Source organism: Schistocerca serialis, chromosome 3, assembly GCF_023864345.2.
Source record: "Schistocerca serialis cubense isolate TAMUIC-IGC-003099 chromosome 3, iqSchSeri2.2, whole genome shotgun sequence".
Lineage (NCBI taxonomy): Eukaryota > Metazoa > Arthropoda > Insecta > Orthoptera > Acrididae > Schistocerca > Schistocerca serialis.
In genome coordinates, this window is record NC_064640.1 from 378655555 (window position 1) to 378860760 (window position 205206).

Below are 205206 nucleotides of genomic sequence, written 5' to 3' on the forward strand. Positions count from 1 at the left end.
GAGTTGAGTGTTCATAATCATATTACTGAATGAAATCTGTTCCCAGAGTTAGCCAAACCACTGTTTCTCTTAACAGACAGTATTCTGGAAGAAATAATTTTTCCTCATGTGCTAATACTGGTTGTAGTCCAACTTTTGGAAAAGAGAAAAGAGAAGTGGGGGGGGGGGGGGGGGGAGGTTAAGAATGTTTAGAACTGTCATTCTATTGCCTTGCTTTCAAAATGTAGCAAACTGATTGAAAAAGTAGTGTTTAAAATGCTCTTTGACAACAAAAGACGTGCTAATATTTTATGATAATGTTGTTGTATAATATATTAGATTATCTAACAATATTATGAGAAGGAAAGTTGCTACTCACCATATAGCGGAAATGCTGAGTCGCAGATAGGCACAACAAAAAGACTCTCACAATTGTAGCTTTCGGCCATTTAGGCCTTCATCAACAATAGACAGACAGACAGACAGACAGACAGACACACACACACACACACACACACACACACACACACACACACACACATACGACTGCAGTCAACTGAAGCCACACTGTGAGCAGTAGCATCAGTACATGATGGGAGTGGTAACTGGGTGGGGTTGAGGAGGAGGCTGGAGCAGGGAGGGGGAGGGATAGTATGGTGGGGATGACGGACAGCAAAGTGCTGCAGGTTAGGCTGAGGGCAGGGGAGAAGTGGGGATTGGGGTGGGAGGGGGGGGGGAGGAGTAGCAAAAAAGGAGAGAAATAAAAAGACTGGGTGTGGTGATGGAATGATGGCTGTGTAGTGCTGGAATGGGAACAAGGGAGGGGCTGGATGAGTGAGGACAGCGACTAACGAAGGTTGAGTCCAGAAGGGTTACAGGAACATAACGTACACAGTACCTCCATGCATATCAACCCTACCAACCACCAGCATTACCTCTCCACTTCAACAGCTGCCATCCATTCCATACCAAGAAGTCCTGTCTGTACAGCCTAGCCACCTGTTGTTGTCAGATCTGCAGTGACAAGCAGTTGCTCTTGAAATATACCGAGGTTCTCACTGAAACCTTCACTGATTATGTTGTCTCCTCACCTGAAAAAATTGGTAACATTAATCTGCTCATCATAGTACTTGTCTAGAGTGGCAATTTGTTTGTCATAAGGAAAATATTCAGGGCAAATGGTAGGGAAGAGTTTGCAGGCAAGCTGGTAGACAGACACTCTGACTGTCGCAAGAAAATGAGATTTCTTGTCCCTACCTTCAATATGACGTGCCTTCAAGAGGTTGTTGAACTGTGCACAGTACTAAGATCATTCCAGTACTGAGGAATAGGTGAATGCTTAGGCAGTATGCAGAAATGATTAGAAGCACACATGATCTGAATGGTACTATAACTTTACTTTACTTGAACAGCAAGTCTGAGAGATGGTCTTTTGATCAGAGCCTAATCCTCATAAACAATCCCAATACAGAAACCCTACTATAAACTGTTGAGGCTTTAGCTGACTCTGCTTTTAGACTGGTAGTCAACTGGGCTGGCCTTGTTGTGGTGTACCACCACCCAGAGTCCCACTGTCCGGCCACAGAGGAGCATTCCCCTCATAACTCAATATCACCCAGGTCTGGAACAACTGAATTACGTTCTCTGACAAGGTTTTGATTACCTCTTGTCGTGCCCTGAAATGAGAAGTGTCCTGCCCATTATCCTTCCCACCCCTCCCACAGTGGTATTCCACCGTCCACCGAACCTCCACAATATACTTGTCCGTTCTTACACAACCTGTGCTCCCAGTCCCTTACCTCATGGCTCATACCCCTGTGATAGACCTAGATGCAAGACCTGTACCATACATCCTTCCACCATCACCTACTCTAGTCCAGTCACTCACATCACTTATCCCATCAAAGGTAGGGCTACCCGTGAAACCAGTCATGTGGTCTGCAAGCTAAGCTGCAACCACTGTGCTGTATTCTATGTATGCATGACAACCAACAAGTTGGCTGTCCACATGAATGGCCACCGACAAACTGTAGCCAAGAAACAAGTGGACCACCCTGTTGCTGAACCACTGCCAAATATGATATCCTTCATTTCAATGACTTCTTCACAGCCTATGCCATATGGATCCTTCCCATCAATACCAGCTTTTATGAATTGCGCAGGTGGGAACTCGCCCTGCAATATATCCTACATTCCCATAACCCTCCTGGCCACAACGTTCATTAATTGCTGTCCTCACCCATCCAGCCCCTTCCCTTTTTCCATTCCAGCACTACACAGCCGTCATTCCACCACCACACCCAGTCTTTTTATTTCTCTCCTTTTCTGCTACTCCCCCCCCCCCTCCCCCATCCCCACCTCTCCCCTGCCCTCAGTCTAACCTGCAGCACTTTGCTGTCCACCACCCCCACCGTACTATCCCTCCACCTCCCAGCTCCAGCCTCTTCCTTACCCCCACCCAGTCACCACTCGCATCATACACTGGTGCTGCTGCTCACAGTGTGGTTTCAGTTGCCTGAGACTGCAGTCGTGTGTGTGTGTGTGTGTGTGTGTGTGTGTGTGTGTCTATTGTTGATGAAGGCCTTAATGGACAAAAGCTACATTTGTAAGAGTCTTTTTGTTGTACCTATCTGCGACTCAGCATCTCCACTATATGGTCAGTAGCATCGTTCCTTCTCATAATATTGTTACATTCCATCCTAGGTTTTCCATTGTTTGATATTAGATTATCTGTAGCACAGTTTCAAAAATTGCTGGAATACTATGTCAACAGCAGTTCAGCTGATCATTATGACACTGAAAGGACTTACGATAAATGCCCAGCAACAGAAGTGTCCTTAAACCTCTCAAAAATGTTTGATATATTTCACTGTTGTGTTCTGTTATCTAAAGCTGCACATAATGATGACTGTAAAAGTAATGCTATTAATACAATGATATTAAAAAGTTATTAAACAGTACTCAGAAGTTAGATATGATAATGGAGAAGTAATAGAAAGGATAAGGTTCACAATAAGAAACATACATTTTAGGATTAGATTGGATTCAGTTTTCATTCCACAGGCCCAAAAAATGAGATGATTCTTGTGGGTGTGGAACATGTCAGAAAGTATAAAATAAAAACATAAAACATTTGAATATAGTACTTACTACCCTGATCATTTATCAGGAGATTGTGGAAATATGTGAATACAATGTGGTAAACTGGAACAGCTGGTATTTACAGAATTAACACGCTGTCAGAATGAAACACTGTTACACACTATTAATAAATTTATCATAAACAAAATACCTAATCTTGTCTGTTGCGACCAAGTGTTGTCAAAACTGACATGTAATAGACATTTTTACTTAAGCTGGTTTAACAGTCTCTGTTAAGATATTCATCTATAGAGTTGAAGGAGTTGCATACCAAAAAGTTATTCAGACTCTGTTTAAACCATGCTGTATCTGAAACCAAGTTTTTAATGGTTGTTGGCAATTTATTGAAAATGTGTGTTCCTAAATATTGGACCCCTTATTGGACCAAAGTAAATGATTTTAGGTCTTTATGTAGATTGTTCTTATTCCTAGTATTGATACTATGTATTGAGCTATTGGTTGGAAATAGAGATATATCACTTGCAACAAATTTCATTAAGGAATAAATATACTGAGAAGCAGTGGTTAGAACACAAAGTTCTTGAAGAGGTTTCTACATAATGTTCTTGAATTTACACTGTAAATGATTCTTATCACAAGCTTTTGCACCCTAAAAACTTTTTCTCAGTTTGATGAGTTACCCTAGGATATAATCCTATATGACATAATAGAATGAAAGCAAGCAAAGTATGCTAGTATTTTTTATATTTTATCTCCTACATCTGACATCATTCTCACTGCAAATACAGACTTGTTTAGGTGCTTAAGCAGTTCTGTGGTATGCCCTTCCCAACTGAATTTATTATCGAGTTGAAATCCGAGAAGTTTAACACTGTCAACCTCTTCGATCTGCATGTCTTCCTTCATATGTTATACATGTGCTGGAAGGAAATCTATTACAGGTTCTGAACTGCATATAGTGGGTCTTCTGAAAGTTTAATGACAGTGACATTTATTAATGTCAGTGAAAATTTGATTAGCAGCTATTTCTAAATCTGTACTTGACTTGCTACTTATTGCAATGTTTCTATCATCTGCAAACAAAACAAACTTAGCATCTGGCACTATAACAGATGAGAGGCCATTAATGTACACTAGAAAAAGCAGTTGACCCAAGATGTAACATTGAGGAACACCACATGTGATTAATTCCAAAGGTGAAGACTGACTGCTTACTGCACAGGTATTTTGCAACAACACCCTTTGTTTCCTGTTAGACATATGAAACTCAAACCAATTTGCAACATTGCATATTCTAATTTATTTAAGAGAATGCTATGGTTCACACAGTCAAGGGCTTTGGACAGGTCACAGAAAATGCCAATAGCCTCTAATTTATTATCTAATGAATTAAGTAATTATCATTGTCAATGTAAATAGCTTTTTCTATATCAGAACTCCTAAGAAATCCAAACTGTGACTTGGACAATATATTATTTCCAGTCAGAAGCTTAAGGAGACACTGGAACACAACCTTTTCAAATATTTTTGAGAAAGCCGGCAAAAGTGAAATTGGTCGATAATTTGATGGTATCTCTTTATCCCCCTTCTTGTAGAGAGGCTTAACTTCAGCATATTTTAACAAGTCTGGAAATGCTTTGCTGATAAGAGATTGATTACACAAATAATTAAGATAGAATGCAGCTCACATGAGCACTCTTTGATTAACTTTGTTGATATGTTATCATACCTACTGGAATTCTTAGATTTTAATGATTTTTTGATGGATGCTACTTCTTTGGGTGACATATCATTTCCATTTTACTGAAGTTATTTTTAAAAACTGGTCTCAGATACTCCATTGCAGTGTTCTTTGAACCTGATAACGCCAAGCTGTCAGTAACAGAAATGAAGTATTTGTTTAAGAGGTTTGCAACAATACATGCACTTGTTACCAAAGTCTCATTTATTTTTAGAGCTATCTGTACTTCTTACTTTTTGGCCCCACCTGTCTCTGCCTTCACCATATCCCAAACAGTTTTTATTTTGTTGCCTGATGTAATTATCTTTTTCTCATAATAAAGCTGCTTAGATTTCTGGATCACTTGCTTCAATATTATGCAGTATTATTTGTAATGCATTACAATTCTAACATCAGAGCTGTTCTTAGATACTAGATACAGTCTCCTTTGTTCCTCAAGAGTCCATCTTGGGCTCATTCCTGTTTGGGGTATGCCAATTGTTGTTTTCCAGGTACTGTATGGAAATAAACCCCTCATTATGCCAACAATACGTCTGGCATCTACTTGGCAGATAGTACAGCTAATCAAAGTACATAACCGCATGGGTGTTTATAAATTATAAGAAAACATTTCAAGAAAGACTATTTAATAATTAATCCAGCCCAAACTAGTGTCATTTACATTAAACCAGATGCATCAAATAAAGAAATTGCTGTGAATGAAGAGATCACGGAATCCATCTGTTCAGTATATGAATATTTGAGTCTGTACAAAGATGAGAGGCTCTCATGAAAACAACAAGTTTATTTTTCAGAAGAGAGCCATAAGGATTGTAACAAAAACATATTATCTAAAAATATGTCAAATAACTATAATATTCCAATAATTTATGTTACTTATTTATATTGTCTAGTTATTTATATAGAGTAGGAACTTCCAAGTTCAGAATCATAATACAAAGCACAGATTTTTCACATGATCAGTAAAGATAGGCGTAGACAAAAAAGATCCTTTTTTCCAAGGAGCAAAGAGTCATCATTCACTAAGAAGTGAACTGAGTGTTGACAGGAGAGACTTTCAAGAAGTAGCTTAAGCAATGGCATATCTCGCAGGGTCCTGTACTAGGGGTGGTCATAAAGTTTTAATTATCGCCTCAAAAAAAAAAATCAAGTGCTGTGTTAGTCCTTCTCTATGCACTCAGCCTTCAACATGACATTTTTTTCCAGTTATGGATCACTTTATGGAGACCTTGATTGTAGAAGTTTGTATTTTGGAGTTTCAGGAAACATTACTCCTCGAAAATCACTTTGTTATCATTCTGGAAATTCCTGCCACTCAATGGTTTCTGTATCCAAGGGGAGAAAAAGAAGACACTGGCCGCTGTATACCTTATGAGCATAACCTTTTAGCACTACACCAGAGCAGTTCTAAAAAAAAATTCTCAACCTTATACTGAATCATTGGGATAAAAATCCTTATTTACTCTCCCACTATCATTGAGTTCATAGTCACACAGAGATAAAGAATACAATATAAGCAGTATTTATTGAAATGCCTAGCTACTTTTTTACTCAGCTGAAATAGTTGGGTGGAATGTTCTCATAGTCATACCCATGTTCCATAGAAGCACTCTACATCATCTTCCTTCTCAGTTGCCTCTATATAATTTATATTGCATTATGGGAATGCTTTCTCCCTTTTCAATCTGTTTATTTGCGAGCAGCAGATACATCTTGTCCTTGGCACTCATCTTCTTTCTCTTACATAAATTTGTGGCACTGGAATCAGGATCTTTATTTATTTGTATGGAATTTGTATGTTCATCAGAAAAACCTGATGGAGCTTGTATCTCTCTCATGTTAGGTACTTCCAGCTTAAGTGATATGGATTCAACATTTGTATTGTCTTCGGAATCAGTTACTATGTTTGAAACATTGCTGTAGGTCTTTTCTTCCCAATGAGGGGATAAAATATTGAAGGCAGATGTGGAGCAAAATATTTCTGTTATAGCTCATTAAATGTACCAGCAACTATCAATCAAAGGCAAATTTTATCATTTCCAAAGGCAAAGACCAAAAACTATTGGCAGATGAAAGCAGTATGCTTAATACTAACAAATCCACACACCATAGGAATGTTTTTTTGCAACAGACTACCACCCAATTTTAAGACAATTTGTTTAAATACGTTAAAGAATAAAATGAAGCTCTTATTAATAGAGGAATGCTGTTCAAATTGTACTGTAATCTTGTAAAACTGTTAGTGTTTATAACCAAAAGCTTGTTTTTGTAACAGAAAACTGATAATTTATGATCTTGAAACAATGGAAAATCCAGGATGGAATGTAACAATATTGTGAAAAGGATAGTTGTTACTCACCATATAGCTGAGGTGATGAGTCACAGATAGGCACAAAAAAAAGACTGTCAGAAAGTGAGCTTTCAGCCAACAAGGCCTTCATCAGAAATAGACAACTATCTCCGCTATATGGTCAGTAGCAACTATCCTTTCCATAATTTCTGATCTTCACTATTTATATCAATGTATGCATTTATCTTTTAGTGTTAAGAGAAGTAACTTAAATAATGGCAAGTCCAGAATGGAATAACAACAATATCATGAAAAGGATAGATTGCTATTCACCATATATAGGCATGAGTCACTGACATGCACATAGAAAAGACTACTAAATATTTAAGCTTTCGACCAAAAGACTTCTTTGGAGATAGAAAACAAATACACATTCACAGAAGCTCAACTCACACACACACAACTGCTGTCTCTGGCCACTGTAGTCAAACTGTGTACTGCAACTGCATGTGACAGGAGTAACCATCTGGTGTGGGTGGAGGGGGTAAGAAGGAGGCATGTGGCAGAGAGGGATAGCTGTGTAGGAGTCAGAAAAGGTGTGCTACTTGTGGGAGCCTGCAGGGACAAGCTGGGGACAGGGTAGGCCTGCTAAGTGCAGAGTCATAGGCTGTGGTGGGGGGAGAGGCGGAAAAGTGGAGAAGCAGAGAAGGGTAAAAGACTAGTGGGTGTGTTGGTGAAAGAGAAGACATGTGTAGTACTGAAGTGGGAGCAGTGGAAGTAAAAGGCAGGTGTAGGACAGGAACTAGTGGAGGGTTACAGGAAAGAATAATGTATTGTAGGGTGAGTTCCCACTTGCACATTTCAGGACGGCTGGTGTTGGTAGGGAGGATCCAGAGTGCTCCTTTGTGGCCAGGCAGTGAGTGTATGAGAGGTGATGGGTGACTGGGAGATCTGTTCCCATACAAGGTTTAAACGGTAATTTTGGTCTGTGAAGATCTCAGTGAGACACTTGGCATATTTGGTGAGAGGCTGCTCATCACAACAGGTTCAATGACGACAGATGGCTTGGCTGTATGGAAGGGAATTCATGGTATGGACTGAGTGGCAGCTATCAAAGTGGTGGTACTGTTTGTTGTTGGTAGATTTCCTATGGACAGAGGTACTGCTGTACATGTCATACAGAGGAAGCAGTGAGTCACAGACAGGCACAATGAAAAGACTGATCAACCAACACCTGAAACTTTCAGCCAAAAGCCTTCTTCAGAGATATATTTCAGATTCATGTTCACACAAGCACAACACACACACACACATATATATATATGACCACTGTCACTGGCCATTGTGACTGTACTGCAGCTGTATCTGGTGGGAGCAGCAATATGGGGTGGCAGGTGGGGGTTAGATCACTAACACACATTATTGCTTAATTTTACTATCTGTTAAAATTTGTACATCACTCTGTAGTTGTATCCAAGTTTGTCCATACCCAGGGGCAATGGGGGGGGGGGGGGGGCACATGCCTCCCACCCCCTCCCCCACCCTCTCCTCCTAACTCTCAGGTAAAGGAGAAAAATGTGTGTAGTAAAGTGTTTTTCTTCTAAGAAAATGATTTAAGACTCTGTATTGCACAGGTTTTTAAGGGGTTCAGAACTGGAACTATTTTATGGGTACTTACCTGTCGCCATCCATCTTCCAAAATATTGAAGATTCTCCACACCCTCTATGTCTAGCCCCGCCCCTCACTACTACAAACAATGGGCTCCCTTGGTTGTACTTATTAATGTTACTGTTATTTTCAAACTGTAATTGTTGACAAAATACTTCATAATGGAATACATTTGCTGAGGGTCTGCTGACAGCATGACTAACTGTCTAAAGAGCTGTCTGGAAGAAGTTATAGAATCAACACCACATATTACCATATTACACACTTTTGTGTATGCGTTAACCTAGGATATGATGCCATAAGATGTTAATTAATGAATGGAAAAAGGAAAACTCAGTCAACTTTTTGACATTTTCATCTCCAAAGTATGATAGTATTGGTAATGCAAAAGTTGCAGAGTTTAGATGTTTAAGAAGTTCATGTTCTTATCAATATCAACGCTTAAGAATTTTTTAGAATATTCTGTTTCATTTATTGGTTTATCATGATGCATTATTTCTAAAAGCCTTATGAGGTCTTGTGCAGTCATCTATTATATTTCATCTAAGTACATTTGCAGAAAACCTGTAAATTAGTTGCGACAAAATTTTATTTGCATTTTCAGGTGTCGAAGTTTCTTCATTAAGCTTGATTACAAGATTTGCATCATCAGCATCTTGCACGTCTGATAGAAGATAATTTATTCATAACAGGAACAAGAGCAGTCCCAATATCAATACCTGTGGTACACATGTAGTGATTGTTACCCATTCTGAGAATGCTGTGTCACTGTTTGTTGCCATTGTTGTTTAATGTGACACTGCATCCTTGAGTCTGGCTCCAGCTGCCAGAGACTGTGGTTATGTAAGTGTGAGTTGCATTTGCATGAGTGTTTGCATGTGCGTATGTTGTCTAATTTTGACAAAGGCCTTGTTGGGCGAAAGACAATTGTATGACAGTCTTTTGTTGTGTCTTTCTGTGACTCAGCATCTCTGCTATATAGTGAGTCACAATTATCCAGTTCATTATATTGTTGCATTCCATCCTAGATTTTCGATTATTTGATTCTGCATCCATTTAGTTAGATAGGATCAAAGTCAGTTGTCAGCAAGATCTCTGGTAGCACAATACTTGAGCTTCTCTAGGAGACCACTGTGAACTGCACAATCAAATGCTTTAGGAAAGTAACAGAAAATAACAGTTGGCAATAATTTCTCATGCAAATTTTATATAATCTTATTCATGATTTGAAAACAGGTATGTTCCTCATTTTGAAATCCAGATTGAGACTGCTATGAGCTGTGTTATGTGCTATCAACTCCATGATGGTTTTTGCTTTTATGGGAGCTAATTACATTCTTAATTTTGTTGGCAAAGCACAGAGTAATGTGATTTGTCTGTACGCATATGACACTGGCACTGCTTCTTGCATGTATTCTTTCTTTTTATCCCCAAATTTCTGAGCTACTTCCAGCAATGATTATTAAATAAATTGGCCATCTGACTAGTATTATTTATTATCTGGATGTTTTCTTTAATAACAAAGTCCTCACATCCCTTAACAAATTTCCTATTGCATGTACAGATTTAATTTTATTACCTGAATTAATAAAACCAGGCAGATATTTTAATCATGTTTCTTAATGCTACAATGCATGATTTTTTTCTTTCTCTTTCTTTAATTATTCCTCAGTTGGTACCTTGCACTGTGATATCCTGTTTCTGTGTATAGTTCTCAAGCTAAAAATTCCATTACTTATGAAATTAGATTAGATTAATTATTCATTCCATAGACCCATAAAAGAGGGAATCCTCCTGGGTGTGGAACATGCCAGATAAACACATTACAAAAATGTAATTAGAAAAACTTGAGTTTCGTTAATTTTAATGATCCTCAGTCAATAAACAGTAAAATTATGTACATGAATTAAATTTAAATTTCTAATATTTACAGGTTTAATACTTACATCTGCTTTCATTAAATCCATCATTCAGACATTTGCTAGTTTCTTGGCTATTACAACCAAGTATTGTCAATAATTAAAGTAAATTATTCATTTCAGTGATCCTCAGTTAAAAACAGTCAGATTATGTACATGATTTAAAATTAAACTTCCACTATTTACAGACTTAAGACTTACATCTGCTTTCCATACATCCATCATTCGCGCACTAGGTAGTTACTTGGCTGCTACAACCAAGTATTGTCAAAAATTAAAGCTTAATAAATTTTCATTAAACTGGTCTACTGCACTTGTTGAGAAAGTCGTGGATGGAATAGAAGGAGTTGGCCACCAAAAATTCTTTTAAATTATGTTTAAATTGTGCCTTGTCTGAAACTAAACTCTTAATGGTTGCTGGTAACTTATTGAAAATATGTGTTGCTGAATACTGGACTCCTTTCTGGGCAAGAGTAAGTGATTTTAAATCTTTATGTTTATTGTTCTTATTCCTAGTATTGATACTGTGTACTAAGCAGTTAGTTGGAAAAAGAGATGTATTATTTACAACAAACTTCATTAAGGAATAAATATATTGAGAAGGTGTGGTTAATATGCCCAATTCTTTGAATAGGTTTCGACGTGATGTTCTTGGATTTGCACTACTCACACAAGAGCCAAGCCCGAGTAGTAATTATCAAAATATAATTTGTGGTTCACTCTTTTTGGAATGTCTCTGCACAGCCTAACCACCACATTGCAACTTGCTCCAAAATCTGGCTCATCTTTAAGTCTCAGTCTCTATCCCAGTGTATATTTCAAATTTATAAGCAAAGCCAGGTACACCACAGAGTACAAACAACTTATACCCCTCTTTATGGGGTTTATGAGGTACATACTGTGTGCACTACCACTCAAATGTAGTGTTGCTCTTATTTTCTCAAATTTGTTAAGACATATTGCTTTCTGTACCATTTCTGTACCAACCAAATTATTCCAATAAAGTCTGATGTTGAAATACTTGCAAACAGATGAAAAAGTAAGTATCCAAATGAACCTGTGCAAATTATTTTCAGTGAGATCAAAAGATTTATTTGGATTTTTGGAAATACTATGCTCAGTAGACTCAAATAGTATTTTCTGTGCAAGTTCTTTCCCAAGAAAATACTTGAAGAATTGAAATGGTGTTTCCAACCCCTGTAAAGATACTGGGCTTTTGGTAGTGTCAGAATATATTTTTTGTTGTTGTGGAATGGTCACATGTTTCTTTTCCAAGCGTTTCTTTTCTCGGCTGTATATCACTTACCTGTAGTAGATTGCTTGTGATTTAAGTTATTTTCAGAGAGCTGAGATTCATTTGTACTGCTGCTCTGTGATGCTTGCAAAATCTGTCCTTCTGAAGTGGCCTTCTCACTGGCTATTTCAGTACAAGCTTCTACCACATCTTGTAGTTCAGGTGGTAAGCTGTCAATGAGCAGATCAACAGTAGCATTGTCATGAAGCAAATTATGAAGGTATTCTCGCTGTGTAGGTAAAACATCTGTAAAAGCATCCAGAAAAGAGAAACAAAGTTCTGATTCATTGCCATGTATATATACATCTAGGAAGATTCCAATTGTTTTTATTACTATCAGTATCACTGTTTTTGTCCATATCATCTTCACTTTCACTAGGAATACTGGCACAATGGTTGTAACCTTTTTTTATTCTGTATCATCTGTGTGAAATGAAAAAAAGAATGTATAATATGTATGCAATTTGGCACTTTCTTATTCATCATGTAAACACACAATGCTTATGAATGATAGTAAAAAGTCTTAGACTTCAAAATAAAAAAATAAAAAAAATCTTTCACGAAAAATTAGATGACTTCTTATAAATGAAAACAGTTCTAGATTAGACAGATAGGCATTATTTCTAGTATCTCATTAAAGTTTTCACAATTCTGAAACCTCATAAATAGCCTGGTTGTGCCATAATGTAAGATGCTATTACACATGGTGATTCATTTTTGAATCATACAATTGAAGTCTCACAGTTTTTGTAATTTACTTGTAACATATTCGTTATTGTTTGTGGATAAAAATGTATATATAATAGTCCTTACCTTCAGTTCAAACACTCTGCATTCAACACTATGATCTTATACTGTCAACACTCAAGATAACACTGCACAGAAGACTGACACTGTGAGGATTGCCAATAATGAAAGCAACAATTGAAACTGGTGTGATTCAACAATGCATCATTGTCATCAGAAAATAGTAAATGGTGCAGAACGGTTCCATCTGGAATCGCCAACCCCATTCTCTTACATTTATGAGACCGATTCCTGAGACTAATATCTACAGGTTGAATCTGTGATGATGTTACAAACTTTAAGGGTGATAGAGAAGGTTAAATGTATTAATTTAAGGTAAAGGGCCTGGTCTGGAAACAGCTGACTCAAAAGTTATAAGTGAAAAGCATTCTGATACCTCTGACAGTGAAGTATGTGTATGGGCACTGTTGCTGCTAAGACTGTATGATAGGCAACTTTCAGAGGCAGTAGTATGGACCAAATCAAGAACGAAAGTCTAATAAACATGGGCTCTAAAATGCTATGAGCACTTGTTCATCTTTGATCTTCAATTTTCCTTGGAATTGTATCATTTGCCTTTTCTAAACCTATAAAAACAATTCCAGAGCTTTTTATTGTTCCATATATTTTTCCAAAATCTGCCATAATGTGAAAATATGGTCTATATGTCATCTACCAACTGTGAAAAACCACATTGTTCTCCTTGGATCCTAAAATAAGTTTCCACTATGTTTTTGTTATATTCTTTAAAATTCGTATTAATGAGTTTCTACGACAGATTCCTTGATAGTTCAAACAAATTTTGTGATCTCCTTCTGAAATATACTAGTAATATAACCTAGCTTCATTTCCTTAGGTATTATGTTTGCATGTAATATTTTGTTGAATAACTGCGTCATTAATTTCACAACTTTGTTACCACCACGTTTCAAAAACACCAGATTAATAACACCTGGTCCAAGTGATTCACCATTCTTGTGTGTTCTTAATACTCTTTTTTGTTTTAATATTCCTCCCATTCTTTTTGTTATCAACTGTATATTGGCTTTGCGTTCCGTCTCTTGTCAAGTTCCTTTTATTGCTGACCACACTTCTTTTGCTCTCCAAAATCCCAGGTTACTATTGACATTTGCATATATTCTTTCCCATGCTTCATTCTTTGCTATCCTTATATTTTTCAACTTCATTCTTTTTTTTTCCTTATATATTGTCCTTGTTTCTTCCGATTAATCATTCAGCCTCTGAATGAATGAATTCCTTTTTTCTTACATTACTATCTCTATCTCTTCTGACCATTACTCTGCTTTCTGCTTATGGTGTACTAATACTAATAATACTAAGCAACTACTTGCTCAAATTATCATTTCATCCTCCATGATTCTTCTACCAAATAGTAGCATTTCTACCAAGGATCTGCTGCAGCCTCACTTTTAGGGTATCTGGCTCCATATTAAGCATATTTTTGCCAATTAATTTTTTGTATATTTTTGTTCCAATGTGCTATGCAATCTGTGCATACAATTTTAATTAGTGTGTGGGAAGCATACAATTGTCTTGGTTTCTCATGTTGCATATATGTGGCTAAAATGATTCTCCTGAAACAATTTTTATCGGCAGTGTAAGAACATTAAAATTTTGTAAATGCATAGGAAGAGAGCAGTTAGGATTTGTAATTTCTGAAGTAATGGCTGACAAGATTTTTTTTATCTGTGCCATACATATGTATCTGACAACTTTCTTCAGCAATCTCTGTGTTCGAGATATGCTGTTAAGACTTTCCCAGAAAACTATACTATACCTAGTGACAGGTTCCAACTATGACACGCTATTTTTGTGTGCCCACATTAATAGCATTTGCTAGTTCTTACATTGTAAATACAAAACTCTTAAATTTATATTAAGTAATATTCATATTCTGGCTTAACTTCTTGTTCCCATTTAGCCCAAGGAATCTGATTGTTTCAACAAGTTGGTTGTTATGCTGTATTTTAAGTTCCACACATTTGGGATGTTTGGTTTTCAAGATACAATATAGGATTTTACAATGTCCTTTTGTTGTTTACATTTCTGATGTACCACAGTGAGTTTATTCAAACAAAATTGCAAAATTGTGTGCAATATTTGATTGGTGTGGAACTCTAAAGCAGCCTGTTTGAGTGAGGTATTTAGCCTAAAAATGCTTATACTTCTGACACCTATAGTCACAAGTATTTTACCACTGGTGATGGGACCTCTCTTATATTTTCAGTTCCCCCTCGTACCTCCACCTTGCAGTTGTCAGTGTACATAATTAGTACCTACTAAATGCTTCAGCTATACAGCTTATGAATAATGGCAGAGCATAACTTTTTTATCCTATAATTCTTTTGAATTTACAAGACAGATCGTAGCAACGGAAACTTGGGACGAGCCAACTGCTGTCACATTAACAATGTCAGCGATAGACATATGTTATGTAGAAATCGGTTCTTTATTATGCTACTTCTGGGAAATGGCAGGGGCTAGAAATAACACTGTGACAAATGCGTGGGTTTACAGCAGCGAGCCGAGGAAAGGGCTCCTGCTCGTAGGCGGAAGATACGAACACGAGGGGTAGAAGAACTCTCGTACCTCTCCCGGTTAGTTCTTAAACCGCATTTCTTTTTTTGTTTTCTGTTTTTTCTGACAGTTTTTGCTCCCTCTTTCTGCCTGCGTCCATGGCTGGAGCCTATCTCGCCACCCCCTGGGACGGCCCTGCTTTTTTATCTTTCCGCTTCATAATGACATAAAATACTAAAAAAATCCAAATATCAGCTGCACCGATCCTTGACGATATTGTTTAGCACGTAAGTAGGCCTAAATGGTTTATTGAAGGAAGAAATCAACAAACAGCCGTCGTGTTTCGTGGGACCAATTGCATTTCCCCCTTGTTGAAGATTCGATTGTGTACCTCGGTTAAATCATAATGTAAAAAATTCGAAGTTTGAGAATTCAGGGCGTTGTACAACGGCTCCTTTCTTCCTGTCCGTGCACTGTAATTCAGTGACTGAAACTGAATACTAAGGCATGCCTCCCTCCATGCGTTATACGGTTGTTTGCACATTATGTATATAAATACATAGTCTGGCAGAATAATACTTTGGTATGAGTAAAAAGCAAGTTTATTTTTTGTTGACCTCGAGAAATGTGTCCCTCAAAAAAGCCAACTCCATTCCTCTTGTACAGAGGGCACTGAAAGCTACTCTCGTGTAGGACGCTTCAAACATGGCGCCATAATACTAGTTCCCGCCCCGTGTACGAGTGTTCGTGTTTGCAAACAGTGCTGATTGCTTGATTTGTTGTAGTATTGCTTAGTGCATAGTGTGTCGTTGTCTTCTCTTGTCCGGTGCTGATGACTCTTGCCTGTCAGTGGCGTTTGTTGCGGGAGATATGGCTTTTCGTGGACGTAAATAAGGTATGTTGTTTTGATAATGCTACATATTAGTATTTTGACAACACTTCGACGCTGGATAAACAGAAAATGGTTTAGTGTTAAGGTAAGGAACATTTTGCACCATTCGTATTTCGATACCTGTAGATGGTGTTTACCTGACCGCCCAACAGCTAATGTGTTCACGGTCAAAATATGTGGCAATGGACAAGACATCGTAAACAACAGTAGACATATGTGTCTGTGAATTAATTGTTTGAAATATTTATAAAATATGTTTTTTTATGGCTACTATACCGTTATCCACGATGCTAGAAATTACCTAAATTTGTGGCGTGTTTCTAAAACACAGGAATAGTTTGCATACTGTACTAGTAACTATTCAAATCAAATACACACGCTTCATTACCGTCACCTTGAAATTTATTTGATTATCTTGTAAGTTGTTGTGACTACGCTACAGGAATTTTGTTTGCAACAGAGACCATGCCATTGGGAACAACTTTATGTCCTCTGACGAGCTTTAATCATGGACACGGGTTGACTTTCAGTACAGCACCTAAGATGTCTTTAATTGTAATCTATTATTTAGCTGTGTAATCTGCAACAAATTCTCACATGTAATGTGATTCAAGGTTTTGATATGTACTTCAGCAGAGGCTGCATAAACAAAAAATTCGTATTGCCTCACAGTATAATGTGTGATTTTATTTATCATGGAAATCATAAATGTCTCTTACCAAAGAGAAGGAATCCAGAATTAACATTTCCCATTCATTTCCATGAAAAGCAACACTACAAGATACTTAACAACATTTTAATCTGAGTGAAAAAAGAAGAAGAAACTGCTGCTTAGACCTAGTCGTCACTTCGCCAGTGTCTGATTAGTGAGAGCATGATTCTTGAAACCTGTAGCTGTGTACTAACATTGCTTTATTCAGTGTTTTATGCTGAATAAATAATAAATATAGGGCCTAACATACTTTTGTTTCTAGGCTGTATCTTCTGTAATGAGGAAGAACCTGTGTGTGTTCATGATAATCGAAGTCACCCATCGTTGACTTCAGACAGAAGTCTGGTGTGTATGCTGGCCACTTAAGATTGACCAGTATACTACACAGTTTCCATATCAATATGACACAATTTTGTTTTGAGTTTGCCCTAAAAACTTTCTCTCAATCTTTAATAGCACCACGACTCATTTTTCACAGCTGGTGGGTTTGGACAGTTTCAAAGAGACTTTGAAAGATACAATTTTATCTTTCCCAAAGGACAACCTACGTAACTTGAACAATGACTGGGTTCTGAACTTTGCTTTGATGGTGAAACGACAATGTACAAAATAATTAACTGTGATTTTGACAGTAACTCGTAGTTGGTACACGACAAACTGCCATCAGTGATGAAGTTACATAAAAACAATAGGAAAAGGATAGATTACTTCCCAACACATGGAGGAGGGGCTGAGTTGCAGACAGGCATAATGAAAAGATGCTAAACCATTAAGCTTCCATAAAAAAAGGTCCTTCATTCAAAATAGAAAACACACAGACACGCACAGTGTTACTGTCCCCGGCTGATGGCAGACTGCACCTGTGTCTGAATCATGCTGCTATCTGTGAAGGGTGGTAGGATTACATAAAAGTTTTATTGGTACAGTCAAGTGGGCAGAAAGATAGGGTCCTAGACAGTTATGTCACATGCAGCCCTAGGAAACAAGCAAGAAAGAAATTAAATCAGTTATTGAATTACTAAAGAATGATGTGATTTTCAGGTGTGATCAGATTCCACAAAGATAAAAAAAACCTGTTTGGAAAGGGAAAAAACGGATAATGAAGACAGTTTCAGGCTAATTCCCCCCCCCCCCCCCCCCCCACCCCGTCAGGGGTTTCAAATATTTCTGAGAAGGCTATGTATCAGGGAATACTGTAGTAACACACCTTGGGCTTAAATAACGATTTGAAGGCAGTAGGTTTATTCTTTGGTGTAAAGAAAGCAGTTGATTGATTGGGTCATGTGCTATGTTTTTGTGTACACTGTAACATTGTAGAATTGCAGAAAAGCTAGTAATGCTTCATTTTATAACCAGCAAATCAGAAACAGAAGTTTGTTCTCAAGTGTTACCAAACTTCAAACAGATTTGAATCTGCACCTGCACTAGCTTTATCAATAATATTTTTCAAAGTCTGTATTTCGAAGGAAAATTGATGGGTGTTAAGTGAAGTATCTTGTCTTGCATGCTCCAACGCCATCTCCTCAAATTATACCATGTGGACAATATTTTATTAAGACCTTTGGCAAGTTCTCTGTCACTTGAACAACCCAGTTTCTTGCAAGTCTCAATCAGCAGCACTAACTCTCTTCTATTTGGATGGCAGTTGTTCCGTAACTTTTTCCTGTATGTGTGTTTAGCTTTCTCCAGTATGCATCCTGCTCCACTATATATTAGGCACATGTTCTGTAACAAATAATATATCACGCTTGACAACCAGCCATAAATTGTAAACTGTGTTGAAATTCACAGTGGACAGGAAAAAATCATAGACAATTGTGTATTGTTTTTCTGTGTAGTGCCACCAGTCTCAGAGTGACAGGCATTTGTTGTAGAAGAGTTCTTGTAGAATGTAAATACTTTAGATTAAACTAAAGGAGATCATTCACCGAAGCGCAGAAGGGTTGAGTTGGTGATAGGCACACATATAAGAAGAAAAACAGGCTAGCTTTCAGACTTATCCTTTGGCGAGCTAGAGTGTACACACACACACACACACACACACACACACACACACACATGTGTACATAGATACTCTACAAGCCACCATACAGTGCATGGTGGAGGGTACCTGTACCAGTACTTGTCATTTCCATTCCTGTTCCACATGCAAATAGAGCGAGGGAAAAGATAACTTTCTATATGTCTGTGTATGAGGCCTAATTTCTTATATCTTATCTTCGTGGTCCTTACGTGCAAATTATGTTGGCGGCAGTAGAGTTGTTCAGAAGTCAGCTTCAGATGCCGGTTTTCTAAATTTTGCCACACATGCCTGTGCCCCTACATGGTGCTGGCTAGACTGACAGTGCCAATGCTGTTTTGTGGCGGGTAGACTGGTTGTGGTGGGGTTAGTGTTAGATGTGATGGGTAAATGGAGATGAGGTGGGAGGTAAGGAGAGGGACTGGGGGTGGATCGCTAGCAGTTCGGAGGGAGGCCAGTTTGACATCTACGAATGCGGGACGGGGGGGTGGCAGGTATAGTTGTAATGACAGTGGGAAGCAGTGCACGCTGAAAGCTACATGGGGACATGAACTGTGAGGGGGTGACAGCATGGAGGAGGGGGAAACTATTGGGTGGAGGGTGTGGGAACAGTGGTTGCCTGAAATTGAGACCAGGATGACTATGGGTGTGGAGGATGTGTTGTAAGGATAACCCCCATCTGCATAACTCTAGAGAAGCAGGTGGTAGAGGGCAGGTTCCATATGTCTCAGGTTGTGAAGTACCCATGGAAACTGAGCATGTTGTGCTTAGCTACATTTTGTGCCACTGGGTGATCAATTTTATTCTTGACAACAGTTTGTTAGTGGCCATATATCCTGGTGCACTGTTAGTTGGTAGTCATGCTGATATAAAAGGCTGTGCAGTGTTTGCAGCAGAGTTGGTATATGACATGGCTGCTTTCACAGGTGGCCCAGCCTCTGTGGGGTAAGACAAGCCTGTGAAAGGACTGGCGTAGGAGGTTGTGGGTGGGTGGATTGGGCAGGTCTTGTACCTTGGTCTGCCACAAGGATATGATCTGTGCACCATGACGAATGGCCACTGCCATACTGTTGTCAAGAACGAAGTTGACCACTTGGTGACACAAGATGTAGTTGAGTACAACATGCTCAATTTCAGTGGCTGTTTCACAACCGGAGCCATCTGCCTCCTTCCCTACACCAATGTCTTCTCTGAACTATGCAGATGGGAGCTATCCTTACAATACATCCTCCGATTCTGTAATCATCATGGCCCCAGTCTCAGGTAACCCACTCCATTGTGTCACCCACTCCCAATTCATCTCCCCACATAACGTTCAGCACATGCCACTTTCCAATGGCTGTTTCAGCCATACCTGCCACCCCTTCCTCCTGCATTCCTAGGCGGCAAACTGGCCTCCCTCCAAACTGCTAGCCATAAACTCCACTCTCTCCTTACCTCCCGCCTTCCTCTCCCTGTACTCACCCCACAAGACACTAACCCTGCCACAGCCAGCCCATCTGCCACAAAATAGCACTGGCAATGTCAGTCAGATTGCGTGCGTGTTTGCCAGTCATGTGTCTTACTCACATAGCTCATTCGAGACATTATATCCCCTGCAGTATTAATTCCTGATCATTGGTACATTTTCTCAAAATACCCTCTTTATTATCCTCTATCATTTATACAAGTTTGATCCAAAATCAAAAGTTAACTGCCCAACAAAATAACACCATCAGAATGATTGCTTGTTGTATTAAATGAACACTTTCAAAATGGCAACCAGTACTAAGCCACATTCCACCCTCTCAACAGCAACACATAAATGCCCCCTCACTGACAAGTACTGAAAGATAATGGATAGTAAAAATCTCTCAGTCCATCAATATATTGATGGTTCAAAAAAGAGCTGACCGTGCTCTAGATGACCACCATCAATAACAGCTAGGATCAGCGTGGAAGATGAGTTCAATCTTACTGATACATGGTCTCAAGAATGGAGTGGACAACAAAATAATAATATGCTGTGTATCATGCAAAAACCACAGGGATTTGACTTTCCATGCAAAACGTGGTCAGTGCTTAACAGAATTAGAATCCATCTTGGCAAATGTGCATATTTTTTACCCAAATGAGATAAGCAACCATCCCCACTTTGTGATTACCACAGACCATCAGACACATCACAGAAGAATGCCCCACAAGATCACACAATGGTAGACCAGGAGACTTCCTGCTGGTGACTACTATGTATTCTTTTTCTTCAATGTGTCAAAAAGCATACAATAAATAAAAAGGGTGGTCTGAATGATCAGTGGTTACAGTTTGTGAACTTTGTTCTGGCTGGTTGTCTCACATTTCAAAATTATAACTCTGTTATCCTGGTATGTATACCTCCTCATGAGATTTGTGGTTAATAATATAGACATTCTAGAGGAACTGTGTGGCTTGGCAGTTCAGTGTCCCATCCTCCATTGTTCAATCCCCTGTTGCTCCAAATTTTTCTGCTCTCAGTTATCGCTTCATTCAACCCGGCCAATAACTTTTTAATGTGAAAAATTCCAAATGTCAGTGTGGCGTGGAGTTCATATCAAACTTGACATCTTCCTATAACTTGCTGGAAGGAGGCAATGACATACCAACTCAAATAGCTCAGTGCCTTGCAAACCAGTACTACATTAAAATCAATCATTGTCCTGATGATAATTGTACCTTACTTTTAACAGAGAGACTGCAGCACGTACTCGGTGAAATCTTGACAGAAAATTGGTTTGGGCTGAGATAACACTTCCTTAACTATTGAACATAAATGTATGAACTATTCTGTAGGTTCCATTTCTAATAATGTTCCTACAGACCTAAAAAAAAGGTCATATAAACCCCAGACTTTAAATAACTTAAGGAGTAAAGGTAACAACTTACCGAAAATTTGAGGCACTGAGTCAGTAAGCATATAAATGAGACTGAAGACGTAGGCTCTTCAAAGCTGTAGAGCATGTGTGAGTGTCTTTTATTGAATACAACGCACATAAACAGTTTACTTAAATAAAAGTCCAGTGCACAGTACAAAGTCCAGACATAGTCATCAGTGACCAGCAACTGAGAATCCAGTCCACGCAGAAACCCTAAGCAAGTCCTTTGACCTAGCAATAGTTGTTGGAGTAGTGGCCATATCATAGTTGTTGAACATCAGTAATGCAAACACACAAATCTGCTGGAGATCACTACAAGTATGCAGAATAGGGCATCCTCCAGTGATGTGATCCGGCAAACCGTGTCTCTGAAATTGCTGTGGGGGTCACTGATGGATATAGCAGAATCCATATACAGTATTCCAAAATTGTCACATGTGTTTTGATTTTGAACATAATGAAATAGGAAAAGTTTCTTTTTTAGCATTACCTGTGCAAATTTAACAACAAAAAGTCAGAAAAAACCTCTTCCCCCCCCCCCCCCCCCCTCCCCACTCAGCCCCTCACACATACACAACATAGCTGTATGTTTACAATTTTATGACTATAGTCTTGTTACCAAGTGTGAAATTTTAAGTCATTTGTGAGTATTTATTAGTCATATTGTTTTGATGCAGGTTACCCAGTGATGGCAGAGCTGATGCAGGGTCTGAGAGCAGGTGACTCAAGTGGAGCTAATCAGCTGGATCATTACCGAGCACAACTTCGTAGAAATACTGCATTGGAAGAAGTGCGTGGTCCAGTTGTAAGTTAACATCTATTTCCTACCTCTTTTTTTTTTTACATCTTGCTGTTATTTGTAATTAGTATTAACTGAATTTTTTCCTCACTATGATAATATTGTTGCATCTCTAATGATCCATTACGATCCAGCATAATTTGTCTCTTAAATCTCAATACCATTTTACATGAAACTTATCTTTCCAACCCCCATGTCTCTTCATGAATGAACCTATATAAAATGATATGAACTGTGGTGTTTATTGCATAGGTTTAATTTAAATGTTTGTTACCACCAATAATTTTTTTCAATGGCAATTCCATTTTTCACCCTGGCTGGTATAAAATCATTGTTATTGTATGCTACGTTCAACTGATTTTGGCTGTCAGCCATTTGGATGCCATCCCTTACCTCTTGTTCCCTGTGTTTTAATCTGCAGCCAGTTAAGTTTTCACATACAATTTGGAATGGAGTGCCATTTGCAAGAGCAGGTTTATCAAAAAAGACTAACACTTCACACTGAAAGCACATATGGAGCTGAACTGATTGCATCAGTGGTACGTCTGCCGATGGCAGCACAAAAAGTATCCAGATAACAATGACTGAAGTTGGTTTATCAGAGAGTAACACATTGCGTACCAGCTGCTGCGCTGCAGTTATTGTTGCAGTTCCTGGCGATTTTTGTAAGATGCGTGCGAAGTGAGTGCATCTTCCTTATGTGCACGTTGCTGCACTTACCGATGTCTGATGCTGATGAAACGTGGCAGACATTTTTGTATGATGTTCTAATATTCTTGAAAGGGTAATATCTTTGGAACCACATGCCATTGTTTAACGGTACTTCACAAAACTGGCAGTAGTACCTTGTTTCACTTCTTTTACAATGCGCTGCACAGACTCTGCAACATTGAGCTGGTTATTTCTTTTTTTCATTTCCCACAGTAGCCGAATAGTATATTCTTTTGTGTTCCCTGACAATCAACCAGGTGGATCTTTAGCAGTGCTCTTTTGGTAGGTTGGAGGGCTTCAGTTTCCTCCACAGTTGCTGCGCCAACTTGTTGATCACTTGCTCAGGCTTCTGCAACTTCTTTTAGGAACAATAACGTATCTGTTTTTAAATAAAATTTGGGTTTCTGTACACTTTGTATACGCCAAACAAAGCACAATTTGTTAGAAACAATTTCTTTTTCCATTTATTGGTTTTCCACGTTATCTCACGATACGAAAGACATTAATCAGCTCTGTCCATGCCTTTCATAAATTTACTGTACATCACAATACATTTTGGTTTCTGTATGATTTCCCAGTGTCGTGTTCTTTTTCCCTGTCCTAAGCATGGATGCATCGTGGATTGTTGTTATCATTCTCAACTCCCTTTTATCTTTTCATACCTGCAGTGAAATGTCACCTTGTCTTTGAAATGTAGTGTCAATGTTGTTTAGAAATTTGGCTTCTGTTTGTAGACCCTGAGGGAGACCTCTGCTGATTCCTATCATATCACAAACTCTTTGTTTTCCTTTCTTGAAGTATTTTGGCAGTAGCTATGCTGTTATAATAATTGTCTTGATAAACATGCTGCCACATGCCATGGTGAGATGAAAGTGCAGGGATAATAGTGTCTCGAAGCTTTTTCTTTCCCCAGTGTATATTTCAAGATTGGAGATATATCCACTTAAACTTTCGCAAGCAACAGAAACAAACTGTTGTGACTCACCGATCTTTCAAAGTGCCGCTGCACAGTTATGCGCGTCCTCTACATGCGGCGCTGTCTGCCAGCCATGCAGCAACAGCACCACCTAAGCGGCCAGCCAGACAGCGGCCGCTAGACTCGGACTCAGTTATGATTTGACTGTTAAAGTGTACACACGTCTTACTATGTTTACTTGATCTGCATGTATTGCGTCTTCCTTGAAATATATTTGTTCAACTTGAAGTTATAGCAATTGGCAACGAGGATGGGATTTTTCTTTTCCATTGTTGACCCACATGTTTCCATGGCTACTTTAGAGCAACTATTGCGAGGTCTCATAGAACAGCAAACGCTTCTCACAAATGCGATTCGTGATTTCGTCACGGCATCAGATGCCGTTGTCTCTACCTCCTTTTGCTCCTTACGACCAGACGGCGGAAGACTGGTCTGATTACGAAAAACGTCTTCGACAGCACTTCTTGGCATTTCATCTCGCAGACGAACAAACATGTAAGTCTCTGTTCCTTTCATGGATTTCACCTCAGATGTATCGGTTGTTGTCGCAGTTGGCTTCATTGAAAGATCCTGCGTCTTTGTCCTTTGCTGCAATGTGCTCACTACTGTCCGTCTATTTTCAAAAGCAAACGCATGTGGTAGCCTCTCGTGTTGCAGCTTGGGCTGCTGAACTCACTGATTCCATGGTATGGGATGCTATTATCCAATCAGCGCCCAACAAAGAAGTTAGGCAACATGCCCTTCAGTTGGCAAATCCGACTCTAGATGAAGTCCTATCCATCGCTCAGTCTTTTGAAATTTCTCGCGCCGCTGGAGCGCAAATAGAGGCATGGGGCGATGTCGGGGAAATACAACCTCTGTGCGATGTTGACGAAGTGTGTGGTGTGTCCCCGCCGGCCGAAGTGGCCGCAGTATGCTCCCAAGCGCAGCAAAACCCATGGCAACCTCTTTCTTGTCCGCCGTGTTTTACAAAACATTCACGAGAAGATTGTCCACAACGTTGGGCCATGTGTGTCAAATGCAAAAACAAAGGGTCATGTGTCATCTGTTTGCAAATCCGACCGCATACATGATGTTCATGAACATGACGCTGATTCTGATTCTGTGTTGTCTGTCAATTGTACTTCTTCCCTTTCAGGGAAATTATTCCTCACTGTCCAAATACTTGGTCGAGATGTTCGCATGCAGGTGGATACTGGTTCTGCTGCCACTATCATCAGTTCTCAGACGTATCTTCTGTTGGGTTCTCCAACTCTGTCACCTGTCACTAGGCAATTACAGACTTACGATAAACAGAAGATTTCTCTCTTGGGACAATTTGATGCTGAGGTATCTTACAAATCTGTCATTCGCACTGTTCCCATATTTGTGGTCGACCATAGTAACTCGGATAATCTTTTTGGTTTCAATGCCTTTCACATTTTTGGGTTCTCCATAGGTGATTCTGTCAGTATCGTCTCTGATGCTATTCCTTATGCTCAATTGGATTCCTTGTTGACAACATTTTCGTCCCTTTTTTCTCCTGGGTTAGGCCGTGCAAACGACTTTGAAGCTCACATCACGCTCAAACCCACTGCTCGGCCTAAGTTTTTTCGGGCTCGGCCGATTCCTGTGGCCCTTCATGATCAGGTCAAATGGGTGCTGGATCATCTCACTGCTTCAGGGGTCTTGCTTCCTGTCACTTCCAGTGAGTGGTCCTCTCCTGTCGTTGTCAGTGCTAAGCCAAACCGTGATATTTGTCTCTGTGACGATTTCAAAGCCACTGTAAATGCTCATTGCCTTATCGACACTTACCCTACGCCTCGACCTGAATAATTGTTCACTAAACTTGCTGGAGGCCAGTATTTTTCTAAACTTGACCTGTCAGAAGCTTATCATCATCTTCCTCTCGACGCTGCTTCCCGGCAGTTTCTTGTCCTTAAAATGCCTTTTGGCCTCTATCAATACCAGTGATTGCATTCGGGGTTGCCAGCACCCCTGCTCTCTTTCAGCGATTCTTGGAACAATTATTGCTCACTGTCCCTGGGTGTATAAATTACCAGGACGACATTGTTGGCACTGGCTCCACCACTGACGAACATCTTCAAAATCTCCGCACGCTTTTTCATGTCTTACAGACTGCTGGTCTTAAGTGTAATCTTCAGAAATCAAAATTTTTTCAGGCGTCTATCATGCACTTGGGGTTTCAACTCTCTTGGGATGGTATTCCTCTGCTTCAGCAAACTGTCGCTGCGATCGATGCCCTTCCTTGCCCTACATCTGTGAAGGAACTGCAGGCCTTCTTGGGGAAAATAGCATACTATCACAAGTTTTTACCGTCTGTTGCTTCGGTGTCTCAGCTGTTGCATCGCCTGTTGCATAAAAACGTGCCTTTCCATAGGTCCATGTCATGCGATGCGGCTTTCCAGAAATTGAAGACTATGCTGAAACAGGCCCCGTGCCTGGCTACTTATCGACCTGGCCAACATCTTGTGTTTGCCACAGACACCTCTCAGTTGGGGGTTGGTGCAGTCCTTGCGCACCGTTTTTCTGACATTTCTGAACAACCCGTTGCTTATGCCTCCAAAACGCTCACGGATGCCCAACAAAAGTATTCTCAAATTGAAAAAGAAGCTTTGGCCATTATTTATGCTCTTCATAAGTTTGGTGTTTTTCTCTATGGATCCAAATTTTATCTTCTTACGGATCACAAACCACTTGTTTCCTTGTTTCATCCATCAACGTCACTTCCCGACAAGGCTGCACACCGCCTCCAGCGTTGGGTTCTTTACTTGTCTCGTTACAATTATGAGATTCATTTCCAGCCGACGGCTCAACATACTAATGCTGATGCACTGTCTTGCCTTCCCATGGGTTCTGATCTGGCATTTGATGGGGATGAACATTTGTGTTTCCACTTGGATGTTGCCGAGCAGTGGGTTGTGGACAGATTCCCCAACACTGGGGACCGTCTGGCAGCTGCTACGGATTCTGACCCTACTCTCTCCCGGGTTTTACGCTGTATTCAGAAGGGTTGGCCAGATCATCCGTCCGCTGAGACTTCTGATCCATTGTGAACTACTACGCTTTGCGTTACTGCCTCACGGCTTGGTATGGTGTTATCCTCCTTTCCACCGAAAATGCTTCCCCACATGTTGTGGTACCTGCGTCTTTGCGTGCTTCGGTCTTGCGCCTCCTTCACCAAGGGCACTGGCGTGTCTCTCGCACAAAATCTCTGGTGCGCCGTCATTTGTACTGGCCCGGCATCGACTCTGAAATCGCACACATGGTCGCTGCCTGCGGCCCTTGTGCGTCACAGGCCGCCGCCCCGAAGTCATCTTTGTCACCGCGGCCTTCGCCTGATAAGCCCGGGAGCGTATTCATGCTGACTTCGCGGGACCTTTTTTAGGTACTTATCGGCTTCTCATTATTGACGCCTATTCTAACTTTCCTTTCATTGTCCGTTGCACATCGCTTACCACCGCGGCAACCATCAATGCTCTAGCTCGCATTTTCTACACTCCTGGAAATGGAAAAAAGAACACATTGACACCGGTGTGTCAGACCCACCATACTTGCTCCGGACACTGCGAGAGGGCTGTACAAGCAATAATCACACGCACGGCACAGCGGACACACCAGGAACCGCGGTGTTGGCCGTCGAATGGCGCTAGCTGCCCAGCATTTGTGCACCGCCGCCATCAGTGTAAGCCAGTTTGCCGTGGAATACGAAGCTCCATCGCAGTCTTTAACACTGGTAGCATGCCGCGACAGCGTGGACGTGAACCGTATGTGCAGTTGACGGACTTTGAGCGAGGGCGTATAGTGGGCATGCGGGAGGCCGGTTGGACGTACCGCCGAATTGCTCAACACGTGGGGCATGAGGTCTCCACAGTACATCGATGTTGTCGCCAGTGGTCGACGGAAGGTGCACGTGCCCGTCGACCTGGGACCGGACCGCAGCGACGCACGGATGCACGCCAAGACCGTAGGATCCTACGCAGTGCCGTAGGGGACCGCACCGCCACTTCCCAGCAAATTAGGGACACTGTAGCTCCTGGGGTATCGGCGAGGACCATTCGTAACCGTCTCCATGAAGCAGGGCTACGGTCCCGCACACCGTTAGGCCGTCTTCCGCTCACGCCCCAACATCGTGCAGCCCGCCTCCAGTGGTGTCGCGACAGGCGTGAATGGAGGGACGAATGGAGACGTGTCGTCTTCAGCGATGAGAGTCGCTTCTGCCTTGGTCCCAATGATGGTCGTATGCGTGTTTGGCGCCGTGCAGGTGAGCGCCACAATCAGGACTGCATACGACCGAGGCACACAGGGCCAACACCCGGCATCATGGTGTGGGGAGCGATCTCCTACACTGGCCGTACACCACTGGTGATCGTCGAGGGGACACTGAATAGTGCACGGTACATCCAAACCGTCATCGAACCCATCGTTCTACCATTCCTAGACCGGCAAGGGAACTTGCTGTTCCAACAGGACAATGCACGTCCGCATGTATCCCGTGCCACCCAACGTGCTCTAGAAGGTGTAAGTCAACTACCCTGGCCAGCAAGATCTCCGGATCTGTCCCCCATTGAGCATGTTTGGGACTGGATGAAGCGTCGTCTCACGCGGTCTGCACGTCCAGCACGAACGCTGGTCCAACTGAGGCGCCAGGTGGAAATGGCATGGCAAGCCGTTCCACAGGACTACATCCAGCATCTCTACGATTGTCTCCATGGGAGAATAGCAGCATGCATTGCTGCGAAAGGTGGATATACACTGTACTAGTGCCGACATTGTGCATGCTCTGTTGCCTGTGTCTATGTGCCTGTGGTTCTGTCAGTGTGATCATGTGATGTATCTGACCCCAGGAATGTGTCAATAAAGTTTCCCCTTCCTGGGGCAATGAATTCACGGTGTTCTTATTTCAATTTCCAGGAGAGTATTTGGAAGGCCTTCCCTCTACTCTTGTTACTAATAATGGTCCGCAATTTGTCTCTTCCAATTTTGCGGATTTTTGTACCCGTCACGGCGTCATGCATGTCACGGCCCCTCCATTCCATCCACAGTCAAACGGTGAGGCTGAACGACTGGTCCGCACATTTAAGGCTCAGATGAGGAAACTCCTGACTTCTTCTTCTGCTGATGATGCGCTTCTCCAATTTATGGCTTCTTACCGTTTCACCCCCATGGGCGACCACAGCCCGGCTGAGCTCTTACATGGCCGACAGCCCCGCACGCTACTTCATCTTCTGCGGCCTTCCACCTAACGGCCGCGGGTGCCTTTGCTTGGCCGGTTCACCGCCGACGACCTTGTATGGGTACGGGGATATGGCAGGTGGCCAAAATGGAGTCCTGGCCGCATCTTACGACACCGTAGCCAACGCCTGTATGAAATCCAAACGCACACGGGTGTTGCAGTGTATCATTCGGACCAGCTTCGGCCTCGTGTGCCGGCAACGCCTTTTCTGGATGCCACTACACCACCTTCGGCTCTACCTGATGCTCGGTATACTGGAATCTCTCATTACTCACAACACAGCCCTCTCACCATCATATCGGTGCCAGCACAAGAACTGACGCCACCAAGAGACGTGCTCATGCAGGATCCAGATGACCATCACCTGTCGGAGCATCTCTACTCACCTCCTTCTCCTATGGACATGGACACATCGCCCATGTCTCCTGTTATAACAACCGGACTTGCCGCAGCGGGCAGATTGGTGCACAGAGCCCCAGCAAATTTGACCCATACATCTCCTGTCATCTTGACCCGTTATCATCGGGGACACGTCTGTCCTTACGGAAAGCCTCCTTCTCAAGACTTTATGGCCAGTCAAACAACACCTTTGAATGTTAGCAATCTACAGGCCACCTCCATCAAGACCTGTGCAAAAACTTCAAAGGGGGGAAAAGTGTTGTGACTCGCCGATCTTTCAAAGTGCCGCCACGCAGTTACGCGCGTCCTCTACATGTGGCGCTGTCTGCCAGCCATGCAGCAGCAGTGCCACCTAAGTGGCCAGCCAGCCAGCGGCCGCTAGACTCGGACTCAGTTATGATTTGACTGTTAAAGTGCACACACGTCTTACTCTGTTTACTTGATCTGTGACTTTCATGTATTGCGTCTTCCTTGAAATATATTTGTTCAACTTGAAGTTGTAACACAAACCATATCTGATAAGTTTTCCAGGATTATATGTCCGGAATCAAAGCCGACCTCTCCATGATATCATTCCTTCGTCAAGAGAAAGCTCCTGTTCTGGTTTGTATACAGCCAAAAATTCATCTAGGATGCACTTTAGCACAGGTTCAGTTTTGTAGAGACTGTTTTCCTGGCCGCTCTGTGAGGAACTGATACTGAAATGCCGTGATTTCCATATCTGCTCAAATCGATGTCTACTCATTAGCTTGCCAAAAATCAGTGTCTCGATTAGAGAATCTGTTGACCAGTAGTCCTGTAGATAATCTTTTTTATTTTCTCTGTCAAGATAATCGCACCCAAAAAATTTTTCAGTTCAACAGCACTAATATTTGTAAATTTGGGAGACTTGGGTGATTCTTTATAATGGTTTTTGTTTTTTTGGTAACTCAAGTTTGATTGTGTCGACATCTGATAGAACAATTCATCGCCTAGAACTAATTTCACAGTGCTTATAATGATATTGATCTCACTGGGAAGGGTTCTTACTCCTGGAATTCCTCTAAATATTTATAAAATAATGGTCTCATCCTTCTTTAACAAACTTTCACTGTCAGAACTTCGTCATCAAAAATGTTAACAAGTATCTCATTTTCTTGTTTTCTTCTTCACTTCCACGACCGCTATCAATAACATCCTCTGACTCACTTGGAACATCAGAAAAATTGTCCGCAGACAGTTCAGTAAGAATCTCGCATTCCATAAACTGTTTTTGCGCCATACCACACAAGGTAACAACTGCAGTACTGACTATTTTGTGGTACTGATTGTTGCCAGTAAAATGAAAGACGAAAATAAGTTCATATTCATGTTCACTTCTCTGAACCCTCCAATTCACGTATAAACATTTTATTAAATTGATATAGTTGCTAGCATGAACAACAGGTCTCAGAAAACACACGCAGAATGAAAAACATAAATTTACATGATGCATCCACAACAGTTGGATGTGGAAACACGTAAATCTACATGAGCTGTACGCAATGTGTTAATAGCATGTCTACTCTGAGGTGTAGTGAAACAAACCATAAAATAAGTCACTTCTTGAAATAGAACAATAGTGCTTCTGGTGGCTGAGTGGTTAGATCGTCACTGAGTCTGCGTTCATTAAACACACACTTTATCAGAGCCAAAGTCCCATAGTGAGCAAAATTGTCGAAGCCTAGCATGTAGCCATTTTAGAGTCAAACAGGAATGAATTCATAAGTCTGCCATGATGACAGACTCCTCATCTTCTTCAGCGAGGAGGCTATGAATGCTCGGAAAGCCATAGCTGGCAGCTCCTGGAGTCACAAAGTCAGATGAGAATGGCAATGACTTCATGAAGATGACTTTCTAGTGAGAATCCTGATTGATGGAATCTGTGCAGAATTGGCACCCAACCAAGGAAAACACACTCAGAGAGAAATGGTCTGGTCGGGCCCGAATGCTGCCCTAATACCACTCAATACTAGGATACAACTGGGCATATTTCTGATCACATGTCTTGTGGAAGAGAACAGGTCCATGTGGCCCATGGCCTCTAGCAATGCTTGGGTCGCTTCCTGGTGGATGGTTGGAGCATGGCTGTCTTCTGGAAAATTTTTCCCTATGTGCTAGGCATCTGCTACGCAATGATTTGATGTTGGTAGCTGACACTGCAGGCTTTAAATCTCAATCCCCCCTCCCTCTGCCCTCCCTGCACTGGGGAGTAGATTGGAGAAGATCATCTCATTATCCTTGGATTAGGCATATTCCAAGGTTTGGTGGGTGATGGGCACATCCATTGGTGTTGGTTCTGATGTGGCATGTGAAGTTGTTGAATGCCCCTCCAATGAGCTGCCCACCAGCTGCGGATGAGATAGCCTGGTTGTGTATGGGTGGAGACGGCAGGTGACTTCATCTTTGGAACAAAAGAAAGTTGTAGTTTCTCAGGACGACGACCACGATGCGGTCGTAATTGATTGACATCATTGGCAGCACAGTGTGGCATTCTGAATTGGGGGTCGAGGGGGGGCGGGGTTGCTGTACTGAGGCTTAACACCTGCAGTGTCATCATTCAAGCTGTCAACATCAGATCAGTGCTACAAGGTGCCTAACACACAGCGGACAATCCCAGAAGACAGGCAGCTATGCTCCGATTGTCCATTGGGAGGCGAACCATGTCGATTTGGAGGTGATCTGAGCATCACTAGAGGCTGCGGGCCACATGGACCTGTTGTTTCTTGCAAGACGTGATTAAAAATAGGCCCTGTCTAGTAATTTGGAAATTATGGTGGGAAACCAATTTTGACATCCTTTAGTAAAAACAGGGGCCCACGCTGGGTCTTTAATTGAAAAATTGTGGCGGCTAGACCACCGAGTAGGGTGTTGGGAGGGGGGGGGGGGGGGGGGTTGAGAACTGTGGGGTGAAGGATAGAAAGTTGGGACCAATGAGATCAAAGAAAGAGTGAGAGCCTCATCCAGAGGATTATGACGGTGTAATTTAGACGTTTGGGTTTTAAAAGTGCATACAGAATGTTCTATTAGTCCTTTTGAGGCAGGGTGGAAAGGTGCTGTGTGAACAAGCGTGATGCCAATTTTGTCACAGAAAGTGGAGAATTCTGCATATGCACAGTAGAAGCTATTGTCTGTGACAATGGTGTTGGGAAGTCCTTCAGTGGAAAAAATGCGAGACAAGGTTTGAATAGTGTAACAAGTTTATGTGGGAGATATGCGGGAAACATAGGGGAATCCACTGCCTGCATCTATTGCAATGAACCAAGTGTGGCCTAAGAAATATCACACGGAATCCAAATGAAGCCTGGACCAAGGACCGTAAGTCTCTGGCCAAGGGGAGAAACATCATGGAAGGGCAGCCTGCTTGCACTGGCAGGTGGTGTGAGAAGATATAATTTGAATAATGGCACTGTCCATGCCACGCCAGGAGACATGGTCGAGGGTCATACAGTTAGTGAGCACCATGTCCCAGTGCCTGATGTGCCAAAGCGACAAAACGCACTGCTTGAGAGATTCACAGATGACCACCTGGGTGTGGCTGCTTTCCTCTTGGAACAGCAGCACGGCATTCAGGGTTGAGAGCTCACTTGATGGTGCCAACAGGCGTGGACGTCCAGCTACTGGACATGTTTGCAATCTGGCAGCCAACTGTGGCCTACCAGATGGACGATGGTGCTGTGGGTTGTGTCCTCTATAGTGTGATGAGCTTGGTATTCAGCAGAAGGTTGGCCATGGCTTCTTTGCAGCGATGTCCAGCTGAAAACATACTTCGGAATCTTTGTCGAACACCAGGTCCTAGACCAGGGGTAGGTAGAAAAGGAGATAAAAATATGCATATTGTGTGGTAGAGCAATACTGAATATCATAAGTATAACTTGACAAAGATGGGACCCACTGCTAAAGGTGGCATGCTGTTTTGGTCAGAATTTTGGAGGAAGCAAAGGTTTATGGTTGGTGAATGATGTGAAATGCTTACCATACACATGATCATATAACTTTATAAGGCCAAAAATGATACTAATCCTTCTTTCTCAATCTGACTATAATTTCATTGAACAGTGGTGAGAGTTTTGGACAGAAAAGTGATTGGGCATTCCAATTGGTCAAACAGGTGTGACAGGACTACTACTACCATGCAGCCCGATGCATCTGCTGCCAGGATAAAAGGTTTGATGGGGTCGTATGCTGTGAGGCACAAGGGGCGGAGAAGGTTTTGTCTCAAGTCTATGAAAGCTTTGCACATGCCAGAGTCCATTGCCAATGGGCCTTTTCCACAGTAGATGGTATAATGGTTCGGCAATAGTGGCTGCATGGGCAATAAACTTTCAATAGTAATTTAATTGTCTCAATACTGATTTCAGCTAGCTAGTATTTGTAGGAGCCAGAAGTTTGTATATTGTATCGATGCACTGAGGCATGGGGCCAATGCTGGAAGCACTATAAATGTGTTCGAGATATTCAACTTGATGAACAAAGAAATAGCACTTGTCCTTGTTACAATTTAGACTGGTGTGTTGGAGGCCATGAACAGAGCGTGCACATTGTTGGTCAGGTCCCTTGTGTCTTTGCCTGTGAAAAGAATGTTGTGTAAGTAATTCTTGAGTTTCTCCCAGCGTATTTGATAGTCAAAATATCCACGGGTGTGCTGCCGGTCTATAGTGTCCAACGGGCACAATATTTCGGTGATCATACATGTCGCCATCATCAGGTGAGCTGACGGACTGAGCTCCTGTGAACGTGCCGGCACGGAGATCCGTACGCTATGGCTGCTCAGAGGGAACTGGGTTCGGTCGCGGCGGCGGCCGATTTAAATACCCTCCGCCCGCGGCGCGCTCCCTCCGCCGTCCGCGCCCCGCGCCACCGTCGAGGATCGATGCCGTGAACACCAGAGGCACACTCGACTGATGTATCTGAGCAAGTCGGCGGTCGCTGAACACTGTTTGTCAGAAAATCACGCCATGGAGTATGACCGCATGAGGATTCTGGTACAGACGTCGAGATACTGGGACAGCGTTGTTAGAGAGGCCATCGAAATTCGCACCAATGACAACCTCATAAACCGTGACTGTGGCTATAATCTTAGCAAGGCTTGGAAACCAGCGATCGGGTTAATCAAGAGTAAATCGAGCAAACGTATAGTTGTGACGACCACGGCGGACAGAGCCATCACACCGACGTCATCTCAGACGCCGTCGCAATCTGTTCCACCGCGCGACCGTGGCGCGGGGCGCGGACGGTGGTGGGAGCGCGCCACGGGCGGAGGGTATTTAAATCGGCCGCCGCCGCGACCGAACCCAGTTCCCTCTGAGCAGCCATAGCGTACGGATCTCCGTGCCGGCACGTTCACAGGAGCTCAGTCCGTCAGTTCACCTGATGATGGCGACATGTATGATCGCCGAAATATTGTGCCCGTTGGACACTATAGACCGGCAGCACACCCGTGGATATTTTGGTTGTGTAAGTAATTTGCCATTTTCGGTATATCTAAAGTGAGATATTCCAGATATTGTTAAAATATCACCAGAGTGCTGGCTATACCAGTGGAAAGTCTGTTGTACTGAAACAACCCGAAGGGAATGTTGGTGGCTAAGATACGTCGGGGTTTCTTCGTCCAATGGCAGCTGGAGGTATGCATCCCTCAGGTCATATTTTGCAACCACTTTTCTGTCAGCTAGATGGACCATGATGTCGTCTACCTTAAGTATCGAGTACACACAATTAGAATAACAATAACTGACTGGGCATATATGGCCATCTTGAAATCTCCACAAATGGTTTTTCAACAGTGACAGGGGTCATGGACCATGGGATCTTGGGGACTGGAGACTGGAGGGAGGCTGCCCTCATCTTGCCAGCCACTGTAATTCCCCTAAAGCTTACCCCTGAACTCAATAAGAACATTTCTAGCCTTAAAAATCTGTGGCATTGCCAATGGAAGGAGGGCCACATGAGCTTCTAAGTCTCTTAACACCCGAAAAGGGTTGTGAAGATATGGAGCTGATTTTATTTTATTTATTTATTTATTTATTTATTTATTTATTTTGCCCCACGGGAAGGGGGTTGGGGGTGAACTAATTTTTAGGTACGAGTTTGTACCCAGGGAGTTGATTGTGGGGCCAGAGTCTTGAATTTGTAGTCCAAGTGCATTAAGAAGGTCCATGTGTAAGAGACTGACAGTTCTTGGGGCATCCACCACCAAACTGCTCGCCATAATGTTGTACAATTGCTACCTTTTTAAATTATCCATTGATTTTTATAAGGTTATTGCAATAACTTCGCATTGAGGTACCAGAGGGTTAGAGGGGAGGGAACCCAATGCTATAATATGATACCCAGTCAAATGGTTGCGTCCGACCCCTAATCTGTCTGAAAGGAGATGGGTCCAATTTTGACAGTTAATGAGAGACTTTCTGTAGTGTGTGGGAACACTGATTGAACATGTGCTGTATCTGGGTACAGTTCATCCGTGTTGTCTGCGCCCATGTCTGAGGGGTCCATGCGGGCACAGCACCTTCAAATCTGACTGACACACTTTGGCCCCATTTTCGTATTTCCCACAAGAGGTGCACTTTGTTCACTTCAAGGGAATTGTTGTTGTTGATGACTGATAAAACACTGACTGCAGCAAGGAAAGTATTGGGAACGGCACTGGAATGCTGTGTCTTTGCCGGAACTGCTCTAATTGGGCTGGGTCCTTAACTGAGTTTGAGAACGACTCAATGTCCAAGTTGCAAACATTTGAGAGGGGTACTGTAGGATAGCTGAAAGTCAAAGATGTTGTTCAGATGTCCTGATGATGGGAAGAAAAGTTTCTGTTGTGACGCGCCGATCATTCAAAGTGCATCCACGCAATTACGCGCATCCTCTACATGTGGCGCTGTCTGCCAGACATGCAGCAGTCGCGCCACCTAAACGGCCAGCCGGCCAGCGTCCACTAGACTTGGACTCAGTGCAGATTTGACCGTTACTGTGTACACATGCCTTACATGGTCTACTCGCACTGTGACTTACATGTATTGTGCCGTCTTTTAAAATGTAAGTGTTCAACTTGACGTTATAACAATTGGCGACGTGGTAGTGGATTTTCCCTTTTCATCATTGACCCACAAGTTTCCATGGCTACTTTAGAGCAACTATTGCAAGATCTCATTGAACAGCAAACGCTTCTCACGTCGGCGATTCGTGATTTCGTCGCGGCATCCAGTGCGGGGCGTTTCTCGTTGTTGTCTATACCTCCTTTTCCTCCTTACGACGAGACGGCGGAAGACTGGTCTGATTACGAAAAACGTCTTCGACAGCATTCTTGGCATTTCATGTCACGGATGAACAAACATGTAAGTCTCTGTTCCTTTCATTGATTTCACCTCAAACCGAATCAATCCTATCGCGCTTGGGCTGCTGAACTTCACGGCCTCAGTAGAAAGTTTCAATTTGTTACTGAAGTTCACAAAGAATCCTACGCCGATTCCATGATACGGGATGCTATTATCTGGTTGGCGCCCGACAAAGAAGTGAGGCAATGTGCCCTTCAGTTGGCAAATCCGACTCTCAATGAAGTTCTATCCATCGCGCAGTCTTTTGAAGTTTCTCGCGCTGCTGGGGCGCAAATAGAGGTGTGGGGTGACGTCCGGGAAATACAACCTCTGTGTGCCGTTGACGAAGCGTGTGGCGTGTCCCCACTGTCCGACGTGGCCGCAGTACGCTCCCGAGTGCAACCTCGGCCTAACCGTAAACAAACCTCTAAGAAACTGCAGCAAAACCTCCGGCAACTTCCTTCATGTCCGCAGTGTTTTACGAAACATTAACGGGACGATTGTACCCAACGTTGGGCCGTGTGTCACGACTGCAAAATGAAAGGTCATGTGTCATCCGTTTGCAAATCCGACCACATACATGATGTTCATGAACATGACGCTGATTCTGATTCTGTGTTGTCTGTCAATTGTACTTCTTCCCTTTCAGGGAAGTTATTCCTCACGGTCCAAATACTTGGTCGAGATGTTCGCATGCAGGTGGATACTGGTTCTGCCACCACTATCATCAATTCTCAGACGTATCTTCAGTTGGGTTCTCCAACCCTATCACCTGTCACTAGGCAATTACGGACTTACAATAAACAGAAGATTTCTCTCTTGGGACAATTTGATTCTGAGGTATCTTACAAATCCGTCGTTCGCACTGTTCCCATATTTGTGGTCGACCATAGTAACTCGGATAATCTTTTTGGTTTCGATGCCTTTCGGTTTTTTGGGTTCTCCATAATGACTCTGTCAATATCGTCTCTGATGTTATTCCTTATGCTCAATTGGATCCCTTGTTGACGACATTTTCGTTCCTTTTTTCTCCCAGGTTAGGCCGTGCAAACAATTTTGAAGCTCACATCACGCTCACACCCACCGCTCGGCCTAAGTTTTTTCGGGCTTGGCTGATTCCTGTGGCCCTTCGTGATCAGGTCAAATGGGAGCTGGATCATCTCACTGCTTCAGGGGTCTTGCTTCCTGTCACTTCCAGTGAGTAGTCCTCTCCTGTCGTTGTCAGTGCTAAGCCAAACCGTGATATTCGTCTCTGTGACGATTTCAAAGCCACTGTAAATGCTCAATGCCTTATCGACACTTACCCTATGCCTCGACCTGAAGAATTGTTCACTAAACTTGCTGGAGGCCAGTATTTTTCTAAAATTGACCTGTCAGAAGCTTATCATCAGCTTCCTCTCGATGCTGCTTCCCGGTAGTTTCTTGTCCTTAACACGCATTTCGGCCTTTATCAGTACCATCGATTGCCATTCGGAGTTGCTAGAGCCCCTGCTCTCTTTCAGCGTTTCTTGGAACAATTATTGCTCACAGTCCCTCGGTGTATCAATTACATGGACGCCATTGTTGTCACTGGCTCCGCCACTGAAGAACATCTTCAGAATCTCCGCACACTTTTTCATGTCTTACAGACTGCTGGTCTTAAGTATAATCATCAGAAAGCAAAATTTTTTCAGGCATCTATCACGTACTTGGGGTTCCAACTCTCTCGGGATGGTATTCGTCCACTTCAGCAAACAGTCGCCACGATCGATGCCCTTCCTCGCTGTTCATCTGTTAAGGAACTACAGGCCTTCCTAGGGGAAAATAGCATGTTATCACAGGTTTTTACCATCTACAAGTTCGGTGTCTCAGCCGTTGCATCGCCTGTTGCATAAAAACGTGCCTTTTCACTGGTCCGCGTCATGTGATGCGGCTTTTCAGAAATTGAAGACTATGCTGAAACAGGCCCCGTGCCTGGCTACTTATCGACCTGGCCAACATCCCCTTCTTGCCATGGACGCCTCTCAATACGGGATTGGTGCAGTCCTTGCACACCATTTCTCTGACGGTTCTGAACAACCCATTCCTTACGCCTCCAAAACGCTCATGGATGCCCAACGAAAATATTCTCAAATTGAAAAAGAAGCTTTGGCATAAATAATTATGCTCTTCATAAGTTTGGTGTTTTTCTTTATGGATCCAAATTTCATCTTGTTGTGGACCACAAACCTCTTGTTTCCTTGTTTCATCCATCAACGTCACTTCTCGACAAGGCTGCATACCGCCTCCAGCGTTGGGCTCTTTACTTGTCTCGTTTCAATTATGAGATTCATTTCCGGCCGACAGTTCAAATTGCAATTGCTGATGCACTGTCTCACCTTCCCATGGGTCCTTATCTGGCATTCGATGGGGATGAACTTTTGTGTTTCCACCTGGATGTTGCCGAGCAGTGGGTTGTGGACGGACTCCCCATCACCGGGGACTGTCTGGCGGCTGCTACGGGTTCTGACCCTACCCTCTCCCGGGTTTTACGCTGTATTCAGAAGGGTTGGCCAGATCGTCTGTCCGCTAAGACTACTGATCCGTTGCAGAACTACTACGCTTTGCGTACCGCCTCACGGCTAGTGATGGTGTTATCCTCCTTTCCACCGAAAATGCATCGCCACATGTTGTGGTCCTGCGTCTTTGCGTGTTTCGATCTTGCGCCTCCTTCACCAAGGGCACTGGGGTGTCTCTCGGACAAAATCTCTGGTGCGCCGTCATGTGTAATGGCCCGGCATCGACTCTGAAATCGCACACATGGTCGCTGCCTGCGGCCCTTGTGCGTCACAGGCCACCGCCCCGAAGGCATCTTTGTCACCGTGGCCTTCGCCTGAGAAGCCCTGGGAGCGCATTCATGCTGACTTTGTGGACCTTTTTTAGGTACTTATTGGCTACTCGTTATTGACGCCTACTCTAACTTTCCTTTCATTGTCCGTTGCACATCGCCTACCACCACGGCAACCACCAATGCTCTCGCCCGCATTTTTCTTTGGAAGGCCTTCCCTCTACTCTTGTTACTGATAATGGTCTGCAATTTGCCTCTTCCGACTTTGAAGATTTTTTTGCTTGACACGGTGTCATGCATGTCACAGCCCCTCCGTTCCATCCGCAATCTAACGGTGAGGCTGAACGACTGGTCCGCACGTTTAAGGCTCAGATGAGGAAACTCCTGACTTCTTCTGCTGATGATGCGCTTCTCCAATTTATGGCTTCTTACCGTTTCACCCCCATGGGCGACCACAGCCCGGCTGAGCTCTTACATGGCTGACAGCCCCGCATGCTACTTCATCTTCTGTAGCCTTCCACCTCACGGCCGTGGGTGCCTTCGCTTGGCCAGTTCAGCGCCGGCGACCTTGTATGGGTACAGGGATATGGCAGGCAGCCAAAATGGAGTCCTGGCCGCATCTTACGACACCGTGGCCGATGCCTGTATGAAATCCAGATGGACACGGGTGTTGCAGTGCGTCATTCGGACCAGCTTTGGCCTTGGGAGCAGGCAACGCCTTTTCTGGATGCCCCTACACCGCCTTCGGCTCTACCTGACGCTCAGGATCTTGGCATCTCTCATTACTCACAACGTAGCCCTCTCATCGTTGTCTCGGTGCCAGCACAAGAACGGACGCCACCAGGAGACGTGCCCATGCATGAACCAGATGACCATCATCTGTCGGAGCAACTCTACTTGCCTCCTTCTCCTGCGGACGCCAACACATTGCCCATGTCTCCTGTTATATCAACTGGACTTGCCGCAACAGGCAGATTGGTGCACGGGGCCCCAGCAGATTCGACCCCTACGTCTCCTGTCATCTTGACCCATTATCATCGGGGACACTTCCGTCCGTATGGGAAGCCTCCTCCTTGAGAATTCACGGCCAGTCAAACAACGCCTATGGACGTTAGCCATCTACAGGCCACCTCCATCAAGACAAGTGAAAAAATTTCAAGGGGGGAAAAGTGTTGTGACGCGCCAATCATTCAAACTGCCGCCGCACAATTACGCGTGTCCTCTACATGTGGCGCTGTCTGCCAGCCATGCAGCAGCCGTGCCACCTAAGCGGCCAGCCGGCAAGTGTCCGCTAGACTTGGACTCGGTGCAGATTTGACTGTTACTGTGTACACATGCTTTACGTGGTCTACTCGCTCTGTGACTTACATGTATTGTGTTGTCTTTTGAATTATAAGTGTTCAACTTGACATTGTAACAGTTTCTAGAGATGGGTTTTTGAGTTTCAAGAGATCAGATCCAAGACAGTCACCTGGATTGTGCTCTAAAATCATATCTCTAACCAGGGAAGCAGCATGCGATTGCTTGCACTTGGGGTTACTGCACTGAAAATGGCAGTTGGTGAGGTAAACCTTGTAGTTGAGCAATCTGTTATCTGTGCGACAATCCTTGGAGTTTTTCACCTAAAATACTTGCGGTGGGCCACCATCACATGCACTTGAGAGTCAAAGTATTTGAGTACATTGGTTGTTGTTGTAATAGGCGATAAATGTCCAGGCCTATGTATGCCAAAAAGAAAGCATGCCACTGCTCATAGCCTGAGATGGTGTGAGCCTGGAAATGCTGCTCCGTGCATGCAGTGTAATTTGCCCACGGTTAGTCTTCCTGTCAAGGGAGGAGATTTCCAGAAAAGATGTCGAGATGGCTGCCAGACACTAAATCAGGAGTTTGTGGTTGCGCTGAATCTGCTGGAGGAGCATCAACATCCAGGAAGAGTGATCCACTGATACCGTCATGCTATAAGCAACATTGTAATGAGCGTACTGTCAAGTGGAAGACACACACAAGCACTGACAACACGGATCAGACCACACGCAAGCATGACAGGAACACAAAACCTTGTTGCCGACTCATATGTTCTACCAACAGCAGCACAAAAGATATCCAGGTAGCAATGATTGAACGAGTTTATTTATCAGAGATTAATAGCATGTTTACTCTGAAGTGAACTGAATCAAAATTCCTTGAAACAGAACATTAATACTTCTGAAGGCTGGTTGGATTGCTACTGAGTCTAAGTTCATTAAACACATGCTTTGTAAGAGTCAGAGTCTCATAGAGAGCAAAATTGTCTAAGTCCAGCATGTAGCAATTTGAAAGTTAAACATGAATGAATTTACAAGTCCGCAAGACAGCCACAATGACAGAGTCCCAATATTCTTCGGTTAGGAGGTCACGAACACACTTTATGTCCACAGTTGGCAGCTATTGGGGTTGCAAAGTCAGATGCGAATGGCAGTGATGTCGTGGAGGCGACTCTCAAGTGAGAATCCTGATAGATGGAATCCTTGTGGAATTGGAGCCTGGCCCAGGAAAACTCAACCGGAGTGAACTGGCCTGGACTAGCCCAAGCGCTAACCTAAATACCACCTGGCACTAGGATACAGCTGGGCCTATTTTCAATCATGTGTCTTGAGGAAGCGAATTGATCCATGTGGCCTGCAGCCGTTATCAGTGCTTGAGTTGCTTCCTGGTGGACAGTCGAAGGATGGCCATCTCTCTTCTGCCTTCCGGAAAATTATTCCCGTGTGTTAGGCATCTTTGAAGCACTGATTTGATGCTGGTTGCTGACATTGCAGGTGTTAAGCTTTGGTACAATATATAGTATGTTGTAGTAAATTCAATTAGTTGATAAATAAGTCAGTCTTGGAACCCACCAGAAATCTTAAATGTTGAATGATAAATAATTACAGGAGTTGCTAACTGAACCAGGATGTCACCACTACTCCATAGCGAATGACACAGAGATATTGCTCCTCCACCTCGTCATCATCATCATCATCATCATCATCATCTTCTTGTTATAGCAGTGTCTAAACAGAGTTATTTCTGTTGAGGCATTGTGATTATCAGGCAGATCTTCATGTTTCTGGTGTCAGAAGCCACTTATAGTTGAACTGATCCTCAGGATAAGATACAACTGCATGAGGAGGACATGGATGAAAGCTCCTCATTCTTGTACTGCGATGTAGAATTATCATCCTTGATTTCATGTTGTCACATGAGAATCAATGTAGAATTTGGTACCGGCCAGAGTAATGTGTTAATAATTTGCCTGACAGTGTGACCTTTCATACAGGTGTAAAAATCCATAACTGGTTGTAACTTACAGATCACTGTTCATGTCTTGATCCATACTCTGAGCATCCGAGGTTCAAATGTGTGCTAACTGTCTTATTTCTTGATTTCTGGTGTTTGAGCTGTTTGGTGTACTCTTCCTCAGCATTGTCAGATTTAACATGAACAAAGTATCCAGTGTTGTTTCAGTCTTGCGACCATAGATCTGAGCAAACAGCATAAAACCTGCCGTGTCTTGCACTGCTGTGTTTATGCATATGTCAGAGGAAGCACTATTGTATCCTTGGCACTCTGTTTGATGTCAACATACATCAGGAGTATATCTGATAACAGCTGTTGAAACATTCGATGCGGCCATTTGTCTGCGGATAGTAGGCTGTTGTCTTCCCGTCAATGATACTGACTGACACCAGTCGAGGTAGAGACATTTTTCCATAATCAGAGATAATTAAACATAACACCTCATGATTCAAAATATGTATTCACAAGAAACCTGGTGATTTCCAAAACGTTAACATCGGTACTGGTTGGTTGGTTGGTTTGGGGAAGGAAACCAGACAGCGTGGTCATCGGTCTCATCGGATTAGGGAAGGATGGGGAAGGAAGTCGGCCGTGCCCTTTCAGAGGAACCATCCCGGCATTTGCCTGGAGTGATTTAGGGAAATCACGGAAAACCTAAATCAGGATGGCCGGACGCGGGATTGAACCGTCGTCCTTCCAAATGCGAGTCCAGTGTGTAGCCACTGCGCCACCTCGCTCGGTAACATCGGTACTGCCTTGGAGATAGAGTAGTAGGTGATGCATCAGTGAACACTGTTATCCATTACACCCCACCCCCCTACCCCCCGTTTATTGACTTGGGAAACCTTCCAAGAAGCCAGTGGCAGTCTGGTAAAGTGGAATAACTACAGGATGGGTAAAAGTGCCTTTATAGTGTACTGTGTCGTTTTCATTGTGTGCTGTAGTCGGTAACTATTTGTGCAGTGAATTATGCAAAATGAATGCCAAGAATCGTGACTCAAATGATTAGAGAAGATGGTGGAACCAAAGAGAAAATAACGTTTGATAAATGTTGTCATGATGTTAGGTGTATGAAATTACATAGTGGCATAGTGAAATATATTGTGCACAATGCTATCATGTAGTCTGTAAAATTTAAACTATACTCTTAGGTTTTTACCTAACCACTATCTTGAAAATTGGGACATTCTGAAAATACCCCACAAATTTTGTTAAGCAGCTATTGGGCTATGGTACAGAGCAGTGTGTCACTGCAGCCAGTTTCCTTCCAGTCATATTTTGTTGTCTTCTCCAACTCAACAACTATACTATAACATTTGAATATGAAACCATATACCAAGAAATCCCATTTTATTCTGAGAAACATACAGTGCAAGAAATAAATATGAAAACCGGTAACTAACCTTATAATCCATAATAGACAGATTAATAATCATCGCTCTCACGATCTCCATGTCAAAAAGAAAAGTAATTAATTCCTATCTTCTCCCAAAACAAGTCAGTTCTCATTGGCTACTGTGTACTATCACCTGACTGGCTGTGAATAACATAATTCACTGCCAACAGTAACACGCAATAGAAGAGCCATGGTACACCCTAACTACACTTTAGCCTGTGGAGAAATTTGTCCTGGGGTAACTGAGGCACATATTTCCATCATTGGGATTCCCCACATTGGCTTCCAACATGTCTGATGGAGCAGGAGAGACATGAGCAATGATATCTGCCTCTGATTTTATGAAGAGTCTTCACAAATCTCCAAAGATCTGAAGCCAGAGTATTATGAAAATACTTCATTGTGTTTAGTATCACAAAAATACTTCAGTGTCTGGTCATAAATGAGCTGGGATGATGAGCAATAATTCCCATCCCTTTTTGTCAATATTCCATTTGTAATTTCACTTCTACAAGATTCTATATAGTGAATTAAATTTTTTGTTGTCAGCTTCTTCCAACTTTAAGGCTTCTGTTGTCTTCAATAATCCTGTATCTTCCCACTGTCCAGCTACAGTGTTCATTAGAGCAGTGATGATCGGTACTGTAATGTTCCTCCATTTGATTCCACAAAAGACATTTGACATCTTTGTGTTTACATCCATTTTTGTGTACAAATGTGTGACAGCCAGCATAAATAATGGTGATCATTCTCAACAATGAATGGTCTGCCATATAAATAGGGTCAGAATTTAAGATTTCCCAAAACTGCAAAGCACTCTGTCTCTTTCAGAGAGAAATTCTTCTAAGACATGAAGAGTACTCTGGAGGCATCTTCCACTATTTACAATAGAACGGCATCTACCATGTAGCGTCTACGATTAGTGCCGGCCGCGGTGGTCTAGCGGTTCTAGGCGCTCAGTCCGGAACCGCGCGACTGCTACGGTCGCAGGTTCGAATCCTGCCTCGGGCATGGATGTGTGTGATGTCCTTAGGTTAGTTAGGTTTAAGTAGTTCTAAGTTCTAGGGGCCTGATGACCACAGATGTTAAGTCCCATGGTGCTCAGAGCCATTTGAACCACCATTTGAACCTACGATTAGTGTGTAGTTCTGTCTCTGAATTCTCATCCAAAAGTGTCCAAACTGATGAAGATGTAAGCTCCTTCTTGAGGATACAGATATTCCCATGCTCCATACTGTAAGAAAAATTGCTATCTATTGCATTGGTAATCTGTTATGGCTCCTACTCTTTCTGGATCAGAATGGACCCCATTTTCATTTTGAAATGTTCTTGACTATTTAGCCATGTAGCATCATCCAGATGGTGCAGTACTTTGATTTTTCCAATATATAAATGATACATTCGTGATCTGGTAGCACAGATCTCAGAATCTGCAAGACATCTGAACTCACTGTGCAAAATCATCAGACTCAAAATGTAGATAGAAGACGACAACCAACTTACTTTCGTGGATATGGTAGTCAAGTGAAGACCAGATGATGCACAAGGACACAGCAATTACTGTAAACCAGTACATGCAGATTTTTACTTAAATGCTTCAAGCTGCCTTGCCCTTTTACAGTGAGAAGGCATCCTCAACACAATAGTGCACAAGGCTCGTGAAATCTCTGACCAAGAGAGCACATACAGGCAGCTTTCTGAAAGTGCGCTTACATCCACCACTGCCAGACCAACTGTGCTATGAAACCAAAAAAGTTTAGGCTACATCTTGCACAGCAAGAAGATAAACCTATTGTGACAGCATTTATCCTCTCATCTGGAACAGCCCCCCCCCCCCCCCAAAAAAAAAATTGGAATAATTCTCCAGAAACATAACATCATTTTTTTCACCCAACACAAAGGCCTTGTTGGAGGCTACTAAGGCTGTCTCCCGGCCTGGGACAAGATGGGCCAGCAACCCGCACAGCAGGCTGCGCGAGCCAGAGCCTAAGTCCGGCTCAAGGTCACGCTACGCCTAGCGTGTAACCATATGCTAACAGCGTATATAAATGAATTAAAAAAAAATGGGAGAGATAAGGAAAGGAGATGGATTTTTTACTGTCTATAATAGAACATACAGTTGCCAGTAATCTTTATTTTACAATTATTGTTCCCTACTTTAGCCCATATAAAAAGATACTCGCCTGCATTCAGCTTCTTCTTTCTTCTTGTGGACAAAGTAAATGGCTTGTCTGGCACCAAAGTACCATAGGGAACTTTAGCGAGTAGACCTTTACTCTCAGCTATACTCCACGTCTTCCAAGCCAAGATGTTTGCATCAGGGAATGCTTCAAGGCCACAATAATCTGCATGGTTCCCCCACACAACAGCCGAGGTCAGCCATGTACTGCCTCTAAACACAGCAGAAACATCACACGTGAATTGCACTCGTAGTCCACGAGAAACATTTGGACCACCCATAAGCTGTTGCTTATTAAATTGTCCATCCAAGTCAATTTCTATTGCTTTCAATGACTTATACTCAGGATCACTGCGCCACCAGCGCCGACAATATTCATGTCGCAAAGGCATTGCAGAGGCACGTTAACACACAGTGAACATAGCAGGCCAACACCCAGTGAACACCCAGAGCTAAGCTTCTGCACTCCGCGTCGTTTGCAGAGCAAATAACACTCCGTGCTGCGGCACAGCTGACGCCCGGCAGACCAGAAGTGTGACGCTTATCGCTCCCCTTCCACTGAGCCACAGGCGCTCCTGAGCCATTATCTGCGACGTCACGCGCAGAGATGGAGGAATTATAGCCCAGCCAGGCCCCAGTAACACTAGAGGGCCCGGCCTGGGGCAAGACGATTTCTAAGTCTCTGTTATGTGTGTTTGGCTGTCTGCAAGAAGTGGTCACCAAAAATTCCTCCGTCTGCACGTGATGTCACAGATAAGGGCTTGGGAGCACCTGTGGTTCGGTGGAGGAGCACAGTTGTTAACCCGTTTAGATATCTTTGAACTAATAGAGGCCATCAGTTGTTATAAAAGCTGTCTCTTGTGAATAGCCAGTATGTATATCTATTTTGGAGGAAAGCTTTGAGCCATCAGTAATTGTCCCAGAAATACCATGAACCATCTTCCTTCTCCACAAGGATCACAGAGTAGAACCAAGGATGCTCTGAGAGTTGAATATTGTTTCACATCGTCACATTTCATTGTGAATCATGTATCATATATGAATGCTGCTTCATGAGGAGGAGATCCTCTTTGTTGTTAAAGTGTTAAACACTGGGTTGTCTGCTCTGGGTTGGTTCCACTCTCAACGTGAATGGGACTGAAAAGTGATGGAAAACAACCAGCAGTTGCTGATATACTTCAGTGAAGCTGGATATGCATATGACTGTTGTTTTTGTATCGATTAGTTCACATTGCAGATCATAGGCAAAATGTGCTGTTTGTGTTCAGGCTTTTGTGTGTGAAGGCAATTGCTTTTGCAAAGCTTTATTGGAATCGTGGCAATGTCAATGTCTGAGATACCTGTTGCCATCAAATATGTCACATAGAATCTGGAAGCAAGTTCTAATTACAAGAACAGTGTTGTCAACAAGTAATAACATTTGACACTGAAAGCACAGTTGTTGAATTGTTTGCCTCAGCAGGGTGTGCTCCTATTTGTACATAAATAAAATGTTGTAGCAAATTCCAATATTCCATAAATAAGTCAGTCTCAGAATCTTCTAGAAAACATAAATATTAAATGACAAATAAATGAAGCAGGTGGGACTAAACCAGTGACCAGCATATTACCAAGCAGCAGCTATAACGACTACACCATGGCGGATGCTGTACAGCGTGTGCCAATACTATTTGCTTTTAACCACATGCATGTGACACCACCTTTAAGAAGAACATGTTGCACCTTTTTGTCAAATAACCCTTCAGAAAAGAGTGGTTCGATACAGTCATTAAACATTGGACTCACATTTTGGAACAGACAGCATAAAATATGTGTATTTGCACTATTTCCATTACTTTTGAATTACCAAGTGCATTAAGAAAAACAAGAGTACAATGAAATAAAAAACATTTAGTTCTGATGGAGTGTGCAAGATGGATTATATTGTGTATCAGGGGATAGATCATCACTCACAAAGTAGAAGAGTTACAGAGTAGCACAAAGGCATAAAGAAGTGGTGAAAACTGATGCTCTTTTTGAGTGGGGTGGGGGGGGGGGGGAGAAGGGGGGGGGGGGAGCTTCCCCCCCCCCCCCCCCCCCCCCCCCCCCCCCCCCCCCCCCCCCCCGCAAAGCTGCTGTCCGATGGGCCAGTTATCAAATTCACACCACTTCTGGATGCATAGCTTTAAAGATGGACTTCATTTGAAAGAGGAGTTATTTTCCCTGTTTTCTGTGTGCCTGTCTGATGCTCAGCACCTCGTATACTAATTTTAATACATATTGTTTTTGCAAGTCATGGACAGCCAAAGAATACATTATCCTTTCATCAGTACAATGCCTGTAATGTGTTCCATTGTTGACTGGATTTCAGTGGAAATTGATTCTAATTTAATTAGTATAGCAGTTATATGTTACAGATTGTACCAGACACTGTTTTTCATCATAGGTGGCGAAGCATGTTTTGCAAAGAGTGAAGCCTGCCCCAGAAACACTGCCATGTGTTGATGTAAGTGAAACATGTTGTATTATTTACAGAATTGAAACTGATTATAAAACTGTGTTCTCATAGTTTGAAATACTTCTGTTAGGAGAAAGAAACAAGAGGCTTTAGTGTTGTCAAAGAACTTTGTGTATTGTGCCTCATTTGAACAAAGCATATTGTCAGTTCTTTTTTAAATTATTTAGTTAATTTTAATTATTCAGTTACGCAACACCAGAGGAAGTTATTGCATTCAGGCATACAGAGTAGTGTCAGAGTGACAGATTACATTTTGTTTCTGTGTGTCTAGAAGAGAAAAGTTATTTTGTGTGAAAGATGCAGTTATCTCAGATAAGTTAAAAAAAATGCATTTCTGACAAGAAGTATGTTTTTTTTCTCTTGATGTGAATTTTCCATATAACATTAGTTTCAGGCCCCAGGCCCTACAGCAGCACAACTAAAGCACTGCCAAACCCCAACTGCAAGGTGCCGACAGAGTCATCTGCACCGGCTGTCTCCTAGTCTTCCAGCACTGGTCTGTGATTACAACCCATGTGTTGTTTAACTTTTTCTAAGAATTGTTAAAATGGATAGATAAAGTAACATAACCCACCAATATTTTTCATTGTGTGCATCTGTTGAGTATGGTTCCAGTATCTGATTATATTGCAAATAAATTAGCCGTTCATGTGTTTTATTCCCTGGATTATGGAGTTATCAATACTTATTGTCATATACGAGGTATGTCCACAAAGTAAGTTCCGTTTGGTTATATAAAACAAACGTGTACAGATACAGAAAAAATATTTATTGTACAAAAATCTACAACTGTTAAACTACTTTTCTACATAGCTTCTGAAATTTTGTAGGCACTTGTCATAGCGTGGCACAAGTTTTTGTATGCCTTCTTCATAGAAGGTTGCCAACTGTGTGTACAACCATTCAGTAACATGTTCTTTCAGCTCGTCATCATCGTTGAAGTGTTGACCACCAAGGACAGATTTTAGGTGTAAGAAGAGATGAAAGTTGCTAGGAGCGAGGTCCAGGCTGTATGTAGGATGATCACATGCTTCCCAGTGAAATTCCCGTAAGAGTTGTTTGGTCACATTTGCTGTGTGAGGTCGGGCATTATTGTGGGGAGAAAAAAAAAAAAACCCACCTTTTGATAGTAATCCTCGGTGCTTGTTCTGTATTGCGCAGCGCAATTTCTTAATGGTCGGACAGTAACCATGTGCATTGATTGTTTGGCCTCGTGGTAAGAAATCAATCAGCAAAATGCCTTTTCTGTCCCAAAAAATGTTGCACATGACTTTTTGAAGTGTCAAGATTTGCTTAGGCTTAACCTTCGTTGGGGATGAAATGTGCCTCCATTCCATTGCTTGCCATTTGGTTTGGGGGGGTATTGTATGATACCCAGCTTTCATCCCCCGTGACTATCCAAGAAAGAAAACCATCGCCTTCTTCATTGTAGTGTATCAAAAACTGAAGTGTACTGACCATCTGTTGTTTATTGTGTTGTTCAGTAATAATTTTGGGTATCCAACATGAGCACAGACGGGCGTCCACTTCGTTCTTCATCATGCACATGATCAGGTCGTTCATTGAACAGTCTGACCCATCTTCTAACCATTGAATCACTCATAGCACTTTGTTCGTAAACCTCACAGATTTTCCGATGAATTTCCTTTGGTTTAACATTCTTTGCATTTAGAAAATGAATCAGATCTGATTTCACACACGGCAACATTTTCAATTATGGCTGACATTATAAAGAATCACTACAAAGCATATGTTGGCAGCAGCGATCTGAAAATGGCATACATGTTTTCTCCTTGAGTCAGAGTAACTGCCACACATGCTCAGAACTGCGATCGTAGTGCTGCCGCTGATAGAAATAGAAACAGCACTTACTTTGTGGACGACCCTTGTATATGTGGTTTTAGCATAATTTTGGCTGCAAAAATAAAATTAAAATGAAAATAAACCCACCATCAGAGTCAAACCTGGTGTACCAAATGTTGCCTTAATTCCTCCCCAGAGATGCTATGGCATCGTACAAAGTTTAACTCATGGCCATTGCTGGAATATCCATGCTCCCATTGATGTGCAGTATGCAAGATAAATTTTGCAAAATCTTGCACAGATGTTTGTTAGCAGACCCTTGTCACTACTTGGCACTGCTACACTTTTGAAACAGTATTAATAAAGAAAAATCTCTAATGTGTAAAAGAGGCTAGCATGTTTGGACCACAACATTCAGTTTGTGTTGTAAGTATCCTCTCCAATTAAGTTCAGTCACACTAACAAAAACCAACCCATCTAGCCAATGGGCTTGTGGAAATTCTCCAAGACACTGACCCTTGCATCACATTTCCATGGCACAGCTGCCTATTGGGCCAAAAAAACTATGTTCTCATAGCATTTCGTTTCCTATATATAACCACTGAAAACCCTGTTTCTGTGTAATTGTGTCTATATTTAACTCATAGCAAGTTTTAAAGTGTGTATCTCCTACAAAAATAATCTAAAAATTGTGAAATTTAGTGATATTCTCGCTCACAGTAGTACCTGCCCATAAAATCCTATTAGATAACAGCTCTTCCAAACACTTATCACTTGAGGCTGAGAAATAATATTTTACGCACTTTTCAGTAACAAATGAAATTATTCTTAAATAGCAGAAGAAAGATTTATAGAAAAAAATTAACGTTACATGAAGGAGCAATGAGTAGTTGTGTGGTTTTCACACAGATCACTTACACACACCTCAGCAGTTACTATTGGTTGAAAATCTGTGTTTGGTATATACACTCCTGGAAATGGAAAAAAGAACACATTGACACCGGTGTGTCAGACCCACCATACTTGCTCCGGACACTGCGAGAGGGCTGTAGAAGCAATGATCACACGCACGGCACAGCGGACACACCAGGAACCGCGGTGTTGGCCGTCGAATGGCGCTAGCTGCGCAGCATTTGTGCACCGCCGCCGTCAGTGTCAGCCAGTTTGCCGTGGCATACGGAGCTCCATCGCAGTCTTTAACACTGGTAGCATGCCGCGACAGCGTGGACGTGAACCGTATGTGCAGTTGACGGACTTTGAGCGAGGGCGTATAGTGGGCATGCGGGAGGCCGGGTGGACGTACCGCCGAATTGCTCAACACGTGGGGCGTGAGGTCTCCACAGTACATCGATGTTGTCGCCAGTGGTCGGCGGAAGGTGCACGTGCCCGTCGACCTGGGACCGGACCGCAGCGACGCACGGATGCACGCCAAGACCGTAGGATCCTACGCAGTGCCGTAGGGGACCGCACCGCCACTTCCCAGCAAATTAGGGACACTGTTGCTCCTGGGGTATCGGCGAGGACCATTCGCAACAGTCTCCATGAAGCTGGGCTATGGTCCCGCACACCGTTAGGCCGTCTTCCGCTCACGCCCCAACATCGTGCAGCCCGCCTCCAGTGGTGTCGCGACAGGCGTGAATGGAGGGACGAATGGAGACGTGTCGTCTTCAGCGATGAGAGTCGCTTCTGCCTTGGTGCCAATGATGGTCGTATGCGTGTTTGGCGCCGTGCAGGTGAGCACCACAATCAGGACTGCATACGACCGAGGCACACAGGGCCAACACCCGGCATCATGGTGTGGGGAGCGATCTCCTACACTGGCCGTACACCACTGGTGATCGTCGAGGGGACACTGAATAGTGCACGGTACATCCAAACCGTCATCGAACCCATCGTTCTACCATTCCTAGACCGGCAAGGGAACTTGCTGTTCCAACAGGACAATGCACGTCCGCATGTATCCCGTGCCACCCAACGTGCTCTAGAAGGTGTAAGTCAACTACCCTGGCCAGCAAGATCTCCGGATCTGTCCCCCATTGAGCATGTTTGGGACTGGATGAAGCGTCGTCTCACGCGGTCTGCACGTCCAGCACGAACGCTGGTCCAACTGAGGCGCCAGGTGGAAATGGCATGGCAAGCCGTTCCACAGGACTACATCCAGCATCTCTACGATCGTCTCCATGGGAGAATAGCAGCCTGCATTGCTGCGAAAGGTGGATATACACTGTACTAGTGCCGACATTGTGCATGCTCTGTTGCCTGTGTCTATGTGCCTGTGGTTCTGTCAGTGTGATCATGTGATGTATCTGACCCCAGGAATGTGTCAATAAAGTTTCCCCTTCCTGGGGCAATGAATTCACGGTGTTCTTATTTCAATTTCCAGGAGTGTATTTCTATATTACACAGTGCCTAGGTTCAAATCATGTGACTTTATTAAGTAAATTACGGTGGTATAGAAAGAAGGTAAGACATTTTGTAAAGTAGACCTTGTGTTAAGTCTGGTCTACAACACAAAAGATACCAAAGGTAAATGAAAGCAGTGTAGTTATAAGCTATTATATGGGTGCTTGTAGAATGAGCCCATTTGTGAAAATGAGCAGCTGTTGAAATGATAAATCTGAAGCATTAATAAATCTCAGTTTGATAGAAAAAGCAAAAGAAGTCAGTAATGTCTATAATACTGCTAAATTAAGAAACCATGCAGTTATATGCTGAGGTACATTCTCAGATACAAAGACCAAAAATTAGAGTTAAACCGGGTAAACACAGATATTGCATAGTCTACTTTAAATTACTTGGCACCTGACATTTAAGATCTAAAGTTGCAGCATTGTTACATCAAGTACTGTCTGCAGGCAGTCACCACAGTGCATCACTCTCTCCAGCGATAGAAATTCACTTTGAAGTCTGTCCCTGACAAAACCCCAGTAAAAAAATCTCAAATTCACATATGATGTAATATCTCTATAGTGTCCCTCAGCATGTCAAAAAACTGTTTGTAATTTAAATTTTAATTCGGGCAAGAGTTCCATTACTTTTTTCAAACATATTAAGTTTTCCTGGTTCTAAACAACTTAAGACTTACCATGTCATAACTCAAGAACTATTGCTCTCATAGCAGTACTTTTTTATTTTTTTATTTTATTTTGTTTATTTTTTATTTTATTTTGTTTATTTTTATTTTATTTTGTTTATTTATTTTTTTATTTTATTTTGTTTATTTACTTTTTTCATTTCTAAAATACCTTGATCTGCAATGAATCCTCTAAAATTTTCATATTGCATTTAGTTTCCTATATATAACCCTCTGAAAACCGTGTTTTACACACGTTGAAATAATATCTGAGTGTCTGCACAAAAAGAAATATATTTAAAATGCAGTCTAACTTATGACAAGGAGATGATGGGAGCTGGCTGAACAATATTCCTTAGTCTCACAACATGAATGAGAAATGACTGAAATAAATTTGCAAATGCAACATTTAATGGAGGGTTCATTTTCCTCTTTTCCTGAAAAAGAGTCAAGTTTTATAACCCTCTTCTTGAAGCATCTCTTCTTCCCAGGTGTCACCAATTTAGATGAGTTAGGTGATTCTTCTTTCACGAAGTTGTCATTGCAAATTGGTGTCAAAATGATCATTCACTGATTTCTAGAGTCACTACTTCACCACTTTATCCAAAGGAACAAGAGGCGCTCCTACATCCCTCTCTGTCTCAAAATATTCCATCGAGGAACGCGTGAATTCTTGCGACTGGCTGCGGATAATATTGACACATCACACTTTTTGTAAGTTTCCTAGGAGTGTGCAGCTGTTTTCTACCCCTCTTTTGACTATTTTCATCACACGTTGTAAGGTGTGCAAAGCTAAAAGTCTCCCAAATCTAGTATTCCACTGTCTCACTGAGGACAGGCTGGTGTGATGCTTTAGACAGTGCAACAGAAGTGGGAACACAGTGAGAACTGGCAGTGCTAGGTTCCCATTCGTAAATGTGCAGTAGTTGTGTGTCGCAAAACTAAATAAGCAACGAAACAAATTTGTATTGTTGCTTTTATTTCTGAAGTGCTTGTGATTCTAAATTCAAAGACATTATTAAGGGAAATGTGTAAATACCTGGAAACAAACAACCTCAAAAGGATTTAAAACTATCAAAATAAATTACTGTACCAAAACTCAGAATAATGTAAGCAATAGATCACTAGAGCATAAAAGTCTAAAATCGTCACATGTAACACACAATCATTGAAAAAGCATATTAAATAATTGTATTAAATTGTGTAAAAATGCCATGCCAAATTTAATCAAAGTTACAACCACACCCAGGTATTCATCCAAATGTGGACACCGTTGCTGTAAACAAATTAGTCAAGAAATGAGTCTTATCAGTATGAGAAAAAAAATAATTAGTGAATATCATTTAACAAGCAGTGCCAAATATCCTGTGTAACTTTCAGCAAACTGAATAGTGAGCAGATGACTCCCCACACTGTCTCCCAGCTACGTCAAGATTATACTGGCCTTTTAACTCAGTGCCAATGTAGTGTACAGACACTTCCAGGCAGTGTGTGTGTTTTTTTTCCCCCCTTATAAATGGGTTGGCACTGTATGGAGTACAGAATGTGATTGCCTTCTTTCAAATCACAAGATTATAGAGAGGATTCATTTAGAGAGAACTGATATACCTCAAGTAACTTTATCGCCAGTCAATTATATATTCATTCACTCTATCAGAATCTCTTGTTTGCTTTCAGGTTTCTTTCAGCAAAACCTCATTTTATCCAGTATCTTGTGCAAAACATCTATCTACCAAGGAAAGCGAATTTTTTGTATTACAGCAACAAGCAGTTTCTATAATGTTGGCATTATTTCTTAATTAAAATAAACGTCCTCCATCATTTGTTCAATTAACAATTAATCAAACCTATCTATAACAATGAGTTTTTGGGCACAGTTCTTAGCTTTAGTCCTTGGCGTTCCAACAAACCATGTAGTTTATTTTGACATTACTTTCTGAGCATCCTATTGTAGCAAAGTTGACTTTTGTATAGATAGTGCAGCTTTTTGATAGGAACTTGCAGTGTTACCTAAAACTTCCTCTTGTGCTATGTTTTTAATGTGACCAATAATCACATCAGAAATGACCAAACTCTCTACTCTGTAAATAATCTCTCTTTGTGTTAAGCACACTTATCTTATGATGTAAGCTCATGTACCACATTACATCGCTAAATGTATGAATAGAAAGATATTAGTAACTAATATAACTAACTCAAGAAACATGCATAATCGCACTGCCCTGCTAGACAAGAAACAGGAAACTGATTCAGAGTTTATCCCACAAGTGGCCCATGTCACACAGCCAGTGAACCAGCTGCGAAAAAAGGGTGTGCAGTACCAGTGAACAATTAGCCTGTGTGTGCACTTTCGTGCAGTTTAAGCATATGCTGCATTCAGTGCCCTGCCTTACGCCATTTTCACAATCATACCCATGGCTGAAAGCAAGGGGAAACTACAGCCGTAATTTTTCCCGAGGGCATGCATGATGGTTAAATGATGATGGCGTCCTCTTGGGTAAAATATTCCGGAGGTAAAATAGTCCCCCATTCGGATCTCCAGGCGGGGACTACTCAGGAGGACGTTGTTACCAGGAGGAAGAAAACTGGCGTTCTACGGCTCGTAGCGTGGAATGTCAGATCCCTTAATCGGGCAGATAGGTTAGAAAATTTAAAAAGGGAAATGGATAGGTTGAAGTTAGATATAGTGGGAGTTAGTGAAGTTCAGTGGCAGGAGGAACAAGACTTTTGGTCAGGTGAATACAGGGTTATAAATACAAAATCAAATAGGGGTAATGCAGCAGTTGGTTTAATAATGAATAAAAAAATAGGAGTGCGGGTAAGCTAATACAAACAGCATAGTGAACGCATTATTGTGGCCAAGATAGACACGAAGCCCACGCCTACTACAGTAGTACAAGTTTATATGCCAACTAGCTCTGCAGATGACGAAGAAATTGAAGAAATGTATGATGAAATAAAAGAAATTATTCAGATAGTGAAGGAAGCCGAAAATTTAATAGTCATGGGTGACTGGAATTCGGTAGTAGGAAAAGGAAGAGAAGGAAATGTAATAGGTGAATATGGATTGGGGCTAAGAAATGAAAGAGGAAGCCACCTGATGGAATTTTGCACAGAGCACAACTTAATCATAGCTAACACTTGGTTCAAGAATCATAAAAGAAGGTTGTATACATGGAAGAAGCCTGGAGATACTGACAGGTTTCAGATAGATTATATAATGGTAAGACGGAGATTTAGGAACCAGATTTTAAATTGTAAGACATTTCCAGGGGCAGATGTGGACTCTGACCACAATATATTGGTTATGAACTGTAGATTAAAACTGAAGAAACTGCAAAAAGGTGGGAATTTAAGGAGATGGGACCTGGATAAACTGACTAAACCAGAGGTTGTAGAGAGTTTCAGGGAGAGCATAAGGGAACAATTGACAGGAATGGGGGAAAGAAATACAGAAGAAGAAGAATGGGCAGCTTTGAGAGATGAAGTAGTGAATGCAGTAGGTAAAAAGATGAGGGCTAGTAGAAATCCTTGGGTAACAGAAGAAATATTGAATTTAATTGATGAACGGAGAAAATATAAAAATGCAGTAAATGAAGCAGGCAAAAAGGAATACAAACGCCTCAAAAATGAGATCGACAGGAAGTGCAAAATAGCTAAGCAGGGATGGCTAGAGGACAAATGTAAGGATGTAGAGGCTTATCACACTAGGGGTAAGATAGATACTGCCTACAGGAAAATTAAAGATACCTTTGGAGAAAAGAGAACCACTTGTATGAATATCAAGAGCTCAGATGGAAACCCAGTTCTAAGCAAAGAAGGGAAAGCAGAAAGGTGGAAGGAGTACATAGAGGGTCTATACAAGGGCAATGTACTTGAGGACAATATTATGGAAATGGAAGATGAAATGGGAGATATGATACTGCGTGAAGAGTTTGACAGAGCACTGAAAGACCTGAGTCAAAAAGGCCCCGGGAGTAGACAACATTCCATTAGAACTACTGACGGCCTTGGGAGAGCCAGTCCTGACAAAACTCTACCATCTGGTGAGCAAGATGTATGAGACAGGCAAAATACCCTCAGACTTCAAGAAGAAATAATAATTCCAATCCCAAAGAAAGCAGGTGCTGACAGATGTGAAGATTATCGAACTATCAGTTTAATAAGTCACGGATGCAAAATACTAACGCGAATTCTTTACAGACGAATGGAAAAACTGGTAGAAGCCGACCTCGGGGAAGATCAGTTTGGATTCCGTAGAAATATTGGACCACGTGAGGCAATACTGACCCTACGACTTATCTTAGAAACTAGATTAAGGAAAGGCAAACCTACGTTTCTAGCATTTGTAGACTTAGAGAAAGCTTTTGACAATGTTTACTGGAATACTCTCTTTCAAATTCTGAAGGTGGCATGGGTAAAATACAGGGAGCGAAAGGCTATTTACAATTTGTACAGAACCCAGATGGCAGTTATAAGAGTCGAGGGGCATGAAAGGGAAGCAGTGGTTGGGAAGGGAGTGAGACAGGGTTGTAGCCTATCCCTGATGTTATTCAATCTGTATACTGAGCAAGCAGTGAAGGAAACAAAAGAAAAATTCAGAGTAGGTATTAAAATCCATGGAGAAGAAATAAAAACTTTGAGGTTCGCCGATGACATTGTAATTCTGTCAGAGACAGCAAAGGACTTGGAAGAGCAGTTGAACGGAATGGACAGTGTCTTGAAAGGAGGGTATAAGATGAACATCAACAAAAGCAAAACGAGAATAATGGAATGTAGTCGAATTAAGTCAGGTGATGCCGAGGGAATTAGATTAGGAAATGAGACACTTAAAGTAGTAAAGGAGTTTTGCTATTTGAGGAGCAAAATAACTGATGATGGTCGAAGTAGAGAGGATATCAAATGTAGACTGACAATGACAAGGAAAGCGTTTCTGAAGAAGAGAAATTTGTTAACATCGAGTATAGTTTTAAGTGTCAGGAAGTTGTTTCTGAAAGTATTTGTATGGAGTATAGCCATGTATGGAAGTGAAACATGGACGATAACTAGTTTGGACAAGAAGAGAATAGAAGCTTTCGAAATGTGGTGCTACAGAAGAATGCTGAAGACTAGATGGGTAGATCATATAACTAATGGTAGTATTGGAGGGCAGCATGGAGGGTAAAAATCGTAGAGGGAGACCAAGAGATGAATACACCAAACAGATTCAGAAGGATGTAGGTTGCAGTAGGTACTGGGAGATGAAGAAGCTTGCACAGGATAGAGTAGCATGGAGAGCTGCATCAAACCAGTCTCAGGACTGAAGACCACAACAACATCCCACTGGTTCTAGCCACAAAATCGCCTCCATGTGACGTTGGTGCTGTGCTGGCACATAGAAATGATGATAGTACCAAACAACCCAATGCTTGTGCTTTAAAAATGCTGATGCTCAGCCAGAAGAACTACTCTCAAATGAGGAAAGATACATTAGCAATTGTGTTAACATTTAAGAAGTTCCATGTATTGCTATTTGGGACAAAGTTCACATTAATCAGGGACGATAAACTGCTTTCTTTATTAAGGCATTATTAAGGTCAGACTCCAGTCTTATAGAATGAACAGCACAATGCCTCCAATGTTGGGCATTTCCCTAAGCTCTTACACTCATACAATTAAATATGCTTGAACACACCAATGGAAATGCTCTATTGTGCCTTCCCGGAGGCAGAGACCTGGCCTTTGACCAGCAGGAAGTCTTATGTTTCCACATACATGTTGAAAAGAGACAGACCTTGAAAGAATTTCCCATAGAAGCAGCTTGAATCATTGCAGACATACACCAGAACTTGATCCTGTGATAAGTCATGTGCTACATGCTCCACTGGTGGCCCATATGCATTTTCAAGAATAAAAATCCAAACCTTGCCTCACATCTACCCCTGTCTAGCAGTCATTAATGATGTTCCAATAACAAACACAGTGGAAGGTATGCACAGTGTTGTCATGCTGCCCACATTAAGACCACGGGTTCCACGATTACTTTTGTTGTGGGCACTTAGGAATGTCATGGGTGAAAGCTCTTGTGAGATAACATGCTTACTGGCACCAAAATCTTTTGTCTCCTGGTCCACGACCGTGCCAACCTTGGGAAGGCATCTGTCTGAACTTTGTAGGCACATTTCTTGGCTGTATATGGCTGCCATTGGGGGATTCTTACTCCAAAGTGGTAAGTGTGATATCCATCACAACCAAAGCCACAATAATCACACTACTACAGATTCTAGTGATTGGAGGGCTTCCCCGAACTATAGTGTCTGACAATGAGTCCCAGTTCATGGCAATTGCTTTCAAATAATTCAGCACTTCAAACAGAATAAAGCAAGTTGTTAGCCTCCCATTCTATTCATCTTCCAATGTCAAAGCAGGGTTCAAGGAAGCTGCAAATGTTGAAAGCAATGGGACAACCACTAACAACAACAGCAGTAACAACAGAGTTCACAGTTTTCCCAAGCACATATAGGACCGCATCTATCTAGGACCTTAGCGCAGCAGAGCTCCTCCATCTCCTCATCCCGCAACTCCAGGAACCCCAGGCTCAGAACTCAGGGTGACACTCATCAACAACAGCAATTTTGGGCACGTTCATAATTAACAAAAAACACATGGACACCAGAAGTAGTGGTTGACACCCGTGGATGATATATCACCTCAGTTGACACATCAAAGTGGTTGGAGCACCGCCATACAAACCAGTTTTATCCATTCATTCTGACACCACCACCAGTGTTACACCAAGAACCAGAATGTCCCATCCCCCCCCCCCCCCCCCTTTTTCCCCGCAACCCCAATTACCAGTCCCACAATTGCACAGATACGACCTGTACAACCTGTGCCCAAGACAACCAGCAGGAATATCAATAGCCACAGATAAGGAGATTGGGATGTCCATGCAGCCTCTGCAGTCTTGGCCAACAATGCCCACGTACCACTACCCAGCACATCATCAAACATTCACAGTTCCACCGTCCAGCCAGCGAGCTTAAGTACCGAGACACTAAATACACTCCCAGCACACCTACCAAAACACCATCCAGGCCACTTGTGACCAAAGATGCTCTTTTCAGATCATCCCAACCTGTTGATTTTGAAAGCACTTCCGAAAACACGGAGCTGGACTTGGCTGCTAGATGGAGCAGCAATAGCCATCAAGTGCTAGGTGTCACCTGCGATGGCATCATGGGCCACAACACCAGCCACCCAGCACTCACATGGGTGGTATAAGTATGACTGCTATATGACACAGAGGGAAACTGTGTATTCACTTCGCTATCATCTTATTGTGGTAGTACACTGCTGGTTATTGATCTAGGCTTCTCTACATTTCTGGTTTTTTCTCTTTGGGTTGCTTGTTGGTCTTTGTTTATCAATTTATCAGCCATCCTGTCTACACTTGCCTCTTTCCTTGTTGTTTTGTGTTGTCAGTTCACTTTTGATGATCCACTGCTTAGCAGCCCAGATTGAGCAATCTGCTCTCATCAGATTCTCATGATGCTTTGGGTACACTGTCGTATTATCTACAGTAGTCACACTCAGAAAGTAGAAGTGCATTGTTATTATGCACAGAATATGTGCATTCCACTTTCTAGATTTAGATATATTTTGTTAGACCTGAGTTTTTTATAGCTACTTATACTGAGATCAAAGTTGTATGATGCCATACTCTCTCTCTCTCTCTCTCTCTCTCTCTCTCTCTCTCTCTCTCTCTCTCTCTCTCTCTCTCTCTCTCTCTCTCTCTCTTTCCAAGCATTAATCCTGATTTGCGGGGTCTGCTGGTTAATCAGATGTGGCATGTTAATTTAATAGGTGGCCAGATGCCCTTCCTGTCACCATATGATGCCATACTGTTGGTGTAAATAAAATACTGGATGAACATTAAACTGTAATAGTGCAACTATTTTGAAGAAATTATGGGAAACAAAAAATAGAGAAAGGTATTACAAATAATTGTAGAAGTAAAGGAGGCAACTTGCTCAAAGTGGAAGCACTAAGTTGTCGACAGACACACAAAAAGGAATGAAGACTTTGCTAGCTTTAGAATGGGACCTTTAATGAGCTAGATAACATGTACATATTTGTGCGTAAATGTCTTCCCCCCCACCCTTTCTTCTCACCTTTGCAGTTACATTGTGCTGGTGGCTGCAATTTAGCAGGTAGACTGGTGACAGGGTTGTGTCGGGTGGTGTGGGTATAGCGAGAGAAGAGGTGGGAGTTCAGAAAGGCATCGGTTCAGAAAACTATCCTTATACTTAGCCAACTTAGTCCCATAATCTGTTTCTTAAATGCTGCCTGAGCCAAAGAAAATCCCCCCCCCCCCTCCCCCCCTGATGACCTAAACATAAAAATCTCCTTCTCTGGCTCTCGTTCCTTCTTTCACAACAACCTGGAAATTTTCAGATTCTGCCAGTCCCTATTCCTTACAAACCTGGTAGTACAGAAACAAATCTTTGTGGTATAGGAATCCCTGAACCACGTCTACTCCTCCATGAGATACTGTTACTGTGCAATCCCAACTTCGTAACCATATTTCCCAAATCAAAACTCCAGCACCTCCAACACATGGAAGAGCAGTCCAGACACCACCTCCAAAAATCATCCAATTTATTAATATCCTACTCCTACCTCTGAGCATCACTACCTGTCAACAGCTATCTTAACCCTAGTAAATCTATTCATCAACCCCGTATAGCACCTGGGTCCTACACTGCTGACTTTTCCCATCTGGCACATCCTATAGAACTTCCTTCTAACATTCCATGAAACTCGAAACAGTGTTATCAAATTATCTACCAAAAACCTACATCACACAGTAGTTTCAGTACTATCCAAAGGGCTTACGTTCAGTCCTACACCCAAGTTCACCCATGCTGGACTTATCAGAGACCTACTCTTCCTCTTCCCATCCATACAGTGGATACACTTCCTTGCTCTGAACCTTGCACCTCTGAGTTCGTACCACCAGCCAACCAAGACACTCCCCTTCTACCACCTGGGGATCTCCTGGTTACAATCCTAGAGTACCTTACCTCCAACTTGGCCTCACCATTCTTTCCCAGGTCCCTTCTCAAGAACAGGAACCTCCAAACAGAAGAAAGAAAAGCCATCTGCAACCTCAAGACAGACCCTGATTAAATCATCCTCCATGTCTGACTCATACTATATCTGCCATAGTTTTCCCATCCCAAAGTCCAACATAAGTCCTACTCAGATCCATAGGCCCATCCCAGAATTTTGCCCCTGAATTCACCCCCCCCCCCCCCCCCACACACACACACCCCTCAGTGACCCCCCTATGATACTTTGGGAACTCAAATTGGAATCACTGGAGGTAAGGCAACATTCTTTTCGAGGAGCACTATTGAGAAAATTTAGGGAACCAGCATTTGAGACTGACTGCAGAACGATTCTACTGCTCCCAACGTATGTTTCGCATAGGTCCACAAAGATAAGATAAGAGAGATTAGGGCTTGTACAGAGGCATATATACAGTCATTTTTCCCTCAGTCTATTTGCAAGTAGAACAGGAAAGGAAATGACTAGTAGTGGTACAAAGTACCGTGCGTCACACACAATACGGTATACATGTAGGTGCAGGTGTGGATTCATCAAAAAAATGGTTCAAATGGCTCTGAACACTATGAGACTCGACATCTATGGTCATAAGTCCCCTAGAACTACTTAAACCTAAGGACATCACACAACACCCAGTCATCACGAGGCAGAGAAAACCCCTGACCCCGCCGGGAATCGAACCCGGGAACCCGGGCGTGGGAAGCGAGAACGCTACCGCACGACCACGAGCTGCGGACAGGATTCATCAACCCAACACATCCTACTCTAGTCCTGTCACACACTTACCCTATCTCATCAGAGGCAGGGCTATCTGTGAAAACAGCCATGTCATACACTAGTTCTGCTTCAGTTGCTTCACAGTATTTTATGTAGGCATGACCACCAACCAGCTGTCCACCAGAATGAATGGCCACTGCCAAACTGTGGTCAAGAGCAGAGTTGACCACCCAGTGATGAAACCAGCTGCTGCAACCTGCTAGAGTTCAATAGGTGCTTCAGAACCCATGCCATGTGGATCCTTTCCCCCAACACCAGAGTTTCTGAACTATGTAGATGGGAGTTGTCTTTAGAAAGAACACATCCTTCATTCCTATAATCCTCTTGACCTCAGTCTCTGCTAACTGATTTCATTCTCTTCCCAACAGTCTCCCCTGACACTCTACTGTACCACTTCCCAATCCAGTCCTTCACAAGCGTACTGACTCCAGTTCCTGTGTGTTGCATTCCTATCCTGTGCGTCTGCTGACTCTCCCTCCTGCATTTCTATCCTGCATACCTGCCGCCACTCTGTATCAGCCAACCTTACGCAACCCTCCCTCCTGCCTCATACCTCCTTTCTCCCTCTACTCACGCAACCCAAGACAATACAAAACAACCCGTCACCCCAGTCTGCTTGCGGAATTGCAGTTCTGGCTTTGTGTGTTCAGTGTTCAGCCTGTACAGAGTGTGTGTGTGTGTGTGTGTGTGTGTGTGTGTGTGTGTGTGTGTGTGTGTGTGTGTGTGCGCGCGCGTGCTTGGGGGGGGGGGGGGGGGGGGGTTCGCACATGCATGCACTTGTGCATGTATGCGCGCACTCAGTGAAAGATTCATGTGAAAGTTAGCAAAGCTTTCATTCCTTTTTGTGTGCCTGTTGACAACTCAACACTTCCACTGTTTGATGAGTTGCCTCCTTTACTGCTAAATTATTTACATTCTGCCAGAACTTTTGTTATCATATTTATATCAGAAAATATATCAGTAAGGGAATCCAGCCAAAAGAAAGTGCCAAAAAAAGTCCCTCTGTGATTAGTCCTAATTATCCAATTTGGTAAGAACCCAAAACTCTGGGTTGTGTAAATCAGTCAATGGAGTGAAATTATCTGTTTGGTGAGTTTTTGACGAAACTGGTGGATGTATACGAGGGTCACTCCAAAAGAAATGCACACTATTTTTTTAAAAAAATCCATCTTTTATTCTACATGTTCGAAAGTTTTACAGTGTGTAGATACATCCCTTAGGAAGAATATTTTCTTTTCTCCACATAATTTCCATTCCTCTCAACTGCCTTACGCCATCTTGGAACCAGCGCCTGTATACCCGCTGCAAGGACAATCCTCAATATTGTCGTGCCCGCTTTCATCACGTAACCTGCTTGCCCACCGACTAACTGTACTACGATCGACAGCAGCATCTTCATACACCTTTCTCAGCCTCTTGTGAATGTTTCCGACTGTCTCATTTTCACAGCACTGGAATTCTATGACAAGAAGTTGCTTCTGATGAATGTAAAGTGTAGCAGCTGTCTTGAAGACATGCTGTGACAGCCCCACTCACGAGAACAGGTTGAACTAAGTTTGAAGAAGGATGCATCTACACACTGTAAAACTTTCACATATGCAGAATGAAAACTGTGTTTTTACAAAAATAGTGCCCCTCATATAGATTAAAAAGTTTTATATTTAAACTTTATTTTTTCATTTGGAAGAAGGGAACCGTACAAAACATACTCTGTTTGTAAGTTAAGATATTATCTACAATATTTTGCCTTCAGAGCAGGACAGTGTCCAGAGTGTTTCGTGTACTACTTTGGTAACAAAATTCACCAAATGAGATAAAGCTCTATGGAGTGCATTCAAAACTCTAAACTCATCATGTATAAGATGTTGTCGAGTGGCACAAACACAATCATGAGTTGTGTTTTGTAAATCAGTGACTCTGTGGATTCCAGCATAATCCTAATGTTATAATTTATTTATTTGCTGCTGTCACTGAGCAGAATATTCTGAGTGAATGAATAGTCATTGTGTTCCATACTGTGCCAATTATTTACTTACAAGGGATCGTAATGGCCTGGGCTTAGATTGACTTTGTGCTCTAATTTAGAGACTCTGGTGAAGTACAAGGGTCAACTGACCTTATTTTTTCTTTCTACACCCTTATCAGTGAAACAGTGTAGTGGTGTGGTGGTTAAGCATTGGAATTTATACAAGAGGACAGCAGTTCAAATCTCCATCTGGACATCCTGATTTAGGTTTTGTGTTGTTTCCATAAGTTTCTTGAAGCAGATGCTGGAATGTTTCCGTTGAAATTGCTGATTTAGTTCTCCATCTCTTCCCCATTTCAAGTTTTTGATCCATCTCTAATGACCTTGTTATTGATGTGGTGTTGAACCCTAATATGTAATATTTCATACTTTTTCCATAAAGGCTCACGTCATTCTTGTCTCTACTTCAGGTGAAATAAGTCCACTTACTTAAATATGCAGAATAGAAATTGTATAATTCAGAGTAGATGGTTTAGCAAGAGAGTGTATTTCTGTCAATAATATGTGACTTTTATGTCTGTTTTGTGTAGATAATTGTGACAACTACTTGAAATTAAAATGTAGACGTTATGTGTTGCTGAGAGTAATTTCCTTTTTAAATTCAGGTGATGTCACTCTAAGTCTCTGCGTTTGTCGAAACATGTTATTAAACTGTGTGTGTGTGTGTGTGTGTGTGTGTGTGTGTGTGTGTGTAAAAATTGTATTTTGCAAATGGTAAAAGAAAATATGTTTCATTTCAGGTAACAAAACATTCCTCATCAAAAGTGAAGTCGTCTCCAGAAACACTGCCACATACTGATGTAAGTGGAATCTGTTATACATTCTCAATGAAATGAAGACATAATAAAACTATATTCACAATGTGTGTGTGTGTGTGTGTGTGTGTGTGTGTGTGTGTGTGTGGAGACAAACATGCATACATTTGTACATGTTTTGTGTCTTTCTTGATACTGTGGCTAGCTATTTTTTCAGTAAAGAAATATATTTCTTACAGTTGTCACTTGAGACACCAATGTTAAAGAGATAAGATGACCAGCCAGTGCATAAAATAATACCACAGTGAAACTGAAGGACTATACTACGACATGATTCACAAAGTGGCAGAAATCATGTCAGATAGTTCACTTGAAGAAGCAAGGGGATTGAAGTTCATTCTGCAGAAATTTAATCCACTTACAGTAGCACTAACCTCCTTTACTGAAATTAATGCAGCTATAAAAGTTCTTGAAAACTCATATGGTTCATTCTCTCAGCGACCACACTGGCACCGAAATGGAAGATAACAGAGAGAAGGTCGAAATACTGAATTCGGTCTTGTGAAGTTGTTTCACTGCAGAAGATCATAACATTGTCCCTTCTTTCAATCGTTGTACAAACATCGAAATGGCAGATATTGAGATAACTGATCGCGGAATTGAAAAGCAGCTACAATCGCTTAGTAGTGGAAAGGCTTCAGGACCAGTTGAGATACCTATAAGATTCTATAAAGATTAAGCAAAAGAACTTGCTCCCCTTCTAGCAGTAATTTATCATAGATCACTTGAGCAACGAAAGGTACCTAATGACTAGGAAAAAAGCGCAGTTCATTCCTGTTTTCAAGAAAGGCTGTATGACAACTATAGACCTGTAACATTGACGTCAATCTGTTGCAGAATTATGGTACATGTTTTATGCTAAAAAATGATGACGTTGTTGGAAAATGAACATCTCCTCTATAAAAATCAACATGGATTCCACAAACAGAGATCCTGCGAAACTCAGCTCGCTCTGTTCTTTCATGAGATCCACAGCACAGTGGACAACAGCGGTCAGGTTGATGCCATATTCCTTGATTTCAGTAAGGCATTTGACACCATCCCGCATTGCCGTTTAATGAAAAAAGTATGAGCTTACGGAGTATCAGAGCAGACCTGTGATTGGATTCAAGACTTTCTTGCAGATAGAACTCAACACATTGCTCTTAACAGAACTAAACTGACAGATATAAAGGTAATATCCGGAGTACCAGAGGGAAGTATGATAGGACCATTGCTGTTTACAATATATAAATGAACTAGTAGAATGTGTCGGATGCTCTTTAAGGCTATTCGCAGCTGATGCAGTTGTCTATACCGAAGTAGCAAAGATAGTAAGAATTTGCAGAACAACCTGCAGAGAATTGATGATTGGTGCATGCCCTGGCAGTTGACCCTGAACGTAAATAAATGTAATATATTGCGCATACATAGGAAAAGAAATCCACTGCTCTACAGCTGCACTATTGATGACAAACAGCTGGAGACAGCGTCTGACATAAAATATCTAGGCGTAACTATCCAGAGTGACCTTAAGTGGAATGACCATATAAAACAGATAGTGGGAAAAGCAGACACCAGACTCAGGTCCATCAGAAGAATCTTAAGGAACTGTAAATCATCCACGAAAGAAGTGGCTTATAAGGCACTTGTTCACCTGATCCTTGAGTACTATTCATCTGTCTGGGATCCCTATCAGGCAGGACTGATAGAGGAGATACAGAAGATCCAACAAAGAGCGGCACGTTTTGTCACGGGATTGCTTAGCTGGCGAGAAGGCGTAAAGGAGATGCTAAACAAACTCCACTGGCAAACGTTGCAAGAGAGGCGTTGTGCATCACAGAGAGATTTACTATTGAAATTTTGGGACAGCACTTTTCAGGAGGAGTCAGACAACATATTACTTCCCCCCACATGCATCTTGCGCATTGACCGTGAGGAGAAAATTTCGAGAAATTAGAGTCAATACAGAGGCTTACAGATAATCATTCTTCCCACACACTGTTCACGAGTGGAACAGAGTTGAAGGGAAAAGATAGTGGTACCAAAAGTACCCTCTGCCAAACACCATTAGGTGGCTTGCGGAGTATGATCTAGATGTAGATGGTGCTGATGAAATTTTGAACAACATTCTGAAAATGTGTTGTTTCTGTAATGATATAATGCATGTGGCGCAGAAAAATTTTCCAGGCAGATAAAAATATGCCAGTGTTAACCTTCTTTAGAAGTTGGGTGACAGGAAAAGTAATAATTATTGTCCAGTTTCATAGCTGACAAACTTTCTCTAACCTATCTGAGAAAGTAGTATACTCACGAGTGTTGTCACACTTTATTAACAATTTACTTAGTACAGTTCAGCTGAGGGTTCCACAGTTTGTGGCTCATCTTGAGTTCTTTGACCAGTGGTTATTTAGTGGATTTTCTAATACATCATCAACACAAGTGGCTAGGCTTGCCATGAACAGAATTGAATTGTGAATCTTTTACAATGCTAGCCACTCGCTCAGTTGAAACATCAGAAAAATCACTAGCAGTCATCAGTGTAAGATCTGAAGATGACTGTAAAAAACCACATATTAAAAAAAACTTCATTCCTCATTTCTAAAGGTTGCAGTGGACCAGAAAGGAGCTTACTGAGCAGTCTCAAAAGTTTTTGATCATTTTCCCAACAATATAAAATGTCTGACAGATAACTAAGCAAATTTTAAATGTTATATGAAATCACTTATTCTGGACAAAACCTATTCCATAGTTGAATGTTTAATTGAACACTGATGTATACTAATAGTGTGTTTACTTTGTCATTAGACATGTTTTTTACTTTTAATGTTAGTGACAAGGTCTAAGGAGAGCTTCTGTAAAGTTTGGAAGGTAGGAAACGAGGTACTGGCAGAAGTAAAGCTGTTAGGGCGGAGCGTGAGTCGTGCTTGGGTTGCTCAGCTGGTAGAGCACTTGCCTGCTAAAAGCAAAGGTCCCGAGTTCAAGTCTCGGCCCGGCACACAGTTTTAATCTGCCAGGAAGTTTCAAGGTCTAACATGCTCAGTTTTGTATACTGAAATTGGACGACATACAGATGTAATATATATATATGCAGGGTAGTGACAGGATGTACTTTGTTTCAGTGCATTTGCATAAGAAAAGTTATTGTTGTGTGAAAGCTGAAATGCTTTCAGATAAGTTAAACAATGGAAAGTTCAGGTTGGAATGTCAACAATACTATGAAAGGGATGGATTGCTACTTGTGTAAAAATGACATGTTGAACTGAAGGCAGGCATGATGAAAAGATTGTTACAAATAAACTTTCAGCCAAAGCCTTCTTCAGAAAAGAGAAGTGCACACACATTCACACAAGGAAGCACACCTCACACACACAACCGCTACTTCCAGCCAATCCACAACAGAATTGCATTGAGCAGGAGTAACAGTCTGAATTGGAGCAGGGAAGGGGAAGGGTTAGCAGGGTATGGGTGAGGGAAGAGGAATGAGTGCTGCCTGGCAGAGTGTTGGGGACTAGAGGTGGCTGGATGGAGCTTCACAACCTAGGCCATGTGAACCCTCACCTCCACCACCGACTTTTGCTGAACTGCACAGCTGGGAGTTTTCCTTACAACACATTCTCAGTTTCCTAAATCACCCCAAGCTCAGCCTATGGTAACCTACTGCCCCAACACCCTCCATCCAAATGTTTCTGCCGCCTCTGTTCTATCATCTCCTCATGATTCGCCTCCCTTCACCCTCATTCTGCACTGGTCTCTGCTGGTGTATCCACTGGTCTTTTACCCTTCTCTACTCCTCTCCTTCCTGCTCCCTGTTTTTTTCTCCCTCATCTCCCTCCCCTACAGCCTTCCGATGCTGTGTCGGTCAGCTCTGTCCTGCCACCTCTAATTCCTACATGCTCTACCCTGCAGTGCCAATTCCTCTTCCTGCATCTGTACACTGCCATACCTTCCCCTTTCCTGTCCTGCCCCAGATTGTTGCTCCTACTCAATGCATTTCTGTTGCAGTCTGGCCGGAGTGGCCGGAGGTAGTAGTCGTGTGTGTGTGTGTGTGTGTGTGTGTGTGTGTGTGTGTGTGTGTGTGTGTGTGTGTTTGTTTTAAACAGGACATTTGTTTCATTTTTCTGATGTGAATTTAACATGCAGTATATCGTTTCAGATCCCAGGCCCTACAGCAGCAGAATCAAAGCACTATCAAACTCCACCTGTGAGGTGGCGATACAGTTCTCTCCACCAGCTGTCTCCGAGTCTTCGAGCACCGGTCTGTGATCACAAAGAGACCTTTAGTAATTGTTAAAATGGCTGAATACAATAATATAACTCACCAGAATTTCACAGTGCATTCAACTTTTCCTCAGTCAATAGTTAGATTGTGTGTAAATTGATAGAGTATTTGTTATGTTTCTGAAACAATGGAAGTTATTACTTAGCAGCCATATTAGTTAACAACAATTAGTTTTCCAGTTACTGGATACCGACATTTCTACATCTACATCTACATCTACATGACTACTCTGCAATTCACATTTAAGTGCTTGGCAGAGGGTTCGTCGAACCACAATCATACTATCTCTCTACCATTCCACTCCCGAACAGCGCGCGGGAAAAACGAACACCTAAACCTTTCTGTTCGAGCTCTGATTTCTCTTATTTTATTTTGATGATCATTCCTACCTATGTAGGTTGGGCTCAACAAAATATTTTCGCATTCGGAAGAGAAAGTTGGTGACTGAAATTTTGTAAATAGATCTCGCCGCGACGAAAAACGTCTTTGCTGTAATGACTTCCATCCCAATTCGCGTATCATATCTGCCACACTCTCTCCCCTACTACGTGATAATACAAAACGAGCTGCCCTTTTTTGCACCCTTTCGATGTCCTCCGTCAATCCCACCTGGTAAGGATCCCACACCGCACAGCAATATTCTAACAGAGGACGAACGAGTGTAGTGTAAGCTGTCTCTTTAGTGGACTTGTTGCATCTTCTAAGTGTCCTGCCAATGAAACGCAACCTTTGGCTCGCCTTCCCCACAATATTATCTATGTGGTCTTTCCAACTGAAGTTGTTCGTAATTTTAACACCCAGGTACTTAGTTGAATTGACAGCCTTGAGAATTGTACTATTTATCGAGTAATCGAATTCCAACGGATTTCTTTTGGAACTCATGTGGATCACCTCACACTTTTCGTTATTTAGCGTCAACTGCCACCTGCCACACCATACAGCAATCTTTTCTAAATCGCTTTGCAACTGATACTGGTCTTCGGATGACCTTACTAGACGGTAAATTACAGCATCATCTGCGAACAACCTAAGATAACTGCTCAGATTGTCACCCAGTTCATTTATATAGATCAGGAACAGCAGAGGTCCCAGGACACTTCCCTGGGGAACACCTGATATCACTTCAGTTTTACTCGATGATTTGCCATCTATTACTACGAACTGCGACCTTCCTGACAGGAAATCACGAATCCAGTCACACAACTGAGACGATACCCCATAGGCCCGCAGCTTGATTAGAAGTTGCTTGTGAGGAACGGTGTCAAAAGCTTTCCGGAAATCTAGAAATACGGAATCAACTTGAGATCCCCTGTCGATAGCGGCCATTACTTCGTGCGAATAAAGAGCTAGCTGCGTTGCACAAGAACGATGTTTTCTGAAACCATGCTGATAACGTATCAATAGATCGTTCCCTTCGAGGTGATTCATAATGTTTGAATACGGTATATGCTCCAAAACCCTACTGCAAACCGACGTCAATGATATAGGTCTGTAGTTAGATGGATTACTCCTACTACCCTTCTTAAACATTGGTGCGATCTGCGCAATTTTCCAATATGTAGGTACAGATCTATCGGTGAGCGAGCGGTTGTATACGAGTGCTAAGTAGGGAGCTATTGTATCAGTGTAATCTGAAAGGAACCTAATCGGTACAATCTGGACCTGAAGACTTGCCCGTATCAAGCGATTTGAGTTGCTTCGCAACCCCTAAGGTATCTACTTCTAAGAAACTCATGCTAGCAGCTGTTCGTGTTTCAAATTCTGGAATATTCCATTCATCTTCCCTGGTGAAGGAATTTCGGAAAACTGCATTCAATAACTCCACTTTAGCGGCACAGTCATCGGTAACAGTACCATCGGCACTGCGCAGCGAAGGTATTGACTGCATCTTGCCGCTTGTGTTCTATAAATACGACCAGAATTTCTTCGGATTTTCTACCAAATTTCGAGACAATGTTTCGTTGTGGAACCTATTAAAGGCATCTCGCATTGAAGTCCGTGCCAAATTTTGCGCGTCTGTAAATTTTAGCCAATCTTCGGGATTTCGCATTCTTCTGAACTTCGCTGCAACAGAGTTCGGACCTGTTTTGTGTACCGCGGGGGATCAGTTCCATCTCTTACCAATTTATGAACTATGAATCTCTCAATTGCTGTTGCTACTATATCTTTGAATTTGAGCCACATCTCGTCTACATTTGCAAAGACAGTTTGGAAGGAATGGAGATTGTCTCTTAGGAAGGCTTCTAGTGACACTTTATCCGCTTTTTTAAATAAAATTATTTTGCGCTTGTTTCTGGCGGATTTGGAAGAAACGGTATTGAGCCTAGCTACAACGACCTTGTGATCACTAATCCCTGTATCAGTTATGATGCTCTCTATCAGCTCTGGATTGTTTGTGGCTAAGAGGTCAAGTGTGTTTTCGCAACCATTTACAATTCGTTGGGTTCGTGGACTAACTGCTCGAAATAATTTTCGGAGAAAGCATTTAGGACAATCTCGGAAGATGTTTTCTGCCTACCACTGGTTTTGAACAAGTATTTTTGCCAACATATCGAGGGAAGGTTGAAGTCTCCACCAACTATAACCGTATGAGTGGGGCATTTATTTGTTACGAGACTCAAATTTTCTCTGAACTGTTCTGCAACTATATTATCGGAGTCTGGGGGTCGGTAGAAGGAGCCAATTATTAACTTAGTTTGGCTGTTAAGTATAGCCTCCACCCATACCAATTCGCATGGAGTGATATGATGAAATTAAAAGAGATATAGTGAATTAAAAACTGCATTCCATACTTAGATTAATATTTTTTATTAATTTCTTAAAAATCTGGTACACAATTTTATTCGCAGTGGTAATATATAGAGTCTTTAAAAATGTGTCCCATAATTAGTACTGGTCAAAATTGGAACAAAGACCATGTAAAGTTGTTCAGTCTATGGTCATTCTGGGTAAGGGAGGGATGGTGGTGAAGGTGGTTGGAGAGTCAGTAGCTTGCATGGTTATGGCATTGGCGATCTGTTGGTGTACTAGGGTTTCGTGATAGTTATTGACTGTGAAGTCCTTAGCAAGATCTATAAGTAAAGACAGGAAAATTTCGTGAAAACGATAACGTGAAATTGATGGTTTTTACTACTGTTTTTACAAAATATTGCAAAATCGGTAATTTTTACAAAGTATCATGAAATTTGTCAATTTCTCATATAAAATGTTATGAGTCTGAGGAGGGCAGTTTGCCAGTATATGTGCTGATAGTTAATGGATGTTGAAATTTCTTTTTAACTTCCTATTTCGTCAAGACTGAGGTTTGTGTATAATCTTAAAGTAACAGTTCATTTCCTCCATAACTGGCTACAATGTGGTGACAAAAATAGCACCAAAATTGGCAAAAAATAGCACAAAAATTGGAAAAAAAGTACCAAAACTTGAAAAAACAATGAAATTGAAAAAAAAACACCAAAATTGGAAAAAAACACCAAATCTGTCAAATAATAGTACCAAAATTGACAAAAAACCACTGACGGAAAAAAACACCAAAATCAGCAAAAAATAGCAACAAAATTGGGAAAAATCACCAAAATGTGGAAAAGCACCAAAATTGACAAGAAATAGTAAAATTGGCAAAAATAGCACTGGAACTGACTAAAAATATCACAGAATTTGACCATCAAATGATACAATTTTTTTCGTGTCCCTCTGACATATTGGGCAAAGGATTGTTTCTCTCTACGCATTTCATGGATGTATATATTATATGGAAGACACTTTTTAGTGTGGAAGGGAGGACAACTATCACAGTAGAGGTACTGTTGATGGTGAGCTCTATGTGGATGGAGATTTTTATGGAGCCGCCAGAGGAGTGTAGGCCAGTGTCAAGCAAGGTGGCGTGCTGAGCTGAAGAAGGCAGGGTGAAATTGAGAGTAGAGATATTGAGATTATGGAGGAATTATGATAGTTTCTTGTCCCTGAGTCCTGATATTGAAGATATTACAGTGAACCTGAACCAGATAAAGGGTGTAGAATCTTAGTTGATATGAAGGGTTTCCTCTGTGTATCTTACAGACAGGTTGGTGTATGAGAGCACCATGCAGGTACCCATTGCTGTGCTGTGAATTTGTTTAAATATCTTCATCTCAAAGGAGAAGTAATAATGGAAAATGACATAGTTGATCAGTTGTATAAGGAATGAAGTGATGGGTTTGGAGTGGCGAGGACATTCAAAGAGGTGGCAGCGAGGCAGGTGGCATCGACAGTGACAACCAGGGATGCAGATGGTGATGAGTTGGAGGTGGTAGAGAGATGATGAAGGAAGTGGTTAATGTCCTTAAAATTTTAAGTTAGAATTCAGGTAATAAGTTTCAAATGTTGGTCAACTAGAACTGAGATTTTTTTCTGTGGGAACACAGCTAATAGCTACAGTGTAGTGTCCAGGATAATTAGGTTAGAAGCATATCGAAGGTGATTCTGTGGGAAAGTAGGATAAGGAGGAAGAGATTTGGGGAACAGGTGCTGGGTGGACCTAGAAATTTGAGAAGGTGTTGGAGATTGTGATGGATTTCTGGAATTGGTCCACTGTTGCAGGGCTTGATGTTGAACAGATAAACAGTTGGCAGGTATCATCTGTCAGGTAATCACTGTAGTTCACCATGACAGCTATGGAGTCTTTGTTCACAGGGTAGATGATCAAATCATGGTACTTTTTAGCATTGTGGTTGGCTGCCCTTTCTTCCATTAAGAGGTTTGTGTGTTTGTGAAGGGGCCTATGAAAGGAAGATGAGGCCAGGTTAAAAATAATGGATTCCGGGAAAGTAGCCACAGGGTAGACATACAGGATGGGGGATTTACAGTTTTATGAATGTATGAACCGGGAGAATCAAGGTTTCACATTAGCTTTTGCTTTGTTGTTGTCAGAAGGATTACTGGCAAAAAAAATATTTCAACTCTTGAAGGATAGTAGATCCATGATCAGTCCAACATGATTGGATTTTAGTGAGACCTTTGGAAAGAAATGTAACATTGTGTTTTGAATTCAGATGATGCCATTCTGTGTCCCTGCACTCATAGAAACTTATGTTATTACAAGCTGTCCTGGTGTCTTTTTTATGTTGTTATGTTTATTGACAATTGGTCCATTAAAGCCTACACTCATCCTGTTGTAAATGTGTTTGACCAAACATAAATTCATTTACTTTTCACTGACTGAGGTACAGTGAAAATGACACTAGAGTGATAAGCATAGTGCTTGTATTTTATGGTTGGTAAAAGAAACTGTTCTTTATTTTAGATGATGAAGCAACCATCACCAAAAGCAAAGCATCCCCCGGAAACACTTGGTGTAAGTCAAACCTATTGTACTTTCTTCCAAAAGAAAACAGAATATAATAGGTTTCTAATAGTTTAAAATACCTTACTTAAAAAAGAATAATGTGAGGCAGTTTATTGGCAAAAAAATATTGTCTGCTGTATCGCTCTTGATTTGAACACTTTGTACCTGTTGGAGAAGCTGCTGTCAACGTATGTTTAATAGCTATTGCTGTACTTTTGCAACACCATGTGTTTAATTTTTGTTGTTACTTGGGTGTGCAAAAGTCCTATGTATACAACAGATAAGTTGGCTGTTTTCTCTCGTTCAACAAGTTTAACCACAGATACTGTATTTAAAAACTTCCCTTCAAGGGTGTAGAACCACAATTTCATAAACAAATGACAATTGCAGAATGCATATTGGTTCTAAGGATGTAGCTCATCCTCTTTGTTGTACAGGATTATTCGAAAGTCATGCCCCATAGGACAAATAGGGTGAAGCAAATCTCCACTAACAAACTTTTGGTGGTGGTAATATGGACCAAAGCAAGAAAAAAATATCTAGTAAACATGGGCTCTAAAATACATACCTTACGAGCTATGAGCCCTTGTTTGTCTTTGACACTCTGAAACGCAGCTCCGCTGCTGACCAAATGCTTGTAGCTCTTAAGGTATGCATGTTAGAGCCCTTGCTTTCTGGACATTTTTTTCTTGTTTTGCTCAATACTAGCACCTCTCAAAACATGGAAATCAAAGAGCTTGCTGTGGAAGAGATTTGTTTCAAAGCATTGAAGATGAGAAGTACTCATAGCTCTTAAGGTATGCATTTTAGAGCCAATGTTTACTAGACATTTTTTCTCGTTTTCGTCCATACTATCGGATCTGAAAGTTTGTTGATGGGTGCGTTTCGCCCTATTTGTTATATGGGATATGACTTTTGAATAAGCTTGTGTGTAGTTGAAATCATAGCGTATCGTGTTATAAAAATTATCTTGTATTGCTTTTATTATGAGAAATCACTGTTTTTCTGAAATGTGGACAGTGGTGAATTTCAGCTTTACTTATAAACTCATACATTAACGCATAAAACAGTTGTGACCTCCTGTCAACTAATGTTCTGGTCTTTAGTCCAAAGACTGGTTTGAAGCAGTTTCCCACGCTACTCTATCCTGTGCAAGCCTCTTCATCTCCGAATAACTACTGCAACCTACACCCTTTTGAACATGCTTACTGTACTTATCTCGTAAGTCTTCCTCTTATGATTTCCTTCCTTCCCCACCCCACGCCCATGCCCCCTCACTTTCCTCCAATAGTAAATTGGTGATACCTTGATGTCTTAGAATGTGTCCTATCTACCGATACTTTCATGTAGTCAAGTTGTGCCATAAATTTCTTTTCTTACCAGTTTTGTTCAGTACGTCATCCTTAGTTACACGATCTACCCATTTATTTATTTAACCTGATCTGAGTAGGGTCATCAAGCCTTCTTTTACATTGGACCAAGGTCTCACACATACAGTAACTATTTCACATCATAGTTACCTAGGAATGACAATTTTAATATAATTAGTATTAAAATGATTTGAGTGTCTCAAGAGGCAGTGTGAGTAAATTAAAACTGACTATGAACTAATAAAGTTATTACTGGTAGTACTTGCACTGCTGCAGCTGCTGCCTCTAGTAGTGATGAAGGTGGTGGTGGTGGTGGTGGTGGTGGTAGTAGTAGTAGTAGTAGTAGTAGTAGTAGTAATGGCAATAATAACAATAATGATAGTTGCAGATATAAGAAGAATTTATGGGTGAACAAGATAGATGTTTTCTGATATAGCGAGTTCTGGGGAAATGAAATTTAAGGAGATTGCATTGGCTAGGACTACTGGGAAATGAGGAAGATCAGATGGGTTAGAAGGATGTACAAGGGTAACAAGTGCGTACAAAGACAGCAGTTATCATCATTATTGTTGCTTTAGTAGATGTGTCATTGATGGTCTTCTGAAGCTGGAGATGTTATTCATTACTTTAATATAATGTGGGAGGTCATTCCAGGGTTGGGTTCCTGCTACTGCCTCCTTTCATCTTTTAAATTCAGTATTTAATGTGATTCTATTAGGGCTTGTCCCTTTACATATTTGATCCATGCCTGTAACCTATCCATTTTTCTTCTACTTATTCCTTTCCTCTGTCTCAGTGAATCGTTGCCTAGTGCTACTTCTGAAATTCTCAAAACCTGTGGTTCTTTCAATTTATTCAGTAGCCATCTCCTTAATTTCCAACCATTTTGCAGTTTCTTCAGTTTTAGTCTACAGTTCATAACCAATAAATTGTGGTCAGAGTCCTCATCTGCCCCTGGAAATGTTTTACGGTTTAGAATCTGGTTCCAAAATCTGTATCTTACCATTTTACATACATCAAAAATTTTTTGCATCATCCCGGTTCCCAGAACTCCTGAAGATAGACGTTGACTGTGGATATTGTATCACAGACACAAACCTGTCCAAAGTTGTAAACAACCATGCATGAGGAGCGCCTATTAGACGGAGGGTGTCCGACAGCTGATCGTTCCAGTCATTCCACCAGAAAGATTTGGTACAGAAAGGAGGTACACGGCTCATGTTATCTGTAGTTCAACCATGCCTAGACAGTCAGTACCGCAGTTCAATCGTGTCCGCATTATCACTTTGTGCCAGGAAGGGCTCTCAACAAGGGAAGTGTCCAGGCATTGTGGAGCAAACCAAAGCGACGTTGTCCAGACATGGAGGAAATACAGAGAGAGAGAGAGAGGAACTGTCGATGACATGCCTCACTCAGGCCGCCCAGAGGCTGCTATTGCAGTGGATGACCGCTACCTACAGATTATGGCTCGGAGGGATCCTGACAGCAATGCCACCATGTTAAATAATGCTTTTCGTGCAGCCACAGGACATTGTGTTACGACTCAAACTGTGTGCAATAGGCCGCATGATGTGCAACTTCACTCCCGACGTTCGTGTCGAGGTCTATCTTTGCAACCACAACACCATGCAGTGCGGTACATTGGAGGCAACCTGGTCAGGCATTATGTGGGGCCGATGTACGCCGCTGGTGGTCATGGAAGGCGCCATAATGGCTGTGTAATACGTGAATGTCATCCTCCGACCGATAGTGCAACCATATCGACAGCCTATTGGCGAAGCATTTGTCTTCATGGATGACAATTCGCGCCCCCATCATGCACATCTTGTGAATGACTTCCTCCGGGATAACGACATCGCTTGAATAGAGTGGCCAGCGTCTTTTCCAGATATGAACCCTATCGAACATGCCTGGGATAGATTGAAAAGGGCTGTTTATGGACGACGTGACCTACCAATCACTCTGAGGGATTTATGCCGAATCGCCATTGAGGAGTGGAACAACATAGCCTTGATGAACTTGTGGATAGTATGCCATGACGAATACAGGCATGCATCAATGCAAGATGCCTGTATTTGTTGTGGCATCAGTGCAAGAAAACATGCTACAGGCTATTAGAGGTACCGGTGTGTACAGCAATCTGGACCACCACCTCTGAAGGTCTCGCTGTAGGGTGGTACAACATGCAATGTGTGGTTTTCATGAGCAATAAAAAGGGCGGAAATGTTTATGTTACTCTCTATTCCAATTTTCTGTACAGGTTATGGAACTCTTGGAACTGAGATGATGCAAAACTTTTTTTGATGTGCATATAATCAGTCTGAAACCTTCTGGTGTCTCGAAAGTCTTTTTGCCGTATAAAACCTTCTTTCATGGTCCTTAAACCAAGTATTAGTGATAATTAAATTATGCTCTGTACAAAATGCTAGTAGGAGGCTTCCTCTTTCATTCCTCTCCCCCAGTTTATGTTAACCTACTGTTTTTTCGTTTCCCACTATTGAATTCCAGTCCCTCAACACAATTAAATTTTCCTCTCCCTTAACAATCTCAATAATTTCTTTTATCTCATTATACATTTTTAATCTCTTCATCATCTGTGGAGCTAGGCGACATATGGAATAGTTCTACTGTGGTGAGTGTTGGCTTTGTGTCTATCTTGGTTACAATAATGTGTTTGCTATGCTGTTCATAGTAGCTTACCCTCATTACTATTTTCTTGTTCATTATTAAATCTACTCCTGCATTACGCCTACATGATTTTGTATGTATAGGCCTGTACCCATCTGACCAGAAGTTCTGTTCCTCTTGCCACCGAACTTCAGTAAATACCACTATATCTAACCTCAACCTAGCCGTCTCCTTTTTAAAATTTTCTAACCTGCCTAACCCAATTAATTGATCTAAAATTCCAGATTCTGACCCATAGAAAGCCAGTTTTGTTTTCCCTGATGACATCCTCCTGAGTAATTCCTGCCTTGAGATCCAAATGGGGAACTATTTTCACTCTTGAATATTTTACCCAAGAGGATGCCATCGCCATTTAACCATACACTAGACCTGCATACCCTTGGGAAAAAGAGCGGCTATAATTTCCCCTTGCTTTCAGCCAGCACAGAAAGGCCGTGTTGGTTCTTGTTTCAAGGCCAAATCAGTCAATCATCCAGACTGTTGGCTCTGAAACTACTGTAATGACTGCTCTTAAGGAACCACATGTTTGTCAGACCTCTCAACAGATACTCTGTTGTTGTAATTGTATCTACAGTACGGTTGTCTGTATCATTGAGGCATGCAAGCAACCCCACGACAGCAAGATCCACATTTCATGGGGAAGCTGCTGCCTAATTACTCACTGAAAAATTTTGTGGTTAGAAGATAAAAATTATCTGTGCAGAATTAATTGTGCTATTTTTTTGTATATTGTCTTTATTTCAGTAAGATGCATTGCATTGTGTAGGCCATTTAATATTAACTGATATTAAATTTAGCAAATATGCAACTCTGAGGTAGGAAAGTTCTAGAACCACGAGTCCTTTTATACCAAATGTACTGGGCACATTTTGGGCACCCCATTAGGCATGACAATGGCCGTGAATGGTTACAGGAAGTAGTGAATTGTGCTTACTGGTGAGAATTATGAGGAGAGTGAAAAACTATGTTAAAAAATTTAACCATCAATGTTTGTAACATGTTGGGTGGTAAATGTATGTTGAGGCGAAATGCACTGGGGATTTTACTACACTCCAGTAGGTTTAGGCTAATTCGGGCATGCAGACTAGTGTCAGAGAGACGTGGTTTGTTTCTTTGTATCTTGAGAACAAAAGTTATTTTTGTGTGCAAGATACTTGTCCTCACACAAGTTAAGTGTTTAATTATTAACATCACTGCTTTTCTGAAAGGAAATACATTTCATTTTTTAAATGTGAATTTTACGTATAACCTACTGTTTCAGACCCCAGATCTTGTAACACCCCAACCAAAGCATTGTCATCCGCCACCTGCAAGTTGGCAACAAACTTCTCTGCATGAACAGTCTCCCAGTCTTCCGTCACAGGTAAGTCATTACAACCCATTTGTCTATTATTATTTTTTAAAAGAAGGCTAAACAAAAGATTGTTACTTATCAGAAATTTTACATCTGTTCATTTTTTACCAATTGGCTATGCTCCTATCATTGAATTATATTTTATGTAAATTAGTTGTTCATATCAGAACGAATCATTCACTCTGCTGCTGATGTGTCTATGAACTAACATGTATATTAAAAAAACATTATTGGTTAAATTCCTAACACGCTTGTGAGTTTGCTGTAATTCCACATTTTTGTACAGGAAATGCCAAAATGCTGATAGACTAAATAGCAGTGATTACATTCATTTCTTCTGGTCAATACATTGATCAATATTTTAAATCTCAAGTTTCTAACTCCATTCCACTGAGTTCACCAATAATTCCAAGATCTCTATATGTGATCGACCTTTTCATGAATAGGACACAACATTTTCTTTAGTTAGATTCTTAATTATTGCTAAGATTCATATATTACAATGGTTTCCAAACAGTAGCTCATAGAGCTACAGAAGTGTAGTGGAAGGGTGTTCTCATAGAGAGAGGGAACTGGAGCAGCACATATGCCGTGACATAAAGCTGCTATAAAGCAGGTAGATTGTGTGAGGATTGGCTTGTATTTGAGAAGATATCTTACACATTTTCAGGTTATATGATTTAATTTCACAGAGAGTACTGTGAAATTCAAGTGTGCTTACTAATCACATTCATTTTGTTTATCTTTTCTTTATTTATCTTGTTCTTTATGCTTTATAAAATGGTTGTTAAAACTTCCAGTTTTACAGACAGTGGTTTCATTTTTAACATCAAAAGATGCAAATTTTATTTCAGTTATCTTGCATGTGGTGTGTTTTGGAAGTTAATGCCCATTTTCTGATGCTTTTTAAATTTTTTATTCTCATTTTATTTCCATTGTGACAAGTTGAATGTGATGCTTGTTACCTGTAATCTGCTGCATCATAGGCAGAAACATGAAAAATTGTCGTTTCTGATGCCTCATGTATCTTGTTTTGTAAATACTGTAGAATAAAATTTCTTCACATTTCCCAGTACCTGTGTGACAAGAAATTTCAGTAATAATACATTTTCAGGTGTTTGCATTGTACCAAAATTCCCATAACAATATAGCAGTTCACTCACAGCGGTCATCCTATTTAACTCGTCATTATACAGTAAAAAGTGCACTTAAAAATAAGAATTATTTTCAGAAATGTACTGTGCATAAGATATAGTGAACAACAATTATTAGTAACAGATGCAAATATTTTGATGTTGAAACAGCAACAATCATTAAATTCTCTTTTTTATCAAATGGTCAAAATTATGACAAGGAAAAAACTTACTATTCAACAGAAGTGGATGATTGTTTGTAATGTCCAAAACATTTGTAACAACTCAGGAACACAGAAAAGTAAGATAATTTAGCATCATATTTATGTGGTGCATCGTGCTGAAAAAAGACTTCAGCGTTTCTAAATGCTGATGGTGTTGGTTCCTATTAGTTGAAAATGAGAAATGTTTGTATGTTGTCATTCAGGGAGAACTGTCCTCGTAAAATGGTTCCATGGAACGATGAGTGGAAACATTCTGAAGGTGGAAATGTACTGTCACAAAAGACTTGAGATATGCTGCAGATTGTGACTGAAAATTCAATACGCTAAAAGTTGAGCTAATTCATTTCTAGAAACACCGTAAATTTATGTGGAAAATGAGGCTGTGAATATTTGGACATTCATTTGCCACAACACAGACAAGGATATGAGTCCAAAAACATTTTCTGTTGTAATGAAACTATGTTTTTTACTACCTTCAGAAATCTACATTTTCTGTTGTAATATAACTATGTTTTTTACTACTTTCAGAAATCTACACTGTTTTAAGGGAAATATGTGATAAGGGAAAAGGTAAATCAAAACTGACAATATTGTGTGTTAATAGTGCTGAAAGTAAAAGTTGCCAGCATTCATAACTGTAAACCTTAAAACCAGGTGTTTTAGGAACTTAAAGGAAGCCATCTTTCACATACAACTCCAGTAGCAGTGTGTGTATAACTGCAAAAATCTTTATAAAGTTGCTTAGTAGTTTATATGCCAAGGCTGGAGCAGACAGATCCCCTCCACATTAAATATATTCTAGTTAGGAATGTTTTGGTATGGTTCTCTTACAAACAGCTCATATCACCAGCATCTCTACTCTCTGAAAGCAAAATAGCGAGTGGCTGTTATGCAGAGATACAAATATCCCTCAGGAGAAAGGGAGAAATGAAAATTGACATTTTGTAGACTATGCACTAGCCTTTTTCTGCATGAAATTCTCTGAATTTACAGATGGTAGAAATGCTGGCTGTGGTAGAACATCAGTAGCTGCAGAAAAATAATGATTTTTGTAAAAAAGAAATGAAAGTGCACACAGATGTTTCAGCACATGAAACAATTTAGGAGTTTCTTATACTGGTATCCTGATTTCTTCACACCTCATGGTCATTAAGCGAACTGTTTGATGCTCTTATGAAGGAACAGGCTTATGTAGATAACAGTACTGGCAGTGGTGAAAATAATGAAATAGAGAAAATATCACGTCTGCATTTCCCCCTCTGCAGTATGACCTGATAACGTTAACATTTTTCCTCACATTTCAGTTCTTTTTAACATGAATCAGCTGAAGTGACGCCACCTTTCAAATGATGGAAAGAAGAATCTTCAAAACCTAAGGATAAGATTTAAACACTTGTTGCCACTTCCTTTGCTATCATGTTCATACTGTATCATTAGTTCAGTAAAAACATTTGAATAAAAACTGACTTCTTAATTATTCCTGGGTGCTTCCTCTAAATCAAGACTCCAATTGGTAATTTTACTTGTTACTCAAAAGTGTTGAGTTCATGCTAAACTATGTTTTACTCTTCGGCGTGATGAGCTTGTGTTTACACGTGTTCTAATATGATATAAAAAGTCCCATTTCAGACATTGGGACACTCTCCAAACATAACTGAACTAAATCCCTATTTAAGGAGAAATTTAATTTCTGGACAAAGTGTTTAGATCCCCAGAGATTGTTGGAAATTAGTTATCTTGTGGTCCATACACAGCAACGTTCGCTAAACAGTCATTGAGGAGACATTGTTGGTAGCCCCTTGGTTTATCTGGTCAAACAATTGCTCAACACTGGTACTTATAATTGCCTGTACTCATCTCAGCAGCCCTCATTCACCCCTGTGATCTATGGCCTGTGGTGAACCACAGTTGCCTTGGTGCCAGTTTTGCATAATGCCATTTTACTGTGCACAGTATACTTTAACTATGGTAGCATCTGAACAGTTTACAAACTTAGCCATTTGCTTCCACCCTTGGCTCAGAAGACAAGGATCATACCCTTTTGGATATCAGATAAATTGCTCCATTCCTGCATTACGACAATGGCTACACTGTTTCCCACATCCCACCAACACTCTGTATATACCTTTCACTGGTACTGTTGCCACCTGCCACTTGTGAGTGCTTATTGCACATTGACGTTGAACATACATGGTGGTCACATTAATTTGACTGGCCCATGTATATATAATTCAGAATTCTGACAACAATATGTTGTGAGATCAATACTGTAGCGCAGAGAAATGATGACTGACTACAGGGCTACTGTGCCACTGGCTTTAAAGGGCAGCCAGGGGCATTGATAGGCCAGCACAGTGGGCGTGTCCTCACAGCGGTGCTTGCAGTGGTGGCACCATTACTTGACGACATAGCACCACTGTCTACCAGCTGTCATTGAGTTTCATAGCTTCTGGTTGGCCTTCAGACTCACTAGACCAGGATACGAGTTGCAGTACAACCACATACACAAAGAGAAAAACGAAAATCTTCACACATACTCACAAATTGTACTGTTGACCAAGAAGAATTGCAACACATTATGGTCATTAACACTCCCTTTGGCTTATGCACTTTGGAACCTTCTCCGCTCCAGTGATCTTACAGAGATACCTGGAATATTCATCAGTTTTTTGAAAAAATTGATCGAGAGTAATAGACTTCTTCATTCCAGCAATCTGTATTGACAGAAGCTACTGCTCCAGCTGGTGTTGATCTCTTTACACATCATTGTCTCAGTTTTGAATTCACTATACCTGAGGTTTTCAGTCGTGGTTTACCTGCCGAACTGATAACTCTGTTTGTTTCAATAGTCACTTGGCTGACAACATTTTTGGTCCGGATGCTTTCACCTTGTTTGGATTCTCCATCACAGATGACATTCAGGTGGTCACAGATGTGGTTCATGTATGGGACTCTGACGATCTCTGTGCTGCCTCCTCCTCTATTCACACTTGGTGCTTGACCTGTGGTGTGTCACAGATTTCCAGGCTCATATTTCCTTACGTCCAGACATTGTACCCCATTTCTGCTGGGCGTCCTCTTCCTGTCTCCCTGCAAACGACCGTTAAGCATGAGCTCCATCGCCTCCACGAAGCTGGGGTGACTGAACCTTTTAAAACCAATGCTTAGGTCACACCACTGGTAGCCCAATGGCTATCTCTGGCTTGCAGGGATTTTGAATCGACAAATAGTGCCCAGCCACAAGTTGAAACCTACCACATTTGATGTCAAGAGAATCCCTTCACGATGCTTGTCAGCAGTAAATATATTTCTAAGGTAGATGTTGTCAACTCATATGTGCAGAGCCCACTGCATGAGGAATTGCAACACATTATGATCGTTAACACTCCCTTTGGCCTATGCACTTTGGAACCTTCTCCACTTCAGCGATCTTACAGAGACAAGTGGAATAGTTAACCATGTCGATCCCTGCATGTACCGACTATCTCGACTACATTATTGTCAAGGGCGCTACATGTCAGAACCACCTGTGCAACATTTGTACCTTCTTTGACACACTGTGTGATGCAGGCCGCAAATATCACCCTCACAAATGCATTTTTTCAGGATCAAGTGGAATACCTCAGACACTTGCTCAAAAAAGGTGGCATCTGGCCCATTGACAGCAACATTTCTGGTATTAACCCTTGACTCTGCCTCCAAATCTGACAGGAGCCACAGGCTTTTTTGGGGAAAATGAATTATTATTTTAAGTTCCTTCAGCAAGCACTCCACATTTATGCATCTGGTCAACCAGTTGCAGAAGAAGGGCCTAGAGTACAGGTGGTCAGCTGCCTGTGAGCATGCATTCACACAGCTGAAGCATTTGCTGTGGTTAACACCCAACTTTAAACCCTTTGATCCATCACATCCTGTGGGTTTGGCCACTTATGCGTCTCCCTGTGGCACTGGTGCAGTGCTGTCGCACAGGAATAACTACGGTACTGAGCAACCAACTGCCTGTGCATCAGAGACACTGACACCCACTCAAAAGAACTGCTCACAGATACAAAAAAAAAGAAGCTTTGGCAATTATCTTTGTCATTAAGAAGTTCAATGTTTAACTAGTTGTAACCAAGTTTACCATCATTATGATCACAAATGGCTGGTAGCACTCTTTGGATCCCACTCCTGGCATCCAGAGTGGATGGTGCAATGGCTCCAGTTTTGGACACTTTTCCTCAGCTCCTACAATTATACCATCAAATACAAATACAAGCCCACAGTGCAACACAAAAATGTGAATGTCTCTCTCATTTACTCTCAGGACACAATCTGGCATTTGAACAATAGGAAGTCTCCTGTCTCCACATTGACATGGAACAGCAGCATGTCTGGGGTGGGTTTCCCATTACAGCTACTCACATCGCCGCAGCCACATTGCACAACCCTGTCTTAAAGCGCCACTTACTTTTCAAAGTCCAAAAATCTAGAACTCCAGGCCTGGGCTCATCTCACCCACCATTTGTCAGTTGTCTCCGATGTTCTCCTGCTTGACGTAGAGGTGGATACACACTGTGTTATCCCATCTACCCTGCACCCTCATGTTTTGCAACTCCTCCATCGTGAGCATTGGGGTATTTCGCAAGTGAGAAGCCTTGCAAGGCGACATGCTTACTGGCCAGGACTGAACAAAGATGTGAAAGCCGTGGCACACAGCTGCCTCATTGTGCATGGAACCAAGCTGTTCCTTCCCAGTCTTTCACACACCAGCCCACTTCCCCCCCTCCCCTCCACCCCACCATTCGCACCTCACCTTGGACCGCATTCATCTGGACTTTGCTGACTTCTTTGTGTGTTATGTGTGGCTCATTGTTGTGGACACTTATTCTAACTACCCATATGTCGTCCGCATAGAGACCCTCACCATGGACACCACCCTCAGTGCACACATCTAGGTTCTCAGCATCGAACAGCTTCCCTGCACCATTGTGACGGACAGAGGTGCCCAATTCTCTGGTGACAGCTTTCACACAGTTTTTCACCTCCATTGACATCGAGCACCCATTTCACTCGTCCTCCAATGGCTAAGCACGGCTTGTGGTGCTAATGTTTAAACAACAAACATTAAAATTGGTGTGAACTTCCACCAGCACCATTGCAGTCACTGTGTTTTTGACCACCCACATGATGATGAGGTGCCATACTCCAAGGAGCATAGGATACAATGCGGGAGACCTGCACCGCCATACTAGGCAAGGTCCTTGCGGAGATGGTTTGCCATTGCCTTCCTCCAACCATAGTGGGGATTATTGATGATGATGAAAATGACACAACAACACCCAATCATCTCGAGGCAGGAAAAATCCCTGACCCTGCCGGGAATCGAACCGAGGACCCCATGCTTGGGAAGCGAGAACACTACCGCAAGACCAGGAGTTGCGGTCGGTCACCCACAAGACCACCACTGTCCACGATTGTAGCCCAACAGAGCTCCTCTGTGGCCAGCAACCACATACTCTTCTCCATCTCCTAGCCCCACGGCCCAAGGAACATGGATCCGGCACGCGGGCAAATTCATATGTGGTGAAACTGTCATGAATGCCAGCTATGATGGTTTCCACCCATTGGTAGGACCTTACGATGGTTGTCACTCCTGAGGGGCTTGGAGTGCCATTATACCAATCAGCTCTGTCCCCATCTACCAACTGCACCACCTTCAACAGCTTAGTGGGACGTGGAATGCCCACCCTTCTCGATCCCCTAATGCACCGGTACAACTTGCACTCCAGGGCACCAGTGGCGGTTCCGTGGATGCAAGCATGGAAGTGGAGGTCTCGGTGCAACCTCTACCCTCTCGGTCATTGTTGCCCACACTGTCATTGCCCACACTGCCCTTCCTCTTTATGTTGCCATATGCCCCAGTTTCTTCCAACCACTGGTGGGTTTCTGTGCCAGCACTCCACTCGTGCCACCAGCTCACCTTTTCAGGCATTGTCCAGGGTGCTTCTAGTCCTGTGCACCTATTTCAGGGGGGAGAGATCTTGTACCCCGGCCCGGCAAGTTTGAAGACCTACCAGAAGCGTGGTACTCGATAAGAGACACTAGAAAGAGCTGCTACATCTGCGGGCAATAGTGTCGCCACAGCAAGTGCTGTCACGATAACATGCCTGCCATGCCAGCCTATCAACAATTGCAGATACCCTTTAAAGCAAGCAGTGCAGCAGCTCTGCAGTCAGTCGTCGTCTATCTGCGCAATTGTATTGATCTTGATACACATTGTTGCCTTGGCTCTGAATTCACTGCATCTTAGGTTTTTGATCTTGACTGACTTGTTGCATTTGTTATTCTGCTGTGCCATCTACATCTACATAGATGCTCTGCAAGCCAACGTAAGGAGCGTGACGGAGGGTACTCTGTACCATTACTTGACATTTCCCCTCCTGTTCCTCTCGCAATTAGAGCAAGGGAAAAACAACTGTCTGTACACCTCCATATGTGCCCTAATTTCTCATGTCTTATTTTCGTGGTACTTACGTGCATTGTATGTTGGCGGGAGCAGCATTGTTTGGCAGTGAGCTTCAAATGCGTTCTCTAAATTTTCTCAATAATGTTTCCCGAAAGGAACGCTGCCTTCCGTCTGGGGATTCCAGTTTGAGTTCCCGAAGCATCTCTGTAACGCTTAAGTTTTGTTGAAACCTACTGGTAACAAATATAGCAGCCCTCCCCCTGAAACGCCTTCCTTCAATCGGACCTTTTTCCAAAGCTGTTTCACAGAGGAAGACTGCACTGTAGTTCCTTCTCTAGATTGTCGCACAGATAACAAAATGGTAGATATTGAAATAGATGACAGAGGGATAGAAAAACAATTAAAATCACTCAAAAGAGGAAAGGCCGCTGGACCTGATGGGATACCAGTTTGATTTTACACAGAGTACGCGAAGGAACTTGCCCCCCCCCCCCCTCCCTTCTTGCAGTGGTGCACCGTAGGTCTCTAGAAGAGTGTAGCATTTCAAAAGATTGGAAAAGGGCCCATTTTCAAGAATGGACGTCGAACAGATGTGCAGAACTATTGGTCTATATCTCTAACGTCGAAAAGTTGTAGAATTTTGGAACACGTATTATGTTTGAGTATAGTGACTTTTCTGCAGACTAAAAATCTACTCTGTAGGAATGAGCATGGGTTTTGAAAAAGACGATCATGTGAAACCCAGCTCACGCTATTCGTCGAAGAGACTCAGAGGGCCACAGACACGGGTTCCCAGGTAGATGCCGTGTTTCTTGACTTCCGCAAGGCGTTTGATACAGTTCCCCTCAGTCGTTTAATGAACAACGTAAGAGCATATGGACTATCAGACCAATTGTGTGATTGGCTTGAAGAGTTCCTAGATAACAGAACGCAGCATGTCATTCTCAGTGGAGAGAAGTCTTCCAAAGTAAGAGTGATTTCAGGTGTGCCGCAGGGGAGTGTCGTAGGACCGTTGCTATTCACAATATACATAAATGACCTTGTGGATAACATCGGAAGTTCACTGAGGCTTTTTACAGATGATGCTGTAGTATATCAAGAGGTTGTAACAATTGAAAATTGTACTGAAATGCAGGAGGATCTGCAACGAATTGACACATGATGCAGGGAATGGCAATTGAATCTCAGTGTAGACAAGTGTAATGTGCTGTGAATATATAGAAAGAAAGATCCCTTATCATTTAGCTGCAATATAGCAGGTCAGCAACTGGAAGCAGTTAATTCCATAAATTATCTGGGAGTACGCATTAGGTGTGATTTAAAATGGAATGATCGTATAAAGTTGATCGTTGGTAAAGCAGATGCCAGACTGAGAGTCATTGGAAGAATCCTAAGGAAATGCAATCCGAAAACAAAGGAAGTAGGTTACAGTACACTTGTTCGCCCACTGCTTGAATATTGCTCACCAGTGTGGGATCCATACCAGATAGGGTTGATAGAAGAGATAGAGAAGTTCCAACGGAGAGCAGCGCGCTTCGTTACAGGATCATTTAGTAATCACGAAAGCATTATGGAGATGATAGATAAACTCCAGTGGAAGACTCTGCAGGAGAGACGCTCAGTAGCTCGGTATGGGCTTTTGTTGAAGTTTCGAGAACATACCTTCATCGAGGAGTCAATTAGTATATTGCTCCCTCCTACGTACATCTTGCGAAGAGACCATGAGGATAAAATCCCAGAGATTAGAGCCCACACAGAGGAATACCGACAATCTTTTTTTCCGCAAACAATACGAGACTGGAATAGAAGGGAGAACCGATAGAGGTACTCAAAGTACCCTCCGCCACACACCGTCAGGTGGCTTGCGGAGTATGGATGTAGATGTAGATGTAGATCCCAAACACTCGAACAGTGTTCAAAATAGGTTGCATAGCATCCTATATGCAGTCTCCTTTGCAGGTGAACCACCTTTTCCTAAAATTCTCCCAATAAACCAAAGACAACCATTTGCCTTCCCCACCACAGTTTTCACGTGCTCATTCCACATCATATCATTTTGCAACATTATGCCCAGATATTTAAACTACTTAACTGTGTCAAGTAAGACACTAATAATACTGTATCCGAACATTACAGGTTTGTTCTTCCTACTCATCCGCATTGACCTACATTTTTCTACATTTAGGGCTAGCTGCCATTTATTACACCAATTGGAAATTTGGCTAAGTCGTCTTGTATCTTCCTACAGTCACTCAACTTCGATACCTTACCGTACACTATGGCATCATCTGCAAACAACCATAGACTGCTGCTCACCCTGTCTGCCAAATCATTTATGTATATAGAGAACAACAGCAGTCCTGTCACACTTCTCTGGGCACTCCTGATGATAACCTTGTCTCTGATGAACACGCCGTCGATGACAACATACTGGGTTCTATTATTTAAGAAATCTTTGAGCCACTCACATACCTGTGAACTTAGTCCATATGCTCGTACCTTCATTAACAGCATGCAATGGGGCACCATGTCAAATGCTTTCCGGAAATCTAGAAATATTGAATCTGCCTTTAGCCCTTCATTCATGGTTTTCAGTATATCGGGTGAGAAAAGGGCAAGCTGAGTTTTGCACAAGCAATGCTTAATAAAACCATGCTGATTCGTGGACATAAGCTGCTTAGCCTCAAGAAAGTTCATTATATTCGAACTGAGAATGTGTTCAAGGATTCTGCAGCAAACAGAAGTTAGGGATATTGGTTTGTAATTTCACAGGTCCATCCTTTTTACCTTTCTTGTATACTAGTGTCACCTGAGCTTTTTTCCAGTGACTTTGGACTTTGTGCTGGGCAGGAGATTCACGATAAATGCAAGCTGGGTAACGGGCCAATGCTGTAGAGGACTCTTTGTAAAATCGAACTGGGTTTCCATCTGGACCGGGTGATTTATTTGTTTTCAAATATTTAAGTTGCTTCTCTATGCCAGGCATGCTTATTTCTATGTTGTCCTTACAGAAGTCTGTCCAATGGTCAAATGACGGTATGTTTGTACGGTTCTCCTGCGTGAACGATTTTGCTGTCGTTTGTGTGTCGTCTTTTGAACCTAAAGTGCAACAGCTCCTGCTTCCTTAGCATCTTACGAATTTCATTATTAAACCTTGGTGGGTCTTTTCTATCCTTTATCCACCTACTAGGTATGTAACTGTCCAGACCATGGTTTAAAATGTGCTAAAACTGTGACCGCAATTCCTCTACATCCATCCTACTGGTACTAAGTAATGGCAATTCACTGTCTAAGTAAGATGTTAATAACTGCTTATCTACTCTATCTAGCAGAAACACTCTCCTTAGCCTTCTTGACTGATTTATTAACTTTTGTGATCATAGTTGCTATAATGACATCATAATCGCTAATCCCCATTTCTATACTGCCATTGTTGGTAAGGTCTGGCCTATTTGTAGCTGCAAGGTCTAAGATATTTCCGTTGCATGTGGGCTGCCGAGTTAGTTGCTGAAGACAATTTTCAGAAAACATGTTGAAAAGAATTTCACATGGCTGTCTGTCTGTACCTCCCGCAATGAATCCATAGACATCCCAGTACATACTCGGCAGGTTTATTGCATGGGTTTATTGCATGATCTGAGTATTTACTTGCTATTGACCATAGACTTTCTTTGAATGACTCTAGAACTGCCACAGTGGTATTGGGTGGCCAGTAAAAACACCCAGCAGTTTACATAGTTTCACTTACATCTGTTATATGTGACCAGATGACTTCACTGTCATACTCAACTTCGACCTCAGTAGAGACAGTATTTTTGTCACCTGCAACGAAAACTCCCCTTCCTGTTTCCTCTAATCTCTCTTTCCGATATACATTCCACAACTTGCTAAATATCTCAGAGCTTTCCACTTCAGGTTTCATCCAGCTCTCAGTCCCAAGAATAATTTGAGCATGAGAACTTTCCTGAAAGGCAGTAAATTCAGGAACTTTGTTATGAATACTTTGACAGTTTACTGATAAAATTGTGACAGTCAGAGTGTTTTTATTCTGAACACCGTTTAATTTCCCTTGCTGTGAATCGACTGGCGAGTGTTCATCAGAGCATCTCAAAATAGCACCCAGTCTAAAAATCCCTCATGTGCACTCCACAAGAGCTCTGCTAGCTGAGTACTCTGCTACTGTGTTGTGTAGTGCACACCTGACCTATCAAGGGGAGTCCTACAAATCCCCACACGGTAACGCAGGTCCAGAAATCTGCAGCCAAGACCATCACAGAGTCGACAAAGCCTTTGGTTTAGACCCTCCAGTCGGCTCTAAACCAAAGGGCCCCAATCAACTCTGGGAACAATGCTGCAAATTGCAAGCTCTGCTTGCACCCCGTAGGCGAGGCCAGCAGTCTTCACCACCTCCGCCACTGCCTGTACGAACTGAGAATGGTCTCAAACGCATGCGACAGGCGTCGTTGGTGCCGACGTGAGCCACAACTTGCAGACAATAGCACCCTGCACGCTCGATAGCCACTGGCAACGCCACCTCCACATCTCGATTGAGGTCCCCTGGCACACATTCCAAGTGAACATTGGCCTTCTTTCCAGCCGTGAACGGTATCTGCCTAAGGGGCTCCATAACGCGACTAACATTAGAGCTCGCAGTAACCAGTAAACCCCTCTCCGTGTGCCTGCGCAGACCCTGCTGAGGGAGTGGCCACCTCTTCACTCCACTCACAGGATGAATGGGTGAGGCCAGGCAACAAGTGTCCACATTGGCCTTCCGCCTCGAGCGATGCGAACGGGTACCACCCACCACTCAACCTGCTATGAGGACGGATCCACCACGTTGTGTGCACTAGGAGGTGCCTTGGAATGAGAGCTGTGGGCAAAATCAGTGATGCCTGACGTGTGTCCGCAGCTCGTGGTCGTGCGGTAGCGTTCTCGCTTCCCAAGCCCGGGTTCCCAGGTTCGATTCCCGGCGGGGTCAGGGATTTTCTCTGCCTTGTGATGACTGGGTGTTGTGTGATGTCCTTGGGTTAGTTAGGTTTAAGTAGTTCTAAGTTCTAGGGGGCTGATGACCATAGATGTTAAGTCCCATAGTGCTCAGAGCCATTTGAACCATTTTTTTGACCCATTCGAGCCTGACGTGTCCCATGCAACACACTAGATTCTCTGCCATCAGTACACCCCAAGGCAGCGGCCTGAAGGTAACTGCCAACAGCATGTTCAGCTGTTCATGAACTGAGGCCAGCTCCTCCTGCGTCTGCATACACCATACACACATCCTACCCATTCTAGCTAGACCAACTGAAGAAGTGAACTATAAAAGCAGGCAATCGTAGACATGCAGCTTGCCACCCTCCTGACGTGTCACCAGTAGATGCAGATGTGTTAAAGAGCTGCGTAGCTGGCTGTTCAGTGGGCAACTGTTGTGTTAGACACTTACAAAAATGTGAGATTAACCCTCTTAAACAGAGAAACATGTTGTGCGCTGTTTTTTGTTGTTGTCCATCTGTTTACTCTCGGGCGATTTGCTGATAGGTCCTCAGACAGTAGGCCTGTTCTTTGTTGTTATCCATCTGTTTACTCTCAGGTGACTCGCTGTATCACCATCAGCTTGTCAGCCTGTTTCTACTGGTTCTCGAGTTGTTCTTGGTCTTGTCAGATTCCAGTCGCTGTAGCAACAAGCTATTTTTTTTAAGTACAGATAGATATTTCCTACATTTTTCTCTGTTTAGAGGTGCCAGTGTTGAACATATGTTACTTCAGAGTATAAATACTGTACGTAATTTGACATTATCCAGTCCAAACAACACATTTTACATTTTGTGGTCACTGTAATTATTTTATATTATTTACATCCTGAGAGTTCTTTTTTTTAAATTTTTTTAATTAATTTATTTTTGTAGATTACTTGTGTTAATTCCAGTGAATGCAGTTTAGGAGTTAGTAATTTTATTTTCATTCAACAATTTTACCACATTTTAATTCAGATGAGGGCGAAGGCTCTATTTCGTGAGCTACTTAGACTGAATGAATGGTTCATTTAGTATTTTGCAACTAGTACTGATTTCTTGGGTATCATATGTGTTCTGTTTAACACTCAGAATGATGACACCCTAGCATTTCATGCTATACTATTTTTACAGTGAGAAATCACAATGCTTCTACTGTGTTGACCACGTTTCTCATGAATTACAGTTTAAATAGAATTGATGGATAAAAATACTAAAACAGATATACCCTACTGAAAGATACTTAATAACTCATGTCTGTGCAGAAGCAGTTTTATAAATATATTTTTATTTCAAAAATATATCTGATATAGGTGAGCACAGCCTCCATTAACTGAATTTAAGTTTGGAGTACTTCCAGTTTTTGTAGTAAGAACTACTCAGTGCCACAAGTTCTCTAGTACCAGAAACTGTGCTTATTGTGCAGTGCCGAAAATCAAAAGTGTCACACTATGAAGGACCAGTCTGATACTTATCCGACTTTGTAGAGACGTTCATCGCATAGTGGGTATTAAATAATTGAACTTTCATTCCATTTGGAAGTGATATCCATCTTCAGCATCAGTTAGAGTTGTTGAATATACTCTTATATAGGTTGTGGTGTGGAAGCAGCCTTCGAATGTCATCTTAAGAATTTCTAGCCATGCGCGAAATGCGTGCTGTGTCAGTTCATGAGGACTGCTGTATAAAAGTGGTATGAAAGTACATGTATTCCCATCACATCCAAGATATGCTTTTGTGGGTGGCAAATTGAGAGACTGAGCTGGCCAGTCAAGGATCCGTCCATTCCTCAAGGAGTGTGTAATGTGATCTGCAGTGAGGGGTCCTGTATTATCCTGCTGGAATATGCCATTTGGTAAGCTGGTCATGAAAGGTGTAACAAAAGGGCTATTTGTTGAGTGTTCAACCTCCCTTCTGCAATTATCAAATAATTCCTGTTTTCATTTGCAATAGCTCTCCATGTAATGTTCCCAGGAGTTAGAGGGGTATGGATTTTGAGAATTGCTGCTGCTGCTCTCTGTTTACGCATAGATCGGTGTTGATCTGACTGCCACGGACAAAAGTGAGACTCATTGCTGAACACCACAAAATGCCGCTCGGTGTTCCAGTTGACTCCGGTTCTACACCTTGCAAGACTCTGTTCTGTAATATCAGTGGTAAATGACACATGGCAATGTGAAATCACAAGCCATCTTCTAGTAATCTGTTCCAAATGGTTCTTGGTGACACTGTCTGTAACCATTGGCTTGATTTTTGCTGTTGTCATCCATGTATACATCAGAGCCAGTTGAACACTCCTATGATCTTCATGTGGTGGAGTCCTTCTGGAAGGACCGGTGCTCACTCTTCTTGTGATACTTTTATTCTGAGTCCATCTCATCACTACTCATCTTGAAATCATTTCACTAGAGCCAACTGTCTGCTAAATCTGTCGATATGATGCTCTCATGCACATTGTACATGTGATAAGTCACATGTGCACATCCACTGGTCAGGCTGTGTAGTGATCTCCATCTGAAAAGTTCCAGTAACATTAACCCTTTTGCTGCTGCGGGTGTGTAAACATATCCTGCTATGCTGTTCTGTAGGTGTTGGGGATGTGTATACATGTGCCGCTTGGATTTTCCTACAGTGCTATTGAATTCTGGATGTGTCTCGAGCCACTGGCTGACCTTTAACTGGTGCAGATGAGATGCTTCTATATGTCGGTGAATAAATAATTTCGAATATTTATCATTCAACATATGTGCCTCATTGCATGTTATCTTTTTCAAAAACCTCATTTGGATATTTTAAATTGTTTGTGAGATATGGCAGTTGTTATGACCACATGATTTTTGATGTGTAAGGATGTAAAAGGTGTCATCGCACGTAACCATCCTTCAGGTATAAAACCCGGTAACACGAGAAAAAAATGAGATATCCTTCGGCTGTCAATTTTAAATAAAATCATGATATCTTATGTACATTTCATTCGCTGCAGTGTATCAGCTAAAATCAACTGTATACAAAGTTTACACAATATGTTTTTAACTCTGTGAACTCTCTAAAATTTTGTGTAATGTTTTACTTAATTTGATGTAGCACAGTAAGTATGATGGATAATGAAAAGAAATTCAGTTCTTTGTTGAATGGAGAACTTTCATTCCATTTGGAAGTGACATCCATCATCAGCATCAGTTAGAGTTGTTGAATATACTCTTATATAGGCTGTGGTGTGGAAGCAGCCTTCGAATGTCATCTTAAGAATTTCTAGCCATGCCTGAAATGCATGCTGTCTCAGTTCATGAGGACTGCTGTATAAAGGTGGTATGAAAGTACATGTCTTCCCATCATATCCAAGATATGCTAGGCACATGCCTGCTTACCACCAGACTTATTAGTTTAGTGATAACGTTGTTTGGACATTTTCACGTATTTCAATACTTAGTGTTTAGTGGGAATTCTTTGCAGTATATTAGCTTAGATTCGTAGTTTGACTTACTATAAATGAGTTATTAAATAAGTTTCATCTCATGAGTTTGTGATCGTTAAATTGCAAGCAGTACAGCCGTAAAAATAGCTACCTTTGCACAGAGTGCTAAGAGCGCATCTGTAGCAGTGAAAGGGTTAAACACACCCAATAGTCATCATGTTCTCAAACCATTTTTCATCTGTGGGAATAGCATTTCTATCTATGAAAAACAAGCTTGCATAAGCATGAAATTTAAATCACATTGTCCTACAGACTTGGATACACTGGAGTATCAGTTTGTAACATGTGGTCATAGTGTTTGTAGTGTAACAATGTCCACTGCCATAAGTTTAGTTACTGCCATTAGGTGTGATGGTGACCTTGAAATCTTACAAGAAATGTCTCTGTTTAACTTTTCAGTTGGGAGGAATGTATACAACCATGTTTAATAAATATAACCCCGAATGTATGCCATATGCTGAAGCAATACTTGTTGTCCTGCAACCTATGTAGGTTCTTACTGCATCAAAATTGCTTTAGGTTAATTAAGGTATGCTTTGTTTCTGTGTGTTTAATGATGAAAAGTTATTTTTGTATGAAAGTGCTTTCAGTTAAGTGAAGTGTTTTTTGATAAAGAGGGCTGATTTTCTGACAGAAAATACTTTCATTCTTTTAATCTAAATTCAGCATATAATCTGCTGTTTCAGGCACCAGGCCATGTAGCAGTACAACCTAAGCGCTGCCGAACTCCACCTGCGAGCTGGCGACAGAGCTTTGTGCACCAGCTGTCTCCCAGCCTTCCATCACTGGTTAGACATCACAACCCATCTGTTATATAGTTATTTACTAGTTATTGTTAAAATGGTAACACAGTAACTTTTCTGTATTTTTCTGTGATCATCTTTTACCAACGAAGAACATTTCATCCAGTTACTTTGTATTTAAAAATCAGCTGTCATTTGTTGTAATTTGTTGTAATTTGTGTCATGGAAGTTGTCAGCTAATAGTCATGTATGGTATAACTGTCATGGAATTAATAGTTAGGTGATATATTGAAAATTTAGTAGACCATGGTGGATCAGAAATTTGGTTCCATAGCTCTTCTTATTGATTTATGGAAAACATGATATAACATTTCATATCAGATGGCATGAACACTGAGAGATTTAATAGCTTACCATAGATGCAAATTAGTGCTACAATATTGTAGGAAATGTTGCAGACATTGCTACATGTTGTAAGTATTGTTTAGCAAATAATTACAATTTGAAATAGATTATGTCTGTCATCCCACCAATGTGAAATCATGTGGCAGGGTGATAAGTAACTAATTAAGCCTCAGTAGATGGATTGGTTACTCTTGTGGAGGGCTCTGATTTGGCGCTGTTGTAAACAATTTAACTTTTGGTGACAAAATTGAGAACTTTTGTAACCATGACTGTCACCTGGAAGGAAATACTGGTGTCTGTCAGTTGACACTCAATCTATGCCAGATGGGTAGCTTCAGTGCAGGATGTCAAAGGTTATTGTCACACACACTATGAACGTTTCCCAGTTTCTGACAGTATAATTACAATCAAAGTGGGGCTATACCCAACCTCAGGGTCACACATGTAATAGACGGTACCTAAAAACCAACGACAAATTTAAGGAAAGAAAAGTGGCTCAAGTACAAAAGGTCACAATTCAGGCATAAATTGATGGGACAATTACTATTATTTGGTCAGATAGTGTAAGAGCATTGTACCAGTGTTCATAATATGTCAGAGTATATTGTATGTGTTTATGTTCAAACAAAATATTCCCACTTGTTTGTTAGAGTTTCAGTACATTTTCTGAAATGTGCAATGTCAGTACAAGCAAGATGGTGTAGTACTTGAAACAGTGGACTTACATTCAGAAGGTTAAGCTTCCTTTTCCAACTTCCTAGTTTTTTCACAAGTCCTAGGTGACGTTGCCTTAACCTACTTACTTGCTTACCTTCATTTTTTGACATGTAACAACAATGGTTGCTACACTATGTTGGTTGCCGTTATGGCATTAGTGTTGTGAGTTCTTCCCTCTTTATATTGTTTTCATGTTACATAATGTGTCCTCGTTTTCACGTTACTACTAGTTTTATTAGTTGACATGGGTGTTTATTCAAATTGCACGCCTGAACCTCTACTGCCTTGATGATACCTGACGCAGGGTTCTGGTATATTCCTTGATGTCCACATTCTCAATTAACTATGTAATAACAAAGGTACTAACTTACATATTACTCATTGTATTGTATACTCTGGCACATACATTCCAGCGGTTTTTCTGTTGTAGGACATACTATCTTTTTTCTTTTAGAGATGCACACCTTTGGTTGTTCCGATTGTAATGAATTTCTCTTCTTTAGGCTTACTTTGTAGCATATGTTTTAGTATATTGCCTAGCCACATGCCTGCTTACCAGCAGACTTATTACATATTCTCCTTTTATTAGTTATTAGTAGTATATGGAACATGGCGATACAAATATTTATGGGGTTGACCTCCAGTAAGTGGTATGTGTTTTACTAATACCTGACAGCATGTAATCAAATATTTTATGTCCAGTCTACTCATCAATATATGACTACATTGCTTTACTCCAGTTGTTTCACGGGCATTGCATTAACATTACAACATTATTATCTGTGCATAACATGAAGTATTGACCTCCGTTTAGGTAGGTTTCTTTTTCACAATTATATGATGTATATACTTTGCTTACTAGTTTAAGTTAATACAGTGTGCAACTGTTCTCTTATTTTATTCCTTAATTCATCTGTAACTTTGTGTAATTTCCTATACTGGTTGGTATTGTTATGTTCATACATATTGCCACTGTATATAAGACTTGCATCGCCCCCATTTTTTGGTTATCTGTTTCATACTGGTACCATTGTTGTCTGTACACAGGGCCTGAAGATGGCATAGTAAACTGCTGAAACTGGTAACCATATAATACAAGTTTGAAAATTAGATGGCTGAAAGGTGTTTAATTTGACATCCTGTAGCGAACAGCCAAGTCCTGCAGCCATCTCTGAAAAGATGGACATACAGAGAGAAACTGTATTATTTGCTATGTTAACCTTTCCTGGTCCAGTTTAAGGATGTGTTTGAAGAAGACACTCCTTCATTTTCTGATGATATCCAAGACTATTTCTGTCTTGGTATACAGTTATTGGTTCACTCTTCTTCTTAACTGAACTTTTTCTGTTCCTCAAGGTCCCAATATCCTCCTGAGACTCTTTTGTTCCACCAATTCTAGTCTTTTTAGGTACCTCTTTTCTTACAAGGTTGAGAGTTTCTGGCTTCAGGGCAGATCACTGTGTGGTAATGTCTCAGTTTTGCATTAATAAAAATATTCTGCTTCTTGTAGATGCTCATATTTAGTTTCTATGCTAAATTCATTTTGTTTATTCATGCTCCCATTGCTTCCTTTTCTGTTGGCCCAGTTTCTATCCATTCTCACAGATATTTAAATCTCTCTACCTTCTGAATTTTCCCTCCTTCTATTGTCAGCTATCTAGGAATGGTCTTGATGTTTGTCATGTGCTGTACCTTCTTGATAGAGAGATGTAGACCTGCTCTAGTTGCTTGTCTCTGTAGTTGCGTGGTTTGGTTAATGACCTCTTCTAATGATTCCTAATATCACAATATCATCTGTAAATGCTTGGCAGTCTACCCATATTCCTTGTCTTCTTGCACCTCAGTCATGTTTCACCCACTCCTTTCATTTCTTGTGAGTCTTCCATAATCACCTTGTTAAGTCCACAGTTAAAGAGCAAAAGGGAAAGGCTGTCTCTGAAAAGCTTTCCTCTGAACTTGACCTTGGGCATTGTACTGCTTAACATCTGTTCAGTCAGTTCACTGGATTTTCTATTCAAACTCATCTCCTCTAAAATTTGAACAGTGTTCATCTGTGTACTGCAAATGTAAGCATGAAATTTGTGTTTGCCTGTTTTTGATATGCGGATACCAGTTTCAGATTCAAAATTTGTCCTGCATATGATCTCTCTTTTCTGAAACCTCCTCGGTATTCATTAGCTTGGGAATGTAGTCCCCCCCCCCCCCCCCCCCCACACACACACACACACACACACACTCTTTGCTGCAATGCTTTCAAGAATACTGCTGTAAGGCCACTGGTATTATCACTATTCCTTTACAGCTCCCAGGTTCCGATGTATCTCCTTTTTTATGTATAGGATGTATTAGTGCCGACATCCACCCTTCTGGAAGCTGCTCTTCTTCCCTAATTTTACTTATAATATGTGTCAGTTCAATCTTCATATTCTCATTTGCATACTTCAAGAGTTCTGCAATGATCCCATCTCCCCCAGGAGCGTTATTATTCTTCAAGGTATGTATGATGCTCTTATCCTCTGTTACAGTTGGTATTTCTGACTCAGGATTTGTCTCCGATAGTGCTTCACTTTTAAGGAGCTCTTCAAAATACTTGGCCAAGATCTGACTGTTCCTCATATCTCCATACAGTGCATTTCCTTCTTTCTTCTTAAAGCTAAGGTTTGGGGTGTTGTATCCACTTTCATTAGTCTTGAATGTTCTATAGAAGACTCATGTATCGTTGTTTCGGAAGCGCTCTTGTGTTTGAGTTAAGTTTTCTTTCTCATATTTTCTCTTGACATTGCTGATAATGACTAGTAGTGGTACGGGTACCCTCCGCCATGCACCGTACGGTGGCTTGCAGAGTATCTATATAGATATAAATAATTTTTGGAGTGTTTTTCCTTACTTGCTGAAGTTCTTTAGATTTTCTGCCATTTTGTGAGAGCAGCAATCAACCCATGCTTTCCAGCACTCTTTGACTGCCTTATCTCCTTCTGCCGACCACCACTCGTGTTTCTTCCTGTTCTCCAGGTGAACTGCTTGCTTCATATTGTCAATGAGAGCATCTTTCAACTGTTCTCATCCTTGATGATACTTCTGATTCAACCTCATCTTAAAGTCTTTGCTAGTTCTAAGTGTCTCTGTATGAAACTTCACAATATGGCTAATGTTTTTAGTTTGATGGGCTCTTGGTAAATTTTGACCTTAATTTTGGAAAGAAAGTGGTCTGAATCTTAAGTTTGCACCCTTGAGGACTTTGAAATTTCGAATTTCCTTCTCTGCATATATCGCTATTGCTACATCTGGAACTCTCCTAGTCGAGAGTTTCTTGGAAGATGTTTAAATGCTGTTGATTTCGTTATGAGATCAAAACTATTACAAATTTCTACTAGTTATTTGCCTTTCTGGTTAGTGCTGTTGTGAGCTGGATGGTACCCAATGATGATCCTGAATTTTCTTTCTTTGCCAAGTTGAGTGTTGAAGTCTCCAAGAAGTAGAATAACATAATGGTTGGAATCTTGGATTGTGTCTCCCCCAGGTCTTCTCGGAATTTTTCTACTTTCTGTGGATCTCTTCTGTTAATCTGATTGGTGGGAGCATGTATATTGACCATAGTGTGTGTGTTATTTACTCCCCTAAAGGTAAGTGTGGGGAGCCTACTGTTTTTGGAGCTGAAGTTCGTGATGTTTCCCAGGATTTTTTTTACTGATTATAAAGTCTGCACTGAGTTGAGGTTCATTCTTCAGTGCTCTCTTTCCAGGTTTTTCCTTCAGAATATGAAATCCTTCTGATTCAAATGCTGCTTCATCTATGTCTCTCGTCTCATGTAGCACTGTTATAATGATTTTCTGTTTGAACAGGGTATATGTAAGGTGTTTCAATTTTCAAATTTTGAGGATTGAGTTACTTACTTTGCAATCTGTCACATGTTGGTGTGAGGTTCCCAGAATCCATTGGCTCACTGAGGTTTTTGACAACGATGGATTGGTCACCATCTGGGGTAAAGCTCTCTTTGAGCAAATCCACCCATTACTACCACAGACAGAGTTCTTGTTTGTTTTATTTTTTCCCCTTTAATTTCAATGTTTATTTCTACTAATTCTTTTGAGAACACAAGTATTTCTGTCTTCTTGAGTTCCAATTTGTACCCATCCATTAGTAGTGCATTTATAACTTCTACGGTTCTGTGGAGATTTCTTTCATCTGGAACTGTAACAGCTATGTCATCTGTAAACCTAAACATTTGTTTTCTTTCTCTTTTTATTCTGATAGCTGTACAGTATTTTTTGCACTTATTTATTGCGTGTTCTATGTAGATGTTGAATAGGGGTGTAGACTGAATGCATCCTTGTCTAACATTTTCTAGAATTCTACCTTATTTTCGATATTTTTTTTATCTTTACTATTGCTGTTTGTTATTTGTACAGCTCTGTAAGTATTCTGCTGTCTCTATAGTCTAAGTCTAATCAATTTTTGGCATATCCATTAGTTGGTTCCAGTTGACAGTGTTAATGAAAGCTGTGTATATATTTCTATATTTCTGTTGACCCTAAAGATTTCTTCAGTTATACAGCAAAGGCAGAGGATAGCTTCTCTTGTGCCCCTGCCTTCACTGAAGCCAAATTGGTTTTCAGTTAGATTGGCGTCAATTTTATTCTTAATGTGTCTGTATTATTCTTGTTAATATTTTCAAAGTGTGACTTAAAATGTTCAAAGTTCTGTGGCCTTCACCTGTAGCTGCTTTGTTCTTCTTTGGAATCATTATCTACATCTACATCTACATCCATACTCCGCAAGCCACCTGACGGTGTGTGGCGGAGGGTACCTTGAGTACCTCTATCGGTTCTCTTTTCTATTCCAGTCTCGTATTGTTCGTGGAAAAAAAGATTGTCGGTATGCCTCTGTGTGGACTCTAATCTCTCTGATTTTATCCTCGTGGTCTCTTCCCGAGATGTACGTAAGAGGGAGCAATATACTGCTTGACTCCTCGGTGAAGGCATGTCATTCCATTTTAAATCACTCCTAATGCCTACTCCTGGATAATTTATGGAATTAACTGCTTCCTGCTATATTGTAGCTAAATGATAAAGGATCTTTCTTTCTATGTATTCGCAGCACATTACACTTGTCTACACTGAGATTCAATTGCCATTCCCTGCACCATGCATCAATTCGTTGCAGATCCTCCTGCATTTCAGTACAATTTTCCATTGTTACAATCTCTCAATATATTACAGCATCATTTGCAAAAAGGCTCAGTGACCTTCCGATGTTATCCACAAGGTCATTTATATATATTGTGAATAGCAACGGTCCTACGACACTCCCCTGCATCACACCTGAAATTGCTCTTACTTCAGAAGACTTCTCTCCATTGAGAATGACATGCTATGTTCTGTTATCTAGGAACTCTTCAATCCAATAACACAATTCACAATTGGTCTGATAGTCCATTTGTTAATCAAACGACTGTGGGGAACTGTATCGAACACCTTGTGGAAGTCAAGAAACACGGCATCTTCCTGGGAACCCGTGTCTATGGCCCTCTGAGTCTCGTAGACGAATAGCGCGAGCTGGGTTTCACACGATCGTCTTTTTCAAAACCCATGCTGATTCCTACAGAGTAGTCTCCAGAAAAGTCATTATACTCAAACATAATATATGTTCCAAAATTCTACAACTGATCGACGTTAGAGATATAGACCTATAGTTCTGCACATCTGTTCAACGTCCCTTCTTAAAAACGGGGATGACCTGTGCCCTTTTCCAATCTTTTGAAACGCTACGCTCTTCTAGAGACACGGTGCACCTCTGAAAGAAGGGGGGGGGGGGGCAAGTTCCTTCGCGTACTCTGTGTAAAATCGAACTGGTATCCCATCAGGTCCAGCAGCCTTTCCTCTTTTCAGCGATTTTAATTGTTTTTCTATCCCTCTGTCATATCTTTCGATATCTACCATTTTGAAATCTGTGCGACAATCTAGAGAAGGAACTACAGTGCAGTCCTCCTCTGTGAAACAACTTTGAAAAAAGACATTTAGTATTTCGGCCTTTAGTCTGTCATCCTCTGTTTAGTGCCATTTTGGTCACAGAGTGTCTGGACATTTTGTTGTGATCCATCTACCGCTTTGACATAAGACCAAAATTTCTTAGGATTTTCTGCCAAGGTACTACATAGAACTTTACTTTTGAATTCTTTGAACGCCTCTTGCATAGCCCTCCTCACACTACATTTCATTTCGTGTAATTTTTGTTTGTCTGCAAAGTTTTCGCTATGTTTATGTTTGCTGTGAAGTTCCCTTTGCTTCCGTAGCAGTTTTCTAACTCGGTTGTTGTACCACAGTGGCTCTTTTCCATCTCTTACAATCTTGCTTGGCACATACCCATCTAATGCATATTGTACGATGGTTTTGAACTTTGTCCACTGATCCTCAACACTATCTGTACTTGAGATAAAACTTTTGTGTTGAGCCGTCGAGTACTCTGTAATCTGCTTTGTTTCACTTTTGCTAAACAGAAAAATCTTCCTACGTTTTTTAATATTTCTATTTATGGCTGAAATCACCAATGCTGTAACCGCTTTGTGATCGCTGATTCCCTGTTCCGCATTAACTGTTTCAAATAGTTCGGGTCTGTTTGTCACGAGAAGGTCTAATATGTTATCGCCACTAGTGGATTCTCTGTTTAACTGCTCAAGGTAGTTTTCAGATAATGCACATAAAAAAATTTCACTGGATTCTTTGTCCCTGCCATCCGTTATAAACATTTGAGCCTCTCAGTCTGTATCTGGTAAATTAAAACCTCCACCCAAAACTATAACATGGTCGGGAAATCTACTCGAAATATTTTTCAAATTTTCCTTCAGGTGTTCTGCCACGACAGCTGCTGAGCCAGGGGGCCTATAGAGACATCCAATTACCATGTTTGAGCCTGCTTTAACAGTGACCTTCGCCCAAATTATTTCACATTTCAGATCTCCATCAATTTCCTTCCATACTATTGCACATTTTAGCGCTATAAATATGCCCTCCCTTCATTGTCCAGCCTGTCTCTGCGGTATACATTCCAATCTGAATTTAGAATTTCATTGCTGTTTACATCTGGTTTCAGCCAACTTTGCGTCCCTAGTATTATGTCGGCATTGTGACCGTTTATTAATGAGAGCAGTTCTGGGACCTTTCTATAGACACTCCTGCAGTTTACTTTTACCACTCATTCCCTGTAGTGTTTCGCCTACTGCTACCTTGTCGCGTCTTAGGAGGCGTCTTGTCGGGCCTACGGAGGGAATTCTCTAACCTAAAAAACCCAAATGTGCACTCCACGCGTACTCCGCTACCCTTGTAGCCACTTCCTGCATGTAGGGCATGCCTGACCTATTCAGAGGGACCCTACATTTCTCCACCTGATAGCGGAGGTCGAGAAATTTGCACCCCAGATCTCTGCAGAATCGTCTGAGCCTCTGGTTTAAGCCTTCCACTCGGCTCCAAACCAGAGGACCACGATCGGTTCTGGGAACGACACTACAAATATTTAGCTCTGATTCCATCCTGCAAGCAAGGCTTTCTGCCTTCACCAACTCTGCCAACCGCCTGTATGAAGTGAGGATCATGATACTTTCCTTGAAGTCTTCTGGGATAATACCAGTTTCATGTAGATCATTGATTAAAACATACAGTCCCCATATCCATGTGCTCTAAGTTTTATTCTTCTATTTCATTTATTTATTGTTGCTCCCCCCCCACAACTTTTTAAATTAGTTTACTGTTTGTTAGCTACATCCTCATTTTCAATAATAATCCTTCCCTCCTTAGATCGAATTGAGTTACTGTGTTGTTTCTGTGTTCTTACAGGTTTATGTGCCTTTTGTGTTTCTGCTCTATTCTTTTGTTTTCTTTCTCTCTCTCTTTCTTTCTTTCTTTCTTTCCTTTCCCTGTTAACCAAGTTCCTTAGTTTGTTGCTTTCAGATTTATTTTCCCCTTTGCATTTTTTTCTTTGTTCTATTAATGCTATTATGTGATCACTCACCCATGGTTCCTTGGCTTTGTTTTCTGAGAGACCAATTGTGGCATTTATTGCAGTTATTATTGCCTTTTCCACATTTGCCCAATAGTGGTTTGTTGTTTGACCTACATTGTCATTCAGATGCAACTTCACTGAATTTCTGAAGTTTTCTCTGCTACATGTTGTATTTAATTTATCTATTGCCCACCTCTCAGATTTTTTTTAAAATTTCCATTTTATAGTACATTGTAACTAAGTTGTAGTTATTGCATGCATCAGCTCCAGGATAAAACTTACTTTGTTTGATTCAGTGTCTTTGTCTCTTTCTGGCCATAATATTGTCAGCTTGATAGTGTCTTGTATTCCCTGGTTCCAATCGTATGATATTTTCTTGGATAATTCTGAAATTATGTATTTGTGCTAAAGTCAAAAAGTCATTTATTTGGAGTTCACAATCTTTACTCTCCTGTTGTTTCAGCTTCAGCTTTAAATGTGTCTCATACCACAGCATCCCAGTCACCACATTCTCTCTGTCTTCCACACATTGCAGAACTTTCTGAAGTTGTTCATACACTTCTTTTATTTCATCATCACTATGTCCAGATGTTGGCGTATATACTTTAATGACAGCTAAATTTATTGGTTCTGCCTGCAGTTTAATTGGCGTTGTGGGGGCCTTTTGCCGCAAAGCTATCTTAGCAGTTCTGTACATCCATAGTTCGCACCGGGCATCTGCTAAAGCAGCGAATTTCCCCCTTCACAAGCTACTTCCGTCCCAAGCTGTTGACCCTGCTGTGTGACCATATACCTGCATAATATGGTGGTTGGCTACTGGTAAAGAACAATAGCTCAGTCCATAGGAAGACTTCCGCCGACCTAGCCTCACCCACTCTCCTTCTTATCCTCGCAGCATCAATATCAGTTCCTGCTCTGCGCTCACACTACTATGGACATGCCATGTTGCAACACGTACCTTAAAGTTTTGAGAGACACCCATGCTGCACCGTCTCTACCCCAGCTTCACAGCTGGGCATGTAAATGGTGTTTCGTGCTGCGTCTTCTGCTGGGGATTATTAATTCCAAGCTCTACGTTGGAATATTGTTGTGCTGGTGAAACTTCCGGACGAGAGTATCACCTTGTACAGCATCTGTCTTTTCTACAGCACTGTGTCTAAAGCCCAACCACCACAGTGAGTGACTTTTTTCAGAACTTATGGATTTTGTGACTATTTCATGTGTTTCTTAGTACTTGCTTAGTTGGTAATTAAATGTGTTCCGTGACCATGTGTGAACATTGTTCTTTGGGCGGTGACTACCCTGCTTTGCTCTACTATTTGATAATCAACATATAAGTTAGGTAAGGAAACATTTCTAGACCATTATTTTGTGTCTATACAACATGTACCTACTGATTGTTTTTCTCCATTCCTTGGCAATTGTACATCAACTTCAGTTATTTTATTTTGATCACCTGAGTATATTCAGTTCTTCTCAGTGACTTCCCGTAGAGAGAGAGAGAGAGAGAGAGAGAGAGAGAGAGAGAGAGAGTGAGTGTGTGTGTGTGTGTGTGTGTGTGTGTGTGTTTTTGTACCGTTCCTGGTAGTGAATCTGAAGTTCATTACTGAAGAGACGTTTGTCAACTTTGTTGCCACTTTTGCATTAAAGTCACTACTATCCTATAGTGTGAATTCCTTTGTTGAACAGTTCTTATAAGACCTCGTAAAGATCAGTTGTTTCATCAGGGTGCAAAGTTATTGAGGCATAAAGTTACAATATTTCTAATGGCTATTTTTTACTTATTTTTAATACACTTTGTGCTATTCTGTTCAAAATTACATCAATGATTTCATCTGTAATTTTCATGTTAATTATAAAACCTTTTCTGAGTTCCCACCTTGGTGTCTGCCCCCCCTAGTAAATGACATTATCTGACTGCAGCTTTGTCTGATTATCTTCCTTTCTTTGTACATATGGTAACCCAAGGATATTCCACTTGATATTATTTAGTTACATTTACACTTTCAGTAGCTTATAATGTGCTAAGAGTCATGATATTGTGGTTTTAACCAAACCTCATGTAACAAGGTGCAGCTGGATGTGATCCATTTCACACATTCATTTCTTGAGTTCCCTCAGTCCATTACTTTCGGTATGCTTACTCAATCTGAGATTTCAATATCTCACAAACTTTCATATATCGTTGTGTTAGCAACAACCCTACCCATTGTGCAGTAGCTTTTCGGGCCCGACAGTTTGGTAAGATGCATATCCTATGCTAAAGTTCAGCAGAGCAGAGCTCACAGCAGTTTCAGCCCATCACCCAATTTCTCCTAAATGTTGGAGATTGAAATCCACATGATAAATTCACATACATAACATACGTCAGCAAAGAGTCACCTTGGTATGGTTAGTCAGTGTCAGTCAGCCAGCCACTCGGCTTTCTACTGCAGGAACTAATGTGGTCTGTCTGGAAGGTTGTAGATGCCTACTATCCATACTGTCTGTGGTGCAGATCAGAGACTGTTCCGGTTCTGTTAGCAAACTGAGTCTATGTGAGTCACTGACATGCAGGACTCAGGTGTGAGGGTTTAAGGTGCACAGGATTGGATATGAGGGTAATAGGACTTATTTTACTGCAAAATATGAGTGTACCTTAAACTGGGGTGGAGCATTGTAGCAGTGGTTAAGGGGAATAACAAGGGTAGATTCTAGTATCTATTCCAGACATGTGTAAGTTGAAGTGAATGGAATGCTCTCTTTTTCTGGACAATGTGCTAAAAAGAAGAATTGATAGCATGTTGAACTGCTGCATATACTGTAAGAAGATACATGCCAACCTGTTCTTACACACAGACAGCCAGCATCTCCCCTTCTACCATAACGGCTCTTCTACAACAGATGGATCAAGGAGTTCTGGAGAACATCAGTCGTGTATACAGAAGACACCTACCAAGTAAACTAATCAAAGACGAGGTAGAATTTGATGTAATTTCTGTATTGAAATCGGTAAACAACAAAGATGTGATTTTTATTGTTGCATCTTCTTGGCATCAAGTTACTGAACTATTGATTCTGAAGTTTTGGAAAACAGTATGGCCTGTTATTTGTGATTCCACTGCTGGAATATATGAAATTGTCAACCCCTCTCAATTCCTGCAAGTGTTAACAAAAATTCCTAGTTGTTTGGATGTAGATGATTGTGGGTAGATGCCTGGTTCCAGAATGACAGTGATGCTTTTTCTGTTAGTGCCAAATTAAAAGATTTGTATGTTGTATTACATGTTAGAGTTTTTGCATTTAGTACCATATTTCTGGATTATCTGGATTTTTGGTGACCCGGATTATATCTGCTCCCTCCTTGTTTGGATAAACGAGGTTCTTGTGTATTGGAGCAGGTCTTTATAAAAATGGTTATGGAGAGTGGGTTGTGAGATGTGGAGCAGCCAGACCACAGTCTGGCATGTGAGATAGATATGGTTCCTGTGTTTGAAGGAAACAATGAAAATACAATGTAACTGGTCAGTTTGCTAGTGGTGATGAGAGAAGAAAGTGACCTCTCAATATGTTGGCGAAAATACATGTTTAAAATAGGTAAAGTAGGTAGGTGCAAAATGTCGTTTGAAACCATTCTGAATGCATTCTCAGAAAATTATTTTGAACAGATTAGAAAGAAAACAAAAAGAAAAATCTTAAACACAATTATCAGAAGCATTATGACATGGATCAGAAGCATAGAGAGTTAAATCACAAATAGTAAAAAGATTGATGGCAATGGAATGGACTTTTTGAGGCGGTCCGCAGGGATATGTAGCCAAGAAAGAAACAGAAATGAAGTCATCAGGAAGAAAATGGACATTACAAAGGCAGTTGCGGATTTTATAGAAGTAAAACAACTGTTATGGTATGGAAATACAAAAAGGATGAAGGCTGTCAAAAAAAGAGGTTACCACAGAGAATTATGGAATGGGAATCACCAGGAAGAAAGAAATGAGGGAGATTGCTGACCACACAGATTCAAAGAATTCGGACCTCTATCAGGAGAAGAAATATTGAAGAAAATTTATGGACAGATAGACAAAAATGGAAGATGAAAATCAAATTTGATGTGTAATCTTGGGGTATGGAAAAATATAAAATGTTATATTGTGAAACCAGATAATAATAAAAAGAAAATAGTTAGTATAAATGGTTGCAAAAACATGCTTGACCTCTTAGCAACGAATAATCCTGAACAAATAGGGAGCATCATGATGGGTACAGGAATTAGTAGCTACAAGGTGGTTGTAGCAAGACATGAATACTGTAACATACGAACCCATCAAAAATAAATGCAATATACAACTATTTAAAAAACAGGTTGTGTAAACCCTGGCAAAACCAGGAGATCCAGGGAAAATCTGGGATTTTTTTTCATCCAGTAGAAAACTAGGAAAAACCCAGGAATCTCTTAAAATTCCTGGAATTTTTCATTGTTATGTTTTCAATTAAATTTTTGTAATTTTAACTGGTAGGAGCTGATACCCTAATAAAGAATTTTACTTTAGTTTGCTACTGCAGAATAATACTGCAGCAGTTAAACATAAAAAGAGAGAAAAACACCAATATAAAACTTAAGTTGCAAACAAAATGAGCTATTTAAAACAGCAAAACACACTGCACACACATCAGTCCGTCGACAGCAAAATGCGTCAAATGCTTTAAGATGAAGACTATGTAATACTTCATAACAGCCAGCTACTTTCAGTGAGCGTGAAGTCATAACTATTTAAATTAGGTTCGTCCGAGCATTTGCCAGCAAGCTCATGTGCATGCATAGAGCTGAAGTTGCGTATGAGCTGCGCCTTCTCCCACTTTTCACTATTTGGAGTGTGGCTGCTAGATTACAAGCGGTAGGTGCAAGCAGCCAAGTGATAACCAGAAAAAATTTTCTGGCATGCCCAAGCTGTCAGATTCGCGCATGCACATGGCAGTCAGAGTTGTAGTGGTTAGCAGTCTCCACATGACCCAAGTTTTGTGATTTTGCTGTTCCCTCTTCACTTACAGCTCTCATGTGAAATGAAAACAAAATAGATTTCTGTGACTTCAAGCTATCAAATTAATTAAAATACATTCACATAACTATGGAAGACTAAAATATGTTATTAGTTTCAGTTTTCTTTTTTTTTTTTTTTTTATTTTAGTGCCACATTATTGGCAGTTGAAAATTAATTGCTTTGCAGAACAATGAAGTTATTTTTGTCACTTTGCTAAAGAAATTTTGCTTTATTAATCTTTTCCACACAGGTAGTCAGTTTATTTGAAACGAAGTGTTTCATTCCACACTATTAACTAGTTTTAACTGTTCGCTAAATGAGATAATACAGTAACGGTACTCCAAGACTTCCCGAAAACTACATTGAAAAGCCTTAGCAGAATTTTATATATCTGCCTTCCATGAAACACAATGTTTTTGTACCACGAGACGTGTTTCAATACTTATCTGGTACCTACTGTATGCCTGACATTATGCCTTAATTTGTGTTGTTTATGTCTTAAAGTTACAGCATGTCATTCTTCACTAAATTATAGACTGGCAGCACACCATGTTTTATCATTGTAACTCTCCACCAGCTTTTTTATTTACTCCTGGAGTAGAATATAAAGTGCCAATTATACAATTTCTTGGTTTCACAAGTAACCATGTTAATTTACATACAGTATGAAGAAGTCTTGAAAAGCTTATTGTTCTTAGTTCTGGCGTATACAGATAACTTCTTCTTTTTCTTCTGTTTTCCATGAAATTAATATTTCTTCTTACTAGCTTTTTGCAGTGCTGTGTGGATGTAAAATTGTTTGGAAATTTTAAATAACAGTATTGCTGAGTATGAATAAAAAAAAGTCTCTGTTAAAGTCACCAATAGAGTTGTAGATTCTAGTTCTGAAACAAATACTGTGCCAAGGAATCCTCTCTAATTTTATGTTCCTTATCTGGATAGGATGTGATAAAACAATTGTTGTAAGTACAGTAACTTTGCACATGGTCACATGATGCCCCACTATGCGGAATTCCAAACAGAAATGCAACGAAAGGTGTATGAGCAGAGTAAACACCAAGCACGAGCTTCCTACGTCACCATAGCTGCACATGTGCAGTAATATCTGTCTTCTAGTGCTCTGTGGCAACTGCTCATACCAACCTATTTCTAACAGGTTGCAAGAGAATGTTGCCAATATTGGTTTAAGAAGCATTACTTTCAAAGTAAATTTCCTGTCAAACAAGATGAATTATGTTACGTGTGAGAATGAGTGATGAATTTCTTAAATTGCAGAGCATTTGTCTCTCATTTAAAACTTTACACTTCGAGGACCATCCACTCAGAAAAATTTCAGGTCCAGAAGACCAGACATTTATGTCGTCATTTAAAATTTTACTGGCACATTTGTGTTTGATACATCTTAAAGGATAACACACGCAAAAAAGGACCAATGTTATATGTAAAAGGTTGGCTTTTCTTGTAGCTGTACTAGATGTATATTAATTTAAACCATGAACTTTTCCTATTTGTGTGTTTGCACTACCTAAACAAAATGTTGCTATTGGCTGACTATATCACGGTACTCTGAATATCTGCTGTCATTTGCTGGTGAGCTATGATTGGCTACAAAAGCACATCGCAATCTTGCTGTCAGCACTCCAGAAACTAACATGCTGTGTTTGGTGGAATTCATATTTATACGAGGGCAGTTCAATAAGTAATGCAACACATTTTTTTTCTCGGCCAATTTTGGTTGAAAAAACCGGAAATTTCTTGTGGAATATTTTCAAACATTCCCGCTTCGTCTCATATAGTTTCATTGACTTCCGACAAGTGGCAGCGCTGTACGGAGCTGTTAAAATGGCGTCTGTAACGGATGTGCGTTGCAAACAACGGGCAGTGATAGAGTTTCTTTTGGCGGAAAACCAGGGCGCTTGCAGAATGTCTACGGTGATCTGGCAGTGGACAAAAGCACGGTGAGTCGTTGGGCAAAGCGTGTGTCATCATCGCCGCAAGGTCAAGCAAGACTGTCTGATCTCCCGCGTGCGGGCCGGCCGTGCACAGCTGTGACTCCTGCAATGGAGGAGCGTGCGAACACACTCGTTCGAGATGATCGACGGATCACCATCAAACAACTCAGTGCTCAACTTGACATCTCTGTTGGTAGTGCTGTCACAATTGTTCACCAGTTGGGATATTCAAAGGTTTGTTCCCGCTGGGTCCCTCGTTGTCTAACCGAACACCATAAAGAGCAAAGGAGAACCATCTGTGCGGAATTGCTTGCTCGTCATGTGGCTGAGGGTGACAATTTCTTGTCAAAGATTGTTACAGGCGATGAAACATGGGTTCATCACTTCGAACCTGAAACAAAACGGCAATCAATGGAGTGGCGCCACACCCACTCCCCTACCAAGAAAAAGTTTAAAGCCATACCCTCGGCCGGTAAAGTCATGGTTACAGTCTTCTGGGACGCTGAAGGGGTTATTCTGTTCGATGTCCTTCCCCATGGTCAAATGATCAACTCTGAAGTGTATTGTGCTACTCTTCAGAAATTGAAGAAGCGACTTCAGCCTGTTCGTAGGCACAAAAATCTGAACGAACTTCTCCTTCTTCATGACAACGCAAGACCTCACACAAGTCTTCGCACCCGATAGGAGCTCACAAAACTTCAGTGGACTGTTCTTCCTCATGCACCCTACAGCCCCGATCTCGCACCGTCGGATTTCCATATGTTTGGCCCAATGAAGGACGCAATCTGTGGGAGGCACTACGCGGATGATGAAGAAGTTATTGATGCAGTACGACGTTGGCTCCGACATCGACCAGTGGAATGGTACCGTGCAGGCATACAGGCCCTCATTTCAAGGTGGCGTAAGGCCGTAGCATTGAATGGAGATTACGTTGAAAAATAGTGTTGTGTAGCTTAAAGATTGGGGAATAACCTGGTGTATTTCAATGCTGAATAAAACAACCCCTGTTTCAGAAAAAAAATGTGTTGCATTACTTATTGAACTGCCCTCGTACTTTCATAATATGAAACCATGCAGAGTATGTGTTGCCGCAAATCAAAGATCTTCCCAAAAAGTATTAGTTTTTTTTGCTGGATTGCGTTTCCCAAAGTGCCGGGAAGGTCTATGCCAGTGTATAAAGCTTTATCATTCAAAGAGTTGATAAGTTTTACAGTTCCAAGGGAAAGTACACTGTCACTTAACGTGGTGAAAGTGTATTTTCATGCAGGGAAGTGTGTATTTTTGACTGGGAAATCTGGGAATTTTTTTCCTTTGTCCACGTATACACCTTGAACAAAGCAGATAAAAATTCACTTGAGATCCTCGTAAGAAATAGTCTCCACTCCTTCCAATCTCAATATGTAATTGTAGACTAGATGTGGTTTACATCAAAGAGATAGTATCGACGGCTATTGAGAGAGACATACCAAATAAATTAATAAGAGATGTTACTGATCCCACGTGGTACACTAAACAGGTCAGAACACTGTTACAGAAGCAACAAAAAAAGCACATCAGATTAAAAAGAACGCAAAACCCTCAAAATTGGTGAATTTTTACAGAAGCTCGAAGTATAGCACAAGCTTCAATGCGAGATGCTTTTAATACTTTCCACTGTGAAACTTTGTCTCAAAATCTTGCAGAAAATCCAAAGAGGTTCTGATTGTATGTAAATTACACAACACCTTCACTGCACAATAACAGTGGTGAGGTTACTAATGACATGCCACTAAAGCAGAATTACCAAAGTAGACAGAGTAAATATTCCAGAATTCGAACTAAGAACAACTGCCAACATGAATAACTTAGAAGTGTGCAAAGCAGCTTAAATCACTTCATAAAGACAAGGCCTCTGATCCTCATTGTATATCAGCCAGGTTCGATTGAAAGTATGCTGATGCAACAGCTCCATAGTTAGCAATTGCTTGTTGAAAGATCCATACCTAAAGACTGGAAAATTGCACAAGTCACACCAATACCCAAGAATGAAAATAGGAGTAATCTCCTAAATTATAGACCCATATAACTAATCTTGATTTGCAGTAGGAGTTTCTAACATATACTGTGTTCAAACATTGTTACTTATCTCAAACAAAATGATTTGTTGACAAACAGCCAACACACATTCAGCAAATATTGTTCTGGTGAAACACAACTAGCTCTTTATTGTCATGAAGTAATGAGTGCTATTGACAGGGGACATCAAATTGATTCCATGGTTTTAGATTTCTAGAAGGGTTTCGACACAGTACCTCAAAAGCCACTTCTAATCAAATTGTATGCCAGTGCACTATCATCTCAGTTGTGCAACTGGATTTGTGATTTCCTGTCAGAAAGGTCACAGTTCATAGTAATTGATGGAAAGTCATTGAGTAAAACAGAAGTAACATCTGCCATTCCCCAATGAAGTGTTATATCCCCTCTGCTGTTCCTGATCTACATAAATGATTTAGGGGATAATCTGAGTATCACTCTTCACTGGTTTGCAGATGATGCTGTCATTATAAAGTCATCAGATGATCAAAAAAGATTGCAAAACGATATAGACAAGATATCTCTGTTGTGCAAAGAGTGGCAATTGACTCTAGATAATGAAAAGTGTGAAGTTATTCACATGAGTGCCAAACGGAATTTGCTAAATTTCAGTTACATGATAACTCACACAAATATAAAGACTGTTAATTCAAGTAAATATTTATGGATTACAATGAATAACATAAGTTGAAACATTCACATAGATAATGTTGTGGATAAAGCAAACGAACACTGAGAAAGTGCAACAGGTCTACTAAAGAACCTGCTACACTAGACTTCTACATCCTCTTCTGGAACATTGCTGTGCAGTGTGGGCTCCACATCAGATAGGTTAGACAGAGGACGTCAAAAAATTTCAAAGAAGGGAATTTGTTCTGTACTGTCATGAAATGGGGGAGAGAGCACCACAGATATGATATGTGAATTGGTGTGGCAATCATTAAAACAAAGATGTTTTTAGTTGCAGCAGTATCTTCTCATGAAATTTTGGTCACCAACTTTCTCCTCAGAGAGTGAAAATATTTTGATGGCACCCACCAACATAGCAAGGAATGATGATCATAATGAAATAAGGAAAATCAGAGCTCTTACAGAAGTGTTTGTTTTACCCGTGCACTGTTTGAGAATGAAACGGTAGGGAAGTAGCTTGAAGGTGGTTAGATTAACCCTCTACCAAGCACTTATTTGAAAATTGCAGAGTAATGATGTAGATGTAGATGCACAAATTTATGTGTCATAGAGCAATTCATTAGTGTTGTAAAGTATGAAATTGAAACTAGTTTGACAAGAAGATATTAAGGTGCTTCTGATGAATCGTCTGAACTTGCTTTCTGTTACTTTTTTCATTTTAGTGTCCTCTAAATCAGAACACACATGGATCTCGGCCAGCCAGTCCTGGACATATGGATCCAATTCTCGTGGAAATGGTTCGACGCCGTGTGCGGCGTGTTCAGAAGGCACGCTTATACTTGTTACGTCAACCTGGACCTAACACCTTCTCTGTTGGTGGTGATTCCCCTGAACATAAGTTTCGTGTTGTAATTGGACCACAGGTATCTAACATAAATATTTATTTATTATCTGGTTCAGTATAAGAACAAGGAAAAAAGTTCTCAGACTGACAGTGAAAGGCTATGTTTTTCGGGGGGGGAATGTAATTTTTGTTTTACTTAGCCCCATTTTAGGGGTATGAAGTTCATTCAGTGCTTTTATGAAAGCTCATCAAACACTCATATACACCTACAATAACCTCTCCATTGGACTCAAAATGTTTTTCACCTATTATTTCCATGTATATGGGAATTTGTAGAAATTAGAGGCTGCCAGATCTGGTGATCAAGAGGATGTTTCAACTGTTAGTAAGTCACATATTTCACTTTTCTTATTTGCAAAGCATCATAACAGGCATGTGTGTTGTCTTGATGCATTTTTTTCTAATCCAGGTTCTTTTCACATTTTTTTCTTTTCAGTTTGTGCAGAAGTTTGCAAGTATTTTTAAGTTATTATTTTATCCTTTGCAAGGCAGTCAACAACAAGACTCCCTTTTGCATCCGAGACAGTGCTTTGTATAATCTTCCTTGTAGGTAAAATTGTTCAGGCTTTTATTTGACGTACATTATTGCACAACACATATCAGTGTAACAAAAACGAAGTTTTGTTGATGTCAGGCCTATCTCTGTTTCAGACTGGGAACTTTTCACATTGCTGTTTTTACTGTAACTTACCCAACAAATATCAAAATTTAAGTAAGCAGGCGATAAACTGGCTAATTTTATTGCATGTTTGATTTTTTTGATACATTATTGAGTATACTTGTCAAAGATTAAATCATTATTTGTTGAAATTTCTTCAAGTATATTACTTCATAGAGGTGTTGCATTTTTATTTTTTATTTTTTTTGTTAAATAAGGCCAGTTTTTGAACAAATTATGATGTATACTACCTAATTTGAATGTTGTTCTTTTATAGACATGCAGCTGCAACAGAGGTCCCCACTGTTTGCATCTTCTTTTCGTTATGCGTAGGGTGTTCCAGGTTCCAGAAAATGACCCCAGACTTTTTGCAAAGGAATTAAAGAATTTTGAGGTATTCTAAAATATTAATTTAATTGAGAAATCTCTCTCTCTCTCTCTCTCTCTCTCTCTCTCTCTCTCTCTCACACCCCGCCCCCCCCCCTCCCCCCAATTGCCTCATCTTTTCCGCCTCCACCTCTTTCTTTTTTTCATTATCAACTTCCATTTCCTCTTGCTGTCTAGACATTTATCAGATTTTCAGTTGTAAATAAGCATTTACTCCATGTAACATTACGGTTATTAATCTATTACCAACATTAGTTATCTCTGAGTACATTCAAATGAGGTCCCCCTTTTTTTAAATATGCACTAGTGGCATTTCATTTTTGGGTGAGTTAAATAATTGAGATGCCTTTTGCCACTGCAAGCAGATTACAGCTACAAGTTAAAATGTTCTGGCTCATCTGCATGAAAATGTAAAGTAGTCATCAACTCATCAACTTGGTATGAATATTAGACATGGTCTTGTTGGAGATTATACCCTCCCTATGACATGAGAACTAACTCAACCAGCTGTTATAGTAAGACATATAGTTTCATATGGAATCTGAAACATAGCACAACTTGGCAAATGCGTTGCCTTAATATGGGTGCAGGATATTCTTTATACCAGATTATGCAACAACTTTAATATGACGAGAGTATTCTCTTAATGGTTCATGGATGTGGCTGCTTGATACTGAGAGTTTACTGAAGAATACAAGGAGTTCCTTTGCCTTTGTGCGATGTCACAGTTGTGTAATTCACTCGTCTTTTATGTATAAAATTCCAACTGGCATTAGTTACAGTTTGCTCCTGATCATGATGATGGAGGATGCCATCAGAAGCTTGAATTTTCTAAGAAAATGTTATCCGGCTCAGTTTGTAGTGATTTTTGTGGACATGTTGAGTCCTTTTGAGGTTTTTGAGGGGAGTAATGCTCACTGCGGCTGTGATGTTATCAATAAAGCCACACATGTACCCCATGTTATTCTAAATGGGAGCACCTCAGAAAGCTCTGTTGGCTGGGTATGGGTTAAGCGAGCACGGGTTTTCCGAGCTGGGAATTGGTGAATATTACCAGTCCTCTGTAACCATAAGCTTTGGTATGCTTCTTCCACCACAGGGTGGCATAGCGGTGGAATGTTGCATGTCACAAGGAGTAGGGATTGTAGCCTAACTGCCTGCAGCATGAGGATGTTATCAGCCTCTACAAGTAAAACTCAAATCTTAAGGTGTGCCGCAGTGCATGTCTGTTGCGGTGGAAAAGTTGTTAGTGGGCAACTTCTGAGAAACCTGTTGCACCTTACTTGTATAAGGCTTACTCAGGCAAGCAGGGCTCTGTGCAGGTGAACCCATTTTTCCCTAGCTGTTTGTGGGATATCCATCTCTTTCCAACGCTCACAGTGGTTCTGGTGGGGTGTTGTGCAGTATTAACACCCAAATCCCAAAGAGACCTAATGTAGCCAGTCCACCTGAGATGTCTGTTAGCAACAGTAACAGACCACATACTGTGGTGAATAATGTTTTCATCATCATTAAATGTGTAGAAGGTATATTTGAGAAACTGTCACTGCTCTACATGAATGAAGTATTATAGGGGCTTGCAGGGTAAGTGAAATGTATCAGTCGAGACAATGAAGGCTACACAAGTGCAAAAGCTATTAAATGACAAATTAGTTGGAGAGTATGCCTTCAACAGTGAGCTGCAGACTGTGCTAAATTGTTGCAAGAGAGTTGTAACCTGTCAGGACGTCATGAATAATGATAATTAAGGACTGAAACAAGAATGGGAAAGCAAAGGTGTCATCAAAATCAGGAATTTTATGAAAAGAGTTTATGATGAGTTTGAGAAGACACCATGTTTTGTTCAGACATTTCACATATTGATTTTACCTGAGCACACTGCAGCAGGCTTTATCTGCTATAATTCTGTTTGACAAACCATATGCCCTACTTTGTGTGTCAACACTTTGGTCACACAGCCATGATATGTAAAGGTCAGGCAATGTGCAGATGATGTGGTTCAGCTCCCATTGAACCAATAACTTGGTGCATTTCTCCAGCCATGTATGTCAGTTGTTCCCAGAGTCACCCAGTGAGAATTGGTCGATGACTTGCACTCAAGTGATCACTTTATAACCTGTTTTCATCTGCCAGACAGAGCCGTGCCTGGATACAGACTACTGTGGAAGGTGTGCTCAGTAAGGCAAACTGGATGCTGTGTTTGAACACAGTGACAGCATTCCGGAATGGGTGGATCGTATTACCAAATTTACCACAACACTGCTGGAACATCCATTCTATAGTCCTCATGCCAGCCAAAAAACCTGTGTGGCCCTTGGTGGAGTGATGAATGCCACGCTGGAAATGGGACCAGGCAGTTGGCTCTGCATAGGTTCGAGTGCCAGCTGTCTGCAGAGAACCATGCAGTTTTTTGGATAGTGAGTGCAAAATGTCACAAAATTATTCAAGAGAACAAGAAATCGTGGTAATATTTCCTGAACACCATAAATCATTCCGCAAAATGTACAATTGTCTGAGAAGAGACAATCAGTAGGATTTCTGGAAGAGGTGGGTGGTGCCCAGTGGCTATTGTAATGCTGAATGAGAGAGATCAGACCAACCCATGAGATGTTGGCCAGACAATGGTGGAATATTTCGCCAGTGTTACTGCCACTACTCGCCAGGATCCACTTTTCCACACTGTAGAGTGGCTGCCGAGAGAGACAGTTCGGAGTTCAGCTCCACCTGTAATGAAAACTACAACTGCCTCTTCTCCATGTGGGAGCTGTAGTCTGCATTATCCGTGGCTAGAGATTCATCAACAGATCACAATAGGTCCGACTGTTCCGTATTATGGCACCTCAATGGCCGAAGTAAATAAGTCCTTCTTGCCTTTTTTAACTTCATTTGGGTATCAGTGCACTATCCCGACTTACGGATAGGAACAGTTCTAATTCTAGTTTTAAAACCTGGTAAGGACTGTATGTGCCTGAATAGTTATCCTAGTGTTGTCTTCACTAGCTGCATGGGGAACCTTGGAGCAGATGGTCAACTGTTGCCGTGTCTGGATCTTAGGATTGAGGCAGCTCCTTGATTGCTTTCATTGTTGGTTCAGGAGGTACCTATACTGCCTATTGCACTACCTAGGTCACAATATCCTTGGGTTAGCTTCACAAATGTGACTTTCTAGGACATCTTCCCATCTTTATTTAGTCCTTTCCCTTGCTACACTATTTTAAATATCAAGTTGATGATGTCCTCACTCACGTCTTAGAACAAGAGAATGGTGTTCCTCAAGGTATTTTTTTAAGTGTGACTGTCTTTGCCATAGCTATTAACGATATAATGTAGATACTTAAAAGTACTACCCAGTGTTCTTTGTTTGTAGACGACTTCTGTCTTTCATTCCTCCTCCTGCCTAACAACAGTAACTCATCAGGTGCTGCTGACTATCAGAAGTTTGGAGGAATGGGCAGAGAAGAGGGCTTTAATTTCTCAGTCAATAAGACTGTGTGTGTGTGTGTGTGTCCTTTTTAATGGTTCAGATTCAGTTTTCAGTTTTCCTGAGTTGAAGATAGGAACACTGTTCTCAGTTTTAAAGAAACACTGGGGTTTAAGGAACCCATATTTAATTTTAAGCTCATCTGGTTACCACTCCTTAGGGACTTGACAGCTTGGTCACTAAAAGCACTAAATATTTTTAAATGTATTAGTCATAGCTCATGGGTAGCAGACCACACTTCACTTTTGCAAGTTTACAGAGCCTTCATTTGATTTTGGCTTGTTTCTGAGTGCGTGGTGTACGGGTCTGCAGGACCTTTCTATTTAAAAATGTTGGACGTGATGTACCATAATGGAAGTTGGCTGACCACTGGTGCATTTAGAACCAGCCCTGTTCGAAGTCTCTGGGTTGAAGCTGGTGAGCAACTTTGTAATATCAGGCGGCAACTCCTCATGCTTGTGTGACAGGCCTGTAAAACAAAATCCTCACCATAGACACTGGCATACTGCAGCATTGCTTGCCCAGCAATGGAAATGCTTTTCATAATCAACAGCTAACAATGAGATTTGCACAAAGAATACTCTTTTAGAGATGGATGTGGCTGATTTGAAAGTCTTACACTAAGGTTGGAGCAGAGTTCTACCATGGCTTCTAAAGAGGCCAGAGTTCTTTTAAAGTTGCCAAATACTAAGTAGGATTGCAGCCCAGATTTTAGCTCTGTCTTTTTGTTCATGACATTTTAGGTAGGTATTACAGTTTTATAGTAGTGTAAACTTATGGCTCAGAGCAGCACTACTTCTTTGACTGTTCAATAGTGTTCCCCCACCAAGTCTTCAGGATTTGCTTTCCCAGTGAATACACTGTATTTGCCACAGAGCCCTGTGCAGTCCTGAAAGCACTGGAGCAAGAATTTCCTTAATGCCCTACAAGTGTTGCAATGTATATACCCAGCAGGGAAAATGATACGAACAGTTCAGAATAATCTGCTCTTTCATCAGCAGCAGGGAAATCATGTATTATTTTACTGGACATCAGGGCATGTGGGAATCTGAGGAAACGAGCAAGCAGACCTAACAGTTGAGATCTGCAAGGAACATGATATGACACAATTTGTCAGTCCCCTGCTGGCTGTTATTTCACTGTTCAGTTGAGAGCTATGCAACTGTAGGAGAAGTGGCTGGCAGTGAGGGAGAGTAAACTACAGTCAGTGAAGCCTGACCAGCCTCTGTGGTGTCATACTTCCTCCCCCACAGTGTGTGATGAATGTGGTGTGCAAATCACTGTACATGACATTTAACTGATTACCTGTTATATTTTGATGAGAGAGTGGAAGCAAATTTAGGTGGGAATCTGCCCTTTATTTTAGTTGATGATGAGGCAAGTGTAATAAAGCTTTTAAACTTCTGTGTAGTGACTGGACTCCAACCTAAGCTTATAGACTGAAGGCTTTAGTGTGATGCAGAGTGGCTGGCTCATCCTTTTGATTCTAGTGATCACCCAGCCACAGCCATCTGATATGATATTTTACTTCTTTAAACTGGTTTTTTTTCCTTTTTTATTATAAATTTTAGGCCTGAAAAATACATGATTTTCGTTTTATCTATAGCAGTGCCCAGCCTAATGCCTTAGAGTTAATGGTAAATATATGTGAGCTACCCTTGTCTCTACTGAATTTCAGACTCTATAATATCACATTGTATAACAGGTGGAGTCTTTATTTCAAAACTACAAGGAGCAACAGAATAAGAGAATTTTGAAAAAGCAAGAAAACAGTAATAAACTGCCTAATGCTGCATGTGGGTATCCATTGACAGGCTTACATGAGGCTGTCCAAAATTTCTTTGATTTTCATCTGTCAGCCGATACAAAGTAAGTGTATTTAAGTTAATGCATTAATGTAGTGTTCATAACACTATTTAAAAATTTTGCTTCTCATGGTATGAATTTTGTGTGAACTCTGGTCTATTTGTAATGAGGTCCATATTGTTTCTGACAACTTTGTGTGTCTTCATGGTGGTCAAATTATCTTGCTTCATATTTCAGAAAATTGTGTGCAGAATGAAAATTGTGTACAAGTTTAATAGAGAAGCAGAAATATAGAATGAAGTAATGAGAATTAACTTCAAATGAAAATGATTTACGAGGGCAGTTCAATAAGTAATGCAACACTTTTTTTTCTGAAACAGGGGTTGTTTTATTCAGCATTGAAATACACCAGGTTATTCCCCAATCTTTTAGCTACTCAACACTATTTTTCAACGTAATCTCCATTCAATGCTACGGCCTTACGCCACCCTGAAATGAGGGCCTGTATGCCTGCACGGTACCATTCCACTGGTCGATGTCGGAGCCAACGTCGTACTGCATCAATAACTTCTTCGTCATCCGCGTAGTGCCTCCCACGGATTGCGTCCTTCACTGGGCCAAACATATGGAAATCCGACGGTGCGAGATCGGGGCTGTAGGGTGCATGAGGAAGAACAGTCCACTGAAGTTTTGTGAGCTCCTATCGGGTGCGAAGACTTGTGTGAGGTCTTGCGTTGTCATGAAGAAGGAGAAGTTCGTTCAGATTTTTGTGCCTACGAACAGGCTGAAGTCGTTTCTTCAATTTCTGAAGAGTAGCACAATACACTTCAGAGTTGATCGTTTGACCATGGGGAAGGACATCGAACAGAATAACCCCTTCAGCGTCCCAGAAGACTGTAACCATGACTTTACCGGCTGAGGGTATGGCTTTAAACTTTTTCTTGGTAGGGGAGTGGGTGTGGTGCCACTCCATTGATTGCCGTTTTGTTTCAGGTTCGAAGTGATGAACCCATGTTTCATCGCCTGTAACAATCTTTGACAAGAAATTGTCACCCTCAGCCACATGACGAGCAAGCAATTCCGCACAGATGGTTCTCCTTTGCTCTTTATGGTGTTCGGTTAGACAACGAGGGACCCAGCGGGAACAAACCTTTGAATATCCCAACTGGTGAACAATTGTGACAGCACTACCAACAGAGATGTCAAGTTGAGCACTGAGTTGTTTGATGGTGATCCGTCGATCATCTCGAACGAGTGTGTTCGCACGCTCCTCCATTGCAGGAGTCACAGCTGTGCACGGCCGGCCCGCACGCGGGAGATCAGACAGTCTTGCTTGACTTTGCGGCGATGATGACACATGCTTTGCCCAACGACTCACCGTGCTTTTGTCCACTGCCAGATCACCGTAGACATTCTGCAAGCGCCTATGGATATCTGAGATGCCCTGGTTTTCCGCCAAAAGAAACTCGATCACTGCCCGTTGTTTGCAACGCACATCCGTTACAGACGCCATTTTAACAGCTTTGTACAGCGCTGCCACCTGTCAGAAGTCAATGAAACTATACGAGACAAAGCGGGAATGTTTGAAAATATTCCACAAGAAATTTCCGGTTTTTTCAACCAAAATTGGCCGAGAAAAAAGAATGTGTTGCATTACTTATTGAACTGCCCTCGTAGAAGCTAATGAGCTCTCATCTAAACAAAGAAATGCACAGTATAGATGGTACTAGAGTATAATTAGTAAGATTAAAAATGGCAATAAAAAAAATAGTTGGAACTTTAGAGGTAAAGAATTATTTGGGATATAAGAGGACAGGGTGGGGGACTGGACCCACTGAAAGCAGAGAAGAGTGGGTTATCCAAACTTGGACTGGGATTATGGGGAGATGAGCGTAAAGAGTGAGGGAAATGGAATTTCATTTGTAGTTGAGGAAATCAGTGAGACGAGTTAAATGCGGATGCCATTTGTGGTTTAATTTGTGGCATACAAGAGACAACCCTTCAACTTCGATGCAGTATTACTTGAGCAATCATCTAAATGATCCTTAATTTAGAAGAAAGTACTTGATTGCTGTTGATTCTTGAATATAATATTGTAGTGGTCATGCTCATGTACACTGTTGAGTCACATTAATGTGACCACCTGTCAGAAGCCTGAATAACCACCTTTTGCGGTGTACACCGCTGCAAGAAATGCAGGAAGCAAATAAGTGATGTTCTGGAAGGTACTGTCAGGGATGTAGAGCCACGCTGAATACAGTGCTGTGGCCAGCTGCACTAGGTTTCTTGGTTGAGGATCCATGGTGTGGATAACCTGATCAAGGTGGTCCCACATATTCTTGATTGGGTTTAAATTTGGGGAATTTGGTGGCCAGAGGAGTAGGATAAACTCATCCTGGCATTCTTCGAACAACACACATGCATTGCGAGTCATTTAACATGTTGCATTGTCATGCAAGTAGATGTCATTGTGCCAATAAAAAAACAAACTGCATTTATGTGTGGACATGGTCCCTCAAGGATAGACGCTTACTTGTGTTGATCCATTGTGCCTTCCAGAATGGTGAGATTAACTAGGGAATGGCACGAAAAAATTCTCCATACCGTAACACTCCTCCCTCCAGCCTGGCCCTTTGCTTTCAGGCATTTCATGCCATACACGCCAGCAGCCATCTCTGTGATGGAGCATAAAATGTGATTCAACTGAAAAGACCAACTGTCGCCATTCACCGGACATCTAGCTGTGATATTAACATGCAAATTCCTGCCTTCGTCGCCAGTGAACAGCAGTCAGCATGGGCGCATGAACCAGGCACCTGCTTTGGAGATCCATACACAGCAGTGTTCGCTGAAGTGTTGTTGAGGAGACACTGTTAGTAGCCCCTTGGTTCATATAGGTGGTCAGTTGCTCAACAGTTGCATGTCTATTTGTCTGTACACATATCTGCAGCCATTGTTCACCCCTGTCATTTGTGGCCTGTTGTGCACCACAGTTGCTTTGCTGGTGGTTTTGGATAGGACAGTTTTGTCATGCATGGTTATTTTAACCACAGCGGCATGCAAACAGTTTACAAAGTTAGCTGTTTTGGAAATGCTTCCATCCTCAGCATGAAAGCCAATGATCATACACTTTTGGACGTCACATAAATCGCTCCGTTTCTGTATTACAACAATGACTGCATTGTTTTCAGTGTCCCCCTGGCACTCTATATACCCTCCACTGCTAGTACCGGCACCTGCCGCCTGTGAATGGTTGTTGTACATTGATGTCAAATGTAGGGGGCAATCTCATTATTGTGACCGGACTATGTACAAATGCTGAACAGTATTTTCACATAAACCAGTATGCAAGGAAGGGTGTTGTACTTTGGTATACATTTCCAGACTTTTGCTTTCAACCAGGCCTGTAATAGAATAAGATATTTTCTTATTCCATTGTTAAATGATGCAGTCTGTTTCTAAACAGTATTTTCACATAAACCACTATGCAAGGCAGGGTGTTGTACTTTGGTATACATTTCCAGGCGTTTGCCTTCAACCAGCCCTGTAATAGAATAAGATATTTTCTTATTCCATTGTTAAATGATGCAGTCCGTTTCTGAAATTACAAAAATTTGAAAATTAAGTCCTTGAAAATCTGCTCCAAAGTAAAAAACAGCCATGTTCCTAGGAACACTCATTCAATTGAAATTTAAGAGCATTGCAATTGGTAAAATCTTCTCAGTACTGTATTTATTTGTCTTGTCTTTTTTACATTATTACTCTACTATGCACCAATATTTACTGGTGTGTAGTAGAGTAATAATGTACTGATTATGTACTGATTATAATCAGTAAGTGAAAGAAAATTAAGCTGAAGTAGTATCAAAACCCATTTACAAGTTAAATATATTTTGAAATAGAAGCTATTAGAAATGAAGAAAAACATCCATTTTCTAGGCAAGGAAAATTGTTAAGCCATCAAAGAAACTGTTCATTTGCAAGTATCACATGTTCCATGGTAAAAGACCTCCTCCTGTTTCAGGGTACAAGACTGTGCATGACCGACCAAGTATGGCTTAAGTGTCCATATGTTATATAAATAATTCTAAAAATATGTAGGCTTTTACTCAGCATAAAATTCTGTACCTGGTGAATAAGCAATATATTCCATATAGCTTTAATATATGATACAGCACTTAAATGTGTAGAACACACAGTATTTACAAGTGCTGCGCAAAACACAACTTCATGTCTAGCAACAGCAAAAACATTAGAAAATCGCAGCAACTGCTTATGACAGTCCCTAGCATGCATTCCTTCATGTGATTCTAAAATCAGTCCCTAGTGTGAAGAACTGACCAAAAAAACATTGTATTTAATATTTAGAGAAATTTTTCCAACGGTGCCTAATTCCCAACTTATCATACACAAAAAATATGTGCAATAAGAAACATTGTTTATTCCTAGAGACATTATTCTCTAAGTACAACATTCTCCCCTAATTTGTGATTCACGTGTTTCTGCTGGTTATGTATTCAGTGCTGTGAGTTATACTGATAGACTGTATGGGGTAAGTAACGTTACAGTGAGTGATAGAAATGTGTTCCAAACAAAGGTGGAAGGAATGTGCATTCACACTAATGATTCAAAGGGACAGGGGCGACTTTCTGTGGATAAATCAATAGTTACAAAGAATTTGTGTACCTTTAAGGGTAAACAGAAATTTTTAATAATGTTTTAAGATGAGTGTGGGAAACTGTTGCTTTTATCTCATTGTTTGCTCTTAGACAAAGGGGATTGCTCAACAATAATTGCTAGTTGTGTTCCATGACAGTTGTCATTTCAGTACTATTGTGAGAGCATAACCTGATAAGAGATTTAGCATCAGAACTATTTCGTTTTCAGGGAAGGAGAGTCCATATTCTTAGAAGCTCTTGAGTAAGTTTTTTTGGGTAAGTGGTAGATGGTCCAAGGACTCCCAAGAGATCACAAAAGATCTAGTGGACAGAGGAGCCTTTGTCCACAGTCTGTATCAAGTGTCTGATGATGAAGCTAATAAATGATAATTGTCAGAAATGGCATCTGCTGTTTGCTTCTGCTACTTTTCCATCCTCTTGAAATAGAAAGAGAAAATTTTTACTTTAATACGATTGTAAGTGAATGTGTATCATATGTAGCCCAGCAGTTACATTAAACAAGGACCTACATGAAAAGTGATAGAACAGTGTTTCCAAGGTTTGAATTATTGTTAGTAACAGATGTGTAATGCCTGTAAATTAGGTGAGAAAGAAGAGGTAGGTCTGTGTGTGTGTGTGTGGGGGGGGGGGGGGGGGGCACATGGGTTTTGTAAAATAATCAGATAGTGGCTAAGTACATTTTAAGACCTATTGTACTCTATAAAAGTTATTATAAGTGCCATTACAGTTATAAGATGTTAAACACTAAATATAAGGTATTGTCAAAGTAGATGTTAGTTGTCAACTGATTTAATGATTTTATCTAGTAAATCTTAATGTCATATAATTTATTCCTAGAATTAGAGAAGATGAAAAGTGTCCCATATGTTTATTGGAGATGACAGATGGAGAGAGCCTTGTGGAATGTAACAGTGGCTGCCATAACAAGCTGCATCATCACTGCATGGCAGTTTGTAAGTTTCATTAGCTTATGCACTTACTATCAATGTTTAATGCAATAACAAAAATGTGTAACAGAAATTATAATAACACGTAGAACTTTACATGCATGTCAAGAGTGCAAACACGGAAAGTGTTAGAAACAAACAAAATTATGCACAATAATAGAAGATTGTAGATGAAGTGTAAGTAAAGACAACCACTCACATTGTTCAGGAACAGATGAGGATTACATAAGTGCACGAAGAAGAAGTTCAATACATTGTAGCTTACTTTTTATGAAATTGCATACTGCTTGAGAATAGACAAACAACGTGACACAAACTCACTCACTTTGCACTATAGACTAGGAGTGTTTGTCTAGTGCAGTGTGGGTTAGGTGACCTTGGGAGAGATGATGGCTACGGAGAAGGATGTCCAATAGGAGAGGAAGTTAGGATAATGAGGGCTGATGTAGCTCAAGCAGATGCATACAAAGATTTATTTTTGTGTAAAAAGTGAAAAGGGAGAAAAAGGAGAGGGGAGGGAGAGAATTTCCCAATGCACAAGAAAGCTGCCGTGAAAATTACGTGGTGCAGGGTACATTAATACAATTCATAATGAGGGGCAGATAGCTAGTATAGAGAGGAGAGAGGGGTTGAGAAATGGGGAGAAAACTGATACGAAAGTAGATGAAGAATAGGATGCTTGTTGAGATTGAGACAAAGAGGATTGCAGTATTGCAGAACCATAGAAAGTATTGGTAGGACCGTTCATGCTTGTGCAAGGCTGGCAAGAAGATCCATATGGCATGAGTTCTGAAGAAGACATTGAAGTTGACCCTGTTATGTTGAGCAGTGTGTTTTGCAGCTGACTAGCCAAACTTATCCTTAATTTTCATTGGTAAATAACCACTCACAAATATGGATGGCTGGTTGGTCACACCCACATAACAGTTGTCTGCTTTCACAGCAGGCCCTGCTTTTATAGAATACACGAGTTATAGGACTGAAGTACGATGAGCAGGGTGGGTACAGGGGGCAGATCTTGAACCTGAGGCTCCCAAATAGATGGCACCCAAGTGGCAAAGAATTAGAACTGGGACTGACATAATGACAAAGATAACTTTGTTTTGGATTAAGTTAGAAAAATTTTGGGTATGACATTCTTCATTTCATAACTCAGTGAAAGATAGACACATGGATGTGACCATAAACAAACTGTCCACTTTTGTGAATGTCCATTGCCAAACTGTTCCCAAGGGTATGCTTGACCACCTGGTTGTAGAACATTCTGTTCATCACAACATGGTCATCTTTAGCAATTTCTTCACAAACTGTGCCAGGTGGATCTGTAACTACAACTACTTTAGTGGACTTGAGTGATGAGTTTGTGTGGAATGTAGTGCCATATCTGTGGTGTTGTTGTTGTTGTTGGTGGTGGTGGTGGTGTTGCTGCTGCTGCTGCTGATGATGATGATGTTGCTGATGATGATACAGAAACGGCAAGGTGAATTCTGTGCTATCACATAACTTACTCCTATCTTAAACAGCACCAAAGTGGTTGCCAAGCTTTTTATCCAAATCTGCTGAACAGATTGAAAGCAATAGAGTTGCTTGTTCTCCCTTCATGGGACATGATTGAGAGATGTCATCATAGTGACAATGGTTACTGGAGTTAATAAAGCCATCAAGAAGGCTAGGAGAGTAGTTTTCCTAGAAAGAATAGATACGGAGTTGTTAGCCTCCCACTCAGATAACAGATAGACATAATTTAGTTCCAATATGACACACGTAGAGGAATTCTTCCAGGTTTTGAACTGGCTAGTTTCAGATTAAACACAACCTTAAGAGAGTGCATCAGCAGCACTGGCTACCAAGGCATGTTGGAAGACTGAAGCCCATCTTGTGTCACTGCCTTCTGAACTGCTTCTACTCTTGTCAAAACAGTCCCTTAAGATTGGAAACACCTCTTGATCACAGGAGGCAAGACCTGAATTGCATGAAGGTTATAGTACTCATTCAATGTTCTCTCGGGGGTATACGTTGTGTAACTCGTTCCTCTGACTAAATGTCTTCCAATAGTGTGTCCACCAATCAAATGGATGCAGTTTGACATTTTTGTTAAATACTGTCAAACAGGCTCTCTGATAAGTAATAAGCTCAATGAACCATATTATATAGGGAATTTTATGTGGATGAACCACTCCTCACTAATCAAAGATAAAAATTATTTATACTTTTTGTCACTGGTAATGATGGATGTGGTATTGAGCACACCATGCTCCCTTACAGTTAGTGTCAAGCAATTATATACGCTGCAGACCATTAAACCGTAACACCATGAAGGCAGCAGGCAACATATATGAAATTGGTGTGAAGTGTACATGTGCTTGGATATGCAAATGGTCAACATTTCAGCACAACTGTGAAGTAGGTAGGAGTAACGCCATCTACATTATGTACATAAGGAAAGGTTTCTCATTCAGAAATCACTTTTGGATGTTGTTTATTTTTTTATAAAATCTTATTATGCCTTATGCAAGAAGAAATGACTACCAGCATAGTGTCAGAATTGGGAAGTGGCATTTTTTTGGCCTATTGAAACTGCAGTTAGTGGTGGTCAGGATCTCACGACTATCACGCGAATATGGGTAAGTGGTTTCAGGAGGGCCATACTCAACACTGTGCAGGATCGTACAGCCACATCACATACCTTGAGTAAAAAAAAATGGGCTCTTTCGCAGTGAGACCAATATCCACACAGGCAATGTGACGACATTGTTGTAGCTTCTCTTGATGTGGCAGCATAGAGAATGCTGTGCCCAGTGACAACACTAGACACAGGAATGGCACCATGAGATTGTTACAAATTCTAGCTTTGCATACAATATCAAGATGGACATATCTGTGTATGAAGGCTCTGAGGAGAACAAATGCTGCCAGATTGCATTCATCAACATATGGGCCAAGCGTGTGGTGTGATGGTATGAGGTGCCTCTGGGTACACAACACAATCACCTTTATTTGGAAATTTGGTAATGCTGAGAGCAGCCAATACAGTTCTAAACATTTCTGATGTTTTAACATTGGTGGCTGTGCCCTATTGTTGATATCTCCGTGACTTTAGACAAGATAACGCAAAACTGCATGTCATACATGTTGTCCTGACACACCTTGATACAGAAGGCGTTCAACTGTTCTGGCCATGATGTTCGCAAGGTATTTATCTCAGTGGAAATATCTAGTCACGGGTTGATGATAGACTGGCTCGCCAACCACCATGATTGATGAATTCCTCCATAGAGTTGAAGTAGAATGGAATGACGTACCCATATGTCATCCAAGCTCAGTTTGACTTTATGCCTAGTTAGGTCAGTGCCATTGTTACTGGCAGAGATGCCAGCTTTGAGTAATAAATTTCACCTCCTGTATAGCCCCAAGTCACCTAAAAGTTTTAATTATATACTCTTCCTATTATTTTGTATATGCACAATATGCAAAATTTTTGTTGCATCCCTTGATGATGTTGCAGTTTTAATGGGTAGTTGTGTGTTTCCAAGTAATAACGCACTGTATTCCCATAAATGTCAACAAAAATATTGTGTCTATTGAAGTCGAAATTGAATCTAACTGTGAAGTTACCTGCACACACGTAACAGGCCTAGGTAAACTCAAGTTAATTATCGGATGTTTTTACTGGGTTTGTGGTTATGCTGTGACAGTTTCAGAATAATTTAAAGAAAGCTTACTGTCAGTAGTGCAGAAATACTGAGACCATGCAATATTAGTGTAGGTGACTTTAACCTACAGAGTATAGACTGAGGCATCTATGGATCCATTGCAGGTGTTAGGGACAGAGAGTTGTGTGAAATAGTTTTTACATTTTTTCTGAAAACTGTCTTGAGTATCTGTTTAGACAGCCCACACGCAGTGGAAATATTTTAGAACTTGTAACTACCAACAGGTCTAACCTTATCGACAGTGTCAGCATAGAGACAGGAGTCAGTGATCATGATGTCATCATAGTGACAATCCTTACCGGAGTTAATAAAGCCATCAAGAAGGCTAGGAGAGTATTTTTGCTAGAAAGAATAGATAAGGAGTTGTTGACCTCCCACTCAGACAACAAATGGACATCATTTAGTTCCAATATGACACACGTAGAGGAATTATGTGCAGATTTTAAATTGGTTGTAAATTGTGGTGTAGAGACATATGTTCTGAGTAAATGGACTAAGGATGAGAAAGACCCATCATGATTTAATAACAAAATTTGGAAAATGCTGAATAAGCAGAGACCGTTGCCTTGTGGTTAAAAAAAAAAAAATAAATAAATAAAATAAAATAAAATAAAATGCGCAAATGTCAACAGGCATCGGTTGTTAGAAATTTGTGTGTCTGTAAAACAATCAATGCGTGAAGCCTAAAACAACTTCAACCATTGTACATTAGCAAAAGATCTTGCTGAGAACCTGCTGAGAAAACACTGGTCCTGTGTAAAATTTCTAAGTGGGTCGAAGGCTTCTATCCACTCCCTCACTGACCAGTCTGGTGCACCAATAGAAGATAGCAAAAGGAAAGCTGAAGTTTTAAATATCACGTTTAAGAAATCATTCATGCAGGAGGATCATATAAACATACTGTCATTTGCTGTTCATACAGACTCCCATATGGAGAACATAGTAATAGATCCCCAGTGTAGAGAAGCAACGAAAGAGTTGAAAACAAATAAGTTGTCAGGTCCAGATGGAATCCCAGTTTGATTTTACAGAGAGTACTCTGTGGCATTGGCGCCTTACTTAGTATGCATTTACCAGAACTCTCTCGCGCAGCACAAAGTCTCGAGTGACTAGAAAAAAGTGCAGGTGACTTCTGCATGTAAGAAAGGTAAAAGAATGGATCCACATAATTACAGAGCAATATTCTTAACATTGGTTTGCTGCAGAATTCTTCTGAGTTTGAATATGATAAATTTCCATGGGACAGAAAACCTTCTGTCCACAAGTCAGCATAGATTTAGAAAGCATCACTCACGCAAAACTCAGCATGCCCTTTTTTCACATGATATCCTGTGAACCATAGATGAAGGCCAAGAGGCAGATTCTATATAAATTTCTGGAAAGTGTTTGACATGGTGCTCACGCGCAGACTGGTTTCCAGACATGTGAGTGACTTGAAGGCTTCTCAAGTAATAGAACACAGTACATTGTACTCGACGGTGAGTGCTCATCAGACACGAGAGTATAGTCAGGAATAATTTTTCCACATCACTAACAGCATAGCATAATTTTGTAAATATCTGTTTTTCACCAGTTTTGTAGTATAGGGTTTTTTGATAAGTCAGTGCTTAATGATTCATTTTTTTCTCTTTTTATTTCCTTTGGATTGAAGTTTGTTAGTTATAATACATAACTACCTTGACAAAGCACTGCTCCCTGTCAGTGTCAGTCACCTGCTGATGATAGGGAAGTCTTTTTTGTTGTATACGTGTATTTGTCTATACCTGTGTATAGCTTTTGGGTTATCCTTCGGTAATACTGTTACTCAGAACATATATACGTGGAATACTGCCAGAATATGAAAATCAAAGAAATGTGTTTGCATAGCATTCTTAGCTTAATGTTTGATACCATTCTTTATACTTTCTTGTACAACACAAAATGAGTAAAACATCAGTTTGGTATGTACCAAACCACACCACCATTTGAAAAGCTAGGAGACCAATACACTATCCGATCAAAAGTATATGGACACCCCAATGAATTGTGGAATAGACCACCAGATGTTATGACAGGCTGGGTTCACCATTATAAAAGGAGGCAGGCAGTATTTTGTTGTCAGTAGAGAAGTAGTAACAGCAGAATAGGCTGCTCGGGAGAGCTCAGTGACTTTGAATATGGACTAGTCATTGATTGTCATCTGAGTAACAAATTCATCAGGGACATTTAAACCTTTCTAAAGCTGCCCAAGTTGACTGTTGGTGATGTGGTTGTGATATGGGTAGGCGAAGGATCAACCTCAGCTGAACTGAGACCAGGTAGATCTGATGTACTGACAAATAGGGAACATCTAGCATTACAAAGGGTACTTGTAAAGAATCACATTAAATCAATGGTAGGAATGGTAGGAAGTGCTTCTGGCAATGCAGCTACCACAATGACTGCACATAGGAAGGTAAAAAGAATGGGGTACAATCGTTGACCAGCTCGTTATAAACTCTCTTAACATTCCTTTAGTGTAGTTAATTCTAAATGATGCTTGAAGTAGTGTAAAGGCAATGCCACTTGACATTAGATGACGGGAAATGATTGATTTACGGTGAATAACACATTCACACCAGTGCTAAGAATTCTGTTTCTTCCTGTGGGGCAGTGTGAATTTTGTTGCTTTCCAGCATTAGACTTTACTGATTCTGACCATGGGTTGGTGGTCATACTATTTTAATATAGTGGCCTTTTATTAAGGAAGTGGTGCAAGTCTATTCTTTTAAAGCAATAAGAGATTACATAAAATAATTTTACACTAAATAAATTACAAATTGTGTGATATCACATTTGTTCAGAATGCTCTCTCGTTGAAGGGTCACTTGGCTAATAGGTAATACATAATACATCATACTTCAGTGTATTACTGGTACCATAACTGGTACAGTTGAGCATGAGCCACTGGTGGTACACGCCAGCTTGAGCGTGTCACTCAATCACACTACACCTTGTGGCAATCCAATGGAAGGCGAATATGTGGAGAATGTTAACTGCCATCATGTGTAGTGCCAACAGTGAAGTACGAAGGTGGTGATGTTACAGTATAAGGTTGTTTTTTGTGGTTGGGCATTGTCCCTTATTGGACTTAAGAAAATGCTAAATGTGGAAGGATATGGACACATTTTACAGCATTGTAATCTGTGTACAGCAGAGGAACAGTTCGGAGATTGTGATTGATTGTATCATCATGGCAATGCACCGTGTCATAAGGCAGCATCTGTGAGGCATTGTTTTGTGGACATCATCATTTCTGAAATGGAGTGGTGTGCCCTGCCCAGAGTACTGAACTGAACCCGATGGAATACGATTGGAATGAATTAGAATGCCAGCATCTCTCTGGGCACCTGCATCTGGCAGCAGTACATTCTCCGATTTCAGATTTTGAGAAATAATGGGCTGTCATTCCTCTACAGACATTCAGGCATCCAATTGATGAGTGTGTCCCCAGCAGAGCTCAAGTCATCATAAAGGCAAAGGGTGACTACACCCCTTATTAATGTCCACTAATGGGTGCCCAGGTATTTTTGATCGGACAAAGTATATACACTATTCTTAGTTAATCATGATAAAAATGTGGTCTTATTCAGCTTAACTCTCACACACTGAATATTAAGTTACTAGACAGCTGTGGTCTTCAGTATGTAGTCTATCCTGTGATCCTGCGTAAGTCTCTTCATCTCCTCATAACTACTGCAACCTACATCCATTCAAACTTGCTTACTGTAGTTAAGCCTTTGCCACCCTCCACACACATGCTTCCCTCCATTACCATATTGACAATTTCGTGATGCTTCAGGATATGTCCTATCAACTGATCCCTTCTGTCCTCCTCAATTTAATCCAGTGCCTTATTATTAAGTTGTCCAATCTACCCATCTAATCTTCAATATTCCTGTGTTGCACGACATTTCAAAAACTTCTATTCTCTTCTTTTATGGACTGTTTATCATTTACATTTCACTCATATACAATGCCAAAGTACAGAACCACTTTTCTTGCTGATCGAACAGTCCACGGGTGTTCTGCTGGTTCATATTGTCCAATGGGCACTGTGAACCAGCAATGCACCTGTGGACAGTTCATTCAAAAACTAAGCTGGGAGAAACTGAAGGCTCATTTTTCTTGCTGTTAATCTGATGTAATTACATTTTACTGTAGACACACGAGTCTCATCTTTAACCGTGATAAAGATGGGGTGTTACTCCAATGTTGGAGAGCCTCAGTAGTACTGACGATTTAAGAAGGGGAAATTGGGCTGCAGGTGTGAATTGATGTGTGTGTTTGGGAGAGCATAAGACTAGGGTAGTACATGCAACAGTGGTAGCCACACTGCTACAGTGGTGTAGTGGTTAGTACATCTGCCTAATAAGCAGTAGACTGGGTTCAAGTATTGGCTGTGGTACAAATTGCTTCAGCTTCTATCCTTATCAAAGATAAAATTAAGACTCTTATGTCACATGTAATATGTAATTCCATCAGTTCAATAGATCATTCTCACCTGAGGTACAGGCAGGATTTCCCCATTATATAAAAATCTGGAGTGTGATTCCAATGTTAAAGAGAGCCTTGGCAGTACTGGCGATTGGAGAAGGGGAAAATGAGCTGAAGGTGTGAACTAAAGTTTATGTTAGGGAGGGCATTGGACTAGGGTAGCCCCTGCAGCTGTGGTAGCCACAATGCTACGGTGATAATGCGGTGGTTAGCACATCTGCCAAGTAAACAGGCGACCTAGGTTTAAGTCCCAGCTGTGACACAAATTTTAATTAATTGCTTCAGTTTCTATATGTATCTTGCTATTTCCAATATGCATTTTATATCCTATGCACTTCAGCCATTATTAGCTACTTTGCTTTCGTGATAGTGAAACTTGTCAATTGCTTTTAGTGCCTCATTTTCAGTTGTGATTCCCTCAGTTATGTTGCACTCTCCTCAATTTACTTTTCTTGATGTTCATTTTACAACCTTATAGCAAGACTATCTATTTTGTACAACGGATCTTCCAAGCCCTTGGGTGTCTCTGACAGAACTACAGTACTATCAACAAACCTCAAAGTTTCACTTCCTTCTACCTGAACCTTAATTCTCTTTCTAAAGTTCTCCTTGGTATCCATCACAGCTTGCTCAATGTACAAATTGAATGGCATTGAAGAGAGGCTACAACCCTGTCTTAACCCCCTTCTCATCTATTGCTTGCCTTTCATTCCCTTGTCTGTTACAACTGCCATATGGTTTCTGTATAAGTTGTTGATAACCTTTAGATCCCTGCTACCTTCAGAATTTGAAAGTGTGTGTTCCACTCAACTTTGTCAAAAGTGTTCTCTCTCTCTCTCTCTCTCTCTCTCTCTCTATATATATATATATGTCTGCTTGTGTCTGTATGTGTGGATGGATATGTGCGTGTGTGCGAGTGTATACCTGTCCTTTTTTCCCCCTAAGGTAAGTCTTTCCGCTCCCGGGATTGGAATGACTCCTTACCCTCTCCTTTAAAACCACTTCCTTTCGTCTTCCCCTCTCCTTCCCTCTTTCCTGATGAGGCAACAGTTTGTTGCGAAAGCTTGAATTTTGTGTGTATGTTTGTGTTTGTTTGTGTGTCTGTCGACCTGCCAGCACTTTCATTTGGTAAGTCACATCATCTTTGTTTTTAGATATATATTTCCTACGTGGAATGTTTCCCTCTATTATAACTATATATATATATATATATATATATATATATATATATATATATATATATATATATATATATAAAAAGAAAGATGATGAAACTTACCAAACAAAAGCGCTGGCAGGTCGATAGACACACAAACAAACACAAACATACACACAAAATTCTAGCTTTCGTAACCAATGGTTGCCTCGTCAGGAAAGAGGGAAGGAGAAGGAAAGACAAAAGGATATGGGTTTTAAGGGAGAGGGTAAGGAGTCATTCCAATCCCGGGAGCGGAAAGACTTACCTTAGGGGGAAAAAAGGACAGGTATACACTCGCACACACACACATATCCATCCACACATACACAGACACAAGCAGGTCTGCTTGTGTCTGTGAATGTGTGGATGGATATGTGTGTGTGTGCGAGTGTATACCTGTCCTTTTTTCCCCCTAAGGTAAGTCTTTCTGCTCCCGGGATTGGAATGACTCCTTACCCTCTCCCTTAAAACCCATATCCTTTTGTCTTTCCTTCTCCTTCCCTCTTTCCTGACAAGGCAACCATTGGTTGCGAAAGCTAGAATTTTGTGTGTATGTTTGTGTTTGTTTGTGTGTCTATCGACCTGCCAGCGCTTTTGTTTGGTAAGTTTCATCATCTTTCTTTTTAGATATATTTTTCCCACGTGGAATGTTTCCCTCTATATATATATATATATATATATATATATATATATATATATATATATATATATATATATATATATATATATATATATATATATATATATATATATATATGTTTACATTTCTTCAGTTTATCTTCTAATATTAGTCATAAGATCTGCATTGCACAGTATGTGCATATATTCCTCCTGGATCTAAACTGACCTCCCCCCCCCCCCCCCTCCCCCTCCAAGTATTGACTTCAGTCTTTCCATTCTTCTGTAAATAATTCATGTCAGCAATTTTCAACCATGACTTATTAAACTTACAGTTCTCTAATACTCTCACCTGTCATTACCTGCCATCTTTGGAATTGGAATTATTACATTCTTCTTGAAACATTAGCGTATTTCCCCTCTATTGTATATCTTTTATAACAGGTGAAATAGTTTTGTCATGGTACGCTCTCCCAAAGATCTCAGTAATTCTGAGGAAATGTCATCTACTTCTGGCACGCAGATGACGGTGTTCCCTTTGGCCTGCTTCACTTATTGTGTTTTCATATTTTCTCCTTTTGTCCATCACATTGAATATATAATATGCTAAATAAAGATTTCTACTGTGCCTTGCCTTTTTGCCTATTTGATCCTCTGCTGCCTTCACTATTGCACCTCTCAGAACTACCGTTTATCTTCTGTTGTGTTCCTTTCCCCTGCCTCAGTCAATCATTGCATATCACTCCTTTTCAAATTCTCAACAACCAGTTGTTCTTTCCATGTATGTAGATCACACCTCCTTAATTTCCTTTCTTTATCCTGTCCACAACCAATAAGTTATGGTCTGAATCCACATCTGCATCTGGAAATGTTGTGCAGTTTAAAATCTGGGTTCAAAATCTAACTTACCATTATGTAAACTACCTGGAAACCTTTTGCTGTCTCCAGGTCTCTTCCATATATACAACCTTATTTTATGTTTCTGAAACCAAGTGTTAGCAATGGTTAAATTGTGCTCTGTGCAAAAGTCTGTCGGGGTGCTTCCCCTTTCACTCCTTTACTTCAGTAAATGCTCCCACAGTATTTTTCCTCATCTTCTTCATTTTCATGTTGTAAAATTCCCAACACCATTAAGTTTTTGTCTTCCTTTAGAATATGAATAATTTCTTTTGTCTTACCAGACATATTCCAAGTTGTGGTTTTCTGGACAGACTGTCATTTTGTAAAAAGAAATTTACTGTATAGTCAGTAGAAAGAAAAAAAAATTCTTTTACTGTATAACTGTTATGTCTTTCGTGAATACTTCTTCAATCAGAAGTTTGTTGTCTACTTTGTGTCCCAAATTCAGATAAAATTTCAAACTTTTTATATTCCTCATTTACTTTATAACTTATGCTAATAATGCAGATGGGGAGCTCCTTTTAAAGCCACAAATTTACTTCTGAGTACATATAGATCTACATCTATATCTGTACTCTGCAAACCACTGTGAAATGCAAGGAAGAGGGTATGTTCTATAGTGTCAGTTATTAGGGTTTCTTCCTGTTCCATTCACTTACAGAGTTCAGGAAGAATGATTGATTGAATGTCTCTGCACGTGCTGTAATTATTGTAATCTTTACCTCATGATTTCTATGTAAGTGATATGTAAGGAGTTGTAGTATATTCTTAGAGTCATCATTTAAAGCAGGTTCTTGAAATTTTGTTTGTAGACTTTCTCAGGATAGTCTACCTTAAAGAGTCTGACAGCTCAGTTTCTTCATTATCTCTGTGCCACTCTCTCACAGGTCAAATAAAGCTGTGACAATTTGTGCTTCCCTCCTCTGCATATGTTCAGTATCCCCTGTTAGTCTTGTTTAGTGCAGATCCCACGCATCTGAGCAGTATTCTAGAATGGGTCACACAAGTGATTTGTAGACTAATCGCACTTCCCCAGTATTCTACCAATAACCCAAAGTCTACCATCTGTTTTACCCACAGCTGAGCTTATGTGATCATTCCTTTTCATATTACTACGTGTTACACCCAACTATTTGTACGAGTTGGCCAATTGTAACTGGTTACTATGTTTTTTTTGTTTTGTTTTTTTTTTTTTCTCCATTTTGTGAAGTGCACAGTTTTGCATTTATGAACACTTAAAGCAAGTTGCCAATCTTTGCACAACTTTGAAATCTTATCAAGATCAGATTGAACATTTATGCAACTTCTTTCAGACAGTACTTCATTGTAGATAACTGCATCATCTGCGAAAAATTATGAGGTTGCTATTAATATTGTCTGCAAGGTCATTTAATATACAACATGAACAGCAAGGGTCCCAGCAAACTTCCCTGGGACACACCCGCACTTTCTTATAAGTTTGTCATCATATTGTCAAAGGGATGGTGTACTGTTGCCTCATGTGACTAAAGATAATGAGTCTTATGAAGAATCGAATGAAACAAATGGTTCCAGAGACCTTTTGAAGTCTGAAACATCTATGGTGTATATATGCAGGCTGAAGAGACGAATGAAAGTTTGTACCAAGGCTGGGATTCGAAACCGTGTCACCTGCTCACTAGGCAGACGCGCTAACCACTGTGCCACCCTGGCACAATGCCTTTGCACAGCCTTGTATAAATAAGCCTAATTAGTGTAATTTTTTTTTTGTAATTCCGTAGTATTTTGATTTTTCCTTGAATGTGCTGAAATTTGATTTGGAACTTTTACTTATACCAAAAATTGTTTCAAGGCTGTGGTGATAGTATTTGCCAGATACTACACAATGAATAAGTGCAAAAATTGTGTAGCCTGCAACATTTCAAACCGAAATGTGTTACTCGTATTGTTTCACTGTAAAGAAATTCATATTGGATCATTTCTTTAAGAGGATATCAAGCTGTGTAAATAAAGAATGTAAACAAACATTTAATTTAAAAAATAATTTTATTTAATAAGAGAACAGTGTTCTAGAGTTACATTATAAAACATAATTTATTGTTTTTCATTCTCCATGCTTAATCACCATTGCTTCTGCACACTCTGAGGATCCAAAACAGGTGAACATGCCAAAGCAGCTGTTGTAGCTATATAAATAGTATGTTTGGTCTCTATTTCCTTATGAATGCTAATTTTTGTGTTATTCTTTTTCGCAGGGGCTGCTGAATGTGTCCAGCAAAGTGAAGCAGTACTTTGTCCACTGTGTCGTCATCCTTGGATGGAGAAATCTGTTCCCAATTTACAGGAAAATGTACTGTTATCTTCTGATCATAATTCCAAAAGGCCCAAAATGTCAAAAAATAAGGCTGTTAGAACATCATCGATGAACACAAAATTATCTGACACATCGAGTCCTATCCCGCTTCAGCATATGAGTATGGCAGCAGATTGGATTAAGGTGGGTTATTCCTTTAATGTGATGTTCTTACCCTGAAGAATATAAAGTAGTTAACGGAGCAGAAAATATTGTCAGCAATTTGTTGGGAGAATCTTAAGAAAATGTAAATCATCTACAAAAATTGTTGCGCAGAAAACTCTTTTTCGTTTGATTCTTGATAACTGTTTATTAGTTTGGGTTGTTACAAAGTTGCTTTAGTAGAGGAGGTAAACCAGCCTGAAGAAGAGCTGCATGTTTTGTCACAGTTTCAATTATTGAGTATGACAGCTCCACAGAGATGCTCATCCAGTTCTTCTTTCAAGTACTGCAAAAGAGGTTTCATATATCATGAAGAGGATTAGTGTTAACATTCTAAGAACCCAAGTGCCAAGGAAAGGCAAGGAAGATATTATATATGACTGTGGTCATAAAATCAGAGAAATTCTAGCTCATATTGAGGCTTATGGACAGTTGATCTTCCCATGCAGAACGTAAAGTGGAAAGCAATTGAGTTACCTTAAGTACGTCCTGGCACACTTCTGGAGGTTCCTTAAGGGATATTGTTGTAGATGTAGACAAAGATGACACTGACAGTGTATCACTTGACTTTGCCTAGATGCAGCACAGAATAACTCAAGTAGTATGGCTCCATTGGATTCACCATTGTGTTTTGAGCTGCAGCTGTGACTTAATGCTCCTTAACTGTCATGAGGACCTCTTCCAATACAGAATCAAATGCCTTTAGCACCTGAAGGTGGCCCTCAGCATTAGCAGCCAAGTGCATGACTACATTGCAGGAAAGAGAAACCACATGTGATTAGCTGCAGTCCTCAGCTCCACATTTGAAATCACTTCTCAGCTTAGTCTCTCCAAACCAGTTACGCAATCAATGTAGGATTGTGGATTATAGTTCTGTATTGTAGAAACTTTAACAAGTGGACACTACATGTGTATGGATACAAAAACAGATCGACAACAAACTACAAATTTCTCCATAGTGTATTCTACTAGGATCTACCAAAGGACTAAGTTTGCAGATTAACTGTTAGATCAGGATACTACAAGACAACATTTACTGTGTCTACAGCAATGTTAAGACGGTATGATACACAAAGTGAACTGAAGCAGCCACCAGGTTGACAATATGATACTTTTGCAGAAATCATAGGAAAACCAAAGTTTGTCTCTCCACTTCTGATATGGACACATAATCCACAAACAAAGCCAAGTTCGTCAAGAGCAGAGCACTGAATGAAAGCTGATATAATGAGTACAAGAATGTCCAGGTACAGTGCAGGGTCCAATCCAATAAATAGAATGGCATGATTGATAGTAGCTCATGCAGCGGACTATACTAGACTAAAATCAAGAGTACCTACTAGGACTTTTGCTGCGGGCAGCGTGGCCATGTGACATCCTACGGACACCTCTGGTTGTGATCACCAACTAAGATCTGTAGTGCCTCTGAGCTGTGATTGATATTGGTTGGTTGAGGATATTAAATCCCCCCCCTGCAATCGGCACACAGGGTCAAAAACGTATTAGCTTATGCCTGTGCTACCAGATAGAGTGGTGAGATTACCTTTACTTGACTTCATATTACAATAGTAGATATAACTGTATGTTTGTTGTTTATGTTACCTAACATTTAAGACATGTAAATTTGAAAAAAGCATAAAGCTAATTTGAGTCTAAATAGAAATGGTGTCCTAATAAAGACAGCCAGAAAAATGCATATCAACCACTATAAGAACAGGTACATCCCCAAATAATAACAAATTTCTTCCTTACTGACTCTCCAACATTTTTTCTGCATTTGTTGTGCAAAAAAGGTGCAGTCAGGGCATCCAAAGCTCTTTTTCAAGTTAACATTTTTCTTGAGCCCAAGGATTGCATTCCATGCACTATGCCCATTTATCAAAGTTAATCTTCAGAGAAACCACTGCAGAATTTGCATTCAGTGTCTTCTACTTCGCTGGCCGGAGTGGCCAAGCGGTTCTAGGCGCTATCGTCTGGAACCGCACGACCGCTACGGTCGCAGGTTTGAATCCTGCCTCAGGCATGGATGTGTGTGATGTACTTAGGTTAGTTAGGTTTAAGTAGTTCTAAGTTCTAGGAGACTGATGACCTCAGATGTTAAGTCCCATAGAGCTCAGAGCCATTTGTCTTCTACTTCAGACTGCACACTTGAAGCATTATTCTCATTTAAATTCGTATCAGATTTCCAATGCCTAGAAGATTGCTTCCCATGTTTTTTCTCTCTCTCCTTTTTTTTTCCAAGAACAAAACTTTTGTGGCTGTCTCCTTTGATTCTGCTGTAGTGTTCTTTGAATTGCTTCAAACATTCCCTGTATGGAGACGATGTTAGCTACTGAACAGATTCAGAATGTGCTGTCAGTACTAGAGCTGGTGGCTCTTGACTTGGCTTGCTGAATTCGGGAGCTGGCCAGATACCCATTGGACTCACACCTCCTCTGTTGTTTGCATCTCATATTTCAAACTCGTGGGGTACTGCAAAGTCATTATCTCTAAGTATGTGCCTGTTACATGGGAAGTTTCCCATTTTCCATTCTTACTGCTATCAAGTCGGCTGCTCCGAATAGCCTTGCAATCAAAAATGAGAATAGTACTTGACCTGGGTTATTTGTCCACTAGGTTTCTGTTTCTTTGGGATAAAGCATTTTAAATGGTTCCATGAATTCCACACAAGAGACTGCATTTTACACGTGGAATGGTGTGATAAACACTCAATGTGGACATGGTTTTCTCTTACTTTGTCTGCCACACACATGTGATACAATGCCCACCAAGTGTTAGCTCAACAGGATCATCAACAGATGGCTTCCCAAAGTTCACAAAAAGTCTGCAGACTTTTTATGACTGCCATCCCTGTAAGTACAATTCACTGTCAGAAATTCCTGTTTTTTAACCTCTCCAAGTGCCTTTTCTAAGTAAAGAATTTTTATCATTAGCAAAAGATGCAAAATAACCTACACTGCCCTTGGTCTGCTACTGTGTAAAGGTGTCTGTATTCTTCATCAAACCCAGCCATGTTGTAATAACCAAGTAATACACGAAACCGATCCAAGCAACACAACTACTGCTTTATTCATAAACCTCAGAACAATAAAGGAAATAAGTCTCTCACTACTCCACACATAACAAGGTTCAGGACAACAGATGTGAGCGGTGAAAACTCGAAGAACCTGGAGAGTGTCAGTCAGTGCTGCTCCGCACGTATATATAGGCATGAGTCGCTGACAGATGGCGCGGCAGAGCGGTGGAGACTGCGCCGCACCCATGCCTCCCACAGGCGGCCTCCAGGAGCCGGCCCACATGATACAATTTGCAGTCAATTCAAGAGCACACACACAGTGACACCACACTTAGTGCACTCACACTCACATGCACTACTAGTAGCTTAGGCTACAGCACATATAAATAAACAGTTCACCAGCTAAAGATGATGGTGTAAACCATTGAAACGTGTAGTGACAAAATAATCAAGTGACTGTCACAGAAACTGTTTTATTTGTGTTTATCAGCAGACACATCCCTCATATTGCCATCACTTACAGGCGAAATATGCAAACTTAATGATGTATGTCTATCCTGAGTATTAAGAATCCCGGCGATTTTTTGCCTTTTATCGATATCGATGCTGGCGAGATATTGTTCCTGGGAATTGCAAGACTTTCAAAAATGTTTTAATCTTTTGTGTAGTTTCAAGTCACTATTGTAATTTTTCATTTATTTTATGATTTTAGTATTATATTAATATGCCACACTAATTGGTAATTGCAGATGTGTTGACTTCATTGCTCTTGTTCCTCTTGCAATTACTGATAAGATTTGACAGAAGTCTGTACAACAGGGCCATAGGTTCAAATGGCTCTGAACACTATGGGACTTAACAAGGGCCATAGGGCTATTGTTGTTATGCAAATGTCCAATTGTTCTGTGGAATGCTTCAATGGATATTTTATGGGATGTCGGAACCTCATCCCAAACAGTGGAGGTGAACTCCTGTGTGAATTACCACTGTCACTTTGCTTTGTAACATTACTGTAACAGGAGTCTCAACAACAGATGTAGACATACTAGAGCATGTATATGTACTCCAAAATACTGCATTGATAATGGCTAGGTATTAAGTGAAATCTGGACTGGATCTGGTATAATAAAGCTAGAATGGAAATGACAAGTGATTACTGCTCTTTACCATTTTGAAAGCCAAAAAGAATTCCCCTTCGCTGTTGTGCATTCACTTTCGTTCACTTTGGTGGAAAGGGGCTTACGCCACCACCTCCATACCTCACTGTTTGCAATACCCGCTGACATCCAGCAACTAGTCCATGTCCGAAGTCACTGAGCTTCCTGACAGACCCATTCTGCTGTTAGTGCTTCTCTGTGGACAACACAATACTCCCCATCTCTTTTATAATGGTGGGTCCACCTCTTGTTTGTAATCCCGCTTGCATTGCAATGTCTGGACACTTTTGATCAGATACTGTATACATCTAGTCTTGACAGAGAAACTGCTTTAAAATTTTGTAAGCTAGAAGTTCAACTCTGGTTCCTTTATTTGTGCCATTCACTGTGCTACTCCACTTGATAAGTAAATTGATATTCCTCTTCTGTCACCAATATCATTGTCATTTCTGATACCATTGATATATTTGTCATCTTTAAGAAAAGAGTCATAGTTGTCTTGAACACTTTAGCATAAAATAAATGCTGTATAACTAAAGTGGCGGGGAACATTTTTGTTTTAGATACTGGGCTCAGATCTAGTAACTTTGCTGTACTCTCAAGATTGGAAACAGAGAGAGCGTGGCTTGCAGCTGTTGCAAGATGAACTTCATCGACAAGTTCAGCTTAGTAATGAAGAATGGCAACAAAAAGTTATTCGCTGTTGTGCGAAGATTTTAGCTATGCTTGTGGGAGATCCTATTTTCAAAGTTTATTCTACTTGTGTGGTGAGTATGTAAATAAGAATTGTAATATATAAGTTATGTTTCAACCAAACTGCTTTTTATTTCCCCATTTTAGCTTAATTACTTTATTAATATAATAAGTTTCAAATATCTAGAGCACTATTCTATCACCTTTCGGGCATGCAACCAGGATATTATTAATTCTTGTTTCGATATTTCGGCTGACGGTCTTACAGCCATTCTCAAGGTGAGTTGTAGCTTGTCCAACTTCTGGACATAGAAAACCATCTCCTCCCCATAGAGGTCTGCCATGTGTTTCTTGAAGTATTCCTGCTGGGAAACACATTAGAAGCATTGTTCGAAATCTGTATGTGACTGGGACAATAAAGCAGGCACATACACACATTGTCTTGAAGACTGAATATACACTGTTACTGTAATAATCCAGCAATCTGTAGGATGTCATTGTGCAAATAATAAAAATAACAGGAACTGAGTAACTCCCTTGGTGTAATTCACAGACATTGAGTGCACCCTGACTATATACTGATAGTAGGGAGTTACTTACCAAACAAGGAGGAAAAATGATGCATAAACACATATATTTATAGGGTAAAAGTGGTTCATTTCATAGACCAGATGTACTTTACTTAATTTTTGTAAAAATCATCTCTAATGGTTACTGTTAAAGTTAAAATTTAATTTATGAGGCTAAAAGATTTGGATGAACAAGTTCTTTTTGCACAGTTACATTTTATGTTTTTAATATTTATGTGCATACTAGAATTGCACTCGAATTTTTCCTCCCCATCTGTTCCCACTATTAATCAGCATGGTTTCCCATCAGTCATCACATCACATTGCAGTTCTGTTAAATGTTTTATAGATGGTGACTTCACCATTTGGCAGACATCACTTTTGAAATAAGGTACCTGTGAAGAGGTAGTCTTCTGAATCAGTCAAAACTTTTCTCCTATTTTTTATTTTTTATTTTATTGGGATTTTCTTCTATACAAAGGTTTTTCTCCAACATAACAAACACCAGGATATTATTGCATCTGTTACATAAGATGTTAATTCATCACCTCAAGATGTCTCTCCAGGTGTTTTGATCTTGTTGCTCTGTGCCAATTCTTCCATTGTCAATTGTTATTTTTGGAGCCAGGTGGTCATAGGGCGTCCTGTTCTCTGGTTCCCATTCCAGGATCATTTTCGGTACTCTGGATTCCTCCATTCTTCTTACATGCCTGTACCATTGTAACTTCCTTCCATCAATCATGTCATGTAGTCTTTCTTATTTCCATTCTTTTTATTATTTCAGTGTTTCTTATTTTCTCTTTTTTAGGAATTATTCCTGATCTTCTCGAGTCCATTTGTACTGCTTGCAGTTTTTTTAGATGTTTCATAGTAGTAGTCCAAGTCTCCACTCCATAGATAACTATACTCTCTAAAATCAATACTAGAGAGCAACATTTTTCTTAACCTGAAAGAAATTGGAAGTTGTTCAGCTAAGCTAGGATATGTGGGCTATATAAGAATGAGTGTGCTTGGTCATGGCACAGACACGTAGCGAGGTGGCGCAGTAGGAAGACATTAAACTCATATTTGACGGAATAAAGTTTCAGATTTTCATCCAACCATCCAGATGTAGGTCTTCTGTGATTTCTCTAACTCTCTTATGGCAAATATTATTGGTTCCTTCAAACTGAAATTGCCAATTTCCTTCCCCAATCAAAGCTTGTGCTCCATCTCTGAAGATTTTATTGTTGATGGGATGTTAAACCCTGTTCCTCCTTCCTTTTATGGCACAGGTGCTGAGTCACAGCAGAAAAATCTGAGTACAGACTTGATTCAAACCTCAGTTTGTTTGATCATACAAACGTATATTTCTCTGACAAATAGTCTCCTCTGTGCTTCTTGAAATATATTAGGTACAGCGTTCATTCCATAGGCCTATAGTGAGGTGATCCTCAAAGATGTGGAACATATCAGAAAAACAAAAGAACTGATGAACTAATGTTCCTTCCTCAAATCCTAAGTATAGTAGTCCTGAAGGATGAGGAATAATTAAAAATTTTTATACATTTTCATTTACAAATTAATACAAAAATGTGTCACAAACATGTAAATGTTTATACATTAAACTGTATGATAATCCATAGGCTATTCTAGCCAGATATCATCAAATATTTTGGATAAACAACACAATGGTTGGTATTCATACAACCATTAACACCTTGTTTTGCATTCTTTCTCATGATAAGTGTTTGAGCCATGTGTGGAATTTCTTCTCTACTATGGTTTTGTGTATTTGTAGTTGCCCACTATGAACAGTCTTGTTACTGTTATGGCTATTTGATACCTCTGCTGAACAAGGCTGTTTCTCAAGTTCAGGATTAAGCTAATTACTTCACTATTTATGATCTCTCTCATGCCCTTCTATATATCCATGTTGGTAACTTGGAGCAGTTTCTGTAAAGACTTCTGTATGTATTTTGTAAATATTTGCACTTTGTAATAATAACTGTGCAAATTTGTTTCATTATCATATACTGTGATTTAGGCAGTATACAGCTTCACTATGAATTAATAATCAATGCTGATTTTTTTTTACAAAAAGGTTGATATCAAGCTTAACAGTTGTTAGCTTAGATTGTCAAACGTTGATAGTCACTATTATATTTATAATTTATGGCAATGTCAGTGCATAATACTATAATTTGGTAATTTAATAACATTGAAATGAATTATGAATTAGATAGTATATTGGTAGAGTGTGTCTTCAAAAGCAGAAAGTTGTGTACCTGTGAACCTCTTTGTAGATGGATACTGTACCCATCCAAAATACCAGATGAGTAAACTTCATTCTGAAATGTGTATAATATTGATACTTCTGTATCAAAATGTGACTAGACTTCTACAATCATTTATTGTTACAACACTGTGACAACTTACAATCAACTGGGGGAATAGCAGTTCTGGAATGGCCCAAAAAAAACCTTAGACAAAACATTAACCAATAAGTGGTTCACTCCAGTCTTAAGGCAGCTGTGGGAAAGAGAAATAAAAAGAAAGTAAAAAGTCCACAAAACTCCACTGTAAGCAGCTGTTGGCTATGTCACTTATAATTGTGGAACCCATTTCACAAAATGTGTGAGGTCATATTTGAAGATTTTTGAGAGATTGTTGGAATTGGGTTAATAAGAAACCTCAGTGGTGCTAATGCTACAAATTATACAGAATTGGTCTTTAGGAGAGTTATTGAAGCTGTGAAAATTCCTGTGGTTTTTTTCTGTAATGGTCATCCAGTAAAACCATACACATAATAACAATGTACAAACAGAAGAAGAAGAAGAAGAAGAAGAAGAAGAAGTAGGAAGAGGAGGAGGAGGAGGAGGAGGAGGACTTCATGTCAAGTGAGCATTACACACCACATATATGCTGGCTGTAAAAACTTGTAATGTTGATATTGATGAGGAACAGGAAATCTGGTCCAGTGGCATGGATAATTCTCCACTGCAATAAAATTGGTGATGTCCAAGCACATCAGAATGAATATTTCAGAGATATGCACTAAATAGCTTTTGTCATGACGCACAGTCCCTGGAAAACATTATTTCAGAGAAAAGAAAACAATAGAACTTGCTAAACAAGGAAAAAAGTTGTAAATGGGGGAGAGAAATGAAAATTATCCTAAAATGAAAAGAAAGATATGGATAGAGAAATATGAAATAGAACCCTTTTGTTGACACCCATCTTTGGACAGTCTTATAAAACCATTTCTGTTTGTATGTGAACTCAGTAGTAGTGGGATTCAGATTGCTATCCAGCCATCCAGATGTTTCCTAAAGTTTTTTTAAATGATTTAAGTTGCATGCTGGGGTGATTCCTTTGAGAAGGACACAATCTGGTTTCTTCCACATACTTGTCTAATGTGAGCCCGTGTTCAGTTTCTAACAACCTTGTCATCAATGAGATGTTCTTACGAGGGCTATGTCGAAAGTTCTTAGCAGCTCGTAAACCATAAGGCAGAGGACAATGGGGTTGTTTTCATTCGAAAGAGCGATGTTTTTCGACCTTGGGACGTGCGCGCGCAGCCCACTTTTTTCACAAAGATCGGGCATCTCACCTCTGTGACCTTGGATACACGTCGTACAGTCAATATTGAATGGTACGTGGAAGATTGTCTTCCAGAAGTCATGGCCACATGGAAGTCACAGCATCCAAAGTCCAAGAGTGGGCACCTTCCGCTGCATCACGACAATGCATCTGCGCACAGGGCTGCCAGAATGATGGACTTTCTGGAGAAGGAAAAAGTGCGAGTGTTACCCCATCCCCCCTATTCACCTGACCTGGCCCCCTGTGACTTCTTTCTGTTCCCGAAGACTAAGGAAAAAATTCGAGGGCAGTGGTTTTCATCAGATGAAGAGGCCATTGCAGTGTACGAGAGTGCACTAAGTGACATCCCAAAAGAAGCTTGGACTGACACATTTTATAAGTGGTTTCAGAGAATGGAAAAATGAATGCATGCTAATGGAGAGTATTTTGAAAAGTTGTAAACTTTTTTTGCAAATAAATTTTTTTTCACACATTCTGCTAAAAACTTTCGGCATAGCCCTCGTACTTCCTTCAAACATGATCAGAAATCATGTTGATTTCCAATTTTGCCTTATTCCATTTCATATGTTAAATAGTTTCGTTGAAGATAGAATCAATCACATTAAAACTGCTCCTATCATTTGGATTAACATTTGATCAAAGACACTGAAATGAACAGTACTCAAGACTCTCCAGCACTTGTGAGTTAAACAGCAATTTTACATCCTGGAGGATATCCTCACCATGGATGTATTGGAATGAAAAGCACATCTGATTGCAATTGTTTATAAAATAGAAGTTCCACAACTACACTTTATTCTACGTATCTTATGTACTATACATTGTCTGACAAAAAAGTGAAGCAGCCAGAAGAAGAGGAGGAAATGAACAGAAACATGATGAGTTGAGAAGGTATGTGATGTTAGTGATTAAGAAATCGAGTCAAATGTACTAGGAACTTAGCAATATGAGCTTGCTTATCAGTATGATGTCACACCTCTTCTGGCCCTGATGCATGTACTGATTTGGTTTCAAATAGTGTCACAAAGCTGTTGCATACTCTCCTTATCTACATTTACATCTACATACATACTCTGCAAGCACGGCGGAGGGTACCACATACCATTACGTCATTTCATTTTCTGTTTCACTCTGATATAACACAAGGGAAAATGACTGTCTATGAGCCTCCATATGAGCCCTGATTTCTTCCATCTTGTCTTCATGGTCCTTACGCAAAATGTACATTGGCAGCAGTAGAATTAATCTGCAGGCAGCGTCAAATGGCAGTTCTTTAAATTTCTGCAACAATGCCTTGAGAAAAGAGTGTCTTTCTCTCTCCATGGATTCCCATTTGAGTTCATGAAGCATTTCTGTAATATTGCATGCTGATCTGACCTACTGGTAACAAATCGAGCTAAACGCCTCTGAATTGATTCAATGTCTTCCTTTAGTCGAACCTGGGGGGGGGCTCCCAAACACTTGTGCATTACTCAAGAATGAGTTGCACTAGCATTCTATACACCGTCTTCTTCATAGATGAGCTACACTTTCCCAAAATTCTCCCAATAAAATGAAGTCAAGCATTCGCTTTCGTGATTACGAAACTCACACGCCATTCCATTTCACATCGTATTGCAACATTACGAGTAGATATTTAATCATTTCGACTGTGCAAGCAGCACATGACTATTGCTGTACTTGAACATTACAGATGGTTTTTCCTACTCATCTGCAATAACTGCAGTTAGTGCAAGCTGCCATTCATCACACCAGCTAGAAAACCCCTCAAGTCATGTTGTATCCCGCTACAGTCATTCAAGGATGACACATTCCTGTACTGCTGTGTCGTCAGCAAACAACTGTAAATTGGTGTTCACTGAGTCTGCGAGATCATTTATGTATATAGAGTATAGGAGCAGTCCTATCACACTTTCCTGGGGAACTCCTGATGAAATCCTTATCTGTGATGAACACTTGCCATTGAGGACAACATAACGGGTTCTATTACTGAAAAAGTCTTCGAGCCACTCATATATCTGGGAACCCAATCCATGTGCTTGGACCTTCGTCAACAGTCTGCACTGAGGCACCATGTCAAACTCTTTTTAGAAATAAGACATCTACCTGTTGCCCTCCATCCATGGTTTACAGTATATCATGTGACAAAAGGGTGAGCAGTGCTTTCTAAATCCATGCTGATTTGTTGACAGAAGCTTTTCTGCCTCAAGGTAATGTATTATATTAAAACTCGGTATGTGTTCAGGAATTCTGCAACAGACTAATGTTAATGATATTGGTCTGTAATTATGTGGGTCTGTTCTTTTATCTTTCTTCACCTACACTTTTTTTCCAGTCATTTGAGACTTTGTCCTGGATGAGAGATTCGCGATAAATGGAAGCTAAGTAAGGGGCCATTGCCGCAGAGTACTCACTGTAAAACTAAATTGGTATTCCATCTGGACCTGGTGACTTATTTGTCTTCAACCTTTCAGTTGCTTCTCTACACCATGGGTGCCTATTTCTATCTCCTCCATGCAGGAATCTGTGCAACAGTCAAACGATGGTATGTTTGTATGATCCTCTTGCACGAATGATTTCTTAAATGTGAAATTAAAAACTTCAGCGTTTCTTTTGCAGTCTTCTGTCACCACACCACACTGGTCGATGAGTGATTGCATAGCAGCTTTAACTTTAGTTGACCTAGGCCTGCTGCTCATGTCCAGATAACATCATAGTCAGGCTCAATTTTGACCTCAATAGACAAAATATTTTTGTTGACAGCAATGGACATTTCCCTGTGTAATGTGTCTAATCTGTCTTTTTGATGTTTTTTCCATGCCTCGCTAAATATTTTAGAGTTTTCTACTTTGGGTTTCAGCTGTTCTCAGGTCCGAGAATAATTTGAACGCAACAACTTTACTGGGGGGTAGCAAGTGCCAGAACTTTGTTACAAATACAGGGTTATTCTAAATGATGGACCCATTTTCAAAACCTCATAATTATTCAAGTAGAAATCCAAAATGAACAAGCTTTACACCAATGAAAAGAGGAAGTTTCAAATTTTTTTTCATCATGTTTCATATCGATTTAATAAATTTAATAATTTGTAATTAAACAGTTTTTAATAATTATTTAATAATTAGAAATGTGATAAATGTTATAAATCTTCATTGTGGCCACCATTGGCTGTACAGCCAACATGTCCAACACATGCGAAAGCGTATCTGCTGTTACTGAGTGCGCGGCAGTAGAGATTCTGTTCCACATATCATTCAGAGTGGTTGGTAGAGGCGGGTCATAAATAGCTTCCTTCGCATGACCCCATTAGAAATAGTTGCAGGGTGTGAGATCAGGAGATCATGGTGGCCAGAAGTTCAGAGCCAGGTCATGAAGTCCCCTGCAGCCGAACCAGCACTGAGGAAGGGAGTCATTCAAAAACCTTGTTCATAATGGCGCCAGTGGGGTGGAGCTCCATTTTGTTGGAATTAAAGTCCTGGGAATCTTCCATAACTTAAGGGAACAGCCATTGTGCCAACATGTCCAGGTACGTGATTCCCAGTACAGTTCTTTCCGCAAAGAAAAATGGTCCACAAACCTTTGTACAGGATACGTCACAGAACACATTAATCTTCAGCGAGTCTCTTTCGTGTTGCAATGGTGAATGTGGATTTTCCAAACCTCATATGCGACAATTGTGACTGTTGACTTTTCCACTAAAATGGAAAATCACTTCATTGCTAGAAATTACACACTGTAGAAATGTGTCATCCTCCATCTTTGCTAGTACATAACAACAAAATTCGAGACACTTCTCTTTGTCATTGGGGTTGAGAGCCTGCACAAGTTGTAATCGGTAGGGCTTGTACAGCAAACGCCATCTCAGAACTTTCCATACTGTTGGTTGGGGTATTCCAAGTTCTCGACTGGCTCTATTGGTAGACTTACTGGGACTGCGCAGAAAACTTTCTTGAATCCGACAGATATCATCTTGTTACACACGCGGTCGACCGGTGCTCTTTCCTCTCCAAACACTCCCAGTCTGTTTAAATTGCTCAAACCAGTGGCCAATGCTTTTGCAAGTTGGTGGTTGAATACCAAATTTGGAACGAAATGCCCGGTGCACTACAATTTGTGACTCACTTCTCGCGAACTCAAGAACACAAGAAACCTTGTGCTCCAAAGTCGCCATCTCACTCACAGCTGACAGTGAAATGGAATGACGGTCCTATTGCTGTGCAAACTCTACTGGCCGCTTCTGAAATCATCACCGCCCGCCCAGCAAAAACTTTGAAGCAGGGTATCTGTAACAGACCGTTGTGCTATCAGAGTTCCCTCAATCACTAACAGCTGTGACCTGAAGTCATATGCAATGGCTCCCCACACAACAACACCAGCAGTAACACCACTGTGCCTCTCCATAACATTGGAAGAATCAGATCTCTCACCAGGTCACTGCTGTAATTGCCATCATCTGGAGTAGTGAAGAACAGAAATTCATTAGTGAACACAATGTTTTGCGATTCATTAGCAGTCCATGCATCCTGATCTTGACACCACTCCAAATGCTGCCATTTTTGTTGTGGTGTTAATGACAGCCTACACATGAGACAGTAATTCTGTAGTCTGGATGCACTTAATCTCCAACCCTGGGGGGCGTCTCAGTGGCGTTCCTCTGGCTCCCGGGACACGCTGGTATCTGTGGAAATGAGGCGGCTGATATAGCGGCCAAGGCTGCAGTCTCTCTTCCTCGGCCAGCTATTCAGTCTCTTCCGTTTACCGATCTACGGAGCGTTTTATGTCGCCAAGCTGCTCATTTATGGCATGCGCATTGGTCAACACTTCCCCACAATAAATTGCGGGAAGTGAAAGCCCTTCCTTGCGCTTGGACCTCTTCCTCCCGAACGCGTCGTCGGGAGGAGGTAATTTTAGCTCGACTCCGGATAGGGCACTGTCTTTTTAGTCATCGACATCTTTTAAGCGGTGATCCTCCCCCACTCTGTCCCCACTGCTCTCAGCTGTGGACGGTCAGACACCTTTTAATTGAATGCCCCTATTTTAATCCGTTACGCTCCCGTCTACAGCTATCGCCTGATCTATCGTCGATTTTAGCAGATGACACGCGCTCAGCTGACCGCGTTCTACAGTTTATTAGTGACAGTGAAATGACGTCAGTCATTTGAAGCTTTTTTTGGGGGACAACCAACCCCTTTCTATAGTGGATTTTTAAGCATTCCTTCTGCCTTTAGTTACTCAAATTTTATGATTTTGTTCCCATTGCTGCTGATTTTAAATTTCGTTTTTTTCCTGTTTTCTATGTCACGGGCTGGGCGCTAATGACCATAGAAGTTTTGCGCCCTCAAACCACAAAAAAAAAAAAAAAAAAAAAAAAAAAAAACACTTAATCTCCAACCAATGGTGCGGGATGACAAAATGTTGTGGGGACTTTATTACTTGTTCTCAGATTACTTGTTCTCAGATGACAGGCACAGATGTGAAGGGGTTATGATGTGCTTGGTGCACAATACAGCAATCCTCCCCTTTGGTGGTATGGCATGGTCAACCAGAACCTTGGCAATGAGTATGCCTGCACTCACATTCTTGTGCAGTTCAACGTAGGCCCACTGTCACTTCGGAATGCCCCACAATTCATTATGTTGTACAATTTGACCAGCTGGCCAAATGGAGACCCACAATGAGGCTCCTGTGAAACTCTTGTCTGGTGCTGCTAACGCTTTCTCTCACAAGTACAAAGCATCTCTGTGTCCTTCATAGTGACCACTCAACATCTGACACTGTTCAGTGCCCCCTATATACTCTACCTGTCCTGGTAACAACACTAAATATTAACAGCACCAATACATTAAGTTGGCTGTTATACTTATCACCAAGAATTGCCAGTCTCATAGTTTACATACCTACTGATAGTGTGTGCGTGTATGAAGTTACAGTGGCATCCAACCGTGTCTCCTGGATGTTTAACTTTTTTTGTCTCGCAGTGTATCTATATTTCATTCTTTGTGTGGGCATATGCACTATTCCGAATGGTTTTGTAGATAGAACACATTAAATGTACACTGTTGTTTGTGTTCGGTATCACTCAAACATTGTCGTTCTTTACAGTGTACTACAGTCGTATAGAGGAAGTTGGGTGAACAATTTAATACAGGGCACTTGTGTCTATCAACTACCTCAACTTGGCCTACATACACTGCCTATGCTACAGTGCTTTTGCATCACACGAGATTGTCAACATTCTCGTGCTCTCTTCACACAGTCTATTAATCCTAGAGAAAAATGAACAGCATATTTTTGTAGGAAACTTGATGTAGTTTAATTTTGTACTGCCACTTGTTTTCACTGGAGGATGAGCTTTTCGAGTTATTCGAGGGAAACCTGGAAGTGATATTAAATGTGTAGCATCTTGGAAACTATTTGGAATAGGGCATTTGTCCATGTGAAGTTTTTTGTGCAGAATTACTATCACCTCACAAACTGTGTACCTTTCCTCCTGACACACACACACACACACACACACACACACACACACACACACACACACACAGAATGAAAGCTGCGGAACTTCTATTTTCCAAGACAAATACTTCACGAGTTACTGACCCACAAATAGAATTCTTCAAAAAGAATGGAAAAGATTATGTGAAATTCAGTATAACATTCACTTTTGTCATAATGGGAAAATTTTGCCATGCACAGTTTTAGTCACTTTCTAGAGATAATTAAACAGCTGGTGTTCAGTCACTTTTGCTGATCTGTAAATTTGGACAAAGGGTGTGACGCATGCTGTAAGTGATCCTGAAGAGCAGCACATAGCAGCTGCTGTGTGGATATTTTTTCCTGAACTAGGATCAACTTTCATAAAGAACTGTGCTTTTCATGACTAACGTCCTCATTTTATAGAAAAGGCAAAAAAATCAATAAATGTAGCATTGAATTCTTAGTTTGGTGTGGCTTTTAGACACTGGCACCAAAGTTTATTCCATCTGTCATTTGGATGGAAAATTCAAGTTTAATAGATAATTTTCAAAATGATGGGTATCTATGTCCACATTGCCTTTTGAGTGCAATAATGTAATAACTTCTTCAGCAATTGTATGTGGCAGTATGTCAGTGATAACTTTCTAAAAGACATTTCCTGTACCAACAGAAACTGTAATAATTTATCTGATGGTATGTGTGTCCGCTAATTAGAGGATGATATAAATACCGGACAGTATCTGTATGCATTAATTGCCTCTCTTTGTCATTTTCTCATCAAGTTTCTATCTCTACCTTCGTCGCATCTGACTGCTAATTTGCTAATTGTAAAGGAAAAACTAGCAGGTAGCATTTTATAATTGACCTTTAAGAATGTAGATTAATTTTATAGTTCACTTTTTATGTGTGAGGCATGATCCTTTTTCTAAATAAATATACAGTGAAAGATGATTTCTAATACACTCTGTAAGAGAACATTCTATCTCAGAAACTAATGTCTAAGGGACTAGGTAGTGGTACCATGAATGTACTGAGAGTTTGGCCATTATATATTCAGTACATACAAATCCAATTGTAACTAAAGTTATCCTTCAGGCAACAGAGATCTGCACCAAGAAACTCAGAGGCAGTAAGTATGAGGGTGATCTCATCATGACTTCCTGTCCTCTCCTTCCACCATCTGTCTGTACTTTTCTTTTTATGACTCACAAGTGATCACCCAAATTCAAACTTATCTGTATAACTTTTTGTATATTTCTATTGGCTGCATCAGAATCTTCACACTTCGTAATTTTGACGTACATTACATTATGTTTCAAATTCACAGTTTTAGTCAAATACTATAGATAGTAAAACATCAGCTGATGATCTAATGAGCTCTGAAATATATTTTTTACAGCACAGCTTTTGTACTCTGATCAGAAGTGTTTGCTGTTCAACTGCAACTCAGCTGAAGGAATTTGTTGATCTAATCTACCCAGTAATAAAAACAATGCTCAAGAAGTGTGCTGATCGAAATCGGCGTGCAAGCCAGTTGAGTGCTGAAGCTCTGGCGGAAATATCTGAGAGAGAAATAGGAAATCCATTCAAGATGAGAAACACTAGCATTCAAAGATTAATGGGTCTTGAAGTTGTTCTCAGTTGCATTCTTGAGCCATTCACTGTAGACAGTGTCTCCTGGCAGTGGTTAGGTGGAAGGCTGCTGATGTTGAAAACAATGTTTCACCTGTTCCCTGATGAGTTTCATTTAGGACAAAGGACTGATGATGGTGACAGACTTAATAAATTTAGAAGACTGATTTCTGTTGTAGAATTTTCAGTAAAAGCATTACGCAGTCCTCATAGAACAGTGAAAAAAATAGCAAAAGATGTGTTTTTGTTGTCTTCGAGCTTGAGTATCAAAGAAAATGGTGTACTGAATCATGTCTTAGAAATGTTAGCACCCCTGGATATAAGCTTGCAAGTAACATTGAAAAAACATCTGTTGGATGTAGCTCAATTTCACAGTCAAGCTTCCTGTGGGAATGGGAGTGCAAAATCTGTAACTCAAATTCACTTGAGGAATGTGGCTCAGAGCAACATGAGAAATAGAACAGGAGCAGTAAATTCAGTTCCTCTAAGTGAATCTAAACAATTAACCAATATGGTTGCAACTAAGATGCAAGACCTTGAACTTAAAAACTTGAAAAAATGTAAGTCTTTGAAGCATTTTTCAGAATCAAATCCTGTTTCATCATTTTCACCCACAAATAAATGGATGAATTCTCTTTCAAAAGCATCAAATTTGGTTTTAATAAACAAGAAAGAGGAAAATGTGACAAGTAAAGATAAAGTTTCTCAAAACTTCACAGAAACTTGTAATGAGGAACACTTTAGCATGGTACCTGATTCTAGTCAGGGATCAGACGTACAAACTTTTACACATACGTGTGAAAGTGAGTCTCTGTTGTCGCCAGCACAAAATATGAGCTGTACTCTCAATATTTCCTGTCAGGACTTTGGTCATGTGGAAGCAAATAAGGATAAGCCTTGTACTTCTGTGTTTAGTACAAGGACAGCTGGTGATGGAAGTGATGTACAGTACTCTGTAGAAACAGAAGGCACAGCACCTGATTTCTACTGCAGATTAGTATCTGAGGTTAGTTGTTTTACAATAATGATAAAAAAAATTCTGTTTGTGTTGATGATTATTTGTGTGTATGTGATTTTATAAATAATTGCATAATGCTTTAGACATTTGTGACACGCACATCATTTTAATGTTTTATAATATTGGAAGGTATGAGCTTGTCATCTTACATTGGTCAATTAGATGTGCACAGTACTATATGGAGGTATAGATCAGTAAATTCATGGTTTGTCATATTAGGAAGTGCTGTATACTGTTGAAGGTATCATGAAATGATCATTTTCGTTAAAGTTTTAGCAATTCTTTAATTGGAAGATAGGCAGAAAGTAGAGCGAGATCATATAAATAAGAAAAGTTAGCTACAGAGCAGGTCATTGTTAATTAGTTAATTAGACAGATAGGTGATTCAAGAACTGAAGCTGGTACAAAAAAAGTAAAAAACATATTGTGAGTAAGACTTTAACGCAAGCATATTCTGTTACGAGCTGTGCTTTTATTCCAGTGTTATTGTAGTTGACATGTGTTGTGCTCATAGTTGATACAAGGTGGTATAGAACATTACAAACATTTAATAAATGAATAAAGCATCAATACGTTATGTACGCAGTATGTTCATATGGGGTGTCTCAAGAAAATACTGTCAAGCTATAGAAGCAGGTTCCTTACACTAAAACAAGAAAAAAATGTCTATGGGCTCTGAAATGCATACCTAAATACCTATGAGCATGTGCTCATCTTTGATACATCTCTTCTACTGCAAAGACTGTGCTTTCCACATTTTGGGAGGAGGTAGTGTGGACCAAACCAATAAATAAAATGTGCACTTAACATGGGTCTAAAATGCATGCCTTAAGACCTATGAGTAACGTCCAGAAAAATTTGCATTTTGTGATAAATGCAAAATAGATGTGAATTCTGCCTCAAAATGCGAAAACTCAAAATTACTTAATAGACAGTGTTTCGTAACAAATTGTATCCAGATGAGCTATTTATCAGAGATAGTTTGAAATAGCTTTGCAAACAATTTTGAAAATGTAAACAGTTACTGGCAGTGTGGCAAAGCCCAATTTGGAACAACATAGTACTCAGCCATGTGACCTAGCATTTTATAAGAAAGAAACGCGTACATTTTTTTGTTAGCTAAAGCTCAAAGGATAGTTTAACGCAAACAGTTTTAATGTGACAAATTAGGTGGCAGATGGTTTGCACTGATGTCACATCAGATACCGCTAGAGGTCGAACCTGAACTACGTCGTTAACAATACTCTGCTAACTTCAACAAGCAACTTTGTGGTTGCTTTGTGTTGTGCATTGCTCATTGTTTTCCTTTTTTATTTTGAAATAAGTGAAGCGACTAATCCAGGTCCATCATGGATTTCGATTTCGATCCTTAGTACACAACAAGAGATTGGCAATCCATGAGACAATGTGTCAGTTCTGCTTTAGGCAGCTGCCCAGCGAAATGGAGGTGGAGTATGTTTCCTGGCACTGCTCCTTCCCTTCTGGCGGTCAAAATTCTAGTCTCTTTATGGTCATAGCCATCTGTGACTATAACCTGTAGTGCCCACCCTTTGCGCTATAGCGATCGGAAAACGAAGTTTGTAATGTTCTTCGAGAGCATTGAAATTCTTCCCCTAGCATTAAAATTGAGTTGCCATACCTTCTGTTCTACTTCTACGCTAAGTGCCTTGTCAGTTCTATCTGTAGCACTGTCAAGCATGAGTTGCAGGGCTATGAATGCCCACAAAACATGTTTTTTGCTCGAGTATCATGTCGTTTTTGGAAACCCAGAATCTACTATGTAGGAATCAACATGAATTCCGGAAACAGCGATCATGTGAGACCCAACTCGCTTTATTTGTTCATGAGACCCAGAAAATATTAGATACAGGCTCCCAGGTAGATGCTATTTTTCCTGACTTCCGGAAGGCGTTCGATACAGTTCTGCACTGTCGCCTGATAAACAAAGTAAGAGCCTACAGAATATCAGACCAGCTGTGTGGCTGGATTGAAGACTTTTTAGCAAACACAACACAGCATGTTGTTATCAATGGAGAGACGTCTACAGACGTTAAAGTAACCTCTGGCGTGCCACAGGGGAGTGTTATGGGACCATTGCTTTTCACAATATATATAAATGACCTAGTAGATAGTGTCGGAAGTTCCATGCGGCTTTTCGCGGATGATGCTGTAGTATACAGTGAAGTTGCAGCATTAGAAAATTGTAGCGAAATGCAGGAAGATCTGCAGCGGATAGGCACTTGGTGCAGGGAGTGGCAACTGTCCCTTAACATAGACAAATGTAATGTATTACGAATAAATAGAAAGAAGGATCCTTTATTGTATGATTATATGATAGCGGAACAAACACTGGTAGCAGTTACTTCTGTAAAATATCGGGGAGTATGCGTGCGGAACGATTTGAAGTGGAATGATCATATAAAATTAATTGTTGGTAAGGCAGGTACCAGGTTGAGATTCATTGGGAGAGTGCTTAGAAAATGTTGTCCATCAACAAAGGAGGTGGCTTACAAAACACTCGTTCGACCTATACTTGAGTATTGCTCATCAGCGTGGGATCCGTACCAGATCGGTTTGACGGAGGAGATAGAGAAGATCCAAAGAAGAGCAGCGCGTTTCATCACAGGGTTATTTGGTAACCGTGATAGCGTTACGGAGATGTTTAATAAACTCAAGAGGCAGACTCTGCAAGAGAGGCGCTCTGCATCGCGGTGTAGCTTGCTCGCCAGGTTTCGAGAGGGTGCGTTTCTGGATGAGGTATCGAATATATTGCTTCCCCCTACTTATACCTCCCGAGGAGATCACGAATGTAAAATTAGAGAGATTAGAGCGCGCACGGAGGCTTTCAGACAGTCGTTCTTCCCGCGAACCATACGCGACTGGAACAGGAAAGGGAGGTAATGACAGTGGCACGTAAAGTGCCCTCCGCCACACACCGTTGGGTGGCTTGCGGAGTATAAATGTAGATGTAGATGTAGATGTAGAAAGGTTGGAGTTTTTGCAAAAGCAAGCATTCCAGTCAAACAGTTCCCTATCAGCACTTTTTTCACAGTCACTTTCAAAGAACTAATAATTGTTTTGTCTTCACTCATGTAGTGTGACAACCTTTTTAATTTGTCTGTTTAATCATTTACAAACAAAGAATATAGATCCCAATTTTTACAAAAACAGATGCGAATTTTGCCAAAAATAGATGCTACATTTTCTGGCCCTTGCTATGAGCATTTGTTCATCTTTGCTAGTGTGAAACACATCTCTTACACTGAACATGTGCTCATTAGCTCTCAAGTTATGCATTTTAGAGGCCATGTTTACTACATTTTTTTTCCTTGTTTTGGTGTAAGGAACCTGTCCCTAAGTTCGTCGTTTTTATACATCCTGTATAAATCATTGAATTGTCTGTACAGTATTGTTGATCATGTGCTAGCAGTTTCAATCACTGCATATCAATAGCATCATGCTAGTACGTAGTTGTCTCACTACAAGTCCTCCGAGGTCTGGTGGAGCTCAGAGTGTGGCATCTCAAAAATACATGTGGATGGATACATTTCCATGCTGTTAGTAGAAGCAAAGACAGCATCTTTGGGTTGCTTTTGTAGAGCCACCCATAGGAAAATGACAAGCCCCAGAGAGAGTGTGGCTCATGGAAACACTCAGGTGGCCTGTTTAAATGCACCCTCATCCATGGAGATGCGAGTAGCTCATGGCGCGCTATGCGGTCAACAAAGGTACCATTGATACCACATTCCTTCCCCTCAAAACTGTACACTGTCCTCACATAGTGTGAGTGTGGTGATGACATGGGTAAGGTCTGTGCTGTGGTGCAGCGGATAGAGTTGGATGTGGCATGATTGCTGACATCACCAGTCAACCCATGTCTCAACATTCACCTTGTGAACCACCAGGAACTTCTGCCAAAAAACTGGAGGTAGGATGGTCATGTTAGTACAGTAGTGGTACTGCTGTGGACACCAAAGACTGTGAATCTGATAGAGGCTCGATGTCTGACTGACATTGCTGTGAATAGCAATGGATGCAATTGATGCAGCAGCTATGTAGGCAGGCAGGGGTCACTCTCCATGGCAGAGTTATCCGTTGACCCATGTGCCTTTATGTCAAGCACTGGCAAAGGCTGCTCAGAGGCAGCAGTCTGTTTTGCAGGTAACAATTTCGAAAAACGAAAATCTACAACAGGGCCACAACAATCATAAAAACAAAGCTGGTTTTGGTGCTTTTGATGGGTGCCTGTTTTGCCATGTTGCCTTAGTGACAATGCCGGATTCCCAGTTGTGAATCTTGTAATGGATGCAATAGAAAACTTTGTATTTCATGTGGAACTTGGTTGCGAAGTTGGCATTCAAGCAGGATGTCAAGGGTAAAATAGATGCAACTAAGTGCAGTGAAGATGACCATGTAACAGTTCTGCTGGTGAAGTGCCCTATAAAGGCAGAGTGTGATAGTTGCTGAGAAATAACAACAAAGCATTTTCCCTCAAGTGCAAAGCACAAAGTTTGGACAGCTGAGCCTTCAAAGTTTAAATGAAACATTCGGACTCACTCTTTGGTTGAAGAGAGAACAGAACCATTCGAATATGTTGACTCACACTGTGCTGGAAAATTTGTTGAAATTCCAAAAAAGAAAACTGCAGACTATTGTCCAAAATGAACGTTTGAGGTGAACCTTCTAAACAAAAGACAGAAGCAAATGCTTGATAGTGCTAACACAATTGTCGATTTCGTTGGAATGACCAAATTATATCTACTGTATGCATGGATGAAAATTAGGCCCTGTGTGTTCCAAAACGGACCAGCAAAATCAGTAGAGATGGATTGCCAAGTACCATGAGGTCAAAAGCAATTGAAAAATTCGTGCTGTGAGGCTGCCTGGTTGTCCGCACATATGTGGCAGTGGGCAGTCATCTGATCAGTCTGCTTATGGAGACTGAGGCACATACAATGCTGGCATGCTAGCTGCTTAGTTTTAATGATTCCCCATTGTCCTCTTTGTAAAAGTTCCAAAAATTTTGTTTCAGAGATATGGGAATCAGGATTATATTTGTTCATTAGGAGTATGCAATAAAATTACTCCATTCTGAAGAGGAAGGCGGTTGCATTGAGCATGGTATTTTCATTCTACTGCACATGAAATTGATTTCAGATTATGAGACCCACCCATCTGAATGTAGTACTTGAGCAATTGTAGTGATTGATCCCGTTCAGTCGAGAAACAGTGGGAACAGCGTGCAGTGTGTGCAAATCAGAATGAACAATGTGAAGAAATTTCTTATGCGTCAAAATCCCAATTATTTCCCATAGATAAAGAAGTTGCAATGTTGGTCATTAGCTCTTTTATATTACCAATTTTAAAATTCTTTAATGCCTTATGACTCAACATGTAAACACAGACAGAGTGTCTGTGTTTACATGTTGAGTCATAAGGCATTAAAGAATTTAATACTGGTAATACAAAAGAGCTAATGACCAACATTGCAACTTCTTTGCTCTATAACCAGGCACATTTTTCATAGAAAATGAGCAATCAATGGCTTATGATCAGTCATGAGAAAAAAATTTCTGCCATGCGTAGGTGTTCATAAAATTTTGTGAGGCTCTGTATGATGGCTAAGGTTTCCTTTTCCAGACGACTGTAGTTGACGTGGCCCTTGTTCAGCGTCTTGGACACAAATGCTATGGGGCTTTCATTGTTTCTGTAGTGTCCTGTGGTCGGCAGAAAAGAACTAACAATCACGTTTGATCACACTTTATTATAACTGAAAATGCCTTCTTGGTGTGCACTAATTTCCAAAACAAGAGCAACATTAAGCACAACAATTTTTGTGGTGGCAAAAACCAGATAAGAGTGCAAGACTGTGAAAAGAAAGTAATAACCAAATTACTACTCTACACACTTACAAAGATACAACATTCTACTGAATGCTGTGGCGAGTGTCTACTATGCTAGAGCCGGCTTAGGTATTGGCTGGAGCTGTCCTAGCTGTAGGTACACACTGCCGGTCTGACTCTGCTGGCATGCTTATAATGCTGATTGTTCCAATTAGTGGATCACTGACACATGGCTTTTCATGAAGTAGTTCCATGTTTATGCGGAAAGTCTGTTGGTGTTTACATCCACTGGCGATGTTTTGATCTGAGCTCTGGAAGGGAGGTCGGCAGCCCACCTTGCTTCTCTGTTGTGTGGGCCCTCTATCTGCTATGGGGCCACTACGACAGTTTACAACCTTGTGAGATAAAACTGCCCCTATTCTGTGGGATGATGCATCAACTGCAAGTACTACCATTTTCTGTGGATCGTAATGAATAAGACCTGGGTGACCAGACAGTGCATTTTTCGACCTTTTAAATTATCATTCGCATTCTTCGGTCGATTGGACATGAACATTTGTATTTTGGGTGTGATGCAAGGGTGCAACAATTTGTGCTACATGTGGAATGAATTTAATGTAATAAGTAAATTTTCCAAGAACCGATTGTCATTCCCATACATTTTTAGAAGACAATCTCCGGATGGCCGCCAAATGCTTAGTCAAGGGACAAGTGCCATGGATGCCAATGAGGTGTCCCAGATATCAAGATTGGTATTGAGAAATGAAGATTTCTGCAGATTTCGCGTAAGTCCTGAAACAGATTCTAAATTTCTGAGAGGCTGCTCCACTGCTTGTCCCAAAACAATGAGACATCTAAATAATTTGAACAGGATGGCATTTTTGATGTCACTTGTTCAAGAAAGCATTGAAACAGTCCCAGAGTAGATGAACTTCTGAAGGGAACATGCTGATATTAATACAAACTGTCATGCTTGTTGACCACCACACACTTTTTGATTGTTGTTGCCATGTCCAGGGGAAGTTGAAGATAAACATAAGCTCAGTCAACTTTGAAAAAGAATTGTCCACCTGGTAGGTGATCTATAAGCTCCTCTATACATGGAAGCAGGAAAGAATCGATAACTGTTTGAGTGTTAACTGTGACTTTAAAGTCTGCACAAAGTCTGATTTTTCCCATTCGATTTTCAAGTGATAAATAGAGGAGATGCCCATTGGCTTACTAAAATGGGTTTGAAAACACAGATTTGTTCTAGTCTCTTGAGTTCAGAAACAACTTCACCGTGAATGGCATGAGACACTGGACGTGCTCAGTGGAACTTTGTTTGATCTCTGTGCTTGAGCATAACGTGCACTTGGAAATCCTTTGCACATCCCAATGTGACATTGAATAAATGTCCATATTTTTCACGCAATTGATTAATGATGGCATGAGAAACTTAAGTATAGATAGCATGCATATTGTCCTGAATATCCAAACCTAATAAATCAAATGCATCCATACCAAAAATTTTGGGGCTTGAGCATGAATGGACTATGGTGAATGGCACTAATGTAGTTGTATCTTTGTCTCTTGTGAGGTGCAGATGGGATTTCTGAAGCCTGATGTGTCCCAATTGCTCATATGTATTCTGATTAAGTAATGTAACTGAAGCACTTTTGTCTAACTGAAACAGTATAATTTGATTGCAAATCTCTAAAGAGATGAACAGTTTGTGGTTAAATGTAATTGTGAAGACTGCCTTCGTGTTGTTTGTGAATGACGGAGGGTTTTTCTGCTAGTCTGTTTGGGGATATCTAATTTGAATGAACAAAACTTTTCACTGTATGTGTAGCTCTGTGATTTTTGCAGTTGTGTACGGATTCTGTGAGTATTGTCAGGAGGGGTGGGTGAGGATTCAGAATGTGATATCACACTTATATTAATTTTCTCAGTTTTAGATTTATGTGTAAAAGAGTTTACGATTCTTTTGCTGGCATACTTGCTGTGGGGGTCCTGATTTATAGCAGTGTCAGCATTCTGCTTGACAGAAAAAGCAGTGTTTAACATTTGTATTTGCTGGCTCTGAAACTGAATGAATGCAATAAGTTGTGGCTCTCCCATGGTTGCCATTTTATACAGAAAAGTACACACACTTCAAAATAATAAAAGAAAATAAGTTAGTTTGCTGACACCGCCTTGCATCTCATCCTAGTTTCGAGAAACGTCTGTTGTGTCTGTAGTTGATATGCGAAGACATAAAACATTACAGACATTTAATAAATTTATAAAACATTGATACTTTATGTACACTGTGTACAAAGTAAAGTATGTTATGTATAATTTAGATTTCTTGGTTGTCTGTTCCACACTGGTTCTCATATATCAAACACTTAATTGCCTGTACAATAATGATCACATGGTAACAGTTTCAACCACTATCAGTAGTGTCATGCTAGTATGTAGTTGTCTTACTGCAAGTCTTCCAATATCAGGACAGAACTCAGAGAGCTGCATCATAAAAAGACACATGGATGAGTACATTTCTATGCATTGAGCAGAAGCAAAGACAGTGTCTTCTGGTGGTGTTAATAGCACCAGCCATAGGAAGACAGCGAGCCCTGGAGTGAGCGCGACTCACAGTATCGCATTTACAGCCTGTTTAAATGTATTTTGTTCAGCTGAGATGTGAGTGGCGCACTGTGTGGGGTTGATGAAGACACTGTCAATACCACAACATATATAAGCGTAACGCAAATATTCTTCTCCAAATTATTATTCAGTGCATCGTTGTTGGTGCTTGGTACAGCTGTCAAGAAGGAATTAATGTGTGTGTGTGTGTGTGTGTGTGTGTGTGTGTGTGTGTGTGTATGTGTGTGTGTGTGTGTGTGTGTGTTTACCTTTGCACACACGTATATCTAGTTGGAAATGATATTGAAAGCACTATTGCTTAAGAGCAAAAAACTGTCAATTTAATATAATCTTAATGAATTTATGTTTAGGTTTATACAGTTTACGGCAGCATGAAACCATGTGTCACATGTCTAACAAAAACTATTTGTTATAGTGCCTTGGAGTAGGACCTGGAATAAACAGAGGTGATGGTATTGTAAGGAATATTGTAATATAGAAATGTATTGTACTATAACACACTAAATCATAACCTGATAAAATCTTATGAAAGGCATGATGAAATTTATATCCAATACATTTTGTAAGAAATTGTATAGACTGTGCAGTAGTGAGAAATAACTGGTGGTGAATAGTCTATAGGCCAGTGTTGAAAGACATACAAAGGGATAATGGAAATCACTTAATGTAGCTGTGGAAAGAGAATGAGGACTAGTATATGAGGTAGAAAATCAGACTGCTGTGACTGCTTTGAAACTTGAGTATCTCTCATTATGCATTGTACCCCAGAATAATGTGGCCAGTGGGGTTGGGTTGCAGTCTACTCTTAAGGAAAATCAAATCAAGAGTCAATGAATAAATTGCATAAAAGACTAGTGAACAAGTTTTGATGTATTTAAGGTGTGTGTCATGGACTCATGAACTAACTCAGCCTTCATGAGAGTCAGTACCCAAGCCCTCAAGTGTCTTCAGCAATCATTTCATAACACCCACATCATCTGTTCAACAAATGTCAAAGCTGATGTTTACATTATGTGGAATACAATAATGTGGGGGTTCTGTTCGATTTCTCATGTTACACATTTATGCACATAATTCATGCATGTTAAAACACGTGGATATTTTATGTAGAATGTCTGTATATTTCTGCGTTGTGCTATATCATCTGAGGAATTATTGTGGCCTGCATGGTTTTCCTCTTTGCTTCCAAGCACTGCATCAAATTGTCTCCAGCAGTTTTGTTAGTACAAGGTCCTATGTATCTGCAACATCCTCAAAAAACATTGAGTAGACTATATGGTGTCACTGTGGCATTTATCGTATTTGTTTGCCACTTGAATGTCGAATACTTACCACAGTATTTATAGGTCTCTATTTTGTCCAGCATTATAAAGATTTTGCACATTAAATCTGTACTGTTATTGAAGCACTAGTGTTATTTGATACGTTTTCTGTTGACATAATGTACATACTGTATCTCATGCTGTAGAATGCACTTCATTCAGCTTTGTATGTTGTTCTCCAAGTAGTCAAGGAATTCCTTATCTGTTCTATGTATTACTTCTTCCAAAACACTCATTGTCCTGGTACGGCATGAATATTCTTATTGCCCTTTCAGAAAGGAAATACAGGAGTTTCTGTGTGTTTCCTGTAAACAAACATAAGGCAAAGAATCTGGACTTCACAATAATGTAGGAGAAAAATGTTATTTAAATCTGCTTTTGAAAAGGAGGTAAGTTAGTGTTCATTTGAAAAATGCCTGTGAACAAATTTCAATGGAAAAACTGCAAACTCCAGATCTCTGAAAATCAGTATTCATCCTGTAAATGGTGTAAACGGTGCTGTCAACCCAAGACATGTGTTTCAATTTCTTCCTTCACTTGCAGGTAACCTGGCATCACTTAAACACACATTCTTACATAGAAGGTATTAACTGGAAGAGAGGCCCAGCTCTTGGCACGGGAGCATATAGCACCTGTTTTCAAGCTAGAGATACAATGTCTGGGGGCATAATGGCTGTAAAACAGGTCAGTATATTACCAGTTAATCTTTGGGAAGTTTTATATTAATTTCTATAATTTTTTATAATACTTAGGGATAAATATCCAAGTGCTGTTTTGATAAAAGCCAAAATTAAAAATTGAAATACATATTACATGTAATGTACAGTAGTTCTTCTTCCCTTATCTTTTCCCCAATGGAACAATTGCTGGCAATGTTTAGACTTTGAAGATGGTGTGTGTGTGTGTGTGTGTGTGTGTGTGTGTGTGTGTGTGTGTGTGTGTGTGAGAGAGAGAGAGAGAGGACTAACTGATTTTGTGCACCAATTTTTCTTTTCTGTGGATGACGTTTGGGTTCACTACGAAACATACCAGAATTGAGATGGCTGTCATAGCAATGGGTGGGAACCAAAAATGAAAAAGTTGACTTTTTCTGCTGCAAAGGTTATGATCAGTGTTTTCTGGGATGCAAAAGGGATTCTTCTTATTGATTGCCTTACAAAAGGAGGATAATAGGTTTTACTTACTTACTAACTGAGTTAAAAAAATACAAGAGAAAGGGCCTAGACTGCAATTGTAAAAATCATTCATCAAGCCACTGCCCAGCAGTGCTTTGAAATTCAGAAAATTAGGAAATTTGAACTGCAAATTGCTAGAGCATCCTTTTATTCACCAGATTTTACATGATCTTATTTCCGTTTATTCCCACAGCTAAAGAAATTTGTGGCAGGAAAACATTTTGTAGTTTGATGGAAGGCGTTATGGCAGGCATAGGTGAGTATTTTGCATCGCTCCCAGACCCACACTGTGGAGATCTGCGTTCCCTCTTTACAGAAAGGGTTGAATTTGATACATTGACTCAAGAGAGGACTATATGGTATAATAAATACATTTTTACCGAAAAAACAAACAAAAAACCACACAATCTTTTTACGGTAAGGAAAGCTGTGGCAGATCATAAATATTTAACAGTAAAGGAGACCACTCACAGATTAATAGAAGAGTTGTATCACACACACACACACACACACACACACACACACACACACACAGCCTACCAAAAAGTGAAACAGCCAGAAGGGGAGGAGGAAACGAAATGAGACGTTATGGGTTCAGGGGGAATGTGATGTTATTTCAGTGATTACAAAATCAAACCAAATTTACGAAGACCTTGACAGTAAGAGCCAATATATCAGTGAGACATTGCACCCCCTCTGGCCTGGTACATGCACTTATTTGGTTGTGAAGGGTGTCCTAAAGCTGTTGTATCGTCTCCTGAGCCAAGCTGGCCCAGAACTGTCGTGACTGGTGCTTGGCATCCTGAATACTATTACTGGGATGCTGTTGACCTCTGAGCTGACCCCCTTCATGTTCCATCAGGCACAGAAGTGGGGATCTTGCTAGCCACAGATGTCCTCAACATTAGGCAGACAGTTCATAGAGATACATGCCATGCATAGTTGACCATTGTCCTTTTGAAAAATGGTGCTGTGATACTGTCACATGACAGATAACACGTGAGGATGGAGGATGTCTGTGACTTACTTTTATGCCATTGGAGTTCCCTCTTGCCTCTCCAGAACATTGGAAGTGTGGAACCTCTCCTGAGTTTACCATTGTACTTAACTGTGATGGTCATCTGGGATAGTGCAGAATCATGATTCATCACTGGACAGCGTGCAAAACCATTCATTAGCAGTCCATACTTTTTCATGGCACCACTCCCAGTTTAGCTTTTTGTGTTGTGGTATTAACGGCAGCATGAACATTACACAGTAATTCCCTAGTTTAGCTGCTGCTAGACTCCAACCAATGTTGTGGAATGTTGCAGGGAGAATACACCTGTTCTCTGATGGCAGGCACTGATATGAGGGCATTACTATGTGCTTGGTGCACAGTGCAGCAGTCCTCCCCTCTGGTGGTGAGACGTGTTAGGCCGGAATCTTGATGGCGAGTATGCCTGCACTCACATCAGGCCATTATCACATCTGAATGCCCCACAGATATGGAAATTGCAAATTGCATGATTCAACCAACTAGCCAAGTGGAGACCCACAATGAGGCCCCTTCAATTTCTGTCAAATGTTGATAAAGCTGACTCACATGAGTGCACTGCATCACTGTGTCCTCCACAGTGATTCCTCAACATCTGACACTCTTCACACCGCTTATATACGCCACCAGATTTGGTAACAACACTAAACACAACGAAAACTAATGCACTCCAGTGGTTGTCCTACCTGTCAGAGAGAATTGCAATTCTTATCATATACATACCCATTGATGATGTGCATGTGTACGAAGTTACTTTGGCATTCGACCATGTCTTCCGAATGCTTCACTTTATTTGTCAGGCATCATATTTAAACTTCTTGTAAATGATAAATTGCAATTCAAGAGACGTAATACTATCCATAAATACAGCACTAGGGCATGGATTGTTTTTTCTTATTCCTTATGGATGTTGGTTTTGGGCAAAAAGAAAGCTGTGATTTATACTGGGAAAAGAAATTTTAATCGACTGCCTGGTGATTTAAAACACCTGACATAATTAACTTTAAAAGCATATAGGAATGTTCTCTTATACAGACAAAATTACAAGCTTGTTTTATATACAGGGTGTATAAAAAAGAATCATCCAATTTTAAAAATTCATAACTATTATGTTATCTGAGATACGTGCATTAATAATGTGCTGTTGGAAAAATCAAACACTCAAGTTTTACATGGTTTGCGCTAGGTAGCAGCAGTGTGTGCCCACTTCAGTTCTAGTAAAAATTATGTCGGGCCAACAAAAAGCGTTTTGTGTTCTGTGTTTTGTGCAGTGCAGGTCAGTAATAACTGCTCACCATGACTTTCGTACTAGATATGGTGTGGATCCTCTTACAGTACTGAGCATTAGACGATGGCACGAACAATTCCCAGAAACAGGTTGTTTGTGTAAGGGCAAATTGCTGGGCCGTCCCCGAGTGTCTGACACAACATCAAACACATCCACCATAGCTTCATAAGAAGACCGAAAAAATCCATGCCCTCGATGACCATGGCATGTATTGCGTCGACATTTTCACATGAAACCATACAAAATTTGGCTACTGCAAGTTCTACATCTACATCTTCCTGATTGAGAGCTGGCTGATGTGCACGTCATGTATGGGTTAACTGAATGCTACAGAAGAGTGGCACAACAACATCATGTTGAGCTGTTTCTGCATCAGTTCCAATCACCTCTGGCTCTGGGGGTTATTGCATTAATCTGTGTTTTGTGTTGTACATTTTGGTGATTCTGTATCACAAGCTATTTCACTGTTGTGAAGGTATTTTCACAAAAACAAACTGAATAAATCGTAATTATATTATTGCTCTTTTATGAACCACTGCAGACCCTGGGTCCTTTATATCTAAATACTCAGAAACACTCTCAGGATAACCTATGAAATTTTGTCAGTAGATTTCAGGTTCACACTTAATGTATAGTATAAACAAAATCATTATATTTAAAAAATTAGTAAAAAGTCAATTTTTATAGTAATCTTCAGTTTGTATTTCCAGTAGTGTTATCTTTCTGCTTTTATTAACACTCAGAGGAGGTCTGTCAACAAGAATTAACTATTCACATTCAAAGCACATGTATTGAGCACACATGACTGTACAGATGGAGCCAAACTATCTGCCTCAGCAGAGAATGGCTTTATTTATGCATATTTGAAATGTTCCAAATTCAGTATTCCATAAGTAAGTCCTAAAACCATCCATAAATCACATATATTAAACAATAAACAATTATCGGAGACAAGAATTGAACCAGTGGCCCGTACACTGCCAACCATTGGATATAACCGTTACATCATGGCAAACAATGCACAGCATATGGCATTGCCCCCCTCTCTTGCTAAACAGTCACACACTATTTCAAGGTGGACTGTATGTTTCTGGATGTAATCAGTGGTCCTTTGTTTGTGCACACCAAACAATTCGTACACTGTGTGATCAAAAATATCCGGACACCCCCAAAAACATATGTTTTTCGTATTAGGTGCATTGTGCTACCACCTAGTGCCAGGTGCTCCATATCGGCGATCTCAGTAGTCAGTAGACATTGTGAGAGAGCAGAATGTGGCATTCTGCGGAACTCCTGGACTTTGAATGTGGTCAGGTGATTGGGTGTCACTTGTGTCATATGTCTGTATGCGAGATTTCCACACTCCTAAACATCCATAGGTCCACTTTTTCCAATGTGGAGTGGAACGATGTGAAGTGAAAACGTGAAGGGACACATACAGCTGACTGACAGAGACTGCTGACAGTTGAAGAGGGTCGTAATCTGTAATAGGCAGACCACCACACAGGAATTCCAGACTGCATCAGTATCCACTGCAAGTACTATGACAGGCAGGAGGTGAGAAAACTTCGAGTTCATGGTCGAGCGGCTGCTCATAAGCCACATGTCACGCTGGTAAATGGCAAACGATGCCTTGCTTGGTGTAAGGAGCGTAAACATTGGACGATTGAGAAAAACGTTTTGTGGAGTGACAAATCACGGTACACAGTGTGGCGGTCTGATGGCAGGGTGTGGGTATGGCGAATGCCCGGTGGACATCATCTGCCAGCGTATGTACTGCCAACAGTAAAATTTGGATGCGATGGTGTTATGGTGTGTTCATGTTTTTCATGGAGGGGGCTTGCACCCCTTGTTGTTTTACATGGCACTATCACAGCACAGGCCTACATTGATATTTTAAGTATCTTCTTCCTTCCCACTGTTGAAGAGCAATTCATGGATGGCGACTGCATCTTTCAACACGATCGAGCACCTGTTCATAATGCATGGCCTTTGGCAGAGTGGTTACACGATAGTAACATCCCTGTAATGGACTGGCCTGCACAGAGTTCTGACCTGAATTCTATAGGGCATCTTTGGGATGTTTTGGAACGCTGTTGTTGTGCCAGGCCTCACCAACCTCAGTGCAGCAGTCCATGAAGAATGGGCTACCATTTCCCAAGAAACCTTCTAGCACCAGGTCGAACGTATGCGTGCGAGAGTGGAAGCTGTCATCAGGGCTAAGGGTGGGCCAACACCATATTGAATTCCAGCATTACCAATGGAGGGTGCCATGAACTTGTAAGTCATTTTCAGCCAGGTGTCCAGACACTTTTGATCACATAGTGTATGTTCTGGCTATGTTGTCATATCCTAATGGTCACTGTGACACTTGACTGGAGATACTCCTTTCAATCATATTCACTGTAATGGAAGCCCTATCATTGATCTGTCCTTAAGGACTATGATAATACGCAAAGGACATGAATGAAATCTCTACACTTTTGTCTCCACGATGTTGAAACATAATCCTCACCTTCCACACAGGTGTCCAGGTCCAAATGTTGCTTATAGGCAACATTCACAGTCTTTACCCTAGGTATCCCATGATTGTATGCAGACCAGTGATATTGTGTCTTCATGTCTGGTTATCAGATGTTGAATATAATCAAACTGAGTGTTGCCAGGTTGAAATGCAGACAGTTCTTGCTTCAATCTCTCAGTTATGATGTGAAACCTACAGTGCCTTGGTTTTACTTGTGAGTGCCATGAGAGGCATTATTGTATACGAGCCTCTCTGATATCATCATGCACTGAGAGCAGATCTACAGACATCTTCTAAAATAACCTATGAGGCCATTTGTCTGTAGGTGATAGGCAGTAATAATTAAGTTGTTTGTCCACTAGCAAGTAACTTCTGTGAGCACTTGATGGTGTGTTTACATTAGAAAAAAAAATCATGTGCGAGTTTACTTTTGCTAGTTGCTTGTTTTATATCGTCTTCTGATATGAATGAGTAACCCATAAACACAGCCAAGCTTGTCATGAGCTGAACATGAAAGGAATGACAACAAAGGTAACCAGAAAGTCAAAATCTACAGCCTGCTCATTATCAAAATAGCAGCTAGGCACATTTGTAAGAGCTCATATGGCTGGCTACCAGCCACTCGCCTAGCTCCGTACCACCAGGAATGGGGCCCATGTGACCTGTCTCTCATGCCTCTGTTGGTGCCATGCAATCACTGACTGTAATGACTTCGAGCCACTATTAGTCTCGTGTGCTGGTGGGGATATTAAATCTTGGGCAACTTAATTTCAGGAACTTGCTGCAAGTATTTGCTGAAGAAAAATCATAATGAAAAACAGTTTGTTAAGAAGAAAAGAAATGTTTGGGTGTAGAAATGGATACAGAGGCATACTTATCTAAGTTATCAAGAAATACTATTGAGTGAAATAAAATCTGAGAACTTTGCTCAAATTAAAAACTTTCTGAGAATGTCGTATGTAAGTTTCAAAAATCAAATTGTACATTGCACAATCAAATATTTGAAAATAAGATACAAATATGTAATGAGTTATATCACCAAGAGATCGCCTTTTAATTACTCTTCAATTTTTGCAAACCATATTTACTATTTTTATCATAAATGTAATTCATCTACATCTACACTAACATTAAAAAACCAACTACAATTTAAAGCTGTCTATCATTCTACTTCCACTTCTGGTGAAACAAAGTAATTGGTAAATTCATTTCTGACTTCATTGGCTGATGGCAGCCAATTATACGTTAGTAGGGGTTCGAGAGGTTAATTTGTTTAGGCCCATCTGTCCTTGCACCATTTTCCTTTTTGGCACTGACATTTTTGTATCACTATTGAACACTCAAAACTTCTGCAACTTTGTAAGAAAGTTCTGGCAACTGACAAGTTTACCAAGTACTTGCAGCAAGATGCAAAAAAACTCTTTCCACTAACTCGTGGAAGCCACTTGTGGAAGTTAACAAAACTTGCTGGAGATGTTTCCACATCAAAAAACATGCAGAAATTGCATCTGTAAGTGACTTGCAGAAGTTCACTTGTTAGTGGACGCATGCTTTTAGAGATGAGCAACCTCTACCCTAACTCATTCTAAAAGCTAGCTCCTTCTACAGAATGAGTGAGCAATGACTCAGAAAAAAAGAGCGGTAGCTCGTCCAATCTGAAATATCTCTCTAGTGACGTCAGTGAGTGAAACTAAGATTCTAGGATAGTGTCTCGTGCACCATGTTGAATTAATCACTATGACATATACCATTATAATAAAGAACATTTCCCAAGCTGTACAGAGATGTGCATGTACCTTACTGTAGTGAGGAATGTTTCTCAGTCCTGAAAAGAATAGAAAATGAAGAAGTGTCAGTTCTTCAGATTGCTGTAGTAACGCAGAAAACACTTTGAGCCATACATTTCTATTCTTGATTTGAAAAGAAAATCTCAAATTTCATAAACCCAATAAATGATTACATACTTTTGACTAAGCTTTGAGTACAGTATTTCTTTTCCTTCACATCATTTGATGTACCATCGCGATCGGAATATGTTGTCAGCCGTGACATGAACCACTCGAGCTGTAGTCGTCAGTGTGCAAGGAGGTGCCATACTGACACATACGGTGATCTAGAAAAGGGGTCATATCTCTGAAATTAAATTTTTCGGGAGACACAAAAGACTGTTATATTACACAGTGGGTTTAAGCATGGTGTCATGGAGTTTCTGTGTAATTGGTACCAGTGCAAAACAGTATTCACCATTACAACATACTTTATCTATTTAGTATGGTCAGTAATCCAGTCTGAATATGCTGGAGTTGAACCTTTTTCAAACCTGATAATGTTGATGAGACGAGTAATGTCCTGTTTACTGGAGAAGGATTGTGTTATGCAAGTTTATATTAGTATTATTCATTATAGCAATAAAAGAGTGTGCTATGAGGATACAGGTTTATTCATAAGTTACCCAAAATACAGCCACAATCCCAATACAGCAAAGCAAACAATGATGGCATGCTGCATCTTTATCCTGTCCATCATTAAATGGCCACTGGCAGATACTGGTATAAATGGTTTCTGCTCGTCAGGTATGTATTGTAGAATTTTCTTTACATTGTCTGGTTTCTCCTATTTTATTGGAACAGGTCCATCATATGCTTATTTATCTGGACATGACCCCCTCTCTAACTCATTATGTATATAACAAGCAGTTCTGTTGATGCGACATGACGCCTTGTTGTACCAAACAATGCATACAGATGTATAGATAAGTTATCTCCGTAATCTGAAAAAAAGTGGACATAACCTCTTTTCCAACTCACCAATTCAAATATTTTCAGGAAGTAGAAAGTTAATTTCAATATTGTTCTATATATTACATTGTATTTTTTCTCAATAAAATTTTGTAAATGCAACAAGAGTAAATTTTATTATCATGTGTACCAAATAGAATAAAAAATATCTAGAATTTTGTTGTGATATTTTTAAATATAAAATGTAGGACATTTTCAGAAATTTCAAAACTACAAGGAACATAGCAGAAAATTATTAATCCCCTTTCTGTGTTCTTTCAAAAACAGGCTCAAATTAGATAAAAATACGGCTGAAGTGATCTGAATTAGAAAGGTAATGCACCTTCATTTCATTTATTTTAGTAAATGAATAATGAATGTTGAGTTATGAATAATAGCTACTTCATTGCAGTAAGTGAGCAGTTCTGATCCGATCCTGGCGAAGAACAGTTTTCCTCATTGCTAGTTCTCATCAGTGTATGATTTTGCATCCTGAAAATACTTATGACTCCAGTTTTAATACTTTTCCACGATCTGGGATCATCACATATGGTCCTCTGTTCTTCAAGATGACATCTTCTCCAGTAAACCTGGCAATTTAATCTCTCAGATTTTCTTAGTGCAATTGTTTTTTTTTTTTTCTTTTTTTTCCCCCCCAGTCGATTTGTTGTTTCTATTTTTAAGCACAATATTTCGAGTTTTCTTCAGGTGCTGCAATCTGCACTCAGTTTTTGCTGCATGCCCTCTCAGTTTTTTCTAGCTCCAGTGGATAAGATGGCAATGACTCACGAGATCTTAATAAACTGAGTGCCAGACCCCAAGCCTTGTTTAAATTGAAAGCTGCATCGCATTTATGAAATTTACCAATGCCTCTGTTTCGATGGACTTCTTCATTATGCTGTCCCAGGAACTGGGCAGTTGGACCATTAAACTGATCTTTTAGTATTTCATTTCATGATAATACTCAAGACAGTGCTTGGCAATGTCTTGTCTTGCATGATTGTTTTAGTCAGGCATATCACCGATGTTCCTTGCATGTCGTCTTGACTATTCCAATAGTATGACCCTCGTAGGACACACGACATTTGCATGGAATGTGGTACACAACTGTCTTTCAGAGTCCTAGATGATGTTTATCATTATGAAGAAGTTTTCTTATATTTGTTGATGGGAACAAAATACACTGGACACCGTAATTCTATAGGAGTCTACAGATCTTTCCAGAGATTTGGCAGGCATAAGGCAGAGTAGTTCTTGGCTTGCCTTTTTCTCTGTCTCATCCTCTTCCTCAGGCATTGGTGGTTGTGAGTGCATTGCCTGCTCAATTTGTCGAGCTAAGGACAAGTTCCTTCAGAACACTATTCATAGGTGTTGTAGTTCTTTGGTGAGGCTCGCCTTATTTGGTGGCTTTTCAAACTCTGTTAACGAGAGTCTTTAGTAAGGAATTTCCTTGTGGCGGATGTTGATGGTTCAGAGTGTGGAGACAGAGGTCATTTTGCATGGGTTTTCTGTGTGCACTGTGACTAAGGGGTCTGACCTTTCTTCTCTTAACTAACATACTGAGGAAAGGTCGCTTCATGTTTCTCATTCCATACAGTTATCATCCACAAATGAATATAAACACTATGGTTTGAACTTTGGTAAACACTATGGTTTGAACTTTGGGGAATCCTAGTATGATTGCTTCATAGTATTCCATATATAGGTATGCCTCAACTAACGATAACGGTACACATCACCACGCCATCAGTTTTTCCACAAGATCTTTCATCAAACGGTGGTAGTTGATGTGAGAAGGTGCCTAAAGAGTTCAGTGAGATCTTCGTTGAATTTTTCCACAACTAGTTTCAAGGATTCAGGAAGCAGGACTCTCATAACAGAGGAGACCACATTGAAACTGACAGTCATATCCATGTCCTGTAGCCACACCTTACTGAACTTGATATGAGTTGCGAATGTAGATGTTTACCTCCCGCCCCACTTTCACTGACAATGTGTTTTAGGTATTTTGTCACGTGATATGTTGGTGTGTCAATATAACTTTTGGTCTTTGAGGAATGCCTTCCATATGTAGCTTATGATGGCCATATAGTCATAGTGGCATAGCTGGTCATGTTGTGAGATCTGTTTATATTCAGTGATGAATGTGTTTTGTCTTACAATGTTAGCAGCTGTGCTACCACAACTATATGGGTTTCATCATATATGCAAGAAATGCGTTCCTGTAAGATTCATAGTTAGTAATATTGGCACACCTATGAACAACCTGACAGAATACCTGCAACACATTCTCAGTGAATAAGTTGGTAAGAGCGAACTGTACATTCACAACTCTGCTCACTTTGTACCAATGACTCAGTAGCCAAGCCTGCAGTTTGCACTGTTGTATTAAGTCATGAATGGCACTTGTGCAGAGTCTTTAGTATGTTGCAAATGCCCGTTGTCGTAAGAACAGTATTCTGTGCAGTTGTGAGTACATGATGTCAGAGTTAAGTGAATTCGAATGTGGGCAAATAGTTGTTGCTCTTATGGTGGGTGCTTCTGTAACCAAGGGGGCTGAAGTGTTTGGTGTTTCAAGAGGCAGTATGTCGAAGATTTATACCGCATACAGGGGAAGGGAAAAACATTATCCGCTAAGTCACAACATGGACGAAAGTGTCTGTCGAGCAATCCTGACATAAAGTCATTGAAGAGGGTTGCGGCGAAAAATAACAGGACAATAGCTGCAAAAGTCACTGCAGAGATGAATGTTGAATTCGCAAACTGTGTCAGCCCCAAAACTACACAAAGGAAGCTCCAAAAACAGGAAATTGCTGAGCATGCTGGAATTCCAAAACTGCTCATCAGTGATGCAAATGCATGTAACAGGACAGTGTGGTGCCTAAGCCATAAAACCTGGACTATGGAGCAATGGAAGAACATCATTTGGTTGGCTGTTTCCAACTTCTGGCAGAGTTTACGCCCCAAGAATGAGAGATGTCAGGGGTTCAGTAATGATGTGGGTAACTGTGAGCCTTATGGTTACTCTGCAGGGGGGCATTACTGCCAATGAAAATGTGACCATTTTGGCTGATCAGGTCCATCCCTTTGTACAGTGTTTGTTCCCAAATTGTGATGCTGTGTTCCAAGACGATGGCCCCCTGATCACACAGCTCGCATCATCCACGACTCATTTTGTAAACACAAGGATAAATTATCGCATCTCCCTTGGCCACCTCAGTCACAGGATCTCAACGTTATGGAGCCTTTGTGATCTATGCAAGAAACAAGGTTGCATGATCACTATCCACCTCCATCGTTGTTACCTGAAATTGCCACTATTTTGCAGGAAGAATTGTTTAAGGTTCCCGTGAAAACCTTACCGGATCTGTATTTATTTATCCACTCCAACACTACTGGAAGCTGTTTTAAATGCCAATGGTTTCCCTAAACCATATTAGGCATGGTAATGTGTTGTGTTTATGGTATTTCCATGTTATTGTCCACCCTCTGTTGCATGGAAAGTGTGAAGCAAATGATACTTTTGTAATATGGCAGTGAATATGCATAATAACACAGCTTGCAGCATCTGAAGAAAATGACTGGGTCCATCATAAAAATACCATGCAAAAATGGAAACAACTATTCTGCTGAACACTCGAAAGCATCTGTGATGTGTGGTGCTTCAGCAGTTGTACAGCAGTGAAGACAGTAAAGCAGAAAAGAACTCAGTGTGCACTGTTCCCATTTGTCAATGTGGTAAACCTCATTAAGAGACCAATTCCAATCCGAGCAAGAGGAATTGGTAGATGACCTGAGTGGTGGTAGAGAAGGGGGGAGGGGGGGGGGGGAAGGTGACTGAGTCACATACTTCTGTTGTTGGACATTCCCTACAGTGGCTTACACAATTCCTGACAGATCAGTAGAGGTCTGGCCAATGATACCTGCTTCTGATTTTATCAAGGACCTTCATAAATCCGAAATGGTCTGATGTTGTAGTATTGTGAAAATACTTCAGAAGGGCTGGCCATAAATGAACTGGGATAATGCGCAACCATTTCCATCCCATTTTGCCATAATTTATTTTAGATATTGTTCCCTCTATTAACCTGAATCATCTTTTGGCAACTTTTTCATTCTCTAAGGCATTTGTTTTGCTCTACTGCCCAATATTGCAACAATGACAGTAATAGTGCCAGTGCTGCAGTATTCCTCCAATGGATTCCATGAAATGCAGTTTGTTGTGCAACATTTAGCATTGCTGCCATTTGCTTCTGACTCAAAGTATCATCTTCATCCAGTATTGCTTGCAATTCGGCATCTTCGAACTTTTTTGGTGGTCTTCTACGTTCTTCATTTCTTACATCAAAATCATTATTTCTGAACCGTTGAAACCATCTTTTGCACGTTGCTTCTGATAGAGCATGATCACCGTATGCCTCGACAAGCATTCAATGCGACTGCAGCACTACTTTTTTTTTTTTTCCAAATGAAAACAAAAAATTAATGCTTTCCGCAAATAATCACTTTCTGGCACAAAATTCGACATTGTTAACACGATGAAAACATATGATGTTGTTTGTTCCTTGACTTGATGAATACTAAATATCTTTGACAGATGTCATACCAACCAAACAAAAAAAATTAAGGCTCGTTCACAACAAATGTTCCCTATCGACACAGTTGTATCTTAACGCTCATTTCATACTGGTATACCTGGTAGACTAGCAAAAGTGTATTGTAAGAATTATATTTGGTGTTTGTTGAGAACATCCTCTACAAAACACTTGGTATCTTGACAATGTGGATTAATGTTCTTTTACATTACCAATATTTCCCTGGTCTCAAAAACTAATGCAAGCATGAATATAACCAACAGCAGCCTCTACAGAGACTTCAATGGCTTAACATTAGCACAGAAAGGAGTCCAACATATGGGTACATATGTCTTCAACTACTTAACAGTGCATATTAAATGTATTGAAGATAATGCATTGGAGTTTATGATTGAATTAAAGACATTCTTTTGGGTAATTGCTTCTGCTACATTGAAGAGTATCTTCACAGTATCTCTTAACGCCTTAATGCCAAGGGTCAAGAATTTACATCATACCAATACTGTGTTAATTACTGGAAGGTTAACTGTTTTCAGATGCCAGTGCCAGTAGATGCCGATTCTTCATGAAGCTACCAAGACTTCTGCTAAGTGTTTCTGGTGCCTGTAAAGCACCACAATGTTTCATTTTTATTTTTCATCTAGAAATTTATTCGGGCATTAAGGAGTCAAAATTAAATGTGTTAGATTGTATTATAATTAATATCAGCATTGTAATATTACAATGTTTCACAATGTCAAGTCATTTCTTTTTACTTGCACTTAAATATATGTACATCCTTCATTTCTTCCCAGAGACCTCTCTCCATGGGATCCATGGAATATCATGAATGTTCTGTAATGCAACTCCCAAAGCACTGTAATGTTTTTTTATTTGCCACTTGGAAAACATCTTGCTCTCTGGCTGTATCTGTCATACCCTTTCCATGGTACCTTTGCTCTATACAGCATGACAGTGCAGGTTACCAGTTACTCACATTTTCTTGTAAGACAGAGGGAGAGCATGCCTACCCTATTTAGTATTTGACCACTATTTTAAAACTACCAGTAAAGTGTAAAGATTGCTTCAGGTATACATTTATGAAAGAGCTTCGCTGATCTTGGATGACCAGGTGGGAGATTTCAGATGATATCCTTTATAGCCTTATTCTATACTAGTCACTCGCATCATCCCTTCATAAAGAGTGTATTATACGAAATGAATGCAGAAAATGAGAGGGCTGGTAGAGTGGGTCGTAACAAGCATATTTCATATAGTAACTTGTGTCTGCATTCCTCAGCGTACATCGCTAGACAATGTTGAACAGCGTCGCATGCTGCCAAGAGGGTAGGTACACAACATGCCATCTGAGCCGTCGTCGTAGTGACTCTACAGGGCGACAATTTCAATGTATTTGTGACATCAAGGTAAAAGATGTTGGGTTGAAGTTTTATGACCTTTATTTGCAAACACTGGAGTCAACATATTTGCAGATATTCCAGGTGGGACAACACTATGGGTTTTCTGCCTCTTACTGGAATGTGAAGGCATTGCTTTTGGCTGTGCAAATGACTGTTTGATACATGTTGCATAGAGGGCAGCACCTGTGCACACTGCAGAGTCTACTTCATCCTGTATCAGTTTGTCATCAAATGGGGACACTCTTGAGTTTGTTACTGTGTGGGGTGGACAGGAAATGGAGGAAAGGGCAGACATGCATTGTGCTTACAGCGCAACAAATGGAAATGCTCATGCTGCCCAGCGTTTGTACATTCTGTGCCATCCACAGGTCCCTACGAGAGAGAGAGGTTCGCTTGAGGTATGTTTTTCACTGACACATTCTTGTAATGGCACATGTGCATTTAAGGCCTGCTTCAAAGAAGTACCACGCCCTTCACCCAGACAATATTCCATGTCGAATTGAGTTCTGACAGTGGTTTTCACAAAGGTGTGACATTCAACCTCACTCTCCAAACTGTGTACTTTTTACATATGAGGCATCATTTACATGAGAGGGTGTGTTAAATAGCCACAGCCGCAGTGATTAGTGCATTGGACTTGCATTTGGGAGGACAACTCTTCAAATCCGTGTTCAGCCAACCAGATTTTGGTTTTTCGTGATTTCCCTAAATTGCTCAAGGCAAATGCCAGGATGATTCCATTGAAAGGGCATGACTGATTTCCTTCCCCCTCCTTGACACAATCAGAGCTTGCGCTCTGCCTCTAATGACCTCAACGTCAACGGGACAGTAAATCCAGCTTTCATTCTTTTGTTCCTCCCTTCCGTGCGAGCATGGGAAAATCCCTACACGCCTCTGTATGTGGTCACCAAGATTGCTTCACTGTCGATATTTGGGCCAGCTTGGTAGGCGTTATTCCGGTCGGTCCATACATGTTCCCCCAGCGACTGAATGCAAACAGATACGTAATATTTTTACAAGAAACTCTGCCAGAGTTGTTGGAACATGTTCCACTCACTGTGCGACAACTAATGCGGTACCAACACGAAAGTGCACCTTGCACATGCAGTGTGAATGCATTTGGATTAAACCTTTAGTGAGAACTGGATAGGGTGCAGTGGGCTGGTGGCATGGCCTGCATGTCCCCTGCCCGTCCCCCTCCTCCCCTCCCCCCCCGACTTCACCCCAGTGATTTTTTTCTTCTGTGGCCACCTGCAATGTATTGTCTTTGAAACAGCCATTGAGACGTGAAGACCTGATAGCCTCCAATGCAATTTCCACTTTGCTTAAAGTGTTTGAAAGAGTGTGACGGATATGCCAGTGTCGTTGCACAGTGTACATTCAAGGAGGAGGACGTAATTTTGAGCACTTTTCCTAACTGTTTTCAAGTAAAGGTTATAAAACTTCACCCCAACATCTCATTTACCTTGGTGCCACAAATACATTGAAAAAATTGCTCTGCAGACCTGCTACCATGGCAGCTTTGATGGCATGTTGTGTGCTTATCCTTTTGGTGATGGGCAACACTATTTGACGACACCTAGCGCTGTATGCTAAGAGATTCGGACATGTTTCTATGTAAGATATGCTTGTTATGGCCCACTTGACCAGCCCTCTCACTTTCTACATTTATTTCAGTTACACCCCGTATATATTGACAAATTCATCGTCTTCTATTCCTGATACTAAGTAACTTCTGTAGCAGAAATGTCTGTCCTCCTCAGTGTAGCTTATGGTCCTTTATTGCACCAATTACCACAGATGAAAATCAGACTCACCTTAACACTTCACCTCTATGTTGCCAGAGGAATACAGTGTTCATCATTTTGTGTGTGTGTGTGTGTGTGTGTGTGTGTGTGTGTGTGTGTGTGTGTGAGAGAGAGAGAGAGAGAGAGAGAGAGAGAGAGAGAGAGAGAGAGAGAGAGAGAGAGAGAGAGAGAGATGGGGGGGGGGGGGGGGAGCATATTGTCTGTGTCACATGAAATGTATGCAGTTTACTTTACCATTTAGGAATGTTCTGAAGGAAAAATATATGTAGACCAATGGCATATTCATATGGTAGTACTACCCTCATTGCAGTTACTAACATTCTTCTTGGAACACTACTCATAATTATATACAGGTATGATTAAGTGAGCTGAAATAATTCTGTGTGTACAACATTGTCTCTAGGTGTCCTTCTTACGTAATTCACAACAAGAGCAGGAAAGAGTTGAATCAGAAATATGGAAGGAAATAGTTATGTTATCAAAATTGCATCATCCCAATGTACTACATATTCTTGGTGCTACAAAACAGAATGGTCATTTCAACATATTTGTTGAGTGGATGGCTGGTGGATCTATTGCCACACTGCTGGATAGCTATGGTCCATTCAGCGAGTCTGTTATCATCAACTATACAAAACAAACTCTTCAAGGCCTGAACTATCTGCATAAAAACCATATTTTGCACCGTGACCTGAAAGGTAAGCACACTGATGTTTTTAATTGTCTTGATTGCTGTGGTGATTACAATAAAAATTTTATGAACAGTTGAATAATCATGAAAGTATTATGTTATTTACTGACTTGTTACAGGTGCAAATCTCTTAATAGATAGCACAGGCAGAAATTTATGCATAGGTGATTTTGGGGCAGCAGTGCATTTAGAAACTCAGACAGTGGTGTCAGGAGAATTGCAAGGTCAAATTCTTGGAACTATTGCATTTATGGCTCCAGAAGTCCTAAGGGGAGAAAATTATGAACACTCCTGTGATATTTGGAGTGTTGGTTGTTGCATTATTGAAATGGTTACCACAAAACCACCATGGAAAGAAAATCAGATGTCCAACCACCTTGCTCTTATGTACAAAGTAAGTACTGTCAAGATACCCAGTGAATTCAGACATTAGAGGTTTTGATTTTCAACATTTTTCCTTTTAAACACCAGGTAATTTAACTACACACATTAAAAAAAGTTTTGCATCACCTCAGTTCCAAGAGTTCTGGAATCTGTACAGAAAATTGGAATAGAGACTAACAAACATCATTTCCACCCTTTTCATGGCTCATGAAAATCACACATTGCATGTTGTACCACCATACAGCGAGACCTTCAGAGGTGGTGGTTCAGATTGCTGTACACACCGGTACCTATAATACCCAGTAGCATGTCCTCTTGCATTGATGCATGCCTGTATTTGTCGTGACACACGTTCATCAAGGGACTGTTGGTCCAGATTGTCCCACTCCTCAACGGCGATTTGGTGTAGATCCCTCAGAGTGGTTGGTGGGTCACCTCATCCATAAACCACCCTTTTCAATCTATCCCAGGCATGTTTGATAGGGGCTCAAGTCTGGAGAACATGCTGGCCACTCTAGTCGAGTGATGTCGTTATCTTGAAGGAAGTCGTTCACAAGATGTGCACGATGGGGGCATGAATTATTGTCCCTGAAGACGAATGCCTCGCCAATATGGTGCCTATAAGTGTCACTATCAGTTGGAGGATGGCATTCACATATTGTACAGCTGTTACGCCACCTTGCACGACCACCAGCGGTGTACGTCGGCCCCACATAATGCCACCCCGAAACAGCAGCGAACCTCCACCTTGCTGGACAGTGTATCTGAGGCATTCAGCCTGATTGGGTTGTCTCTAAACATGTCTCCGACAACTGTCTGGTTAAATGCATATGCGACACCCATCGGTGAAGAGAACATGATGCTAGTCCTGAGCGGTCCATTTGGCATGTTGTTGGCCCGAGCGAGAGTTCCTATCTCTCTCTGTATCTCCTCCATGTCTGAACAACACGGCTTTGGTTCACTCAGAGATGCCTGGACACTTCTCTTGTTGAAAGCCCTTCCTGCACAAAGTAACAATGCAGATGCGATTGAACCGCGGTATTGACCGTGTAGGCATGGTTAAACTACAGACAACACAAGCCATGTATCCCCTTCCTGGTGGAATGACTGGAACTGATTGGCTGTTGGACTCCCCCCCGCTCCCCCCCGCCCCCCCCCCACTCCCCTCCCCCCCCGCCCCCCCCCCTCCCTTCCCCCCCGCCCCCCCCCCCCCACTCCCCCCCCCCACTCCCCCCCAGTCTAATAGGCGCTGCTCATGCATGTTTGTGTAGATCTTTTGGCAGGTTTAGTGACATCTCTGAACAGTCAAAGGGACTGGGACTGTGTCTGTGACACAGTATCCACAGTCAACGTCTATCTTCCGGAGTTCTGGGAACCGGGGTGATGCAAAACTTTTTTTGATGCGTGTATCTAGTCACCAGCTCCAGTGGAGGACAACCCAAAATGTCATCAATGTAGATGTCATTTATAGTTGTGAGTGCCTAATGAGCGTTTTAAAGTTAACAATTTTTAATCTATGCTGTGCATTAATACTTATTATTTTGTACTCTGAAATAACATGGTTAAATAAACACACCATAAAAAAAAGTCAACAACCCGCCCCCACCTGTGCACAGGAGTCGTTACAGTACTTTGTAACACTACCTGTAGCCTTGGAAATTGCCTCATCTCAGCAAGGAAGAGTGTCCTCAAGTTTCTTCAGGTATGTCACATCCAGCTGGATCCATTCACAGATGATTAGATCCTGTAGGAATAACAGCTTGTGAGGATGTTGCTATGATGGATCCACTGTGCCACATAGCCTCAGAAATTTTCTTTGTGATTCAGATGATATGGTTTAGCAGGCCAGATGAGGGCCAACAGCATGCCCGATTGTCCGTCAAATGGGAAAGTATGCGCACAGCTCTGTGATCAGAAGTGTCCACAGCACATTCACTGTGAAGATGTAGAAGAAAGTACAACACTTGGTCACCAAGAATGTTGAAATAGTTGCACTTGACACCTTGTATCATTTGAAAAGAGGCAAAATTGTAACTTGCTGGTCAACACTACACATCTCCGGTCAGCTGTTGTTAATTTTCTGTGTTGTTTATCTATTGAAGACACGCAGCTTTATGTGCCACAGTGATCAGTGGCTCTGTGTGAAGTGTCTGATTCCAGATATTCATTGAGGCAGTAAGTTCCCTTCAAATTGTTCACTCGGAAACTGGTTGAGATACACTTGTATTCACTGGCAGAAGCAATTTGTATTGGGTTTGAAACCAGTTGTCATTGACAAAGTGTGACACTCATCTCTAATCACTGTCGAATGGAATCTTTTTACAACCACTATTCTTACACTGTGTTAATATGGCTACGAGGGGTACACCATTGCTCGTAAACACACTGGACAGTCCTTAGTGGTACACCAACAAATTGGACAGTTTGATTCACGCAGTTAGCAGGCTTGTGTCCAAACACGACTAAACCTTTCTGCCATTTTGTCATGTCCCAATGTCAGTCCATCTTGCTGTACTGTTTCCATACAACCAGCTGACACAAATACACCATGGCTTACATCAGTAACAGTGTGTTACATAGCATTTTGGAATGCTTAGAAGTTATACCAAAGTGACTAATATGTTGTTATAAGAGGGGTGACATTTTTTGTCGATTAACTAATAAAGTTTTAAAGGTACAGTATATGTAACTATTTATTTGCCATATGTATTACTGGGAACTCAAGTGCAAATGAAAGTGGTTCCCTTATATAAATCTCTCAGGCTGATGCTTCATTTTCTACTCTTGAAAGTAGCACTACATGCAATAGTGTGGAAGTGATATTAACCTGCAATATCCATTGAATCCTGTCCTTAGTTTCTGGGTAACAGTCATTAAGATCGGGTTTTTTAATTTTAAAAAACAAGAGTCGTCATGAATACTGAGAAGATGAGTTAACTGGCTGTGTAACTGCAGTGATATTCATCTTGGATTTACAGCATGCTGGGTTAGTAACAGGAGAGCAACTTGTGTTAACCAGTTTGACGTAGAAAACAAAGTTACAAAATTCAGTTACTTTTATTTAAGTTGTGACCTTTGCATGTTTGTCATGCCAATTGTCACTGAAAACTTTATGTAGACTCAAGTATGTACAATATTGAAATGGTTTGTGTGCTATCACACAATACACCAATTTTCCTGTTTGGATAATTCAATAAAGAGTTGTGATACACAAAACTGGTCATCAGTTAAATAAAAAGCACACACACACACACACACACACACTACTTAAGTAATAAGTTGTTTTAGTAATTCACCCGTCTCTTCAACTTTCATTACATTTGTCCCATTTTCTCTAATTTACAGATAGCCTCAAGCAAGGAACCTCCATTCATTCCTCATACTCTTGGCATGTTACTTAAAAATGTTGCACACAAGTGTCTGCAGATAAAACCAGAACTGCGGCCTACAGCAAAAGAACTACTTAATCATGAGTGCTTCATAAACACACCTGAATATATTGGTACCTGTAGTAATAATGTTTAAACTGTAGTAATAATGTTTAAAGACTTAAATCAAGGATGGAACAACACTCTAAATGTACTATTTATTTTCTATAAAGTTAAAACTATATTTTTATATGGCTTGTTGAATAAGACTGATTATTAAAGTATTCATATTTTCAGTACATGCTTTTTAAAGCATTGATTGTATGAAAATTACATCAGTATTCTCAATTTTATATCTATATATCATTCATTGATATAATATTGTGGATAAACATGCTATGTGTGCCTTATCATAAAACCTGTTGGTTTTACTTCCTGTTTATATTTAATATAATAGGAATAGTAGTAAGAAAAAGCACAAGAATAAAAACAGATTTTATATGAATAAAACTCTTGAATCATCATTTTGCATGTATTAAAGAACTAATTGCAAGAATGCTCCAATAATATGTATATTTTTTATGTACTTAGATATTCTGTGGGGATTTTAATTTTTCATGATCATCTTGTATGAAACATGCATGCAGAACTAAGTTGTCAACAAGCAGTGGACATAAATTAGTGCCCAGTGTAAAAAAATGGAGGTATTTGGTCAGGCTCAAATGACTTCAAAGCAGGTAACATGTACTAAGAAGATTGTGATAAGGAATAAAATACTTGAGGGGATGGAAGAACAGGTGAAGGAGGATAGCTGCCAATGACTCATGACGACCGCCTCCTGCTTGACACAGATTCCAAGAACTTTTATACAATAATATGCATATATAAAATACATAATTTGATGAATATGACCTAGGAGGAAGCTAAAAACCTGGCGGCTGATAAGAGTTCACTGGAGGAAACTTCTTGTCTGATATGCTTCCTAGCATTAGAGAAACTGGGTCTAAATAAGTAACCATACTGACCTAATTCTTAATGATCTTTGTAACATTAAATTATTTGTTGTTGTAACTATCTACTGGGAATGAACACACGTTGTGCAGGGTATACACTGCTTTTATTGCATATGGTAAGTTAAAACTGTGTTATCAGTGATGACATTCAAGCATGCCTTATGGACTTACTTGAGACTACAGTGTACCATAGGCTTCCAAATTCTAAGAGTGTCTTTGCAGAGTTTGGAAGGAAAGAGGAGAAGCCTGTGACAAGTTGAGACTTTTTCGACCTGTAATATGTCCTTAGATAGCACATTTGGCAGCCCTGTGCACGCAAAAGTCTGGAATCCACGTTACAGTCCTGGCCTGGCACACTCAGTTTGGACTTGTTACATTGAGTCTAGTTATGCACAAGAGGTACTCGACATTTCTTGTGAACACGGCATGTACATGAATTAACATGTTAGTACTAGCTCAATAGTTAGGTTTCTTCTATAAATATAACCAAATTGTGGTATTAGTTCACATTCATGTCGGATTTTTCATGTACTTGACTCGAGCATAATTTGCATTTCGCAAATCGTCACATTTAAATTCTGCCAAGTTGTTCATATCTAAGTAATTAAACTAAGGGTTGGATGATTAGGTCATATCTGGAATGCAGAGGTACAGCTGCTCCTATCTTAATATTTGTTTGAACACCACAGTGCTTTACTAACAATGATTCTAATGGCTTGACTTTTTTTGAATTCATACACATCTTATTTTTATCTGTTATTACTCTTGGAGATTTGCTCCTCAGTCTGGTGCTATGGAACTAGACTTGTATATAAATAATTAAATAAATAAATCAGATTTACAATGCCAACGAAACAGGCTTACTGTGACGGTGCTTACCAACATCTACTCTAGCCAGAGAGGTGAAAAGGCAGCTACAGGAATTAAAGAAAGATTGACAGTTTTGATATGTGCTAATGCGTCTGCAAGCCACTGAATAACTCATTTTGTAATTGGTTAGTGCGGAAAGCCTCAGGCATTTAACAATGTCATGTACTTGCCTGTTCATTATGACACTCATTGAAATGTGTGGATGACCGCAACACTTTTCAAAAAGTGATTTTTCCATCATTTTGTTCCACAAGTCAATGAAAGCTTAAAAAACCATGGTCTACCAGAAGACAGCACTGCCATCCTTCTTTTGGGTAACTGTAAAGCACATCCATCAGTAGCTGAGTTAGTTACTGTAAACATATTTGCTACACTTCTTCCACCTAATGTTATGTTACCAATTCAACCAATGGATCAAAGGATAATCTAGAAATTTAAATGTTTTTATAGGAGCTCTTTCATTCACAGCCTGATAAACACTGGATGTGATGTAACTGCCTTTCAAAAAAAGTTGAATGTACAAAATGTCATCCATGCTGCCACACTGTCGTGGGCTCAAGTACAAAAAGCTACTTTACAACGGTGCTGGAGAAAACTTTGGTCAACTGCAGATCCTAAATTTCATCTAACACCACAGACTGCTGAAGAAAAACAACATCCTGAATCAGTGTCTGAAGTTTTGGATGTGGTAAGAAATGTAACCAACAACAATTCTTTGGAAAATGTATCTGAAAAGGAAGTTGTGGAGTGGCAACAAGTGGATTGCAGTGAAGTTATCAAGCAGGAGCTAACTGATGAACAATATCCAAAGTATAGTACACCCTCAACCTATACACAGACTTTAAGAGAGAATCACCTGGGCAGAAGCCATAGCATCCTAAATAAATTCATTGCTTTTGCTGAATATAATGCCTTTGAACTTATTGATTTACACATCATTAGAAATTATCTCTAAAACAAAGAGGTATAAAAATCTTGAATAAGTCACACTAAAATATTGTACAGTACATGTATGTAAACTAAATGTGTTGAATACAAATTTGGTACTGGCCTAATTTTGAGCTAAAGTTATTAACCAAGTGATTCTGCTACTCAACATTTTACTGCTGAACGTTGTGTTACAGCTGATTTCACTGTATAGCTTGTAAGAAGTACTGACCAGTAGTCCAGCATTTTTGGCAATCTGACACCATTCTGGACTATTGGACTTCTACTGTATATTGAAGACTCAACTCTTCAATTATTTATTCATGAATTTTAAGGAACACTTGATTAGGCTGCCAGCTAGTTGTGTTATAATGAATAAACTTTGCAATTTATAAGTAATTCCTTGTATTGCCTGGCTAATTTGATCAAATAAACTCTAACTATATTTATTTATTTATAATGCAGTTACAGAGAACTTTATAAACTCGTCAAAAACAACAACAAAAATTTCCATTATTCAAGCAAGTATTGTTTTCAGCAAAGAAATATCAAAGTAATAATAATTAAAAAGAAAATTAGACAAAATTGAAATTGCAAATTTGTTAAAGGAAATGGAGGGTGTAAAGTACAAACATTAGTAATTTAGAAGAGAATAAAAGAAGGATAGGAAAGCATTAAAAATAGTTGCCCACCACAATCAATGATTGTAAGAGAAAGCCTCCAGATTGCTCGAAGCACATATATCCCCCCCCCCCCCCCCCCCCCCCCCCCCCCCCCCCCCCAGCTTGACATTACACGTCTTATATATAATTTGTATATTAAGGGTTGATTTCCTAAATTAAGTACTTTTTTTAAGTGGCCCTCAATAGCCCATCACTGTTTACAGATAGTTATGAAATACACTTCAAAGACAATGATTATAGTGTTGAATATCTGTCATAGTGGACTGGTGGGAATGTAGCCATTTATAATAACATCAATAACTAAAATAGCCTCAGGCTACAAAGACAATTTTATAACTTTTTATTCCGTGATCGAATTTCGAGTCTTCATGTCTCATCTTCATATGTACCTGTGCACAGTTCCCATTTCTTAGCATGGTATATAAAATAGTTAATTGGTGAGAACACAGTCGTTTATCAACCATGACAAAATCATCTATGGAGCCTGAGGCTCTTTTAGTTATTGTTGTTGTAATAAAAGGCTGCATTCCCATCAGTCCACTACAGTGGATATCCAAGATATATATCTTCCACACCAAGAAGTGGAAACTGTACAGAGATACAGCTGAAGATTGGATGTGAAGTCTTCCCTCCTGGAATAAAAATAGTTATAAAACCATCTTCACAGCCTGTAATATTTTAGTTATTGTTGTTATAACTATGATAGTTGTTATTACCATTAGTACTGTATGGGACTTGCCAGGAAGACACATCTCGGAATGGGGTCACAGTGTTTTCTTTATTTCTATGTAGCTGTGTTTGTAAGTATTTCTGTCTCTAATATTATTCTACATAATTACGTAATTTTGTAACTATGTATGTGTTATCTTGTCTTAATGTGTGTTTGCTTCATCTTCTCTTTCTGTATCATTGTATGATGATTCAGTTTCTCTACAATCACTGCTGTAATTTAGTTTTACAATTATGGTTATGCTTGGTATGGGTGTAGATTAATACAACCTGTCTCTTGCGTATTATTGAAATAGTATCCATTGTTCTGTGTAAGTCTTCCCATTGGGAAGATAAATTTATCAAAACATGGTGGTAGCTAGTAAGCTTAATATGGACTCAGAATCACAGAGCACTGAACATCAAGCCTCTGACACCCACGTACTCTACTGAGCAACAAATGTATATTCCTAGCACAAAAAAGATTAAAAAAACAAAAACATAATGTCTAACAAAGGTGGACAGGTGTTGAATCAGAAGGAACAAGGATATAACAGTCTAGTAGAGAGAATGTGAGGTGCCAATCGTTACATTCAAAAATGGAAGCAGAAGAACCATGAGTGTATGTTACAAGTGAATGTATTCCTGGTCATGTGCTTTACATTGATTTGCAGGATATAAGAAATTATTTTACTGTAAGTAGAACATGAATCTTGATGTATAAAGTCTTGATTTGGAGGAGTGAGTGCATTTTTGTTACATGGAGACATACATAGTTAAAATACACTAAATTTACCCCAAAACAATTGGTAAAGTGTTACATGGATATTTTTATATACCTAAACCCATAAATTTGGCTCACAAGTATCATAATGCTCAAATTATAAATGGGTAAATCTAGATATGTCTTAATATAGTACACATGAGCAATTGATTATGCAAAACATAAAATTAACCAGCTGCCTTGAAATTTATTTTATGCTCATTCTAGCATCAATTCAAATAAAGGTAAAGCCTTCTGACAAGCCAGAAGCTTTATATAAAATTGAAGGTGGTGCAGAACATTAACCCAAAAGTACAGCAGATATTCAACACTTTGTCTTCCTCAAATACAGAGGTTGGCCATGAATGAACTGTTTAACTCTAACGACTACAATGTTTGGTTCACCATTATCCTACGTATTACTTATTGTACACAACCTTCAGGAGGAACATTACAGTGTGCAGAAATGTTTTCCTGACAGACTGTTTTTGCATTATTGTCAGTTGTCTCATTTCACATTATTTCCTTGTGTACTAATACCCATTGGTATGTGACCTCCTCCTCCCATATCTGTAACCCTGCTTACATGCAATGACAAACACATCTGTGTTTGTGGTACTGAGCCTAACTGTCATTAATACCTGTTTAATAATTCTAGGCAACATGCGGAACTTTTCATAACTTGCCATATCTAAAGTTAATCTGAAAGCTGATAAGTGTCCAAGGAGCATACTCATTCCAACCCTGTTTCAAAACTGGTATGTCTGCACCACATAATTTCTCTAGGTAATCCTCTGTTTAGAATGCACATGGTCTCATTGCCTTAGGATTGTTGCAAAATTGCCACACTTATTGTAGGATCATAATGATTACAAGAGAGGGCTTAGAGCACTCAAACTAAGAGATGTCTTGTCAACTTTAGAGCAAAGGCAGTGTGCTACCTGGTTCAGTAATTAAAAAATATAATACTAATTTGTACACTTCACACTCTGTTATTTCCAGTAGACGAAGCATGATGCTGCTGCAGCTTCTCTACTTAAGAAGCTCCTCTTTCAGCCTCACAAGACTGTTTATATCCTGTTCCAGACCCCCCTACCTCAGAAAAAAATCTGAGGAGGTACTGGGAACTGAACCCAGGTTCTTCTATACCAGAGAGAGAGAGAATATCCTTCATTTGGAAAGATACGAATTATGATCAGTTATTGATAAATTTGATAATTCAGGAATAAAGCAGACAACTCACTGAATAGTAAAAGCCTCAATTTGTTGACAGGCACACAAAAATACTACTTTTTTCCCTTTTTATTTGTGCCTACCAAAGCCTCAACTATTCTTCCATTTGGTGAGTTGTCTCCTTTACACCTAAACTATTCACTTTCTGCCAGAACTTTCCTTACAGTATCAGTGATAAAGTAGGGGTGATACCTAGAACATGGTACCTTCTTTCCCCTATTATAACACCCTCAAATTAGACTCCTGCGCAATCTTCTTGCTCAATACCTGCACTGCCATTTCCCCTACTACATGCGTTATGTGCCACAATTTGTCATGCCTTTATTGAAGCACTTTTGAGCTCAAAAGGTGATTTCAAATAATAAGAAGTGTGAAATACAGGGGTTGGGCAAAACTAAAGAAATACCACAGAAATGCTTGTTTGAACATAAATGCAGATGCTGGCCAAGCCTGCAAGCGGTGCTGTCGTATTTGATCATGAATGAAACCTGTTGCAAGTGTCAGTCATGGCCAGAACAGTGTTCTGTGTAGTTGTTGGAGCCAAGTGAATTAGAATGTGGGCAAATTGTTGTGCTCATGTGGTGGGTGCTTTTGTAACCAAGGTAGCTGAAGTGTGCTTCAAGAGGCACCATGTCGAAGATGTATACTGCATACAGGGAAAGTGGAGAAACATCATCTGCTAAGACACAACACAGACGAAAGTGTGTTGGGTGGTTGTGAAAGATGGAACAATATCTAAGTCAACAGTCATTCAGACAATAGTGAACTTGAATGAACCTTTGACTCCGCACTGGAGTATGCACTGTTGTGAAAATTCTTTACAGATCAAAACTGTGCGCTGGACAGAGACTTAAACTGGGTCTTTGCCTTTCATGAGCAATACTCTTGCTGACTGTGCTATCACAGCTTCAATACTGCCAGTGAATTCCTCCGATTTTCCAAACTCAACAAGAGAACTCTCCAGCAGGACAGCTCCTGTGAAATTTCGAAAGATTGGGGGGAGGGAGGCTTATTGTTAAAATTAAAGTTGTGAGGCCAGGTAATGATTTATACCAGGAGGACTGTCTGTGAAAGCTAAGGAGCTGGTTTTGAGTCCCAGTCCTGAACACAGTTTTAGTTCAGCAGTGAAGTTAATAAACCATTCCCTGAAGAGTCAAAAAATTTAGAACTTGAAACAGCTGTAGACAGGCTGAATTAAGAGCAAGTGGCAATAAAGCTTTGATGCATGTATCAAACAACTAAACATTGCAGAGCCAACACATTATGACCACTGCCCACCACAAGGTCGAATGCCACCTGAGGGCATTGCAGATGTGCGACGCAGTAACAAAAGTATATAAGCGGAGCAGAGATGAATAGGGAATCATTCTAGTGACAATATAGACCACAGATGGGGAAATCCATTGACACAAATGACTTTGGTAAACAGCAGATTGTTATGACTGAAGGCCAATGAATATCCATCTGAAATAGCAAAGCTGCTCAACTGTTCATGTGCTGCTGTTGTGAGTGATTGAGGAAAGTAGTTGAAGAACAGTGAAACCACGAATAGACAACAAGATGTTGGATGGCCACACCTCATGACAGAATGTGAAGGTCAGAGGCTTTCCCACTTTGTAAAGCAGGATAAATGACAGTTTCTGGCAAATTGACAACAGAATCAATGCTGGTGCAGTCACAAGTCTTTGGAGCACACTGATCAGTCCACATTGATAAACATCAGGCTCCACAGCAAGTGAGCCCTACATGTTCCACATGTAGCTGCAAGTGGGCACAGGATCATTGAGAATGGACAGTGGGTGAATGGAAATGTGTCGCCTGGTTGGAAGAATCATGTTCCTTGTTACAGCAGGTCAATAGTCAAGTAGGGATACGCGGTCACCCAGGCAAACTGCTGCTTGAAGTATGCATTCTACCTTAGATGCAAAATGATGATGGCAATATTGTACTATGGGGTACATCCACCTGGGAATCCAAAGGACATGTAGTAATAAAGGCACCACAACATCTGTGGACAATGTGATCATTCTTACAGACCACCTGCATCCCCTCATGCTTCATGCTTTCCCCAACAGTGCTGGCCTTCCAAGCAGGATAACTATCTGTTTCACGAAGCCAGAATTGTGCTACATTGGTTTGTGGTGTATGGCAATAAAATCATGTTGATGTCTTTGCCACCAAATTTGGCTGATCCGAACCCAATGGAGTACATCTGTAACAGTATCAGATGCTCACTCCACGTGCCCATAAACTGCTAGCCCATTATTTACAGGAACTGCGTGACCTGTGCATATACATCTGGTGCACATGCGTCTGGAAACCTACCAAGGGCTGGTTGAATCCATGCCACACAGAATCACTTTTGTATTCTGTTCAGAAGGTGGACCAACATGTTATTAAGCAGGTGATCTAAATGTTTTGGCTCATTAGTGTATATAATACCATATTACTTTCAAGTGTTACCATAGATCTAGAACTAATTGGGTGGAAAGATTGTTGCTGAAAACAGTGAGGCCATGATGATATCGGTGTGAGATCAAGGGAATGACCTCCACAACATTGGAAAAGTGTCTAACATGTGTTCTACCTGAGTCTCAAGTCAATATGAAAATCTCACTCTTCAGAAATATTTTTATGTTTTGTAGCTTTGTAGTTTAAATAACCCTTGAATTTTTGCCGTCACATGATACATAGATTTTCTTTTGTCTATTTGTTTGTATTTTCATTTTAAAGGTTCATTCCAGTAACGCATTTTTAAGACAGTAAGCAAAGGATTCCATTTTAAATTAAATTCTCAAAAACTGTAACTCTAAAATAAGTGAAAAATGGATTAAAATACAATCTAATTAAAGACAAACATTTCTAAATTACTGTACTGATCTGAAAACTGTTCATGCTCGCTTAACAATTTACAAATTATGGCAAGTATGATAGAAATGTAAGACCTATCACCTTCTCTTTCTCCCCTGGACAAAGGACAGGCATCGGATAACAACACTGCATGTAGAGATCTGTGAATTATCCACATTCAGTTTGGTGTTGTATGATGATCATGTTTTACAGTTTCTACAAGATCGCTTGTGCTGTGCCCAGTTGTTAGCATTTTATTTGTTGCAGTGGTGCAAGATAAATGACTTCACTGAAAAAATTTGGTACAGAGAGTTCAAAGGTCTTCTTTTCTTCATATACAATTAGAAATTCTTTTTAAGAAACTGACGTTATAGATAAATAATGACATTACACTCATGTGATAAGTACCTGTACTCCAGATATGGTTCACCTTGACACGTCTTCTTCTGTAATTCAAACAAAGTCATGGTAACTTTCAATGTGAGAGAGATCATCATGAAGAGCTGTGTCTCATCCTGTTTCATCTGTCAATCTAGCAACTTAAGTGCAACACTTTGGGACACCTCACTAGACCACCATATATGCAACTTTTTTTTAAGTGGTAACTATTATTTACTTAATTGGTAACATATTTACAGAGCAGTTACAGCAAAAAAATGGAAAAATGATTCTCCAACTTATAGATATAAAACATAACTAAAATGGCACTTGTTCTTAATATGTGAAATTGTCAAAAGCTAATGTATGGACAGCGCTTTCAATTTTGTAACTGCCATTCAAGTTTATGATTCATCAATGCAGTTCTGAACACTAGAAGTGTTTTTTCCAATAACAAGTATATGAAATAAATCCAAAGAGAAAAGTTACCATTATGGAACTGCCCATAGTATTCAGTGTTGCCTCAATTTTTTAAAAAAATGTACAGCAAAGATAGAGCTGTCAGTAAAACAAAGCAGGCTTTTGCTTTAAGTACATGGTGTTTTACTCAAAAAAGAAAAACTTTTACTTCTGCTGCAAATGATATATATAATAGCTTAAATTTTTTGTTGGAAAACAAGTGCACATCATAGATAAATGCTGGGCATTAATGAAGCATAACAGTAGGTTAATGCAATTAGTAAACCACCCATAATGTGCTGGAGAGTCAATGGTCTGTTAATTCATTAATGCCGGCCAGAGTGGCCGTGCGGTTGTAGGCGCTACAGTCTGGAACCGAACGATCGCTACGGTCACAGGTTCGAATCCTGCCTCGGGCATGGATGTGTGTGATGTCCTTAGGTTAGTTAGTTCTAAGTTCTAGGCGACTGATGACCTCAGAAGTTAATTCGCATAGTGCTCAGAGCCATTTGAACCATTTGAATTCATTAACCTATATGGCTGACCTGGCAACTGACAAGCCCATTGGGTTCCCCAGTAGTCACAAGTGTGGCAGCCCGTCAGGACAGACTGCCAAGCAAAATCTAGTGCAATGGATGACTAATTATGTAAAGTGTGGAAATTGTTTTGGTGGCAGTTGTGAAAGGTGTTCAGGTCTGCTTCCAATAGTAGAGAGGTTTTTTTTTTTTTTTTGCAGTCCATTGGCAGGAACTATATTGACAGTGATTAGAAATTTAAGAAAGAGGTGTAGGACATTGTCATTTTTATTTTACTGTTGAATGATCATGTAAGTTTCAGATTGGACTTGTCCTTTTAGATGTGCATTCAGCCATGAGTCTGATAATCCAAATTTGTGTCTTCCTCGCCAACAGTGAAATAGGCCACATAAGATTCCTGCTGGTTTAAAGCCAGTTCTCTCTGCTTCCTTTCTTGTAAATGGGAGGTTTTCTCCCCCTTTTCAATTTGACTCCTTGCCCTCTGCTCTTTTTGGTGAGGGCAACCTTAAAAGATTCAGAAGTTCACTTGTAACTACTTCTTTCAACCTTCTGAGAATTCCTATTCTGATTTGATTGTGGTAAATGTTCTGAGCACTTAATCTGCTTTCAGTTATGATAGTAAAGAAATAAGGAATGAAGATTTGAATATAAATTACAAAACTCTCCATGTTACCTGTGCAATTTTTTCATAGTACAAGACACAACTTAAAAAAGAGCAAATAAATTTGTAACTTCACACATGGTACTCTTTTTGTTAATCCATCCCAGTACATTATCTAAATCTGCCTATGTTATTCTACTTCCACTTACTCCTCAGTCTTGGACCTGCACTCTTTGCAACATTATAAGAAGTCTGTTCAAAAAATTGCGGAACTTTGCCCACCTTTTACTTATTGTGCATGGTCTCCTAAATACTTTGCTCCACAATTGATACACCACTCCCAATGCCGTTCCCACTTACGGAAGATGTCTTGGTACGCCTCTAGCTGGAGGCACGAAGCACCGTCTGCGAATTTTCTTTTATCTCATCTGTCGCTGCAAATCTTCATCCATTTAATGGGGTTTTCAACTTTTTTATTTGCAAAGTCCACATGGCCCAGATCCGGGGAGAAAGGAGGATGAGGCAGCACAGTGATTTCATTTTTTGTGTTATAGTCACACACGAACAAGGATGAACGTGCAGAAGCATTATCATGATGCAGAGCCATAAATTGTCTCATCACATTTTAGGCCGTTTCCTTCCCAATAGTACCATTGATTAACAATTCGTCACTGTGGCATGAAATTCATGGTGAACTAATACTTCAAACTCAAAGAAAACTATCAAAGGACGTCCTGAACAAGGGTCATCTTTTATTTATTGCCAGCGATTTTTAAACCATGTGAACCATTTGTAATACAGAGTACAGCTTAAGCTCTGATCACCATAGGGGTCTTTCATCTAAGGTTTTCTTGAGTGTCACCCAAAATTTAATGCAGACACATTGCTCCTCTAACTTTGCCACCTCAAAATTTGCAAACTGTGCGACAATGTTCTACTCAATACTGCAGTGAACAATAACTAACAAACAGACCTACAACAATGAAACTTCCGGCAGT

The 205206-nt window shown here is 40.5% G+C and overlaps 1 protein-coding gene across 1 annotated transcript; it reads left to right on the forward strand.

Annotated features, from left to right (window-relative positions):
• Window positions 1-16015: 16015 nt before the first annotated feature.
• LOC126470880 (mitogen-activated protein kinase kinase kinase 1-like) lies at window positions 16016-193344 on the forward strand. The gene is made up of 20 exons (XM_050098902.1): window positions 16016-16213; window positions 22511-22638; window positions 49410-49469; window positions 49876-49977; window positions 67012-67071; window positions 71222-71323; window positions 76629-76679; window positions 81990-82091; window positions 99055-99156; window positions 118624-118824; window positions 119741-119857; window positions 125037-125200; window positions 130654-130769; window positions 143942-144183; window positions 148938-149141; window positions 161095-162333; window positions 172685-172825; window positions 189148-189442; window positions 189555-189829; window positions 193165-193344. Exons 2-20 carry the CDS (start codon window positions 22522-22524, stop codon window positions 193342-193344), a joined length of 3870 nt encoding a protein of 1289 aa, XP_049954859.1. The 5' UTR covers window positions 16016-16213; window positions 22511-22521.
• Window positions 193345-205206: the final 11862 nt, after the last annotated feature.

What these genes read in the sequence shown, in the direction of transcription:
- LOC126470880 (XM_050098902.1), top strand. Translation starts at nt 22,522, where the DNA reads ATGGCAGAGCTGATGCAGGGTCTGAGAGCAGGTGACTCAAGTGGAGCT. An exon ending in AGGAATTAAAGAATTTTGAG is followed by an intron (nt 119,858 to 125,036) that starts GTATTCTAAAAT and finishes ATTGTATAACAG; the next exon opens with GTGGAGTCTTTATTTCAAAA. An exon ending in AAGTTTATTCTACTTGTGTG is followed by an intron (nt 149,142 to 161,094) that starts GTGAGTATGTAA and finishes TATTTTTTACAG; the next exon opens with CACAGCTTTTGTACTCTGAT.